The 288,358-nt window shown below is 46.4% G+C and overlaps 2 protein-coding genes across 2 annotated transcripts; both read right to left on the reverse strand.

Moving 5' to 3' along the window:
- Positions 1-61,576: 61,576 nt before the first annotated feature.
- SSTR3 (somatostatin receptor 3) lies at positions 61,577-99,537 on the reverse strand. The gene is made up of 2 exons (XM_073644388.1): positions 99,173-99,537; positions 61,577-64,093 (listed from the first exon to the last, which is right to left on the reverse strand). Exon 2 carries the CDS (start codon positions 63,575-63,577, stop codon positions 62,366-62,368), a length of 1,212 nt encoding a protein of 403 aa, XP_073500489.1. The 5' UTR covers positions 63,578-64,093; positions 99,173-99,537; the 3' UTR covers positions 61,577-62,365.
- A 585-nt stretch (positions 99,538-100,122) lies between these two features.
- Positions 100,123-221,726, reverse strand: RAC2 (Rac family small GTPase 2). The gene is made up of 7 exons (XM_073642732.1): positions 221,569-221,726; positions 172,001-172,072; positions 148,955-149,072; positions 148,330-148,392; positions 140,542-140,701; positions 127,082-127,214; positions 100,123-100,444 (listed from the first exon to the last, which is right to left on the reverse strand). The coding sequence occupies exons 1-6, from the start codon at positions 221,601-221,603 to the stop codon at positions 127,084-127,086; spliced, it is 579 nt and encodes a 192-aa protein (XP_073498833.1). The 5' UTR covers positions 221,604-221,726; the 3' UTR covers positions 100,123-100,444; positions 127,082-127,083.
- Positions 221,727-288,358: the final 66,632 nt, after the last annotated feature.

Here is a 288,358-nt window from a genome sequence, read left to right on the forward strand (position 1 = left end):
AAGCTGCGCACCCACCATCAGCCTCAGCGGACCCTGCTGCAGCGGCGGCCACAGTGACCGCATCACAACGGGTGGCGTAGTCGACACAAAAGAACTCTTAATAACATCTGTAGGACTGCCACATAACACTGAGTTTGACGCCCTGGGCACGGGCCGGGTCACAGCCGCTCGGAGACTACAACCCCCCATCTGATCCGGTGCCGGGTATTCCCCTCAAAAAGGAATATGTCCCAGGGGGCGCGTCAGAAACATACCTGTACATTCTGGGGCTTGCTCTCTCAGAAGTTCCTCAAGGGCTTGCAGGGCTTCACTCTCCAATGAACTACTAGGAAGTTGTCCTCCTGCCCCTCTATTGTGTATCTTCTTAAGGATAAGTTTCCTCACAAATAAAGACAAGTCCTTTATTGCTGGGAACAAATTAAAATTATTAGTTGGTGCAAATGTCAGGCCCATAGATAGCACCTCTTTCTGGGTATTAGTGAGTGTGTGTCTAGTTAAATTAATTACCTCCAATCCCACTTTATTCCGTATATAGGTGGGGGCATTTTACATTTTCGTGGAATTCTTATCTTTGTTAGGTCCCGTATTTCTATAGGTAGTCCATCTAGGTCTAACCGCTGAGGACTCCTCACTCGACGCATAGGAAGAAAAGGACGTCGTTCTGGCTCGTGAGTATGTCCTTGTGTGTGCTCGCCTTTGATTCCATTTATAGGTAATATTGGTTTGCTGGTCATTATAATCGTGTAGGAACTTCTGAGTTTTGCCCTTGCATATAGTTTTCTCCCATTTAGTAAATTCAGCATCTAATTCTAGGTTAAGGAACACCAGGCTATCAGGTGGTAAATCTTGTTTAAGTCCGTTCTGTATCTCGTTGATTTCAATGTCTAGGGTTCCAAGAGTTTAAGCATTTATTGCAATCAATAGTTCCATGAACCCCCTCGGAAGTCTATTGTGACTGCAGACTAGACTTTCATTACAAACTTGGACAACCTCTTTTATGCTCCCTACATAAATAAAAACATGGTACCTAGTGATGAGCAAATGCGCTCGCCACTGCTCGGTACTCGCCCGAGCATCACTGCGCTCGACGAACTCGGCGCTCGACGAGTATTTCCGGGTTGCTCGGGCAAGAACTCGGGTCTCCTCCCTGAATGTTTGGCGCTCTTTAGAGAGCCAATGAACATGCAGGGATTGCCTGCCACGCACTGTAATACTGTAGTCATGTTAGTTGTGGGCATTACAGTGATTGGCTGGCCGCACAGCATCATCGGGCGTATGCCATACTCGTCACAGTCTACCCCGGAATCCGGCAGAGTAGGGAGAGGTGCTGCTGAGCTATAGAGAGATTTGCTTGTTCATCATTAGTATAGGTATTCCACAACATATATCTATATCCATCTGAACCAACAGTACTTCTGAGGACTAATCCAGCTGCATATAATCAGTGCTAGGCAGGCAGGCAGTGTATGTGGTAGACAGCAGTCTATAATACAGCACAAGAGGGTCCATTGAACATCTAGTCTGCTGCTGTAATAATTACAGATATTTCTAGACAGCCCCAGATATCAGGGGCCAGGGCAAATTTTTTTTTAATCTTAATCCTGCTTATTTACTTTAAACGCAATCCAAAATACTCCAGTTTTCTGCTCACTGCAAAATAAAGCCAAATCTGTTCCATATTACAGCGATAAAAATTCATAAATTTAAACTGAAAGTGGAAAATATTGGCCTCCTTTTCCATTCTGTTGCAGTGTGTCGGTGAAGCTCTTCACACTAGGTCTCCGTGTAGAATAATATTAGTAAATTACAGGCCTACAATTTAAAGCCGTAGTTCTCTGTCAGATATATCACCGAAAAGACTTCTAAAATCATACATTTCTTCCATTTTCATTCAGTTGCAGTGTGTCGGTGCAGCTATTCACACTAGGTCTCTGTGTAGAATAATATTAGTAAATTACAGGCCTACAATTTAAAGCTGTGGTTCTCTGTCAGACATGTCAAAGAAAAGACTTCTAAAATCATACATTTCTTCCATTTTCATTCCGTTGCAGTGTGTCGGTGGAGCTATTCACACTAGGTCTCCGTGTAGAATAATATTAGTAAATTACAGGCCTGCTATTTAAAATCGTGGCTCTCTGTCAGACATATCACATATAACAGCTTTCCAAAATCAGCCATTTCTCGCGAACGTGGAAAATACTGTCCTTCATTTAAAATGGGCAAAGTGCGTGGCAAGGGACGGGGAAGTGGAAATGATGGTGCATGCAGAAGCCGAGGACGTGACCGTGGGCAAGGTGAAATTGTGCCACAACAAACACCCACATCTTGTCACTCGACCTTCCTGTCCCAATTACTAGGGGACCGCAGAGCACCACTATTGAGCACAGAGCAGTGTGAAAAGGTTATTGGTTGGATAGCAGATAATGCTTCCAGTCAGTCACTTGGCCACCACCACCTCCACCCTGTCTTCCACATCGTCAAGTCTCAATAGCCGTGAGTCTGAACCGCATATTCCTCACCCTGATCCTCCTTCCTCCCACCATGCCGAACGCCCGGATACAACTGATCCCTTGGACACTCAGAAGAGCAGCTCACTTTTCCATTTGTAGATTTGGGCCTCTCGCCTGGCCAGCCTCAAGCGAGTCAAGAGGAGAACGCATGTAGCGATGCCCAAATATGGAGCAGCCATGGTCACATGAAGGCGACGGTGGTAAAGTGCAATTACTGTCGCAAGAGGTGGATGATGATGATGAGACACAATTGCCAGAAAGTCAGGAGGAGGACCAGGGTGCGGAAGTGGAAGACGAGGTGGTGGATTATATAGTAACTGATCCAACCTGGCAGGGGGACACACAGAGCGAGGACAGCAGCACACAGGGGGAGGGAGGAGTAGCACCACAACAGGCAGGAAGAAGCAGTGTGGTAGCCGCTGACACGAAGCGGGAAAGCATTCCTTGTAACGCCAACACGACGGAAGTTGCCAGTACAACTGTTAGGTCTTCCCAAGTCTAGTTATTTTTTAAAGACTCTGCAGATAACCCCAAAAAGGCCATTTGCACCACCTGCCAGGCCAGCATCAGCAGGTGTAGCAAAACTACGAGCCTGACCCCCACCAGCATGATCAGGCACATGGCAGCAAAGCACCCGATTAAGTGGGCCGAACACAAGGGTGCAGCAACAGTGTCTGCGGGTGACACCACTGCTTCTGCCGCTGTTGTGCATGCACACCAATCCCTAGTCCATGGCACATGCCAAGATGCCTCCCGCCCTGCACACTCTCAAGTAGCAACATCAGCAAGCACATCCACGTCCTTGTCCCAGTGCAGCGTTCAGTTGTCCCTACCCCAGTCCTTGGAACGAAAGCGCAAATACGCAGCCAACACCCCACAGGCCACACTACTAAATTCACACATGTCGCAAATGCTTTCTCTCGAAATGTTGCCTTTTAGGCTCGTGGAGACGGAAGCTTTCCACAACCTTATGGAGGCTCCAATCCCTCAGTACTCGGTCCCCAGCTGACACAATTTCTCCCAGTGTGCCGTCCCTCATTACACGAGCACGTGTCCCACAATATTAGACGTGCCCTCAACAACGCAGTTACTGGGAAAGTCCACCTAACCACGGACACGTGGACAAGTGCTTGTGGGCAGGGATGGTTCATCTCGCTGATGACATACTGGGTTAACATACTGAAAGCCTGGACCCAGTCGGACCTGGAGACGGAACAAGTTCTCCTGACACCGAGGATTGCGGGCCCTGAGTCAATCAGGGTTGCCCCCACATTCTAAAGCTACTGCACCTCCTCCTCTTCAGCATCCATCTCCAAAATGACCAAATCAGTCGCAAGCTGGAAGCACTGCAGCACTGCCTCAGCCAAGCAGCAATAGGCTGTGCTGAAGCTAATATGCTTAGGTGACAAACCACATAACGCTGAAGAGTTGTGGACAGCTCTGAAAGAGCAGGCAGTTCTGTGGTTGACACCGCTGACCCTACAGCCAGGCATGATCGTGTGTGACAATGGCCAGAATCTGGTGGCGGCTCTGTGGCGAGGCAAGCTCACACATGCACCATTCCTGGCCCATGTGCTTAACCTCGTGGTTCAGCAGTTTCTCAAAACCTACGCGGATCTGCTGGATCTGCTTGTCAAAGTACGCTGCCTGTGTGCCCATTTTAGAAAGTCAGCTACAGCTTCCGCTGCCCTTTTGCAGCTTCCGCTCACCAACTGATCTGCGATGTTCCACGCGTTGGAACTTTACATTGCAGATGTTGGGAAGGATTTGTGAGCAGAAGACGGCAGTTGTTGGCTACTAGCATCAACAAGGCCGTCGGTATTCAGGTCAGACTCCACACATAAAACCTCAGGAGTGGACATTGATGTCAGACATCTGTACCATCCTCCAAAACTTTGAAGACTCCACCAAGATGGTGAGCGGCGATGATGCCATAATTAGTGTCTCCATCCCGCTTCTCTGTCTTCTGAAATGCTCTTGACGCACCCCCTGGGCCGTGTGTGTGTGGGAATACCCGAAACCGGATCTTTTGTGGATGCTGGGGGTCATAGTCTCCGTGGCGGCGATCCGGTCCGTGCCCAGGGCGGTCAAACCAAATGGCAGTCTATATGTTAAATGTCCGACTACGCCACCCGTGGAATGCAGTCAGAGTGAACCGCCGCTGCAGGGCAGACCGCTGAGGCTGGTGTTGTGGGTGCAGCTGAGGATAGTATAACTCCCTACGGGAGTAGTATAGCCTCAGGGCAGCAAGTGAGGATGTTGGAGGAGATGGCGCGCGGGAGCAGCAGAAACGACTCAGAGTCCGGTAATGCAGTCCAGGGTATTTACTCACAGTTCTTTATCCACGTTACTACAGCTGGTCATAACGTTCCACGTCGCACTGTGTTCACCAGGTGAGGGGCTCGGCCTACTCCCAGATAACTTTGGAGCGTTTCACAGGACCCCCTTTTGTGTGTCCTTTCTCTGGCCTGTCATACCCTGCCAGTGACTTCGCTTCTGTCCGGCTGCCTCGGGCCTTCTCTGGTAAACGTTGGTGCCATTTCCCTGACCCTATGTGGTGCCTTCCTAGCAGGTGTAGCAAGGGGCTGCGCCACATAAAATGTCACAGCCTCCGGTTTCTAGCTGAGGGTAGTTCCCCGCTTCCACTAGTTTCGGGGACCATTCTCCCCCTTTGGCCTGACCCCCCTATGCAGGTAGATTCGGGCGTGCGGTGGTGTCTCGCCGGTCCACACCCCTGGGGTCCCTTCGTTCCTGGAGCCTCCTCCACTCCTCTTTCTTCCTTCTCCTTCCTCCAGGCCCCGGCTCTTCTCCCCGGCCTGCCTGCGGAGCAGAGCTCGGCCTGAAACCTCTGCTCCTTGTCTCCTCCTCTGACTCCCACTCCGACTCACTCTCTTGACCTAAGATGGTGCCCACCTTTTATACCTCCTTCTAGTGCACCCAGGAACTGCCCTCTCGCTCCTATGCACTACAGGGTCCCCCCTTCCTCGGTGTTCCCTCCCCCCACTCCAGCCAGGGACAGGGACTGTCGTGCTCTACTTGGAGCATATCGGTCGCCCTGCCCCCCGGAAATGTGGTGTAATGCATGCAGGTGTCAGGGTCCTGATCCACACTCCATCCTTACCTGGAAGTGAGATATCGCACATCAGGTTGAGATGCAATACCTCTATAGCGGCCGAACCCTCGGGGCACTACATTCCCCCCTGGTAAATCACAGCACGTCCGCGGGCTGGAACAGAGCAAAAGACAATGCAAATTAGGACATGCAAAACATTTTTTTTTTTTTAACTGCCAACTGCACATCACTTCCCTTTATGAGAAACATTTTTCTCTTTTCACCAATATATAAAACATTCTTCTTAGTAGAAAACATATAAAACATCATCAGCAGCATATCAATGGTGAAGTCTCTTTTCAACAGGTCACATTTCTTTCTGCGACCAGGTGTCCATTCTTCTTAAGGTGCAAACTTGGCAAAACTTTTGAACATGAGGGACCCGTTCGCAAACCCTCAACGTAGGCCCTGGGCGTGGCTGCAGGGCATAGGTGATCTGGCCGTTGGACCACGTCTTCTGCCACGCCAAACGGGTTTTTGTTCTGAGGTCTGTTGTTGCAACATTTATAAAACCAATAGAGGGCACTTTAGGAAGTGCAACTATTTACATGGATTGGCTGCTCCCAGTCCTCAGCCGGATAGTTCACAGAGGGTTGGCTGCTCCCAGTCCTCAGCCCGATATTACTGACCCTTTTCCGGGTAACTTTAATTAAACAAATGAACTGACAACAATCCCGATCCGGGTGAACCTTTCATACTCCGCACACGGCATGACACAAAACTCTTCACCCTGGCGGGCAACTATTTACAGTTTAGGCTGTCACTCATTAGTAGCGATGTCCTCCTTGTAGACGCTCCTCCTCCTCACCGTACTCTTCAAGCCCGTCCGCGTCCTCTGGGTAGTAGGGTTCAGGGTAGTGTTCTTCCTCTACCCGCTGAACATTGAGGGCGTACCACCTTTGCAGGCCTCGATGTCGGGTGTAGGACACCAAGTCCCCCGGATACAGATCCCGTCCCCGGTGACCCTTGGGCAGGTGTCTCTCCACGTCCCTCCTATTGACAAAGTGGTCCGTGTCTGTGGTAGGGTCCCGGATGAACCCCCACCCCTTCTCTTGATGGAATTTTACCAAGGTCCCGGTAATTTTGGGACCGTGTGCAGCTTGGGGGTTTTTGCGGGTCCACATCTTCTCCTCCGCACTCCGGGCCTGCAGCTGCTCCCTCTTTTGGCGCCGCGCCCGCTCCTCCTTCTCTAGCTGCCTTATTTCCTGCTGGCAGAACTCCCTCTTGCGAGCTGCGGCGGCCTGTGTCTCCTGGGAAAACCCCATTAGGTCCTCCCCGGTCTGGTCCCACTCTATCTGGACTTCTTCCTCTGGGAGCTGGGGGATAGTGACGGGCTGAGGAGCGGGCAGGAGCGGAGCAAGCGGGACCTCAGCCCCTCCGGACAGGCCCCTCCGGAGACCAGGGTGAACCCATCCGCTTGGAAGGGGGACCGGCTCTCCATCGGGTCCGGCGAGCTGGCTGTATAGGTCGGTCCCTAGGGGTGGCAGTGTTGGGACCGGGGGCGCACACTGCTGGAAGGTGCCTGGGGAGATCAGGCCTTGCGACCAGGCCTGGAGCGGGCCGCTTCCGACCGCACCCGGGGTCAGGGGGCACGGCCTGGGGCCTGATCCGGTGGCTGTGCTCGCGGCTTGGGGCCCATGTGCCGGCGGCAGGAGCGGGGAAGGCGCAGCGACTCCTGGGACGTCTGGCTCTGCGACGGGGTCCAGAGGCAGGTCTGTAGCATCAGAGCTGGTGGCAGGGTTGTCCCCCTTACCTGCTTCCAGGGCTGTGCTGCTCTCGGCTTCTGGCCTCCGCTCCTCGTCCTCAGGGGCTGACTCGCTGGCTGGTGTTGGCGGCATCCCATGCTGCTGGGCCACGACCCGCCGGGCCATCTCCTCTCTCCATCCCGCTACAGCCTCCCGCTGCACCTGGACCATCCTCCGGTCCAGATCCTCCAGCGCAGTCCGAAGGAGCTCCGGGTCTTCTCCAGGGAGCTGAGCCATCAGCTCCTTGAGGCTGTATGGGGCCGCCATGGCCTGCAGCAGGCCACCCGTCAGGGTGCTAGAGTCGGTGCTGCTCGCCATCTCCGGGTGTGGTCTGCCGAGACTGATCCAAACCACACCCTGCCCCCCCGGTTTTCTTCTCCTTCCGCCCCTGTTGGGGGTGGTCCCGGGGCAACCTTCTGACAATCACTCTCAGGGGCAGCCCCCCAACGTTGATGGACATCTCTGCAGCAACACTCAAGGCTGTTGGGGGTGGGCTCCTTCTTTGGCGCCATTCTGGGACCTGACCCATGATGGGAGGTGGCTTCTTGTTGTCTTTTGGCACGCACATAATGGCGTCCGTTCTGCTGGGGCCGGCGCCACATTCAATACAATAATACAGTCCCTTTTCAGGCACGCAGTGCCCGGTGGTGGCGAGCACGAAATCCTGCCGACTACGCCAAAGTTGATGCACCCCCTGGGCCGTGTGTGTGTGGGAATACCCGAAACCGGATCTTTTGTGGATGCTGGGGGTCGTAGTCTCCGTGGCGGCGACCCGGTCTGTGCCCAGGGCGGTCAAACCAAATGGCAGTCTATATGTTGAATTTCCGACTACGCCACCCGTGGAATGCGGTCAGAGTGAACCGCCGCTGCAGGGCAGACCGCTGAGGCTGGTGTTGTGGGTGCAGCAGAGGATAGTATAAGTCCCCACGGGAGGAGTATAGCCTCAGGGCAGCAAGTGAGGATGTTGTGGGTGATGGCGCGCGGGAGCAGCAGAAATGACACAGAGTCCTGTAATGCAGTCCAGGGTATTTACTCGCAGTTCTTTATCCACGTTACTACAGCAGGTCATAACATCCCACGTCGCACTGTGTTCACCAGGTGAGGGGCTCGGCCTACTCCCAGATAACTTTGGAGCGTTTCACAGGACCCCCTTTTGTGTGTCCTTTCTCTGGCCTGTCATACCCCGCCAGTGACTTCACTTCTGTCCAGTTGCCTCGGGCCTTCTCTGGTAAACGTTGGTGCCGTTTCCCTGACCCTATGTGGTGCCTTCCTAGCGGGAGTAGCGAGGGGCTGCGCCACATAAAATGTCACAGCCTCTGGTTTCTAGCTGAGGGAAGTTCCCCACCTCCACTAGTTTCAGGGACCGGTCTCCCCCTTTGGCCTGACCCCCCTATGCAGGTAGATTCGGGCGTGCGGTGGCGACTCGCCGGTCCACACTCCTGGGGTCCCTTCGTTCCTGGAGCCTCCTCCGTTCCTTTTTCTTCCTTCTCTTTCCTCCAGGCCCCGGCTCTTCTCTCCGGCCTGCCTGAGGAGTAGAGCTCGGCCTGAGCCTCTGCTCCTTGTCTACTCCTTTGACTCCCACTCCGACTCACTCTCTTGACCTAAGATGGTGGCCACTTTTTATACCTTCTTCTAGTGCACCCAGGAACTGCCCTCTCCCTCCTATGCACTACAGGGTCCCCCCTTCCTCGGTGTTCCCTGTGGTGTAATGCATGCAGGTGTCAGGGTCCTGATCCACACTCCATCCTTACCTGGAAGTGAGATATCGCACATCTGGTTGAGATGCAATACCTCTGTAGCGGCCGAACCCTCGGGGCGCTACACTCTCTGCTCTCAATTAAAGAGGATGCATTGCAGGCGGAGCATGATGAGATGGAGCAAGAAACCATACAGGGTGATTACATACAGCCCAGTCTCATCTCACCCCAATGTGGATTGGGAGACAATGAGGAAGAGAAGGAGGAGGAGAAGGAAGAACAGGAGCTAGTTTCCGCTATAGAGGGTACTCCCTGCACAACTGTCATACCATCTGTTCAGCGTGGATGGCCTGAGGAGAGGGAGGAGGAGGAAGAGGAGGAGCATGAGGATTAGAGAATGGTTAGTCGTCCTCTTGGTGAGGTCATGGAAGTCTTGCCTCTTTGCAGCCTGGCCCACATGGCTGAGATTATGTTACACTGCCTTTCTCGTGACCCTTGCGTGTCCAAATTTTGGTTGACTGTCATTACTGGTTGGTGACGTTTCTAGACCCATGCTACAGGGAGTACTTTATGTCTCTTATTCCCTTGCAGGACAGGCCTAATAAAATGGTACAGTACGAGAAGGCCCTTGTTGTGGAATTATTTAAAAAATTCCCATCTGAAAACGCTGGTGGCAGAGATCACAGTTCGTTGGACAACCAAGTAGTACAGGCGAAAGAACCACAAATACAGTCCAGCAGAGGCAGGGGAACACTGTCAAAGTTCTGGGACAGTTTTCTCAGACCCTCCCATCGCACAGGCCCTGAGGCGGGGGGTACTCTCACAAGGAGTGCAAAGTTTTGGAATATGGTGAGGGTGTACCTTGCCGACCGTACCAACGTCATCCGTGATTACTCTGTGCCTTATTGGGTATCCAAGCTGGACACGTGGCATGAACTGGCCTGCCCTGCCACTAGCGTTTTGTCAGAGTGGGTTTTTAGTGCCGCCGGTGGAATTATAACCGATAGACGCATCCGCATGTCACCTGAAAATACTGACAGGCTGACTCTTATAAAAATGAACAAGGGCTGGATTGGACCAAACTTCTCAACACCACCGAACGATAGCAGCGTAACATAAACTAAAATACAGTGTCTTTTTTGGGGGAGGTCTAACGCTATTCCCATACACCTCTGTCTTCACACCCAGACATGGGTATACGCTTCCTGATTTTGGCTATTTGCTTTTGTCCTCCTCCTTCTCCGCATTCTCATCCCCCACCACCATATCACCACCATATGTACCATATCAACATATCTACGTCTCTTGCAAGGGGCATTGGAGTTTCTCCAAATTTTTAGCAGCCTTTGCTTCACTGCATAAGGAAGCAGTATGGTAAACCCACTTCATAATAATGGGAACATTGTTTTCAGGAGGCCCTCCGACCTCTACGTCTCTTGAAAGAGGCATTGGAGTTCCTCCAAATTTTTGGCAGCCGTTGCTTCACTGCATAGGCAAAGAGTATGGGAGACCCACTTCCTAATAATGGAAGCATTTTTTTCAGGAGGCCCTCCGACCTGTACGTCTCTTGCAAGGGGTATTGGAGTGCCTCCAAATTTTTGGCAATCTTTGCTTCACTGCATAGGCAAACAGTATGGGAGACCCGCTCCTTTCTAATGGGAATATATTGTTACTGAGGCCCACCTCTATGTGTCTTTAAATTGTTATTGGGGGTTTTTCCTAATTTTTGGCAGCCGTTGGACTCTCTTCATATGCTATAACTGTATAGCAGACCCGCTCCTTTCTAATGGAAACATGTTGTTACTGTGGCCCTGCTCTATGTGTCTTTAAATTATTAGTGGGGTTTTTCCTAAATGTTGGCAGCCGTTGGACTCACTTCATACCCTATAACTGTATAGCAGACATGCTACTTTCTAATGGAAACATGCAGTTACTGTGTCTCTGCTCTATGTGTCTTTAATTTGTTAGTGGGGTTTTTCCCAAATGTTGGCAGCCCTTGCAGTCACAGCATGGGCATTACCACTATAGGAGACCCGCTCCTTAATAATGGGAACATTTTTTTTACTGAGACCCTCCTCCAAGTCTCTTCAAAGGGGTATTGGGTTGCGTCCAAATTTTTGGCAGCCCTTACAGTCACTGCATACGCAATAACAGTATAGGAGACCCACTCATTAATAATGGGAACAACAAAGCCTAGTTGGCTGATGGCTCTCTAACAATAATGAGGGATGACTGCTGGCCCTTTAAAAATAGTAAGAGCCGCCTGATGACCCTATAAAAATAGGCTTTGTGACTTTCAGAGTCCCTCTATCATAAATGAAACAGGATGTGTCTGATGATGTGTCTCACACCACATGGCCAGGTAAGGTTGTAAAATGTTAAAATGACATTTCCCGGTGAATGCATTTGCTTTAAAAAATAGTGTAAAAAAAAAAAAAAAAAAAAACACAGTAGGATATTTGTTATTAGAAAAACCAGACTCGGCAATGTAACCTCAATGTAATCACACTGTTCAGCTCCTGCCCCTCCTCCTCCAGTTCGGCTGCTATCTCCAGTCACAAGCTGAAAGCACTGCAGCATTCTCTTGGCCAAGCAGCAACAGGCTGTGCTGAAGATAACATGCTTCTCTCACCGCTGAACATACAGCCAGGCATGGTCGTGTGTGACAATGGGCAGAACCTGGTGATGGAGAAATGACAGCAGGAGTATATACAGTTTCCCTCTATGCCAGTCCTTTCACCGAGCTAAAGAATACGGCTGTGGTGAAATACAACTCCCACTGAGAAGCAGTTTCAAACTGAAAAACATTGGGCCCACCAGAGCATTTGATTCTGAGGGCTCACCTTTCTCCCTCGCAGAAGAACCCCATAGCTTCTGCAACTCTCCTGATGTAGAAGCCAGGGCCCACCTGAGGATTCTCTGGTGGGACCTTCCAACCCTGCCGAGAAGCAGCCCTGGCTAAGAAAAGTGTGTGGGAAGGTTCCAAGACACTCAGCTGTTTTTAATGTGGATTGGACGTGCTTAATTGCATGTTATTTCAGAAACCGCATTGCAGATCAGGCCATTGCCAACTCTGTAGTCATAAAATTAAAGGCTCAAAGAAAGATGTTTGTGTGTCGAAGCACCACCGACAAATGCGAGCTGATGTTGGATGGGCAGCCATTGCTTATGCTCCAAGCTGCATTAGAGGGCATCCTGGGAGAAATGACAGCTGGAGTAGATATGGTTTCCCAAGTCCGTCCTTTCACTGAGCTAAAAAATATGGCTGTAGTGAAATACAACTCTCACAAAAAGCTGTGGACTGCCTCTGTACCGTATGGACACCCAGCCACTGCCATAAGGTTGTGGACAGTTTCCGCCTCCACGAGCCTAAAAGGCCACGTTTCAAGTGCAAGCAGCTGTTAAAAATTTGGCAGTATAGTATTGCAGCCTGTGGGTGGGTGGTTGGCTGCATACTTGCGCTTGCATTCCAATAAATGGGGTAGGGACAACTGAATGCTGCGCTGGGACAAGGATGTGGATGGTGATTGTTGCAAGTCTGCAATGACAGGTGAATGGTGGGAGGCATCTTTGCATGCGCCAAGGATCACTTTATGATGGGCACACTTTTAGGCAGTGACATGGGAGACAGAGATGCTTCCCAGGGGTCTTCCCCATGCTGTTCCCATGTCTTTTCAGAACTGTATGCATGTGTCTGGTGATATGTCACACACCACATGGCCAGATAAGATTATAAAATGTTAAAATTACATTTCCCAGTGCTCGCTCATTACTGTGATGTTCCAGTGGCTTTCTGGGCTAATGCGCTTATCTTGTAACCAGGAGGTCATGAGTTTGTATCCACATGCTATACTAGAGTATCTGAAGAAGAATAACCTCATGACCCAATATCAATATGGGTTTACGAGGGACCGTTCCTGTCAAACTAATCTGATCAGCTTTTATGAGGAGGCAAGTTCCGGACTGGATCTAGGAAATGCAGTGGATGTTGTGTATATGGACTTTTCAAAAGCTTTTGATACGGTTCCACACAAAAGATTGATACATAAAATGAGAACAATGGGGATAGGGGAAATACATTTATGTGGGTTAAGAACTGGCTCAGTGATAGGAAACAAAGGGTGGTTATTAATGGAACACACTCAGACTGGGTCTCAGTTAACAGTGGGGTACCACAGGGGTCAGTATTGGGCCCGCTTCTTTTTAACATATTTATTAATGACCTTGTAGGGGGCATACAGAGTAGTATTTCAATATTTACAGATGACACTAAACTCTGCAGGGTAATCAATACAGAGGATCACAATTTTATATTACAGGAGGATCTTTGTAAACTAGAAGCTTGGGCTGATAAATGGCAAATGAGCTTTAATGGGGATAAATGTAAGGTAATGCACTTGGGCAGAGGAAATAAAATGTATAATTATATGCTTAATTGTAAAATACTGGGCAAAACTGTAACTGAAAAAGACCTGGGTGTATTGGTGGACGACAAGCTCACGTTTGGTGGCCAGTGTGAGGCAGCTGCTGCAAAGGCAAAAAAAATAATGGGATGAATTAAAAGAGGCATAGATGCGCATGAGGAGAACATATTTTTAACTCTATACAAGTGACTAGTGCGACCACACTTAGAATACTGTGTACAGTTCTGGTCTCCAATGTATAAGAAAGACATAGCTGAACTAGAGAGGGTGCAGAGAAGAGCGACCAAGATTATTAGAGGACTGGGGGGTCTGCAATACCAAGAAAGGTTATTACACTTGGGGTTATTTACTGTGGAAAAACGAAGGCTTAGGGGTGATCTTATTACTATGTACAAGTATATGAGGGGACAGTGCAAAGACCTTTCAACTGATCTTTTTACTCTGAGGCATGAGACGGGGACAAGGGGGCATCTTCTACGTCTGGAGGAAAGAAGGTTTAATCATAATCACAGACGCAGATTCTTTACTGTAAGAGCAGTGAGACTATGGAGCTTTCTGCCGCATGATGTTGTAATGAGTGATTCTCTACTTAAATTTAAGAAGGGCATGGATGCCTTTCTTGAAAAGTATAATATTACAGGTTATATATACTAGATTCCTTGATAGGGCGTTGATCCAGGGAACTAGTCTGATTGTCGTATGGAGTCAGGAAGGAATTTTTTTCCCCAATGTGGAGCTTAGTGTTTGCCACATGTTTTTTTTTTGCCTTCCTCTGGATCAACATGTTAGGCTATGGGTTGAACTAGATGGACTTAGTCTTCCTTCAACCTTAAAAACGATGTTACTAATGGTAACCCTTGTAACGGGTCTGGGAGGCGGAACCTCTGAGCTACTATACAAGGGGGCGGTCCTTGTAAGGGAGCGGGTGGCGACCAGGGTAGACGGGCAGGCAGTCACAGCAGGTGACCGGGACAGTCTCTGAATGAACGGACAGGAGGTCACGGCAAGTGACCGGGGCAGTCTCTGGATGAACGGGCAGGAGGTCACGGCAAGTGACCGGGGCAGTCTCTGGATGAACGGGCAGGAGGTCACGGCAAGTGACCGGGGCAGTCTCTGGGTAAAGGATTGGTACGACCTGTGGCGGCTGATGATAGACGTGAGCTCCCAGGTGAGCAGGCGAGAGTCTCTGGATAAACGGGTGGTCACAGCATGTGACGGCGGAGCCTCCAGGAAGACCAACAGACAGGTAGCAGATGAGCGCTCCCAGGTGAGCGGGCAGGAGTCTCTGGACAGGCGGGTGGTCACAGCACGTGACGGCAGAGCCTCCAGGTAGGCTAGCAGACAGGCAGCAGATGAGCGCTCCCAGGTGAGCGGGCAAGCTGGTCCTTAGACAGACTGACAGGAGTTGGAAGGCAGACCGTCGGACCTCAGGCAAGCAGGCAGGTAGAAGATGTGCGCTCCCAGGTGAGCGGGCAAGCTGGTCCTTAGACAGACTGACAGGAGTTGGAGGGCAGACCGTCGGACCTCAGGCTAGCAGGCAGGTAGCAGGATATCAGGCAGGAATAAGACAGCAGACTGGCAGGAATCTGGCAGGTATCTGGCAGGTAACTGGCAACGGGACCTGAGGGCTGAAGCAGAGTAGTGAACAGTGCTACAACATTGCTCGGGCACCTCCATTTTGGAGGAGGTGCCTTTTATATGGGAGGTCCTCCGGCAATTGGCCGGGGACTCCTTAGGACGGCGCACGCGGTCCCTTTAAGAGCGGGGGAGCGCGCGCGCGCGCGCCCTAAGCACACTGCCGGGGAGGGAGCGCGTGCCGGAAGCAGCGGGGAGAGAAGCGCTGGAGGACGCCGCGCCAGGAGCGGGGAGGTGAGAGGGACGGCGTCTCTGCCTAGAACGGGGCAGAGACGCCGATGCTACAGTACCCCCCCCTTTAGGCCCCCTCTTTTTTTGGCCAGAAAGAAATTTCTCAAGGAGAAGCGGGGCGTTGATGTTCTCCCTGGGTTCCCAAGTTCTCTCCTCAGGACCAAACCCCTTCCAATCTACCAGAAAAAAGGTTTTTCCTCTTACCCTCTTGGAGGCCAGAATACTCTCTACCTCAAAGATGTCATCAGCGGAAACCGGAGCAGGAGGGGCACCTGGATTTTTGGAAAAAAAGTTAAAGACAACGGGTTTGAGGAGAGATACGTGGAAGGAGTTGGGGATCCGTAGGGTGGCCGGGAGTTTTAATTTGTAGGCCACAGGGTTAATTTGCCTGAGGACTTCGAAGGGACCGATGAATCGAGGGCCCAACTTGTAGGAGGGTACTTTGAGCCGCACATGTTTGGATGAGAGCCAAACCTTGTCTCCCGGACGGAATTGGGGCGGATCCAGACGTCTCTTATCAGCATATCTCTTCATCCGCTCAGAGGAGAGAAGAAGAGCGGACCTGGTGCTCTCCCAAATAGTAGAAAATTCGCTGACAAGAGACTCCGCAGCAGGGTTGTCCACAGAAACGGAGACAGGAAGTGGAATCCGGGGATGTTTGCCACCGACTATAAAGAACGGGGATTTGGAAGAGGATTCGCTCTCATGGTTGTTATAAGAGAACTCGGCCCATGGTAGGAGATCCACCCAGTCCGAGTGGTGAGCATCAACGAAGTGCCGGAGGTAGCTGGTCAAGATCTGATTGATCCGCTCCACTTGACCATTGGACTGAGGGTGGTAAGCGGAGGAGAAATCCAGAGTAATGTCCAGCAGCTTACATGTGGCTCTCCAGAAGCGTGAGGTGAACTGAACCCCACGATCCGACACGATGTGGAGGGGCAGACCATGGAGACGGAAGATGTGGCAGATAAAGTCTTTAGCCAGCTCGGGTGCAGACGGAAGACCAGGCAGGGGAATGAAGTGGGCCATCTTAGAAAAACGGTCAGCGACAACCCAAATGACAGTACAACCGGCAGAAACTGGAAGGTCGGTGATAAAGTCCATAGCGATGTGTTGCCAAGGAGCAGCAGGTACGGGAAGGGGCAGGAGATGGCCGGCAGGTAGATGTCGGGGAACTTTGTTACGGGCACAGGATGAACAGGCCGCGACGAAGTCTACCACGTCCTTACGCAGGGTAGGCCACCAGTAATGTCGGGTAATAAGTTGGAAGGTCTTCTTTTGGCCAGCATGGCCAGCTAGTTTAGAAGAATGTCCCCAGCGAAGAACCCTCTCCCGATCTGGCACAGCTACGAACGTCTTACCGGGTGGAAGACGAGTAAGATCCAAGGGGGCCACATTCATCACCTTGGAGGAGTCGATGATGTGCGTAGGTTCCTCCTCTTGATCGGAGGACAGGAAGGACCGGGACAAGGCATCAGCTTTGACGTTCTTGTCCGCCGGACGGAAATGAAGAATGAAGTCGAAGCGGGCAAAAAACAACGACCACCGGGCCTGGCGAGGATTGAGTCTCTGGGCATTTTGGAGATATGCCAGGTTTTTGTGATCCGTGTAGATAATTACCGGGTAGAGAGCCCCTTCAAGCAGATAGCGCCACTCCCCCAGTGCCAATTTGATGGCTAGCAATTCACGGTCTCCTATGGAGTAGTTGCGCTCCGACGAGGAGAAGATTTTGGAGAAGAAGCCGCACGTTACCATTCTCCCGGTAGAAGACTTCTGGGTGAGCACCGCTCCGGCTCCGGAGGAGGAGGCATCAACCTCCAGGTAGAATTGTTTATTACAGTCCGGACGGTGCAGGACAGGAGCAGAGGCGAAGGCTTTCTTTAGGGAAAGGAAGGCCTCCTCGGCTTCAGGCGACCATGTCCTGGGGTTAGCCCCCTTACGGGTAAGTGCAGATATGGGAGCAGTCCGAGATGAGAAGTGTGGGATGAAAAGACGATAGTAATTAGCGAAGCCCAGGAATCGCTGTATCGCCTTCAAACCTTCAGGACGAGGCCATTTTAGAACGGAAGAGAGCTTCTCGGGATCCATTTGCAGACCTGTTTGGGAGATGACATAGCCCAAGAACGGAAGGGAGGTCTGATCGAAGAGGCACTTCTCGTATTTGGCATAAAGGTGGTTCTGCCGAAGCCTAAGCAGGACCTGACGAACGTCCCTCCGGTGTGTGGGGAGATCCGGAGAGAAGACCAAGATATCGTCCAGGTATACCACTACGCAGGAGTACAGGAGGTCACGGAAGATGTCGTTGACTAGTTCCTGAAAGACCGCGGGAGCATTACAGAGACCGAAGGGCATCACAAGGTACTCGTAGTGACCGTCCCGGGTATTGAATGCCGTCTTCCACTCGTCTCCTTGATGGATACGGACCAGATTATACGCTCCCCGTAGATCCAGCTTGGAGAAGATCCTGGCGCCCTTGAGACGGTCAAACAATTCGGAGATGAGTGGCAGGGGATATTTGTTTTTTACCGTGATGAGATTGAGTCCTCTGTAGTCAATACAGGGACGTAGCGAGCCGTCTTTCTTTTTGACAAAGAAGAATCCGGCTCCAGCCGGGGAGGTAGATTTTCGGATAAATCCCCTAGCCAGATTCTCTTCAATGTACTCAGACATGGCCCGGGTCTCGGCTGCAGACAACGGGTAGATACGCCCACGGGGAGGAGTGGTGCCAGGTACCAGGTTGATCGGGCAATCGTATGGCCTATGGGGTGGCAACGTCTCAGCTTCCTTCTTACCGAGACGTCCGCATAGGGCCAGTAGGGAGCCGGGAGACCAGGTAAGTTAGCTGGAGTAGGCTGAGGGCGAAGTGGACGGACCGGGACCAGGCAGGTCCTATGGCAGTCAGGACCCCATCGGAGTACTTCACCGGACCGCCAGTTCAATACGGGTTCATGTGTCTGGAGCCATGGTAGACCTAGCAACAGGGAATGAGAAAGTCTGGACAGCACATGGAATGAGATCTCCTCAGAGTGCAGCATTCCCACCTGCAGGGTTATGGGTTCAGTGACGAGCAGGATGGTCTCCGAGAGAAGTCTTCCATCCACGGAGGCGACTGACAATGGTTCAGCCAGGGACTTGGTGGGAATATGGTATCTCTCTACCAGAGACTGGGAGATGAGGTTTCCAGCAGCTCCAGAATCCAGATGGGCGAGTTCAAAGAGACGGTTCTCTCCCCAAGCAATAGAGACCGGTAAGGTCAGAGACGGAGAGGGCTTACTTTTGTCTAGGATGACCTCTCCGAGTGGTCCTAGACACTGGCGTTTCCCGGCTTTTCCGGGCAGGAACGGATGAAGTGCTTCATACTGCCACAATAGAAACAGCTTCCCTCGGCTCGGCGAGATTCTTGGCGAGAACCGACCATCTTGGTCTGGTCGACCTGCATAGGTTCAGGAGAGTGTACCTGAGGAGAGACGGAGGGAGTGACGGGTTTCTGAAAAGTAGGAGCTAGACGTGGAAACCTCCTCTCACGGGTGACCTCTTTGGCACGCTCCTGGAACCGCAGGTCAATCCGTATGGCAAGAGTTATTAGGTCATCGAGAGTGGTAGGAATGTCCCGACCGGCAAGTTCATCTTTAATACGGGCGGACAGACCCTCCCAGAAGACGGATACCAGAGCGTCATTATCCCAGGCCAGCTCCGAGGCAAGGGTACGGAACCGTATGGCATATTGGCCCACGGTGAGACTTCCCTGACGGAGGCATAGCAGTGATGATGCGGATGAGGTCTTCCGTCCGGGTTCGTCGAAGACTTTCCGGAAAGCCGTGAGAAAGGCAGGCAAATCGGACACCAGGGGGTCTCCTCTCTCCCATAGAGGATTTAGCCAGGCCAGGGCCTCTCCGGTGAGATGGGACATAATGAAGGCAATTTTGGCCCGGTCGGAGTTAAACTGGTGAGACAGGAGTTCAAAGTGCAGGGTGCACTGATTTATGAAGCCCCGAGCCTGGGCGGAGTCGCCTCCGAAGCGAGGAGGTGCAGAAAGCCGGGGTCCGGGGTAGGATACCATGTTATTAGTGGGCAGTGGAGCTGCCGGATTGCGAGTCATGGCACTGGCGGTGGTTGCAGGCAGAGCAGTCAGAGTGTCCAGGCGAGAATTGACATTCCGCAGGTGACCCAGGATGGACTCCTGTTGGGACCTCTGATGGGACAGTTCATGACACAGGTCCGAGAGCGAGGGAGCTTGGGTGCCACCGGGTTCCATGGCCCGAGCAAACTGTAACGGGTCTGGGAGGCGGAACCTCTGAGCTACTATACAAGGGGGCGGTCCTTGTAAGGGAGCGGGTGGCGACCAGGGTAGACGGGCAGGCAGTCACAGCAGGTGACCGGGACAGTCTCTGAATGAACGGACAGGAGGTCACGGCAAGTGACCGGGGCAGTCTCTGGATGAACGGGCAGGAGGTCACGGCAAGTGACCGGGGCAGTCTCTGGATGAACGGGCAGGAGGTCACGGCAAGTGACCGGGGCAGTCTCTGGGTAAAGGATTGGTACGACCTGTGGCGGCTGATGATAGACGTGAGCTCCCAGGTGAGCAGGCGAGAGTCTCTGGATAAACGGGTGGTCACAGCATGTGACGGCGGAGCCTCCAGGAAGACCAACAGACAGGTAGCAGATGAGCGCTCCCAGGTGAGCGGGCAGGAGTCTCTGGACAGGCGGGTGGTCACAGCACGTGACGGCAGAGCCTCCAGGTAGGCTAGCAGACAGGCAGCAGATGAGCGCTCCCAGGTGAGCGGGCAAGCTGGTCCTTAGACAGACTGACAGGAGTTGGAAGGCAGACCGTCGGACCTCAAGCAAGCAGGCAGGTAGAAGATGTGCGCTCCCAGGTGAGCGGGCAAGCTGGTCCTTAGACAGACTGACAGGAGTTGGAGGGCAGACCGTCGGACCTCAGGCTAGCAGGCAGGTAGCAGGATATCAGGCAGGAATAAGACAGCAGACTGGCAGGAATCTGGCAGGTATCTGGCAGGTAACTGGCAACGGGACCTGAGGGCTGAAGCAGAGTAGTGAACAGTGCTACAACATTGCTCGGGCACCTCCATTTTGGAGGAGGTGCCTTTTATATGGGAGGTCCTCCGGCAATTGGCCGGGGACTCCTTAGGACGGCGCGCGCGGTCCCTTTAAGAGCGGGGGAGCGCGCGCGCGCCCTAAGCACACTGCCGGGGAAGGAGCGCGTGCCGGAAGCAGCGGGGAGAGAAGCGCTGGAGGACGCCGCGCCAGGAGCGGGGAGGTGAGAGGGACGGCGTCTCTGCCTAGAACGGGGCAGAGACGCCGATGCTACAACCCTTAACTTGTCAGACTGTGCAACACTTTATTAACATAGCCATGAATCACATAATCTAATAAGTTACGGATTGATACATGAATACAGGATCAGAACCAATAACAGCACAAGAATACATCACCAGAACACAAACAGTACAGAAACACAGCATCACATCACACATCAGTACAGAAATACATCGCCAAAACCACCAGCAGTACAGAAATACAGCAACAAAACAACCATATCTATATATATACTGTATATATTTTACCCATAAATAAATATTTTATGAAAAAAATATAAAGAAAAAAGTACACATATTTGGTATCTCCGCGTCTAGAATGACCTGACGCATAAAACTGTCCCACTAGTTATCCCCTTCAGTAAACAACATAAAAAAAACAAGTAAAAAAATGATGATTTATCATACCGCCGAACAAAAAGTGGAATAAAACGCGATCAAAAAGACAAATGTAAATAAAAATGGTACCGCTGAAAAAGTCATCTTGTCCCGCAAAATACAAGCTGCCATACAGCTCCATCAGTGGAAAAATAAAAAAGTTATAGCTCTCAGAATAAAGCGATGAAAAAATAATTATTTTTTTCTAAATATTTTTTATTGCATAAAAGCGCCAAAACATAAAAAAAGATATAAATGTGCAATCGTACTGATACGAAGAATAAAGCTGCCTTATCAATTTTTCACCAAGTGGAATGACATAAAAAAAATAAAAAAAAAACAATTCTTGAATTGCTGTTTTTTATTCATTCTGCCTTCCAAAAATTGGAATAGAAAGCAATCAAAAAATGTACTGTACCTAAAAATGGTACCAATAAAAATGTCAACTCGTCCCACAAAAAACAAGCCCACTAGTTTTTGCAAAAAAAGTCTTTTAGTGTGTCACAGCTGCCAAACATGAAAACCATCTATAAATCTGGTATCGCTGTGATCGCTCCGACCCGTTGAATAAAGTCGTCTAAGAAATGGCATAAAAAATAAATAAAACCAATTCTTCACCTGCTGTTGATTTTTTTTCGTTCTGCCTTACAAAGATCGCAATATGGCACATTTATCCTATGCTATGCGCTTAGCACTTACACCAAGGTTTCCTTGTAGCTCTCTGAAATACATGATTGAGACAGAACCCCCGGCTGAAAATTCCCTGTAATGAGCAAGATGTGGACACCATCTGGCCTATGATCCGACATGCATAAAAGCGCCATTGACCAGTTTTGTGCACCTCTAAGAAAAAAAAGGACACCGCTGAAAATATACCATACAGAGACCAGAATTTCTCTGCTGCCTCATCATAGTGAATGGATCTCTCAAGGGTTTCATCTGAATCACGTCACTCACTAAGTGCTCAGCATAAAGCACAGGATAAATGTGATCCAAAATGTTATGTAAAATGCTCCCAATAAAAGCTTCAACTCAATCCACAAAAAAAGTCCACACTCAGGTCCGCAATCTTTTATTAGAAATATAGGGGGCTTCCACGTTACTGGTAGCACAAAGGCTCTGGAAAATCAAAATGGCTCTTCACCCTTCAAAAGAAATTCAGCAAATTCTGCTCTCCCAAATCCAAATGCCCCCCTCCTTTCTGAGCCCCTGTGTGCCTAAAGCGTCCACATGTTTGGCATTTCTGTAGCAATGAGAGCCCGTTTAACTTACAGGTGTGTGTGTCTCCAGAAGCATGAGCTAGTCACTACAATGTACCGGTCACTACAAATTACTGGTTACTACAACATACTGGTCATTACAATGTACTGGTCACTACAATGGCAGTTTTCAATTTTCACTCAGCAACATCCACTGCTGCTTGTTTCTGGAAAACACCAATGGAGTCAAAATCATTACTACATCTGTAGATAGATTCCCAAAGGGGTATAATTTCCATAATGGGGTGATTTGAGTGAGGATTCTGCTCTTCTAGCACTTAAGGTCTCTGTATATGGAGGTCGCATAATATTCTAGGAAAAAGAGTGCTGCAAGAAGCAAATAGTGCTCCATCCCTCCCGAGTCTCGCCGTATGGCTAAGCAGTACTGTACAGCCACATATGGGTTATTGACACGTGCAGCAGATATTGTGGGACAAATTTTATTGCCATTTTTACTCATTTCCCAGTGTGAAAATGTAAAATCTGGGGCTAAAACAAAATTTTGGTGGTAAAACTTTAATTATAAAATTCGGTGACCCACCTGTGGTGTCAATATGATCACTGCATCCCTAGATGAAGTCATTGAGTGGTGATTTGTAAAATGGGGTCTCTTATGTGGGGTTCTGCTGTTCTGGCACCTCAGGAGCTCTGCCTATGTGACAAGGCACCATCAAGCCAGTCCAGCAAAATCTGAACTCCAATATGGCGCTTCTTCCCTTCTGAGCTTTGCACTGTGCCTTAAAAGTCGTTTTCAACCACATATGGGGTATTGGCGTATCAGGAGAAATTGCATGACAAATTCTGGGTCCAATTTCTCCTGCTATCCTTGTGAAAAGAAAAAAAATTGGGGCTAAAAAACATTTTTGTGGGAAAAATGTATTTTTTTCATTTTCACAGATCAACATTATAAAATTCTGTGAAGCACCTGTGGGTTCGAGGTGCTCACCACACATCTAGATAAATTTCTTGAGGGGTCTAGTTTCCAAAATGGGGTCACTTGTGGGGATTTTCCACTGTTTAGGCATATCAGGGGCTCTCCAAACATGACATGACACCCGCAGACCATTCCATCAAAGTCTGTTTTCCAAAACATCACTTTCTGAGCCCTGCTGTGCGCCCAAACAGTAGTTTTTGCCTACATATGGGGTATCTGTGTACTCAAGAGAAATTGCACAACACAGTTTGGGGTCCATTTTCTCCTGATACCCTTGTGAAAATAAAAAAAATTGGGGCTAAAAGAACATTTCCTGTGAAGCACACAAGTCTTGTTTCCAGAATTGTGTCACATGTGGGGGGTTTCCATTGTTTAGGCACATCAGGAGTTCTTTAAACGTGACATGGCATCCTCTAATTATTCCAACAAATTTTACATTCAAAAAGTCAAATGGTACTCCTTCTCTTCCGAGGCCTGACGTGTACACAAACAGTAGTTTTCCTTCATATATGGGGTATAGTTGTACTCAGGAGCAATTGCACAACAAATTGTATGGTGAAATTTCTTCTGTTACCCTTGTGAAATTGGAAAATTTGTGACTAAAAATATTTTTTGTGGGGAAAATAAACTTCTGTGAAGCACCTGGAGGTTCAAGGTGCTCACACCATCAGGAGAAACCACAACAAATTTTGGGGTCCATTTTCTCCTGCTATCCTTGTGAAAGTAAAATAAATTAGGTCTAAAGTAACATTTTTGTGAAAAAAAGTTAAATATTTTTTTCCTTCCACATTCCAGTAATTCCTGTGAAGCACTTGTAGGGTTAATAAACTTCTTGAATGTGGTTTTGAGCACCTTGATTTTATGTCATATGGGCCCTCAAAATCACTTCAAATGTAACGTGGTCCCTAAAAAAAATGGTTTTGTAAATTTTGCTGCGAAAATGAGAAATCGATGGTCAACTTTTAACCCTTATAACTTCCTAACAAAAAAAAATTATGTTTCAACAATTGTGCTGATGTTAAGAAGACATGTGGGAAATGCTATTTATTAACTATTTGTGTGACATAACTCTCTAATTTAAGGGCATGAAAATTAAAAGTTTGAAAATTGCAAAAATTTCCAAATTTTTTCACAAATAAATGCAAGTCATATTGAAGAAATTTTACCACTATCATGAAGTACAATATGTCACCAAAAAACAATCTCACAATCAGTGTGACCCATTGAAGCATTCCAGAGTTATTACCTCATAAAGTGACACTGATCAAAATTGTAAAATTTGGCCTGGTCATGAAGGTGAAAACAGGCTTGGGGGGTGAAGGGGTTAAACTGTTTACTGTATATTATGGGGTGCCAAACTGAATTTTTGCCCCCGGTGTAGTAAAACCTAGATTCATCCAATAATACATTCTCCATGACCTTATTTTTCCAGTTGTTAGTCTCAATAGATGAAATATTACAATTTGCGCCTTACCTTAGTAAAATGGATCATGAAAGCAAAAAAAAAATCTCCTAACACAAAAGACCGATGGACTAAATATTTCATAATTAGCTAATGAATAATGGACACATTTCCCATTTTCTTGTCACATTATGTTAAGACATCCCCGGCGCAGAGGATGGTATATACTTTCATACGCACATCAGGGATGACTGGTGTAAGGTCAGAGAATAGATGTATTTTATAATAATTGACAGAATCTGAGGATACCATTTATTCTGCAGAGCACAGCTGTCATCTCTTGTCAGGGACGCTATTTCACATGACCAGTACTGTATATGTCACAAATATGTCTGTTCTTAAATGTCACATTCTTGCTGCAGAGAATTTATGGTATATTTCTGTATAGTCTAATATAATATTTCTTTAAAAATATATATATCTCTAAGAACATTAAACATACTAATTACAATCGTAACAATAAGAAGGATTGTAAATTAATAGCATCCAGTGAAGTAATAGTGAATGATACCCATATAAAATGAAATACATGTTACCCACTATTTAGTCGTGCACCTTGGGGAAAGGGGCCATGGGTGCAAATTTTTGGAAAGGAAACAAAAATAAATCAGCAGTGGACATGTCTCAGACTTCTAGCTGGGGACAAATTGTTTCCAAGGCACCCTGATCAGCTACAACCACTACACTGTCCCTATCTTAAGTGTTCCCCACCATTCTGCCCCTTTCAATACTGAATCCCATCTTCATACTGTCCCTTCACACTGTATCTCCCTATACTGCCCAGTCTCTATAATGTGCAACCTCCTCATACTCTTCTACCTCTGCATACTGTCCTCTCCTTGCTGTACACTCACACTGTCACCCCACGTTGCCTCTCTTTACACTGTCTCCTCACACTATCCAGTTTCTATAATGTGCTCCCTTACCCTTCCCCTGTACTGTCCCCTCACATTTTTCCCCCTCATACTGTCCCCTCAATCTTTTCTCTACCTATATTGTCCCCTCATACTTTCTGCCTTACTGCCCCTCATACTCTCTTGTCATATTGTCCCACACGCTTCTCCCTTACTGTTCCCTTGCACTTATCCATCCACACAGCCCACTCACATTTTCTCCCTATACCGACCAAGACACTTCTCCCTAAACTGTCCCCTCACACTTTCTCACCCCATACTGTCTCCTCACGTTTCATCCATAATGTCTTTTTACACTCCCCCCAGATTGTCCCCTTACACTTTTCACCAATTTTATCCTTTAACACTTTTACCCCATATAATGTCCTCTCACACTTTTACCTCCCACACTGTCCCTTTACATTTTGACCCCCCCTACTGTCCCTTCACACTATTCTAATAAACCTCCCCTGTATCCTAAGCTCAATTGGAGCTCTTATCTTATCATTGTCTTATTGGTGGTGCAGAAGTGATTTAAGCAAGTGATCAGGTGATCTTATCATGCTTCTGAATGTTTACTTGACCCCAGAAATGCTGGTTGTCTGAGAAAAAAGTCGTGAGTACAATTGCATATAGCTGGCGTTTTACATGTTCTCTGTGCCTGCTATCAGTTTACCAACTGGCTTGGAGAATGTCTGAATCTCACTCCTGGGAGGAACAGCAAAATGCCAGCCCCTGGGAGACACCTTGGACCGCAGCATAAGGTATCCTGACCGCGCCCCCCTGCTGGCTGCGCACAGGGCAAACACTCAACCTGCCTCCCCCTAGTTTAGCACCTGCTTTAATAATAGTAAATTCTGATATGTTTGTAACGTAAATATGCAATAACAAGAAAAAAAAGACCAATCAGATCAGATCAGAATTAGACAATAAACCCAAATGTGTGTGAATGCAAGTAATTGTCTTTAAACATCAGCGTATCAAGGTTATTCACTGTGTAATGAAAGTTAATTGAATTTTATAAAATTATAACTTATTTTAGTATAGCAGAGGGGCTTTATTGAAAAAAAACAGTATATATTGCACTGGAGGCTGCAGTTGTGTGTGCGTTACTGTACATGTCCAGCCCATTGATATAAACTGTGTAAAACCTTATTTCTCCTGTTATTTTGTTATGCCACAAATTATAAGACAAACCTATAAATATCTTAGCACCTATAACAGAGATAGACAATGGTTTCTGTGTCTCCCTCAGGACTAATTATACTATAACAAAAAAAAATTGGAAAATAAAAAATATATACAAATTGAACTTATCTTTATTAATGAATAGTAAGAATAATAAAACTATTACATAAAATTGGGAGAATTACACAAAGGAAATCCTTAAAGGGTTACATAGGATAAATAATTAATGCACACAAGATTACAATGCAAATGACTCCTGACCACACATGTCATATATTATGTGCATATATCGGCACTTAAGTAAGTGAATGAAAATTAGTGGGATAAAACTTATAAATAAAAATAACCGGCCTAATGCTCCATTAGTTAAGTAGTAAGTAGTGTTGAGCCACCCCCGTAGTGTTCGGGTTCGGTTCGGTTCGTCGAACACCGGGATGTTCGAGGAACTGTTCGTCGAACTGTTCGTCGAACACCTTAGAACACCGTCGAACACCGTTAAAACCAATGGCAGGCAAACAAAAACACATAGAGACACATAGAAAACACCTGCAAAGGTGTTCAAAAGCTGACAAACTGCTCAGAAGACACTCTCTTTAAAAAAGCCGGCCGGCAAATTCAGCAGCGGCATACACCGGTACCCGACAATTTAGACAAGAAGGAATAGAGCATCACACATAGATTAGATAGATAGAAACATGTCAGTCACACATATAAGAAGCACAGTGACAGTGTTGGTTACTGCACTTGTCATTTAGTGTAAAGGATTTATTAAAAAAAATATTAGTGTTTTCATGCACCGTCTCTTTAAAAAAGCCGGCCGGCAATTCAGCATCTGTACCCGACAATTTAGAACAGAAAGAATAGAGCTTCACACATAGATTAGATAGATAGAAACATGTCAGTCACATATATAATAAGTACAGTGATAGTGTTGCTTACTGTACTTGTCATTTAGTGTAAAGGATTTATTTAAAAAAATAATAGTGTTTTCATGCACTGTCTCTTTAAAAAAGCCGGCCGGCAATTCAGCAGCGGTACCCGACAATTTAGAACAGAAAGATAGAGCATCACACATAGATTAGATAGATAGAAACATGTCAGTCACATATATATGAAGTACAGTGATAGTGTTGGTTACTGTACTTGTCATTTAGTATTAAAATAAAGGATTTATTATTAAAAAAATTGGCGTGGGGTTCCCCTTAATTTTAGGCTCTAGCGGAGGTTAAGCAGACAGCTGGGGCAGATGTTTGAAGCCTGGGAAGGGGGTAATATCCACGGAGCTTCCCAGGCTACCAATATCAGCCCCCAGCTGAATACATAGCCTTTACTAGCTATTAAAATGGGGGACCCCCCCAAAAAAATGACGTGGGGTCCCCCCTAATTTAATAGCTAGCAAAGGCTAGGCAGACAGCTGGGGGCTGATATTAATAGCCCAGGAAGGGAGCCATGAATATTGGCCCCTCCCAGGCTAGAAACACCAGCCGTCAGCCGCCCCAGAAATGGCGCATTCATAGGATGCGCCAATTCTGGCACTTAGCCTCGCTCTTCCACGCTGCCCTGGTGCGGTGGCAGGGGGTAATAGGGTTGGGGTTGATGTCAGCTTATAATGCCAGCTGACATCAAGCCCAGGTTAGTAATGGAGAGGCGTCTATGAGACACCCCCATTACTAACCCCATAGTCAAAGTTAAAAAAAACACAAACACCCAGAATAAAGTCCTTTAATTGAAATAAAGACACAATCCTTTATTGTTCTAAATTAAACCATACTTACCATCACGCCCATTCCAGCTGAAGCCAACGATCTCCTGCAATAAAAGAAAAATAATAAAGCAACCTCATCCTTACCTTTCCATGGTTCCCACGACAGCTTCAGCTCTGCTACATCGAGATGACAGGCTGGACCGCAGCAGAACGCTGCCATCCAGCCTGTCATCCCGCAGACACTGAGAAGCGCAGGCTTGCTTGCGCTGCTCAGCGTCTCTCTGTGACGACATCCAGATGAGCCGAGTTCATGTCCAATGAACTCGGCTCACCTCATGCACGTCACTGACAGCGTGGGAAAATTCTCACGCTGAAGCGCTGATTGCAGGAGAATTTTCCCACGCTGTCAGTGACGTGCAGGAGGTGAGCTGAGTTCATTGGACATGAGCTCACCTCATGCACATCACTGACAGCGTGGGAGTATTCTCCTGCACTCAGCACTTCAGCGTGAGAATTTTCCCACGCTGTCAGTGACGTGCATGAGGTGAGCCGAGTTCATTGGACATGACCTCGGCTCATCTGGATGCCGTCACAGCGAGACAGTGAGGAGCGCAAGCATGCCTGCGCTTCTCAATGTCTGCGGGATGACAGACTGGATCATGGATGGCAGCGTTCTGCTGCGGTCCAGCCAGTCATCTCGATGTAGCAGAGCTGAAGCTGTCGTGGGAACCATGGAAAGGTAAGGATGAGGTTGGTTTATTATTTTTCTTTTATTGCAGGAGATCGTTGGCTTCAGCTGGAATGGGTGTGATGGTAAGTATGGTTTAATTTAGAACAATAAAGAATTGTGTGTTTATTTCAATTAAAGGACTTTATTCTGGGTGTTGTGTTTTTTTTAAATACTTTACTAGAAATTCATGGCGGTCATGTCTAATACTGGCGTGACTCCATGAATTTTGGGCTTGGGGCCAGCTGATAATACCAAGCTGGCCCTAACCCCTTTATTACCCAGTGAGCCACCGCACCAGGGCCCTGGATGAGTTGGGTACAGCGCCAGAAGATGGCGCTTCTATGAACGCGCCATTTTCCGGGGTGGCTGCGGACTGCAATTTGTAGCGGGGGGGGGGGCCCAGAAAGCTTGGGCCTCCCTGCGCTGCAGATTCCAGCCCCCAGCTGCCTAGTTGTACCTGGCTGGACACAAAAATAGGGCGAAGCCCCACGTACTTTTTTTTTAATTATTTCATGAAATTCATGAAATAATTAAGAAAAAAAGGCCTTCCCTATATTGTTGTGTCCGGCAAGGTACAAATAGGCAGCTGGTGGTTGGGGGCAGCCCGTTCCTGCCTGCTGTACCTGGCTGGACACAAATATAGTGCGAAGCCCCACTTCAATTTTTTTAAATTATTTCAGGAAATTCATGAAATAATTTAAAAAAAATTGACGTGGGGCTTCGCACTATATTTGTGTCCAGCCAGGTACAGCAGGCAGGAACGGGCTGCCCCCAACCACCAGCTGCCTATTTGTACCTGGCCGGACACAACAATATAGGGAAGCCCTTTTTTTCTTAATTATTTCATGAAATAATTTAAAGAAAATTGACGTGGGGCTTCGCCCTGTTTTTGTGTCCAGCCAGGTACAACTAGGCAGCTGGGGGCTGGAATCCGCAGCGCAGGGAGGCCCAAGCTTTCTGGGCCACCCCCGCTGCAAATTGCAGTCCGCAGCCACCCCGGAAAATGGCGCGTTCATAGAAGCGCCATCTTCTGGCGCTGTACCCAACTCATCCAGGGCCCTGATGCGGTGGCTCACTGGGTAATAAAGGGGTTAGGGCCAGCTTGGCATTATCAGCTGGCCCTAAGCCCGAAATTCATGGGGTCACGCCAATATTAGACATGACCACCATGAATTTCTAGTAAAGTATTTAAAAAAAACACAACACCCAGAAAAAAGTCATTTAATTGAAATAAACACACAATTCTTTATTGTTCTAAATTAAACCATACTTACCATCACGCCCATTCCAGCTGAAGCCAACGATCTCTTGAAATAAAAGAAAAATAATAAAGCAACCTCATCCTTACCTTTCCATGGTTCCCAGGACAGCTTCAGCTCTGCTACATCGAGATGACAGGCTGGACCGCAGCAGAACGCTGCCATCCTGCCTGTCATCCCGCAGACACTGAGAAGCGCAGGCTTGCTTGCGCTCCACAGTGTCTCTCTGTGAGGGCATCCAGATGAGCCGAGTTAATGTCCAATGAACTCGGCTCACCTCATGCACGTCACTGACAGCGTGGGAAAATTCTCCTGCACTCAGCGCTTCAGCGTGGGAGAATTCTCACACTGAAGCCCTGAGTGCAGGAGAATTCTCCCACGCTGTCAGTGACGTGCAGGAGGTGAGCTGAGTTCATTGGACATGAGCTCACCTTATGCACGTCACTGACAGCGTGGGAAAATTCTCCTGCACTCAGCGCTTCAGCGGGAGAATTCTCACGCTGAAGCGCTGAGTGCAGGAGAATTCTCCCACGCTGTCAGTGACGTGCAGGAGGTGAGCTGAGTTCATTGGACATGAGCTCACCTTATGCACGTCACTGACAGCGTGGGAGAATTCTCCTGCACTCACCGCTTCAGCGTGAGAATTTTCCCACGCTGTCAGTGACGTGCATGAGGTGAGCCGAGTTCATTGGACATGAACTCGGCTCATCTGGATGTCGTCACAGAGAGACGCTGAGCAGCGCAAGTAAGCCTGCGCTTCTCAGTGTCTGCGGGATGAGAGGCTGGATGGCAGCGTTCTGCTGCGGTCCAGCCTGTCATCTCGATGTAGCAGAGCTGAAGCTGTCGTGGGAACCATGGAAAGGTAAGGATGAGGTTGCTTTATTATTTTTCTTTTATTGCAGGAGATCGTTGGCTTCAGCTGGAATGGGCGTGACGGTAAGTATGGTTTAATTTAGAACAATAAAGGATTGTGTCTTTATTTCAATTAAAGGACTTTATTCTGGGTGTTTGTGTTTTTTTTAACTTTGACTATGGGGTTAGTAATGGGGGTGTCTTATAGACGCCTCTCCATTACTAACCTGGGCTTGATGTCAGCTGGCATTATAAGCTGACATCAACCCCAACCCTATTACCCCCTGCCACCGCACCAGGGCAGCGTGGAAGAGCGAGGCTAAGTGCCAGAATTGGCGCATCCTATGAATGCGCCATTTCTGGGGCGGCTGACGGCTGGTGTTTCTAGCCTGGGAGGGGGCCAATATTCATGGCTCCCTTCCTGGGCTATTAATATCAGCCCCCAGCTGTCTGCCTAGCCTTTGCTAGCTATTAAATTAGGGGGGACCCCACGTCATTTTTTTTGGGGGGTCCCCCATTTTAATAGCTAGTAAAGGCTATGTATTCAGCTGGGGGCTAATATTAGTAGCCTGGGAAGCTCCGTGGGTATTACCCCCTTCCCAGGCTTCAAACATCTGCCCCAGCCGTCTGCTTAACCTCCGCTAGAGCCTAAAATTAAGGGGAACCCCACGCCAATTTTTTTAATAATAAATCCTTTATTTTAATACTAAATGACAAGTACAGTAACCAACACTATCACTGTACTTCATATATATGTGGCTGACATGTTTCTATCTATCTAATCTATGTGTGAAGCTCTATTCTGTCTGTTATAAATTGTCGGGTACAGATGCTGAATTGCCGGCCGGCTTTTTTAAAGAGACGGTGCATGAAAACACTATTATTTTTTTTGATAAATCCTTTACGCTAAATGACAAGTACAGTAAGCAGCACTTTCACTGTACTTCGTATATATGTGGCTGACATGTTTATATCTATCTAATCTATGTGTGAAGCTCTATTCTTTCGGTTCTAAATTGTCGGGTACAGGTGTATGCCGCTGCTGAATTGCCGGCTTTTCATGTTTCACTGTTGGCACTGTTCCCATCGATTTGGGCAATCACTGTAATGCCACAACCACCATGGCTGTGGCATTACAGTGAGTGGCAGACAATCCCTGAATGATTGGTGCTCTAAATAGCGCCAGACATGCAGGACACGCTTTTGGTGCACGAACAGTTATCGAACATAACCTCGAACAGCCGAATTTTTTGCAAATCGTTCGGGTTCGTCGAACAACTCGAACACCGCCCAAAACAGCTCGAATTTGAGATTGGCGAACAGTTCTAGTCGAACACCGCTCATCTCTAGTAGTAAGCCACTCTATAAGATACTAGAAAATCAATTAGCAATACAAAATAGTAGCCAGAATATCTTTGCAAATTCTGTGGTGGTGGTACACACTGATGTACGTTTCAACTCGCTTGATCACGGATGAATATGGATATACCCCAGTGATCAAGCGAGGCAAAACGTGCAACATGTTGAAGCCTGATTGTTTTGCTAGGATTACCCATATTATTTTCAGTGATAAGTGACTTATGTATACTGTTTAGAATCTAATAGAGAGGGCTTACTACTTACCTTGTAGAACATTAAGACAGTTATTTTTATTTGTGGTGTTTTACACCACCAATTTTCATAGTTACCTAACTTATTGCGGATGAATGCACATAATATATGACCTAGGTGGTCTGGCGTCATTTGCAAAGCAATTTAATCTTTTGTACATACATTATTTATCCTATGCAACCCTTTAGTGCTTTCGTTTGTGTAATTCTCCCAATTTTATGTGGTGTTTTATTACTATTAACCATTAATACAGATAAGATCAATTTGTATATACAGTTGAAACCAGAAGTTTACATACACTATATAAAAAGACACATATCTATGTTTTTCTCAATATCTATCATTAAATCAAAATTAACCTTTCCCGTTTTAGGTCAATTAGGATTATCATAATTTTTAATATTTGCCAAATGCCAGAATAATTAGAGAGAGAGAATGTTTTAAGGCATTTTTATTACTTACTGCAAAGTCAAAAGTTGACATACATTTCATTCCTATTTGGTACCATTGCCCTTAAAGTGAATGACTTGGGTCAAACGTTTGGAATATCCTTTCCCAAGCTTCTCACAATAGTTGGTCACAATTTGGGCCTATTCCTCCTGACAAAACTGGCGTAACTGATCCAGGTTTGTAGGTCACCTTGCTTGCTCCTGCCTTTTCAGCTTTGCCCATACATGTTCAGTAGGACTGAGATCAGGGTTTTGTGATGCCACTCCAAAACATTGACTTTGCTATCCTTAAGCCACTTTGTTACCATTTTGGCAGTATGCTTTGGGTCATTGTCCATTTGGAAGACCCATTTCTGCCCAAGCTTTAACTTCCTGGCTGATGTCTAGAGATGTTACTTCAGTATTGCCACATAACTTCTTTTCTCATGATGACATCTATTTTGTGAAGTGCACCAGTCACTCCTACAACAAAACAACCCCACAACATGATGCTGCCACCCCCGTGTTTCACAGTTGGGATGGTGTTTTTAGGCTTCCAAGCGTCTCCCTTTTTCCTCGAAACATAACGATGGTCAATACGCCCAAAAAAGTTCAATTTTAGTTGCATTAGACCACAGGACGTGTCTCCAAAAATTAAAGTCTCTGTTCCTGTGTGCATTTATTATTATTATTATTATTATTATTAATTATTATAGCGCCATTTATTCCATGGCGCTTTACATGTGAAAAAGGGGGTATAATACAAGAACAATTTCAATAATCTTGAACACAATGTGACAGCGACTGGTACAGGCGGAGCGAGGACCCTGCCCGCGAGGGCTCACAATCTACGAGGGATGGGTGAGGATACAGTAGGTGAGGGTAGAGCTGGTCGTGCAGCGGTATGGTGGAGCGGTGGTTACTGCAGGTTGTAGGCTTGTTGGAAGAGGTGGGTCTTCAGGTTCCTTTTGAAGGTTTCCACGGTAGGCGAGAGTCTGATACGTTGGGGTGGAGAGTTCCAGAGTAGGGCGGAAGCACGGGAGAAATCTTGTATACGGTTGTGGGAGGAGGAGATAAGAGGGGAGTAGAGCAGGAGATCTTGTGAGGATCGGAGGTTGCGTGCAGGTATGTAACGGGAGACTAGGTCGGAGATATATGGAGGAGACAGGTTGTGAATGGCTTTGTATGTCATGGTTAGGGTTTTGAACTGGAGTCTCTGAGCAATGGGGAGCCAGTGAAGAGATTGACAGAGAGGAGAGGCCGGGGAATAGCGGGGGGACAGGTTGATTAGTCGAGCAGCAGAGTTTATGATAGATTGGAGGGGTGCGAGAGTGTTAGAGGGGAGGCCACAGAGCAGGAGGTTGCAGTAGTCAAGGCGGGAGATGATGAGGGCGTGCACTAGTGTTTTTGCAGATTCATGGTTTAGGAATGTGTGGATCCGGGAGATATTTTTAAGTTGGAGTCGGCAGGAAGTGGAAAGGGCTTGGATATGTGGTTTGAAGGAGAGTTCCGAGTCCAGGGTTACCCCGAGGCAGCGAGCTTGAGGGACTGGGGAGAGTGGGCAGCCATTGACTATGATGCATTTGCAAACATTAATCTGGCTTTTTTATATTTCTTCTGGAGTAATGGCTTCTTCCTGGCAGAGTGGCCTTTCAGCCTATGTTGATACAGTACTCGTTTCACTGTGGATATTGACACAATATTACCGGTTTCCACCATCATCTTCACAAGGTCTTTTGCTTTTGTCATTGGGTTGATATGCACATGTCAGACCAAAGCACGTTCATCTCTGGGACACAGACTCCGTCTCCTTCCTGAGCGGCATGATGGCTGGACATTCCCATTTTGTTTGTACTTGCATATAATTGTTTGTACAGATGAATGAGGCACCTTCAGGAATCTTGAAATTGTACCCAAGGATGAGCCAGACTTGTGCAAGTCCACAATTCTCTTCCTGATATCTTGGCTGATTTCTTTAGACTTTCCCATGATGCTACACAAAGACGCAGTGTGTTTCAGGTGTGCCTTAAAATACATCCACAGGTGTGTCTCTAATTAACTCAGATGTTGCTAAAAAAGCTTTCAAACACATGACATCATCATATGGGCAGTTCAGAATTGTTTAAAGGCTTAGTAATCTTAGTGTATGTAAACTTTTGACTTTGCAGTAAGTAATAAAAATGCCTTAAAATCTTCTCTCTCTCTCTCATTATGATGCCATTTGGCAAATATTAAAAATTATGGTAATCCTAATTGACTTAACGTGAAAGGTTTATTCTGATTTCATATCAGATATTGAGAAAAACATGCATATGTGTCTTTTTATAGAGTGTATGTAAACTTTTGGTTTCAACTGTAGTTTTTTTGTCCAAATTATTTTTTCCTTATATAGTATAATACAGTTGGAATACTGGAGTTCAGATCATCTTATCATCAATGAAGACCTCTTCAAACAACCCCAATACAATTTATTGGAATGATGCTAAATCCCCAACTTGCTAGCAGGGTTGGTCCAGTACTTAAAATGTCCCTTCAAAATATTTATCTTTACACCCTAACCACTTTTGTAATTAGCTTTATTATAAAATATACTATACTTCTCCCTATCTAGCTAATCCCTAAATGTGTTTTTTAAGGCTGTGTGCCCATGATGCGTTTTTTAAGCGTTTCCGCAGCGGCAAAAACACTGCAGAAACGCTTAAAAAACGCATGGTAGAAGGTCTGCCATGTTCCCCAATGATAATCCGCATGCTGTGCACATGCTGCAAAAGTTTCCGCTGTGGATTATCATTGCGGAAAAAAACGCAGTACTACTAATTATTTTGCAGAAGTGCTGTGTTTTCGCCGCCATTGACTTGCATTGAAACGCATGGATTACGCATCACTGCATATGTAGATGCACATTCCACGCATTTCAATGTGCGGATGGTACCCAGGTCTAGAGGACATCAGACTTTCCTCCAGACCCGGGTACCAAAGAACCTGTGAAAAAAAGAATAAAATAAATGTTATATTTACCTTCTGATGGCCCCCGCTGCGCTCGTCCTCCCTTGCCGACAGATCGCGGTGGACTGAAGGACCTGCGCTGATGTCAGTGCAAGACTCCGGCGGCCATCAGAAGGTAAGTATAGGTTTAGTTTTTTATTTTTAACCATTCTTTACGGTCACACTATATAAATCCATGCCGTTTGCATTGATTTATATAGTGTGACCAAGTTGTCAAGCACTTTCCAAGTGATGCTAAAATCGCTTGGAAAGCGCTTGTCAACCCGCATGAGGAAATGCATGTGAAGAACGCTTCACATGCGCATGTCCCTGGCAGGAAAAACGCATGTAAAATCCGCATGCGTTTTTTTCTTAACTTCACTTGCTGTGATGTTTGGTTTGAGAGGAGTCTCAAACAGGACATCACAGGAGGCTCTAGTTGCACTCCCTGCAGAGTCTATCCCCCCTCCTGGAAAAGGATTTCATTTGGAGGGTGTGATGAATTCCGGACGGTGGGTGCAGCTCTCTGGCACCCCCTTACCTCTCAGGTGAGTCAAGGTACTGCACCTAGAGTAAGTGGTGCCAGGAAGCTGCTACCAGTGGGGGAAAACACGGTGGTGTGTTGTCCCTTACACGTCACCAATCCGTGACGCCACGATACAGGCACAACTCTCTGGCGCCCCCTTGCCTCTCTGGTCAGTCAAGGTACTGCACCTAGAGTGAGTGGTCGCCGGAGAGGCCGTCCTGTAGCCCTCTGGGTATTTGAGGCCCTCTGCAGTGAGGGCGGTATATATATTTCCCTGGCTGCGCCAGTAATATATATCCACACCTCCGACCATCACTGCCAGCCTTCCTCAAATCCCCTAGATGGTATGCTGCCACCAGTTCTCGTTTGATACAAGCCCAGTCCATTAATAGACTTGTATCGGGTCAGGAACCAACCCAGTAGCGTTTCAGCCAAGTATTTCCGGACCAATGGATTCGTATATGCAGAGTAAAGGATACAGCCCATGATTAATTTATGATTTAATCGATTATAAGAATACACTAGATTACAAGGCTATACAATTAACTATAAAACGGTATTTGGCCAGAAAAAGAGATATAACAATTAGACATACAAAACACAGGGATAACCATGATAAATCAGTTACCGTTCTTGTGGTGCAAGGGAGGATTTTGCTATCCCACAGGTCCAAGCTTAGTTGCAGTCGTCCAGGCCACAGTAGCACATGGCAAAGGTGCTCCTCCCACTCAGAGACCGGGACCCGACGACAGGAGGTGTTCACAGCATCTCCTGGGTCAAACTGAGGGGGTTTCTGGCTGTCGGCTATACTAAAGTCCTGTCACGCCCACTCTTGGTGATGTCAGTTTACTAAGACCCGCCCCCCCTACCAATGCTCATTTTAGCTTCATTATCGAAAAGTACCCATAACTTTCCCTGGGGTGATCTCATTGTATCACCAGAGGTCTCGTCGTGATCCTACTCTTCTGGGGAAGCCATTGACTCTAAACATGCCTCCCCTGGGACCTTGTATATGGTTCTTCTAAATATCCAGCTTTCCAGGCCACTCATGGATTTATAAGTCCCATGATTGTGTCCGCGGGCACCTTCCTCACATGATACATTTTATTTGGGTTCCCTAACTTGTATCGTGTGGTTATGAATGGATAGTATCTGCAGCTGTTGGTGGCCATTTTCCACAAGGAAAGCACATGGTTTCTTCAGACAATGGAAAGGTTTGCAGGCTTGCACAAATGGTTTGCTTTTGGTTTCCAGTGACATCAAGGTGTTAATTACCCCCTGGGGCCTAGCTGACTCTGTCCTGCTTTCACACAGAAAAACTGGCCCATCTATTTACCATATCAAAGATGTTTCTGGAGACTGATCTCCAGAGGTGGGGGCGAATTGCTGTGTTTACCAGGGGCTGCAGAAATGTGACATGGTAGAAGCTGTGTGAGGGATGTTTAGAAATGGCAATAGGGAATATCCTCAGGTATGAAGTATCATACCTAAGATGGCGGCTGACTTTCATGACAGAGGGCAACACCGCAGTTACTAACTACAGCTTCTTGCATTGTAATCCTTTGAAGATGTCCTGGGTCCATGGTGATAGAAGGCTGTGGGAGAGAGGCGAGTGGAGCGCCAGCACTCTTTTTCTATCTCCGCCATCACTGCATCTTACTGTGAAACATGTTGTCACTGGGTGGAGATGGAAGCAGTAAGTGACACCAGTGCTGCCCCACAGCTTCTATTACCACCCTCAAATGAATAGTCATCACTAGGCGGTGCTGGGGTCACTTACTGCTTCTATCACCACCACAGGATGATGATTCGTTTGTGGGTGGTGCTAGAAGCTGTGGGGCAGTGTTGATGTCACTTACTGCTTCTATCTCTGCCTCCTAACGACATCTTCTTTCCCAGTTAGAAGCAGCAACGGCTCAAACAGAAGCAGAGTGCCAGCCCTGCACTCTCCTCTCCTGCAGTGTCCATCACCCATCTTCAGAGGGTGGCGATGCAAGAAACTGTAGTAAGTAACTGCAGCTCTGCCCAATGATGATGTCCTGTTCCAGGAAGGGTGACGGACACTACGGACAGGGCTGCCACCAGGAATTTCAGGGCCCCATACTAACAAAATTTTCAGGCCACCTTGAGACTCTGCCCTGGCTCCATCCCAGCTCCGTCTCCATCCCAGATCTGCCTCCACCCCTTGAACCTTCCCACTGCCCACTCTTGTAAAAACTCCACTTTTGCACCACATTATCACCAATCACACATTAACATCGAACACCATATCACATACATAGCCAGTAAATTTTGTTTTGACCAAAAGATTTTTTAAGCTGCCACCAAGACAGGGTAGACTCTTCTGGCAGGGCCCAAGTCTGCTCTAGCCTATTAAACATTTCTTAAAATATCCAATGCTCTTTTTAGGTATATTTTAATTTATTTTTCTTTAAGGCAATGTATCACATACATTTTTAAAAAATAACCAATAATACCACATACAAGGGACAAATAACCTCACTCCATGAACAAACCACATATTACCATCACATATTGATGGAATAATACCACTTACAAGGAACAAATACCGCCACATCATGATCAGACCATTTATCACCACCACATAGTGACCGAAAAATACCACATACAAAGAACAAATACTGTCACACCATGACAAAAACATATATTACCACCACATAGTGATCGAATATTACCCCATACAAGGAACAAATACTGCCACACCATGACTAGACCACATATTTCCACCACATAGTGACCAAATAATACAATACAGATCTTTAATAAAAAAACACAATACTAATATTACCATAAGTGCCATTATACACAAGAACACTGTACATAGTAAACAGTGTATAGTGTAAGTGTACAGGTAATACAGTGATCACCAGTGACTTTACACAGAGGAGCTCTGTATATAATGTATAGTGTACAGGTAATACAGAGATCAATGATGACATTATACACAGGAGCTCTGTATATAGTGTATAGTGTACAGATAATACAATGATCACCAGTGACATTATACACAGGAGCTCTGCACATAGTACATAGTGTATAGTGACACTGTACAGATAACACACTGACTCACAGGTGACATCTCTAGTTGAAGTCCCTCATATTCACTTTTCTACTTCATCCAGCACAGGCCGCCATCACTTCTTCCAGCCAGGACTCGTTTCTACTTAAATAGCACACAGTTATCTAGAGCACCGCTTCGAGAGCACATTCCCCAACTTCTACACTAAGCATCTGAATAGAGACGTGCACCCACAATTAATATATAATTAGTTATTGTTAGTGATGAGTGATCACTAAAATGCTCGGGTGCTTGATGCTCAGGTCGAGCACATTAAAATACTTGGGTGCTTGACCCGAGCAACGAGACCAATGTAAGTCTATGGGAAACTCGAGCATTTTTCAGGCAGCTCCCCCGGCGGTCTGCAGAGGGCCTACAAATTGCCCAAGCAATGGGGAAGACCTCTGGAAGCATTTCTGACTCCCAGTTCACTGCTGTCAACAACGTTGTCAGAGGTATTGCACCACTTTTACAGACTCACAATAAAACATACAAAAACGAAACCAAAATGGATTTTCCTGGGAAATATGTTAAGGAACATCCTTTCCAGGGTAATGACTTATATATAAGGCAAAATAAATAACCAAATCCAAAAATACTCCTCCACACCTTGGGCTATGTTCACACGTAGCGTTTTTGATGCGTTTTTACACTTTTGCATTGCTTTCAACCAAGACAAATGCATTCGCTGAGAAATGTCATTTTAACATTTTACAATCTTATCTGGCCATGTGGTGTGTGATACATCATCAGACACATGCATACAGTGCTGAAAAGACATGGGAACAGCATGGGGAAGACCCCTGGAAGCATCTCTGACTCCCAGGTCACTGCCTAAAAGTGTGCCCATCATAAGTGATCCTTGGGGCATGTGAAGATGCCTCCCGCCATGCACCTATCATTGCAGACTTGCAACAATCACCGTCCACGTCCTTGTCCCAGTGCAGCGTTCAGTTGCCCCTACCCCATTCCTTGGAATGCAAGCGCAAGTATGCAGCCAGCCACCCACCCACAGGCTGCAGTACTATGCTGCCAAATTTTTGACAGCTGCTTGCACTTGAAACGTGGTCTTTTAGGCTCATGGAGGAGGAGGCTGGCCACAATTTTATGGCAGCGGCGACTGGGTATCCATACTCGGTCCCCATCCGCCACTATTTCTCCCGGTGTTCCACAAGCATGGGTCCCACAACATTACCTATGCCCTCCCTTGTGAACTTACTGGGAAGGACCGCCTAACCACAAACACGTGGTCAAGTGAATGTGGCCAGGGACGGTACAGAGCCAGTCTGCAGCTTTTTTGGCTGAGTTGTATTTTTGTATTTCACCACAGCCATATTCTTTAGGTTGGTAAAAGGACTTGGGAAACCATATCTACTCCAGCTGTCATTTCTCCCAGGAAGTCCTCTAAAGCTGCTTTCACTTGAAATGTTGCCTTTTTGGCTTGTGGAGGTGGAGGCTTTTCACAACCTCATGCCTCATGCCTCGTGTTCATACTCGGTCCCCAGCAGCCGCTATTTCTCCCGGTGTTCCACAAGCATGGGTCCCACAACATTACCTATGCCCTCCCACGTGAACTTACTGGGAAGGACTGCCTACCCACAAACACATGGTCAAGTGAATGTAGCCAGGGACAGTACGGAGCCAGTCCACAGCTTTTTTTGCTGAGTTGTATTTTTGTATTTCACCGCAGCCATATTCTTTAGCTTGGTAAAAGGACTTGGGAATCCATATCTACTCCAGTTGTCATTTCTCCCAGGAAGTCCTCTAAAGCTGCTTTCACTTGAAATGTGGCCTTTTAGGCTCTTGGAAGCGGACACTTTTCACAACCTTTTGCCGGCAGCGGCAGGGTGTCCATACTCGGTCCCCAGCCGCCACTATTTTTCCCAGTACCGTCTCGGCCTTCCACAAGCACAGGTCCCACAACATTACCCGTGCACTCCCAAGTGCACTTACTGGGATGGACCGCCTAACCACAAACACGTGGTCAAGTGAATGTGGCCAGGGACGGTACGGAGCCAGTCCACAGCTTTTTTTGCTGAGTTGTATTTTTGTATTTCACCACAGCCATATTCTTTAGCTTGGTAAAAGGACTTGGGAAACCATATCTACTCCAGCTGTCATTTCTCCCAGGAAGTCCTCTAAAGCTGCTTTCACTTGAAATGTGGCCTTTTAGACTCGTGGAAGCGGACACTTTTCACAACCTTATGCCGGCGGCGGCAGGGTGTCCATACTCGGTCCCCAGCCGCCACTATTTTTCCCAGTATCGTCTCCGCCTTCCACAAGCACGGGTCCCACAACATTACCCGTGCCCTCCCAGGTGCACTTACTGGGAAGGACCGCCTAACCACAAACACGTGGTCAAGTGAATATGGCCAGGGAGAGTACGGAGCCAGGCCACAGCTTTTTTTGCTGAGTTGTATTTCACCACAGCCATATTCTTTAGCTTGGTGAAAGGACTTGGGAAACCATATCTACTCCAGCTGTCATTTCTCCCAGGAAGTCCTCTAAAGCTGCTTTCACTTGAAATGTGACCTTTTAGGCTTGTGGAGGTGGAGACTTTTCACAACTTCATGCCTCATGCCTCGTGTTCATACTTGGTCCCCAGCAGCCACTATTTCTCCCGGTTTTGTCTCCGCCTTCTACAAGCGCGGGTCCCTGAACATTACTGCTGGTACTTTTCTGCGGGAATCTGCTTGCCTCCTACCAGCCTGGAATATTTCCAGTAAACTATGGTACGACGCCATGGTATTAGCACTGCCCCCAGTACCAGTAGCAAAGCCATCCCCAATTTCCTTCTCAGAAATTTTATTTGGTAGACTGAGAGGCTACCCAAATACATTAGTTTCTCACAAAGGAGCTGAAGATAGAGTGGCAGTAGGTGCAAGTTTCTCCAGCCTCTTAGATATCAGAGGGTGAATGGCAGCACATGGGATCAGTGGTTAGCACTGAAGCCTTGCAGCGCTGGGATCCTGGATTCAAATCTTAGCAAGGACAACATCTGCAAGGATTTTGTATGTTCTCTCCGTGTTTCGGTGGGTTTCCACCTCACTGAAAAAGCAGCCATAGAGTGTCCGGGAACCTTCCCACACACTATTCTTAGCCAGGACTGCTTCTCGGCAGGGTTGGATGGTACCACCAGAGAATCCTTTGGTGTGCCCTGGCTTCTATATCAAGAGAGCTCATGATAGCGCTAACTTTTCAGCTGCTATGGGGCTTTTGAGTTGGGGAGAAAGGTGAGCCCCCAGAATCAAATCCTCTGGTGGGCACAATGTTTTTCAATCTGAAATAGCTTCTCAGTGGGAGTTGTATTTCACCACAGCCATATTCTTTAGCTCGGTGAAAGGACTGGCATAGAGGGAAACCGTATCTACTCCGGCTGTCTTTTCTCTGTCACCAGGTTCCGCCAATTGTCACACACGACCATGCCTGGCTGTATGTCCAGCGGTGAGAGCCACATATCAGGCTGCTGTGTTACAGCATTCAACAACTCTGCAGTGCTGGGCGGTTTGTCATCTAAGCATTAAGCATGTTATCTTCAGCACAGCCTGTTGCCGTCTGCCGCTTGTGACTGATGTGGTCATTTCGGAGATGGAGGAGGAGGTGCAGGAGCTGAACAAGGTGGTTACATTGAGGTTACATTGGCGACTCTGTTTTTTATACTAAAGAAAAATCCTACTGTTTTTTTTACGTTATTTTTTAAGACAAATGCATTCACGGGGAAATGTCATTTTAATATTTTACAACCTTATCTGGCAATGTGGTGTGTGACACATCATCAGACACATCCTGCTTCATTTATGATGGAGGGACTCTAAAAGTCACAAAGCCTATTTTTATAGGGCCATCAGGCAGCCCTTACTATTCTGAAAAGGCCAGCAGTCGGTCCTCGCTATTGTTAGAGAGCTATCAGCCGGCTATGCCTTGTTGTTCCCATTATTAACAAGTGGGTCTCCTATACTATTATTGCGTATGCAGTGACTGCAAGGGCTTCCAAAAATTCAGACAGAACCCAATACCCGTTTGAAGAGACATAGAGGAGGGTCTCAGTAAAAACAATGTTCCCATTATAAAGGAGCAGGTCTCCTATAGTGGTAATTAGTGTTGAGCCACCCCTGTAGTGTTCAGGTTCGGTTCGGTTCGTCGAACACTGGGATGTTCGAGGAACTGTTCGTCGAACACCTTAGAACACCGTCGAACACCGTTAAAACCAATGGCAGGCAAACAAAAACACATAGAAACACATAGAAAACACCTTCAAAGGTGTCCAAAAGCTGACAAACTGCTCAGAAGACACTCTCTTTAAAAAAGCCGGCCGGCAATTCAGCAGCGGCATACACCGGTACCCGACAATTTAGACAAGAAGGAATAGAGCATCACACATAGATTAGATAGATAGAAACATGTCAGTCACATATATAAGAAGCACAGTGACAGTGTTGGTTACTGTACTTGTCATTTAGTGTTAAAGGATTTATTAAAAAAATATTAGTGTTTTCATGCACCGTCTCTTTAAAAAAGCCGGCCGGCAATTCAGCATCGATACCCGACAATTTATAACTGAAAGAATAGAGCATCACACATAGATTAGATAGATAGAAACATGTCAGTCACATTTATAAGAAGCACAGTGATAGTGTTGATTACTGTACTTGTCATTTAGTGTTAAAATAAAGGATTTATTAAAAAAAAAATTGGCGTGGGGTTCCCCGTAATTTTAGTCTCTAGCGGAGGTTAAGCAGACGGCTGGGGCAGATGTTTGAAGCCTGGGAAGGGGGTAATACCCACGGAGCTTCCCAGGCTACTAATATCAGCCCCCAGTTGAATACCTAGCCTTTACTAGCTATTAAAATGGGGGACCAGAAAAAAAAATGACGTGGGGTCCCCCCTATTTTAATAGCTAGCAAAGGCTAGGCAGACAGCTGGGGGCTGATATTAATAGCCCAGGAAGGGTGCCATAAATATTGGCCCCCTCCCAGGCTAGAAACACCAGCCGTCAGCCGCCCCAGAAATGGCGCATCCATAGGATGCGCCAATTCTGGCACTTAGCCTTGCTCTTCCCACTGCCCTGTAGCGGTGGCAGTGGGATAATAGGGTTGGGGTTGATGTCAGCTTATAATGCCAGCTGACATCAAGCCCAGGTTAGTAATGGAGAGGCGTCTATAAGACACCCCCATTACTAACCCCATAGTCAAAGTTACAAAAAAACACAAACACCCAGAATAAAGTCCTTTAATTGAAATAAAGACACAATTCTTTATTGTTCTAAATTAAACCATACTTGCCATCATGCCCATTCCAGCTGAAGCCAACGATCTCCTGCAATAAAAGTAAAATAATAAAGCAACATCATCCTTACCTTTCCATGGTTCCCACGACAGCTTCAGCTCTGCTACATTCACATGACAGGCTGGACCGCAGCAGAACGCTGCCATCCAGCTTGCCATGTGGCAGACACTTAGAAGCGCAGGCATGCTTGCGCTCCTCAGTGTCTGGCTGTGACGGCATCCAGATGAGCCGAGTTCATGTCCAATGAACTCAGCTCACCTCATGCACGCCACTGACAGCGTGGGAAAATTCTCAGCGCTCAGCGCTTCAGCAGAAGAATTCTCCCACTCTGGGATGGCATTGAGATGACAGGCTGGATCACAGCTGAGCGCTGCCATCCAGCTTGTCATCCTTCAGAGACACTGCAGAGTGCAAGCATGCCTGCGCTTCTCAGTGTCTGCCGCATGGCAAGCTGGATGGCAGCGTTCTGCTGCGGTCCAGCCTGTCATGTGAATGTAGCATAGCTAAAGCTGTCGTGGGAACCATGGAAAGGTAAGGATGATGTTGCTTTATTATTTTACTTTTATTGCAGGAGATCGTTGGCTTCAGCTGGAATGGGCTTGATGGTAAGTATGGTTTAATTTAGAACAATAAAGAACAGTGTCTTTATTTCAATTAAAGGACTTTATTCTGGGTGTTTGTGTTTTTTTGTAACTTTGACTATGGGGTTAGTAATGGGGGTGTCTTATAGACGCCTATCCATTACTAACCTGGGCTTGATGTCAGTTAGCATTATAAGCTGACATCAACCCCAACCCTATTACCCCACTGCCACCGCTACAGGGCAGTGGGAAGAGCGAGGCTAGGTGCCAGAATTGGTGCATCCTATGGATGCACCATTTCTGGGGCGGCTGGCGGCTTGTGTTTCTAGCCTGGGAGGGGGCCAATATTCATGGCACCCTTCCTGGGCTATTAATATCAGCCCCCAGCTGTCTGCCTAGCCTTTGCTAGCTATTAAAATAGGGGTGACCCCACGTCATTTTTTGGGGGGTCCCCCATTTTAATAGCTAGTAAAGACTAGGTATTCAGCTGGGGGCTGATATTAGTAGCCTGGGAAGCTCCGTGGGTATTACCCCCTTCCCAGGCTTCAAACATCTGCCCCAGCCATCTGCTTAACCTCCGCTAGAGACTAAAATTACGGGGAACCCCACGCCAATTTTTTTTTTAATAAATCCTTTATTTGAACACTAAATGACAAGTACAGTAATCAACACTGTCACTGTACTTCTTATATATGTGACTGACATGTTTCTATCTATCTAATCTATGTGTGATGCTCTATTCTTTCTGTTATAAATTATCGGGTACCGATGCTGAATTGCCGGCCGGCTTTTTTAAAGAGACGGTGCATGAAAACACTAATATTTTTTTTAATAAATCCTTTACACTAAATGACAAGTAAAGTAACCAACACTGTCACTGTACTTCTTATATATGTGACTGACATGTTTCTATCTATCTAATCTATGTGTGATACTCTATTCTTTCGGTTCTAAATTGTCGGGTACCGGTGTATGCCGCTGCTGAATTGCCGGCTGCTGAATTGCCGGCTTTTCATGTTTCACTGTGAGCACTGTTCCCATCGATTTGGGCAACCACTGTAATGCCACAACCACCATGGCTGTGGCATTACAGTGAGTGGCAGACAATCCCTGCTTGATTGGTCCTCTAAATAGCGCCAGACATGCAGGACACGCTTTTGGTGCACGAACAGTTATCAAACATAACCTCGAACAGCCGAATTTTTTGCGAATTGTTCGCGTTCATCGAACGACTCGAACAGCACCCAAAATAGCTCGAATTTGAGATTGGCGAACAGTTCTAGTCGAACACCGCTCATCTCTAGTGGTAATGCCCATACTGTGACTGCAAGGGCTGACAAAATTTGGTAAAAACCCCACTAAGAGTGTAAAGACACATAGGGAAGGGCCACAGTAACGAGTATGACATGTTCCCATTAGAAAGGAGAGGGTCTGCTATACAGTTATAGGGTATGCAGTGTGTCCAACGGCTGACCACATTTAGGAAAAGCCCCACTAACAATTTAAAGACACATAGAGCAGGGCCGCAGTAACGACAAATTCCCATTAGAAAGGAGAGGGTCTCCCATAGTGTTGGCCTATGCAGTGAATGCAAGGGCTGCCAAAAATTGGGAGGCACTCCAATGCCCCTTAGAAGAGACGTACAGGGCCTCATGAAAAAATGTTCCCATTATTAGGAAGTGGGTCACCCATACTGTTGGCCTTTGCAGTGAATTGCAAGGGCTGCCAAAAATTGGGAGGCACTCCAATGCCCCTTGGAAGAGACGTACAGGGCCTCATGAAAAAATTTTCCCATTATTAGGAAGTGGGTCTCCCATATTGTTGGCCTTTGCAGTGAATGCAAGGGCTGCCAAAAATTGGGAGGCACTCCAATGCCCCTTGGAAGAGACTTAGAGGGCCTCATAAAAAAATGTTCCCAATAGAAAGATGTGAGTCTTCTATACTTGTAATACCCATGCACTAAGTGTATGGGCTCACAAACATTTACCCCTGGGGGGTATATGACGCACCCAGGGGATGGGGACGACTCGGTACCCGGGCCTTTGCCTGGTTTGGGGATGTCGCGGTGGTCAGCTCCCGGGCCCATACCCTGGGGTCACTCTTGAAAAAGGGGATTGGAACTTGGATAGAAATAAATAAACAGTTTGTGACGCCACCTGTGGTACGTGGTAATGATTACCAGCGCTGCTTCAGACCTCCGGGGGTGTTGGGATGGCAGCTGAGGTGTTTCTGCTCCCCACAGGTGGAGCGGGCCCCCGGGGCAGGGTGGTGTGAAGGGATGCAGGAGAGAGAGGACCCAGCCGGGTCAGAGGAAGAACAGACACACACAACGGGGCTAGTTTCAGTACCTTTACTGCAGATGGTAGGCAGATATGGTCCGGGGTACTTGTAGGTGGTGTGCACTTCTGGACTTGCTCCCCAGTGAGCAGGTGTAAGGCCTCCTTTCTGTATCTTCCTGTCTCTCTCCCTGGAGCTTCTGACCTGCCTGGAACAGGGTCTAGCTTCCTTGATGTTTCTCTCATCCATATGCTTGGCGGCGAGAGCGTTCCCTTGGTTACCACTATCCCTGGACGCCAGGGCCTTCGTGGTACCTAGTCCTCTAAATGTGCGGTATTCACGGGTGGACCGAGGGATATGAAATCCTCCTTAGTATGCCGGATTCCCTACTGGGCATGGAGATTCCAATAGGCTCGGGCCCGGTGCCCGGCCTGCATCAGGGGACGAACTCTCTGTGGTTCCTCTGTCCCTCATGGCTCTTCACCTCTCCTTGTCTTCTGGCCCACTCTAGGCTCTCCACTGGCCAGACTAGCCCACTGCTTTCAGCCACACAGATTTCAGCTTGTCTAGTGCTGCAGCTTCGTGTCACACTCACTGCTTCCCACTGACTGACTTCCTGAACTCCACCCCCCAGTATATATATACCTGACAGGGCTCCATCTAGTGGACTTGGGTGGAGGTGTCTGCATGTATTGAGGCCACTGGGGAGAATCCGTCTGTGCAACACCCAGGAGTTCTGTGACAGCCTGCAGCCGCAGGGCGTCGCATATACATGAACATAAAGTATAAAAAAAAATTTTGACGGGCATCATAAACACACTTAAAAAAAATTATGTGGGTGTAGCATCACGGACCACAGTCACCCTGGTGATATGGTGGTGGAGGATGAGGATGAGGGAAAGGAGGAGGATAAGAGCAAATAGCCAAAATCAGGAAGCTTATACCCATGTGTGGGTGTGAAAAGGTGCATTGGAATACACCTCCCAAAAAAAGACACTGGATTTGAGTTTATATTACACTGCTATCATTCGGTGGTGTTGAGAAGTCTGGCCCAATCCAGCCCTTGTTCATTTTTATAAGAGTCAGCCTGTCAGCATTTTCAGTTGACAGGCGGATGTGCTTATCAGTTATAATTCCACCAGCGGCACTAAAAACCCGCTCTGATAAAATGGTAGCGGCAGGGCAGGCTAGAACCTCCAAGGCATAGAGAGCCAGTTCATTAAACGTGTCCAGCTTGGATACACAGTAATTATAAGGCACAGAGGAATCACGGAGGAAGTTGGTACGGTCGGAAAGGTACTCCCTCAGCATCTTTCCAAACTTTGCACTCCCTGCCTTTGCTGGATTGGAGTTGTGTGTCTCTCACCTGTAGTCCTTGGTTGTCCAATGAACTATGATCTCTGCCGCCAGCGTTTTCAGATGGGAATTTTTTTAATAGCTCCGCAACAAGGGCCTTCTGGTACTACCCCATTTTATAGACCTGTCTGCCTCAGGAATTAGAGATATAAAGTTCTCCATTTAGCATGGGTCTAGAAGTGTCACCAACCAGTAATTACTGTCACCCAAAATTTTGAGAACGCGAGGGTCATGGGAAAGGCAGCGTAACATAAACTCAGCCATGTGTGTCGACGTGTGAAAAGCCCTACCCTGGGAGATGGGGACTCGGAGCCGGGTCCTGTTGTTGTCGATGGGGGTGCAGCAGTGGCCCGGACCCGCTCTGTGCCCAGGGCCGTCGCACTTTAAAAAGGATGGTATGGGCTTATCCGGGTTGAGTGGCTGATTCCGACTACGCCACCTGTGGCAAATGGTGAAGGCCACCAGCGCTGCTGCAGTCCGCCGAGGCATGGTGTTATGGCAGCCGTCGTTGTTACTACTCCCCACAGGCGGAGCAGGGCCTCAGGGCAGAGAGACAGGATGGAGGGGGTAGTAATCTAAGGGGTCTGGTGCTGCATAGCGCGGTGTAGTGCAGAATAAAGAGTCCGGAGGCCATAGGGGTGAACTTCCAAGGCTTTACTCACGAAAGAGATGGCAGTAGGAAGGCGACTCCCTGCTCCTCGCGGAGTTCTGCGGTCATCAGAGATGAAGGGGTCCAACAACCTCCGAGTAAGTCCACTGTTAAATCAGGACCCTGCACCAGAGTATTCCTAGACAACTGACTGGGTACTTTCTTGTCTGAGTGTGTGTGGATAGGCCGGGTCTCCCTCTGAACTCCTCTCAGAAAAAGGGTACGGGTGGCAGCTCCGCTCCTTCCATTACTCGGTGGGATCCTCAGGGCCTACCGGGCTTTCCTGACCAGGACGTGGAGTAGCAGGGTTGGGTGTCGGGGGCCGGTACCCCTCTTGCAGCCGGAATCCCTCTGAATATATCAGCATAGCGAGGACAGGTGGCGTACACCGCTCCGTCTGCATCCTCCCTGGGATCCATTTGCTGTGGAGCTACACTCCTGAGCTCCGGGCCTTCTTGGTCATGGTCCTTGACCGGGCTGAGACATTCATTATCTGCAGCCTGCCCCTCGACCCAAGGCCAAGGTACGAGGGCTGTGTCTCCATCCGATGCAGGCCCACATAGGATCCGCTTACAGGGTAGGAGGTCACAGTAGAACAGTCAAAGAACCATCATGGAGCAGACTGAAGGACAGCCACACAGGCTGACTGACAGAAAGGACCATTAGGACAGAAAAGGACCATGAACCAAGATGGCTGTGTATTAAATATAAAATTTTTAAGTGTCACTAAAATGTGAGTCCTCCACCCTCACCCACTAAATGGTTCCCCTAGCTCTTGGTTCCTCAGTCTCCCGATAACCAGGAGGGCAGCACTTAGTGCATTCTAGCCCCCTCTGGTGGGAGAAGTGTGGTGTTGGATGTGAAAGAAGGGTCCTGACCATCGCACTGATCTTACCTCAGAGGAGGAACACTACACTCCATTAGAGAAGTGCAGCATCCCTGTGGCGGTCGAACTCTCAGGGGCACCCTACATGCGTGCCAGACTGCTAACAGGCAAGACTTCCGTGTCCTCACCAAGAGGACGAGTGACCATGCTCTCCACCTCCTCTTCTATGTCCTCAGGCCATCCACGCTGAACAGACGGTATGACAGTTGTGCAGGTAGGACCGGCTATAGCGCATGAAACTAGCTCCTGTTCTTCCTCCTCCTCTTCTTCATTGTCACCCAGTCCTCGTTGGGATGACATAAGCCTGTGCTGTGTGTAATCACCCTGTATGGTTCCTTGCTCCATCTCATCGTGCTCCGCCTGCAATGCATCCTCTTTGATTGTGAGCAGAGAGCATTTCAGAAGACAGAGAAGCAGGATGGTGACGCTAATTATGGCGTCATCGTCGCTCACCATCTTGGTGGAGTCCTCAAAGTTTTGGAGGATGGTACATATGTCTGACATCCATGTCAAATCCGGAGGTCATATGTGTGTAGTCTGAACTGAATATCGACGGCCTTGTTGATGCTGGTACTCAACAACTGCACTCTTCTGCTCTCAAATCCATCCCAACATCTGCAGTGTAGAGTTCCAACACGTGGGGTCATCACACACCAGTCTGTGAGCCAGAAGCTGCAAAAGCTGCTGAAGCACGGCAAGGGCGGCGGAAGCTGTAGCTGACTTTCTAAAATGGACACACAGGCGGCGTACTTTGAAAAACAGATCCGGCAGCTCTGGGTAGGATTTGAGAAATCGCTGAATCACGAGGTTAAGCACATGGGCCAGGCATGGTATGTGTGTGAGCTCGCCTCGCCTCAGAGCCGCCACCAGGTTCCAGCCATTGTCACACACGACCATGCCTGGCTGTAGGTTCACACAGATCTGCCTGCTCTTTCAGAGCTGTCCACAACTCTTCAGCATTGTCACCTAAGCATATTAGCTTCAACACAGCCTGTTGTCGCTTGGCCGAGGCAGTGCTGCAGCGCTTCCAGCTTGTGACTGATGTGGTCATTTCGGAGATGGAGGCTGAAGAGGAGGAGGAGGCTGAGGAGGATGAGGTGCAGGAGCGGTAGACTGTGGGAGCAACCCTGGTTGACCTAGGGTCTGCGATCCTTGGGGTCGGGAGGACGTGTTCCGTCCAAAGGTTCGATTGGGTCCCGGCTTCTACTATGTTAACCAAGTGTGCCATCAGCGAGATGTGCTGTCCCTGCCCACAAGCACTTGTCCACGTGTCCGTGGTTAGATGGACTTTCCCGGTAACTGCTTTGTTGAGGGGCGGCTAAGGTTTTGGGACACGTGCTTGTGTAATGCGAGGACGGCAGACACCGGGAGAAATAGTGGCGGCTGGGGACCGAGTACCGTAGAAGGGCCCCCGCCATCAGGTTGCGGAATGCTTCCGTCTTCACAAGCCTAAAAGGCAACATTTCGAGCGCAAGCAGTCGCGAAATGTGGGAATTTAGTAGTGTGGCCTGTGGGGCTTTGGCTGCGTATTTGCGCATGTATTCCAAGGACTGGGGTATGGACAACTGAACACTGCGCTGGGACAAGGACATGGACATGCTTTCTGTTGCTGCTACTTGAGAGTGTGCAATGACAGGTGCAGGGCAGGAGGCATCTTCGCATGCACCATGGACAGGTGATTGGCTTGCATGCACAACAGCGGAAGAAGCAGTGGTGCCACCCGCAGACACTGTTCCTGGACCCTGGGGTTCGGCCCACAAAGTCGTGTGCTTTGCTGCCATGTGCCTGATCATGCTGGTGGTGGTCAGGCTGGTCGTTTTGCCACCCCTGATGATGCTGCCCTGGCAGGTGGTGAAAATGGCCTTTTTGGGGTTATTGGTAGAGTCTTTAAAAAACAACCAGACTCGGGAAGACCTAACAGTTGTACTGGCAACTTCCTTCGTGTTGGTGTTACGGGGAACGGTTGCCTGCCTTCTTTCTTCGGCCACCACTCTGCTTTTTCCTGCCTGATGGGGTGCTCTGCCTCCCTCCGCCTGTGTGCTGCTGTCCTCGCTCTGCATGTCGTCCTGCCAGGTTGGGTCAGTTACTGTATCATCCACCACCTCATCTTCCTCTTCCGCACTCTGGTCCTCCTCCTGACTCTCTGGCAATTGTGTCTAATCATCGTCCACCTCTTGTGACACTTTCCCACTGTCCCCTTCGTGTGACCGTGGCTGCTTAAATATTTGGGCATCGCGATCTCTTCTTGACACTCTTCAAGTGGACCGGGCGTGAGGCCCGAATCTATAAATGGAAAAGTGAACAGCTCTTCAAAGTGTTCAAGTGTGGGATCAATTGTCTCTGGGCACTCGACATCATGGGAGGAAGGAGGTTCAGGGTGAGGAATATGCGGTCCAGAATCACAGCTACTGAGACTTGATTGTGTGGAAGACAAGGTGGTGGTGGTGGTGGTGGCTAAGTGACTGGAAGCATTATCTGCTATCCAACCAATATCTTTCCACACTGCTCTGTGTTCAATTGTGGTGTTCTGTGGTCCCCTATTAATTGAGACAGGAAGGTCGAGCGAGAAGATGTGGGTGTTTGTTGTGGCACAATTTCTGCTTGCCCACGGCCTCGGCCTCTGCATGCACCATCGCCATCACATCCAGTTCCCCGTCGCTTGCCACGTGCCTTACCTATTTTAAATGGAGGACAATATCTTCCACGCTCACTACAAATGACTGAATTTGGAGCGAATTTATATGTGATCCGTGTGACGGACAAACCAAAGTTTTAAATACCTGGCCTGTAGGTAACTATTTTGAACAGCAAACTGGTGTCAATTGCTTCACTGACACACTGAAACAAATGTTTAATGAAGGTCAGACATGGCAGTATTTTCTGAAAACGTATATGTGATCTGTGTGACGGACAAACCACAGTTCTTTATAACTGGCCTGTAGGTAACTATTTTGAACAGCAAACTGGTGTCAATTGCTTCACTGACACACTGAAACAAATTTTTAATGGAGGTCAGAAATGGCAGTATTTTCTGAAAACATATATGTGATCCGTGTGACAGAGAAAACACCGTTTTCAATACCTGGCCTGTAGGTAACTATTTTGAACAGCAAACTGGTATCAATTGCTTCACTGACACACTGAAATACGTTTTTAACGGATGCCAGAAATGGCAGTATTTTCAGCGCAATTATATGTGATCCGTGTGACTGAAAAAACAGTTTTAAATATCTGGCCTGTAGATAACTATTTTGAGCAGCAAACTGGTGTCATTTGCTTCACTGACACACTGAAACAAATTTTAAATGGAAGTCATAAATGGCAGTATTTTCTGAAAACGCATATGTGATCCGTGTGACAGAGAAAACACAGTTTTCAATACCTGCCATGAAGGTAACTATTTTCAACAGCAAACTGGTGTCAATTGCTTCACTGACACACTGAAACAAATTTTTAATGGAGGTCAGAAACGGCAGTATTTTCTGAAAACGTATATGTGATCCGTGTGAAGGACAAACCAAAGTTTTAAATACCTGGCCTGTAGGAAACTATTTTGTACAGCAAACTGGTGTCAATTGCTTCACTGACACACTGAAATTTTTTTAATGGAGGTCAGAAATGGCAGTATTTTCTGAAAACTTATATGTGATCCGTGTGACGGAGAAAACACAGTTTTAAATACATGCCCGTTAGGTAACTATTTTGAACAAACTGGTTTCAATTGCTTCACTGACACACTGAAACAAATTCTTAATGGAGGTCAGAAATGGTAGTATTTTCTGAAAACGTATATGTGATCTGTGTGTTGGAGAAACACAGTTTAAATACCTGTCCTGTATGTAACCATTTTGAACAGCAAACTGGTGTCAATTGCTTCACTGACACACTGAAGCAAATATTTAATGGAGGTCAGAAATGGCAGTATTTTCTGAAAACGTACATGAGATCCGTGTGACGGACAAACCACAGTTTAAATACCTGGCCTGTAAGTAACTATTTTGAACAGCAAACTGATGTAAATTGCTTCCCTGACACACTGAAACAAATTTTGAATGGACGTCAGAAATGGCAGTATTTTCTGAAAACGTATATGTGATCCGTGTGACGGACAACCACAGTTTTAAATAACTTGTCTGTAAGTAACTATTTTGAACAGCAAGCTGGTGTCAATTGCTTCACTGACACACTGAAACAAATTTTTAATGGAGGTCAGAAATGGCAGTATTTTCTGAAAACGTATATGTGATCTGTGTGACGGACAAACCAAAGTTTTAAATACCTTTTCCTGTAGGAAGCTGTTTTGTACAGCAAACTGGTGTCAATTGCTTCACTGACACACTGAAACAAATTTTAATGGGGGGCAGAAATGGCAGTATTTTCTGAAAACGTATATGTGATCCGTGTGACGGAGAAAACACAGTTTTGAGCACCTGGCCTGTAGGTAACTATTTTGAACAACAAACTGGTGGTAATTGCTTCACTGACACACTGAAACAAATTTTTAATGGAGGTCAGAAATGGCAGTATTTTCTGAAAACGTATATGAGATCCGTGTGACGGACAAACCACAGTTTTAAATACCTGGCCTGTAGGTAACTATTTTGAACAGCAAACTGGCGTCAATTGCTTCACTGACATACTGAAACAAATTTTTAATGGAGGTCAGAAATGGCAGTATTTTCTGAAAATGTATTCGTGATCCATGTGACAGAGAAAACATAGTTTTAAATATCTGGCCTGTAGGAAACTATTTTGAACAGCAAACTGGTGTCATTTTCTTTACTAACACACCGAAACAAATTTTAATGGAGGTCAGAAACGGCAGTATTTTTTGAAAACGTATATGTGATCTGTGTGACGGAGAAAACAGTTTTCAATACCTGCACTGAAGGTAACTTTTTTGAACAGCAAACTGGTGTCAATTGCTTCACTGACACACTGAAACAAATTTTTAATGGAGGTCAGAAATGGCAGTATTTTTTGAAAACGTACAGTACAGACCAAAGGTTTGGACACACCTTCTCATTTAAAGATTTTTCTGTATTTTCATGACTATGAAAATTGTACATTCACACTGAAGGCATCAAAACTATGAATTAACACATGTGGAATTATATACTTAACAAAAAAGTGTGAAACAACTGAAAATATGTCTTATATTCTAGGTTCTTCAAAGTAGCCACCTTTTGCTTTGATGACTGCTTTGCACACTCTTGGCATTCTCTTGATGAGCTTCAAGAGGTAGTCACCCGAAATGGTTTTCACTTCACAGGTGTGCCCTGTCAGGTTTAATAAGTGGGATTTCATGCTTTATAAATGGGGTTGGGACCATCAGTTGTGTTGTGCAGAAGTCAGGTGGATACACAGCTGATAGTCCTACTGAATAGACTGTTAGAATTCGTATTATGGCAAGAAAAAAGCAGCAAAGTAAAGAAAAACGAGTGGCCATCATTGCTTTAAGAAATTAAGGTCAGTCAGTGCGAAAAATTGGGAAAACTTTGAATGTGTCCCCAAGTGCAGTTGCAAAAACCATCAAGCGCTACAAAGAAACTTGCTCACATGAGGACAGCCCCAGGAAAGGAAGACCAAGAGTCACCTCTGCTTCTGAGGATAAGTTTATCCGAGTCATCAGCCTCAGAAATTGCAGGTTAACAGCAGCTCAGATTAGAGACCAGGTCAATGCCACACAGAGTTCTAGCAGCAGACACATCTCTACAACAACTGTTAAGAGGAGACTTTGTGCAGCAGGCCTTCATGGTAAAATAGCTGCTAGGAAACCACTGCTAAGGACAGGCAACAAGCAGAAGAGACTTGTTTGGGCTTAAGAACACAAGGAATGGACATTAGACCAGTGGAAATCTGTGCTTTGGTCTGATGAGTCCAAATTTGAGATCTTTGGTTCCAACCACTGTGTCTTTGTGCGATGCAGAAAAGGTGAACGGATGGACTCTACATGCCTGGTTCCCACCGTGAAGCATGGAGGAGGAGGTGTGATGGTGCGGGGGTGCTTTGTTGGTGACACTGTTGGGGATTTATTCAAAATTGAAGGCATACTAAACCAGCATGGCTACCACAGAATCTTGCAGCGTTATGCTATTGCATCCGGTTTGCGTTTAGTTGGACTATCATTTATTTTTCAACAGGACAATGACCTCAAACACACCTCCAGGCTGTGTAAGGGCTATTTGACCAAGAAGGAGAGTGATGGGGTGCTACGCCAGATGACCTGGCCTCCACAGTCACCAGACCTGAACCCAATTGAGATGGTTTGGGGTGAGCTGGACCGCAGAGTGAAGGCAAAAGGGCCAACAAGTGCTAAACATCTCTGGGAACGCCTTCAAGATTGTTGGAAGACCATTTCCGGTGACTACCTCTTGAAGCTCATCAAGAATGTGCAAAGCAGTCATCAAAGCAAAAGGTGGCTACTTTGAAGAACCTAGAATACAAGACATATTTTCAGTTGTTTCACACTTTTTTGTTAAGTATATAATTCCACATGTGTTAATTCATAGTTTTGATGCCTTCAGTGTGAATGTACAATTTTCATAGTCATGAAAATACAGAAAAATCTTTAAATGAGAAGGCGTGTCCAAACTTTTGGTCTGTACTGTATATGTGATCCGTGTTATGGACAAACCACAGTTTTAAATACCTGGCCTGTAAGTAACTTTTCCTGTAGGAAACTGTTTTATACAGCAAACTGGTGTCAATTGCTTCACTGAGACACTGAAACAAATTTTTAATGGAGGTCAGAAATGGCAGTATTTTCTGAAAACGTGTATGTGATCCGTGTGACAGAGAAAACACAGTTTAAATACCTGCATCATTTGCACTCCCACCCCCACTCCTTATTCATCATTTGCTCTCCCCACCCCCCACTCCACCATTTGCTCTCCTCACCCCCCACTCCCAATTTATCATTTCCTCTCCCCACACCCCATTCCCAATTTGTCATTTGCTCTTCCACCCTTCACTCTCAATTCATCATTTGCTCTACACACCCACAATTCATCATTTGTCCTCCCACCTCTCACTCCAAATTTGTCATTTTTTCTCCCCCACTCCAAATTCATCATTTGTTCTCCTCCCTCAATTCATCATTTGCTCTCCCCACCACCCACTACCAATTCACCATTTGCTGTCCCCCCCCACTCCAAATTCATAAATTGCTCTCCCACCTCCCACTCCCAATTCATCATTTGCTCTTCCTACCTCCCCAAGTCATCAATTGCTGTCCCCCAAGACCATTTAATTAATTATATTTTAAAAAAAGTTTTATATACTTACCTGTAGATGCACAATACTACATATAGGCATGTAAGTGACCATCAAGCTTGGATCAGTCCATGCATCATATAAACAGAGAAACTGACCAGAACATTCAAACAAGTGTGCACAAGTGCCAGCTCAGACAATAATTCTAAGAGAAAATATAGCTGCACTTTGAATGCTAAGAATAATACATTTAGAAAATTTGAACTGCATTATTTCCACAGAAAATAGGTAAATATTACATTATGTACATATGGAATATTGGAAAAAATGACCTACAGCATTGCTATAGAAAAATTACAGTAAAAAGAAAGTATTTAGCACATAAATTGGCCAATATAAGAGCCCAAGAGCCATCGTCAAGGCGTACCTCACTGTTGGGTCCACACATCATATTCCTATGGACATCTGAATGAGGCTTAACAGATTCTCCTCCTGTAGTTGTTAGTGAAGTCTTCCTGACAGATTGAAGACATCTCCTATCCACAAAATGACTACTGATGTAGGGGTGTGTGACCAGATCTGTTGACCAGCCACATTTAATTAAAAAGTAGCTTGCCCATGTGTGATGTCTTTCATTTGGAGAAGACTGATGGCCAAGACTGGTCACATTTTGCTTCATCATTTGTCATTTTGAGAACGGGAGAGCTGTTCAGTCTGTGAGGAAGACTGCAACAACAAGCAAGTTGCACTTTGCAAAAGAGGATAATCTATAATACTTACAGTACAGACCAAAAGTTTGGACACACCTTCTCATTTAAAGATTTTTCTGTATTTTCATGACTATGAAAATTGTACATTCACGCTGAATGCATCAAAACTATGAATTAACGCATGTGGAATTATATACTTAACAAAAAAGTGTGAAACAACAGAAAATATCTCTTATATTCTAGGTTCTTCAAAGTAGCCACCTTTTGCTTTGATGACTGCTTTGTACACTCTTGGCATTCTCTTGATGAGCTTCAAGAGGTAGTCACCGGAAATGGTCTTCCAACAATCTTGAAGGAGTTCCCAGAGATGCTTAGCACTTGTTGGCCCTTTTGCCTTCACTCTGCGGTCCATCTCACCCCAAACCATCTCGATTGGGCTCAGGTCTGGTGACTGTGGAGGCCAGGTCATCTGGCGTAGCACCCCATCACTCATCTCCTTGGTCAAATAGCCCTTACACAGCCTGGAGGTGTGTTTGGGGTCATTGTCCTGTTGAAAAATAAATGATGGTCCAACTAAACACAAACCGGATGGAATAACATGCTGCTGCAAGATACTGTGGTAGCCATGCTGGTTCAGTATGCCTTCAATTTTGAATAAATCCCCAACAGTGTCACCAGCAAAGCACCCCCACACCATCATACCTCCTCTTCCATGCTTCATGGTGGGAACAAGGCATGTAGAGTCCATCTGTTCACCTTTTCTGCGTCGCACAAAGACACAGTGGTTGGAACCAAAGATCTCAAATTTGGACTCATCAGACCAAAGCACAGATTTCCACTGGTCTAATGTCCATTCCTTGTGTTCTTTAGCCCAAACTTGTCTCTTCTGCTTGTTGCCTGTCCTTAGCAGTGGTTTCCTAGCAGCTATTTTACCATAAAGGCCTGCTGCACAATGTCTCCTCTTAACAGTTGTTGTAGAGATGTGTCTGCTGCTAGAACTCTGTGTGGCATTGACCTGGTCTCTAATCTGAGCTGCTGTTAACCTGCGATTTCTGAGGCTGGTGACTCGGATAAACTTATCCTCAGAAGCAGAGGTGACTCTTGGTCTTCCTTTCCTGGGGCGGTCCTCATGTGAGACAGTTTCTTTGTAGTGCTTGATGGTTTTTGCAACTGCACTTGGGGACACTTTCAAAGTTTTCCCAATTTTTCGGACTGACTGACCTTCATTTCTTAAAGTAATGATGGCCACTCGTTTTTCTTTACTTAGCTGCTTTTTTCTTGCCATAATACAAATTCTAACAGTCTATTCAGTAGGACTATCAGCTCTGCATCCACCAGACTTCTGCACAACACAACTGTTGGTCCCAACCCCATTTATAAGGCAAGAAATCCCACTTATTAAACCTGACAGGGCACACCTGTGAAGTGAAAACCATTTCCGGTGACTACCTCTTGAAGCTCATCAAGAGAATGCCAAGAGTGTAAAGCAGTCATCAAAGCAAAAGGTGGCTACTTTGAAGAACCTAGCATATAAGACATATTTTCAGTTGTTTCACACTTTTTTGTTAAGTATATAATTCCACATGCGTTAATTCATAGTTTTGATGCATTCAGCGTGAATGTACAATTTTCATAGTCATGAAAATACAGAAAAATCTTTCAATGAGAAGGTGTGTCCAAACTTTTGGTCTGTACTGTATATATTAGTAAGTGCCACAAAATCTTGTCCCCAACACACTTCTTAAAGAAAAATGGTTAACCTTTTTAAAAAAATATTCTTCACCTTCAATTTTCCAAAATGTGTTACATGCTCGTTTAGTTATTTTTTTTAAGAATTAAGCCATTGGTTTTACCCATTGAATTGCTTAGAATCTACTGTATAGAGCAGGGCCCCTGTGCAAGAACAACCCCTTAGCTGTCCAGTAATGCATCTGGAACAGAAGCTGTTTGCTGCTTTAGAGGTAGAAGAGTGTTCCCTTACATCTTGGGCCCCTGTGTGTCTGCGCAGGTTGCACCAATGATGTATCTGCCCTTGGTATAGTATTTTCTTCCTCTTTATGCTCTTCGAAATCCAATTCACAAACATTGCACTTCACCCTGATACAGAATGTCAAAGAAGATTCCACAAATTAAATTCCGCAACAAATTTTTTTCCTACTTTTTTCCCTTTACCCTTCATTTCTCCTTCGCTTCTATCCTTCACTTTGCTTATTTCAATATTTACGTAATCAATGTATCTATCTGCATTTAAAAAGATCTGTAGAAGCTGGAGTATTTATCAAACTTTCTTTAGCTATTTTTTTTATAAAATGTATTCTAATAATTAGTGAAATCTGATAAGAACACAATAAACTATTTGTCTGGGCCTTAAAAGTGATATTTACCTTTCCAGGCACAAGGAGAATACTGGCTGCTCAAGGCCAAAGGGAAATGTCACAGGTCCTTATATTGACAGATTACATTTTTGCACCACAGAAATTCTATCCTGTTTAGCTGCTAGTTCATAAATTCCAGCTACATGTTCAGCTACATGGTGAACAAAAATAGGAGCAGAATCTTTTTTTTTGATGAGAACAAAATAGTTATAGTTATCGATCTTTCCAACCCCTTGTCCATCAACGTGACAAAAATGCATTCGTGTAATAGCTGGACAAACTTTTTAATTAATTACAACTTTCTGTTTTTTTACAGTGGAACATTATAGCGGCAATCAGTGTGAAATTACAAGTGGAAAAAACACAGGATAAAAGAATATGAGGGGACAAAGTGTGAACGGAACTGGAGTTTTAAGCTTATAAACAAGCTTTTTGTCTGGCACCTTCCGTAGCATATATTATTATTTTTTTGCTCATTACCTTTATAAATGCCGCATGAAATACAGAAAAAAAGTCATACTTTGTCAAACATTGATCTAGGTTGTTATCCTGTCCAAGTATAAATGTTTGTTGTAGATAAGAATAATACAATAGTACAGCATTGTATGTGAAAGTTCTTTGGCTCTTTACAGCTCTGGCCTGCAGAGGTAACAATCTAAAGCTCTCTCGAAATTTTATTTGCCCTTCGAAATTTGAAAGCTTAATCTTCTCGTTTTGTAAGTTTCCCGATCTCCTTTCATCCATTCAGTTCAAATACTTGAATGTTCTGTCAAATGCTTAAGAATAAGATAAAAAGGGATTATATTTCAAGATAGTTTGCAAAACGCAGTCTGGAATTTAAAAATAAACTTTCGGGAAATTAATCCCAAATTGGATTTTCCAACTTTTACTGATACAATTACTGAGTTATTATAATTAGAAATGTTCGTTCTGAAGTTCTGCTTTCAAATTAACCTTTCCAAAAAGACAACGTCCCAAGTAGTTGGTGCATTAGGCCATGTCCTATTTGAGGGAGATAGAAACTGCATTTGAAAAAATAAATATTGGTTGACTTTCACAAATAACTAATGCCGAGCATGTTTTCTTTTTCAGATGCACCTAGTTCCTCCGGTAAAGCATTTTGTGAAGAAGGACCAACTTCTTGCTGAAGAGGTTCTTCAATTGCAGCTATCTTCCCATTTTCACCCATTCCAGACACTTTTGGACTTTTCCTTTCTTCCGAGATGCCACTAACTCTACTCAACTCCCCTTGTGCTGTGTTTACGCCTCCATTCAGAACTGCGTCTGCAACCCTCACGGAGGTCCTGCAGAGGATACGTCGCAATCCACGTTGGAATGGACGGGCAAGTAGGGCATAAATAATGGGATTCAGACAGCTGTTAGCATATGAAAGAGCTACGACAAAAGAGTAAAGTCCATACAGTCTCGGGCCTGCAGGCAGAGGCCAGAGGAGATTGATAATGTTTAAAGCATAAAATGGTAGCCAACATAGTATGAAGGCAGTAACCGTAAGGGCAACCATCTTGGTGACTTTACGTTCAGGTCCCTGTCGTCGTGCTGGAGCTACTCTAACTCGGTTGCCAGATGATCTTAGCTGGGCCACAATTAGTATGTGGCAGATACAAATAACAAGCAGTGGGCAGAAAAATCCAAGTGCAGCTGTGTATAAGATAAAACCAGTCCTCCACGCTTGTTGCGGCTCAGGCCAAGCAATATGACACATACCAGAATCCTTTGGAACTCCAGCAAAAAAAACTACTGGGAGAACAACCAGAAAGGAGAGAATCCATACTGTGACATTGATAAATTTTGCAACTTTGGGTCTTCTCCACCTTGCTGACTGTATAGGACGAACGACAGCTAGGTACCTGTCCATGCTCAGCACTGTTAAGCAGAAAATACTTGTAAACTGATTTACAGCATCCAGAGTCATTACTATCGTACAAACTGGCGAGCCAAAGGGCCAGTAAGACAGGGCACTTTGGGCAGCTAAAAAAGGTAGGCCCAACATAAAAAGATCATCAGCCAAGGCCAAATTTAAAATATATAGCGCTGTGACTGAGTTCTGTCCAGCAGGACTTCTCCATGCCAGGTATATCACCAAGGTGTTACCCCACAACCCTACTGCACATACAACTAAGTAGACTAATGGGATAAGTAACCCAGGAGCAGCCACATTTGGTGTGGAAGAGACATTGGCATAAAATGTTGTGTTAATGTCAACATAAGAACTTGGAAAGAAGCCTGTGGGAGAAGTTGGAGTCATCCTTGCAGGGAGATCAGAACATAGTTCTTTTAAATTATTCTCTTGACACCTTATGAGCACTTCAATATCTGTCCGAACTTCTGAGAAACATTTACATATACTGAGAGCAGCTGGCACTTCATATTTTGTGAGTAGGACAATTCTTGTTTTGAGTAAAATATGGTAAAATTAGAAAAAGCTTCTTTTTGGTGTCTTATTTATCTTCTTTATTTTCTTCTTTTTTATATAAAGAACTTTTTGTCTCTTTGGTTGGGATTCGATATTTTGTGTTTTTGTTTACCAGGTGTATACTGGATATTCAGCTTGCTTAGAGGCTTTTGGTGACATTTGATCACTTTATGGTTAGATTTTCAACAAATTTCTTAATAAAAAAAAATTGCGATAAGAGTTGTTTCCTATGTGAAGATCGTTACGTGTTGTATTTTGGTATCAATGGAATATTTTACTTCTTGCTGCTCAGGTTTCAATAGTTTTCTCTCTGCCAGGCCCAAAGTCTTTCATTGGAAAATCTAGGTTCTGACAAAGAAAATAAAATATTGAATTATTCATTATTCATTTTAAAAAATACTTCTCAAAATTTCAATTCCATATTAATAATTTATTACATGTGTGTTAAAATTAGTATACTAAAATAAAAAATCTTATAAGATATAGTTCCTCATTCCATAATGGTATTCACATTTTGACAAGCTCCAAGTGAATGTGAACCAAGATTATTTTTTGTGGTTTAATTAGCATATATTGTACAAGGAAAACTTGGAAGCCTTTCTTTAAAAATATAATATTACAAATTAGGGATACTAGATTCTTTTAACCCCTTCACGCTGCGGCCATTTTCCAATTTTGCGTTTTCATTTTTTGCTTCCCTTCTTCCCAGAGTCATAACTTTTTTATTTTTCCGTCAATATGGACGTGTAAGGGCTTGTTTTTTGAGGGACGAGTTGTACTTTTGAACAAAACCATTCATTTTACCATTCAATGTTCTGGAAAATGGGAAAAAAAATCCATGAAAGTTTTTTTGTTTTTTATTTGCCATGTTCACTAAATGCTAAAACTGACCTGACATTATGATTCTCCAGGTCATTACATGTTTGTACATACCAAACATGTATAGGTTTTTTTATTTAAGTGATGAAAAAAAATCCAAAGTTTGTACAAAAAAAAATGTCACCATTTTCCGAGACCCATAGTGTCTCCACTTTTAGGGATCTGGGTCCGGGTGAGGGCTTATTTTTAGAGCACTGAGTTGACGTTTTTATTGATCTTATTTTGGGGTAGATACAATGTTTTGATTGCCCGTTATTGCATTTTAATGCAATATTGCGGCAATGAAAAAAACGTAATTCTGAAGTTTTGACTTTTTTTTCTTGTTACTCTGTTTACCAATCGGATTAATTCTTTTTATATATTGATAGATCGGGTGTTTCTGAACTTTTATATTTTTTACATTTTTAAGTAGTTTTAAAAACATTTATTTTTTACTTTTTACTTGCTTCAATAGTCTCCATGGGAGCCTAGAAGCTGCGATCATCTGATCGCTTCTGTTACACATAGCAGGGCTCATCTGCTATGAATGCCGGCCACGGGGCGGCGTTCATAACAGTTCGGCAATGAAAACCCTGGGCCAACCCATCAGCGCCCCGCGATCATGTGACAAGGGCGCCGATGAGCGAAGCTAATGACATGCATCTGGTTTGCACGAGTTCAATGCCGGTGTTAGAGATTGACTGCGGTATTTAACTAGTTAACAGCCGTGGGTGGAATGCAATTCCACCTGCAGCTGTTAGGGGACCCATGAAAAGATGTGGGCTCAGCGCCAGAGCTCGCGTCAAAGGGGGAGACACGACATATAACTTACCAATATTTCATATGTCATGCAGGAGTTAATAGGACGTTGATCCAGGGAACAAGTCTGATGTAGAGTCGGGAAGGAATTTTTCACTTAATTTGGGCCAATTAGTATCTGCCTCATGCGGTTTTTCCTTCCTCTGGATTAACACATTATGACATAGGTTGAACTTGATGGAATTGTTTCTCCTTACAACTTTAAAACTATTAAACTATGAAATGTTTAACTGCTCAATACAGACTCATCAAGCCATGTGGACCCTATACATGTTTGCCTTCTTTTGTTGCATATGGCCACATAGAGATTCAAAATATAAACATTATTGCAGAATATGGAATTAAAAAGAGTTAATTTCACATACACGTCATTTAATAATTTTGTTGTTTGAGATACAGAAATATTTAGGTTGAAATATCTCATCTTTGCTTTTATAAGAAATATCTCAATACTACATCTTTTTGGACTTGTAGGACAATTCCACAACTAAAAATGTACCATTGAAATTGTTTTATAGCTTAGTCTCATAATTTTATGTTTGGGGAATTGGTGAAGGTTCTAGTCCATTGACACCCACTATTATAATTTTCTTTTTGTAGCATCTTCGATAGTAACAAAACGTAGAGTTCCTCTTTCAACTTACGCTGGTACAGATAATATCATACCTTAGTGACTCGCCCCCTGGGCCGTGGGGCACTCGGAACCGGGCAATAGGGAGACGATTGGGGTAGTAGTGGCGACCCGGTCCCGTGGCTCAGGGTGGTCAGACCAGTGGCAGTCTTTTAGATGTCTTAGATAATGTCCGACTACGCCACTCGTGGATTGCGGTTATTAGGAACCGCCGCTGCAGGGCAGACCGCTGGGGCCGATGATGTATGCAGCTGGGATGGTGTGACTCCCCACGGGAAGAGTGCGGCCCCAGGGCAGTGTAGTGGATGGTGGGAGTGATGGTGGTGAGAGTCCCAGTACTGGTAATGCCGGAGGAGCGAAAAAGCACACAGACAACGTACTGCAGTCCAGGGTCTTTACTCACGGTTAATATCCAAGTCACTTCTGCAGGGAATGACTGCCCGAGGTGTGCTGCGTCCACCAGGTGAGGGGCTCGGTCAACTCCCAGGCAGTTCAGGAGTATGGTTCAGGACTCCCTTTAATCCTTCCTCTGGCCTGCCTCACCAGTGACCCACTTTTGTCCAGCTACCGCGGACTTGTGCGGTTAAACGTGGGCCCCGTCCTCCGCTGTCCTATATGGTGCCTTCCTAGCAGGTTTGATGAGGTGTCGCACCGATAAATGGTCACGACGTCCGGTCTTTGGCTGAGGGTAGTTTCTCCTCCACCAACCTGGAATCCGGCACCCTTAATCTGCCTGACCCTGCACCCTGGATTCTCGTGGGTTCTTAGGGTCCCTTTCACCTTCTTGTTCCTGAGCCCTTCTGTTTCTCTGTCTCTTCTCCTTCTTTCCTGTTCCTTCTTCTCCTCCCCTCTCGTGGAGCTGGGCTGAGGTGACACCGCAGCTCCCCTTCACCTCCTCCTCGACCTCTCACTAGGCCCTCCTGGAGTAGAGCTCCTACAGAGCCTCTACTCCCTGTGTTCTCCTCTCTGGACAGGACTTCTCTCTGAGCTAAGATGGTGCCCACCTTTTATACCTCCCTGTAGCCATGAGCCCAGGTGACCAGCAACCAATGGGCTCCTACCTACGCTCAGGAACCAACCCCTATCTGCCCCTACAGCACTGGGTGTTCCACCCCCCTCCCCACTCCAGACAGGGACATAGTCGGTCATGCCTGCACTTCTGTCTAGTGGGAGCACCGTTGAGCTGTCCCTCAGAAATGGGGTGTGTGTGCTGTATGCAGCTAACTGAGCCCTGGTCCATACTCCATCCTTACCTGGGAGTGGAATACCACACCTCTGGCAGAGGTGCAATACCCCTGTAGCGGCCGAACCCTCGGGGCGCTACATTCCCCCCTGGTAAACCACAGCACGTCCTCGGGCTGGAAAAGAGCAAAAACAGATAATTACAGGACATGCAAACTTTTTCAATAACTTTTTACATTTAGAAGCAGACGACACAGATGAATTCCCTTTATGGGACACACTTTTCTTTCACTAGGCATTATAAAATATTTTCAATACTTCCAGAACTCTTTTGAATAAAACACCTTATAAAACTCTTGCATTATCACCTAGCAGCATATAAAACTTTCTTATGTCAAACATTTTTAAGTAAAGCACATTCTTAGATTCTTGGGTCATGGCCGCGGTGCAACTTGCGACCAGGTGTTCTTTCTTCTTAAGGGTGCAACAGTCCAGTAAACTTGTCTTGAGGTAGACTTTGCGGTTTTTATATAAAACCAGTAGGGGGCGCTTTAGGAAGCGCAACTATATACAAGGGATTGGCCGTTCCCAGTCCTCGGCCGGTTGAAAAAGGGGGAATGGCTGCTCACAGTCCTCAGCCTGTTAAAGGGAAGAGGGATGGCTGCTCTCAGTCCTCAGCCAGGTTACTTAGGGGATGGGGCAACAGTCAAACAGTCCTACATCAGTCCCAACGGGGACCACACTCAATTCGAAACAGTCCCAAACAGTTCCTTTGTACCCTGACGGGTAACTATTTACACTGGTATGCTACTGTTTACTGGTAGCGATACCCTCCAGCCGCTCCTTGCTCCTCATAATCTTCAGGCCCGTCCGGGCCCTCTTGGTACTCAGAGTCCGAGTAGTGCTGTTCCTCCTCCTCTACTACTCTGTGGACGTGGAGGGCGTACCATCCCTTCACGCCATGGTGCCGGGTATAAGACACCACATCCCCTGGAAACAGATCCCGCCCTCGATGACCTTCCGGCAGGTGGCTCTCCACATCCCTCCTCGTCACGAACACGTCGCTGATGGTCTCAGGGTCTCGGATGAAACCCCAGCCGTGCTCCATCTGGAACTTCACAACAGTCCCGGTGACTCAGGGACTGCGGGAAGTTCGGGGATCTCGCCGGGCCTTCATTTTCTGCTCCGCGCTCCGGACCTGCAGCTTCTCTTGTTTCACGCGCCGCTCTCGCTGCTCCCTCTCAAACATCTCCAGCTGTTGGCGGCAGACCTCCCGCCATTCGGCTGCGCCCGCCCGTGTTTCCTTTGTGAACCCCATTAGGTCCTCCCCAGTGGGGTCCCATTCAAACTGGGCATACTCCAACGGCAGCTGGGGGGTTTCCTGAGGCGCCGGAGCAGGTATGAGGGGCTCAGATGGTACTTCAACCTCCGCGGGCGGGCTCCTCCGAAAGCGGGGGTTGACATACTCGGGGGGCCAGATGAAAGGAAGCCCATCCAGACTGATATGTTGGGCGAAAAGATCTGCGCCCAGTGGTGGTACCGCAGAAGCAGGGGGCGCGAGCGGGTTGGCGGCGCCCGGGGGCACGTGGCCTTGCGACCAGGCCCGCGCTGGTGGTTTCCTAGTTGCTCCCATGGGTGGTACAGCGGGTGTAGGGGGTTCCGTCGGGGCAGCGGCGCCCGGGGGCGCTAGACCTTGCGGCCGGGCCTGCGATGGTGGTTTGCTGAGCACACCCCGGTCAGAGGGCACAGCGTGGGGCGGAGCTCACTGGCAGCGTCGACGGCCTGGGGGCCGGTTGATGGCGGTGGAGGCACGGTGTCGACGGCGGGTCCAGGTGCGTTGGGCTCCGCAACAGGGTGCAGGGGCAGGTCGGCGGCCCCAGGGTTCGGGGTAGGGGCGTCTCCGTTACCTGCCTCTGCTATCGCGGCCTCCTCTGCGGCGTCGTCTTCAGCCTCCGCTCTGTCTTCACTGCCCTCGGTGGCTGGTGTGCTGCTGGACGTCGACGGCGCCTCCTGCTGCAGGAACATAGCCCGCCGGGCCATTTCTTCTTTCCACCCGGCTATCACGTCCTGCTGCGCCCGGACCATCCTCCGGTCCAGCTCCTCCAGCGCCGCCCGCGCATACTCGGGGTCCTCCTTGGGGAGATGGGCTAGCAGCTCTGTAAAGCTGCATGGTGGTGTGGCTTGCAGCAGACCCCTTGCCAAAGTGCTGGAGCTGGTTACTTTCTCCATCTCCGGGTGCGGCCTGGCCAAACTGATCCAGACCACCCCCTGCCCCGCAGTTTTCTTCTCTTTCCGCCCCCATGGGGGGTGGTCCTGGGGCATTCTGCTGACAATCACTCTCAGGGGCAGACCCCCACGTTGACGGACATTTCTACAGCCGTGCTCATGGTTGTTGGGGGCGGGCTTCCTCTTTGGCGCCATTCTGGGACCCGGCCCACGATGGAAGGCGGCCTCCTGTGGTCTTTTGGCGCACACATTATGGCGCTCGTTCTTCTGGGGCGGGCGCCGTCTTTAGTATAATGAAACAGTCTCTTTTCAGGCGCGCAGTACCCGTTGTTAGCGGGCACGAAATCCTGCCGACTACGCCAAAGCTGACTCGACCCCTGGGCCGTGGGGCACTCGGAACCGGGCAATAGGGAGACGATGGGGGTAGTAGTGGCGACCCGGGCCCGTGGCTCAGGGTGGTCAGACCAGTGGCAGTCTTTTAGATGTCTTAGATAATGTCCGACTACGCCACCCATGGATTGCGGTTATTAGGAACCGCCGCTGCAGGGCAGACCGCTGGGGCCGATGATGTATGCAGCTGGGATGGTGTGACTCCCCACGGGAAGAGTGCGGCCCCAGGGCAGTGTAGTGGATGGTGGGAGTGATGGTGGTGAGAGTCCCAGTACCGGTAATGCCGGAGGAGCGAAAAAGCACACAGACAACGTACTGCAGTCCAGGGTCTTTACTCACGGTTAATATCCAAGTCACTTCTGCAGGGAATGACTGCCCGAGCCGTGCTGCGTCCACCAGGTGAGGGGCTCGGTCAACTCCCAGGCAGCTCAGGAGTATGGCTCAGGACCCCCTTTAATCCTTCCTCTGGCCTGCCTCACCAGTGACCCACTTTTGTCCAGCTACCGCGGACTTGTGCGGTTAAACGTGGGCCCCGTCCTCCGCTGTCCTATATGGTGCCTTCCTAGCAGGTTTGATGAGGTTTCGCACCGATAAATGGTCACGACGTCCGGTCTTTGACTGAGGGTAGTTTCTCCTCCACCAACCTGGGATCCGGCACCCTTAATCTGCCTGACCCTGCACCCTGGATTCTCGTGGGTTCTTAGGGTCCCTTCCACCTTTTTGTTCCTGAGCCCTTCTGTTTCTCTGTCTCTTCTCCTTCTTTCCTGTTCCTTCTTCTCCTCCCCTCTCGTGGAGCTGGGCTGAGGTGACACCGCAGCTCCCCTTCACCTCCTCCTCGACCTCTCACTAGGCCCTCCTGGAGTAGAGCTCCTACAGAGCCTCTACTCCCTGTCTTCTCCTCTCTGGACAGGACTTCTCTCTGAGCTAAGATGGTGCCCGCATTTTATACCTCCCTCTAGCCATGAGCCCGGGTGACCAGCAACCAATGGGCTCATACCTACGCTCAGGAACCAACCCCTATCTGCCCCTACAGCACTGGGTGTTCCACCCCTCTCCCCACTCCAGACAGGGACATAGTCGGTCCTGCCTGCACTTCAGTCTAGTGGGAGCACCGTTGTGCTGTCCCTCAGAAATGGGGTGTGTGTGCTGTATGCAGCTAACTGAGCCCTGGTCCATACTCCATCCTTACCTGGGAGTGGAATACCACACCTCTGGCAGAGGTGCAATACCCCTGTAGCGGCCGAACCCTCGGGGCGCTACATTAGCACTAACAGGGTCTGGGTCATGGCCATGTTTTTTTTCTACAGGGTTGGCCATTTATATGGATATACCTAAATTAAATCTGAATGGTTGGTGATATCAACTTCCTGTTTGTGGCACATTAGCATATGGGAGAGGGAAAACTTTTCCAGATGGGTGGTGACCATGGCGGCCATTTTTAAGTCGGCCATTTTGGATCCAACTTTATTTTTTTCAATGGGAAGAGGGTGTGCTTGGTTTTAACGTATCTTTATTCTTTCATGAGTTATTTACAAGTTTATGACCACTTGTAAAATGTGTTCAAAGTGCTACCCAATGTGTTGGATTGTCAATGCAACCCTCTTCTCCCACTCTTGACACACTGATAGCAACACCACAGAAGAAATGCTAGCATAGGCTTCCAGTATCCATTGATTCAGATGCTGCACATCTCATAACTTCACAGCATAGACAATTGCATTGACAATCCAACACAATGGGCAGCACTTTGAACACATTTTACAAGTGGTCATAAACTTGTAAAAAACCCATGAAAGAATAAAGTTACGTTAAAACCGAGCACACCATTGTTTTCTTTATGAAATTCTCAATAAGTTTGATGTGTCACATGACCCTCTTTCCATTGAAAAAAATAAAGTTGGATCCAAAGTAGCCGACTTCAAAGTGGCCGCCATGGTCACCACCCATCTGGAAAAGTTTTCCCCCTCCCATATGCTAATGTGCCACAAACAGGAAGTTGATATCACCAACCATTCCCATTTAATTTAGGAGTATACATATAAATGGACCACCCTGTATTTTAAGGCTATAGTGAATTCAATGCTTGGCATTAATTTTGGTCATGTTGCTTTTACATGTTGTATCTTACCAATCCTTACTTTTGTCAAAGTAAAATATATATTATAGAAAATCAATTAGTTTCTTTTAATAGATTACCTAATCAGTGTGAATTAATAAAGAGATGCCGGAAAAATCTATGTGTATGTATGTATGCAAATGTGTATATGCACATGGATTATGTTAATAGTTAACTCACCCTCCCATCGGAATTCCTAAGGCGTTACTCAGACCAAGAGATACATGGATATGTAGCACCCCGAGGGCTCGGCTGCTACAGGGGTATTGCACCTCAAACCAGAGGTGTGATATTCCACTCCCGGGTAAGGATGAATTGTTAACCAGGACTCGGTAGGCTGCATGCACCACACACACCCCATTTCCGAGGGACAGCTCAACGGTGTTCCCACTAGACAGAAGTGCAGGCACGACAGCATCTGTCCCTGGCTGGAGTGGGGAGGGGGAGGAAAACCCAGTGGTGTAGGAGCAGATAGGGGTGGGTCTCTGGGCAAAGGTAGGAGCCCATTGGTTGCTAGTCACCTGGGCTCACACATAGAGGGAGGTATATAAGGTGGGCACCATCTTAGAACAGTGTTCAGTCCAGGGAGTCTGTTCAGAGAGGAGTTCAGCCAGAGAGGGCTGACAGGGAGCTGTGGCTCAGTCTGGGCCCAGCTCCACGAGGCAGGCCTGGAGTGGAGGCCAGAAACAGCAGAGATAACAGGAACAGAAGAGAAAGGAAACAAGGAACAGCACATTAAGAGAGGCCCAGAGACACGAGAGAAGAAGGAACCCCATAGGCCCAGGAGATTGCGGGTGACGGGTTGGCAGAACAGGGTACCGGATCCCAAATTGGTGGAGGCGACTAATCCTCAGCCAAAGACTGGCGGTCGTGATTATATCTCGGTGCGACCCCTCACTACACCTACCAGGAAGGTACACCACATAGGGTCAGGGACGCAGAGATCAGTGTACCAAGAGAAGGCCCGAGGCAGCCGGACAAACGTAGAGTCACTGGTGGGGCACGGCCGGAGAAGGGAAGAGAAGGGAGCCCTGTGCCACCCTCTGGAATTGCCTGGGAGTTGGTCGAGCCCCTTGCCTGGTGGACGCAGCACGGCTGGGGCAGTCACCGCCGGTACCGAAGTGACTAGGACCAGTAAAGAACTGTGAGTAAAGCATTGGAAACTGCAACCACACGTCTCTGTGCTTCTTCGCCGCACCAGCACTACCAGTGCTGGGACGCTCGTGCAACATCACTCCCATCATCCACACTAACTGCCCTGAGGCTATACTTCTCCCATAGGGAGTTATCCCATTCTTAGCTGCACACATAACACCGGCCTCAGCGGTCTGCCTTGCAGCGGCGGCCCCCACTGACCGCAATCCACGGGTGGCGTAGTCGGACTATTATCTCACTAATAAGACTGCCACTGAATTGACCACCCTGGGCACGGACCGGGTCAGCGCCACGGAGACTACAACCCCCAGCGATCCGGCTCCGGGTAATCCCTGCACAACACAGGCCCAGGGGGCGCGTCATATACATGGATGAGAAAATTGCAGTATAACCCCATAACCCCTATATTACCCCATGTCTATGTAATAAAGTATGCCATTTTGGTGGTTAAGTCTCGGAGTGAAGTTTTTCAACCAGATTAGCAGATTTGGTTAATTAGCTTCTCTGCATGCACTCGTACATCTTTAATTTGGAGGAGAGCAGTTACCTAGTCTATCCTAAATTGGTGAAACCTCCACAAATGGTGCCGTGACTCGGATTGCACTTGAGGGGACTCTAAGTCTCGGGGTGCCCATCACCGGACCACCTACGGACGAGCCGGGACTGCTCAAAGCGAGAGCCTGATCAACTCTCATCACTGAATACGGTAAGTCTGCAGATTTAATGAATCTGTAGCGCTTACTCGTATTTTGAGCAGTCTCTGGTGAGTTTGTGGTGTCTAGATTCGCCCTTAGGGACAGCCCTGTGCGACTGGGCGGGTCCCCGCTGTGTGATTCCAAGAACTCTGGTGTGTACTTGCTCCTGGCTAACTGCTGCTCTGTGGTTTCTGAGATGTTCCGTCCCATTAGAACAATCTTTGTACGCAGGGGCGTACAAGTATACACTTGAGAATTTAGGAAAATGTCTTTGTTTATAACGCGGGCACGCGGGGAGTGACGTTGCTGCTGATAAGCTGTGTATTAAGACACCATTAGGAAGCGGGCACGCGGGGCCAACCAATCGTCTATTAAGACATGTATTAAGTCATGGGACACGTGGGGAGTGAAGTTACTGATAAGTCGTGTATTAAGACGTTATTAGGGCGCGGGGTTAACCAATCCTCTATTAAGAAGTGGGATACGCGGGGAGCCAACTGCATCATTAAGCCGCATATTAAGACGTCACTAGGACGCGGGTGCGCGGGGTGTTCAGTGCTTCATTAAGTCGTAAAACAATCAATTCAGTGCTTGGTAGGGAGTGTAGGGACTTGTTACAATTCTACTTGTGTATCTGCTGCCTGGTCTGATCATAAGTCTAAGTGGACGGAACACCTGGAGCCAAAATTATGGAAAAACTAAAGACATTGTTTGTGTCGCAGTGGTCGCTCGATCAGGAGCGACAGGACCCCATAGATATAGTTGCTAGAAGAGAAGGAAGGAAATATGTAGAGAAAACCAAAAAAGTAATGTCATTGTGTGGGTTGTACACGCGGGGTAGATTACAGTACAAGATGTTGAATGCAGCAATTTGTGAAAACAGGGGAAAACTGGAAGATAATGAGTTGTTGCAAAATGCATACATGTGGAAAAAGGTTGCGCTGAGTTTATTGAAAGAAGGGAAAAAGTATGTGCAGAAACTTAAATAGTTAACTAAAATATGCGAGCTACCAGATAAGGGCTGGTTACAGCCCCTAGAACGGCAACAAATTATTAAGAAGAAAAAGGGCAAGCTAGAAGATGAAGGATTGTTACAAACAGCTTTGGCTTGGTATAGAACAGCAGAGAATTTGTCAAAAGAAGGGTGGGTGAAGGAAGAAAATATAGACAATAAGGGAAAGACGCCATGTTATGTGTATTACAAACATACTGCTCTCCAGCCACCGCCTGATAATGGCGGATGGGGGGGGTGGACCTGTACAAATTGCAGTCAGCAGAATCCTGATAATAGACTTGCATGTGGAGCACCACGTCCCAGACCTCCCACTGTTCCTCCCCTCCCCACCATGCCTCCGCCACCCCCCTAAAATGGCGGCACAATGAATTGTTGGGTGTGTTCTAATTGTGGGCAGCAGAATCCATTGTCAGCAGATTATTGTGTTGCATGTCACGCGCCACGTCCTGGAGGCCTACCCCTCGCTACCCAAGCCACCCCTAGTGCCCCATCCTCATCCGTTATACCTATGTCCGCCCAAAGTTCCAACCCTTCCTGCAGCGGCCATGTTACTACACCCATTGCATCACCTCTGACCAGATGTCAGTGGGTGTGTTCCTTTCCAGTGGCACACACCCTTTCAGTATTGTGCTTCCTTCCGGTGATGGCCATCTTGGCGCACCCGGAATACAGGCCACAATACACACTGCACCCGGCACATCAACAGCAACATTTACTCCTATACCAGTGTGTCCGGTTGTCACTCTGGATGGTGCATACTATGTCCCAAAAGACTATGTCCCTCTCTATCCTCATTTGCCTAGTGCCGAAACTCTATTTAATAGTCCGGAGTTCTGGCAGGCCCTTAACCGAAGGAGAAATACTATTGAACCAGAGGAGCCACCACCATCAGCATCGACACCAATAAGTGATCCAGAAGGTAAACTGGCTCGTGTGACATTTCATACACCAATATCAGAATTCTCTCCAGATCGGGGGGATTCCCGTGCCACCCTTTCAGATGAAGAATACCCACAGGTGTGGAAACCATGGACAGAAAGAATGATTTGGAAGTCATCAACGGTACTAACAGCAGGTCTGGGGGATCTGATAACACAGCGGGTGGATGCTATAGTTAATGCAGCAAACCCTAGATTACAACATAGGGGAGGAGTGGCTAAGACTATTGTGCAAGCCGGAGGTAATGCTATTCAGGAAGACTGTAACAGCATTGTACATTCTTCAGGACCAGTCCAGGCAACAGACCTGGTAGCCACCAGACCAGGGAGATTATCATGCAGGCTTATCATTCATGCAGTAGGTCCAGTGTATGATGAAGATCATCATGATCAGTGTGTGACACAACTTAGAGCTACAATCAACAATATTCTGAACTATGCTGGAACAAGGAATTGCTCTTCCTGCTATAAGTTCAGGAATGTATGAATTTCCTATGCAATCCTGTGCCCAAGCAATAGTCCAAGCTATACAGGAGTACAGAGGACTAACTACCTTGGAGGAGATAAGACTAATCAGCAATGACTATCATAAATCTCAAATTCTCACCCAAACTGTGGAAAGTGCCACAGCTAGATCAGACTCACTCAGCCACCAGATGACCTCAGAAGATAACTCTAATGAACTATTTCCTGGACAAACAAGCCCACCTCCCATTGCTGTGTTTCCGGTATCTCCCTCATCATCTTCTCAGTCAGAATCTCCAGTGCCAGATTACCATAGTAGATATGTGGCATTCACACCTTCGCAAGATTATCCAGTGATTAGTCAACTACCTAACCCAGACAGACACCCTATGGCATTCTACAGAAGAATCAAACAAATTCAACAAACTTATTCAGCCACTTGGAAAGATCTTCATGAAATCACTAGCATTAAAGCGGGAGATGACTTTTGGCCAATAATTCAAGTAGCTCTGAATGACAGCCAAGTGACAAACAAGGAGACTTACCAATTAGGAGGAGCTTTTTGTCAACAACTTCAGCACTGGGCCAAGATGCTGCTCACAGACTCATCTACCAGTATATTGAACTGTACTCAAGAATCAGGGGAGAATGTTGAAAAATTTTACACCAGAATCTATACTCTATTCAAGGATCAAGGGTTCGATGAAGGTCAGAGGATCCAACAGAATCTGCTAGTCACTTCATTTGTTAGGGGACTCAGAGAGGAAATCTCAGCCAAGCTTAAAGACTCCAGGCCAGAATATGTGGACATGTCCTCGCAGAAGGTACTCCTTATTGCTAAAGCTATAGAGATACAATTGAATGCTGTACCAAGGCCTTCTCCAGAGCCTGCTCCAGCACATCCTCGAGAGATTTACCCTATGAATCGCTTATATTTGATGATTTCCTTTCATGTGTGGGAGTGGATGGAAAACCACACTCATCCCGACTAACATTTCCATTGCCTATTGGGAAAGAACAGAAGCTGCTGGCCAGATTACTCTTTTCAGACACCTGCCCGCTTAATTTGTTGGGAGCAGATCTACTCCAGAAGTTAAATGCTCAGTTATCATATGATGAGAATGGAATGCATCTAGATGTACTCCATTATCATTAGAGGAACAAACAAAGGTACATGCCCTCCCATTATGTATCATCCAATTTGCAACAACCGCCATAACACAGCATTATCTTGACTGCATACCACCTGAACTCTGGTCTCAAGGTCCTGATGATATAGGCCGGCTGCCTGTCCCGCCAGTCCAAGTTTTCCTGAAAGAAAGTGCACGGATTTCCAGACTCCCACAGTACCCACTGAAAGCAGCCCAAGAAGCGTCGTTAGATGCCCAGATCCAAGAATTACTCAAGAAAGGAGCATTAATTCCCTGTGTTTCTCCTGCTAATACTTCATTGTTTCCAGTGAAGAAAAAAACTGCAAGAGGAGAACCGGATAAATTTAGGATGGTGCAAGATCTGAGAGCTGTGAATGTAGTTACAATCCTGGAGACACTAGTGGTGCCAAATCCACATACATTACTCAATGAAATTCCCCCTGAGGCAACGCATTTCACAGTAATCGACTTGGCAAACGCCTTCTTCAGTGTGCCTCTGCATCCAGACTGTCAGTATCTTTTTGCTTTTACACACAGAGGAGTACAGTACACCTGGACCGTCATGCCTCAAGGAGCTCAGAACTCTCCTCATCACTTCACACTGGCCTTAACTACCTGTCTCCAACCCTGGAAGAGTGAGAACCCTGAAGTCACATTGATACAATATGTCGATGATCTACTCCTCTGTTGTCCCGATGACCAAACTTGCCACAGGTTCAGCTATTGTTTGCTCCGATTTATGGCCACCATCGGATGCAAAGTTACTCTGCGAAAGCTACAATGGTGTTGTACCAAAGTTGTGATTTTGGGTCATTGCATATCCCAATGTACCAAGCATCTCACTGAAGAGCGGAAAACTGCCATCGGTGACATCCCATACCCGAGAATTGTCAAACAACTCCAAGCTTTTCTGGGAATGGTCACATACTGCAGGCAGTGGATCCCTAACGCGTCAGCTCTCATGCAACCTCTATATGATCGGGTCCACTCTTCTGACCTTGACCTGCATATTGACCAAGAAGCTGAGGATGCAATGGACCAGTTGAAAGAACTCATCATTTCAGCCCCTGCACTGGGGATTCCCAACTATGAATTTCCATTCTTTCTATTTGTCTCTGAAGCATGTGGCCATGCCTCAGGAGTTCTGGCACAAAAACATGAAGGCCACAAGAGACCCATCGGATATTATTCCAGTAAATTGGATCCAGTAGCGCAAACATCTCCAACATGTCTCAAAGCAGCGCTGGCAGCTAAAAAACTCCTCCACAGAACAGCAGATGTTGTACTTGACCATCCTACAACTATACTGGCCCTTCATGATTTGAAAGCTATCCTTGCATAAACCCAGCACAACCATCTATCTATGCAACGTTGTGTCAGAATCCAATGTGAGCTCCTTTTACCAGAAAATATAGCTCTTCGGTGATGTACTGTCTTGAACCCCTCCACTCTACTTCCTCTGTCAAGGGGAGACTGCTCTGAAGACTTAGGGGGGTACACAGAAGACCTTGAATACCCTGATTCGAGTGACCATGATTGCTTTGAGGTCATGAAGGCAGAAACCTCTCACCTACCTACTGTCTCTGAACAGTCACTGCCTGAAGCGGATCTGATACTGTATACTGATTGGTCCAGATACGCAGCTGAATATGGAACTTACCTTACGGATATGCGGTGGTGTTCCCACCAACGGTTGTTTCTGCTGGACCACTGCCATCTTATATGTCAGCTCAAGAGGCCGAACTGTATGCTCTGACCGAAACCTGCAAGTGCGCAGAGAGTCGAGTGGCCAATATCTACAGTACAGACCAAAAGTTTGGACGCACCTTCTCATTTAAAGATTTTTCTGTATTTTCATCACTATGAAAATTGTACATTCACACTGAAGGCATCAAAACTATGAATTAACACATGTGGAATTATGTTCTTAACAAAAAAGTGTGAAACAACTGAAAATATGTCTTATATTCCAGGTTCTTCAAAGTAGCCACCTTTTGCTTTGATGACTGCTTCGCACACTCTTGGCATTCTCTTGATGAGCTTCAAGAGGTAGCCACCGGAAATGGTTTTCACTTCACAGGTGTGCCCTGTCAGGTTTAATAAGTGGGATTTCTTGCCTTATAAATGGGGTTGGGACCATCAGTTGTGTTGTGCAGAAGTCAGGTGGATACACAGCTGATAGTCCTACTGAATAGACTGTTAGAATTAGAGATGAGCGTTGTTCTATTCGAACTGTTCGCCAATCTCAAATTCGAGCTGTTTTGGGCGGTGTTCGAGCCGTTCGGCGAACACGAACAATTTGATAAAAATTCGGCTGTTCGAGGTTATGTTCGATAACTGTTCGTGCACCAAAATCATAACTGGATTTTTTCTCAGTAATGATGAAAATTAATGTTAATACGCAGTTTGAGTGTACAGCGGGGTGGGGGGAGGGGCAGGGGATGGATCTCTGCAGGAACAATGAAGATCTCCATTTTTTTTTCTCTTTCCCGCATTTGCAGTGGGGAGGTGCAATCTGTCAGCCTATCAGCAGCGCACACACGGAGCGAAGTGCTTTTTTTCACACAAGCAAGGGCATGTGTCATTGGCAGTGTATGTCACATGTCCTTGCCCTATAAGACCAAGCCATTTTCCCCGTCGCCACCATTTTCTCACTGCTGCAGCTGCGTGTAAGACGGCACCGCTGTTGCTGTGTGCGCTATACCTTGTTAATTTCAAGCCAATTTTCGCACAAATCTACAGATAGCTTGGGAGTAGGGAATAGTTGTGATTGCAGTCCTTTTAAGGACTAGGTTACAGCATTTCCTACGACTTTTATCAGGGAGGTCTGTGCTCTTAAATAGATAGGTTGTGGGAGTAAAGACTAATTGTAATTGGAGTCCTTTTCAGGACTAGGTTACATCAGTTCCTATCAGTTTTTGCCAGGCAGGTCTGTGCCAGTGCTGTGCAAGTTTTTTTCACAGCATTTGGCTGAATCTAGCAAAGCTAATCCTTTTTGGCCTATTGCAGAGTGTGTTAGTCAGTGGAGTAGCCTATCTGTGCTGCAAGATATACCACCTGTGTATAGAATACCAATTTTTTTACTGCACCTAGTGAAGTAAAATCTTTTGGGCATAGCATCATTCTATTAGTCCATCTATACTGACCTCCATCAGGTTGCAAATTAAAACTAATTTTTATCTGCATCTACAGTACCTCTGAAAAAATATTTGGGCTTCTAGCTGTGTGTGGGACTTGTTGTATTAGTCCATCTATACTGACCTCCATCAGGTTGCAAACTGAATATATTTTTTTCTGCATCTACCTCTGAAAAAATATTGGGCTTCTAGCTGTGTGTGGGTCTTCTTCTATTAATCCATCTATACTGACCTCCATCAGGTTGCAAACTGAATATAATTTTTTTCTGCATCTAGCTCTGAAAAAATATTTGGCCTTCTAGCAGTGTGTCGGGCTTTCTCTATTAGTCCATCTATACTGACCTCCATCAGGTTGCAAATTAAAAATAATTTGTATCTGCATCTACAGTACCTCTGAAAAAATATTTGGGCATCTAGCTGTGTGTGGGACTTGTTGTATTAGTCCATCTATACTGACCTCCATCAGGTTGCAAATTAAAAATAATTTTTATCTGCATCTACAGTACCTCTGAAAAAATATTTGGGCTTCTAGCTGTGTGTGGGACTTGTTGTATTAGTCCATCTATACTGACCTCCATCAGGTTGCGAACTGAATATATTTTTTTCTGCATCTACCTCTGAAAAAATATTGGGCTTCTAGCTGTGTGTGGGTCTTGTTCTATTAATCCATCTATACTGACCTCCATCAGGTTGCAAACTGAATATAATTTTTTTCTGCATCTAGCTCTGAAAAAATATTTGGCCTTCTAGCAGTGTGTCGGACTTTCTCTATTAGTCCATCTATACTGACCTCCATCAGGTTGCAAATTAAAAATAATTTTTATCTGCATCTACAGTACCTCTGAAAAAATATTTGGGCTTCTAGCTGTGTGTGGGACTTGTTGTATTAGTCCATCTATACTGACCTCCATCAGGTTGCAAATTAAAAATAATTTGTATCTGCATCTACAGTACCTCTGAAAAAATATTTGGGCTTCTAGCTGTGTGTGGGACTTGTTGTATTAGTCCATCTATACTGACCTCCATCAGGTTGCAAACTGAATATATTTTTTTCTGCATCTACCTCTGAAAAAATATTTGGGCTTCTAGCTGTGTGTGGGACTTGTTGTATTAGTCCATCTATACTGACCTCCATCAGGTTGCAAATTAAAAATAATTTGTATCTGCATCTACAGTACCTCTAAAAAAATATTTGGGCTTCTAACTGTGTGTGGGACTTGTTGTATTAGTCCATCTATACTGACCTCCATCAGGTTGCAAATTAAAAATAATTTTTATCTGCATCTACAGTACCTCTGAAAAAATATTTGGGCTTCTAGCTGTGTGTGGGACTTGTTGTATTAGTCCATCTATACTGACCTCCATCAGGTTGCAAACTGAATATATTTTTTTCTGCATCTACCTCTGAAAAAATATTGGGCTTCTAGCTGTGTGTGGGTCTTGTTCTATTAATCCATCTATACTGACCTCCATCAGGTTGCAAACTGAATATAATTTTTTTCTGCATCTAGCTCTGAAAAAATATTTGGCCTTCTAGCAGTGTGTCGGACTTTCTCTATTAGTCCATCTATACTGACCTCCATCAGGTTGCAAATTAAAAATAATTTTTATCTGCATCTACAGTACCTCTGAAAAAATATTTGGGCTTCTAGCTGTGTGTGGGACTTGTTGTATTAGTCCATCTATACTGACCTCCATCAGGTTGCAAATTAAAAATAATTTGTATCTGCATCTACAGTACCTCTGAAAAAATATTTGGGCTTCTAGCTGTGTGTGGGACTTGTTGTATTAGTCCATCTATACTGACCTCCATCAGGTTGCAAACTGAATATATTTTTTTCTTTATCTACCTCTGAAAAAATATTTGGGCTTCTAGCTGTGTGTGGGACTTGTTGTATTAGTCCATCTATACTGACCTCCATCAGGTTGCAAATTAAAAATAATTTGTATCTGCATCTACAGTACCTCTGAAAAAATATTTGGGCTTCTAGCTGTGTGTGGGACTTGTTGTATTAGTCCATCTATACTGACCTCCATCAGGTTGCAAACTGAATATATTTTTTTCTGCATCTACCTCTGAAAAAATATTTGGGCTTCTAGCTGTGTGTGGGACTTGTTGTATTAGTCCATCTATACTGACCTCCATCAGGTTGCAAATTAAAAATAATTTTTATCTGCATCTACAGTACCTCTGAAAAAATATTTGGGCTTCTAGCTGTGTGTGGGACTTGTTGTATTAGTCCATCTATACTGACCTCCATCAGGCTGCAAATTAAAAATAATTTGTATCTGCATCTACAGTACCTCTGAAAAAATATTTGGGCTTCTAGCTGTGTGTGGGACTTGTTGTATTAGTCCATCTATACTGACCTCCATCAGGTTGCAAACTGAATATAATTTTTTTCTGCATCTACCTCTGAAAAAATATTTGGCCTTGTAGCAGTGTGTCGGACTTTCTCTATTAGTCCATCTATACTGACCTCCATCAGGTTGCAAACTGAATATATTTTTTTCTGCATCTAACCCAGCCAATAGTTTTGGCCTAATACCACAGTTTGGCCACTCAGCTCTGCTCGGTTACCATCCATTGTTTTTTTGTGCAAACAACTCCAGAGTTGTGAATTAGTTAACCACCAAAATGAGTGGAAAAAGGCCTGCTGCTGGTGGAAAGGGGAATAGGCGTGTTGGGAAGGGGAAAAAAGGTTGTGTCCGTGGGGTAGGTGTTAAAGCAACAGTAACATCTGCAGAAGAAAGACCATCTTCCAGCCAAACTAAAATGTCTACTTCTTTTAGCGGACAATGTGATAAGATCCCTTTCTTACGGCCACGCCAATCGCTACAAATTCCAGATGAGGCACAAAAACAGCAGGTGCTTCAACGGATATCAAGTGCTCCTTTAAGTGGGCTCTCCTCCACATCAACTTCAACATCACAAATACTCCAGTCCTCAAAGGTGTCACCCAAATCGCACTTGCTTCCTCACAGCTCCCAAATCTCCAGCTGCCCGTCTGAGTATGAGGTAGAACAGATGGTTGAGTCTGCAGAGCTGTTTACTCATACTATAGCCTGGGAATCAGAGGTCGACTCCAGCGCTTCTGTGAATCCAGACGAGGAAATGATCTGCACTGATGCCCAGAATCTTTATGAGTCGGATCCAGGACCAGACGCAGAAGGTTCTGACCATAATGTAGACCCTCATTCCCAAACTGTAACTCCTGTTGGTGGAGACAATGAGGAAGATGATGATAAGACTCAAATACCTGATTGGAGCGACAACTTTAGTTTTTTGTCAGGGCAGGAACAGGTTGGCTCTGAGGACGACGGGTGTGATAACACACAGGGTGATGATGATGAGGTTGGAGATCCCACTTACTGTCAACCCACAGTCAGCCAAGAGATGAGGTCAGCAGAGGAGGTGGAGGAAGATGCTAGTGACGACGAGGTCAGGTTGCGCCTTCCTGGACAGAGACGTAGTACTGGAAGCACGTCAACAACTGCATCCTCAAACACAACTCTGCCTCTCACCACAAGTCGTGGTGGCTCTTCAGGTCGCATGGGTGCTAAGCCTTGCATAGCCTGGGCATTTTTTCAGATCGATAAAGATGACCCAACTCGTGTTATCTGTAACATTTGTCAGCAAAAGCTAAGTAGAGGCCAAAAAATACATAGTTTGAGTACTTCATGCATGAACCGGCACATGGACATGAAGCATAAGTTGCAGTGGGAAGCTCAGTGTGCTACAATGCGGCCTAGCCGGCCGGGCCAACCACCGTCTGCCATATCTTGTGCATCCGCGGCCTCTTCATCCTCTGTGACTGGGGGGACAGCAGTCACACCTGTTTTGGGGCGCAGACCTGCCACCTCTTTACCCGCAACAGCCAGCGTGATTGGCAGGTCATCATTTTCTTTGGAGGTGGTAACACCAGCTGGTGTTGAGCGCTGTCCGACATCGATAGCACCACCTTTGGATCAAGGCAACCTAACATGTCCGCCTGCATCTTCCTCACAGACCGGCAGTTTGCCGGGGACACCCTTATCAACCCCGTCTAAGCACAATAGCCAGCCCTCTGTCCCTCAGATGTGGACAAGTAAAAGACCATTTCCTCCTAGCCATGAGAAAGCTAAGAGGTTGAATTTCACCATCTGCAAGCTCTTGGCTACAGAAATGCTGCCTTTCCGCCTGGTGGACACAGAGGATTTTCGAGACCTTATGTCCGTCGCAGTGCCCCAGTACCAGATGCCCAGTCGGCACTACTTCTCAAAGAAAGGTGTGCCTGCGCTCCACCAGCATGTCGCACACAACATCACCGCTTCTTTGAGAAACTCTGTGTGTGACAAGGTGCATTTCACCACAGACACTTGGACGAGTAGGCATGGACAGGGGCGTTACATGTCGCTGACTGGGCACTGGGTAACTATGGTGACAGCAGGACAAGGGGCTGCTGTCCAAGTCTTGCCGTCCCCACGAGTTGTGCGTCAATCCTCTTTATGTCAAAGTTCCTCCACTGCTTCTGCCTCCTCAACCTCCTCTCGGTCTTCCACCTGCACCCAAAGCCTGTCTGGTCATGCCACAAGCTTTCTAACTGCGCAGAAGGGATCCTGCACACCTCCTTACTATGCTGGCAGTAGGGCTCAACGTCATCAGGCGGTTTTTACATTGAAATGTCTGGGAAATGTGAGTCACACAGCTGAGGAGTTGTGGTCAGCTCTGGAGAACCAATTTCATGAATGGTTGTCTCCACTGGACCTGAAACCAGGGAAGGCCGTGTGCGACAATGCTGCAAACCTGGGTGCGGCCCTTCGCCGGGGCAATGTCACACACGTGCCTTGTATGGCTCACGTGTTGAACCTGGTTGTCCAGCAATTTTTAGCCCACTATCCCAGACTAGATGGCCTTCTGCAGAGGGCACGGTCGCTGTGTGCTCACTTCCGCCGTTCGCATCCCGCAGCTCAGCGACTTACATCTCTACAGAAGTCGTTGGGCCTGCCACTTCACCGGCTAAAATGCGATGTGCCTACCCGGTGGAATTTAACTCTGCACATGTTGCAGCGACTGTGGCAGCACCGACAAGCCCTGGTGCAATACGTTCTGACGTATAGCCTGGGCCAACGAGATTCAGAGGTGGGGCAAATCACGCTGGAGGAGTGGTCTCAGATCAGGGACCTATGCACCCTTCTGCACAGTTTTGAAATGGCGACGAAGATGTTTAGTGCTGACGATGCCATTATCAGCATGACTATTCCGGTGATTTACATGCTGGAGCACATGTTAAACAGAATTCGGAGTCAGGTGGTGGCACAAGAGGAGGTGGAGGAAGTAGAGGAGGAGGAGTTGTATGCGGAAGGGCTAACATCTGCAAGGTCCAGACGGTCGGCAGCACCAAGGCGGCAGGCATGTGAGGGTGGGGGAGATGGTTTTACCAGGGCGCATGGTAGCAGCCAAACTAGTGAGGAAGGTGCAGGAGCCCAGGAAGAAGTGGAGGACGAACTGATGGAAGACTCATCAGATGAGGGAGACCTTGATCACATTTCTGTTGTGCGAGGTTGGGGGGAGAGGACAGAGGAAGGAAGCATGATTGTTACCTCGCCACCAACACAACAGGGACTTGGTGCTCCTGGATGCGCAACACACATGAGTGCCTTCTTGCTGCACTACCTGCAACATGACCCTCGAATTGTGAGAATTAGAAATAATCCTGACTACTGGGTTGCCACACTGTTAGATCCCCGGTACAAAAGTAAATTTGCAGAAATTATTCCTGCCATAGAAAGGGATGCACGCATGCAGGAGTATCAGCAGAGACTGTTGCAGAATCTTACATGTGCTTTTCCACAAAATACCAGTGGTGCACGTAGTGAATCTCACAGTTCCAACTTGCCAACCGTGGGACCGTCAAGTGTTCAGCACTCAAACCGTAACAGAACCACAGTATCTGGTGGTAACATCAATTTTGCGGAATCATTTCACTACTTTTTTAGCCCATCCTTTGCAAGGCCACAGGAGACAAGAAGTCTGACACATAGTCAACGCCTAGAGACGATGGTACAGGAGTATCTCCAAGTAAACATTGAAGCCACGACTGTGTCACTGGACCCTTGCTCTTTTTGGGCTTCCAATCTGGATAAATGGCCGGAGCTAGCCACTTACGCCTTGGAGATCTTGTCATGCCCCGCAGCCAGCGTTCTGTCTGAACGTGTGTTCAGCGCTGCTGGTGGTGTGCTGACAGATAAGCGCACGCGGCTCTCCACTGATAATGTAGACAGACTCACGTTCATAAAGATGAACAAATCATGGATCCGAAACGACTTTTCTACCCCTGTGTCATCCTGGGGAGAGTAAAAGCTTGATGATTGTTTAAAATCACCCTACCAACCGTTTTAAGCTTTCAAATTACTAATCATGTTTATCTGTATCTTGACTGGAAAATAATTTGGGCTTTGTAGCAGTGTGCAGCACTGATCCTATTAGGCCATCTATAATAAGCTCCACCAGATTTAAAATTAAAAATAATTTTTAGCTGCATCTAGCCCGGAAAATAATTTTGGGGCTCCGAGATGCGCAAGACACATAAGTGCCTTCTTGCTGCACTACCTGCAGCATGACCCTCATATTGTCAGAATTCGAAGTAATCATGACTACTGGGTTGCCACACTCTTAGATCCCCCAAACTTTTCGATCAACCTTTTCATTTTAATAAAGACCAAAAAATGGTCATTTTTGAAATTATAAGCATTAGCAGGTTGTTAGAAACTGAAATCAAACAGTTTTCAACTCAAAACTTTATTCTAGGTGATGTTACATTTTCACATAGGACCCCTTGTTCGAAAGGAGCTTCTGAACTCTCTCGTCCATTGAATTTGTCAGGTTTTGGATGGTTTCTGCTTCAATTGTTTTGCATGAGGACAGAATACCCTCCCAGAGCTGTTGCTTAGATGTGAACTGCCTCCCGCCATCATAGACACTCCTTTTAATGATGCTCCAAAGGTTCTGAATGGGGTAGAGGTCAGGGGAGCATGGGGGTCACACCATAAGTTTGTCCCCTTTTATGCCCATATCAGCCAGAGATGCAGATGTTTTATGTGCAGCATGAGATGGTGCATTATCATGCAGAAAAATGATCTTGCTGTGAAATACACGGTTCTTCTTCTTGAACCATGGCAGGAAGTGCTGTTTGAGAAAATCCACATACATTATGGAGTTCATCTTTAGCGCCTTCAGGGATCCTAAAGGGGCCGACAATCTCTCTCCCCATGATTCCAGCCCAAAACATTACTCCACCTCCTCCTTGTTGGCGCTGTAGCCGTGTTTGCGTGGGGTGTCCATCAACCAGCCATCCTCCACTCCATCCATCTGGACCATCGAGCGCTGCACGGCACTCATCCGTGAACAAAACAGTTTTGAAATCAGTCTTCATGTAATGTTTGGCCCACTGGAGCCGTTTCTGCTTGTGTGAAGTGGATAGAGGAGGTCGACAGGATGGCGTATGCACAGCTGCAAACCTCTGAAGGACCCTGCATCTTGTTGTTCGGGGGATGTTGGAGGCACAAGCAGCTTCAAAAATTTGTCTGCTGCTATGACAAGGCTTTTTTGCCGCTGCTCTTTCAACCTGACGTAATTGCCTGTAGGAAAGAGTCCTCAATTTGCCCTTATCAGCACGCACACGTGTGTACTGTGAATCAGCTACATACTTCTTGATTGCCAAGACACTTCATCCTGATCATCGCACAATGTTGATTGTAGTCATGCCTTGACCTAAACACTCCACAATTTGTTGCTTCTCAGCAGCCGACACATCCTTTTTCTTTCCCATTTTGGCAGAAAATGTAGGCTGCTGAATAATGTGAGAGAGCCTTCTTAAGTAGTCTTGCCTTTCATTGGACACACCTGACAAACTAATTAGCACTGGTGTCTGCAATTGCTTACAGTGATATAAAGAGCCCTGACACACATCACCATCAATGAGTTTAACTGACAAACAAACAAATTCTTCCCTTATTACTCCTAAACACTTTTTGCATAATAATTTGGAACACAGTGTACATGTGCTTTTCCACAAAACACCAGTGGTTCACGTAGTGAATCTTACAGTTCTAACTTGCCAACCGTGGTCTGTATGGAGTTGTTCAATAAAGGGCCCAAAATTAAGATAACATAGATGGGAGAGGTCTCTATGAATAGGAATTCCTAAGTATTTGATACCCTGTGAGGGCCAGGCAAAGGGAAAGTTGGACTGGATGGAATCCTATATGGATTTGGGGAGGGAGACATCGAGGGCCTCAGACTTCGCTGCATTGATTTTAAAATTTGACCATGTAACAAAGTGATCTATTTCAGCCATAACAGCATGGATGGATATATGTGATTGAGTGATATATACTAGGACATCATCAGCAAATAGAGAGCACTTGTACTCGGTGCCTCCCACCTCAATCCACCTAATATTGGGGTTATGGCGAATTGATGAGAGCAGGTGCTCCGTCACTAGGATGTATAAGAGAGGGGACAGAGAACATCCCTGCCTTGTCCCATTGGTGATTGTGAAAGGTGATGAAAATGTTCTGACGCGCCCCCTGGGCCTTGGGACACCTGGAGCCGGACCCTTTTTGGTGGATGCTGGTGGTTGTAGTCTCCGTGGCGGCAACCCGGTTCCGTGGCTCAGGGCGGTCAAACCAGTGGCGGAACTATTTATGTGGTTTTGATGTTTAAATGTCCGACTACGCCACCCGTGGATTGCGGTCAGAGTGAACCGCCGCTCCAGGGCAGACCGCTGAGGCTGGTGTTGTGGGTGCAGCAGAGCGTAGCATAACTCCCCACGGGAGGAGTATAGCCTCAGGGCAGTGTATGCGGAGGATGGGGGTGATGGTGCAGGGCAGCAGCAGTAATGACATGGAGTCAGTGATGCAGTCCAGGGCCTTTACTCACAGTTCTTATTATCCAGACCACGTCTGCAGGTAATGGCTGCCCACGTCGTACTGTGCTCACCAGGTGAGGGGCTCAGACAACTCCCAGATAACTTTGGAGCGCTTCACAGGACCCCCTTTGTGTGTCCTTTGTCTGGCCTTTCTTACCAACCCTTCTGTCCGGCTGCCTCGGGCCTCCTCTTGGTAAACTTGGCGCCAGTTTCCCTGACCCTATGTGGTGCCTTCCTAGCGGGTGTAGCGAGGTGCTGTGCCACATAAAATGTCACAGCCTCCTGTTTCTAGCTGAGGGTCGTTTCCTGCCTCCACTAGTTTCGGGGACCGGTCTCCCCCTTTGGCCTGACCCCTCCACGCAGGTGGATTCTGGCGTGCGGTGGCGACTCGCCCGTCCGCACCCCTGAGATCCCTTCGTTCCTCGTTCCTGGAGCCTTCTCCGCTCCTCTTCCTTCCTTCTCCCTCTTCCAGGCCTGGGCCTCTGTTACTAGGCCCGCCTCCGGAGCAGAGCTCATGCAGAGCCCCTGCTCCCTGCCACTTCTGCTCAGACTTCTCTGCACTGAACTAAGATGGTGCCCACCTTTTATACTCCCTTCTCAATGCACCCAGGAACTGCTTCCTCCCTGCTCCTGCACTACAGGGTTCCCCTTCCTCAGTGTTCCCTCCCCCCACTCCAGCCAGGGACAGGGACCGTCGTGCCCATCTCAGGGGCATATTGGTCGCCCTGCCCCACGGCAATGTGGTGTAATGCATGCAGGTGTCGGGTCCTGATCCACACTACATCCTTACCTGAGAGTGAGATATCACACCTCTGGGTGAGGTGCAATACCTCTGTAGCAACCGAGCCCTCAGGGTGCTACAGTTCCATTTATCTTCAGCCTAGGTGACGTATTGCGATACAGGGCCGTGATTTTGGCTATAAAAGGGTCCCCTAGACCCCTACCCCAAGCTTTTTAAGAGAATCATATATGGCGTGCCAGGAGACTCTATGGAATGCTTTCTCAGCATCCAACGAGAGTATCTAATTACAAATTTTTAACTGCATCTAGCCCAGGAAATACTTTGTGCCTAGTAGCAGGGTCTGCTAGTCAGCGGATTATCCCGGCTGTTAAGCAAGCTACACCACCTGTAGTTTGGACACTTCATTTTTTCAAAGGAAATGCTTCGGGACCACGGGATACTCAGTGAAGAGCATCAGGAGGCACCCCAAGGCATAGGGGCTGGGACTGGCAGTAGGATGCCTTGCGGTGGACAGCCGAGCTCGATCCTTATAAAAGCTTTTTAACTGCAGCAGCTTTAGTGGACGCTACTGGAGCTGGAATTACGCGGCTGCTGGCATGAGACTTGCCCTCCAATAGATCCTTGTAAATGGATTTAAAGTGTATTCATTCAAATTAGAGAGACAATTTAAATTAAAAAGCTTAGAGCTGCCTCCACCACAGGGGGGCTCGCTCGACCCACCAGCGGACAGGCACCAGTATTGGGAGAGGGGGGCTGGCCATCAGGGTTCACCGCGGCTCTGGCACAAACCCGGCGACACGGAGGTGGCACGGGCAGGAGCGGACTGGCCGTGTCGGCTTCTCACTTTTTGGATTTTAGAAGGGCATGACATGCCTATATCTGTGTCTCCCCCTCCTTTTACTCCTCCACCTCTTTTATTTTCGCATGACTATATGTACTTGTCACTTTTCCATGTGTTAGTTATGTCTTCTGAGCAGTTTGTCAGCTTTTGGACACCTTTGAAGGTGTTTTCTATGTGTTTCTATGTGTTTTTGTTTGCCTGCCATTGGTTTTAACGGTGTTCGAAGGTGTTCGACGAACAGTTCGACGAACAGTTCGGCGAACACACGGCTGTTCGACGAACCGAACCGAACTCGAACACTACGGGGGTGGCTCAACACTAGTTAGAATTTGTATTATGGCAAGAAAAAAGCAGCTAAGTAAAGAAAAACGAGTGGCCATCATTACTTTAAGAAATGAAGGTCAGTCAGTGCGAAAAATTGGGAAAACTTTGAAAGTGTCCCCAAGTGCAGTTGCAAAAACCATCAAGAGCACAAAGAAACTGGCTCACATGAGGAAAGCCAAAGGAAAGGAAGACCAAGAGTCACCTCTGCTTCTGAGGATAAGTGTATCCGAGTTACCAGCCTCAGAAATCGCAGGTTAACAGCAGCTCAGATTAGAGACCAGGTCAATGCCACACAGAGTTCTATCAGCAGACACTTCTCTTCAACAACTGTTAAGAGGAGACTTTGTGCAGCAGGCCTTCATGGTAAAATAGCTGCTAGGAAACCACTGCTAAGGACAGGCAACAAGCAGAAGAGACTTGTTTGGGCTAAAGAACACAAGGAATGGACATTAGACCAGTGGAAATCTGTGCTTTGGTCAGATGAGTCCAAATTTGAGATCTTTGGTTCCAACCACTGTGTCTTTGTGCGACGCAGAAAAGGTGAACGGATGGACCCTACATGCCAGGTTCCCACCGTGAAGCATGGAGGAGGAGGTGTGATAGTGTGGGGTGCTTTGCTGGTGACACTGTTGGGGATTTATTCAAAATTGAAGGCATACTGAACCAGCATGGCTACCACAGCATCTTGCAGCGGCATGCTATTCCATTCGGTTTGCGTTTAGTTGGACCATCATTTATTTTTCAACAGGACAATGACCCCAAACACACCTCCAGGCTGTGCAAGGGGTATTTGACCAAGAAGGAGAGTGATGGGGTGCTACGCCAGATGACCTGGCCTCCACAGTCTCCAGACCTCAACCCAATCGAGATGGTTTAGGGTGAGCTGGACCGCAGAGTGAAGGCAAAAGGGCCAACAAGTGCTAAGCATCTCTGGGAACTCCTCCAAGATTGTTGGAAGACCATTTCTGGTGACTACCTCTTGAAGCTCATCAAGAGAATGCTAAGAGTGTACAAAGCAGTCATCAAAGCAAAAGGTGGCTACTTTGAAGAACCTAGAATATAAGACATATTTTCAGTTGTTTCACACTTTTTTGTTAAGTATATAATTCCACTTGTGTTAATTCATAGTTTTGATGTCTTTAGTGTGAATGTACAATTTTCATAGTCATGAAAATACAGAAAAATCTTTAAATGAGAAGGTGTGTCCAAACTTTTGGTCTGTACTGTACGCGGACTTGAGGTACGGATTCGAGATTACCCACAACTTTTGCCTGATATGGGCCCTGAGGGGCTACAAGACAGCCAGTGGAGATCCAATCCAGAATGCAGCGGCAGTGAGAAGTTTGCTAGAAGGTCTGAAGTTACCTAGGCAAGAGGCTGTAATCAAAATTAAGGCTCATGGGAAACTGAATTCAGAGTAAGCCAAGGGGAATCATCTGGCTGACATTACAGCAAAAGCAGCAGCTATGGAACCAATATTTCCAGAGGAAGCAGAGGTGTCGGAGGGTACGGAGGTGTTTGTGCTCACCAGAAGTCAGAGACAACGAGGGGATGAGGAAGAAACGGGAATGAGAAATTTGGGGTTGGAAGAAGAAGAGGAGGAATATGAAGAGGAGCAAAGACTGGAGGAGAATCCGGCACACAGAACTTTAGTGGACCGACAGAATGCGGTAACGGAAGAAGAAAAACAAGGATGGATCGGACAGGGAGGAACGTTTTGTAATGACGGAATCTGGAGAGTGGGAAGAAGAATATGTCTGCCAAGAGCACTGTATCCTGCAGTGGTTCAGTGGGCTCATGGAAAGGTGCATAGAGGGAAGAATCAGATGATTTCAGCTATCAATAAACTCTATATTGCACTCGAGATCTCAGTTCTTGCTACAAACTATACTAGGAGAGTGAGATTTGTCGCACTTGTAATCCCGGAAGAACAGAACATGTGCCAAAGAAGAAACTGGCAAAATCACAGTATCCTTTCCAGAGAATCCAAATTGATCATATGCAATTACCCAAGAGTGGAAGATATGAATATGTTCTGGTGGTGGTGGATATGGTTTCCGGCTGGACAGAAGCATACCCAGTAGCCAACATGACCGCTAGAACTACAGTGAAAAGGCTTCTGGCAGAAGTTATCTGCAGATTCGGGATTCCAGAAGTGATTGAAAGTGATCAAGGACCCGCCTTCACTGCAGAAGTTACCAAATCAATCTGGGAGATGATTGGGGTGGATTTAGGCCTGCATACTCCTTATCATCCTCAAAGTAGTGGCAAAGTTGAAAGGATGAATGGCACTTTGAAAAACAAAATTCTTGAAGCCAGTAAGAATTGTCACTTCCATGGCCGGAGGTGTTGCCTTTTGCCCTATACTCAGTCCGAAATACCCCGAGACAACCCACAAGGCTCACACCATATGAGATCTTGTTTGGGGGGCCACCTAGAATGGGTCGATATTACCCACAACAGCTTAGTTCAGAGAATGATAAGCATGTGAATTTTGTTGTCGGACTTGCTAAAAAGTTAAAACTAACACATGCTACAGTGTACTCTTCTATTCCTGACTCAGATCTTGAACCAGGTACTCACAGCATCCAGCCTGGAGATTTTGTCTAGATAAAGAATCATGTGCGAGGCACACTGTATGCCAGATTTGAAGGGCCCTACCAAGTGTTGCTTACATCACCTAAGGCTGTGAAGGTCGAAGGCCGAACATCATGGGTCCACGCATCCCATTGCAAGAAGGCAGTCTCAGACCCACAACCCTGATGCTCCTCTTTCTGATGACGGGAGCTATGGGGGAAGCCTTTGTTATGGTAACACGTACATTCCAAGCAATTATTACTAAAGAGAATGATATTTCAGTTTTCTGGTACAACACTTCCTTGAATGTGGTGACTTTCCAATTTGATTACTGTGGGATAGTATCTTTTAGGGGGTATGAGAGATTGAGTAGTGACTGGTTAAGAGCTTTGTGGGTGGACGCTGACCAATATATCTGTGTCACTGACAATTACTGGGGACAAAAATGTGATTACTGGGGTGCTGTTGGGTGGAACACAGGTGACTACGACTGGGGAATGTGCCTTAACTAAAGCAATAATGTCTGTTTACCTTATATCTGAGTCCCAGGAATCCAAAGAGGAAATAAAGGCTGCGTTTGCAGGTACATACAGGGCCAAGAGAAAAGTTAACCCCAAAGGCAGTTTTGACCCACATATATATATTGATGTTCTCGGAGTGCCTAGGGGGGTGCCAGACGAATTCAAGGCCTGAGACCAAGTGAAGGCAGGATTTGAGGCCATAATACCCATAATAACCGTTAACAAGAACGTAGATTGGATAAATTACATACATATTATAACCAATAAAGATTTGTCAATTACACCAAAGATGCCTTACAAGGGATAGCTGACCAACTAGCACCCACATCTACCATGGCCTTCCAAAACAGAATAGCTCTGGATATGTTACTTGCAGAAAAAAGAGGGGTATGCAAAATGATAGGTGAGCATTGTTGTACTTACTGTATATCCCAGACAATACCGGCCCCACAGGGAAGTTACTAAGGCTCTCAAAAAATTGACAGATTTAAGTGAAGAACTGGAAAGGAATTCAGGTGTGACTGATCCCTGGGATAAATATTTTTCTTGGATGAGAGATTGGAAGAGTTGTTTAATCCAAGGGGGAATTATTTTACTAAATGTGATAATTCTAATTAATGTATTGCTTATCTGTGTGACTCCCTGTGTCAAGAGGTTAATTGCCAAAACAGTAGATGCAGCAGTACCTGTCAGCGTCTTGTCCAAAGAATCTAATGAAGAGGCCTATGAACAAACAGTTCCCCTTAGAACAAAGGTGTTGAACCAGAGAGATTACCGGAAGTAAATGAGTTTGTAAAGTTAATATCCATATTTCTGTGTTAGCGGTGGCCCTCGATTACCCAGTCCCTAGATCTTTTAGGGTCTCCATCCCTTTCCTGTAGGTCTTCGTTTGAGTTAGATTTAGGAACGTTGGTGGGTCCATCTAAAAGAGACGGGGTGCCCGTCACATCGTAGTGTTCCAGAATAGCCTTAACATAGGGTCAATTCCTTCTCCCCCTCTGCTTTTTAGCATATGGATATTAAAAGCAAATAATTGATTTTAGGGGGGGGTCTGTCAAGGTAAAATATATATATTATAGAAAATCAATTAGTTTCTTTTAATAGATTACCTAATCAGTGTGAATTAATAAAGAGATGATGGAATAATCTATGTGTATGTATGTATGCAAATGTGTATATGCACATGGATTATGTTAATAGTTAATGAATATATAACTAACAGCTTCTGTTCTTATTTGTAGACATGAACAACTAAATTATTTCCTGGGAATGACGTATGCATGTGCATGGCTGATAACAGAGAGATTCATGTCGAGTTGGCAAAGATGGCGCTGAGAGACGAACTCCCATCGGAATTCCTAAGGCGTTACTCAGACCAAGAGATACATGGATGAGCAAATTGCAGTGTGCCGAGTTATCAAAAAGAACAATGAATTTTACTAATCCCACCTAGAAGTAGAATACTATATAACCCCATGTCTACGTAATAAAGTATGCCATTTTGGTGGTTCAGTCTCTGGTGGTTTCAACCAGATTAGCAGATTCGGTTAATTAGCTTCTCTTCATGCACTCGGACATCTTTAATTTGGAGGAGAGCAGTTACCTAGTGTATCCTAAATTGGTGAAATCTCCACACTTTGAGTTTGGTTGGGTTGAGATGTAACTGCTAGATGTTAAGGATCCCTCTAGACCAGCTACTTTCACACTGATATGGCTAGTGTAATGTACCAACATCCCTGTTGTGAAAGTGGTCATTCAGATCAGATTAGCATCAGGTGAATAGTCTGGCTGACAATCTACTAACCTCCTATCCATATGACGAACCAACATGTGTATGGGGAGAGAAGAGTAAAACTTGCCATACACATTAGATGGCTGTTGGTAAAACGATGGTTCAGCCGGCAGCCACCTTGGCTGGCTCTCCCGTACACAAGAGCTCTTCCTTCCTGTGTTGGAGCTGCCCCCAGATATGTCTGACTTATCTTCAGGAGAACAAATGAACCGTCTGGCCAAATTTGGACATGCCGAATTCGTAGCTCTCCCGACAGTCATCTTTCTGTGGCCCCCATAAACATTAGACTGTTGGCCAAACCGATTGATATCGTCATGTTTGGCTGATGTTAATGCGTATGTATCTCATCTGTGGAGGTGGTTTATCTTTAGGGAGGACAAAAGAATCAGGCAATTAAACATGTCCAATGTTTAAACTTCTCTCCCATTATACCATCTATCGGGGGAAAGTTGGGAGTCCCAGTGCATATAGATATTTGGCCATTTTTGTTGAAAGCTGTGAGTTTGGACAATCTTAATCTAATGTGAATAGGGGTCTTAAATTACCCGTCTTGGGATCTCTGGTTCAGGTGTGTGGTTTACATTTCATATTAAACCCAAAACAAAAATTTTAATTGTGAGTCCAATTATGGACTTGAAGTCATCCATAACCAATATTAAGAGAGGGTAAAAGTTTTTATTCTAACACTGTAAGAAAGCATTAACACAAAATAAGCTGCCCTTTCACTAAATGCCATTTGTCAGCACAATGGGCCAAACAACCTCAAATATGGCTTTCCTCTTGGGTTATATTGGTTGCTATAGAGATGATGTTAGTAGTTGAATGAAGGCCTCATGAATTTCACTGGTAAATAATTAAAAAGAAAGAGTAATGTTCTAGAGAAAAGCTATTATGGAGGATAAGACTGCCAACAGTTCCCAAATCAATTTTGATGCCTGTGTTTTCAGCTGTAATGTTCACCATTAGGCCCCTGATATAGCACATATGGGAAATGTGCTAGTCCGTATATTTTTTAAGATCAAAGCTGGAATCAGATTAAGCCAAAACGAATAGGGAAATCATTCCCTAATATCTCCAAAGAAAATATTCCCTATTTTCCTTGATGTTTTAATTTGGTTTAATAAAAAAAATGAGTTTAAGGTAAGTTGTTTTTTTTTACTTTTATTATAATATGTCAAAGGTGGGTAGATATTCTCATAATACCATGTGAACTACTCAAACTCCAAGTCTAGGGGCACAGTCAGACGGCTGTATAAATCAGAGAAAGATCAGACCACAATACACGGACTGGTCGGCGGCTCTCCCAACCCGAGCGTGACAGCTTCATATATTTCTATGCAGCTATCATGCTCGGGTTGGAAGAGCTGTCGACCAGTCCCTGAACTGCGCTCCGATCCCGTTCCGGTTTATACGGCCGTTTGACTGAGCCCTAATACTACAGCTAAAACAATGGCATCTGATAGCATAACAAATCTGATAATCCAGCACTTGGTTCCAATATAATGTGGAATTTCTCATGACTACAAATTTCCTATTTTTTTCTTTGAGCATTCAATAATCCAGATAATTCAACCCAGGTCCCATTGGTGTTGAAATAAAGGACTTTTACTCTACATAAACTTTTCCTTTGCTAAAATCCCTCTTCTCTTAGAAAATGATAAATAGTTAGGTGCTTAATCGTGATGAGCGAGCATGCTCGTTAATCGAGATTTCCGAACATGCGCGGGTGTTTACGGAGTATCTTCAGCGTGCTCGTGTGTTATGTTTGAGTCATGCTGTGCGCATGATTTGCGACTGTTTGACAGCTTTAATACATGTGAGGAATGCCTGTTTCTTAGGCATTCCTCACATGTATTAAAGCTGTCAAACAGATTAAAATCATGAGCACGGACTGACTAAAACATAACAACCGAGCACGCTGAAGATACTCGGCGAGCACCCGAACATGCTCGCCGAAAGGGTTAACAGAGCATACTCGCTCATCACTAGTGCTTAAACTTTAAAAAAGTGAAGTCATAAAAATTTTTTATTTCCTGTGACTATTTCTAATTTGAGTTCATTATCATTATTACAGTTTTTGCTACAAAAATCTGTCTTCCAAAGCAGAGGTTTTAACTAATATAGATGCCTTGTAATGTTGTGAGGGTAAATATTATTCTTTTGTATTTCTTTTTATTCTTTATCAGTAAGTTCACATACATCACTAAGTCCTATGTTCTGTGCCACCGTGTGCCTGGACACTGATAATTAACTTCCTTACTTGTGTTAACTCTTGTAGACTTGCAAAACCTATTGTACGAGGCAGAGAATGAGGACGGCGTCATATAAAGTGACATAAGCAAAACAATAAAATGCACTGAAAAAGAAAATAATAAAGGCACAAAAAAAAGAAACAATCAAGGACAGTGACTAAGAGAATTACTTGATGACGCAGACACACTGAGCAATATATGCGAAGGAACAAAGTAACACATAATGATCCACCGAGATAGTAGTAATATAAAGAGATTCATGTACAACTTCATTATACAGAAATTAACCTATACAATGTTAGTATGGATTATGTACGACAAGGGGGTAAAGTCATTTCTGCACAATTGTGACATGAAGGGAGATGCAAATATTCTGCATTAATGACACGATCTGTTGTGGACAACAATGACACGCAGTTATACAAGTTGCGAAAGGGAAATAGAAATGGATAGAAATAGATGTCACGGCTAGCCCTTGACTTTTCAATGCAGATGCATGGTGGAAAAAATAGGAATGATATATATATCACTCACTGTGGAGGGATTGTCTGCAGATACAGAAAGAATAGAGTTCTTTCCATCATTATTTGGCATGAATAGTTACACCACTTGCAGGTGTTGTCTGGCAGACAGGTAAATCTCTTGCATTCTCCCAGTGCAGGTCAGTGTTAGCTCCATAGGTACCTACCTGCTCTAGCACTCTGGTCTTGGCAGCTGCGTGGCACCTACAGACAAGCAGCCAGCTGTGCGTCTCTACAGGTAGAGTAGGTCAAGGTGCTGCTCGCAGTCTCAGGGTGACTTGGACGGGTCGGTCTCACAGGTACAAGTGCGGATCTCAGGTTCTGCTGCCTCTTTTTTTTTCTTCGTTCCGAATTCTTATTCTTTTTTTTTTCCCTCCCTTATCTCCTCTCTTTTAACCTGTTCAGTTTCCCTATCCCTTCTGTCTTCTCTATCTCTCCCGTATCAAGAATTTGTCTGTCAGTGGCACACAGGTTGCAAACCAATCAGGGGCTGAGAAGGTGGAGAGGGGGGGAGTGAGTGGGAGTGAGGGAGAGAGAGAGCTATAAATACATAAGGGGAGAGAGAGGGATGGACAGAAAGAAAGAGTGAGAATTTTAAAAAGGAAATAAAGACATTGCACAGAAAGAACGAAGAAAAAAACAAACATTAAGCCCGTTCGTTTCTGGATGATGCCGAACATTGTAATTTTTCTTTTTGCAACATTTGCAAGCGTTCATCATACATGCAGCGAAAACAGACTATTTTCCCAAAGGGAATAGATCCCATGTCTGCCACCCTTTAAGCGCTAGAGATTTTCTAGACGTACAGTATTAAATTCCCTTTTTTGGAGTGTCTTATTACGTGGCAAGCAATGGGTTAATGAGAGTCGTACAGTGACCTCCCCCCCTTTACTGCGTCATTCCTCACACTCGTTCTCCCCTCTCTCTGCCTCATTCATTTTTCCGCATGCATCCGTCGTACCCCATTCATTCCCTTCTCCTCTGCTAACCCTCGCGCGCGGCACTCGCATGCCAAAGCACCCATGTTATACGCGGCCACAGCAGACGTCTCCGCGGATATATTATTTCCTACTCATCGCATGGTCCAGCAGACAACATAATAGGAACGGATCCAGAATTACGTAGGCAGACTTTATTACATGCAAAAGTCAAACAAAGTGTTTTATCAATTGCATCTCATTTACAGGTGTATATATATATATAGCAAAACCAATAAGATATGTTTATTTATAAGATGTATTCTTGACAAATCAGACAAGGATCAAAGGAAAACAGCAGTGGATGGGAGAGCAATTAATTGTATGGAACGATGTTTTGGACAGCAGCAAAAACTGCACCAGAGGGTCGTAGGCGATAGAAAGAAGGAGCAAAGACAAGTGTTTGGCGTAAGGGTTACGTCATTGTCTTCTCAGACAATCCGGGGAATCCTCTTCTGCATCCTGTGCAAGACAAAAGAAAAGACGATGAGAAACAGCGTGGCTGAAACAATACGAGCAGGAGACACCATGCCCTCTTCACCTTAAGTCAGATGAGAAATGACGCCGGTGACAGGCATTCATATTCATTAGCATTTTGATAGCATGTGCTCGCATATCTGAATAATAAGAAAAGCACACAGAGACATCTTGGAGTTTTCTTATACAGCAACTGCTGATAGATAGAGATCTGTCATTTGTCTGAATGGCACAGTATATTAGAAATGGTGAGGTCTCAGAATGGAGACTTCACTTTTAGACTTGATAGGTGCAATGCTATTCAGGGTCTGCAGACTATGACCGCATTAGTGACAGCCTTTTGTCAGCAGCACATTGATAGACACATTGACTTGGAGACGGTATCACATTGATGTCTGCAGGGCTGAGATCTGTACTGCAGGGAACGATTCTAATAAAAACATAATTAAAGTTTTGCAGTTCCTCCACGTTAATTACAATGAATACAGATGTTAGTGAAGGATCCAATTCCTTAGCAAATGCTGTAATATTTCATTCCTAATTAATACAAGTGAGGATCATAACTCACAGGCAGCATGGTCACTGCCGTTAGGTTATGTTCGATTCAGATCTGTCCTTTGCTTTTAATATTGAATCACTTTGAATGCACCTAGAAAACATCTAAAAAATCCACCTTTTTCCAAACTGTGTATATGAGGAAAACTAAAATTATTGCTTTGATTTCTAACCCCTTTGAATACCGTAAATTATTATTAGTCAGTCTTCCCCATGCCATGCGTTCTGTTTCTAATCTATCCTGAATACAGCATCCAAGCTCCTCTTTCTGTCCAGCATCTATACTGATGCCTCCACCCTGTGCCAGTCATTGCACTTGTTACCCATCCGCTTTAAAATACGTTATGAACATATCACTTTCACCCATAATGCTCTCCACAGTGCTGCACCACTTTTCACCTCTTCCTCCACTTTGTTTACCACCTTACCTTTGCTCTATATTCTGCTAATAATTCTAAGATCAACATCCTTTATAATTTAAACCTCCAAATCCTATCTACAAAACTTTGCTCGTGCTGCACCAGTTCTGTGAAATGTGCTATACAAGAAGTTAGACTAATTACAAACATCCATATTTTTACTTATGCTTTAAAACCACATCTAAGACCAACATCTTCTATAATTTGAACTTCCAAATCCTGTCTCCAAGACTTTGCTCGTGCTGCACCAGTTCTCTGAAATGTGCTACACAGGCTGTTAGACTAATTCCAAACATCCATAGTTTTAATCGTTCATTAACACCACATCTTTTAGGCAGTGATTTGACATTCCTAAATCTAATCCCTCTCCAACTTTAACACCCTTCATTTTGCATTATTCCACCAAACCGGATCCCTTCAATTCACAACCCAATACTTCATGAACTCATATGTACTTAATATCTGATCATACATCGGCTTTGGCTGGATGATTGATTTAGGTAGCTTTTTGTGTACCACCTTGCTGTTTAGAAATTGTTAATAGAAGACGGAAAGGAACAAAAACTTTCACCGCTTCTATCAGCTCTAGTTCCTCATAGATTGTAAGCTCTTGTGGACACTCCTGTCATTTTAAGTTTGTTAGTCTGTAATATCTGATTTTGTTTATACAGTATATGTTTTCTTTGATTGTAAAGAACTGAGTAGATTGGTGCCATATAAATAAAAAAAATTATTATCATGATCTAGTAGCCTGGATGTAGAGGTACTAACAGCAGCTCTTGCTCTGGGGCACCTGACACATCCATTCACAACACGTGTTTCTTATGTAATAGGCTGCCATGTATTTTCTCCTGCATGGGAGCTTAAAAAGAGACATAAATGGCTATGATGGCACTTAACACCGCCACGCTTACGGACAAGGTAAATTCCAAAATTATGACCATTGTCAGATCTGTCAAAACTATAATGTGATCTTTTTTCCAGCACATTATACAGAACTATTTTCATAGTCCTATACATAGTGATTGTCCATGGAAAATAACACCAGTTCTCATTAGATGGAGCACAATATATACTTTGTCTTGACATAACAAATCTCTTTGAAATGCACTGCATTTTAGGGGATAACGAAACATAACCGTTCTTCCATTTTTTTCACTTTCTTACTATAAATATTAAGAATAAGTCATTTTATATATAAGCTGGTGGAGCTGCCATTGTGTATGTTGTAAATGCCATAGCATAGATTCCTGAATATTGCTGGTTTTGATGGGATATGTAGGAAATCTCTGTGGGTTGTCAGCCCATCCTCAGAAATCTGAATTTGTACTTCTCCAATCAAACATAAGTGGCTGTATGGGTGTCTTGAATTCAGTCCGTCCATTCTCCATTGAAATAACACGTACAATTTTAGGCTGACTGTAGTTGGCCAATCAACTGAAGTCAAATTCTTAAAGTAATTGTCTGGTCCAAATCAATAAGTCTGCAGTCACTCTCTGTCACTGCAGACTTATGAATCCCCCCAGTGAATGCACTGTGAGCTGCGGGGATTCACTGGTTTCAGACCCGGGAACGGAGGGTATGTATCAGTTATACAGGCCCCTGACCAGTGGGAGTGGGTGGTCATGTCACCACAAGTATTCGATTTGCATGCTCTCGGTAATATTCCAACTAGACTATTTCCAACTAGTTGGAACCAACTAGTCGGCACGTGACCACATATATATGCAAGTCACATACTTGTGGTCACGCACCTACAGCTCCCAATGCCGGAGAATCCTTATGGCGTGCAGTATTCGCAATGTGAGGATTCACAATTCTGCTGTCACATAGAGTGGCTGCAGACTTGTAGCTTAAGACCGGTCAACCCCTTTAAGTGCTCTGAGTATGGAAGCCATACAATTCCTTAATAATATTGTTATTATAAGCACCAGTTGAGAATGCTACACCCATTTGATACAAAATCTGTAAAAAAAAAAAACCTTTGTACGTCTCTATATAGTTCTGGAAAGAAAAGATAGGTCCAGTAAGGCTCCATGCAGTTGAGTATTGCTCTATACAACTCGCAGGAGCTGTAATAAGGTTTTGTGTGTAAACCCTAAATTGTTTTGCTTCTCATTTCGCTGCTGTGTGAAATGAATAAAGTAAGACAAATATACAGAATGGAACATCCCCCAAATACTGGCCTATCCTCTATTGTGATCCCAACTAATGTCTTTATTCATCTAAACCTTTAGAAAAAAAAATCTGCGAAAGTCTGGCACTTGTCCTTGGGTTTCAGTAACATAGAAAACATGTACATCTTTTTATGCATGTTTGCACAGTAAATGCTAATATATGACAAGACCTTTAACTATAATACTTGCATCCCCAGTATACTGCAGTAATCCAACACTACTGCATCTCATTAGTGGTCTTTTCTAGGTCATCTCACTCGGATTAAAGCAGGTATACGCAAATATGAAGATTAATATACTGCGACTGTAATATTCTTTACAGTATACTTTACATTTAGAGGGGTAAATCCCACCAAGGACAACATCTGCAAGGAGTTTGTATGTTTTCCCCGTGTTTGTGAGGGTTTCCTCTGGGTTCTCCGGTTTCCTCCCACACTACAAAGACATACTGATAGGGAATCTAGATTGTGAGCCCCAATGGGGACTGTGCCAATAATGTCTGTGAAGCGCTGTGGAATTAATGGCGCTATATAAGTGAGTAACATAAATAAATAAATATAAAATTATCACTAGTAAGCTCAGACTGGCCCACAGCAGAGCAGGTCAATCCCCCAGTGGGCCCTTGAGCAGGCAAAGGCAACTTACCCCCCAATATGAGCTGTAGTTGGTCCAATACATTTGATTCACTAAGTACAGACATCTCATCATTCATTCAACAAACTAGTTTAATATTATATAAAGCATAAGTAAATTTGTGAATGAGGGTAATGTAAAATTTGCATGTGGCTGAACTGTGGGCCCCTAGAGTCAATGTTAATGCTTAGCCCTTGCTACCCTAGTCCAACATCATCATTAGGATAGGTGGAAATTTTCTGATTGGGTCCAATCAATAGTCTCAATGATTGCAGATGTATACATGACTGTTGGGGTAGATGTCACAGTTACTGAACAACACTAGGACTAGGCTCATCCCAACTTTGCTTATGGAATGAATGTCAATCTATGGAAGCAAATAAGTATACAATTAGAGATTAAGTAACAAACTCTCATAATAAAAATTGGCACCCCTATCTTATTCTATCTCATGTTACCCCAGCCAGTTTGAGAGGGATCAAAGAATTGGGCAAGTTGAAAGACAACTGAATGGTCAGCTGCCCCAGTACACATTAGATCAGTGCCTGATGGCACCAATATTGGTGTGCAGTGCCTATGAGATAAAACTTTGTCTTGGATTTCAGAGAATGTGAAAAGTGGTAGACATTGATAAATCATGACTGCAATCAAGCTTCATTATGTTCATTATATATGCATGGGAAATAAAACACCTTGGATGAATTTGGAGTGCTACAGAATTTTTTTCTTTCTTGTATAATCAAGTTCCCTCTTTTGTGGTCAGACTCCAAGTGAACATTAGATGAGCATGTGCACCACCGTCCCATTCAATGTCTACAGGGATGCCGGAAATAGACAAGTACAGTGCTCGACTTTCTTCATCAGTCGCACGGACAATGATTGGCAACATGGTCAACTGCTGCTCCATTCAGACAGAGCTCTTCAGCTCTCCATTCCATATATCCATAGGGGCCCCAAAGGTGGGAAACTCAGTGATCAGTAGGTACCAGTATCCTTTAAAGTAAAGAAAAAAAAGCTTCTATAATATCATTGAGTTGTCTTCTTCTGATATGACCTTTCCAAGATACATCCACCTATAAAAAGGCATTGTGCCAAACAAAAGTTCTGTCAGCTTCCCCAGGTGATACTACCCAACTATCCAATAGCATTGAAGGGTAGGGATGAGCGGACCCATGAAAGTTCTGGTTCATCGGGCTCGACTGAAGTTTAGTCCAAAGTTCTTTTCGGCTACCAGAACTGTACCCAAACTTGAAAATGAACCCAAACCCCATAGAAGTCAATGGTTACCTCTCTCTCTCCCCTCCCCGAACTCCCCAACTGTAAGATGTACTTCCAAGAGACGTCCATGTTCGGAATTCAGCACTGGACACTAGGTGTCCGGTATGAGCCCAAAACTTTACAGTTCAGGTTTGCTCATCTCTACTGAAGGGCAAAACTGAACATGTTGTGTTTGCTCTCTTTACTAACCTACCTGAACTTTTTATTTCTCTTTGTGGTACTCTCCTCCACTCCCGATATCCAACCATTTGCATTGTCATGTCACCTTCACCTCAAAAACATCTACAGGATTCCCTATTTCTCACCATGGAAACTATAAAAACTATCTTACTGTCACTCTGATTCACTCTCATCATGATTGCCCTGCAACTCAATATTATTCGGTCTTCCCCTCATTAAGCTCTCCCCGATGCCTCTACCCTTTGCACACTCATTGCACTAGCTCCCCATCTGCTACAGAATACTAAATTAATTTTCACTCTCACCCACAAAGGTCTGTCTACTACCCTACTCTTCAGTCTGCTAATAATCTAAGAATAACATCTTCCATAGTCCGAACTCCTGTCATCAAGACTTCTCTTGTGGTGCACAAGTTCACTGGAATGCACTATCTCAGGCAATCTGGTTAATTCCCAGTATCCACAGTTTTATGCAGATGTATCACCTCATCAACAGATCTCTCTTTCTACTCTCTTCCTCAGAATAGCTCCTAGGGCCTGATCCATTTTTGCATTTATGCATGTTTTTTGTTTTGTTTTTAATGTTTTTTGCCTATTTATCACTTGTGGCTAATTCTCGTTTCAATCTGAGCCTTTTTTAAAGTATTCATTATATGCATTCACTTGTTTTTTCTTCCATTCACTTTTGTAGCCGTAGTTTGGTGGTCCAGATGTTTTTGGCGACAATTGCGACTTTCAAAATAAATAAAATTTGGTGCTAATGTGTCTTAGTACTCCCTTGGAGTGATTTTATGTATGGCTGTTATTTTGGGGCATTTTTTTGCGCTATTTTGCGAAATGTGTGACTTTTTGGTTCTAAAAAGTTGCCAAAGATGGCAATGAATGCCACCAGATAAAAAAGAAAGGTGACTAATAAAAACTGACAAAAGATTAATTGGGTTCCTTAGTATTTCTACATGTAGAAATACTTTCTGGTAACCGTCAGCTTTAGAAGAACTTCTCTTTTCTCGTCTGAATTGTTGAATTATTTGTTTTTTTGTTTGTACATATATCCTCTGAAATGGCGCTGTATACAGAAAAATATCAATATTAGCTATGCAGCAATGCATCCCCCTTTGGAATTCTAGAAAAGCTTGTCACCCAGAAAGAGATACAACTAGGAAAATAATTCATTGATTTATTTTGTTTAATTGTTAAATGCAGCTAAAAATATTTCAGAAATTCAAAAGAATGAAGCAATCACACTCGAGCAGCGCGAGCGTCTCTGTCTCCTGTTGCTTGAGTCACTATTATTTTTCGCCAATAAACAGCAATAATCTGTGTACTACATAAGCTGCATACTGAGCCAGATATTTAAAGAAGTCGGCGATTCTGCATTTTATCCATAGCTGCTGCTTTAGGAGCAAAATTTGGGTCTCAAATTCATGCAGATACAAAGTAAAGTATATGCTATATATCTGGATGTTGCATACTATTTGTTGGGGCGACTTAGGCTATGTCCACATGCTGCTTCCTTTGCTGCTTTTTTTTTAATGCAAATGAAAAGCTTTACAGTAACAGCAAAAGCGATGAGATTTTAGAAATCTTATGCACACGCATGGCTTTTTTCTCCCCAATTGAATTTGAGAACGGCATCGTTTTTTTAAATCTGCAGCCTGTCAATTCTTTCCGCATTTTTGCAGCTTTTTTTCACCCACAGAAAGCAATGAAAAAGAGAAAAATGTTGCAAAAACACAGGTGTATTTTTTTGCTCTTTCGTGTTATTTTTTTCTTCTTTAACCAGTTTTCGATAAATATAATTAACTTTATTAAACATATATTGCAATCCGCACCCAAAGGACGCTGTCAAAAACGCCATGAAAATGCTGCAAAAAATCAATGAAAAACTGTCTTTTTTACTGCCAAGAGAGCAGTAGAAATAAAAAACACAGCAAATCCAGGGTGTGTAACCATAGACCTATACTTTATTCGCTTGGATATTCTATGCATTATATGAATATTTATTTATATGGCATGATCTAGTAGTGGTGACCTGATTGCAGGGCTTCTGCAGAACACAGCAGGGTAAAAAGTAAAAATATAAAACAGTATATAATAGCTATAACCTTAACTTTATAAATTATGTTTAATAAAAAAGGATTTGACCTCATTGACATTGATTGACAGTAAAGAAAAATATAGATATCACAGTTCTATATACGGCGGCACACATACTGTACGTACCTGACTACAAACAGAAACATACAACTGCACACACACAAACAACGATGAATACATATTCACACAACAGAACACACGGCATCATATATCAGCTTTAAATTAATCAGTAACCAGGTAACAGCCTCTCTCTGTTCAATGTCACACTCACCTTTAAATTGTCATTCTACCTGAATGCAAAAATCCTTTATAATGGCCTGCAGCCACAATGTTGCTCACACCTCAGGGTAACGTTTACCCTCCGTATCTGGATAGTTGCAAGAGGATATTCTAGTAGCCCTTGACAAAAAAAATTTGACCCAACAAAGTTCGCTAATAACTCCTCTTTATTAAAGGGAATCGGTCAGTAGGATGAACCCTCCTAAGCCATCTATACGGCCATGTAGGTCATAGGAAGCTGAATAAAATGATACCTTGATGTCTGCAATCTGATGTCTTATTCCAGAGAAGTGCATATTTTTCTTAATATGTAAATGAGCTTTTAAGATTTATGACATTGATCTCCCTGAGAATCTGCCTCCATAGCTTATTTTACATGTAAGGAGGCGTTATCACTGTGAGACATGTAAATCAAGAGAGCAGACTGTCAGTCATTACATGTCTCACACTGATAACGGTATCAATAAAATGTCAGCTCAAGGCGCAAAAAATAAGCCCTCACACAGCCCCTGATCGCAAAAAATGGAAACATTATGGGTCTTGGAAAATGATGACAAACGCAAAAACTTTTTTTCATACAAGTTTCGGAATTTTTTTTCACCACCTAAATAAAAACTAAACTATACGTGTTTGGCATCTGTGTGCTTGTACTTACCTGGGGAATCATATTACCAGGTCAGTTTTACTATATAGTGAATATAGTAAATAAAAACTCAAGCAACAATTGTGGAATTGCACTTGGTTTGCAATTTCACTTCACTTGGAATTTTTTCCCCATTTTTCAGTACACTATATGGTTAAAAACTCGTCACGCAAAAAACAAGCCCTCATACGGCTATATTGATGGAAATATAGACATGTTAAGGCTTTTTGAAAAAGGGAAGGAAAAAAACGAAAATGAAAAAATGGAAAATGGCCCAGGGGTGAAGGGGTTATAGAGGACAAGTTAAAGCATGATAAACTGGCCACATGATGGATTTCTGGTTGTAGAGCTGAGTAAAAATGTATTTTATATATTTGTTTTTTTATTTCTCATCTCCTTTGTGGAGATATTAGTTAGTAAAGTTTAGATTCTAATTTCCCCTTAAACAAAGGGGGAGTTAGCAGGGGTTCTTGTCTGGGGTTGGTTACTTTTTCCCCTGTATGATGGAAAAAAAACATACCCCCAGAGAAGCTCAGAACAAGTTTCCTCTGTGTGAGACATATTATGACACACAGCCCTGCTGTCCTCCGTGATATCTCCACCTACTGTGTAGAGTAGATCAGAGCTATGTGTCAGTACAAACACTTTCAGAGCACTGAGAACCACCTCCTATCTCTTCACATGAATTCAGCAGCTACACTTTTGATTAGCCGGGTTGACGCGATGTTATCATTGCGGTGTGATGCACATGTGACCTCGCACCAGGTCGACCAATCAAAAGGAGAGCTGCGGATGTAGTCAGGTAGGAGGTGGTTCTCAGGGCTCCTATTCAGTGGCCACAGATCTCCAACACGTTCGATGGACCGGGTCCTGCAAATCAGTTCTCAGTAACTCTGCTGACAATGGTTTCGGAATCTGATTGTGTCATTGTTTCTGTCTTGCTGGCTCTGAATTTGCATTCTGATACTTCTATTCACCAACTCGTTCCACCGGCCAGCAGCTACTCTGCGGATGCAAGCCAGAGACCTCTACAGCAAAGGTCAGGGAGCCCTTGGGATCTGCTAAATGGAGTGTCCTAGGCTGTCCGTAGTGACCCATTTATGATGTATAGATGGAGATTGGGCTTCTAAGAATAGTTTGTGGGCTCAATGAGGGCTAAAAGGTAACAGCTGCAACCCTAAAAACTAGATATTCGATATGAGATGCTGTCACTTCTATTCTCTTCATAACAAATGTCCGGGTCACAATTCTCTTTGACTCTTTGAAGCTTTGCATGTATAAGGGATCTGTATAATCTGTAGCGGGTCTGGGAGGCGGAACCTCTGAGCTACTATACAAGGGGGCGGTCCTTGTAAGGGAGCGGGTGGCGACCAGGCAGGCAGTCACAGCAGGTGACCGGGACAGTCTCTGGGTGAACGGGCAGATGGTCACGGCAAGTGACCGGGACAGTCTCTGGAAGAACGGGCAGGAGATCACGGCAAGTGACTGGGGCAGTCTCTGGGTGAACGGGCAGATGATCACGGCAAGTGACCGGGACAGTCTCTGGGTGAACGGGCAGATGGTCACGGCAAGTGACCGGGGCAGTCTCTGGGTAAAGGGTTGGTACGACCTGTGGCGGCTGATGGTAGACTTGAGCTCCCAGGTGAGCAGGCGAGAGTCTCTGGATAAACGGGTGGTCACAGCATGTGACGGCGGAGCCTCCAGGAAGACCAACAGACAGGCGGCAGATGAGCGCTCCCAGATGAGCGGGCGAGAGTCTCTGGATAAGCGGGTGGTCACAGCACGTGACGGCAGAGCCTCCAGGTAGGCTAACGGACAGGCAGCAGATGAGCGCTCCCAGGTGAGCGGACAGGAGTCACTGGACAGGCAGGTGGTCACAGCACGTGACGGCGGAGCCTCCAGGTAGGCTAGCAGGCAGGTAGCAGATGTGCGCTCCCAGGTGAGTGGGCAAGCTGGTCCATAGACAGACTGACAGGAGTTGGAAGGCTGACCGTCGGACCTCAGGCAAGCAGGCAGGTAGCTGAAGTGCGCTCCCAGGTGAGCGGGCAAGCAGGTCCTTAGACAGACTGACAGGAGTTGTAAGGCAGACCGTCGGACCTCAGGCTAGCAGGCAGGTAGCGGAATATCAGGCAGGAAAAGACAGCAGGCTGGCAGGAATCTGGCAGGTATCTGGCAGGTAACTGGCAACGGGACCTGAGGGCTGAAGCAGAGTAGTGAACAGTGCAACAACATTGCTCGGGCACCTCCATTTTGGAGGAGGTGCCTTATATATGGTGAAGTCCTCCGGCCATTGGCAGGGGACTCCTTAGGACGGCGCGCGCGGCCCCTTTAAGAGGGAGGGAGAGCGCGCGCGCGCGCCCTAAGCACAGTGGCCGGGAAGGAGCGCGCGCTGCCAGCAGAGCGGGAGGAGGACGCCGGGCACGGAGCAGGGAGGTGAGGGGAACAGCGTCCCTGCCTAGCAGAGGGCAGGGACGCCGGCGCTACAGTACCCCCCCCTTTAGGCCCCCCCTTTTTTAGGCCAGACAGAAATTTAGCTAGGATGAGAGGGGCATGGATGTTCTCCCGGGGCTCCCACGTTCTCTCCTCAGGACCAAACCCCTTCCAATCTACTAGAAAAAAGGTCTTTCCTCTTACCCTTTTGGTGGCAAGAATGTTCTCTACCTCAAACTCGTCCTCAGCAGAAACCGGAGCAGGAGGCGTACCTGTAGACTTGGAAAACGAGTTAAGTACCACAGGTTTGAGGAGAGATACATGGAAGGAGTTAGGGATCCGTAAATTGGCCGGGAGTTTCAATTTATAGGCCACCGGGCTGATCTGACTGATGACCTCCAGGGGACCGATGAACCGAGGCCCTAACTTGTAAGAAGGTATCTTGAGTCGGACATATTTAGATGAGAGCCAGACTTTATCTCCGGGACGAAATTGTGGAGGATCCAGGCGTTTTTTGTCAGCGTGTCTTTTCATCCGTTCGGACGACTGAAGGAGTGCGGATCGGGTACTCTCCCAAATGGAGGAAAATTTGCTAACGAGAAATTCCGCAGCCGGGTTGTCCACAGAGGTGGAGACAGGAAAAGGAATCCGAGGATGCTGAACGAAGACTACAAAAAACGGGGATTTGGAGGAGGATTCGCTCTCGTGATTATTATAAGAGAACTCGGCCCATGGTAGGAGATCCACCCAGTCAGAATGATGGGCATTAACGAAGTGTCGGAGGTAACTGGTCAGGTTCTGATTGATCCGCTCCACTTGACCATTGGACTGTGGGTGGTAAGCGGAAGAGAAGTCCAGGGTGACATCTAGCAGTTTACAAGTGGCTCTCCAGAAGCGTGAGGTGAACTGTACCCCACGATCCGACACGATGTGAAGGGGCAGGCCATGAAGACGAAAGATGTGATGAATAAAGTCTTTAGCTAGCTCGGGTGCAGACGGGAGGCCTGGCAGGGGAACGAAATGAGCCATCTTGGAGAAGCGGTCAGCGACCACCCAAATGACCGTACAACCGGCAGAGACTGGGAGGTCTGTTATAAAGTCCATTGCTATATGCTGCCAGGGGGCAGCAGGTACTGGGAGCGGAAGGAGGCGACCGGCTGGCAGATGTCTCGGAACCTTGTTGCGGGCGCAGGACACACAGGCAGAAACAAAGTCTATTACGTCCTTGTGCAGGGTAGGCCACCAGTAGTGCCGGGTAATAAGCTGGAGGGTCTTTTTCTGACCGGCATGGCCAGCTAGTTTAGACGAGTGACCCCAGTAAAGGATCTTCTCCCGATCAGGTACTGATACGAACGTCTTTCCGGGAGGGAGACGATTTAGACTCACGGGAGCCACCTGCATTACTCTGGCGGGATCGATGATGTGTTTCGGATCTTCCTCGAGATCAGACACCAGAAAGGATCGAGACAAGGCGTCCGCCTTGACGTTTTTGTCAGCCGGGCGAAAATGAAGAACAAAATCAAAGCGAGCAAAAAACAAGGACCACCGGGCTTGGCGCGGGTTAAGTCTCTGGGCATGCTGGAGGTAAGCCAAGTTCTTGTGGTCAGTGTAAATTATTACCGGGTGAAGAGCCCCCTCGAGCAGGTAACGCCACTCCTCCAATGCCAGTTTGATGGCCAATAACTCTCGGTCTCCTATGGAATAATTGCGTTCAGAGGAGGAGAAGAGTTTAGAGAAGAAGCCGCAAGTTACCATCCTCCCGGAAGATGATTTTTGAGTAAGTACCGCTCCGGCTCCAGAGGAGGAGGCGTCAACTTCCAGGAAGAACTGCTTGTTGCCGTCCGGGCGATGCAGCACCGGGGCGGAAGAGAAGGCCTGTTTTAAGGAAAGAAAGGCCTCCTCTGCTTCGGGCGCCCACTCTTTGGGATTAGTACCCTTACGGGTGAGCGCGGAAATTGGGGCAGTCCGGGAAGAGAAGTGTGGTATGAAGAGGCGGTAGTAGTTGGCGAAGCCCAGGAACCGCTGAATGGCCTTCAACCCCTCCGGTCGAGGCCATTTCTCAATGGCAGACAATTTCTCTGGATCCATTAGTAGGCCGGTCTGAGAAATAATGTAGCCCAAAAACGGAAGCGAGGTCTGCTCAAAGAGGCACTTCTCGTATTTAGCGAAGAGGTGATTCTGCCTGAGCCTGAGCAGGACCTGACGAACGTCCCTCCGGTGAGTCTGGAGATCCGGAGAGAAGACCAAGATGTCGTCCAGGTACACCACTACGCAGGAGTAGAGAAGGTCCCGGAAGATGTCATTGACCAACTCTTGAAAGACGGCAGGAGCGTTACAGAGACCAAAGGGCATTACCAGATATTCATAGTGGCCGTCCCGGGTGTTGAATGCCGTCTTCCATTCATCCCCCTGACGGATACGAACCAGGTTGTACGCCCCACGGAGGTCCAGTTTGGTGAAGATTCTAGCCCCTCTCAGACGATCAAATAACTCCGGAATGAGCGGAAGGGGGTACTTATTCTTCACCGTGATCTGGTTAAGACCTCTATAGTCTATACAGGGACGGAGAGAGCCGTCCTTCTTTTTTACGAAGAAGAAGCCTGCTCCCGCCGGGGAGGTAGATTTCCGGATGAATCCCCTGGCCAGATTCTCCTCAATATATTCGGACATCGACCGGGTCTCAGCAGCGGATAATGGATAAATACGCCCACGGGGAGGAGTAGTACCGGGTAACAAGTCGATAGGGCAGTCGTATGGTCTATGAGGGGGTAGTGTCTCTGCTTCCTTTTTATTAAAGACATCAGCATAAGACCAATAAGGAATCGGAAGTCCAGGTAGATTAGCTGGGGTAGGAGAAGGACGGACGGGATGGACGGGAACCAGACAGGTCTTATGGCAGTCCTGTCCCCAGCGAAGGACTTCTCCGGTCTGCCAGTCAAGCACGGGTGCATGTCTCTGGAGCCAAGGTAGACCTAGCAGGAGGGCGTGAGAGAGTCCAGGCAGAACATGAAAGGAGATACTCTCAGAATGCAGCATTCCCACCTGCAGAGTAATGGATTCGGTGATGAGTTGGATGGGGCGTGGTAAGAGACCCCCATCCACGGCAGCAACAGACAAGGGTACAGCCAGAGGTTTGGTGGGGATGCGGTATCTCTCTACCAGGGACTGTGAAATAAGATTCCCGGCTGCTCCAGAGTCCAGTTGGGCTAGTTCGAAATAACGGTTCTCTCCGCAGACGATTGAAACTGACAGCAGCAGAGATGGAGAGGATTTATTCTTGTCTAGGTCGACCTCTCTGAGCGAACCTAGACACAGGCGTTTCCCGACCTCTCTGGGCAGGCACGGATCCGGTGCTCCTTACTGCCACAGTAGAAGCAGCTCCCCTCGGCACGGCGTAAGTCCTGACGGGTTTTGACCATCTTGGTCTGGTCGACCTGCATAGGCTCAGGAGAGTGTACCTGGGGAGAGACGGAGGGAGTGACGGGTTTCTGAAAAGTAGGAGCTAGACGTGGAAACCTCCTCTCATGGGTGACCTCTTTGGCACGCTCCTAGAACCGTAGGTCAATCCGGGTGGCAAGAGTTATTAGGTCATCGAGAATGGTAGGAACGTCCCGACCGGCAAGTTCATCTTTAATACGGCCGGACAGACTCTCCCAGAAGACGGATACCAGAGCGTCGTTATCCCAGGCCAGCTCCGAGGCAAGGGTACGGAACCGTATGGCATATTGGCCCACGGTGAGACTTCCCTGACGGAGGCGTAGCAGAGATGATGCGGATGAGGTCTTCCGTCCGGGTTCGTCAAAGACTTTCCGGAAAGCCGTGAGGAAGGCAGGCAAGTTGGACACCAGGGGGTCTCCTCTCTCCCAAAGAGGATTTAGCCAGGCCAGGGCCTCCCCGGTGAGATGGGACATGATGAAGGCAATTTTGGCCCGGTCGGAGTTAAACTGGTGGGACAATAGTTCAAAGTGCAGGGTGCACTGATTAATGAAGCCCCGAGCCTGGGCGGAGTCGCCTCCGAAGCGAGGAGGTGCAGAAAGCCGGGGTCCGGGGTAGGATACCATGATATTGGTGGGCAGCGGAGCTGCCGGGTTGCGAGTCATGGCACTGGCGGTGGTTGCTGGTGGAGCAGTCAGAGTGTCCAAGCGAGAATTGACATTCCGCAGGTGACCCAGGATGGACTCCTGTTGGGACCTCTGACGGGACAGTTCATGACAGAGGTCCGAGAGCGAGGGAGCTTGGGTGCCACCGGGTTCCATGGCCCGAGCAAACTGTAACGGGTCTGGGAGGCGGAACCTCTGAGCTACTATACAAGGGGGCGGTCCTTGTAAGGGAGCGGGTGGCGACCAGGCAGGCAGTCACAGCAGGTGACCGGGACAGTCTCTGGGTGAACGGGCAGATGGTCACGGCAAGTGACCGGGACAGTCTCTGGAAGAACGGGCAGGAGATCACGGCAAGTGACTGGGGCAGTCTCTGGGTGAACGGGCAGATGATCACGGCAAGTGACCGGGACAGTCTCTGGGTGAACGGGCAGATGGTCACGGCAAGTGACCGGGGCAGTCTCTGGGTAAAGGGTTGGTACGACCTGTGGCGGCTGATGGTAGACTTGAGCTCCCAGGTGAGCAGGAGAGAGTCTCTGGATAAACGGGTGGTCACAGCATGTGACAACGGAGCCTCCAGGAAGACCAACAGACAGGCGGCAGATGAGCGCTCCCAGATGAGCGGGCGAGAGTCTCTGGATAAGCGGGTGGTCACAGCACGTGACGGCAGAGCCTCCAGGTAGGCTAACGGACAGGCAGCAGATGAGCGCTCCCAGGTGAGCGGACAGGAGTCACTGGACAGGCAGGTGGTCACAGCACGTGACGGCGGAGCCTCCAGGTAGGCTAGCAGGCAGGTAGCAGATGTGCGCTCCCAGGTGAGCGGGCAAGCTGGTCCATAGACAGACTGACAGGAGTTGGAAGGCAGACCGTCGGACCTCAGGCAAGCAGGCAGGTAGCTGAAGTGCGCTCCCAGGTGAGCGGGCAAGCAGGTCCTTAGACAGACTGACAGGAGTTGTAAGGCAGACCGTCGGACCTCAGGCTAGCAGGCAGGTAGCGGAATATCAGGCAGGAAAAGACAGCAGGCTGGCAGGAATCTGGCAGGTATCTGGCAGGTAACTGGCAACGGGACCTGAGGGCTGAAGCAGAGTAGTGAACAGTGCAACAACATTGCTCGGGCACCTCCATTTTGGAGGAGGTGCCTTATATATGGTGAAGTCCTCCGGCCATTGGCCGGGGACTCCTTAGGACGGCGCGCGCGGCCCCTTTAAGAGGGAGGGAGAGCGCGCGCCCTAAGCACAGTGGCCGGGAAGGAGCGCGCGCTGCCAGCAGAGCGGGAGGAGGACGCCGGGCACGGAGCAGGGAGGTGAGGGGAACAGCGTCCCTGCCTAGCAGAGGGCAGGGACGCCGGCGCTACATAATCAGTATTTCTGAAATATATTTTATTACCCAGATTACTGTCTATATGAGCTGGAACATTTGGAGCAATCAAAAGAACTGTTGTGGGAGATCATATTTGCAGTGGCTGCTCTCCCGGCACTGTGAACTGAATACAGACACCTGCTTCTGTCAATACTAAGAATAGATGGCATGCTGCGATGTTCTCTATTGATGAAATACAGATCAATGAATGTGAATGAATGAATTCATTTGATTTTCCTGAGTTCTCTTATTGCTCACTGCTGCAGCTTGTGATCGTAGCGCTTTTTTGTAACGTATAATAGGAAACTACTAAAAAGCAATTTCTAGAATACAAGTGACAGTTCTCGCTTGGTGAACTTTCTCTGTAACCTTAGTAAATAGATTAAAGGGAACCTGTCACCAGTGTTGTCCCAAATGAGATGAGGCCCACCTTTCAGCCCTGAGATACAGTATTCTAATATGCTGTATATATTCCCCCAATCCGGCCGGCAAGACAAGAGAAAGAGCTTTTATTATACTCATGTATGGGGAGGTCGGGTCCGAAGGGCATCTCTTGTCTTGGTCCAGCGCCTCCCTTTTTCTTGCAATGCCATCCTACTTCTTGCTTCGTGTCGATGACGCATCCTACGTCATCCACCCAGTGTGCCAAGTGCGCTTCTGCGCAGGCATACTTCTCAGCCCTGACCAGAGCATAGTAAAGTATTGCAGTGCGCCGGAGCCGGGGCTCTTTGACCTTTCCCAGCGCCTGCGCACTCTAGTACTTTGCTCTGCTGTAATCAGGGCAGAGAAGTACGCCTGCACAGGAGCACTGTGTGGATAACGTAGGACATGTCATCCACACGAAGCAAGAAGGAGGATGGCATCACAAAAAGAAGGGAGACACCGGACCAAGGCAGCAACTCCCATCCGACCCAACCGCCCCGTAGGTGAGCACTATAAAAGGTCTTTACCTTGTCTTGAAGGCCGGATTGGGGGCTTATATACAGCATATTAGAATACTGTACATCTGGCTGAAAGGTGGTGGTCTTATATCGCGTGGGACTAACCTGCAAAAACGACGAGAAAGATGAAAAAGAAGATGTTTCAAAAAGAACATCGCTGGCATTTTACTGATGCTTCTTCTGCTTCAAAAAGTATGCGGATGCTCCACCTCCTAAAAGATGCTGTTTGCATATACAGTAGCCTTAGGGTATATTCACAAAGAAACTTCTCACAGAAAAGTTGCAGCAAAATTGTTATGAAAATTGTGCAAACTGCAACAATATATATCGCAAAGGGTGAAATCAGGAGCATAAATTGCTGCGCTGTAGAATGAAATCTCATTCACAATCCTGCTACTATAATATGCAAATCCACAGAGGATAATCTGCTGTGCATTCACCCTCTGGTGGCATAAAGATTATAGAAGAAGAAGAATATAATTTTTTTTTATTTCTTAGTCAAATCCAAAGTGGGTTTTTTTTAATTAAGACATATGGGACTTCACAATTTTTTCAAAATTGAGTGACTATCACCTCATATTGTTGGTCTTTTATGGAGGACAAAGGTCTTTTATGTGTTTTTATTGGAGTGTATTCGTCCTAAAATCCTACTTAAAAACTGCTTCAAAAACTCTTGGAAAACTCTTCCTATTCATTTTCATTGGGAATCCACGTTGCTGTTTATATGAGAAGTTCTTTGAGTGTTTTTTTTTTTCCTGAACAACTTTTGAAAAACAATTTGGTGGAAAATGATTTGAAGTCTGGACCACCAGAAGCTTCAAACTGTGCTGGCCTTCGTTATAATATTATTATTACCTTGACATTTTTTCAATGGCGTTGTCCATTCAAGTAAGTTATGCCAAATTTAGACATCCGTGTAGCCTGTCCATGTATGGACAGGCTGCAGGTCTCCTGACCCCAACTGAACGGCCTCATAAGTATATATGAGTCTATCAAGTTTTGGCCAAGAGACGTGTACATTGTCCATACATCATGGTCCGTACTCTGAATTTGGTTTACCTTATATGACTGGAAAGCTCCATTGAAAAAATGTCAAGGTAATAATAATGTTACAGTGAAAGTTATGGTAGTTTGAACCTGAATTTTTTACAGAATCCACAAAATGTTTCCGATAGGGCCAGGCTAAGATTGGTGGAAACCCCAGGCATTATGTTTGGTGAGGACCACCTATCCTACATACAATATGTAACTTAACCATCTGAGCCCTTATAGCAGTTATGTTACGATCCTGGACTATAAGGAAGGAACAACATGGTATTAGAATTGCCATGTTGGATCATATGTAGATTTCTTAGGTGTTTTGGAGGGAAAGTCTCCAGCCAAAACAATATGTTTACTATTTGCTGAGGGGAAGATTTCTTTCAGGTCACTATGCGACCTATCATACTCATGTTGCTAGGGGCTTATAGTATCCATGTGACCCGCCCATTGTGTTTAGGAAGGTCCACTTTTGGGCTAAGGGCATGTTCTAATTGAAAACGTAACTTGTTTTTAGGTGTTAATCTTTACCTTGTCAATTGTTGCTTTTTTATCCACCCACAGTCTTTATGAAAATGAGGGGTAAATTACTGACACATTTGGGGGTGAACAAATAAAATGTAAAGCTCATGGATCCAATTCAACAAGACTGACTCACGCTGGTCTTGATGAGGGGGCAAGGTGAAGTGTGAGGTGCACACCTCTTAATGAATCAGGCAAAGCACAAAATGACATGTGCCTCCCTCCATGTGCACCTCACCACAAATCTTACTCCAGCCCCTGTGTAGCGAGAGCCATCTCTCACCATGAATTTGACGAGCGGTGGTCGCCATGCCCCGTATGTTTCACACACTTAGTCGGAGCTGGGCAAAAATGATGTGAAAATGACAAAAGTTCCAATTTTTTTTGTGAAAAAGTTTTGCAATTTTTCAAAGTTTCTTTAGAAAAAACTTTGATGAACTGGACTTTATGTATTGATGCATCGATTGACTTTTCAAAGAATTCTGGCGAAAAATCTTTGATGAATTCGGCTTGATCTAAGCCCAGCCTATCATTTTGAAAAGAAGCAATCAAATGATCACAAGTTCAAATTCCCTAGGGAGACTAAAATCAAAAGTAAAAAATATATAAAAAAAATATATATATATAAATTTGTATCACCCCCACCTTTCTCTCCTTAAAAATAAATAAATAAAAAATAAACATATATATGGTATTGCCACATTTGTAAAAGCCTGATCTATAAAACTATAAAATAAATGAACACGTACGGTAAATATCATAAAGAGAAAAAAACTGAAACCCCAGAACTGTGGTATTTTTTTGGTCACAGCACCTCCTGTAAAAAAAATGCAAGAAAACTAGATCAAAAGATAGTATGTGACCCAAAATAATGTCAATAAAAATGACTGCTTACCACTTAAATAAAAAAAAATAACTATATGAGTCGGATATTGCCATAATTACGTAATCGTATTGACCTGGAAAATGATGCTGCTGGGTTATTTTTACCGCACAATGAACACTGTAACCCTCTCATCCCACAGATACAAATGGTAGAATCCCTTTGCTTTCCGCAATTTTTATCACAAGTGGAATCTTTTTCCCTTTTCCAGTATGTTTGTATTGTATGGCAAAATAAATGATGTCTTTTAAAGCTATAACTCGGCACACAAAAAAACAAGACCTCATATGGCTATGTCGACAGAAAAAATAACACAGTTATGGCTCTTGGAAAAAGAAGAGGAAAAATACTAAAACGCAAAAATTAAAAAAAAATCCCCTGGTTATGAAAGGGTTAAAGGTTTAAATGAATTAATTTATTGATTGGGTTAAGGATAATACTTGACCCATTGTCTGGCTCTAATCCAACCTCAGTTTGACCAGTTTACAAGTTTGGCCACGGCCCCACTATTAGTATTCGGTCATTATTTTTTCTCAGGAGTGGGTGATAAATGCAGAATTGGTGACTTGTTTCTATTATACCTTTTCTCTGATTGTTCCTCACCTGTTTTGGTTCCCACTCCTGAGAAAAAATACTGACTGAATACTGACCAAATACTGATAGTGGGGATGTGGCCTTAATGAGAAAACTGCATGGAAACCCACTGGACAATTCCACACCAAGTTAAGCAGCTTTTAGTTTGGACTCTTTTTTCTCTTTTTTTCATACTTCCTTGCGTTCCATGGAAAAACTTCCCTTGCCCCCCTGCCGGTCTCTGTATTCTGGCCTTTAGCAATACAGCTGAAAAAAGTAATAAGACATCAGCAAAACAACTATCCACATTATTCCAGCAGAGAATAAAAAAAAAAAAAGCTTGATAACATTTTTGGGTTAAGCTGAGACATTGAGCTTTTGTATCCCCTGATTATGCTAACTTCTTGCTTTTTGATTGTTGTATTACAAGATGAACAGATCAATTTGAGGGATTTTTTCAATTACTTTTACTACCACCTCTGTTTTGTGACTTTTGTGCTGCTTCCAATTCTTTTGTAACTGCATTATGTAATATCAACACATGACGGCTGCAGCAATCTCATGTGACAACACGTTATTGATGAAGGCGAGGCTACAGAGACCATCAGTAGAACTGCAAATGGAGGATTATAATGTGTTATGTTTATTTTAAACCTATTTGGACTAAGTTTACCTAAAATAAAAATTGAGAATAAAATGGAAAATGAATTAAATCTTTTTTAAAAATTGAGATTGTATTGTTTGGCAAAATAGCCCCCAGACCTAATGGGAGTTATTATACATAGAAATGGTCAAAACATGTGAATCCCTACAACGTAAAATAATGGAAGCAACATATCTGGTGGAGATGCTGAGGTACCAGATATAAACTTTCTTTATAAATACTAGTCGTGGAAAATGTTAGACAGACAGAGAAATAGAGAAAGGACCTCACTCCAAGGTCGCCAGACTGGTGGAAGTCCTACATTATATGCCCTTTGTGCTCCCTTATAATTCAGTCCTGGGTGCAAGACTATTATGTCCCTCTTATACTGATTTATACAGGATGGCAACAACATAGTGAGGTCAAAAATGTTAGAAAGACAGAGAATTCGGTGAAGGACACAACCCAAGGTTTCCATGCTGGTGAAAGAGCTACAAAATGTGCCCCTTGTGCTCCCCTTATAATACTTTCTTTGGTGCAGGACTATAATGTCCCTCTTAAAATGATTTATACAGGATGACAACAGCATAGTGAGGGCAAAAATGTTAGAAAGACAAAGAATTAGGTGAAGGACCCAACCCATGGTTTCTGTTATGATCGGCTACAAGCACTAAGGAAAGACAGGAGATCTGTCCCTACAATAGAGCTAAGCTAGATCCCTACGATGTAACGGGGAACCTGATCCTGCGATCAGACCCGCTAAAGTCCTCAGCTAGTCTGAACGAAGACCTATAGATGTGAGGGAGGGATCCCTACAAGAACTAGGGACTGGGAGAAAGATGGACACCTCCTAGCAGAAATTGTAGCAGTAAAAAGACAAACAAACAACATAAAACATAGAGGTCAAAAGACATAGCTAAACTGACTGAGAAAGGTTACAAAGCACCTGGCTAGCTGAAGAGTAGAAATTACAATGAAGTCAAGCATGGCCAGAAGTGCAGAGCAGGATTAAATAGGCAAAAAAGGTCATGTGACCAGCAAAATAGAAAAAACCTAACAGGAGAGTTCTAACAGTACCCCCTCTTCTATGAGGATCCTCCGGATCCCCTAGGCCCAGGCTTATCAGGAAACCTCTTGTGAAACGCTCTGACAAGTCTGGAAGCAGAAACATCATCCGCCCTCACCCATGAGTTATCCTCGGGACCGAAACCCTTCCAAGCGACGAGATACTGCAAACTCCCCCTATACCGTCTAGAATTAAAGATGCGGGAAATTTCATATTCCCTGTCCTCCACCACCAGAGGAACAGTGGCAGTGGCGTCTCTATCTGATACATCAGCTTTTTTCAATAGAGAAACATGAAACACCGGATTAATCTTCCAGGAGGTAGGAACCTTCAACCTAACAGCAGATTGGTTAACTACCTGAAGCACCTTAAAGGGCCCTACAAACTTGGGACCCAATTTTTTAGAAGGAATCCTCAACCGCAGATTCTTAGAGGACAACCAAACCATGTCACCAACCGTAAACAAAACCTCTTGACGTTTCCCGTCAAAGTACCTCTTAGATTTTTTGTTAGCCTCCTGAAGATTACCCCGCACATCCGTCCAAACACTCTCCAAATCACCGGAAAAACTCTCCTCCTCAGGCACAGCCGATACCAATTTGGAGAATGACCCAAAAGACGGATGTCTCACAGAACAACAAAAAAAAGGCGAACACCCAGCAGAAGAGGATGTATGCTTGTTAAGAGCAAATTCAGCAAGCGGCAGAAACTCAGACCACCCCTCTTGATTGTCTGCCACAAAACAACGCAAGAACTGCTCAACATCCTGATTCTTTCTTTCTGTCTGGCCATTAGACTCAGGATGATAACCAGATGAAAACGACAAATGAACTCCCAACCTGTCACAAAAGGCACGCCAAAAAAGAGCCACGAACTGAGGTCCCCTATCAGAAACAATGTCAGTAGGAACACCATGGAGTCTGACAATTTCCTTGACAAAGGCCTTAGCGAGTTTCATAGCGCAGGGCAGTTTGATGAAGGGAACTAAGTGACACATCTTGCTAAAACGGTCCACGACCACCCAGATGACCGTGAAACCCTCAGAGGAGGGAAGGTCAGTAATAAAGTCCATAGCCAGATGTGTCCAAGGTGCACTAGGGACCTCCAGAGGGCAAAGCAGCCCCGCAGCAGGAGTATGAGAAGACTTAGATCTAGCACACACAGTACATTGACGCACCCACTTAATGACTTCTTTCTGCCATCCAGGCCACCAAAAACTGCGACCCACAAGTCTCTTGGTCTCAGAAATTCCTGGATGACCTGCCAACCGAGACTCATGACACTCAACAAACAAATCTCTCCTAAAGGTCCTAGGCACAAACAACCTCCCATGGGGAGTGTTAGATGGGGCATTCTCCTGTGCTTTAAGAATCCCATCTTCCAAAACGGAGTCCAATGCAGCAATCACAACACCTTCTTGTAAAATGCTCTCCTCCTCCTCAGCACCGACCATGGGAGAAAAGCTGCGAGACAAAGCATCAGCTTTAACATTCTTGGTACCCGGGATGTAAGTAACGGAAAAATTAAACAGCGAAAAAAAAAAGTGCCCACCTAGCCTGACGGGCATTCAAGCGCTTGGCAGCATCAAGATAGATCAGTGAAAACCTGAATGGGAAATTCAGCACCTTCCAAGAGATAACGCCAGTGTTCAAATGCGAGTTTAATAGCCAGCAATTCCCGATTACCAATATCGTAATTAAGTTCAGTCTCAGAAAATTTTTTTGAAAATAAGGCCCAGGGATGTACTCCATCCTTGTTTTCCTGAGACAACACCGCACCGACCCCCACAGAAGAAGCATCAACCTCAACCAAAAACGGCTTAGTCACATCAGGCTGCATAAGGATGGGGGCAGAGCTGAACCTCTCCTTTAGAAACACAAACGCTTCAATGGCCTCCGTAGTCCACTGAACCGTATTCGCACCTTTCCTGGTGAGATCGGTCAGTGGTTTAACAATAATAGAAAATTTTTTAATGAATTTTCTGTAATAATTGGCGAAACCCAAAAACCTCTGTATCGATTTCAAACCAATAGGCCTAGGCCATTCCTGCACAGCTTGAACTTTCACCGGGTCCATCTCAAAGCCCTCGCTGGAGATAATGTAGCCCAAAAAACTAATTCTCTGTACCGCGAACTCACATTTCTCTAGCTTAGCAAAAAGCGAATTCTCAATTAATAACTGTAATACCTCACGTACGCTCCGCCAATGAGACTCCAGATCAGGCGAATAAATCAAAATGTCATCCAAATACACAACCACATTTTTGCCGATCAAAGGTCTAAGGATGTCATTAATAAGATTCTGAAAAAATGCTGGTGCATTGGTAAGACCAAAAGGCATAACCAGATTCTCAAAATGACCCACAGGAGTGTTAAAAGCAGTCTTCCATTCATCACCCTCCTTCATAAGCAACAAATTGTATGCCCCCCGGAGATCAATTTTACAGAACCACTTGGCCCCCACTAACTGGTAAAACAAATCAGGAATCAATGGCAGTGGGTAGGGATTGCGTACAGTAATTTTATTAATCTCACGAAAGTCCAGACAAGGACGTAAACCGCCGTCCTTTTTTTTAGCAAAAAAAAATCCAACAGCCACAGGTGACTTAGAGGGTCTGATATGACCGGCGGCCAAGCTCATCTGTATGTATTCCTCCAAAGCCTTTCTCTCAGGAATAGTAAGATTAAATAAATGACTTTTAGGAAGAGTCGCTCCAGGGACAAATTCAATGGTACAATCATAGTCTCTATGGGGAGGCAAAATTTGCGACTCCTTCTCAGAAAAAACTTTCCAAAAATCCTGAATAGGTACAGGTAATTCCCCTTTATCCACAGCAGCAATGCGCCCGTTACAACACTTGTCATAACACTTAGGGCTCCAGGACTTAATTTCATTAGTAGACCAATCCAGTACAGGATTGTGCAATTTTAACCAGGGTAACCCCAAAACTACTGGAGAAGGCAAATTATTTAATACTACCAAATCCAAATTTTCTTGGTGAATACCATTAATAGTGAGGGGAAATTCATAAACTTTGTGAGTAACACATTTCAAGGGAGAGCCATCGACAGAAACCACGGCAATAGGGGATGACAAAGGTTTGGGTTTTAATTTAAGTTTTTCCAAGAATCCCCCATCAATCACATTCAGAGTAGAACCACAATCCACAAATACCCGAAATTCAATTAATTCTTCCTGAGCTGCAGTAGTAGCAGAAAGAAATACCCCCTTAGTGCTTAAACAGGCTATATGGGCATAACTGACCTTTTTTTTTTCTTTGTTCATACGAAGCACACAGTTCTTAATGAAATGGTCAGATTTTCCGCAATAAAAGCACAAACCTTCAGAAAACCTGCGGTCTTTTTCCTGAGAGCGGGGTGACATCGCCCCAATCTCCATTGGCTCTCCAATGTCAGTACAGACCCTCTCAAGACTAGAAGCTGACATGGCAAAGGATTTACTCTCATTAACCCTTGCACGCAGTCTCCTGTCCACCCGTATAGCTAATTGCATTGCCTCCTGTAAGTTTCCAGGTGTAGGATAAGCAATCAGCAGATCCTTAACCCTTTCACCTAGCCCAGCAAGAAATAAACTTTTCAGAGCTGAATCGTTCCACCCCACCTGAGCAGACCACCGACGGAAGTGAGTACAATAATTTTCCACATTACCTGATCCCTGCCTCAAAAGTCTCAGCTGATGAGACACAATCAGGATCATCATACAACAACCCCAAAGCAGAAAAAAAACTATCCACTGATCTAAAGCACGGATCACTAGGTTGGAGAGAAAAGACCCATCCCTGAGGTTCTTTGCGCAAAAGTGACATTATGAACCCTATGCGCTGTGATTCATCACCAGAGGATCTGGGTCTCAAACGAAAATACAATAAACAAGCATTTTTAAAGGAAAAAAAATCTTGTTGTTCACCAAAAAATAAATCAGGCAATCGTACCTTTGGCTCCACAAAATGCGCTCCAGAACAGCTACTCACGTAGGCGTTGAGCCAAATCCTGAACCGACACCATGATGGAAACTGGAGGTCTTTCCTTAGAGATATTTTTTGGCTGGACTTACTGTTATGATCGGCTACAAGCACTAAGGAAAGACAGGAGATCTGTCCCTACAATAGAGCTAAGCTAGATCCCTACGATGTAACGGGGAACCTGATCCTGCGATCAGACCCGCTAAAGTCCTCAGCTAGTCTGAACGAAGACCTATAGATGTGAGGGAGGGATCCCTACAAGAACTAGGGACTGGGAGAAAGATGGACACCTCCTAGCAGAAATTGTAGCAGTAAAAAGACAAACAAACAACATAGAACATAGAGGTCAAAAGACCTAGCTAAACTGACTGAGAAAGGTTACAAAGCACCTGGCTAGCTTAAGAGTAGAAATTACAATGAAGTCCAGCATGGCCAGAAGGGCGGAGCAGGATTAAATAGGCAAAAAAGGTCATGTGACCAGCAAAATAGAAAAAACCTAATAGGAGAGTTCTAACAGTTTCCAGGCTGGTGAAAGAGCTACAAAATGTGCCCCTTGTGCTCCCCTTATAATTATTTCTTGGGTGCAGGACTATTATGTCCCTGTTATACTGATTTACAGACGATGGCAACAGCATAGTGAGGACAACATTTTTAGATAGATGGAGAAATAGATGGAGGTCTACACCCCAAGGTCCCGAGGCTGGTGAAGTCCTACAACATATGTCACTGGTGCTCCCCTTATAATTCTGTCCTGGGTGCAGGGTAGGATGGCAACAACATAGTGAGGTCAAATCAATATAATAAATGACAGTCATAATTTTAGCTCACCTTTACAGCAAGATGCATCCGTGTTTCTTAGGCCGAGAGGGTGGAGGACATAACACTGCTCTAATGGCCTCATCAAACACTGTCTTGAGACCGCGCTGTGTAAGAGCTGAGCACTCTAGATATTTCACAGACTCTGTCGACACAAAGAAACAAAGCATTAGAAAAGGTGCAAAATGGAAAAAGAAAGCATTCAGATCATGAACGGAAAGCAGAGAGGCACAAAAAACAGATAAAGAAAAGAAAGCGATCCATGGACATTGTAGGTGAATACTGTACGTCAGCAGGATAGACAGCAGGCCGGCTATTATTTATTATGGAAGCAGCCTCCATAGTGTGTTTACATTCAGACCTTGTCTTTGCTCAACCAAAAACAAGATCATTATCCATTCTTTTCAACAGCATCATTAGTCTTCTCTTTCTGTTTCTCACAGCTTGCTTTCATAAATCCTTTCTTCATGCCGGCAATATCAAGAGGACATATAGGATTTATTTAACCCTGCTACAGATTAGATTCTTAGTCTATGACACATTTATTCCAAGAGGCAACACTGATTCATTTAAAGGGGTATATTACAGTTTGGCAAATAAAAGTTATTCATTATATATTAAAAAGTTATACAATTTTCTAATATACTTCTTATATCAAGACCTCATCTTGCATAGCCATTCAATATATACCTTAAACGGGGTAATCCAGGACTATTTTTTAACTATGTGCCTAAAAACTAACAGGCAGGTAGTTGCTAACTATCTGAATGTTGTGCCAGACACCAATCTCTGCTGGCACAGTTCGGTCAGACATCTCCTGCCAGTGATTCATTGGCTTCCGTTGATATCACGTAGACAGAGCAGCTCCTTTTCTTCCGCTCTGCTCTGTTGACGGGGCGTGGCTGCTGACATAATGCTGATTGACTGCCGGTTCAGTACTGCCTAACTGCAGGAAGCAGGCTGTCAATCAGCATGACATTGGCAGTCACACCCAATCAACCTAGCAGAGCGGAAGAGGAAGAGCTACTCTGTTGACTTTGTGCAGCTGAACTGCTGGCAGGAGCAGTCAGTGGCAGCTGTATGCCGGAGCTGGGTAGAACTGGCATGTAGTTAGCAACTACTGTACCTACCTGTTAGTTTTTAGCAACTTAGTAAAAAAAAGAGTCCTGGATAAACCCTTTAATTGTTTACTGCCAGCTGATACAAAGGTTTCCTAGTCATGTGATACACAAGTGCACAGCTCGTTAAATGACAGACGTCTGATAATTGAACTAAAGGCTTAGATCAAAGTCGGTTAAACTCGCTGATTTGGCATTATCGACCATCTGATGTGTATGGGGGCCTCCCAACTCTTCCCTAACAGATGATGTCGGGGGAGAGATGAATTAGGCTGTTAGAATTTCAACACTCAATTCATTCATTTGTTTGCCTCTCTTCCTGCTGAAAACTCATGAATGTTTTGGCCGAGCTGACTGTTCATGTGTATGGGGGGCTCGAGAGATAATATCAGGCCAACAAAAATTCAGCCAACAGATATCTCATGAGTATGACCAGCTGAAAAGGAATCTGTCACCAGGTTTTTGCCATTTAACATGAGAGCAGCATAATGTGGCGATAGAAACTCTGATTCCAAAGATGTGCCATTTACTGGGCTGCTTGCTGTAGTTTTGATAAAAATCACTGTTTTATCAGCAGGAGATTATAACTAGTGGACCTGGGATTTATCATCACCCAGTGATTTTTAGGCATTTACCAAGCTCCCATTCCAGGCAGGTGCGACCATGACCGGGCACTCCGGACGCCAGAGCCTATCTCTCCTGGATTTGCATTCTCAGATGCATGTTCAGCCCAAAAGTATTGCGACACAGAAACCCGCCTGTTTCATGCACCGCAATACACTCTGCTGACAAATCAGAGGTGACAGCTTGCCCGTCACGGGCAGCGCATATCAGTGACGTCATGCACTGCCCATGCTGGCACGCCAAAGTCAGCTGCCTGCTTCTGCGCTGGCTAGAGAGGAGGAGACCACATGTCGTGAGAGCGTGGAAAGGTAAGAATAATCATTTGTTTCTTTTTAAAATGTGCTGTAGAAGAATCAGGGACATTATTACTGAAAGGGCCCCAGGACGGGGAACTTATTCCCCTATTATTTGAAGGGGCCCAGGATGGGGGACATTATACTAGGAAGGGGTTTTGGATGGGAGACATTGTTATAGGATGGGGCCCAGGATGGAAGTGGGCATATTATAGGAAAGGGCCAAGAGGGGGACATTATTACTGGAAGGGACCAGTATCGGAACATTATTACTGGGAGGAGCCCAGGATAAGGGACATTCTACCAGGAAGGGGCCCAGGATAGGGGACATTGTAAAAGGATGGGGGGCATTATCACAGAAATGGGCCCAGGATGGGGGACATTAATTCAGGAAGGGGTCAGGAGGGTAACATTATTACTGGAAGAGGCCAGTATGGGGGACATTATTATAGGAAGGAGACAGGACATGGGACACTATTCCATGAGGGTAAATACACATGTTTTTATAAGCTCTAGAATGCTACAAGGGCCCAAACATCTGTCCAACATGCTGGTGGTGGCCCAGGTCCAAATTTTGCACCAGGGCCCATCGGATTCTAGTTACGCTGCTGATTCCAGCGATACTAGATGCTTCTAAATTCCATCCTATCCAACCTCCTGACTTTGATTAAGTTGTTCTTGGTAGTCTACAGCTAGATCCTTTGTTGTGTTGTAGATGATTTATGCAGCGTACTATATTAGGATTGATTTAACAACCAGCATATGCTCATGTGTGGCACAGCACCAGGGCTATTACATAATACCTCAAGATAACCCCCAAGTTGTAATTTCTTTCTCTGCTCCATTTCCCTCCAGTCTTATAGTATGTCATGGAAGTGATAAAATAGAGATTTAAACATTCAGCTGTTCATTTGCATCTCCCATGTGAGTTCTATGTATAATTAACAAGAGATGTCAAAACCGTGAAATTGGGAAAGGATAAGCAGATGTCTTAAGTCATACAAATCCATTATCCATTAATTATCATATATTCAGTCTATTAGGCAGAATGCCACTAGAACGCCAATTATAACCAATGTGTCTCAAAATTGGTTCACACGATGATTCAAATGCTTGGCATTTGAGTTCTTTAGAATAGGAACATTATTTTTAGATATTTATGGCTGATACATTATATATATATTTTAAAATTCAAGCAGATTAGGATTCAGAATTGTAAAGTTAACATTGGCTTCACAAACATTATCATGTAACATATTACATAATAGAATAAAAAAAATAAAATGGAGAGTGCTCAGTGGTTGCTAACAGGGTTAGGCGGATCGATACAAAGGTCAGGTCAATAGTCTCTGGCTACTGGATAGGAGCCTCCCGAATCTCTTACCTTCTCGGATCCGCTTATGATTAACTGGTCTGGTGCGACGTCATCTGGGAGTCCCGCTGCAGGGATTACTTTGCGCCAGTCCGGGCTAATCAAAAACCGTATTGGGTATCCCGGTAGGTAAGAGATTTGCGAACCTCCTGCCCAGCAGCCAAAGACTACTGACTTGGCCCATGGACCGGAGTGCCGCCATTAAATCCGCCCTTCTCTATTTGTTACCTCTTAATGGCTGGCTGAAAAGGTGATCACAGGCAGCAAGTTTTCGAGACTACTCAAAACTCTCCATCAGGCATAGTTTCACAGAAATCAAGAGACATTACATGTCAACCACTGAGGACTCTACTTGATAAGATAGTACAAAGATATTATTCATTTCTATGTAAAATAATTGATATAAAACTTTTACTGAACATTTTCAATTGATTTGTATTCATACTAACACAATGATACATTTTCTTTTCTACTGACATGCTTAGGGGGATTTGTACTACTTCTTTGCTAGTTAACGCTTGTATTTTTTATTATTTTTTTTTTTACATTAGGTCTCTTGCTTTTTTAATGCTTATAATTGCATATTACTTTGTGGTATTCTAGACTTTAAAAATACACTGCTCAAAAAAATAAAGGGAACACTTAACCACTTCGCGCCAGAGCCTGTTTTTGCCTTCGTGACCGGGCCAATTTTTTCAATTCTGACCACTGTCACTTTATGAGGTAATTACTCTGGAACGCTTCAACGGATCCCCCTGATTCTGAGATTGTTTTTTTGTGACATATTGTACTTCATGATAGTGGTAAAATTTCTTCGATATCACTTGCGTTTATTTGTGAAAAAATCGGAAATTTGGCGAAAATTTTGAAAATTTTGCAATTTTCAAACTTTGAATTTTCATGCCCTTTAATCAGAGAGATATGTCACACAAAATAGTTAATGAATAACATTTCCCACATGTCTACTTCACATCAGCACAATTTTGGAACCAAAATTTTTTTCTGTTAGGAAGCTATAAGGGTTAAAAGTTGACCAGCGATTTCTCATTTTTACAACAAAATTTACAAAAACATTTTTTTAGGGACCACATCTTATTTGAAGTGACTTTGAGGAGCCTTTATGACAGAAAATACCCAAAAGTGATACCATTCTAAAAACTGCACCCCTCAAGGTGCTCAAAACCACATTCAAGAAGTTTATTAACCCTTCAGGTGCTTCACAGGAATTTTTGGAATGTGGAAGAAAACAATGAACATTTAACTTTTTTTCACAAAACTGCTACTTTAGCCTCAAATTTTTAATTTTCACAAGGGCAGCCAGAAAAAATGGACCCCAAAATGTGTTGTGCAATTTCTCCTGAGCACGCTGATACCCCATATGTGGTGCAAAGCCACTGTTTGGGCGCACGGCATGGCTCGGAAGGTAAGGAGCGCCATTTGACTTTTGGAATGGAAATTTGACTGGAATCGATAGCGGACGCCATGTTGCATTTGGAGAGACCCTGAGGTGCCTAAACAGAGGAAACCCCCAACAAGTCACCCCATTTTGGAAACTAGACCCCTCAAGGAACTTATCTAGATGTGTGGTGAGCACCTTGAACCCCCAGGGGCTTCACACAATTTTATAATGTTGAAGGGTGAAAATAAAAAAACACATTTTTATCACAAAACTGCTACTTTAGCCTCAAATTTTTAATTTTCACAAGGGCAGCCAGAAAAAATGGACCCCAAAATGTGTTGTGCAATTTCTCCTGAGCACGCTGATACCCCATATGTGGTGCAAAGCCACTGTTTGGGCGCACGGCATGGCTCGGAAGGTAAGGAGCGCCATTTGACTTTTGGAATGGAAATTTGACTGGAATCGATAGCGGACGCCATGTTGCATTTGGAGAGCCCCTGAGGTGCCTAAACAGAGGAAACCCCCAACAAGTCACCCCATTTTGGAAACTAGACCCCTCAAGGAACTTATCTAGATGTGTGGTGAGCACCTTGAACCCCCAGGGGCTTCACACAATTTTATAATGTTGAAGGGTGAAAATAAAAAAACACATTTTTATCACAAAACTGCTACTTTAGCCTCAAATTTTTAATTTTCACAAGGGCAGCCAGAAAAAATGGACCCCAAAATGTGTTGTGCAATTTCTCCTGAGCACGCTGATACCCCATATGTGGTGCAAAGCCACTGTTTGGGCGCACGGCATGGCTCGGAAGGTAAGGAGCGCCATTTGACTTTTGGAATGGAAATTTGACTGGAATCGATAGCGGACGCCATGTTGCATTTGGAGAGCCCCTGAGGTGCCTAAACAGAGGAAACCCCCAACAAGTCACCCCATTTTGGAAACTAGACCCCTCAAGGAACTTATCTAGATGTGTGGTGAGCACCTTGAACCCCCAGGGGCTTCACACAATTTTATAATGTTGAAGGGTGAAAATAAAAAAACACATTTTTATCACAAAACTGCTACTTTAGCCTCAAATTTTTAATTTTCACAAGGGCAGCCAGAAAAAATGGACCCCAAAATGTGTTGTGCAATTTCTCCTGAGCACGCTGATACCCCATATGTGGTGCAAAGCCACTGTTTGGGCGCACGGCATGGCTCGGAAGGTAAGGAGCGCCATTTGACTTTTGGAATGGAAATTTGACTGGAATCGATAGCGGACGCCATGTTGCATTTGGAGAGCCTCTGAGGTGCCTAAACAGAGGAAACCCCCAACAAGTCACCCCATTTTGGAAACTAGACCCCTCAAGGAACTTATCTAGATGTGTGGTGAGCACCTTGAACCCCCAGGGGCTTCACACAATTTTATAATGTTGAAGGGTGAAAATAAAAAAACACATTTTTATCACAAAACTGCTACTTTAGCCTCAAATTTTTAATTTTCACAAGGGCAGCCAGAAAAAATGGACCCCAAAATGTGTTTTGCAATTTCTCCTGAGCACGCTGATACCCCATATGTGGTGCAAAGCCACTGTTTGGGCGCACGGCATGGCTCGGAAGGTAAGGAGCGCCATTTGACTTTTGGAATGGAAATTTGACTGGAATCGATAGCGGACGCCATGTTGCATTTGGAGAGCCCCTGAGGTGCCTAAACAGAGGAAACCCCCAACAAGTCACCCCATTTTGGAAACTAGACCCCTCAAGGAACTTATCTAGATGTGTGGTGAGCACCTTGAACCCCCAGGGGCTTCACACAATTTTATAATGTTGAAGGGTGAAAATAAAAAAACACATTTTTATCACAAAACTGCTACTTTAGCCTCAAATTTTTAATTTTCACAAGGGCAGCCAGAAAAAATGGACCCCAAAATGTGTTGTGCAATTTCTCCTGAGCACGCTGATACCCCATATGTGGTGCAAAGCCACTGTTTGGGCGCACGGCATGGCTCGGAAGGTAAGGAGCGCCATTTGACTTTTGGAATGGAAATTTGACTGGAATCGATAGCGGACGCCATGTTGCATTTGGAGAGCCCCTGAGGTGCCTAAACAGAGGAAACCCCCAACAAGTCACCCCATTTTGGAAACTAGACCCCTCAAGGAACTTATCTAGATGTGTGGTGAGCACCTTGAACCCCCAGGGGCTTCACACAATTTTATAATGTTGAAGGGTGAAAATAAAAAAACACATTTTTAACACAAAACTGCTACTTTAGCCTCAAATTTTTAATTTTCACAAGGGCAGCCAGAAAAAATGGACCCCAAAATGTGTTGTGCAATTTCTCCTGAGCACGCTGATACCCCATATGTGGTGCAAAGCCACTGTTTGGGCGCACGGCATGGCTCGGAAGGTAAGGAGCGCCATTTGACTTTTGGAATAGAAATTTGACTGGAATGGATAGCGGACGCCATGTTGCATTTGGAGAGCCCCTGAGGTGCCTAAACAGAGGAAACCCACAACAAGTGACCGAATTTTACAATCTACTCCTCTGTATAAATTAATCTAGTGGTGGGAAAATAAGTAGGTAAATGGTCACTAAACCCATAGATGAATTCCCACAGAGGTGTCATTTCCATAATGGGGTCACTTCAGGGGGGATTATGCTGTTCTGGCACTTTTCAGAGTACCAGAGCTAAAGAATCCCCCCTGAAGTGACCCCATTTTGGAAATGACACCCCTCTGGGAATTCATCTATGGGTTTAGTGACCATTTTAACTCGATGGATGATTTCCAGAAACAAGCACGCAATGGAAGGTTTAGATTCTGGAGAACCCCCCCTCGAAATTAAGTGAGCTCTACTCGAATATGTCATTCACTAAATGAACCAAATGTTTGAATGACAAATTGGGATACATTTTTACAGTTTAAAAACGTGGTTCTGTGTGGTAGATTTTAAAGCAGTCAGTGACGCATAAGGCTGGCAATGATGGGCATTGTGGGCAATAGTAGCGGGTATCACGCCTCATTCCTCTCTTAGTACATACACGACATCTTTTCTGGGGGTTCCTTCTTGTTTCCGTTGCTGGAATAAGTGCAATAAAATGTCGCTCAGTGAGTCTTTTCACATCCTCAGATTCTAATGGATGAGCGGGGCTAACACTTTGAAAGACAAGATTTTCAATGACCTTTTCTTGATAATCAAGAAAAGGATCTGAATTTCCTGCTTTTTTGTACAACACAAAAGAATTGTATGTGGCCACCTGAAACAAATAGATAACCAACTTTTTATACCAGGTATAGGACTTTCTTGATACCTGGTATGGCTGTAGAACCTGGTCTGCAAGGTCCACACCCCCCATGTGTTTGTTGTAGTCAATGACTGACACAGGTTTTTGCTTCGGAGTGGTGGATCCTAGTTCTACAGTGGCCCTTGTGGCATCTGTGTGGATCGAGCTGAGGACAAAAATATCCCTCTTATCCCTATATTTCAGGGCAAGCAGCTCTCCGTTGCGTACAGCCCCTGACTGCCCCTTTTGGAACTTTTGGTTGACCAATGGTTGTGGAAACCCCTGACGGTTTTTACGGATGGTCCCACAAGCCCCGATGTTGTGTTCAACCAGACTTTTAAATAGGGGTATGCTGGTGTAATAATTGTCCACATATAGATTGTAGCCTTTTTGAAAAAATGGATTTATCAGCTCCCAAACAATTTTTCCAGATGTCCCCAGATAAGTAGGGCATCCTGGTGGGTTTAGTTGGCTGTCTTTCCCCTCATATATGCGGAAAGCGGATGTGTATCCGGTTGAACTTTCGCACATTTTATAGATCTTTATTCCAAACCTTGCCCTTTTAGATGGGATAAATTGCTTGAGGTGCAGTCTTCCTTTGAATTTTACAAGGGACTCATCTATAGAAATATTTTGTGTTGGGGTGTAGAGGCTTAAGAATTTTTCTGACAAATTTTCAATGATGGGTCTAATTTTATATAACCTGTCATGTTCTGGGGCATTTCTGGGCAGGCATTGACTATTGTCGTTAAAATGCCAAAACCGCATGAGCATTTCATAACGGGTCCTTGGCAGAATGACTGAAAACATAGGGGTGGCTTGAACAGGGTGGTTGGACCAGTAGGATCGAATGCTCGGTTTTTTAACAAGCCCCATGGCAAATGTAAGTCCTAAAAATTTTTTTATTTCCGGGACATTAGTTGGTGTCCATAAATTTGCCCTAGCATAGTAAGATCGGGGATTCTGGCTTATGAATTGGGATGCATATAAATTTGTTTGCACGACAATATGCTCTAGCAAGCTGTCTGTAAAAAACAAATTAAAAAAATGAATTGGTCCAAAATCTTCCACCTCCACATTTATACCAGGAGTGGCGTTGAAATCAGGGCTGAATGGAGCAGCCGAATCCGAAGCCTCCCATCTGGGAAATGCTAGATCATGTGGCAAAGCCCCTTGTACACTGGCGTGCGCCAATTCACTAGTAGCAGGGACAGCGCTTGTACTGGGCAGTGTTCCCTGATTTGGAGACGTTTCTCCAGTAGCGCTATTTGCCCCTATTGTTGTACTGGTCCTTGGGCTTGAGGATGGACCAGAATCACTGCTCATTTCTGAGCTCTCAGTGTCGCCGCTACTAAAGCCCTCAAAATCCACATCGCCATCTGAGATTGCGCTGTCATCAGTGTCAGAACACAGCAGGGCATACACCTCCTCTGCGGTATAAGTCTGACGGGCCATTTTATTTTTAGATTTTTTGACTGGACTGAACGGACCGGACTGAACGGACGGGACTGATCTGACAGGACTGACTGACCTGACAGGACTGACTGATCTGACAGGACTGACTGACTGATCTGACAGGACTGACTGACTGACAGATCTGACAGGACTGACTGACTGACAGATCTGACAGGACTGACTGACTGGACTGATCTGACAGGACTGACTGACAGGACTGACTGACTGACAGATCTGACAGGACTGACTGACTGACAGATCTGACTGACTGACAGATCTGACAGGACTGACTGACTGACAGATCTGACAGGACTGACTGACTGACAGATCTGACAGGACTGACTGATCTGACAGGACTGACTGACTGATCTGACAGGACTGACTGACTGATAGATCTGACAGGACTGACTGACTGATCTGACAGGACTGACTGACTGATCTGACAGGACTGACTGATAGATCTGACAGGACTGACTGACTGATCTGACAGGGCTGACTGACTGATCTGACAGGACTGACTGATAGATCTGACAGGACTGACTGATAGATCTGACAGGACTGACTGACTGACAGATCTGACAGGACTGATCTGACAGGACTGACTGATCTGACAGACTCACTAACCCTAACTCTTACTTTCTTTTTTATTTTATTTTTTTTACTTTCACAGTGGCAAGGCTGACACAGCTCTTGTCACACTGTTTCTCCTCTGCTCTCTCACTGAGATCGGAGGAGAAACAGAGTATTTATCAGGCAGATCGCCCGGGAAAGTTTGTTGCTAAAACAAACTTCCCTGGTGATCTCTCTGATTGGCTGGTGTGACGCTGACATCATCGAGACCTGAGCCAATCAGGTCTCAATGATGTCAGAGGTCACAGCACCGGGATCCCCGCCGCTCCTGAGGTATGTGGGGGGTCCCGATCGCCGACCACCAGCTGTTGCTATCTTTTAAATGCCGCGATCGCTATGGATCGCGGCATCTAGAAGATAGGAACAGGTTAACATCATGGGGACCTGATCCATTCAGGTCCCCATGATGCCACATGTCAGAGCTATCGCTCTGAACCGGTACCGCAGCGCTAGCAGGACCCTGGGGGTCCTGAGTGCTGCGGGACCACCCACCGTTTTTAAACGTCGGCGCTGCACAGAGCCCGGGCAGCGCCGACGTTTATGTACAGTGGGCGGTCCTGAACCGGTTAAACAACAGAATATAACTCCAAGTAAGTCAAACTTCTGTGAAATCAAACTGTCCACTTAGGAAGCAACACTGATTGACAATCAATTTCACATGCTGCTGTGCAAATGGAATAGACAATAGATGGAAATTATTGGCAATTATCAAGACACCCTCAATAAAGGAGTGGTTCTGCAGGTGGGGGCCACAGACCACATCTCTGTACCTATGCTTTCTGGCTGATTTTTTGGTCACTTTTGAATGTTAGTTGTGCTGTCACACTTGTGGTAGCATGAGACGGACTCTACAACCCACAGAGGTTGCTCAGGTAGTGCAGCTCATCCAGCATGGCACATCAATGCGAGCTGTGGCAAGAAGGTTTGCTGTGTCTGTCAGCGTAGTGTCCAGAGGCTGGAGGCGCTACCAGGAGACAGGCCAGTACACCAGGAGACCTGGAGGGGGCTGTAGGAGGGCAACAACCCAGCAGCAGGACCGCTACCTCCGCCTTTGTGCAAGGAGGAACAGGAGGAGCACTGCCAGAGCCCTGCAAAATGACCTCCAGCAGGCCACAAATGTGCATGTGTCTGCACAAACGGTTAGAAACCGACTCCATGAGGGTGGTATGAGGGCCCGACATCCACAGATGGGGGTTGTGCTCACAGCCCAACACCGCGCAGGACGCTTGGCATTTGCCGCAGAACACCAGGATTGGCAAAGTCCCCACTGGCGCCCTGTGCTCTTCACAGATGAAAGCAGGTTCACACTGAGCACATGTGACAGACGTGACAGAGTCTGGAGATGCCGTGGAGAGCGATCTGCTGCCTGCAACATCCTTCAGCATGACCGGTTTGGCAGTGGGTCAGTAATGGTGTGGCATTTCTTTGGAGGGCCGCACAGCCCTCCATGTGCTCGCCAGAGGTAGCCTGACTGCCATTAGGTACCGAGGTGAGATCCTCAGACCCCTTGTGAAACCATATGCTGGTGCGATTGGCCCTGGGTTCCTCCTAATGCAGGACAATGCCAGACCTCATGTGGCTGGAGTGAGTCAGCAGTTCCTGCAAGATGAAGGCATTGAAGCTCTGGACTGGCTCGCCTGTTCCCCAGACCTGAATCTGATTGAGAACATCTGGCACATCATGTCTCGCTCCATCCACCAACATCACGTTGCACCACAGACTGTCCAGGAGTGCTCGAATGCTTTAGTCCAGGTCTAGGAGGAGATCCCACAGGAGACCATCCACAATCTCATCAGGAGCATGCCCAGGCATTGTAGGGAGGTCATACAGGCACGTGGAGGCCACACACAATACTGAGCCTCATTTTGACTTGTTTTAAGTACATTACATCAAAGTTGGATCAGTCTGTAGTGTGTTTTTCCACTTTGATTTTGGGGGTGACTCCAAACCCAGGCCTCCATTGGTCAATAAATTTGATTTCCATTGATGATTTTTGTGTGATTTTGTTGTCAGCACATTCAACTTTGTACAGAATAAAGTATTCAATGAGAATATTTCATTCTTTCTGATCTAGGATGTGTTATTTGAGTGTTCCCTTTATTTTTTTGAGCAGTGTATTACAATAACAATCCCTTTATAAATCAATGGTGAAAAAAATAGAGACGGTAGTGGATTGAAGTAGATCCTTATGTCATGGATCAATATGTTATATAATCAGACTGTTCTTTTGTTTACTTCAAGACAGGAATGAACATTTTACATTCCCTAAGGTTAGCATTTCAGTGTGTCTGTCTACCCATTTTCTAGTAAAATGCTCATTTGAAAAACATACTTTTATCCATATAATAAATCAGGACCCACTTCTTAAAAAAGCACTCCTCCCATCAAAGTTTTTATCCTCTTAATATATTGCAATCGTCATATTATACAGCACTCTCTACTTACAATTGCTCATTTTGCCCTTCTAACCAGTTAATGCTTCTCTTTTCCATTAGGTCTTTGACATCACGTGATTAAAAACTGACTAGTAGAATTTTTTGTAGAAACAGGAGGTCTATTTTCTCTGCAGGAGTCATAAGTCACTACAAAAGTTCCCTGATAGGGGGGAGGAGAGAGCAGCTGGGTCAGGAGTTTAAGTGGGAGATGATAAATGCAGGGACGAAATGCTTCCTATTTCTGCATAGAGCAGAGAAACGCGAAGAATTAACTGGGTAGAAAGGCAAAATGAGCAATTGTAAGTACACAGTGCTATATAATATAATGATTGAACTATATTAAGAGGATAAAAACTTTGATGGGAGGAGGAGAGCTTCAATAACTGAATTCAGGCTTTACATTTAGTCCCATTGCCACAGTTGTATAAAAGTAAGTCCCTTGCCTTGCCATCCGCCTTTACAAACATTTCTGAAAGAATGTCTCATTCTTAAGAGCTCATATTTTTGGTGATGTTGGGTTCCCTTTAAGTTTTCAGCATGGGCAGATTGTAAGCTTACTGTATATGGGCAGGTCTCCTACCAATTATATCTTTGTCTGTACTACACTGTCCTTTCTTATTTTATCAGTACTAATGAGCGTCAATCATCATAACTGTCTAAAAAAATAGCTCTCTTTGTTGATTTGCTCTGGTAACATAAAAGCTCTGCTGTGATTGGCTCATATGAGCAACAAAACCAGTTTTTCTTTGACACAGTTTTCAAGTATAATTGTGTTCCCTCCATGTTGTGCTATGTAGGTTGATAAATCAATATTATTAATAATAACCATGATTGCTAAAGACTGGACATTCCTTTAGTCCCCCATCGCATTAGAAACTTACCAATTTCCTTAGCTAGTGCCAAGCCCTGTGGGTAAGAAATTGGCGACAACTTCTTTTCTTTAAGCTTCTCAATAGTTTCTTTGTCATCACGAAGATCAAGCTTGGTCCCCACGAGGATTATTGGGGTGCTTGGGCAATGGTGCCTGACTTCTGGAAACCACTGAAAACAATAAAAAAAAGTCAAATTCTTCAAATTTTCTGCTTCCCAAAAAAATTAAATGGTTCATTAAAGTTTGTTTGCACGCTGGAATCCCTTGAAAAGGACCTTTCAGCAGTTTGAGAATGTTAAACTGACCACATCATTAAGTAGTGGTTGTAGGGTTTCATAAAATGTAACATTTATTTTTTTATTTCTCATGTCTGTTATGGAAACATTAGCTTGTAAAGTTTAGATTGTAATCTCTCCTTTGTCTCTGGGGCGGGTACTATTTTACCCTGTATGATATTGTCCAATCATAAACACGATGCATCATATAGGGCAAAAAAAAAGAACACGCCCACAGAAAAAAGTCACTCAGCTTTCTCTGTGTGCTATATGTAGTGACACACAGCTCTGCTCTTCCACTTATCTCAATGCCAGCATTTACCATGATTACAAGTAGGGGAGGGGAGTAGAGTAGAACTGTGTGTCATTACAAACATGTCTACATCTCTCATCTCATCACAGTGAAGTCAGCTCTGCCCCACTCCCTCTCAATCTGACTGCTGTGAAATGAGAACTGTTAGAGGTGTTTGTAATGACACACACATCTCTGCTTTCCTCCTCTTCCTCGCTTGTAGGTGCCTGCATTGAGATCAGAGAGGAGAGTAGGACTTTGGGTCATTACATGTCTTTCCATATCACACAGAGAAAGCTAGATCTGACATTTTCTGGGGGCATTTTCTTTTTTTTACGCTGATTGAAGCCTTTTGCTTATGATTGGACAACATAATACAGGGGAAAAAGAAACAGTCTTCAGAGAAAAATATCTGCAAATGCTCCCGTTGGTTGAATGGGAAATTATAACCTAAACTTTATGAGCTAATATTGAAAAAAGAAATGCAAAAAATAAAAAAATATGTTTTATTTGCAGCCATGGTTCTGTGATGTAGCCAGTTTAACATGCTAAAATTGATTAAAGGTCCTGTGGATTGGTGGAAATCCCGGTCCTGATACCCCCATCAATCAGTCAGAATAGTTTGAAGAAGCGGTTAGCTCCTCCTTGAATGCGCACATATCGGTGTAAGGGTTCAGTAGAAAGTCTATGGATCTGTATATCGCTCTGAGTGCTTTCTTATACTTTATATATATATACAAGCTCAATTCTTATATAGGAAACGCTTGACATATAGAAAATGTCGACAGTTCAGTTTTCATATGTTTGCTAGTTTATGAATTGCAAACTTTCTTCCAACTCAAACCCTTTATCTGACAAGTCACAAGAAGCAATTCTCTCGCCATCAAAATACTATGCTTGCTTAAAGGGAATCTGTCAGCAGGTTTTTGCTATGTAATTTGAAGACAAAAGGAGATAGAGGCTGAAAAACAGAATTCAGGGATGTGTCACTTATGAAAGTACATGCTGTTGTTTACTAACTGTGAAGGATTTATCGCTAAAAGATTATCATTGCCAGACTAGTCCGGCAATTAAGCAGCTCACTGTCTATGGACTTTGTACACAGAGAGCCTGATGTGGGCGGGGTTAGCTGTGGTGTGGGTGGGATTATCTTTCTCAGCTCTGCTTCAGTGTAAATCTAAAAGCTCTGATTGTGTCAGAACGGCTGCACCCAGTAATCTAAGAGATACCTTGCTGGATGCAGCTTCTTTTTGCTTACATCAGGCCACTTTCAAATGTGGCAGCAAAAACCTGCTGACAGATTCTCTTTAAGCATTTGACATCTAAGTGCATGTAGGTAAGTAGGTAAGAAAATGCTCAAAGGAAATATAAAAAATAATCAACATCCATTTAAGCCAGTATTCGTATTCCACTGTGTAGCTTCTATCAGCTTAATCAAAACATGGATTTTTATATTTCCTTGGAGCACTGACTGACCTACTATTTCTTATTTTTATGACGCTGCCATATGTTTCTTTGCTGGTCAAGTGGACATAGTGAACAACATTTCAAAGGCATCCACAAATTGTAAAAAGATGAATGGACTGATCTTAGTAGCATCAGCACCAAATAAAAAGAGCAAGGTCTTCCAGTCTGTTAGAAGTCACTTGTGGGTACACCCTAAACAAATGTCCATAATGCTACTACCTACATGTAGCTTTTCCTCTTATACAAATATTATAATAATTTAATACCAATCTGAGAAAATCATCAGTAACATTATAAAAAAGGCTAATGTGGCACCCCAGGTCTGGTCGCCACAGTGGCAGCAATGTCATGAGAAATCTGCCCTTTATAAACTGGATCTGGGGCGGGGTTAGAGAGACAAATTCCAGACAGGGTTCCAGTGAAGTTGCAGATAGGGACAGGCCTGCAGCAGGCTGAGGAGTCCCTGTAGGCAGAGGAGGAACACAAGGCCAGGAGGGGATCTAGCAGAGCTCGTCCTGGCTAGAGACTTACAAAGCCGGACACTGGAGTCCGAGGCTGTGAGGGTTATAAGCCCAGCAGCAGAAAACCACCACGCAGGGGACTTCAAGTCCTCTGGCCCAAGGAAGCCCGGAGGCTCAGCCACACGAGAGGGACCACTACTGCCCCGGAGAGGTGAGAAGTACGGAAGACCCGAGTCGCCAGTCATACGGGCGAGAACAACACGGTACACTCAGAGACGTGGGCTACCACCACACTACAGCGGGATAGCCAAGAAAGAGTGAAGTCAGCACGGTAGGCCTACAAACTCCCCCTGACCAGCGGGATTTCCCAGTTGCTCCAACAGACTGACCAGGCCTCCATTGTTAACCTGTATTCCCTTAATACCACCAACAGTAAAGAACCTGAATTGCATGACAGACTCCGTGTGGTTACTGCTGCTCCCGCGCACCATCACCACCAACATCCGTATTTACTGCCCTGAGGCTATACTCCTCCCATGGGGAGTTATACTACCCTCTGCCGCACCCACAACACCAGCCTCAGCGGTCTGCCCTGCAGCGGCGGTTCACTCTGACCGCAATCCACGGGTGGCGTAGTCGGATATTTAATCACAAAACCCTATAAGCAGACTGCCATTTGGTTTGGCCACCCTGAGCCACGGGACCGGGTCCCCACCACGCAAGGACTACAACCCCCAGCATCCACAAAAGGTCTGGTTCCGGGTATCCCCACACACACACAGCCCAGGGGGCACGTCACTATGCTGACACTTACTGTATTTACCCTATAGAATATAAGGACAATGACCAAAATATACATAATCTTATAATAGCGGTTGTATAGAAACACCCTAATAAAATTGTCAGCATTGAAAAATCTGGAAAAATTTTTATATGGGAGGAAACACTTGCATAGATTTAATTTTTTCATTGGTTTCAACATACAGTGTAGTTTTGCTGCTTCTAATAGGTGGCGCTATAGAGTTCAAGTCCTCTTTTTGTCTGAAGAGGCAATTTGCAACGTACAGTGTAAAATGCTGCTATTATAGAGGACAAATATTCACATCGGTGGTGTAAGGACAGAGGTTGATGTCAGATTTTCCACCTAATCATTTCAATATATGGGAAAAGTCATGTAATATTTTCTGGAATTTTTTTCCAAAGGCTTTAATAAATATATTTTCCATTCCTTGTCACGTACAGAAAGGTCAACGGAATGACTGATAAAAATAAATTTGCATTTGTAGTCCAACCATCATCGCCACACAGGGGTAACAAGGGGGAACCCATCAAATGGGACAACAATAAACAAAAAAAGAAGGAACAGAAAAGAAAGAACACACAAATACCATAAGAGGTGAAGTGATAGCTACCAGAAAAGGCAGTCAATGATGTATCTTCCACAACCTCAAGCCCCATATCAATGAGATCTCTATAAGGGGGTGGAAACCTATCTATCGGATAAATATGAATAAGCGCTAACAGAAGACTTCCTTCAGGGAATCCAGTAGAAAATATCATTATATAGTGTCTTTGATGTCACTGAAATGGCCAATAACTGAGCAACCAAGTCAAACTATTACAGGTCCGTAAAATAGTTCAAAGTGAAATTAAATTTATGAATCATTGGAGGCTTAGGCTGTCATGGATGAACCAGTGTTTGAGATTTTTTTTATGTAAAGTTAGGAGTAAATGAAAAATTATTACATGCATCCTGGAGGCTGGAGGCAATATCTCTTACTGAATTATTAAAAGCTGTAATTCTGGTATTCTTGAAAAGCTGATTACAATTTTAACAAATTCTATATCACTTGGCTCAAACAGGAGATGCATGTGACAACATGAAGAATTATATAATAACGAGGTGCAGACAGCTTCAGCCAACAATAATCTATCAGATTGATTATTCTATATTGCAATCAATAAAAAATAAAAATACAATCACGTCTTGTTGAGGTAAGATGCAGAATACGGCATGTTCAATGCATTTCAATTTCCCTGAGAATAAGGTCATAAAAAAGTCACAACTGGATGTAACAATAAAGGATTATTAGTTAATATACCTCCTCAAAAAAAGTCAATATCGTAATATTATATGTTTTACTGTATGTAGGATACTTTGAACAGGAAATGTTAATTTTATACAAGTGTCCTTTATATGATTTTTTATTTGTTTTTGTTGTTGTTTTATGTAATTGTAATGTTATAATATAACCATAAAATGAATTTTCACAGACTTGTTTTGTATGCCTCCCACAAAGCCGAAAGGTTATTTTAAAACGTTTGATCTTAGCGATGCTTTTGCGTTTCATTTTAAACCTTATGAGAATAAAAATGTTCCTTTTTTTGAAGAAAAGTGTCTATTATGCTTTTTTTGTATTAAAATACATACAGTGCTTAGCATAAATGAGTAGACCACCTTTTAAAAGTAAGATTTTAATCATTTTTCTAAAAGCATGGTGCCTACAGTGAAACATGGTGGTGGTGTAATGGGGCACATATTGTAATATCTATCTTTTTCCATTCTTCAAGAACGACCTCTTTTAGTGACTCGATGATGGATGGAGAGTGATGACAACTTGTCTCTTCAGAATTCCCCATAGATGTTCGATTTGGTTCAGACCAGGAGACACTTGGCCACTGAATCACTTTCTCCCTGTTTTTCTTCAGAAATGCAGCAGTGGCCTTTGTTGTGTTCTGGATCATTGTCATTTTGTAAAAGTGCACATTTACCAAGGGCACAGAGTGATGGTAGCAGCTTCTCTTTCAGTTTAGAGCAGTACATCTGTGAATTCATGATACCATCAATGAACTGTAGGTCTCGACACCAGCAGCACTCATGCAGCCCACATAAAGATATTGCCACCACCATGTTTCACTGTAGGAACCATGCATTTTTTTTAATTCATTTTTCTAAAAGCATGGTGCCTACAGTGAAACATGGTGGTGGCAGTGTCCTTATGTTGGGCTGCATAAGTGCTCCTGGTGTCGGAGAGCTACATTTCACTGATGATATCATGAATTCACAGATGTTCTGCTCTATATTGAAAGAGAAGATGTTACCATCACTCCATGCACTTGGTAGACGTATACTTTTACAACATGACAATGATCCTAAACACACATCTGTTGCATTTCTGAAGAAGAACAGGGTGAAAGTGATACAGCGGCCAAGTGTCTCCTGATCTGAACCCAATCGAACACCTATGGGGAATTCTGAAGAGACAAATTGTCATCATTCAGCATCCAGGTTATAAAAGAGGTCATTCTTGAAGAATGGAAATATATATAGATGTTGCAATATGTCTCCAACTTGTTCATCCCATGCCTAGGAAACGTGGTGCTGACCTTAAAAATCATGGAGGTCATACAAAGCTGTGGAGGTTTTTGATGTGGGGTGTATTCATTTTTGCATCATCTAATTTGAGTAAAACTGAAGATCTTGTAATGAAAGTTATATTATTAACCTTACTTTTATGTTATGAGTTAAAAAAATGCTCTATAAAACACAGTTGTGTCAAAATTTTCAAAGGTGATGTACTCATTTATGCAGAACATTATATATATAGATATTTATTTATATAGATATTCAGTATACAGTGCCTACAAGTAGTATTCAACCCCCTGCAGATTTAGCTGGTTGACACATGCGGAATTAACTTGGCATTGTGACATTTGTACTGTAGATCAGCCTGGAAGTGGGAAATGCACTGCAGCAAATTTTGTTTTTGCTTTTTTTTTGTTTTTTTTTTAAAAACGTTAAAAGTTAATTCAGAGTGTCATTTATTATTCAACCCCTCAAACCACAAGAATTCTGTTTGGTCCCCCTAAAGTATTAAGAAGTAGTTCAGGCACCAAGAATAATGAGCTTCACATGTGTGGATTAAAGATCTCTTTTGCCAGCCTTTTCTGACTATTTAAGACCCTCCCCAAACTTGTGAACAGCACTCAGACATGGTCAACATGGGAAAGACAAAGGAGCATTCCAAGGCCATCAGAGACAAGATCGTGGAGGGTCACAAGGCTGGCAAGGGGTACAAAACCCTTTCCAAGGAGTTGGGCCTACCTGTCTCCACTGTTGGGAGCATCATCCGTAAGTGGAAGGCTTATGGAACTACTGTTAGCCTTCCACGGCCTGGACAGCCTTTGAAAGTGTCCTCCCGTGCCGAGGCCAGGCTTGTCCGAAGAGTCAAGGCTAACCCAAGGACAACAAGGAAGGAGCTCTGGGAAGATCTCATGGCAGTGGGGACATTGGTTTCAGTCAATACCATAAGTAATGTACTCTACCGCAATGGTCTCCGTTCCAGATGAGCCCGTAAGGTACCTTTACTATCAAAGCGTCATGTCAAGGCTCGTCTACAGTTTGCTCATGATCACTTGGAGGACTCTGAGACAGACTGGTTCAAGGTTCTATGGTCTGATGAGACCAAGATCGAGATCTTTGGTGCCAACCACACACGTGACGTTTGGAGACTGGATGGCACTGCATACGACCCCAAGAATACCATCCCTACAGTCAAGCATGGTGGTGGCAGCATCATGCTGTGGGGCTGTTTCTCAGCCAAGGGGCCTGGCCATCTGGTCCGCATCCATGGGAAGATGGATAGCACGGCCTACCTGGAGATTTTGGCCAAGAACCTCCACTCCTCCATCAAGGATCTTAAGATGGGTCGTAATTTCATCTTCCAACAAGACAACGACCCAAAGCACACAGCCAAGAAAACCAAGGCCTGGTTCAAGAGGGAAAAAGTCAAGGTGTTGGAGTGGCCTAGTCAGTCTCCTGACCTTAACCCAATTGAAAACTTGTGGAAGGAGCTCAAGAATAAAGTCCACATGAGACACCCAAAGAACCTAGATAACTTGGAGAAGATCTGCATGGAGGAGTGGGCCAAGATAACTCCACAGACCTGTGCCGGCCTGATCAGGTCTTATAAAAGACGATTATTAGCTGTAATTGCAAACAAGGGTTATTCCACAAAATATTAAACATAGGGGTTGTATAATAATTGACCCACACTATTATGTTTAAAATTTAATAAAATTCAACTGAGCAACATAACTTTTTGGTTTGTAAGATTTATGCTTCTGTTCATAAAACCTACTCTCGTTTGCAGTTTGAAGGCTCTAACTTATTTGCATCTTATCAAACCAGCTAAATCTACAGGGGGTTGAATACTACTTGTAGGCACTGTATATATATATATCTATATGAGTATGTACATTTCTCAATAATTGCTAAAAATTAAAAGCATATCCGTTCTTACCTTTGCTCGCACATTTTCATAGGATGCTGGACTCACCAATGAAAAACAAATGAGGAAAACATCCTATAGAATAAAAAAATAAAGCACATGAACCACGATTTACTTTAATATGAGAATTGCTGTAGGATCTGAAATAGTGCAAAAAATTATAAACACCCAGGTTATCTCTTCAAAGGGTGGCTGACCTAACCTAATGTTACTGGGTCATAGACCCCCTTTAGGAAGACAAATGAGCTTTTAATAACATTGTGTTGACTTGACAATTCCTTCTTAAAAGGCTAAAATAGCTTCTTCTGCTGATATGCCATTTCCTAACAGCTCTATGGAGAGTTTTTCTTTAGGTAAAATCATGTTCTTCGAGAAGAATAATAGGCATCAATGTACCATTAATTATACATTTGAAAATGGAAAAAAAAAAAAACACATTAAAGTAGAATTTTTCGATATGGTTGAACAATATCGTTGGATAATGCAGTTGACTTTTAATAGTGGACCTACAAGAAATAAAATATAATAAAATGATTTGCTATTATTTGCTTTGGTTTGCGTAAAAAAAAATCTTTCTATAAATTTTTCTATTTAATGACTACAAAGTATATTTTATCACCTGTTAGGAAATACTTACCGTTTGGGGGTAAGAAAGTGGCCTCAGACGATCATAGTCTTCCTGTCCTGCTGTATCCCATAATCCCAGATTCACTGGCTTACTGTCCACCATGACATTAGCTGAATAGTTGTCAAACCTGTTAAAAATAGCAATAGTGAAAGTATTTTTTTCTTGATGATACTATTTTTTTACCATAAATCCATTCTTAATAACAACATCCTGAAATGTAACATTATTAGGATACTGTTAAAGTCTGAATTATGCACGTTTTCTGCAAAAAAACATGTAGACATTAACAAGAATTAGTAAAGCTGTATGACAGCTAGGCTTTTGGGCCGACTTTGGGCAGGCATCGGCTGCAAAGGCTTCTTCCATAGTTACATAGTTTGAATAAAGACCTCGGTCCATCAAGTTCAACCTTCCTCCCCCAATTGTACATTATGTCACTAATTTAACTGTAACCCACAATGTTTTGTGTATCGAGGAAATCGTCCAGCCCTTTTTTGAAAGCTGTTATAGTGTCGGCCATCACTACCTCTTGTGGAAGGGAATTCCACAGTTTGACTGCTCTGACTGTAAAGAACCCTTTCCTCTTTAGCTGCTGGAATCACCTGGTCCTTAGTATGGTCTTTGGAAGGAATAAGTAATGTGCTAGTCCTTTGTACTGATCACACATATATTTATACATGTAAATGAGATCACAGTCTGACTGCTCTAACTATAAAGAACCCTTTCCTGTTTAGGTGCCGGAATCGCCTTTCTTCCACCTGTAATTAGTGCCTCCTGGTCCTTAGTATGGTCTTTGGAAGAAATAAGTCATGTGCTAGTCCTTTGTGCTGACTCCACATATGTTTATACATGTAAATGAGATCCCCTCGGAGCCGCCTTTTTTTCTAAGCTAAATAAGCTCAACTTTTCCAACCTCTCATCATATGATAGGCCTTCCATCCCTTGTAATAATCTAGGTTGCTCCTTTGAACTGACTCTAACTTCTCAATATCCTTTTTAAAATGTGGAGCCCAAAACTGGATCCCATATTCCAGATGTGGCCTCACCAGTGATTTATAAAGGGGTAACAATACGTTGGGATCACAGGATTTCATCTCTCTTTTTATACATCCTAAAATCTTATTTGCTTTTGCGGCTGCTGCTTGACATTGAGTACTGCTGCTCAGCTTACTTGTAACCAAGTCTTTCTCCTGTTCTGTAGTCCCGAGTACACTTCCATTTAATGTATATGTAGCGATAGGATTACTCTGTCCTAGGTGCATTACTCTACATTTATCTACATTAAACCTCATCTACCAAGTGTTTGCCGATTCAGTCATCTTATCCCGATCGTACTGCAATATTGTATTCTTAATAGTGTATTGTACAACAGTTGTTAGCAGTGGTGTTACATGCACTGTGCCTTATGCACACAGTCTACCAATCCAAAAAACCTCCATGCTGTACAGTGCAGTAATATGGTGCCTATAGACTACTAGGGAGGGAGGTCTCCTGACATCTGTGTACCTGTGACCTGTGACTTCATACAGTTGTGGCACCCCAGGGGTCTGGTTTCCACAGTAACAGCAATGTTATGTCTGAGAGCAGGTGGGAGGTCTCTTGGTCAGGGATCCTATGCATGCCACACCTCCTGCCCAGTCCTGGGAGGGGAAGAACTTCCCCTATATAAACCTAGGGCTGAGGCAGGGTTAGTGAGTAGAGAAGAAGTAGAGACAGAGAAGAGAAGCAGCATAGGAAGAAACAACAGGAGCTCTGTGGGAGCAGTGCTACAAGGAGTCAGGGGCTGGCAGCTGCAGAGCTCGCCCTGACTGAGAAGCTATCACCGGACCCGGAGTCCGAGGCTGTGGGGACTAACTCCTATCCAGCAGCAGAAACCGACCGGCAGGGGATTTCAGGTCCTCTGGCCAAGAAACCCGAAGGCACGGTCACACGCGTGGGACCAGCACCGCCGTCGTGGAGCGGAAGCTACTAGAAGGCCCCGAGTCACCGGCCATACGGGTGAGCACCACACGGTACACTCAGGGACGTGGGCTACTTATACCCGCCTCTAGCAAGGTAGCCAGAAGAGTACAGTTAGCTGGGAAGGCCTACAACTCCGCCTGGCCAGGGGAGATCCCATCTGCTCAAGGACTGACCAGGCCCCAATCGCTAGCCAGTACTCCGGGAGGGTCTATCTTTGTCACCAGTAAAGACCCTGAACTACACCGTACCGTCTCCGAGTGGTTCCTGCTACCCCCATCATCCACGTCGGCTGCCCTGAGGCCATACCCCTCCCGTTGGGGGTGATACTATCACGCTGCACAATCCTACCACCGGCCTCAGCGGTCTGCCCTGCAGCGGCAGCTCCTTCGCTGCATTCAACGGGTGGCGTAGTCGTACAACATCTACTGCTAATACAGCGCCACTTAGTCTGACTCCCTGGGCACGGACCGGGTCACCGCCACGAGACTACAACCCTCAACAGATCCGGCTCCGGGTAAGCTCCCGCGTGCGCAACGCTGCGCGACACAGGCCCAGGGGTGCGTCAACTTTTGGCGTAGTCGGCAGGATCTCGTGCCCGCAACCACCGTGTACTGCGTGCCTGAAAAAGACTGTTCAAACTTACCTGTGGCGAAGATTCCCGCCATCCGGCGCCATCTTCCGCTTCCTTCCCGCCATCGGTGGAGTTTTCCCGCCATTCGGCGCCATCTTCGGCCTTCTTCCCGCCAGCCGTGGAGTTTTCCCGCCATTGGACGCCATCTTGAGGACGCCGCGCGGGAAGAAGAGGGGCGTGGACTCCGAAAGCGCGCGAGAACTGAAGCCCCGCCTCACGTCCGGACGTTGCGTAAGGTCCTGGAAGGAGCCCAGCAGACGCCGACGTCACAGGAGCGCGACGGAAGGTCCTCAACCCTGACGATCCACTGCGGAGCCGCGGCCTACGGAAGAGGATCATCGCAAGGTAGGCCACGGTCCACTAGGGGGGAGAAGGATGTCGGATACGGAGGAGAGCTTCACCGCTTCAACCCCCGCCAGCGCCACCGCTATTGCGGTTATGCCTTTCACCATGCCCTATATCCCGGGGGCAGCCTGGCTACCCCAGTACTCAGGGAAGTCACATACCCTGCATGACTTTAGAGAAAAGCTGGATAGCCTCTTCCAGGTGTATCCCCTCACAGAGGAGCAAAAAGTGAGCATCCTGGTGGCCCAATTAACCGGGGCAGCCCAAAGGGAGGTAAAGTCCTGGCCACCTGGAAGGAGGACTGTCGCAGAGATACTAACCCGGCTGAGGGACACCTTTGATACCCGCACCTCAGCCGAGATCAAGCTTAGATTCTACGGGTGCAAACAGCGGGCACATGAGAGTATAAGGGACTATGCCCTGAACCTACAAGAGGCCCTGAGAGCCATTAAGCAGACCGACCCTGACGGCGTGGGAGACGAGGACAGGCTGTTGACTGAACAATTTATAGAGGGTTTATATTGCAATGCCCACCGAACCCAGTTGCGGGCAATGGCCTTACAGGACCCTCATCTGGGATTTGCACAGTTCAAGGACAGAGCCATCCGGGTGCTCCGAGAACCAGCACCAGGTGGCGTTGTGACCCACAGACGCCCCACTACCACTTACCACCAGGAGGTGGCGCCCTTGTCGGCAGGGCCTGTGGGAGCTGATGCGCAGGCTTTGAACAATGACCCGGCTCCAGACCTGCACCATCAGGTCCAAGAGCTAGCTAAAAGCGTTGCTGCGCTAACCCGAACTGTGCAGTCTTTACAGGTTTCCACTCCAGGGAAGATCCAGCTGGCATCCGGACCGGAGGACATCCCGTGGCGTCGACCAAGGAGGACCCCACCGGCCAGAGGAAGACCCAGCGACCGATACAACGAGGACGGACAACCCATCTGCCGCCGCTGCAATCAACCCGGACATATGGCAAGGTACTGTCCTTTAAACTGGCACAACCTGGGGTAGAGGGCCAACCCCCAGGAAAAAGATCATCAGGCCCATCGAACTGGCGCGACAGATATGTGGGAGGACGTCCAGTCTTGCCTGTGGTACTGGATGGCATCCCTATGAGTGCCCTATTGGACACCGGGTCACAGGTCACCACTATCCCGTACGTGCTGTTCAAGCAGTACTGGAATGACTCGGATATCACCCGCTACCCTGACGACGACTTGAGTATCATCGCCAGCAATGGTCAGCCCGTGCCACAGATTGGATTTAAAGAGGTGACCATTAAAATCGGTAGAGTCGAACTGGCAGCACAGGGACTGATCATTGTAGACATTGATAAACACGAGAGTCACCCAAAGATAACTCTAGGAACTAATGTAATTGAAAATTGTCTTGCAGAGGTGATTTTCCTTTTACAACAGGTTGCCAAGAACGCCAGCTCCGGCCAGCAGCGAGTGCTCCAGAAAGAGATCCGGGCACTGATGCGACGGCAACAGATAGAACTCTCCGGTGGTGAGATTGGTAGCGTAAGAATGTGTGACCCTTTCCCTATTGCCATGCCCCCAAAAAGTGAAATGATGATTTGGTGCCGGGCAGCTATTGGTCTGAGAGGTAGAGATTACCAGGCAATGGTAGAACCAGTTTACTCAGACAGTAGGCCTACCATTTTGACAGCACGGGGGGTGGTCAATGTACGCCATGGGAGGGTGCCCGTTCGCATAATAAATATCGGGAAGAGGGAAGTGTACCTGCCCCGGTATGCCACGCTAGCCAAATTGTATACCATCAATCAAAATTCCATACAGTCCGTAGAACCCTTGCCTCCATCTTCCCCGGAGGAAGGTAACGGCTCTAAGGAAACAATGGAGGACTGGTGTCAGCAACTACATTTGGGTACTGACTCCACTCCCTCACACCAGAAACAGGGAGTCTATCGGGTGGTTCAAGAGTACGAGAGAGTGTTTAGTAAACACCCGTTAGACTTCGGGCGAGTCAAAGGGGTAGAACACCACATCCCCACGGGAGACCATCTTCCCATAAAAGAGAGGTATCGACCCGTACCCCCTGCACACTACCAACACGCCAAGGGGATGCTTAGGGACATGAAGGAGGCTGGGGTGATCAGGGATAGCTGTAGCCCCTGGGCAGCTCCACTAGTCTTAGTCAAAAAGAAAGACAACACCATGAGGATGTGTGTAGATTACCGGAAAATTAACCGTATCACACACAAGGATGCGTACCCCTTACCAAGGATAGAGGAGTCTTTGGCTGCTTTAAGATCTGCTAACTTCTTCTCTACCTTGGATCTCACTAGCGGGTACTGGCAGGTTCCTGTAGCAGAGGCGGACCGGGAGAAGACCGCATTCACCACCCCGATGGGACTTAGCGAGTTCACCTGCATGCCGTTCGGACTCTGCAACGCACCGGGAACCTTCCGACGATTAATGGAGTGCTGTCTGGGCCACAGAAACTTCGAGACGGTCCTGTTGTACCTGGACGATGTCATCGTATATTCCAAGACTTATGAGGACCACCTGAAACACCTGGCGGAAGTGTTCGAAGCTCTGGCAAGCTACGGCTTAAAGGTAAAACCCTCCAAGTGTCACCTCTTGAAACCAAAGGTGCAGTACCTGGGACACGTGGTGAGCGCTGACGGAGTGGCTCCCGACCCTGATAAGATCACCGCAATTAAGGAATGGCCAAGTCCCTCCAGTGTAAAGGAAGTGCGGCAGTTCCTCGGGTTGGTAGGCTATTACCGCAGATTCATCCCCGGTTTCACCAAAAAGGCAGCTCCTATGCAGGACCTCCTGATAGGCCAGTCCCGGAAGGCCAAGAACCAGAAGCCGCCCTTCAAATGGGAGAAGTTAGAAGAAGAGTCCTTCCGCCAGCTGAAGATGGCCCTCACGGGGGATGAAATCCTGGCGTACCCTGATTACAGCCAGCCCTTTATCCTCTACACCGACGCAAGTAACATCGGGCTAGGATCCGTGCTGTCCCAGATCCAGCAGGGGAAAGAACGAGTAATCGCTTACGCTAGCCGAAAACTGCGACCCACCGAAAGAAACCCTGAGAATTACAGCTCATTTAAGCTAGAGTTCCTGGCAGTGGTGTGGGCAGTCACCGAACGCTTTAAGCACTACCTCGCTTCTTCCCGGTTCACCGTGTACACGGATAACAACCTGTTGACACACCTGGACACGGCAAGACTCGGTGCCCTAGAGCAGAGATGGATGGCCCGTCTGTCCAACTACGAGTTCACAATCAAATACCGGGCAGGACGCTCCAATACCAACGCGGACGCCCTGTCCAGGATGCCAAACCTACCGGACGTAGGAGAAGATCCAGAGGGACTGGAAGAAGTCGAACTCCCCGCGTTCCACCGTCATGGGACTATCCAGTATTCCCATCGGAAAGGAGTAAGCAAGCCGCTACGTTTAACCCCTTGACTCACTACAACTGGGAGGAAACGCAAGACAGTGACCCTGCCGTCCGGCTGGTAAAGGAGATGCTGACTCGGCCAGAGGCTCACCTTGACCCAGACGCTCCGGAGGAAGCCAAGCAACTGTGGGCTGAGAAGAGTCGACTGTTCCTTTACAAGGGGAAGTTGTGCCGCAGAATGGTTAACTCCCGGACGCATGAACTAATCTGGCAAGTAGTGGGGCCACGGAGAGACGCAGCCATGGTGATGGAGGCATACCACGACGGGGCTGGACACTTCGGATGGAAGAAGCTGGAGTTCCTGCTGCGTGGGCGGTTCCACTGGGTAGGCATGAGGGGAACCATCGAGAGGTGGTGCAGAGACTGTGGCCCGTGCAACCTAAGAAGGAAGGACCGTGCCAGCCAGAAGACTCCCCTGCAGTCCATCGTCACCCGGCAGCCGTTGGAACTGGTAGCCTTGGATCATGTAAAACTGACCCCAAGCAGAAGTGGCTACGTCTACGCGTTAACCATTGTGGATCATTACTCCCGGTTCTTGGTTGTCGTCCCCGTTAAGGACTTAACGGCTCAAACAGCAGCTAGAGCCTTCCAGCAGCACTTCTGCCGTCCACACGGGTACCCGGACCAAGTGCTGACGGACCAGGGACCTGCCTTTGAAGCGGAGGTCTTCCAGGAATTCTGCAATCTGTATGGCTGCCAGAAGATAAGGACGACACCCTATCATCCGCAAACTAATGGACTTTGTGAGAAAATGAACCAGGTGGTAATGGATCTCCTGAAAACGTTGCCCCTGGAAGAACGCAGTCTGTGGCCTGAGAAGCTGCCCGATCTGGTGGACCTATACAACCACATCCCGGTAGGTTCCACCAACTGTACCCCGGCTTACCTAATGAGGGCGAGACCTGGTAAATTACCTGTTGACCTGGAAATGGGAGTCCTTACACCCGAGGACACTTCACCAGAAGCAGACTGGGACACAGAGAGGCAGCAGCAGTACCGGAAAGTACAGGAGAGCGTGGAGCGAAGTCTCTGTCAGGCTAGGGAAAGACAAGAGAAAACTTACAACCAGTATGCTCCCGCTGTTCCCCTGGTACCCGGAGAGCAGGTCTTGAAGAGGAAAAGACGGCTCCACAAGTTGGACGACCAGTGGGAGAAGGACCCGTACACCGTACTGCCCTCAAGCCACGAGAACCCGAAAGTCTGTACCATCAGTAAAGACGGAGGGGAGACCATAGCCATTGTATCCCGGGATCACCTGAAGAAGTGTCCTGAACAGCTACGGAACCCTGAAGAGGAACAAGAAGACCATCGACCCATAGAGGAAAGGGAAGATATGGTTAGTACTGTGCTCGGAGACTTCCCTCGGTCCTGGACTCAAGTCAATGGAGCAGTTGTGGTACCCGTCCTCACGTTCCTCCAACCAGCATCCCAAGTGCCTACGGAGCAACAGGTAGAGCTGGAAGAGCAGCCGGTCCAGGAGGCAGAAGACTCCACACAAGCAGAACAGGAGGATCAACCCTCTGCTTATAGTGAGCCTGCCGTACCCCTAGTGAGCCAAAGAGCCGGTAGACAGCTGCCCAGTTTACCCTTGACAACTCCTACACCCTGTAGTTCAGGGCTAGACAGTCAGCTCCGTAGGTCCACTAGGGCCACTAGAGGCCAGTTACCCGCACGTTGGAGGATTTGAAGTGTATAAATTGTTTTATTTGTGGTTACCTGTTTTTCTTGTTGCTTGTGTATAATTATGTGTTTCTAGTTATTTATAGGAGTCCTTGGTGGATTTACCGGGAATCCTTGTACATGGTTGGAGCGTAACCTAGGAATGGACTAAAGACTGTTAAGGACTCGGGGCAGGACAGACCCCTACCTGGTTACATCTCCCTGTTTTGGTGAAATGGACACCTTGTTTTTCTTCAAAACTGCACCCGGTTGCGGACACGCCGTAACCATCTTTATGTGTTTTTCTTATTGTATTATAATTGTTTATACCTTGTTATGTTTTTCTAAAAATATGTTTAGTCCCGGAGTACTAAATTTCACTAGGGGGGAATGTGGCACCCCAGGGGTCTGGTTTCCACAGTAACAACAATGTTATGTCTGAGAGCAGGTGGGAGGTCTCTTGGTCAGGGATCCTATGCATGCCACACCTCCTGCCCAGTCCTGGGAGGGGAAGAACTTCCCCTATATAAACCTAGAGCTGAGGCAGGGTTAGTGAGTAGAGAAGAAGTAGAGACAGAGAAGAGAAGCAGCATAGGAAGAAACAACAGGAGCTCTGTGGGAGCAGTGCTACAAGGAGTCAGGGGCTGGCAGCTGCAGAGCTCGCCCTGACTGAGAAGCTATCACCGGACCCGGAGTCCGAGGCTGTGGGGACTAACTCCTATCCAGCAGCAGAAACCGACCGGCAGGGGATTTCAGGTCCTCTGGCCAAGAAACCCGAAGGCACGGTCACACACGTGGGACCAGCACCGCCGTCGTGGAGCGGAAGCTACTAGAAGGCCCCGAGTCACCGGCCATACGGGTGAGCACCACACGGTACACTCAGGGACGTGGGCTACTTATACCCACCTCTAGCAAGGTAGCCAGAAGAGTACAGTTAGCTGGGAAGGCCTACAACTCCGCCTGGCCAGGGGAGATCCCATCTGCTCAAGGACTGACCAGGCCCCAATCGCTAGCCAGTACTCCGGGAGGGTCTATCTTTGTCACCAGTAAAGACCCTGAACTACACCGTACCGTCTCCGAGTGGTTCCTGCTACCCCCATCATCCACGTCGGCTGCCCTGAGGCCATACCCCTCCCGTTGGGGGTGATACTATCACGCTGCACAATCCTACCACCGGCCTCAGCGGTCTGCCCTGCAGCGGCAGCTCCTTCGCTGCATTCAACGGGTGGCGTAGTCGTACAACATCTACCGCTAATACAGCGCCACTTAGTCTGACTCCCTGGGCACGGACCGGGTCACCGCCACGAGACTACAACCCTCAACAGATCCGGCTCCGGGTAAGCTCCCGCGTGCGCAACGCTGCGCGACACAGGCCCAGGGGTGCGTCACAGTAACACAGGGTCACCATCAGCGCATCACTACCATTACTGGTGTATGGGGCTCGGTGAGCAGAAGCAAAGAGGGGGGGCCCAGACCTGGTGAGACATGCTGGCAGCAATAGTTAACAGCTGCCATCCAATCAGAGGCCGACAGCTTACATCTGCCTGCATGTCGCCGGCGTATGACATCACTGCAATGCGACGGGGTGTCTGCGCCGCATATCAAGAAGGAAGAGGACACACCTGGACAGCGGCCAGGTAAGAAGAAACTTTTTTTAAAAAAAATTGCTTGCACTGAAAAACCCGCAATATGGGGGTCAGAAATGAGACACATGGGGGCCAGAAATGAGACACATGGGGGCCAGGAATGAAACACGTGGGGGCCAGGAATGAAACACGTGGGGGCCAGGAATGACACACATGGGGGACAGGAATGAGACACGTGGGGGACAGGAATGAGACACATGGGGGCCAGGAATGAGTCATATGGGGGCCAAGAATGAGACACATGGGGACCAGGATGTGGGATCTTATTACCGGAAGGAGCCAGTATGTGGGACATTATTGCAGGAAGGGGCCAGGAAGTTGAACATTTTTACAGGAAGGGGCCAGGATGTGGGACATCATTACTGTAGGTGCTAACTAAGGGATATTATTACTGCTGTGATGTATTTTATTTTTGCGGATACTGTTTTCAATGGGGGGGGTTCCTGTTACTGTGCAGGGTGGCACTATGTAGCTTTTTTCTTCATCTGGCGTAGTGTAGAGGTTGGGAAAAAAAGTGGGAACTGTGTTCTAGATAACTGTGTTATTTTCTGCAGGCAAATATCAAAAGACTGACCATCACTGGATCTCCAGATATAACCAACAAATAAAGTAGAACTCTGTATAGCTATAGTATCAGATTTTCATCAGAGTTTGGTCAGAGTGTCAGTTTTTTACCATCAGAATTTCATGCGCTTTTCTTGTCTGCAAAAAAACCCCAAAAACTGATGGAAGCTTCGCAAACTTCTCCTATCATGCACGGATAAAAAAAAAATCAGACATGTTTCTTAGTTTTCGTGCAGAAATGGGAAAAGCCCCATAGACTATAATAGATATGAGTTCTATCTGTGAAAAACGTGACAAACTGGCGTCTGAATGAGCCCTTAGGGAAAAGAATCAGATATAAAGAAATACATTATAAGGCCATGAAAGCTGCTTATTTTTTACTGTGATTCTGCCAGTGAAACCCATATGAAAACTACATTTTTTTTACCTTTCTATCACCAAGGTGTAATTTTATTTTGTGTCAAGTATTGCTTTATCACACGGTAAAAATTACAGTCGAATATCACTGTAAATATATTTCTGCAGACAGAACGTTACTGAAAGATGTCAGAAAAGCCATTTTCTTCTGGCATTTACAGTCAGCTGCTGATTACAGCTTTTTGGCCCAGTGGATAATATACTCCTGCAAAATTCTACACTATGTTTTTCAGTATCTTACATTTACTCGCAGTGGAGGCTATAGATAAATGCTGAAAATACTGATAAGTGACACAAAACTGCACATAACATGTGACACGGGGAGATTTGTATTGTTTTTCCAGGTTGCTGCCAAAATATATAAGGTCCATTAATCAGTATCACAGCCATCTCCGCCTTGTATCGGGAAGATATAACTTTGGAAGTGCATTGAGCTGTAGGGTGCATTGCTGCAAAAGGGAAAAAAAAGGAAAAAAAAAACTCTTTAAATCTTCTTCCTTAGTGACGCGCCCCCAGGGTTGTGGGGTACTCAGCAGCCAGGCCTCTGGTTTCCGGGGGATATCACGGTGGCTGGCCCGGTCCGTGACCCAGGGCGGTCAGTGAAATGGGGAAACTTCTATTATTTGGGGTTTTTGGAATTATTCGTGACACCACCTGTGGTGTCTGGTGAGGCTCACCAGTGCTGCAACAGTCCTCTGAGGCAGATGTTAGGGCAGCTTGTGATGGGACGGCTCCCCACAGGTGGAGCGGGCCTCAGGGCAGCGTGGGGGATGTACTGGATAGCGGTGCAGGGGAGAGACGGCAGGTCGGTCCCGGAGGAAGGATGGACACTCACACAGAGGTAAGCTTCAGTACCTTTACTGGTGATGCTGCAGGCACGGTCCAGGGTACTCCAGGTGAAGTGCGCACTTCTGGACTCTCCCCAGTGAGCGGGTATAGGGCCTCCTGATCTGTTGCTTTACTGTCTAGGCTTCTGGCCTGCCTGGAGCTGGGCCTGGCTTGCTTACTGCTTCCTTCTTGTACCTGCTGACCTGGCGGTAGGGTTTTCTCCTGGTTCCCACTATTCCTGGTCGCTGGAGCCTTAGTGGTACCTAACCCTGTTGCCGTGGTCAGCAGTTGGTTAACCTGGGACTTGTAGTTCTCCAGGGATTCAGGTTGTTCCTACTGGTCATAAAGATCCCTGTAGGCGCGGACCCGGTGTCCGGTATATGGTTCGGGGTGAGCCTGTTATGCTCCTCTGCCCCCTATGCGTTTCTCTTTCTTCTCCTCAGTCTGCAGACTCTCTCATGCAGACTCCCTGAGCAGACTCTCTGAGTTCTGTCCCTGTCTGTGCCTGACAGGAACTCTCACTTGCCTTCTAGCCCGCTCTAGGCTCTCACTGGCCAGACTCGCCCGCAGCTTGGGCCTAGCCTGGCCTTCAGCCACACAGACTTCAGCTTGTCTGGGGCTGCAGCATGTTGTCACACTGTCTGCTTACCATTGACTGACTTCCTGAACTCCACCCCCCCCAGTATTTATATACCTGACAGGGCTCCATCTAGTAGACTTGGGTGGAGGTGTCTGTATGTATTGAGGCCACTCGAGAGAATTCCATCCATGCACCCCTCTGGGATGTGTGGCACCAGTGCGCATCAGGGCGCCACATTAGCGAATGTGAATGGAGTGTAAGTGCAAGCGAAAGTAAGTGTGTGACTTGTTTTTCAGTGACTTTGGATTCAGGGAGTTTGGAAGGGAGGAATTTGGACTGAATTGCTGTCTGTAATTTATTAATTCTTTACATTTATTTTTACTTAATATTCTGTCTAGTGCAATCCCAATTAGGAAATGAGCTCCATTATTGACAATGCTATCCAGTGTACATCTTGCCACATGTATGGATTCCTTGAACTGCCGGTCGGGGTTGCTTACTGCTGCGTGAGATGTGTGCACGTTGTGCGTTAGGAAGCCCAGGTACTGGATCTAAATGAGCAGCTGGCAACACTGAGATCCATTGACAATATGGAAAGGAGTCTGCTTCTCTGAGCAGCTGCTCACCGGGGTAGATGTGGGGGAGGGTGGTAGTAGGGAGCTGCAGGACAGTGAGGCTGCTAGTTGGGTGATAGTTAGAAGGGGGGGGGTAGAGGGAAGAGTGCCAGGGAGACTAGTCCTGATCTGGCACACCCCAATAAGTTTGCAAAGTTGGCAGATGAGGTGGGTGATGGTACAGGGGTAGCACTGCTGCAGCAAGGCATGTCCCCTGAAAGCCGGAGGAGTGTCAGCTCCAGTAAGGAGGGAAATAGGAGAGCAGGGCAGGCCAGGCAGGTGCTGGTAGTGGGGGACTCAATTATTAGGGGAACAGATAGGGCAATCTGTCACAAAGACAGGGATCGTCGAACAGTGTGCTGCCTACCTGGCGCTCGAGTCCGGCACATCGCTGATCGGGTTGACAGATTACTGGGAGGGGCTGGTGAAGAACCAGCAGTCATGGTGCACATTGGCACAAATGACAAAGTTAGAGGTAGGTGGAAGGTCCTTAAAGATGATTTCAGGGAATTAGGCTGCAAACTGAAAGCAAGGACCTCCAAGGTGGTATTCTCTGAAATACTACCGGTACCACGTGCCACGCCAGAGAGGCAACGGGAGATTAGGGAGATAAATAAGTGGCTCAAGAACTGGTGTAGGAAGGAGGGATTTGAGTTCCTAGAGAAGTGGGCCGACTTCTCAGTTGGCTACAGACTCTATGCTAGGGACCGGCTGCACCTCAATGGGGAGGGTGCAGCTGTGCTGGGGGAGAAAATGGCTAGAAGGTTGGAGGAGTGTTTAAACTAGTGATTGGGGGGGAGGGTATTCATTTTATAGGGGGGGAAGATAGTGCAGATAGTGACCTGGGCACAAATAAAGAAATTGGGGTGGGGTTAGAACAGTCAATAAAGTAAGAAGGAATAAAGGTACAGAGAGAAACATAAAATGCATGTACACTAATGCCAGAAGCCTCACCAACAAAATGGAGGAATTAGAATTAATTTTGTTGGAAAATAATTATGACATGGTAGGGATATCTGAGACGTGGCTGGATGAGAGCCATGACTGGGCAGTTAATTTACAGGGCTATAGTCTGTTCAGAAATGACCGTACAAACAAGCTGGGGGGGGGGTGTTTATATGTAAAATCATCCTCAAAACCCATCTTGCGGGAAGATATATGTGAATCTAATGAAAATGTAGAGTCCCTGTAGGTGGAGATATGGGGAGGGGGAAAAAATAATAAATTACTGATAGGGGTTTGTTATAAGTCTCCAAAAATAATGGAAACAGCGGAGAATGTCCTCGTAAAGCAAATAGATGAAGCAGCGACTCAAGGAGAAGTCATTATTATGGGGGACTTCAACTACCCTGAAATACATTGGGGGACAGAAACCTGTAGTTCAAGCAAAGGTAATAGGTTTTTGACAATTATGAGAGACAATTACCTTTCACAACTGGTTCAGGACCCAACAAGAAGAGGGCACTGCTAGACCTAATATTAACCAATAGGCCAGACCGCATATCAAATATACGAGTTTGGGGTCACTTGGGTAATAGTGATCTCAAAATAATACATTTTCAAGGAAATAAAATGTATAATTATATGCTTAATTGTAAAACACTGGGCTAAACTGTAACTGAAAAAGACCTGGGTGTATTGGTGGACGACAAGCTCACGTTTAGTGGCCAGTGTCAGGCAGCTGCTGCAAAGGCAAATAAAATAATGGGATGCATTAAAAGAGGCATAGATGCTCATGAGGAGAACATAATTTTACCTCTATACAAGTCATTAGTGCGACCACACTTAGAATACTGTGTACAGTTCTGGTCTCCGGTGTATAAGAAAGACATAGCTGAACTAGAGAGGGTGCAGAGAAGAGCGACCAAAGTTATTAGAGGACTGGGGGGGGCAGCAATACCAAGACAGGTTATTACACTTAGGGTTATTTACTGTGGAAAAAAGAAGGTTTATGACTCGCCCCCAGGGGCCGGTGGCAGATCAATGGGGTTATCACGGTGGCTGGCCCAGGGCGGTCAGTGCACAAAAGGGGATACTGATTATTAGCTAATGTTCAAAGAGTTCGTGACGCCACCTGTGGTGTCTGGTGAGGATCACCAGCGCTGCAACAGTCCTCTGAGGCAGATGTCAGGGCAGCTAAACATGGTACGGCTCCCCAAAGGCGGAGCGGGCCTCAGAGCAGTGTAAGAATAGATGGAAGGTTGTAGTGCGGTGAGGATTAATGGCGCCGGTGAAGAAACAGACAGAGGCTGTTCGATGCAGTCGTCCAAGGTTTTACTTACAGTTCTTAGGCAATTCACAAGTGCACTTTACAGGTGAAGGCCTCCCTCGTCACGCTGAGTTCACCGGGCAGGGGTTCAGTCCTTCTTTAAGCAGCTTAGGAATGCCTGGCAGAACCCCACTTTCTCGTGTTCCTACTTTGACCGTCTTCACACTTGGTCCTTCTCACCGCCGCCCTACGCTGCCCACTCTCAATCTCGCTCGGGTATGCTGAAGTCCTTCCTGTACGTCAGATCAGGGACCAACCTGACCCCCTGGGGATTAGAATGAAGCAACCGATCCCTCCTGACACCTGGCAGGAGCGGGGCATACGGGTGCCGTCCTGCACGCGCCGTATCCCCTGGGATCCTCTTGTAGAACGGAGCCTACTCCCTGCTCCCCTCCGGGGCCTCTATCCTGGGCCCTAACTTGCGGAGCAGAGCTCCCAAAGAGCCTCTGCTCCCTGACTGCTCTCTAACCACTAGTCTCTCTGTTCTAAAATGGCTTCCCTTTATATCTACTGTATAAGTGCTTCCTGTATCTGCTTCCTCCACCCACACCCACTATTGGTTCCCCCTACCTTTGGGTTCCCCCCTACTCCAGCCTGGGCCAGGGCTCAGCAGAAAGCTACATTGCATCTTGCCCCTCCTGCTGGCCTGGAGCAGTGTGATGTTGGATGCAGGTGTTTTAGGGTTCCGTGCAGCACTCCCTCCTTACCTGAGTGAAGGGAGGCACCACACCTCTGAGTTAGGTGCAGTACCTCTGTGGCGACTGTACCCTCAGGGGCGCCACACTTAGGGGTGATCTTATTACTATGTACAAGTATAGAGGGGACAGTACAAAGATCTGTCTACTGATCTTTTTACTCTGAGGCCAGAGACGGGGACAAGGAGGCATCTTCTACGTCTGGAGGAAAGAAGGTTTAATCATAATCACAGACGGGGATTCTTTACTGTAAGAGCAGTGAGACTATGGAACTCTCTGCCGGATGATGTTGTAATGACTGATTCACTATTAAAATTTAAGACGGGCATGGATGCCTTTCTTGAAAAGTATAATATTACAGGTTATATATACTAGATTCCTTGATAGGACGTTGATCCAGGGAACTAGTCTGATTGTGGTATGGAGTCGGGAAGGAATTTTTTTCCCCAATGTGGAGCTTGATGTTTGCCACATGTTTTTTTTTGCCTTCCTCTGGATCAACATGTTAGGCTATGGGTTGAACTAGATGGACTTAGTCTTCCTTCAACCTTAAAAACTATGTTACCATGTTACTATGTAGTGGCATACCGTATATTCCCGGCACTTGGAATAAGACAAGTATTCCCCCCCGCTTACCTTATAGACCCTTCTAGTGTTGAGTATTAAACCAGTTAAATGAAGAGATAAGCAGATCCTTGGACGTTTGAGTTCTGAATGGTACCCGACCCAAACTTTATTCAATAGTTTGGTTTGGGTGCCAAAAAACAACTTGAACCAGAACCCCAACCCCATGGAAAACAATGGGGAGCCAAACTTTTGAGCCAAACTATTCTCTCTCTCTATGCAACAGATTTCCCCTGGAACTCCAAACATTGCTACAGACTCCTCGGAGAAGTCCGTGTTTGGCATTTAGCACCAGACACTAATTGTCTGGTACGAACTTTTAAGTTTGGGTTCATTCATATCTAGTTATCCTCTAAGCCCATATATTGTATTTTGATGCAATAGTTTACCTTTTGACTTTCTAGTCTTTTTCTGCCTTTTGCTGAAATTCAGTATGAAACTCTAAAAAATGAAAGTTATACATCGGTAGGATATATTTTTGTACTTTCATTTTAGCTACAATTTATGTAACTATTTTCTAACCCTAACCCTAGTCCTAGCCCTTAAACTAGCTCTAGTTAAAGTTAGAAAAAGTATGAAAAAAAATTAGAAAATACCATAACTGAGGCAGTGTTGTACAGTATCTGGTGTACTAGGTGACCTAAAAGCTCCTCTGCCATTATGAACTAAGGAAGTTAGGACCCTTTTATATATTTTTCCAAGAAGTTTTGCGCCTCTTCTTAATGCTAAGCTGCCATGATGAACCCTGGAGTGTGTATAGGAAGGGACTTTCACCAGCTCCATTACCGCAGATCATACAGTGGGTACGGAACGTATTCAGACCCCTTTAAATTTTTCACTCTTTGTTTCATTGCAGTCGTTTGGTAAATTCTAAAAAGTTCATTTTTTTTCTCATTAAAGTACACTCTGCACCCCATCTTGACTGAAAAAAAAACAGAAATGTAGAAATTTTTGCAAATTTATTAAAAAAGAAAAACTGAAATATCACATAGTCATAAGTATTCAGAACCTTTGCCCAGTATTGAGTAGAAGCACCCTTTTGAGCTAGTACAGCCATGAATCTTCTAGGGAATGATGCAACAAGTTTTTCACACTTGGATTTGGGGATCCTCTGCCATTCTTCCTTGCAGATCCTCTCCAGTTCCATCAGGTTGGATGGTGAACGTTGGTGGACAGCCATTTTCAGGTCTCTCCAGAGATGCTCAATTGGGTTTAGGTCAGGGCTTTAGCTGGGCCAGTCAAGAATGGTCACAGAGTTGTTCTGAAGCCACTCCTTTTTTATTTTAGCTGTGTGCTTAGGGTCATTGTCTTTTTGGAAGGTGAACCTTCGGCCAAGTCTAAGGTCCAGAGCACTCTGGAAGAGGTTTTAATCCAGGATATCTCTGTACTTGGCCGCATTCATGTTTCCTTCAATTGCAACCAGTCATCCTATCCCTGCAGCTGAAAAACACCCCCATAGCATGATGATGTCACCACCATGTTTCACTGTTGGGATTGTATTGGGCAGGTGATGAGCAGTGCCTGGTTTTCTCCACACAAACCGCTTAGAATTATGACCAAAAAGTTCTATCTTCGTCTCATCAGACCAGAGAATCTTATTTCTCATAGTCTGGGAGTCTATCATGTGTTTTTGAGCAAACTCAATGCGGGCTTTCATATGTTTTGCACTGGGAAGAGGCTTCCATCGGGCCACTCTGCCATAAAGGCCCGACTTATGGAGGTGTTACATGCACGCCGCTAGGTTCAGATAGGGCGAGACGGGTTTCATAAATTCGTTGGAATCATGGGGGAACCGTTACTCAGGGCGACCATAGGCTGCAGCTTCTCTCAGGAACACGATAGATTCAGTTGCTGACCAGACACATCTGACAAGATTCTTTTTCAACCGTTTAATAGTGGAATTTAATCTGAAGCACAGCCAGTGCAATTCAGGGATATTACAGCAACAATCTTCATTACAGTACAGTCTCATAAAGCAGGTGTCACACCAGGTGTGTGTGAAACACAGAGGGGAAAGGGAAAGGAAGCCCAAACACTAGGGAAAGGGGGAAGAGGTGACCTCCTAATCTGGACTAGCGCCACCCTGTCTCCCCTAACGTCCCTATACAGCCTCTGCAGCTGTCGCCGATCACGTGCCTCGCCCTACTATCCCTGGCGTAAGGCTAAAGCTGGGCGTGGAAGGAGATGAGCACTAGTCAACCTCCACTAGCACTCTAAACACAAAAGGGGAAGACAACACAGGGAAATAATAACTTAGCTTTAGAAGAACTCCAAAAGGGCACATGGCCTCAAGACTCCAAAGAGTATGTGATGCTGCTTCAGCCAAGTTCCAAGAAGGAATGAATATAACCGGCGACGCCCACCTAGACACACCAGGTATATATACACCCAGACTAAAGGGAGGTAGTTGCTGGGTCCTAAACACAGACTCCTATCTAGACAGCTGTCTGCATTGCCAAACGTGGAGATCTCCTGCATACCACTGCAGGGCGACTGTCTGTCACCTCTTACACACTCGTGACTACAGGCACAGGAACATCAGTCTCTTCAGTAGCATAATTCAGCACAGATTAGATCTCTTGGCAGCACACTTCTATGCATAAACAGCAGGTTTTTACTTCACAAGGACTCACTAGTACTCAGCATTCCTTACCCTGCAAAGAGATGGAGGGGGGGAGAGGGTTTGATGATCTCTGTGATACAATTCATTACAGTCCTTATTTTCCTGCCCAATGATAGACTTCCTGAACTAACAGTGCAGGGTATCTGACCTGTGTTGAGCTTCACCCTGGACTTGAATCCTGTTCTCTTTCCTTCACTTCTGTGAGATACAGATCACACACCACTTCTCCCTTTGGCTGCAGCCAGTATAGTAAACAAGTTCCCCACAATCCCCCTGGGGCTCTGCTAACCACTCCCTGCCTCTAGTGACTATGTTATCTCTTATAGTTCCTGGATGCTTTTGAAGCAACAGCACTACTTCTGCATGTCACACTCTTCCCTTCTTTTTGAATGTCGTCCTCGACATTCATCTTAATTGGTCAATCTGACCAATTCTGAGAGAGTGGTAAAAGTTGAATAACTTTATATACAAATTGGCATTGTCAAAATGGCATAACATTTACAAACATCAATAACAACCTATTCTTACGACCTTTTGCTTGTAGAACTCCTGTAAGAAATGTACAATTAAAATAATCAGCATCTCTTCAGCTGGAGCTTTTCATACGTCTCCAACCAGCTCTCTCTCTCTCACTAGGCCACAACAAATCTTTCCACCAGGTAGCATTGTCCATACTGTCTCTCGCTTTTATGGTAGTTTCCACTGTCAACGGACACCACAATGGTGTGTCTTCCTCTTGATAAGCTTGTACTGCTTGGGTAGTGCTCTCCATTGCTTCCAGACTGACATCCTCCGAGCATTCTTGCATGAACTCCTCAGGCTCTAGTGGCATTCTCAACAATCCTTCAGCATCTGTATTGCATTTTCCTGGCCTGCACTTGATGCTGAAATTGAAGTCAGCTTGTTCGTGACCCATCTCTGACCCGTTGCATTCAGTTTGGCTGTAGTGAGGACATAGGCCAAAGGGTTGTTGTCAGTGTATACCTCAAACTCTTTGCTGTAGTATAGATAATCTCTAAATCATTCACAGATAGCCTATTTCAACGCCAGGAACTCCAATTTTCCGGAATGTAGATGATAATTCTTCTCAGTGTCTTTCAACGTTCTAGAACCGTAACCGATGACTCTCAATTTTCCATCTTGATGCTGAGAACATGAGAAGCGTCACAATGAAGAACAAACGGTAAGTTGAAATCAGGATATCCCAAGATGGGTGGTTTTACCAGTTAATCTACTAGTTCTTCCAATAACTCCTGGTGGTCTGCTGTCTAGAGAATGGGCTGTTGGGACGAAACTGCGTTGTTTATCTTAAGTCCGGTCCTACCCACATTGTTCTTTTTCTCCGTGGGTGTTGTTGACTCTGTCGTGCCCCCCAAGAGGAGGTATAGTGAGGCGGCAATCCTGGAGAAGTTCCAAACGTAAGTACGATAGTAGGAGAGGAATCCTAATATCAGCCTCGACTCCCCGACAGTAGAGGGCCGCTTGTCTTTTAAGGCCAGTACCAGAGTGATTTCTGCTGGGTCCATGGTATATCCTTCTCCGGACACAATTTTCCCCAGAAATCGGACTTGCCTTTTGAACAGTTCACACTTCTTTGGGGTCAACTTAACTCCATGTTGTTGATACCGCTATAATACGGTCCTCACGTGTTCAACATGTTCCCGGAAGGTTTTGCTGTATACCACATTGTCATCCAAGTACGGCTGACAGATATCGTCCCTCAATCCTTCTAAACATGTCTCCATGCTCCTCTGGAATTCTGCTGGAGCTGAACTCAGCCCAAACGGTATGCGGATCCACTCATATAATCCTCACGGTGTGATGAATGCTGTCAAAGGTCTACTGGACTCTTCAACAAATCCTTGATGGTATGCTTTACCTTGATTAAGGACCGAGAACCAGGTACTTCCTGATAGGCTATCCAGCATACCTTAAATCTTTGGTATCGGGTGCCGATCAGGTACTGACTTTCAGTTTAGTTCCTAGTAATCACAGCTGAGTCTCAACAAACCGTCCTTCTTCCTAACACAAACAATAGGAGAGGAATAAGACATCTTCGACTTTTGGACCCAACCTCTGTTGATTAGGTCTTGTAAATACTCTTTCACTTTACGGTGTAATGGTTTTGGCACAGACATGTAACTTCTGGTTACTGGGGTCGTGTCTTTCAAATTGATTTTAAACTGCAACGACGGGATACAGCCTATATCAGAGTCATCTTTGGAGAATGTATGACACTCTTCTCTCAGCATCTGTTTTGCTATCGCTCTATCTTCAGCACACAAGTGTTCCAGGGGTACTGGGGGATCCCAGGACCCCAAGGTGAGTCATACAATTTCCTCCCCTGGGCAACTCCTGTTCCTTGGTGGGGAGACTGAATTCACGGTAGACCCCTGGGCAGGTCTCACACTGGATATACAGTTTTATCGGTTTCGATGTGACCGAACACAGTTTTTGGATCCAGTCTAATTTCGTGTTTTGTAGTATTCATCACAGGTACTGCTACTCACGCAAACCCACCAGTAGGAATAGTAAGCACAGTCTCACCTTGAACTAGGCCTTCCGGAAGTTCTGAGGAGTCTTTTGGCACGAACAGTCTTTTCTGGACTATTCTTCCTGGTTCTTCCTGGACTCCACACATTACCCCCCACCATTTGGTTTGCAGGGATGATGGTTGGGCACCAGCCTACCTTGATTTCTTTTAGGTCCCTTGTACTCTGTGCTTTCTTTACTCTATGAATCACATTTTTCACCACTGCGTTGGGTATGGCAAGCGATGTGGCAGTTGCATCCACCACCAGCGTCCCTGACTTGTGTTTCGTGATGACCTCACTGATTACATTATAACCCAGGATAGGATCTTCTGCCACATTCTGATCACTGGTCACGAGAAAAGGTACCAAAAGCTCAATGGCGTTGCTGCTCTTCATGGCCCTCAGTTGGAAAGTCACTTCCACCCAGCCTATGAAAGGGATTTCGGTCTGGTTGACGGCTTTGCAGTGGAGTTCCACTGGTCTTAAGAGTTATTTTAGCGACCAAAGGTATGTGGCAGGTAGCGCCTTCTTCATTCTTCATTTAAAGGCTCGCTTGGGCTCCTGTGTCCCACAGTGCTTTTTCCAGGAGTCCATCTAGCTGGCACTGTATAAAGCAGCTTTCACCAATTAGGCTGATGAGGCTATCTTTACTGACCGAGGAATCCTCCTCCCAGGAGTACATCATTTCACCTCCGCACTGGGCATTAAGTAACTGATGCCCCTGTCTCTCTTGCTGCTGTTGTAGACGGGAACACACTTGGGGGTAGTACTGACGCAGCCGTTTTACCTCATGCGCCGTTCTGGAGTTTGGTGAGATTTGGATTTGCTTCTAGGGCCTCCTCCGTGTCGCGGTTACCAGTCGACCCGAACTGGCAACCTCCTGTGTGGGTCTGGCCAAGGTTACAAAATTCTTTTGTAACCTTGGCCAGATCTATGCCTTGCCACAATTCTGTCTCTGAGCTCCTTGGGCAGTTCCTTTGAGCTCATGATTCTCATTTGGTCTGACATGCACTGTGAGCTGTGAGGTCTTATATAGACAGGTGTGTGTCTTTCCAAATCAAATCCTATCAGTTTAATTAAACACAGCTGGACTCCAATGAAAGAGTAGAACGATCTGAGCAAAGGGTCTGAATACTTATGATCATGTGATATTTCAGTTTTTCCTTTTCAATAAATTTGCAAAAAAATCTACATTTCTGGTTTATTCAGTCAAGATGGGGTGCAGAGTGTACTTTAATGAGAAAAAAATGAACTTTTTAGAATTTACCAAATGGCTGCAATGAAACAAAGAGTGAAAAATTTAAAGGGGTCTGAATACTTTCCGTACCCAGTGTAGATGTTGTGTCTCTTATGTGAATGGACAGCATACTCATCAACGTAGAAACAATGGAAAACTAAAAGGAAGGAGTCAATAAAATATACAAAAATACGGGTCTGTGGGGAACATGTACGGGTAGATTTACAAGTTCAATTAGGCATTAAATTTCATTATGCATTTCTATGGGGTTTTTTTCCCCGAACAAAAAAAAGTTTTTTTGTAACGATTCAATGAGAAAGCGTTTACTCATCATTTCTGTACGCTTTTTGAGGATCCTTTAATTGAACTGGTGAGCAGAAGACTGTACTTACACAGTGGGGATATATTCTCCAGGGAAGGCATTAGTTGTGTAACTGATGAGCAGACAAGTTTTTCCCACCGCTCTGTAACAGAAAAAACAAAAGCAATAAGTGACTTCTTTACTGTAAGTAGGAACATATGTATCTGTTTATTTCAAAATCACAAATGTTGGTTCCGGCAGAGGTTGCTCCGGTGGTCTGTACAGGCTCTGGAAGCAATGCACCATCTGGATGTCACAAGACTACTTAAGCCTATGATTGGCTGCAGTGGTCAGCTAACTAGAACAGTGTGACATTGATTGTTTCTCTGATGGCACATACTCCTGATTACCTGACCGCTGCAGCCGATCACAGGTTCAGTTGTTCTATTACATCGGAACAGCACAGTCATGACTTCCTTCACATCTTTAAGATGCAATTTTTTTCTAATACCCGTCAAACCCTTTAATGCATAGGGTCCCAACAAGTAGCTGGGCTAGGGCAGTGAAGAGGTTATTGTTAATATATCTGTGTTCTGTGGTGGTGAAGGAATTAATATGGTGATCTAGGACAGTAAAGGGGTTAAGATCAGGATCCCTGGTGGTTTTGAGCAGTGAGGGAATCAATGTCAGAGTCACTGGTGGACTTGGACAGAGATATGTTAATGTCAGGATCTCTTGTGTTTTAGGGCAGTGACTGAATTGGTATCAAAATTCCTGGTGGTCTAGGGCAGAAAAAGAGTTAATGTCATGAGCTTTGGAGGTCTAAGACCATAAATAGGTTCAAGTCCAGATCCATGGTAGCCTAGGGTAATGAATAGGTTAATTTTAGAATCCTTTGTGATCTAGAGCACTGAAAGGGATTCATGTCAGCATCAGTGATAGCCTAGGATAGTAGAGGAGTTCAAGGCAGGGTCCCTGGTGGTCTTGAGACTGGCCATATACATTATATGTCTGTTGGCCAAACAATGTTTCGGTCAATCGATCTTCTCAGCCGACTCCCATACACATGACTGCTCACTAGGCTGAGCGCTCCTGTGTTTTCTGTAAGAAAGCCGCCGACTGACATGTTGGCCGGTGGCTTATCTCAGGGAGAACAATATGATTGGCAGTCTGAAATCGGACATTCGCAATTGACATCATACACATGAGACCGTCCGCCAAACCTGTCGATATGTTCAGCCGACATTAGTCTAATGTGTATGGGGGACTTAAAGGCAATGAAGGTGTTAATCTCAGAATCTTTGTTTGGCTATGGCAGTAAAGGGATTATTGTGGGCATCACTGACATTGTCAAGTAATTAATAGCCAACTGAGCTGCCATGCATCTTAAGGGTATGTGCACACGTTAAGTACCATATTTTTCGGACCATAAGACACATCCCAGGTTTAGACAGCAAAAAATAGGAAAAACATTTTTCCTTTTAATTAAAACTTCCCTGGTGGTGTAAAGTGGAGGGATCATTATCACTAATTTTAATGTACTAGGGTAGAATAGGGAGTTAATAAATCTATTTTTAGCGTCTCTCTGCAGTTTAATACACACAACACAGCTCTGCTACATGCCCATATAGACCTACACAGCTTTGCTACATGCCCATATAGACCTACACAGCTTTGCTACATGCCCATATAGACCTACACAGCTCTTCTACATGCCCACATAGACCTACACAGCTCTGCTACATGCCCATATAGACCTACACAGCTCTGCTACATGCCCATATAGACCTACACAGCTCTGCTACATGTCCATATAGACCTACACAGCTCTGCTACATGCCCATATAGACCTACACAGCTCTGCTACATGCCCATATAGACCTACACAGCTCTGCTACATGCCCATATAGACCTACACAGCTCTGCTACATGCCCATATAGACCTACACAGCTCTGCTACATGCCCATATAGACCTACACAGCTCTGCTACATGCCCATATAGACCTACACAGCTCTTCTACATGCCCATATAGACCTACACAGCTCTGCTACATGCCCATATAGACCTACACAGCTCTGCTACATGCCCATATAGACCTACACAGCTCTGCTACATGCCCATATAGACCTACACAGCTCTGCTACATGCCCATATAGACCTACACAGCTCTGCTACATGCCCATATAGACCTACACAGCTCTGCTACATGCCCATATAGACCTACACAGCTCTGCTACATGCCCATATAGACCTACACAGCTCTGCTACATGCCCATATAGACCTACACAGCTCTGCTACATGCCCATATAGACCTACACAGCTCTGCTACATGCCCATATAGACCTACACAGCTCTGCTACATGCCTATATAGACCTACACATCTCTGCTACATGCCCATATAGACCTACACAGCTCTGCTACATGCCCATATAGACCTACACAGCTCTGCTACATGCCCATATAGACCTACACAGCTTTGCTACATGCCCATATAGACCTACACAGCTCTGCTACATGCCCATATAGACCTACACAGCTCTGCTACATGCCTATATAGACCTACACAGCTCTGCTACATGCCCATATAGACCTACACAGCTCTGCTACATACCCATATAGACCTACACAGCTCTGCTACATGCCCATATAGACCTACACAGCTCTGCTACATGCCCATATAGACCTACACAGCTCTGCTACATGCCCATATAGACCTACACATCTCTGCTACATGCCCATATAGACCTACACATCTCTGCTACATGCCCATATAGACCTACACAGCTCTGCTACATGCCCATATAGACCTACACAGCTCTGCTACATGCCCATATAGACCTACACATCTCTGCTACATGCCCATATAGACCTACACAGCTCTGCTACATGCCCATATAGACCTACACATCTCTGCTACATGCCCATATAGACCTACACAGCTCTGCTACATGCCCATATAGACCTACACAGCTCTGCTACATGCCCATATAGACCTACACAGCTCTGCTACATGCCCATATAGACCTACACAGCTCTGCTACATGCCCATATAGACCTACACAGCTCTGCTACATGCCCATATAGACCTACACAGCTCTGCTACATGCCCATATAGACCTACACAGCTCTGCTACATGCCCATATAGACATACACAGCTCTGCTACATGCCCATATAGACCTACACAGCTCTGCTACATGCCCATATAGACCTACACAGCTCTGCTACATGCCCATATAGACCTACACAGCTCTGCTACATGCCCATATAGACCTACACAGCTCTGCTACATGCCCATATAGACCTACACAGCTCTTCTACATGCCCATATAGACCTACACAGCTCTGCTACATGCCCATATAGACCTACACAGCTCTGCTACATGCCCATATAGACCTACACAGCTCTGCTACATGCCCATATAGACCTACACAGCTCTGCTACATGCCCATATAGACCTACACAGCTCTGCTACATGCCCATATAGACCTACACAGCTCTGCTACATGCCCATATAGACCTACACAGCTCTGCTACATGCCCATATAGACCTACACAGCTCTGCTACATGCCCATATAGACCTACACAGCTCTGCTACATGCCCATATAGACCTACACAGCTCTGCTACATGCCCATATAGACCTACACAGCTCTGCTACATGCCTATATAGACCTACACATCTCTGCTACATGCCCATATAGACCTACACAGCTCTGCTACATGCCCATATAGACCTACACAGCTCTGCTACATGCCCATATAGACCTACACAGCTTTGCTACATGCCCATATAGACCTACACAGCTCTGCTACATGCCCATATAGACCTACACAGCTCTGCTACATGCCTATATAGACCTACACAGCTCTGCTACATGCCCATATAGACCTACACAGCTCTGCTACATACCCATATAGACCTACACAGCTCTGCTACATGCCCATATAGACCTACACAGCTCTGCTACATGCCCATATAGACCTACACAGCTCTGCTACATGCCCATATAGACCTACACATCTCTGCTACATGCCCATATAGACCTACACATCTCTGCTACATGCCCATATAGACCTACACAGCTCTGCTACATGCCCATATAGACCTACACAGCTCTGCTACATGCCCATATAGACCTACACATCTCTGCTACATGCCCATATAGACCTACACAGCTCTGCTACATGCCTATATAGACCTACACATCTCTGCTACATGCCCATATAGACCTACACAGCTCTGCTACATGCCCATATAGACCTACACAGCTCTGCTACATGCCCATATAGACCTACACAGCTCTGCTACATGCCCATATAGACCTACACAGCTCTGCTACATGCCCATATAGACCTACACAGCTCTGCTACATGCCCATATAGACCTACACAGCTCTGCTACATGCCCATATAGACCTACACAGCTCTGCTACATGCCCATATAGACATACACAGCTCTGCTACATGCCCATATAGACCTACACAGCTCTGCTACATGCCCATATAGACCTACACAGCTCTGCTACATGCCCATATAGACCTACACAGCTCTGCTACATGCCCATATAGACCTACACAGCTCTGCTACATGCCCATATAGACCTACACAGCTCTGCTACATGCCCATATAGACCTACACAGCTCTGCTACATGCCCATATAGACCTACACATCTTTGCTACATGCCCATATAGACCTACACATCTCTGCTACATGCCCATATAGACCTACACAGCTCTGCTACATGCCCATATAGACCTACACAGCTCTGCTACATGCCCATATAGACCTACACATCTCTGCTACATGCCCATATAGACCTACACAGCTCTGCTACATGCCCATATAGACCTACACAGCTCTGCTACATGCCCATATAGACCTACACAGCTCTGCTACATGCCCATATAGACCTACACATCTCTGCTACATGCCCATATAGACCTACACAGCTCTGCTACATGCACATAATGACACACAAACAACACTCACTCACACACTGTGATCGGGCAGGATGCTGTGTCAGCGTTCTCCTCCATAACAGTAAGCTGCCTTCGGACTATAAGACACACACACTTTGTAACAAGAGTTGTTCTTGTTAAAAAATGCGTCTTATAGTCTGAAAAATACAGTATTTGGTGCAGACATTTCTGCACCATTTCTGCATCTCTTGACAGGAAAAAAACAGTGGCAAAAACTAAATTTTTTTCCTGCATTTTTTACTTGCATTTTTGGTGCAGATTTTTCCCCACTCAGTAGTATGGGTGAAATCTGCAGCAAAAACGCTGAAAGAATTGACATGATGCTGATTTAAATCTGCACCAAATCTGCAAATCACAAATAAGCAATGTGTGCATGAGACTTCAGGATTCTTATTCACTTTGCTGGCATCAGGAAACCCTCCAGATTTTGTGACAAATCTGCACTAAAAAAACGCAGCAAAAACACAATGTGTGCACACAACCTTGAGGGGTTGTCCGGCTTTGGAGCTCAAGTCTGCAGTCACTCTGTGATTGCAGACTTATCAATCCCCATATCACACAGTGAGGATTCTCCGGTGTCGGTGCCAGGAGTGTATGGTCATGTGACCGCAGGTATATTATGGGTGTCAGGTCCAAGTATTCCTACATGAACAGTTTCCTGGAAAGTGGATTGGTTGTGGTGAGCCAGTTGAATGGCCACCAAGGTCTCCCGATCTGACCCCCTTAGACTTTTATCTTTGGCGTCTTCTGAAGGCAATTGTCTATGCTGTGAAGATACGAGATGTGCAGCATCTGAAACAACGGATACTGGAAGCCTGTGCTAGCATTTCTTCTGCGGTGTTGCTATCAGTATGTCAAGAGTGGGAGAAGAGGGTTGCATTGACAATCCAACACAATGGGCAGCACTTTGAACACATTTTATAAGTGGTCATAAACTTGTAAAAAACTCATGAAAGAATAAAGTTACGTTAAAACCAAGCACACCATTGTTTTTCTTATGAAATTCTCAATAAGTTTGATGTGTCACATAACCCTCTTTCCATTGAAAAAAATAAAGTTGCATCCAAAATGGCCAACTTCAAAATGGCCGCCATGGTCACCACCCATCTGGAAAAGTTTTCCCTCTCCCATATACTAATGTGCCACAAACAGGAAGTTGATATCACCAACCATTCCCATTTTATTTAGGTGTATCCATATAAATGGCCCACCATGTAGTTTAAGTTGACTGTCATTTTGTGAGAACAGGTATATGGAATCTGTACTGAATATACAGATACAATGTGGGAGCAAGGAATAATTTACAGGATAAGGCACCATATCTGGCATTCAGGATTTTGGAAAAGCCATTTGACAGAGGATAACTCTGGATGTATAGTAAATGGTTCTAATATATTCGGCATTTTGCATCATTCACTCTTACTAAAGAGAAGAAAAATGACCGTTGTCATGTGAGTGTCAGGAAAAAGCAAAATTAATCAAGATCAGATCAGGAAATGTATAAGATAAGAAAAATGTTTATCTTAACTGCTAGGAGCATTAAAAAATCAGTTGGTAAGGGCCCATATAGAATGGCCAATCGCCGGTAAATAACCACTACATACGAGCCGATTGGTGGTGGTATAGCGGCCTGTTTAGAGAAGCTGATAGCACTTTTACAGTACGTGCACAGAACGATTGTTAATAAGATCTTTCTGTACGTACAGTATATCATGCTATTGGCATCACGTCTCCTGTTTACACAGGACATTGTGCTGCCAAGAACAAATCATCTCACCTGACGAATGAGCGTTTTTCCGACCTGTTTAGAAAATCCGATAATCGTGAAACATTTGTTCCTAGGAACGTTCCTGATTATCGGCCTGTCTAGATGAGCCCTAAGGCAGGACAATCACATTATACTTAGCTGCAATCCAACTGCTAAATATCTCACATAGTACCGTAGATAAAAGACAGACACATGTCCATCAGATTCAGCCGAGGGATGGGAAAGGATATAGAGAATGGGGTTTATGTATATCCATAATGCCTGAACCAATCTGCTCTAAAAATGCACATTTTTCACTTCTTATCCTGAGGGTCAATTGAACAGATCAACGTTTAGAATGAGAATTTTATATATTTACATAAATATACATGTATATATATATATTTTTTCATCTAAAAAGCATTTTGGTCTGTTTTAAACCATGGACGATTCCCGCTGTGACCGGCTCCTAAGGTCGGTTGTTCCACAGATTAATAGTTTCATAGTAAAAGAAGTATTGTCTAGAGCAGGGGTCTCAAACACGTGGCCCGCGGGCTGCATGCGGCCCCTCCGGCGGCTTCATGCGGCCCGCAGGCACATAGACCCCATAACGATCGCGGCTCTCTCCAGCAGCCGCCGCCATCAGTGCCGTAGTGCAGTGTATTGCTGCGCAGAGACCGGCTCTCTGCTCTGCCAGCAGCTGACCTCTGCGTCCCAGCGCAGCAGCGTATGACGTCACTGCCATGCGCACATGTCAGCTGCTGGCCTCTGATAGGCCGGAGGCTGACACTGGTATTGCTGTGCAGAGACCCGGTCTCTGCGCGGCAATACTCTGCATTACAGCGCTGATGTCCGCGGCTGCTGAGAGAGCCGCAATCGTTACGGGGTCTGTGCCTGCGGGCCATAGGTGCAGAAAGGACGCCGAGGGAACGGAGGACAGGTGAGAATAATCTTTTTCTTTTTTTCTGTCATGTCTATGTGAAATACCTGGGGAGGGAACCTGTGCACAGTATATGGGGGGGAGGGAACCTGTGCAGAGTATATAGGGGGGGGAGGGAACCTGTGCAGAGTATATGGGGGGGAGGGAACCTGTGCACAGTATATGGGGGAGGGAGGGAACCTGTGCACAGTATATGGGGGGGGAGGGAACCTGTGCACAGTATATGGGGGGAGGAGGGAACCTGTGCACAGTATATGGGGGGGGGAGGGAACCTGTGCAGAGTATATGGGGGGGGGGAGGGAACCTGTGCAGAGTATATGGGGGGGGGGGAACCTGTGCACAGTATATGGGGGAGGGAGGGAACCTGTGCACAGTATATGGGGGGGGGAGGGAACCTGTGCACAGTATATGGGGGGGGGACCTGTGCACAGTATATGGGGGGGAGGGAACCTGTGCAGAGTATATAGGGGGGGGAGGGAACCTGTGCAGAGTTTATGGGGGGGAGGGAACCTGTGCACAGTATATGGGGGAGGGAGGGAACCTGTGCACAGTATATGGGGGGGGAAGGGAACCTGTGCACAGTATATGGGGGGAGGAGGGAACCTGTGCACAGTATATGGGGGGGGGAGGGAACCTGTGCAGAGTATATGGGGGGGGGGAGGGAACCTGTGCAGAGTATATGGGGGGGGGAGGGAACCTGTGCAGAGTATATGGGGGGGGAGGGAACCTGTGCACAGTATATGGGGGAGGGAGGGAACCTGTGCACAGTATATGGGGGGGGAGGGAACCTGTGCACAGTATATGGGGGGGGGGACCTGTGCACAGTATATGGGGGGGTGACCTGTGCACAGTATATGGGGGGGTGACCTGTGCGCAGTATATGGGGGGGTGACCTGTGCGCAGTATATGGGGGGGTGACCTGTGCGCAGTATATGGGGGGGTGACCTGTGCGCAGTATGGGGGGGGGAGTGGACCTGGATGGGGACCTGGATAGGGGACGTGTCTGCAATATGGCGACCTGGATGGAGGACGTGTCTGCAATTTGGGGACCTGGATGGGGGACGTGTCTGCAATATGGGGACCTGGATGGGGGATGTGTCTGCAATATGGGGACCTGGATGGGGGACGTGTCTGCAATATGGGGACCTGGATGGGGGCATGTCTGCAATATGGGGACCTGTTCAAAAGGTGTATAGAAAAAAAAATGGTATCCCTAAAAATGTCACTTTGTCCTGCAAATAATGCGGCCCCCCCAAATTAAATGTTTTTCCGTGTGCGGCCCATATACCCAGCTGAGTTTGAGACCTCTGGTCTAGAGGTTGAACCTTCCAGGCAGAGGTAGTGTCCTCTTGTCCATTGAGGGTGTTTTCCATTAAACAGCTTTTCACCGTATTTTTAGTATGGGCCATTTATATACTTGTACAAGTTAAAGCCTCCTCATGCCTCTCCTTAGACATCCCTCTCAAGACTAAATTATCTTTCCTCATAACTAAAATCCTCGATGCCCCTTATCAGTTTTGAGTTATCCTTTCTGTTATCCTTTTTGTGAACTGGAACACAGAACTGAACTGCATATTCCAGATAAGCTGGCATTAACACTTTGTAAAGTGGCAGTATTAAGTCCCTGTCCCACAAGTTTATGCCTCTTTTAATACATAACACTCTCCTGCTGGCCTTAGCAAGTGATGGTTGACACTGCATGCTGTTATTTAGTTTTTGAACTGTTAATACACCCAGATCCTTCTACGCTGTCTTGAAAAAGTATTCATACCCCGTGAACTTTTCCACATTTTTTCACATTACACCCACAAACTTAAATGGGATCATCAAAACAGGAAGGGCACAGAATGGGGGACATTATACCAGGAAGGTGGGCATTATACTAAGAAGAAAGCTAGGACAGGGGGCATTAAAACAGGAAGGGGCACAGTAAGGGGGACATTATACTAGAAAGGGTCCCAGTATGAAGAACATTATTACAGGATGAGGGCTAAGATGGGAGACATTATTACAGAAAGAAGCAAGGACGGGGGATTTTATTGCAGAAAGAAGCAAGGACAGGGGACATTATTACAGTAAGGGGCCCAAGACTGGGGACATTATGTCAGGAAATGGCCCATGATGGGGGCAATATACCAGGAAGGGGAATATTATACCAGGAAGAGGCCCATAACAGTGGACATCATAACAGGAAGGGGCAGAAGATTGGGGACATTAAACTAAAAAGGGGCCCAGAGTGAGGGATATTATTACAAGATGGGGGCCAAAATGGGGAACATTATTACAGAAAGAGGCTAGGACAGGGAACATTATTACAGAAGGGGTGCAAGACAGGGAATATTATTACAGAAAGGGGCAAGGATGGAGGACATTATTACAGAAAAGGGGCCAAGGATGAGAGACATTATTACAGGAAGAGGCTAGGGTAGAGGATATTATTACAGGAAGGTATCAGGATGAAGACATCAGTATATGGGGGGGCGAACACGTATGTCTTCATAGGATCTGGCCTACAAAGGCCCATACATCTAACCAACATAGAAGTGGGGGCCTAGGTCCAAATTTTGCACCGGGGCCCATCCGATTGTAGTGTCGCCACTGCCCCTGACCCACCCACCATTTTTTTGGACAAGGTTTTTATAACTGCACCCATTTTGACCCAGGGCGGTTTCAAATTTGCCAGATTTGGGACAGTTGGCCAGAACAGACATAGTACATAACTTACCTTTATGGACTTTGTGTGCTGCCATATAATGCCCATGTACATGACTATAATGCTGGAAGTAATAATAGTAGGTGTACAGCCACATTATTTCAATATTTTATTACTGCAACATGAACAACCAACCGATGGAAATCAATTGTATTCAGAAAGTCTTATTCAGGGACTCGCAAAATATGTGATGTTAATCCTCTACACCAATGGGCTTAAAGGAAACTATCCCTCAGATTCCTGCTGCCTGAACCAATGGCATAAAGAATCAATGTCTAGCGTTGTGATTACAGCCAGGTATACTTTGCAAAGCCGGCCGGAAGTCATGTGTCTTGGATGACTAGTCTGATACCATCTCCAGAGGCTTCTTACCGCCTCACTCCAGTTGACTGACAGACTTCCCCCATTGTTTATATGCATGAATCTAATGGCAGGTTTCCTTTAAAGAAGTTGCATCCTAATCATTCTTCATGCAACTTTTGTTCCATTGAGCTTTCTGCTTTCAAGGTGGTAGTGCGCTCCTGAAGACTGACATTTGGGACCAACAGCATGGCTGCACCACTGGCCCAAACTGTGCATTTTCTGATACTGCAAGCAGAGGCAGGTTTGCTTCTGTAGCATCGGAGGAGTTCAGGGTCACTGACACTAGCCAGACCCAGAGATCCGGCTACCTATATAGGAGCGCTTATCAACTCTAATCCAACCGGCAGGGGATTCCATGTCCTCTGGCCAGAGAAGCCCGGAGGCACGGTCACAAGCAAGGGACCAGCACCGCCATCGTGAAGCGGAGGCTAACAGAAGGCCCCAAGTCGCCGGAAGTATGGGTGAGCACCACACGGTATACTCAGGGACGTGGGCTACTTCTACCCGCACACAGCAAGGTAGCCAGGAAAGAGTACAGATAGATGGGGAGGCCTACAACTCCACCTGGCCAGGGGAGATCCTGCTAGCTCTCAGACTGACCAGGCCTCTACTGCTAGCCAGTACTCCCGGGAGGGTCTGCTTTATAACATCAGTAAAGACCCTGAACTGCACTGCACGGACTCTGAGTTATTCCTGCTGCGCTCGTGCACCATCACTCCCATCGTCCACACTAACTGCCCTGAGGCTATACTCCTCCTGTGGGGAGTCATCCCGTTCTTAGCTGCACACACAACACCGGCCTCAGCGGTCTGCCTTGCAGCGGCAGTCCCCACTGACCGCAATCCACGGGTGGCGTAGTCGGACTATTATCTCACTAATAAGACTGCCACTGAATTGACCACCCTGGGCACGGACCGGGTCGGCGTCATGGAGACTACAACCCCCAGCGATCCGGCTCCAGGTATTCCCTGCACAACACAGGCCCAGGGGGCGCGTCAACTTTGGCGTAGTCGGCAGGATTCAAACCAACCCGCCCCAACGGGTATTGCGTGCCTGAAATAAAAAAGGACTTTTGCACTTACCTGAGAGAAGTTTCCCGCCGTCCGGAGTCGTTTCCCGCCATCGGACGCCATCTTGGGTCATTTCCCGCCATCTTCTGCCATCTTCCCGCCATCCGCAGCCGCTTCCCGCCATCGGACGTCATCTTCGGAACGCCGCGCGGGAAGAAGAGGGGCATGGACGCCAAAAGCGCGCGAGATCCGAAGCTCCGCCCCACGCGCTGACGCTGCGCAAGGTCCTGGAAGGGAGAGGGAGCGACGCTGACGTCACAGGAGCGCGACGCAAGGTCCTCAACCCCGACGATCGACTGCGGAGCCGCTGCCTACGGAAGAAGCGCATCGCAAGGTAGGCCACGGTCCACTAGGGGGGAAGGAGGATGTCGGATACCGAGGGGAGCTCCACCGCCACACTGGCCGCCAGCGCAACCGCTGCTGCGGTCATGCCATTCACCATGCCCTATATCCCGGGGGCAACCTGGCTACCCCAGTACTCAGGGGAGTCACATACCCTAAGTGACTTTAGGGAAAGACTGGATAGCCTCTTCCAGGTATACCCCCTCACGGAAGAGCAAAAAGTGAGCATCCTGGTGGCCCAGTTAATCGGGGCAGCCCAAAGGGAGGTAAAGTCCTGGCCACCTAGGAAGAAGAGGACTGTCAGAGAAATACTAGCCCGGCTGAAAGACACATTTGATACCCGAACCTCAGCCAAAATAAAGCTCAGATTTTACGGGTGCAAACAGCACATGAAAGTATAAGAGACTATGCTCTAAACCTACAAGAGGCCCTGACAGCCATTAAGCAGGCAGACCCTGACAGCGTGGGGAATGAAGACAAGCTGTTGACCGAACAATTTATTGAGGGTCTACTGTGCAATGCCCACCGAACCCAGTTGCGGGCAATGGCCTTACAGGACCCTGACCTGGACTTTGCACAGTTCAAGGACAGAGCCATCCGGGTTCTCAGAGAACCGGCACCAGGTGGCGCTGTGACCCACAGGCGCCCTGCTATCACTTATCACCAGGACGCGGCGCCCTTGTCTGCAGGGCCTGTGGGAGCTGATGCGCAGGCTTTGAACAATAACCCGGCTACAGACCTGCACCATCAGGTCCAAGAGCTCACTAAGAGCGTCGCCGCGCTAACCAGAACTGTGCAGTCTTTACAGGTCTCTTCTCCAGAAAAGATCCAGCTGGCATCCGGACCGGAGGACGTCCCGTGGCGCCGACTGAGGAGGACCCCACCGGCCAGAGGAAGACCCAGCGACCGATACAACGAGGACGGACGACCACAACCTGGGGTAGAGGGCAAACCCCCAGGCATAAGATCATCAGACCCATCGAACTGGCGTGATAAATACGTAGGGGGACGTCCGGTCTTGCCTGTGGTACTGGATGGCATTCCTATGAGTGCCCTACTAGACACTGGGTCACAGGTGACTACCATCCCGTACGTGCTCTTCAAGCGGTACTGGAATGACTCGGACATAACCCGCTACCCAGATGACGACCTGAGCATTATCGCCAGCAATGGTCAGCCCGTGCCACAGATAGGATTTAAAGTGGTGACCATCAAGGTCGGTAAGGTTGAACTGCCAGCACAAGGACTGATCATTGTGGACATTGACCGTCGCGAGAGTCACCCAAAAATAACCCTAGGTACTAACGTAATCGAAAACTGTCTTGCAGAGGTGATTCTTATTTTGCAACAGGTTGCCAAGAACGCCAGTTCCAGCCAGCAGCGTGTCCTCCAAAAAGAGATCCGGGCACTGATGAAACGGCAATTGGTGGAACTATCTAGTGGTGAGATTAGTAGCGTGAGAATGTGTGACCCGTTCCCTATTGCCATGCCCCCAAAAAGTGAGATGATGATTTGGTGCCGGGCAGCTATTGGTCTAAGAGGTAGAGACTACCAAGCAATGGTAGAACCCGTCTACTCAGACAGTAGGCCCACCATTTTGACAGCACGGGGGGTGGTCGCTGTACGCCATGGGAGGGTGCCCGTCCGCATCATAAATATCGGGGAGAGAGAAGTATACCTGCCCCGGTATGCCACGCTAGCCAAATTGTTCACCATCAACCAGAACTCTGTACAGGCCATGGAACCCTTGCCTCCATCTCAACCAGAGGAAGGTAACGGCTCTAAGAAACCAATGGAGGACTGGTGTCAGCAACTGCATTTGGGTACTGACTCCACTCCCTCACACCAAAAACAGGGAGTCTATCGGGTGGTTCAAGAGTACGAGAGATTGTTTAGTAAACACCTGCTGGACTTCGGGCAAGTAAAGGGGGTAGAACATCACATCCCCACGGGAGACTATCTTCCCATAAAGGAGAGATACCGACCCGTACCCCCTGCACACTATCAACACGCCAAGGGGATGCTAAAAGACATGAAGGAGGCTGGGGTAATTAGGGACAGCTGTAGCCCCTGGGCAGCTCCACTAGTCCTAGTGAAAAAGAAAGACAACACCATGAGAATGTGTGTAGACTACAGGAAGGTCAACCGTATCACACACAAAGATGCGTACCCGTTACCAAGGATAGAAGAGTCCTTAGCTGCATTAAAATCTGCTAACTTCTTCTCTACTTTGGATCTCACTAGCGGGTACTGGCAGGTTCCTGTAGCAGAGGCGGACCGGGAGAAGACCGCATTCACAACCCCGATGGGACTCAGCGAATTTAACTGTATGCCGTTCGGGCTCTGCAACGCACCAGGAACCTTCCAACGGTTGATGGAATGCTGTCTGGGACACCGGAACTTCGAGACGGTGCTATTATACCTGGACGATGTCATCGTCTATTCCAAGACCCATGAGGACCATCTGGAATACCTGGCAGAAGTGTTTGAAGCCCTGGCAAACTATGGCCTAAAGGTAAAACCCTCAAAGTGTCATCTACTGAAGCCAAAGGTACAGTACCTGTGACACGTGGTGAGTGCTGACGGAGTAGCCCCCGACCCTGACAAGATCACCGTGATTAAGGACTGGCCAAGACCATCCAGCATAAAGGAAGTGCGGCAGTTCCTCGGGTTGGTAGGCTACTACCGAAGATTCATTCCCGGTTTTACCAAGAAGGCAGCTCCTATGCAGGACCTCCTGATAGGCCAGTCCAGGAAGGCCAAAAACCAGAAGCCACCCTTCAGATGGGAAAAGCTGGAAAAGGAGTCATTCCGCCAGCTGAAGATGGCCCTCACGGGGGATGAAATCCTGGCATACCCTGATTGCAGCCAGCCCCTTATCCTCCACACGGACGCAAGCAACATCGGGCTAGGAGCCGTACTGTCCCAGATCCAGCAGGGGAGAGAACGGGTAATTGCTTACGCCAGCCGAAAACTGCAACCCACGGAAAGAAACCCTGAGAATTACAGCTCGTTCAAGCTAGAGTTCCTGGCAGTGGTGTGGGCGGTAACCGAACATTTTAAGCATTACCGTGCCTCTTCCAGGTTCACCGTGTACACGGACAACAACCCGTTGACACACCTGGACACTGCAAGACTGGGTGCCCTGGAGCAGAGATGGATGGCCCGCCTGTCCAATTATGAGTTCACGATGAAATACCGGGCAGGACGCTCCAATACCAACCCGGACGCCCTGTCCAGGATGCCAAACCTACCGGACGGAGGGGAAGATCCAGAAGAACTGGAAGAGGTCGAACTCCCTGCGTTCCCCCATCATGGGATTACCCAGTATTCCCACCGTGTGAGGGGCCAGCGATCCGCTACGTTCAACCCCTTACCCCACTACAACTGGGCGGAGACACAAGACAGTGACCCCGCAGTCTGTCTGGTGAAGGAGATGCTGACCCAGGCTGATGACCGCCTGGACCCAGACGCTCCGGAAGAGACCAAGCAACTGTGGATGGAAAAAAGCAGACTGTTTCTCTACAAGGAGAAGTTGTGCTGCAGAATGGTCAATTCCCGGACACATGAACTGATCTGGCAAGTTGTGGTACCGAGACGGGACGCAGCTATGGTGCTGGAGGCCTACCACAATGGGGCAGGGCACTTCGGATGGAAGAAGCTGGAGTTCCTGCTGCGTGAACGGTTCTACTGGATAGGCATGAGAGGAGCCATTGAGAGATGGTGTAGAGACTGTGGCCCGTGCAATCTAAGAAGGAGGGACCGTGCCAGCCAGAGGACTCCCCTGCAGCCCATCCTCACCAGGCAGCCGCTGGAACTGGTCGCTCTGGACCATGTTAAACTGGCTCCAAGCAGAAGCGGGTATGTCTACGCCCTAACCATCGTGGATCACTACTCCCAGTTCCTGGTGGTGGTCCCTGTCAAAGACTTGACGGCTCAGACAGCAGCCAGAGCCTTCCAGCTGCACTTCTGCCGCCCACACGGGTACCCGGACCAAGTGCTGCCGTACCAAGGACCAGCCTTCGAAGCGGAGGTCTTCCAGGAGTTCTGCAACCTGTATGGCTGCAAGAAGATAAGAACAACGCCCTATCACCCCCAAACCAATGGTCTCTGCGAGAAGATGAACCAGGTGGTGATAGATCTGTTAAAAACATTGCCCCTGGAAGAACGCAGCCTGTGGCCTGAGAAACTGCCTGATCTGGTGGACCTGTATAACCACATCCCGGTAGGTTCCACCAACTGTACCCCGGCTTACCTAATGCGAGCAAGACCTGATAAGCTGCCTGTTGACCTGGATATGGGAGTCCTGACACCCGAGGACACCTCGCCAGAGGCAGACTGGGATACAGAACGGCAGCAGCAGTACAGGAAAGTACAGGAGAGCGTCGAGCGAAGTCTCTGTCAATCAAGAGAAAGGCAGGAGAGGACTTATAACCAACATGCTCCCGCTGTTCCCCTGGTACCTGGAGAGCAGGTCTTGAAAAGAAAATGGCGGCTTCATAAGTTGGACGACCAGTGGGAAAAGGACCCGTACACCGTACTGCCCTCAAGCCACAATAATCCAAAGGTGTACGTCATCAGCAAGGATGGAGGAGAGACCACAGCCACTGTCTCCAGAGACCACATGAAAAAGTGCCCCGAGAAGTTGCAAAGCACGGATGAAGATCAGGAAAACCCTCAACCCGTAGAGGAAAAGGAGGAAATGATCAGCACCGTACTCGGAGACTTTCTCTGGTCCTGGACACAAGTAAACAACGCTATCGTGGTGCCCGTCCTCACCTTTCTCCAGCCAGCCCCTCAAGTGCCTACAGAAGACCAGGTAGAGCTGGAAGAGCAGCCGGCCCAGGAGGCAGAAGAGTCCACACCAGCAGCGCAGGAGGATCAACCCTCTGCTAATAGTGAGCCTGCCGTGCCCCTAGTGAGCCAAAGAGTACGCAGACAGCTGCCCAGCTTACCCATAACACCTCCTACACCCTGTAGTGCAGGACCAGTTAGTGAGCTCCGTAGGTCCACTAGAGTCACTAGAGGTCAGATGCCCGCTCGCTGGAGAATATAAAGTAATGCACTGTAAATTTACCTGTTTCTTGAAAATGTTTACGGTTTTTGTTGTTGCCTGTTATTAATTATGTTTCTCAGTTACCCTGCAGATTTCTATGGACTAACAGGTTATGGACGCTGGATAACCGGAACAATTTTGTAGATAGTTGCACATTGTGCCTCTTGCGAAGATGGCCGCAGAAGAGAAAACCTGTCTGGCGTGGCCTCCTTGCGACCCAAAGTAGCTAGCTTCAGCCTTGCAGCCACGCCCAAGGCCATAGCAATGGGTTTTCTTTGGACAGGTCCCCTACCTCTTCTCAAAAACTTCACCTTGGGTGATATGGACACCCGGTTACGGAAACGCCGTGACCACAAAATGTACTTTTTCATGTTGTCTTGTTATTGTTATACCCTGCATTTATGTTTCTTTAAAAATATGTTTAGTCCCGGAGTACTAAATTTTACTGGGGGGGAATGTGGCACCCCAGGGGTCTGGTTACCACAGTAATAGAAATATTACGTCTGAGAGCAAGTGGGAGGTTTCTCTGGTCAGGAGCCCTAAGCATGCAACACCGCCCGCCCAGACCTGGGAGGAGAGGAATCTGCCCTTATAAACTGGGTCTGGGGCGGGATTAGGTCAGTCAGAGCCTGGAGACAGTTCCAGACACAGGGAAAGGGTCAGCAAGGAGCTCTGTAGGAGCAGGAGCGAGTGCCAGGGGCTGGAAGCTAGATAGCTTGCCCTGGCTGAAGACATTAAGGCCCGGACACCGAGTCCGAGGCTGTGGGGACATCCAGGTCCAGCAGCAGAATCCAACCGGCAGGGGATTCCATGTCCTCTGGCCAAAGAAGCCCGGAGGCACGGTCACAAGCAAGGGACCAGCACCGCCATCGTGAAGCGGAGGCTAACAGAAGGCCCCAAGTCGCCGGCCGTATGGGTGAGCACCACACGGTATACTCAGGGACGTGGGCTACTTCTACCCGCACACAGCAAGGTAGCCAGGAAAGAGTACAGATAGACGGGGAGGCCTACAACTCCACCTGGCCAGGGGAGATCCTGCTAGCTCTCAGACTGACCAGGCCTCTACTGCTAGCCAGTACTCCCGGGAGGGTCTGCTTTATAACATCAGTAAAGACCCTGAACTGCACTGCATGGACTCTGAGTTATTCCTGCTGCGCTCGTGCACCATCACTCCCATCATCCACACTAACTGCCCTGAGGCTATACTCCTCCTGTGGGGAGTCATCCCGTTCTTAGCTGCACACACAACACCGGCCTCAGCGGTCTGCCTAGCAGCGGCGGTCCCCACTGACCGCAATCCACGGGTGGCGTAGTCGGACTATTATCTCACTAATAAGACTGCCACTGAATTGACCACCCTGGGCACGGACCGGGTCGGCGCCACGGAGACTACAACCCCCAGCGATCCGGCTCCGGGTATTCCCTGCACAACACAGGCCCAGGGGGCGCGTCACAGCCACCGCTGATAGACTACAGAAGTGGTCGTTAACCTAGGCAATGAGCAATAAATGATAACATAAAAAATCCCTCCTTTCTTGAGAATAAATAGGATTTTTAATAACAAATAAATTACAAAGTTGCTTCTTTTATCAAGCACTTTGCAATTTTACCTATTTATGATATTGAGAAAAGCCCTTTAAGGTTTTTATGTATCTTATTTTACAGTTTAATCTGATGGCATTAAAGGGAATCTGTGAGCAGGTTTTAGCTATATTTAATCTGAGAGCAGCATCATGTAGGGACTGAAGGCCTGATTCTAGGAATTTGTCACTTATTAATCCACATTCACACGTCCGGTATTTGATCAGTATTTTACATCAGTATTTGTAAGCTAAAATCACAGAAAAAGTATAATAGAAACCGTCACCGCTTCTGTATTTATCACCTACTCCGGGTTTTGGCTTACTGACCAAATACTCATCATGTGAACGTGGCCTTAGGCTGTGTGTTATAGTTTCAATACAACCAGTGTTTTATCAGAAGGAGATTATCATTAGAGGACTAGGTGCTGAGTGCCTGGCAGTCCAGCTAATCTATGTAACCCCACCCACACCACTGATTGGCAGCTTTATGCATAGTGTACACAGGAAGCTGCCAATCAGGGGCGTGGGTGGGGTTATACAGAGCTCAGCATTCTGAGCACTGCTATATACACAGCAGGGATTATTATCGAGACTACACCAAGTACCCCAGTAAGTGACACATCACCGGAATCACGGTCTCTGCCCCTACATCATGCAACTCTGAGATTCCATAGCTAAAACCTACTGACAGATTCCCTTTAAAATCTTTATCCTTCATTGCTGCAGTCAGACATCTTACAATTTAGGTGATGGGGGTGTGCGGCTTCCAATGTTTCTATTCTGAGAAGTATTTGTCAGACTTGCACATTTTAGTAATGTTGCAGCTCCTTGTCAGAGAATGTCTTCTGCACATGCATTCTGTATAAGGTGCTTGCATATTAATACCACCATATTGTGGCTATACATAGTGTTCCTTTGAATCTGTTGGTTTATGAAAGCTTTTATGTATATAAATAAAATGAGATACAGTATGTAGATATAGAGGGTTGCTTATGCAGCATAAGGACTTTGCCTTCAGACATAGGCAGCGTATAGCATCCAAATAAGAAACATAAGCTTCTACTGCCCCCTTCTGTTTGGTTATATATATATTTATTTCTGCAGGTAGCGGCAGCTGTAAATGAATCCTTACCTCATTAGCAATAGTGATAGTTTGGCAGTTTTACACGGTTTTACAATTGCATTTGTGGGAAAGACTGAGGCAGGATAAATAAGGCATTGTGAATGATAGTTTGCATAATGCGGCTGGTAGATCAGGAGCAATGACAAATCCTGATAGTCTAATGCTTTCCCTGGCTGTACAAGGGATGCTGTGTACCATTCTGCACAGCTATAAATCAAATCAGAAGATCTGGATATGAAAAAAAAATGCATATCTAAAAAGAATGCCTCATTGGCCTCACATATCTTAGTACAGAAAGTGTATGGCAGTAATCAGTTCAACTATTGCTCTATGGTGGTTCAGCAGTTTGTCCCTTATATCATTTCCAGATTGTAATGCAGATCAGTTTCCATGTTCTGGTGAGTCTCTGCTGGACTTGTGTTGCAGCAAACAATCTGAACAGGCAGTGTTCACACTGAAGTTTTTGAAGCAGAAAGTGGCCATGTGCACACAGAGTCTTTTTGCAGAGTTTTTGGAGCAGAAGCTAAGCGGAAACTGCAAGTTTTTTTAGGAGATTTGGTGGAGGACTTGGCTTTGTACCGCTCAGTTTCTGCTCCAAAAAAACCTAATACTCCTCAAAAAAGGCTATGTGCACATGGAGCCTTTTTGTTTAGTTTTTTTTTTAGCGGAAACTAATTGGAATCTCCAAGTTTTTGAGGAGTTTGGAGTTTTGGATTATTGAGGAGGATATGGAGAGTCTTTTGGAATCTGCACAGAAACTGAGAAGAAACTCTCAAAATCCTCATCAAAAATTTGGTATTTCTGCTCAGTTTTGGCTCCAAAAACTTAGCAAAAGACTACATATACATATAGCCAGTTTCCACACCAAAAGTTCCTCTAAAAAACTCTGTGTTCATATAGCCTTAGGGTATGTGCACATGGCATCTGTTTCATGGAACATGCCTCCCAGAATCCCCTGAAAAAGGGTTGTAAATGCAGCCCATAAAATGAACATAATGCACAGCAATGTCAAATCATTATTGCTGTGCACATGTTTATGTTCAGTATTAGGTCACTTCTAGCCAGCATCTAAATGACCTGCAAAGCCCTGAACCTCGCTGGGTTTAGTTGGTTACTACCGACAATTTATTAAGGACATCAGTCCTGTATGCTACGCTACATAGATTGGCTCCTGGGGCAACGAGAAGAAAGTGATTGTGTGGGGAGAAAAAGAGGATTGAGCTTTCCAGAAATTGAAGAGGCTGTTGAGCTGTGCTCCTATCCTGGTGTATGTTTATTTCTCTAAGCCATTTTCAGTATATACAAATGGCAGCCTAAAGAGACTGAGTGTCATACTGATCTAATGTCAAGATAGTCAAGAGCGAGTGATTGTCTATGACAATCGAACACTGTGGGATTAAGAAAAGAATCCTGCCAGTTATAGCTCCTTCAAAATTTAGATAATGGCAGTAGCGTGGGCAGTCAACGAGAAATTCCGACCTCTTTATGGGGGCAGAATTCACTTTGTTGACTGACTACAAGCCTCTAGTGGACTTGAAAACTGCCAATCTAGGAGGCCTGAAACAGCCTTGGATGGCCCAACTAAGAAAATTTCACTACAAGATGTTGTACTGTCCAGACTGTAGCAACAGAACCGCCAAAGTCCTATCTCTACACCCTGTTGAGCTTGCCAAATGCCTACCAGATGAAGAACTAGAAGAGACTGAAGCTTCTAATTTCATGCTGTTAAAAATGGAAACGATCCTATCATGACTTTGGGACCACACCTATTACACAAGAAGAGTCAGTAAGTGACTCAGGGGTCAGGTTTACTGCTGAGTAATGGAGCCGCAAACCGAGTTATAATGATCAAGTAAAGCAAATGAGAAGATGGATACTAAGTAGTACCGACAGACCTCGGTTTAGAAAAACATTCTACAACAGAAACATTGACTCTGCAAGAAAGAGTGCTGTATAATAAAGTGCAACTACTGATTGAACTACGGTTCACCTGGAAGATAATATTCCCTAAGAGCGATGTTAGAAAAGTAGATAGATGAGTGCACAGAAAGAAGGGATATTTCGGTCCAGGAAAGATATTTGCATGGTTAGACAGGCTTTAATATCTTCCTATATTATTGGATATGGCCATGGAAGTCTGCCAAAGTTTTTGAAGCTGCAACCTGTCGAAAGCTCGAGAGCAACAGTTTTCAACTGGGACGGTGCAGACTACTTCCCCACTGCAGTTGGTATCAATGGACTATCTGACAGCCGAAGAGTCCTTACAATGCCTCAAATACCTGCTGACCATTGTGGACCACTTCCACTTCACCCAGTTTGCTGCTGTAGCAATTCCCATAAGAGATCAAACAGCAGAATGTGTCACACAGGGCTTATTAAATAGCTTCATCATTCCTTATGGCTGCCCTACTCAATTACTCTGGGATCAAGGGGGTACCACGTGGTCCAAGTGTTTGAACCATTGGAAAGAAGAGATGAGGTTATTGTACCACTAGTGGAAGGGAAGACCACCCATTCAAGGACAGAAAGAGAAGACTTCTGTCAGCTACGACACTCACAACGTTTCAACTTAAATTCAAATTTAACTACAGGCTTGATGATTATATAGTCAACACTCTGGTAGCAAGGACAGCATACAAAAAATGGGTTGGAAGAAGGTGGAACATTTGGCAAGAGTGCTGTAACATCTAGATTTTGCAAGATGAGAGTGTCTTTGAGATCAAATTGCAGCATGCACTCCTCTATCGGTGCAAAAAAAGGGTCCCATTGGATCATATGTATAGCATTTGATTTTTACATTATATTGTCATTGTTAACCTAGGAAACTGTATTTGACTATGTAAATTTTAAAATCTGGATGTATTAATAAGGATGTCACAAGGATGTAACTCGGATGGCACACAGGTGTAAAATATGGACACATGGATTGAGTACTGTAATGCAGCGGCTTGCAGCATTACTGTAATGGTCCAGGGTGTGTTCTGGCTGACCATGTACCTCTCCCTCAGGTGACTGATCACATGACTGTGACATCATTACAGGTCCTGTGTGCACTGAAGGATATATAAATCCTGGTGCTTTTGAAACAGGGTGTGAAAGGCATGAGGCTTGTTCCCAGTGTGTGGGACACCGTGAGAGTGTGAAGCCTGGTGAAGCCTGAAAGGCAGAGGCTGGATCCCTGTGTGTGGGGGATGCCAGTAGCCTTGGATGGCAAGAGTCCTGAAAGGCAGAGGCTGGATCCTTGTGTGTAAGAGATGCCAGTACCCTTGGAGGGCAAGAGGCTTGGAAGACAAGAGTCCTGAAAGGCCGAGGCTGGATCCCTGTGTGTGTAAGAGATGCCAGTAGCCTTGGAAGGTACAAGGGCTGGAGACCCCCCATCTGGGAAGAAGTAAAGCCACAGCTGTGGCAGAACAAATCTGATGGAAACCGCTAGACCCGGCAAAAGGTAAAAGCAATGCGTTATGTGGACATTGATATAGTTACTTTGCTGAAGGCTGTAACTGGAGCCAAGTGGGCCTGTCTGCCACTTGAAAGGCTCTTGGATGTTATGTGTGTAAACATGCCGGTGAGCCACTGAGATGGACTGTGTGATAAGCAGTTATGAAGTGTAATAAACTGCTGGATTTCACGTTACTGGAAAACGTTGCATGTATGTTTTAATTGACCCGGTGAAGCGAGTGTCCCCCAGCGTGATGACTAGCGCTGCCTTACAGTACGGATGAAATGCGGATGAGAATCGTCTGAATTTCTGGGTGTAAATTGGTTGATTTTTCATGTGCTCATCTGACCTCTTTCTTAGGTTAAGTTCTCACAATGAGTTTTTTTACTCTGCATATTTTCACCATGTAAAAAATGCAACATCTCACAGATCCAGCTAAGTAGATGGGAGTTATAGAAATCTCTTGCCCACTGAGCTTCTTTTTTTTTTACACTGCATAAACTGACCCGTAGAGCATTTTTTAAATCAGCAACATGTTAATTTTTCTTGCCAGTATGCTGAGTTTTATGTGTGGATTTTCCCATAGAATGTGTTTTTAGTGCATGTCTGCTATGGAAACACACTAGAAATACATGTAATTCGCACATGACTGTATCCATAAAGCTTTGTCAAAGCCAAATACTAGGAAACATCAAAAAGAAAGCAGCTTATATAAAACATGAAATACCATAATGAGAGAAAACCGGTAAAGTCAAAAATACCTTAAAATGCATTAGGTAGGTATACTATTTGAGACATTGTACAGAGGTACATTACAGTCCCATAGATTCTTAAAGAGGATCTTTCACCAAATATTCAATGTTGAACAGGACACAAGGTGGCTGCAGGGAGGAATAAAAAGTCTATTTTCTTTTTTTTAGTTTTGCCTCTTCATTGTGGAGGTATTATAAATGAAGGTATTTGGCACCTAATGAGTCACCTTTTGTTAAGTCCAAGTGGGTGCTATTAGATTAGTTTTCACTGGGGTTATGTATTTTTTCTCCCTTTACGGGTTGTCCATTCATAAGCAGGCTGCAGCACAGCACAAAAAAAAGTCCCCACATTAGCTTAGGTTTCTCAGTGTGTGAGATGCAATGATACAGCTCTGGTCTCTTGGTCTAACCTCCTGCATAATTAGAAAGTGCAAGTGCACAGATCACTCACATCTTCAGTTAAAGGGTTGTCTACTAGGACAACCCCTTCTCCATCTGAGTGTTTTCCCCCCCGTCAAAATAAAAACACTTATACTAACCTCCCATGCCGGCACCTTTCCAGTGGTGTCGGTACTCGCTCTCCCTGGGCTCACGTGAAGTGCTTACATCACGTGAGCCCTTTGCCCAATCAGTGCCGTCTTCTCTCTCCCCCGCTTTGAGACAATTAAGCAATCAACAGGAAATGAGCGGTAGCTGCAGTTCTGACTTCCTGGTAATTACTCAACCGTTAAGTTTAACAGGAAGTCAGCTGCAGTTATCATTTCCTGTCAATTGCTTAATCGTCTAAAGGTGGGAAGAGAGAAACCAGAGCTTATTGAGCACAGCGCTCACATGGCGTAAATACCTCACGTGAGCCTTGAATGAACGAGTGCCAACATCTCAGGAGCTACACGGGAGGTGAGTATAAGTGGTTTTATTTTGATGGTGAAAAACACTCAGATTAAGAAGGTGTTGTCCTAGTAGTGGACAGCTCCTTTAAGGTCGACGTGAGGGAGAGGCAGCTCTGCAGAGTTTAGCTGTGTCACAATACAAACCGTTCTATCTGCTTTCTTCCTCTCATAGCACTGTCAACTCTGCTGTACTGTCCCTCCCCTAGCACTGATCGTCTGGAGATGATCCACACTTATGCCTGTTGTTGTAAGGACAACTTGTAATCGTATCGCAGTGAGAGAAAAACAAGCTACTCCCATGTGAGACGTAATAACACTCGGCTCTGCTCTCATTGCGGAGGGATTACAAGATGTTGTAAGCACAATAGACATAACCGTTTTTCATCTTTGGACCGTGGCAGTCAGAGGGAGGGAGTGTGGGAGAGGGGCAGTACAGTAGAACAGCAGAACTCATAGTTCTACGAAAGGAGAAGAGCTGATAGAAGGGTTTGTAATGTGACACAGCTAAATTCAGCTGCACTTTCAAATCATGCAGGAGGTTAGTCCAGGAGATCTGGTTATATTATTACATCTCACACACTAACAAACCTAATCTATTGTGGAATGTTTTATTTTTCTGCAGTTTTCCTGCCTGCTTATGAGAAGTACACTCCCCAAGTTTAAAATATCTAATAACATCCGCTTGGACTTAACAAAAGTTAATTCACTTAGTCTCAAATATTTTAATTGCTAATATCTCTGCAACAGAGAGGCGAAATAAAAAGAAAAATAGCTTCTTCTGCTCTGCAGCCACTATTACATCACGCGTCCAGTTCAATGTGAAAAATTTGAAAAAAAGTCCTTTTTAAATTATTTGAAGCCTTAATGGTCCTTGAATTACATATTCTTCTCTGTCCAACAAACCATAGATGCTACACCTAAAATTATCTGCTTTCTCCTGCCAAACAGAAAGAAATTACTGGCTACGAGGACTGTGTGGCGTGTTTTCATTTTATTTTGAATGTCCTGTACCAGTCATTTTGTTTTCTGTATATAATATGCATAAAGAGGGAAACGTGATAGGTGCCCTTTAAATTTTTATCTGATCTGTTTCATTTGTTCTGTTTCCTAAAATAAATGAACTATATGTATTGGTCACTTATTTTCATGTCCTAATCCAAGGGTGATAAAAGCTCTATATATAGAGTAATGGACGATTTAATGCAGATTTATTCGCCAACTGTTGCATTCATTTGCTATGTGTTTTCCTTTCCCAATTACTTCTATTCAGATGTATAAAGAACATCCTCCACAGACAATCTGTTAGAACATACTTTACTTTTACATTAAGAATCTATATTTGGAAGCATCAGGTTGATTAGTTGCCAAATTATGCCCACCTAGACACAACACAGTGTGGTAAAATGGCATAAGTGTCAAAACTAACGCAAACACTATTCATATGCAATAGATTAATCCACCTACCTGCGAGTGATTAGCATTAGAATAAAGAAGCTATTGCACTATTTAGATTTCACTCTTGTCGGGGAGCCGAGGTGCATGAAATCTGCGTGATTAGCAAGGAATTCAAGACGCAGCAGGCTTATTGACCAGATTAGCGTTACATGTCTTACAAATTTGCTCGTTTCTACTTAAAAGGGGTTTTCCATCTTTATGTAAATAAAACGTAATCACTGTATAATGAAACAGATAAAACTTGCTAATATGCCGTCTTCTATTTCTTCATGCTTTTCAAAATCTTTGCCTTCAGTGAATGAAATACACTTGTCTACACCCAGAGGTGGTAAATTCACACAGAACTGATGATTTATTTAATATTTTACTCACTTATATAGCGCCATTAATTCCATAGCGCTTTACACACATTATTGGCACTGTCCCCATTGGGGCTCACAATCTACATTCCCTATCAGTATGTCTGTGGAGTGTAGGAGGAAACTGGAGAACCCGGAGAAAACCCACACAAATACAGGGAGAACATACAAACTCCTTGCAGATGTTGTCCTTGGTGGGATTTGAACCCTGGACCCCAGAGCTGCAAAGCTACACTGCTAACCACTGAGCCACCATGCTGCCCTCTCTCAGATGACTAATGGAAACATTTTAAAGGGAACCTATAAAGTTCTTTGATTGCCCTAATTACTACTTTAGCGATGTGGGTGCAGATTTCTTTAATTTGAAGAATCATTTTATAATTCTGCAGAGTCGCAATTACTAATGCGCCATGACTATCCAGCAAGGAGTCTCTTCTAGAGGTGAGCAAACCCCTAACTGTAAAGTTCGGGGTTCATACCAGACACTAGGGGATGAACTTCGAACAAGAACTTCTTCTGGAAACCCATTTCACAATTCGGGTGTCCAGGGAGGAGTGAGAGATTTTTCAGCTCCAAAGTTTGGGTCACTATTGATTTCTATGGGACTCAGGTTCCGGTTTGGGAACAGTTCTGGTACCTGAACCGAACTTTGAACTAAAGTTCGGGTGAACCCGACATTCCATGGTCTGCTCATCCCTAGTGGCTTCCCCTAGTCTTGTTCTGCCTAGGATTTTCAAATCAAGTCTCCCTGGGTGACAGCCTTCATGAAGTTGCTACCATAGTGAGCAGTGCATGCAGGCTGTCAATCAAACCCCAGGAGCAGGGTTGCCAACCATACAGAAATTTCTGGACAGTCTGTAAAAATAGGGCTCTGCCAGTAAAAAAAAATTGAGGTGCCCTTGATTTTTTGGAGACTAAAGAAACTTACATAGATTTTTTTTTTACTATAATTATCATCATTTTACAGTTGACTCATCCCTGAGTATTGAGCAGTGCCGAGCACGCTCGCCCGTCACCACTGTAGTCATGAGTCGCTTATAATCATAGTGATTTATTATGGTTTTCCACTGTGTTCGTTAAAACTATTGTCTGTCTGTGATTTTTTGATAAGGTGCCCGGAAAAAATAAAAAGTCAAATTGACAACCTTTTTTGATTGGGGTGTGATTATAAGGTTCGAAGCAGGTCTAGTCGGGGAGAAGAGAAACCCAGCTGGACTAGTCCTGCTACCACTAGCATATGCATCGCTGCAAAATAAAAGGTGACTTTTAAAAAAAAATCCATGATCAGATTAAAGGGAACATGTCGGGCGCTTCATGCTGCACAAATTTCGGACAGAATGACTGGCTGCACAATTGCAGTCATATATTTTTTTTTCCGATACATTCCGGTGTTTCAGAAAAAATATAGTTAGTAGGACCATAGCCAGAGACGATGCTAGTCCAGTGCCGCCTCCTCGGCTGACTCTTCCCAGCGCCCGTACAGGTGATTGATACATCTCTCCCTTAGTGAGAGATCTGTATATCACCTGTAGCAGTACTGGAAAAAGTCAGCCAGGGCCAGCGCCAGAATATTCTTGTCACTGGCTATGGTCCCAGGCTGGATCTTCTGTTTTCTCTGAAACAAGTTTTTCAAAGAAAATTATACTTGGCTGCAAATGTGTAGTCGGGCTCTGATTCATCCTGCTTAAGATTTGGGCAGCATGAATCAGGTGACAGGTTCCATTTAAAGTGTCTACCGTGTCTGAGTCTCCAGCCTCCTCCCTCCTCTTACTATCCCATCATATCACCATAAAATCTTATAGGCACCAACAGCCATCTTCTATCTCCGTAATATGAAAATCTGTCTTTACTGAAGACAGGTTTGACCCTTGAATTGGGAATGAAAGATCAGTCCGGGAGGAGAAAGAAGCAGATTTCACTGATAAAAATTTATTACAAAGTTGCTTATTTTCATGTATGTTATTGATTTATGAAATAAACATTAAAACAACGGTTACTCTTTAAAGAAATCTGCACCTATCCTGCTGTAGTGGTGATTGGGGACAGTCAGGGGAACAAGCAGGTTCTCTTTAATTAATTCTGAACAAACCTCCAGTCTAATACATTTTACCATAATGATTCGTTGTGTCAGACCCTCATGTGTTACCAGGACTGGGTCTGTAGCAATTTGGATCCACAACAAGCAGAGATATTAAAAATGGCAGGAAATGAAAGCACAAAAAGGACAATAGTCCAACGTATCAAATCTGACTTAATGTCACAAAAAAATTATTTTGACAAGATCAGTAGATCACTAGTGACTACTTTTCTCAACCATTTTCTTTCTTAGGTTTTGTTGTTTTTTTTTCTGGGAAAGCTGGGTAACATTACAATTTTCAGAGAACAGTCATCCAGCTTTACCACAGACAGATATTTCTCAAGAAATAGATTAAACTAAAAGTGAACAACTTGAAGGACAACAAAGACAGATTGATCAGCGTAATGATTGTCCAGAGGTGAGGAGTGCCAGTATCTATTGCAGAGCAGGCTATTCCAGACACAGGGCCTGGCTATGCTCATAAAACGGGCAGGTCAGCTGCAGTAGGATCTATCTTCCCTTCCTCAGGCTTGTAGCTCACAGTGTTTAGGCTGCACCAGTTCACACCTTCCCACGATATGGCATTCAATTGCAGTTGCCTGCTATATGATCATGTACAGTCTAAGGCATATGTAGCACTCTGAGGATTCGGCTGCTACAGGGGTATTGCACCTCAACCCAGAGGTGTGATATTCCACTCCCGGGCAAGGATGGAGTGTGGACCTGGGCTCGGTAGGCTGCATGCACTACACACATCCCATTTCCGAGGAACAGACCAACGGTACTCCCACTTAGAAATGTGCAGGTACGACCGAGTCTGTTCCTGGCTGGAGTGGGAGGGGGGTGGTACATCCCAAGTAGTGTAGGGGCAGATAGGGGGAGCAGCCTGGGTAAAGATAGGAGCTCATTGGGTGCTGGTCACCTGAGCTCACACATAGAGGGAGTATATAAGGTGGGCACCATCAAAGATCAGGGTCAGTCTGTCAGAGTAAGAAGCAGAGGTCCAGATGAGCCTGCAGAGAGAGAGTGGAGCAGAGAAGGAAAGACCCAGAGGGGACAAAGAGAGGACTCTGAGAACCCAAATTCAATCCCCGGGTGAAGAGTCGGCAATAGGGTACCGGATCCCAAACTGGTGGGGGCAAAAGCACACCCTAGCCAGAGACCGGAGGCCGTGGGCAGCGTCCGCCACGGCCACCCACCACATCCACCCCGAAGGCAAACCACGTGGAGGGTCAGGGAACCCAAGGCCAAGGGTCTCCCAACAGAAGGCCCGAGGGAGCTGGACCTAGGTGGATCACCAGTGGGGACGGCCAGAGGAAAGGACAGAAGGAGAGCTCAGGGTCACGCTCCGGACTTGTTTGGGGGTTTGCTGAATCCAGGACCTGGTGGACGCAGCACGGCTCGGGTGGTCACTTGAAGCTGGAGTGACCGGAACATCAGCAGTGAGTAAATACCCTAAACTGCACAACCCGACTCTGTCTTCACTTAACATTTATGCTGCACCACCACAACCCCCATCCTCTGCACCTGACCCCCTGAGGCCATACCCCACCCGCTGGGGGTTATACTACCAAAAGCTGCACCAACACCATCAGCCTCAGCGGACCCTGCTGCAGCGGCGGCCATAGTGACCGCAATACAACGGGTGGCGTAGTCGACATTAAGAACTTTATAACATCTGTAGGACTGCCACATACTCTGAGCTTGACACCCTGGGCACGGACCGGGTCACAGCCACTCGGAAGACTACAACTCCCATCTGATCCGGCTCCGGGTATTCCCCTAAAGAATATGGCCCAGGGGGCGCGTCACATACATGTCAAACTCTGGTCCGTGGGCCAAAACTGGCCCTCAGGGTGTTTTTATTTGGCCCGCGACACCAGAACCGCCACCCCTATGTGGGGCCATTATTCTGTATGGAGGGCTATGTGGGGCCATTATACTGTATGGAGGACTATGTAAGGCCATTATTCTGTATGGAGGACTATGTGGGACCATTATTCTATATGGAGGACTATGTGGGACCATTATTCTGTATGGAGGGCTAAGTGGGGCCATTATACTGTATGGAGGACTATGTGAGGCCATTATTCTGTATGGAGGACTATGTGGGACCATTATTCTGTATGGAGGGCTATGTGGTGCCCATTATTCTGTATGGAGGGCTAAGTGGGGCCATTATACTGTATGGAGGACTATGTGGTGCCCATTATTCTGTATGGAGGGCTATGTGGGGCCATTATACTGTATGGAGGACTATGTGAGGCCATTATTCTGTATGGAGGACTATGTGGGACCATTATTCTATATGGAGGACTATGTGGGACCATTATTCTGTATGGAGGGCTAAGTGGGGCCATTATACTGTATGGAGGACTATGTGGTGCCCATTATTCTGTATGGAGGGCTATGTGGGGCCATTATACTGTATGGAGGACTATGTGAGGCCATTATTCTGTATGGAGGACTATGTGGGACCATTATTCTATATGGAGGACTATGTGGGACCATTATTCTGTATGGAGGGCTAAGTGGGGCCATTATACTGTATGGAGGACTATGTGGGGCCATTATTCTGTATGGAGGACTATGTGGGACCATTATTCTATATGGAGGACTATGTGGGACCATTATTCTGTATGGAGGGCTAAGTGGGGCCATTATACTGTATGGAGGACTATGTGGGGCCATTATTCTGTATGGAGGACTATGTGGGGCCATTATTCTGTATGGGGGACTATGTGGGGCCATTATTCTGTATGGAAGACTATATGGGGCCATTATTCTGTATATAGGACTATGTGGGGCCCATTATTCTGTATGGAGGACTATGTGTGGCCATTATTCTGTATGGCGGACTATGTGGGGCCATTATTCTGTATGTAGGACTATGTGTGGCCATTATTCTGTATAGAGGACTATATGGGGCCATTATTCTGTATGGAGGATTATGTGGGGCCCATTATACTGTATGGCGGACTATGTGGGGCCATTATTCTGTATGGCGGACTATGTGGGGCCATTATTCTGTATGGAGGACTATGTGGGGCCATTATTCTGTATGGAGGATTATGTGGGGCCCATTATACTGTATGGAGGACTATGTGGGGCCATTATTCTGTATGGAGGACTATGTGGGGCCCATTATTCAGTATGGCGGACTATGTGGGGCCATTATTCTGTATGGCGGACTATGTAGGGCCATTATTCTGTATGGAGGACTATGTGGGGCCATTATTCTGTATGGAAGACTATGTAGGGCCATTATTCTGTATGGAGGACTATGTGGTGCCCATAATGCTGTATGGAGGACTATATGGAGCCCATTATACTGTATGGAGGAGTATGTGGGGCCCATTATACTGTATGGAGGGCTATGTGGGGGCCCATCATATTGTATGGAGGACTATGTGGGACCATTATTCTGTATGGAGGGCTATGTGAGGGCCCATAATACTGTATGGAGGACTATGCGGGGCTCATTATACTGTATGGAGGACTATGTGGGGCCCGTTATTCTGTATGGAGGACTATGTGGGGTCCATTATTCTGTATGAGGGACTATGTGAGGCCCATTATACTGTATATAGGACTATGTGGGGCCATTATTCTGTATGGAGGACCATGTGGGTCTCATTATTCTGTATGGAGGACTATGTGGGGGCCCATTATACTGTATGGAGGACTATGCGGGGCTTATTATACTGTATGTAGGACTATGTCGGGCCCATTATTCTATATGGAGGACTATGTGGCACCCATTATACTGTATGGAGAACTATGTGGGGCCATTATTCTGTATGGAGGACTATGTGGGGCCCATTATACTGCATGGAGGACTATGTGGGGCCATTATTCTGTATGGAGGACTATGTGGGACCATTATTCTATATGGAGGACTATGTGGGACCATTATTCTGTATGGAGGGCTAAGTGGGGCCATTATACTGTATGGAGGACTATGTGGGGCCATTATTCTGTATGGAGGACTATGTGGGGCCATTATTCTGTATGGGGGACTATGTGGGGCCATTATTCTGTATGGAAGACTATATGGGGCCATTATTCTGTATATAGGACTATGTGGGGCCCATTATTCTGTATGGAGGACTATGTGTGGCCATTATTCTGTATGGCGGACTATGTGGGGCCATTATTCTGTATGTAGGACTATGTGTGGCCATTATTCTGTATAGAGGACTATATGGGGCCATTATTCTGTATGGAGGATTATGTGGGGCCCATTATACTGTATGGCGGACTATGTGGGGCCATTATTCTGTATGGCGGACTATGTGGGGCCATTATTCTGTATGGAGGACTATGTGGGGCCATTATTCTGTATGGAGGATTATGTGGGGCCCATTATACTGTATGGAGGACTATGTGGGGCCATTATTCTGTATGGAGGACTATGTGGGGCCCATTATTCAGTATGGCGGACTATGTGGGGCCATTATTCTGTATGGCGGACTATGTAGGGCCATTATTCTGTATGGAGGACTATGTGGGGCCATTATTCTGTATGGAAGACTATGTAGGGCCATTATTCTGTATGGAGGACTATGTGGTGCCCATAATGCTGTATGGAGGACTATATGGAGCCCATTATACTGTATGGAGGAGTATGTGGGGCCCATTATACTGTATGGAGGGCTATGTGGGGGCCCATCATATTGTATGGAGGACTATGTGGGACCATTATTCTGTATGGAGGGCTATGTGAGGGCCCATAATACTGTATGGAGGACTATGCGGGGCTCATTATACTGTATGGAGGACTATGTGGGGCCCGTTATTCTGTATGGAGGACTATGTGGGGTCCATTATTCTGTATGAGGGACTATGTGAGGCCCATTATACTGTATATAGGACTATGTGGGGCCATTATTCTGTATGGAGGACCATGTGGGTCTCATTATTTTGTATGGAGGACTATGTGGGGGCCCATTATACTGTATGGAGGACTATGCGGGGCTTATTATACTGTATGTAGGACTATGTCGGGCCCATTATTCTATATGGAGGACTATGTGGCACCCATTATACTGTATGGAGAACTATGTGGGGCCATTATTCTGTATGGAGGACTATGTGGGGCCCATTATACTGCATGGAGGACTATGTGGGGCCATTATTCTGTATGGAGGACTATGTGCGGCCATTATACTGTATAGAGGGCTATGTGGGGCCCATTATACTGTATGGAGGACTATATGGGGCCATTATTCTGTATGGAAGGCTATGTGGGGCCCATTATACTGTATGGAGGACTATGTGGTGCCATAATACTTTATGGAGGACTATGTGGGGCCATTATTCTGTATGGAGGACTATGTGGGGCCCATTGTTCTGTATGGAGGACCATGGGGGGCCCATTATACTGTATGGAGGACTTTGTGGGGCCCGTTATACTGTATGGAGGACTATATAGGGCCCATTATTCTGTACGGAGGACCATATGGGTCCCATTATTCTGTATGGGGGACTGTGTGAGGCCCATTATACTGTAAGGAGGACTATGTGGGGCCATTATTCTGTATGGAGGACTATGTGGGGTCCATTATTCTGTATGGAGGACTATGTGAGGCCCATTATACTGTATATAGGACTATGTGGGGCCATTATTCTGTATGGAGGACCATGTGGGTCTCATTATTCTGTATGGAGGACTGTGTGGGGCCCATTATTCTGTATGGAGGACTATGTGAGGCCCATAATACTGTATATAGGACTATGTGGGGCCATTATACTGTATGAAGGACTATGTGAGGCTCATTATTCTGTATGGAGGACTGTGTGGGGCACATTATACTATATACTGGTTGGCCCTCGACTTTGTCCAAGTTTTTTATGATTGAATCTGTGTGTTTGAGTTTGACATCCCTGGTCTAAGGGGTTAAGTGTTTGTGATCTGAGTCAATTCAGACCCCGGCTGTATATTACATCTAACCACTGCTGCATGCACGTACTCCACTTATAAATTAGCGTCAGGTTACAGCTATAAGCTAACTCATATCGCAGCCATTCAACCCTTTAAATGCAACCGGTAATAGTGTTTCTACCTTCTAAATTGTTTACTAAGGGAGTGGACTCCCTGTGTTAGCCATTCCGCACCCCACAATGTATGCCATGTTCAGAGCTGAAGGAGTTTAATAAAGGCCTTCAGGCCTGAAAGCATATTGGACCCTTATAGGCTTCCGGTCAGTACAAAATTATGTTCATACCATGTTCATGTGAACAAATTTAGAGCCAAATGTAACCACTACACCACATTTACCCAACGGATGCAATAGGTGTACCATCATGATGTGTATCAACACAGATGACTATGCTTTTCCATACAGTGGGCGGTCTACTGCACAGGATACTTTTTTATCTGTGTTGTAGCCAATGGCTGACATATTCTACTCTATGGAAAAAAGGAGCATTGCAGCAGGTACGTGTTCACACTATTAGAAGTTTGACAGCCTTTTTTCTGACCATGTGTCCCTCCCATTCAGTCACAGGTGGTTTTAACTAGCTCTACCAGCCCATACATTGTAGGTTAAAAGCCCAAGCAGAGACATATTGTCCATACAGGCTTACAGCCCAAGAGTGGCATATCCAGTGGTAGCATAGCGTAGTTTCCCATCATACGAAGGTGACCTTGTCGTGGTTGATGGGCACACATAAATTGGCCAAATTATGCGCAAAAAACCTTCATTTTTCAAAGTGACATTAGTCCAGATACAATATGTCTTATATTTTCATGTATGGAGTGCCGAAGTTCTTTTTGCAATTGATATACTACTCTATGGCTAGACAGTATGGCAGCATATGTTAGAGGTCAATGTCAGGGAACATTCCCAACATATACTTCCAACATAACACCAAACATACTGTGAATATGGGCGTAATCAGCGGAATAAGTACAATAGGTGCAGGATCGCACCTGGGCCCTGGAGGTTAAGGGGCCCAAAAAGTCCCTTTGGCCTATATGAAAAGACCAATACTAATAAAAATTTGCAATAATTGGGTGCCCCGTTGGAGCTTTTATATTGGGGCCCATGAGCTATAAGTTACACCACTGGGTGTAATAATGGCGAATGGCCTAGGGAGGAAAGGCGACCACTGATGCAGGGGGGACAGGGGAGAAAAATAATTTGGTTTATTTTTAAATGTATTGGAGAAGAGCACCTGGACAGGGGACATTATTAAAGAATGGGGCCAGGAAGAAGGAAATTATTAAAGAAAGGGGCCAAGATGGGGACATTATTACAGCATGGGGGATATTATTGCAGGATGGGGGACATTATTAAAGAAAGTAACCAGGAATGGGGCTAATTATTACAGTATGGATGATATTATAACAGGACGCAGAACACTGCGTCTAATACTGGATGGGGGCCAGGATCAGAGACATTATGACAGGATGGAGGACATCATTACAGGATGGAAGACATTATTATAGCATGGGGGCTACTATGAGGGACAATATTACAAGATGGTGGAAATTATTACAGAGTAAGTGATATAATTACTGTATGGGGGCCAGAATGAGGAACATACATTATTAATTTATGTGAGCAAGTGGGAACAAAATTATTGTAGGAGGCCAATTGGAAAACATTATTACAGTATGGGGCCAATTTGGGGACAATATTACTATATAGGGGCCAGAATAGGGGACAATATTACTCCACAATCGAGGACATTAATAATATTACCCATTTTGGCACATACATTATAAAAATATGGAGCCACAATTTAGGACGTTCCAACTGTATTGAGGCATAAATTGTGGACGCTATTACTGTAAGGGGCAAAAATTGTGTATCTTACTACTGTATTGTTGCCACTTTCGAGGGGATATTACTACTGAATGGGGACACAGAGAGGAATTTTATTATTGCACGGAGGCCACAAAAGGGAACATATGCATTAATACTGTATGGGGACCATAGAGTGGGTCACTTCTACTGTGAGAGGGTCAAAAAGGGAAACATCACTACTGAAATATATTTTATATTACTTCTGTAATATATTTAATTTTTGGGAACACTGTTACTATAGAGGGCATTAAATGGGGGCAATGATTCTGTGCAGAGCACCATGGAGGTATTATTGCATTTTTCTTCTTCATTTGATGCAGTGTAGAAGTGAGGGACAGTGTGGAGGGTGCTGTAGAAGTGATCCGTCATAGATACAGTATATGTGCGTTTCCGCAGAGATGAGTCCTGGCTGGAAGAAGTCATAGCTGTCTGTGCTGGATGAAGTTGAAAAGCAAAAATGAATGACTTAATTTGGATGCGTTATTGGTGAGCCACTGGATTTACCTGTACTGTATATACTATATATACAGTACTATATACAGAGCACCAGTGTATAATGTCATTGGTGGTAACATTAGTGTTAGTACTGTGGTTTTTGTTAAGGATTAGTTTGACGTTACAATTCGGTTACTATGTGGTGGTAATATGTAGTCCGGTCATGATGTGACGGTATTTATCCCTTGTATATGATATTGGTATATTGGTCTTGGTATAGAGAATTTTGTTCAGTAACAGGTTGTTGGTTATATTCAGACACTATATGGTGATACTATATGGTCAATGTGTAGAGGTATTATTATTAGTAGTAGTATTGCGGACTTGTTCAGTGACCTCATGGTGATATTTGTTATTAGGTAGCAGTATGGCTGCTATTTAGAAGTATTACTTAGAAAATGATCAGGAGGCCAGCTTTCTGGAAGTATAGCTGCAAAGGGGTAATCTCTATGGATTGAATACATTGGATATATTCTTAGAGAGTTATGGAAAGCTATGGATGTATCCTGTCTATAGGGCATACACATTACATACTGTAAATCGGTCAAACCTACTGATTTCTGTGAGATTGGCCAACCATCTAATTTACCTGGGTCCTACTGACTGTGCCCCGACAGATGTCAAGGGCCATAAAGTTTGGGAGGTTGGATTTGAATCGGTTAATCTTTTTATTTAGCGGGGAGATAAGCCACTACCAGATGATTCTCATAGGAAACAAGGGAACATTCGGCAGATGACTATTTAATGTTTTGCTAGTTTCCATACCAATATAACATGAACAAAAAATCCCCTAAACTCAACTAATGGGTATAAAGAAGAGCTCTCAGATATTTAATTATTATTTCGAAAATTTAAATGCATATTAGTAATGGCGAGCCCTACCTATGCTCTAGTACTATACCTATGAATGTCACCAGGTGAAAGTCTCATTAACCTGTCAAATAAATGACAAAAAAGACTCTTTTCTTGTCATACATTGACCCATTGAATCATGTAGATTTGTATAGCTCTTTCTTATTCAAAAGTATTCTTCTGACGTAAGTAACCGATATAAATGGGTTGAGAGAGGCCAGCGTGTTTCACTTTGTGTATGTTGCCTTGGTCATGATCTGACTCTGACATGTGGTTTGTAATGTTTGGTTTTTATAAAATGTGTAAAAATGACAAGTACAAGGTACAAATCTTAGCTTATCTGTAGATACACAATCTTCTCTTACCACAATTTAATATATATTGCTAGTTAGTAAAAGATCTGTACTCTGGTATGATTCAAGCATAAGCTGTAGAGCAGGTCTTACCTGTTGTATCCTTCACTCCTGTATAATAAAAATTCTGTCCATCAAGCACTTCTCAAGTATACAAAGCGTATAGATTGCATACATATACTAGCAAAGCCACAACTGTCAGGTATTGTTCTTAGGATCTTTTTACAATGCAAAGATTCCTGTAAGTCTCAAAAGTTTAAATATTATTGAAAGTGACCCATCTGGATATGCATTTAGCATATAAAGTAGAAATATTTTTTAAAAATGTATTTTTTAAAGCAGGGGGCAGGGCCGGCGTCAGCACCCGGCACACCCGGGCAAATGCCGGGGCCCTGAGCAGGCAGAGGGGCCCACTGGCGGTCGCGCACCCCGCTGGGCTATGGGCGGAGGAGAGCGGTGTCAGCGCCCGCCCTTCTCCGCCGCTTGCTCAGGGCCCCGGCAGCTGGATACTTACCTCTCCCCGTGCCTCCGCAGATCCGCTGTCTTCCTGCTCTGCGCTCCCTGTGACGTCTCAGGTCAGAGGGCGCGGTGACGTCTTTACACCGCGCCCTCCCCTGAGCCGTCACAGGGAGCGCTGAGCGGGAAGACGCCGACAACGCTGGAGTTCGGACCCGAGCAGCGGGCAGCAGGCAGCAGGTGAGGAGAAGGGAGGTGAGTATTTGATTTTTTTTTTTTAATGTATGGAGGCATGGGGCAGTATAAAGAGAAGGGGGGGGGGCATCCTGCATGGGGCATTATAAAGAGAGGGGGGGACATCCTGCATGGGGCATTATAAAGAGAGGGGGGGACATCCTGCATGGGGTATTATAAAGAGGGGGGGGCATCCTGCATGGGGCATTATAAAGAGAGGGGGGGACATCCTGCATGGGGCATTATAAAGAGAGGGGGGACATCCTGCATGGGGCATTATAAAGAGAGGGGGGGACATCCTGCATGGGGCATTATAAAGAGAGGGGGGGACATCCTGCATGGGGCATTATAAAGAGAGGAGGAGGGCGTCCTGCATGGGGCATTATAAAGAGGGGGGGTGACATCCTGCATGGGGCATTATAAAGAGAGGGGGGGACATCCTGCATGGGGCATTATAAAGAGAGGGGGGGACATCCTGCATGGGGCATTATAAAGAGAGGGGGGGACATCCTGCATGGGGCATTATAAAGAGAGGGGGGGCATCCTGCATGGGGCATTATAAAGAGGGGGGGGGTGACATCCTGCATGGGGCATTATAAGGTGGGGAACAGCCTGCATGGGGCATTATAAGGGGGGGGCAGCCTGTATGGGGCATTATGTGGGGGGTAACAGCCTGCATGGAGCATTAAAAGGGGTGGGGCCTGTATGGGGCATTATGTGGGGGGTAACAGCCTGCATGGAGCATTATAAGGGGGGGACAGCCTGTATGGGGCATTATGTGGGGGGTAACAGCCTGCATGCAGCATTATATGGGGGCCAGTATCCTGTATGGAGCGTTATAAGGGAACCGGTATCCTGTATGGAGCGTTATAAGGGGACCGGTATCCTGTATGGAGCGTTATATGGGGACCAGTATCCTGTATGGAGTTTTATAAGGGGACTAGTATCCTGTATGGAGCGTTATATGGGGACCAGTATTCTGTATGGAGCCTTATATGGGGGCCAGTATTCCGCATGGAGCCTTATATGGGGGTCAGTATTCCGTATGGGGCCTTATATGGGGGCCAGTATTCCTTATGGGGCCTTATATGGGGGCCAGTATTCCGTATGGGGCCTTATATGGGGGCCAGTATTCCGTATGAAGCGTTATATGGGGGTCAGTATTCCGTATAGAGCCTTATATGGGGGCCAGTATTCTGTGTGGAGCGATTCACCGGTTTCTGAGCTATTGTGGAATTTACAATAGATATCACTCATGTAATGTAAGAAGTGAAATCTTTGCATTGTACTATATATATATATATATATATATATAATATATTTCTCCGCCGTATCTCTGCATCATGAATCGTGGTATGTGTTAAAGGGGCCCACTGAGACTCTTTCGCCCGGGGCCCAGAAAAACCTGGAGCCGGCCCTGGCAGGGGGCAACCCAAAATATAACCTCATCAGTAATATACGTTCCATAATTTTGTTTTGTCGAGGAGAACAGATTTCAGGAAAGAATTGTAACTTTTATTACCAGCTGTAGTAGTAGCTTTAGAATGTGATAGCGTAGGGCTATGAGCTAACTATGTCACTGCAATCTCATTAATAAAGGACAAGGGGAAGAAAAGAGCAAAAATTAGCAAAGCCCAATCTGGTGGCGGGATTTTCTTCTCTCCCCATCGAACATACAGAAACTCTCAGCAGAGCTGAGCATTCATTTGCATGGGGGAGACCAAAAAGATAGTTATCAGCCAAATGAACATTCAGCTGACATCAAAGTGGCGGCACGCTCTGATCATTGAGCAAGTGTTGCGTTTGTGTGGACGACTGTGTTCCACGTAGCTTCCTTAGGCAGGTTTAATGAAAGTAGGCAGGCTAGTGGAAATAGGCAGGTAGCTTCGTCTAGCAGTCTGGCTCTGCCAAAGGGGTCGTCTAACACCCCGAGCAGCCTGCAGACATCCTATCCACGGCTATCGCCTGTCTGCCACGTGGAGTAGTACCCTTCAGTCCGGTAGCACGCCGGCTGGAGGCACGTGTACCCGTCGGCGTAGTCACACACGCATCCTAGCACCGCCAGTGTTGTCCCTGTGCAGTAACAGGACTACAGATAGTTTTTCACCGTCTATCTCTCGTGCTGCTAAAGGAGATAGTGCAAATTGCTATACCCGTTCCAGTGTGCAGAAGCACGGAAGGGTTTATCATTTAAGTTGAGTGCTTTCCTTTTCACCCGGAAAGTATTCGGCTGTAGTCCACCAGGCTGCATCGCGGACCCCGGGGTCGGTTGCGTTCCATTATAATAAAGTTGTCTGCAACCGCCCTCCTAACAGTATCAGAGCGCCAGGGTCTTGCCAAACATGGCCGACAACCAGCAACTGCAGCTTTACATACAGCAACTGGAGACCGGACTTAGGTCTCTGGAACAAGCTCCGGACGCTGATATCACTGCAGTAGCTACCCAGGCGGCTTCGCTAGCAGCCAATCTGGTTAACTCGGCTGCAATAAATGCTGCAACAGCTGTAAGTGCCCCATTACCCCGTTTTGCTCTCCCGGAAAAATTTTCTGGAGACAGTAAATCCTGCAGGGGTTTTATTAATTTATGCTCCATTCAGTTGGAGATGATGGAGGCACGGTTCCCCTCCGAAAGAGCCAAAGTGGGGTATGTCATCTCATTACTCTCCCACAGGGCTCTGGAGTGGGCTACTCCTCTATGGGAGCGGAATGATCCGGTTGTAGCAAATGCGGGTCTTTTCCTTAAGCCCCTAAAAAGTGTATTCCTAGGTACTCAGGTCACGCATGATACGGCTCTTAAGCTTCTTGCGTTGATCCAGGGTTCGGCCACCGCCAGCCACTATGCCATCCAGTTTAGAACCCTAGCGGTTGAACTGGATAGGTCTGAGCGGTCGCTTATCCCGGTGTTCTGGAAGGGTCTGGCTGGGCATATTAAAAATGCTCTATCTACCAGAGAGATTCCAACCTCCTTGGAGGAGTTAATCTCCCTTGCTAACTGAATTGATTTGCGTCATGCAGAACACAAATTAGAACTGGAGGTTCCCAGACCCCAGTGTCGGTTGGCACTGTCCTTCTCTAGACCCGTTTCCAAACCCGCGACTCCTGACCCGGAGCCTGAGGCTATGGACATATCCCGGCCGACTCTAGTCCCTCTCATTCCCGACCTGCACATCTCTTGGAGTACCCAATTAATAAGGGTTCCAAGCAGTCGGGAAAACGAGTAGGTCTTACCACCTTTGGAGGAGGTGTGTTAGATTCGGGGGCTTCTTCCTCCAGATTATTGTATGAGGTGACATTATCCTTTGGTACATCTGCAGTTACTGCCAAGGCGTGGGTGGACTCTGGTGCTGATGGCAATTTTTTGTCATCTACGTTTGCCCAGAGGCACGCCATCCCTATGGAGTTACTTCCAAGACCCATGCACATTAGAGTAATCAATGGTTCACTCCTGGACACGCAAATCACCCACCAATCGATTCCTCTCGCCATGTCATTTCCTCAGGGCCACCGGGAGGTCATCTCCTTTCTTATTATTCCCGGTGGATTAGATGAGGTGTTATTGGGTCTCCCCTGGTTACGTTGTCATACTCCACACATTGACTGGAATACGGGGAGAATTTCTTCCTGGAGAGAGAATTGTGTGTCTCAGTGTATGGTTACTGTCACCCGGAGGGTAGTTTCTGATCCCTCTACCGTCGTGGCTTCCGGTACAGATTCTTTGTCTGTCCCCAAGACACGGGTCTTGTCAGACTATGTCAAAAAGAACTCTCAGGTAGAGAGGGTAGCTCCAGTGTCCTCTAACCAGGTTCCGTCGGGGAGGACGTTTGTTTCCCCTAATTTACAAAATGAGGTGCTCTCCTGGGCTCATGCCCCTAAGATCGGAGCCCACCTTGGGGTCAAACGTACCACAAAGTCCCTTCAACGGTCCTATTGGTGGCCCCGGTGGTGCCAGGACGTTAAGGAGTATGTTCTTGCGTGTGCCTTCTGTGCGAGAGATAAATCTTTCCGTCAAAGTCCGGCTGGCTTTGTCCACCCGTTACCCGTGGCGGACTCCACAGACAGAGAGTCGGCTGACACTCTTCGTCGTCTTGCTCCCGTATTCTACCCGGGCGACAGAGTGTGGCTCTTGGCCCGCAGTACTAGATTATGCGGGAGATCTGCTAAGTTTTCTCCTCGCTTTATTGGTCCATTCAAAATTTTGGGCCAGGTAAACCCTGTAATGTACCCGTTAGTTACCACGACACCTGGGGAGTCACGACACTTTCCCTGTGTCGCTCCTTAGACCCGTTCACCTGTCAAAACTCGCTGAACCCCAACCTGCTACTGACACCAGGGGTGATAATCTCGAGCTGCAGGCTATTATGGAGTCTAAAATGGTTCATGGGAAAGAAAGGGTAACCTGTACACCGGAGGGGTCACGGATCTGAGGATCTTCTCTGTGAACCAGTGGACCACATTCATGCCCCCCTGCTCATGGAGGAAAATGAGCATCAAGTGGAGGGGGATGTTAGAAGGGGGGATAATGTTAGGCGTCGGTCTGTTGCTGCATTTGAAATGGGTGCAGAACCTTCTGTGTTCTCCCATTTTGGTCCAGCTGGGGCTGATGCTGCTCAGCATCATCATCAGCCCCAATGCCTAGCTGGTCCACGAGATGTACAGATTGTCTCCCGGGTATTTGTGCCTAGCAATGTTAAGCATAGGTTGCGGAGGGAGACAGGGCTTTTGGAGTCTAAGTCCAGGATTCGCCGCACTGAGCATGCCCGTGACCTGGCGGATCGTGATTGGTGGTTTGGCACCCACCTGACCCGGTGGCCTGGCACCGCCTGATTGGTCCACGGGTGGCGTCACCAATGGCGCGTCGGTGGGCAGGGCTTAGTCTTTAAAAGGCCCGCCCACAAACATGGCGGCGCGCTCTGATCATTGAGCAAGTGTTGCGTTTGTGTGGACGACTGTGTTCCACGTAGCTTCCTTAGGCTGGTTTAGTGAAAGTAAGCAGGCTAGTAGAAATAGGCAGGTAGCTTCGTCTAGCAGTCTGGCTCTGCCAAAGGGGTCGTCTAACACCCTGAGCAGCCTGCAGACGTCCTATCCATGGCTATCGCCTGTCTGCCACGTGGAGTAGTACCCTTCAGTCCGGTAGCACGCCGGCTGGAGGCACGTGTACCCGTCGGCGTAGTCACACACGCATCCTAGCACCGCCATGCGGTAACAGGACTACAGATAGTTTTTCACCGCCTATCTCTCGTGCTGCTAACGGAGATAGTGCGAATTGCTATACCCGTTCCAGTGTGCAGAAACACTGAAGGGTTTATCATTTAAGTTGGTTGCTTTCCTTTTCACCCGGAAAGTGTTCGGCAGCAGTGCACCTTGGCGGCATCGCGGACCCCGGGGTTGGTTGCGTTCCATTATAATAAAGTTGTCTGCAACCGCCCTCCTAACAAGTGGTATGGGCACCTTAAAGGGAAGCTATCTATAGAAAATGACATATTGTTTAAATACATTTTTGTTATGTGTATTTAAAAAAAAATTGGCTACATTTTTTTTTTAATATCGCTATAAAAAAAATATAGTAATCTTACAATTTCCACGCTAGCCACTGGGGCTTTTTTAGACTGAACTTTCAAAAACAGTTTTCAGAAGGCTCATTATCATCAGAGGCAGGATTACAATGACAGGTAACACTTATGTACACAGCTGATAACACAGGATCCACCAATCACAATAGGCGATGTCACAGCTGACCCTGCTCCTTCTCCCTTCACAATGACCTCTGCACAGCTCCTTAGACACTTCAATATAAAAGATAAGATCAGGGTCCGACTATTGTTTCTATGTACATATGTTGTTTCTTGAAACAAAAGAAAAAATGAGTCTAAAAAATAGTGGCAAGTCTGACAATTGCAAAATTTTTATTTTTTTATTTTTAATACAGATTGTGATATATTAACAAAAACATTGTCAGAAATAAAAATATATATATTTAACCATCTTGATTTAACCAATAGGTAATTTTCTGATGATAGCTTACCTTTAAGCCAATATAGGAAAAGGATTATTTCAGCATGTCTACAAAGGACTTGTGAAAATTCACCAAACAAATGGTCAATATTGTCAGGAGCACAACCATTGCATTTAGCTATGCTGCTTAGCGCCACCATGACCCCCATCACATTCTCATACGCATTAAATTTCTATTCATCTTCCATCATCTGTGCTATTAATTGTGCTGAAGAAACTTCTACTTAGTTGGTAGGCCCCCATAACCCCTACTATTTCTGCTACTTTGCTAGTAAGGATCATGAGTCTAGAAAGTTTGCTGTTATTTATGGTCAATGTTCTGACGTATTAATGTCAACCTGTTGGACACCTAAAGACATAGCTGTCAGAGATAAAAGGTGAAACAAAAAGAGAAGTCTCTTTTGAAAGATCAACAGTAAAACAGGAACTACTCAGGAAAAAAAGATATTGTAGGTGGTAAAAGATCCCAGGAGCTAAGTATACCACTTGTGGCCGCTTTCCTAAGTGAGCCCCTTGGATTTTTGAGGGTTTCATGAGCAGGACCTGTATTGACCAGTTGGGACAACCTCTTTTGATACTGGTTTAGATTCTCATTCCTGAAGGACCTGAATAAGCTGATACATGGGCAAGAACATTTCAGATAAAATGGAATGTTGGTAAGGGTATTTGATCGAAGCCCCATCAGGTTATTAGTGTATGAATATCAAATGAAATAAAACAATAAGTAACTGAACAAGACAATATCTTGGGAATTCTGGTTACAAGTAAGCTAAGCTAAGCAGCAGTACTCAATGTCAGGCAGCAGCTGCAAAAGCAAATACAAATTATAAGTTAGCGATAAAGAAAATAAGAACAAAAACTGTCCACAGGCCACCTGGTGACAGGCCCTCTTTAATGGAAGGTCTCTTACATTGAGGCTAGAAATTTGGACTTGTTCAGTTTCTTAAAAGAAGCCAGAAGTGATCTCAGTTATGACATGTGTGGTCATTACAAATAAATTGGCACATGACTTATTTTTCTAACGAACTTTACAAGGATCCAAAGGCATGTATGATGTATTATTGATTCAGAGAGGTTGCACTCAATGGATCTGTCTGTTTCCAATATACGGTATTTAAATATTTTTTGCTGGGTTTTATGTTGTTTACATTTTATACAATGAGTATGCTCATAAGTTTCTTGCTTGCTTATGCTATTTTAGATGTAACTAATGTATCGGTATTGGAATGTCATGTCACGCCTCCCACCATGTGTAAGCTAAAACAGATATATTTCCTAAGCTTTTGTAACTGCTGACAGATTCACCTACGTGTGTAACAAAATTGTAAAAAATGAGATATAGATCTAAAATGAAGTAGCTCCAAGCTACACACATATTATATTTACAGCCTCCACTTATGAAGCCCAGATTATGTCACTTAATATAAAGCACATATCTTGTATCCTGTACATTGATTTTTTTTGCCATGAAATAAAAATATATATATATGACCACTTTATAATGTGCATCCATATGTCAAATAAAACTTCACTGTTGACAATAATTGTCACAAAAAAAATGCACGCAAGCACCACTTCCTCTCCCGGCCCGGGTGTGGTGGTTTGGTAGCATTCGCTTTTTTTTTCAGCAATCTGCCTTGCCTCGCTACTGGGTCATAATAAGTAATATGCCAATCAAAGGTAATGTCACTGACCTTCTAAATGATGATGATGAGGATGATTGGCACCATGATTCCAAAATGAGAAGTGCTGTTAGGTGACCTCTATTGCTGATGATTTTAAAGTGCTCATTTTATTAGTTAATTGCTCCTCTATCAAATAATACATTTCTGCAGCAACCGCTTGTAGTTCAGATCTCGCTTCTGTGTCAGTCAACTAAGAATTGCCATATCTCATATTTTCATCTCCATTTCTCCCCCTCTTCCTCTCTCTTTCTCTCTCTCCCTCTCAAGCCCCCTCTTTATTTCTCTCCCTCGCTCAATCTCATCTCTCTCTTCAATCTCATTTTCTCTCTCTTTCTCTCTCTTTCACACTCTCTCCCTGTCTCTTTCTCTCCCTGTCTTTTTGTCCCCTTCTTGCTCTCTCTTACTCTTACTGCCACTTTCTCTCTCCCTCTATCTATCCCCCCTCTCACTCATCCATTCTCTCTCTCTCCCCTCTCACTTTCTTTCTTATTCTCAGTCTCTCCATCTCTTTCGCTCTTACTCTCTCCCTTCTTCCATCTCTCTCTCCCTCTTATGTTCTCTCCCTCTTAAGTTTTTTTCTTCTCACTCTCTTCCTCTCTTCCCCCCTCTCACTCATCCATTCTCTCTCTCCCCTCTCACTTTCTCTCGTATTCTCAGTCTCTCCATCTCTCTCATTCTTACTCTCTCCTTCTATCCCTTCTTCCATCTCTCTCCCTCTTACTCTCTCACTCTCTTTCCTTCCCTTCTTCCATCTTTCTCTCCCTCTTATGTTCTCTCCCTCTCACATTTTCTTCTTCTCACTCTCTTCCTCTCTTTCCCTCCCTCTCATGTTCTCTTCCTTGCCCTCTCTTTACCTCTCCTTTTCTCTATCATTCCCTCACCCTCTGTACCTTTTTCTCCTATCTGACTGTCTTTCTCTCCTTATTTCTCTCTCCTTCTCTCTCTCTTCCTCACCCTATCTATTTCCTCCTCTCTCTTCCTCACCCCCATCTCTCTCCTTCTCTCTCCCTTTCTCTTTATCTCCCTTATGTCCCTCACTGTTTCTCTATTTTGACACCATTAAAGTTCTTTGTGTTCACCAGGGTTCACCAGAATCTGAATATAAATACATTCAGCATTACAAACTGAAGCCTTGATGCTAGTGTGAACATAATGGGTCAAAGTTACTAAAACTAAATAATTTTTAGACAGTGTAAAGCTTAGCCTACACAGTCTGAAAATTAGCCACGTTTTTCATAGTGGCTCATGCTGGATGATAAATTTAGCACATTTTTAGGCACTTTTGTTTATGCCATTTAAAAATATTATAATAATTATACTTGACTTACTTTGAGACAAATTTCTAAGAGAACATATTGGCCTCATTCTTGTACACAGTATTGCATCTGAAGCCTTGCCCCCTTTTGTACAAAACCATATAGTTTCTCTGCTAAGCCATATCCTCTTGCCCAAAGAAGCATAAAAAGTGTTAAAAAATGCATAATATATTTTATGCAAGCCATGCATGATTTAGCTTTATAAATCTTTACTTATGTCGGCAGTTAAAGGGGTTAGTCTAAAAATAATAAATGGTCTAAAAATAATAAATCTCTACTTACCTATCTATCCCCTGCCACACCTCCGCCAGCCTCTGAGCTTCCTCTTGTGACTTTTGTAATCAAGCATTGGTGACTGCAATGACCAGCAGTCACATATCCGGACGGCCAGCTTAAAATGTTTAGAGCCAGTCTCATAAGAACATGTGGCCCCTGCAGACAATCATTGATTGCAGAGGTCACTCAGTGATCACTTCTACCTCAGAGATTGAAAGAGATTGGTTGATACAATCATGTGTCTGTCACCACTGGAAGATGAAGGTTGGAATTTGGCAGGGGACTTGGACAAAGCTACAGATGGGTGGGTGGTGGGAAATAGGTAGGTGAGTATACATTTTTTTATGTTTGCATCATGTTGAGACTTTTTTTAGAAAGAAAAATGAACTGAGCAACCCCTTTAAGTAAACTAAATTGTGTAAGTGCATACTATGAGAAAGGAAACCATCCAGTAACTGAAGTACAAACAACAGGTTGCTGTAATTGTAAACCACAAGCAAGAAAATGGGGATTTTTTCTAGGTTGTTATCTAAGCTGTAGGTATAAATGGCATGCAGGTTGCCAAATCACATTGGCAGTAAATGAAACAATGGCCTCCAGCCCAGTATTTAATAACTAGGTGATCAATGTATGTCTGTAATTCTAAATGTCGTCATTATTGTGAGTGCAGCGTGAATTAGAAAAGATTTGTTTGGAAACAGGTCGAGGCAAATGATGACATTGGGAGAATATGTGCAGAATGTGATTCCAGGATGTGCACCACCTCCACCCTTAGGTCACATTCACACTGAAGGCCAGATCTGTCTTCTTATTTGTAATTATTCACCAAACCTGGAACATCCTTCGTTGTTAACAAAATCCAGGAATGACCCTAATAAAGGAGGAGAGTTCCAATTCTCTATAATAAGTTCTCGTCATCCAGTTGATATTTACAGTAGCCTGCAATCTACGAATAGGGCAAGTAGTATAGGCTACTCTACTATAGACACTCCAATCTATTAATGAATTGATCTTTTACGTAACTAATATTTTTGATTAAAAAAAAACTAAATCAGAGGGACTGCTCATATACAACAAATATCAGAGTATTCTTATAAAAGAGCAGACGTACATGAAAGTCACTGCATAAACCACATATACAGGAAGTAGGCAGCATAGCATAAGGGCTAATTCTACAAATTCAAGTTTACATGAAGTGCTCAGTTTTTTATTATATGCCTTCCACAACTTATATCCCAATAGAGATACAATGAATATTTTTGTACTTACCCATCTCCCACCACGACGCACTTTATGGCCTGCATGGCTGGCTAGAGACGTGATCTTGTGTTCTGTGCACTTGTCACTGAACAAAAAAAAGGAACTTACAAGATAGAGAGAGGAGGAGGAGGATGTCTACAGAGAACCGACCACAAATGCTCAATGCTGTAAAACAGGAAAAGATATTTCCCCAACTATACAGGAACTAAAAAATGTCACCCTTTACTGACAAATAACTGTCATGTCAACTTCACTCTACTCCTGTCAGGTTAAATAAGCAGCGTCCAAAAATGTTTTCAACAAACAAAGTCCAGTTTCTATTGTCCCTTTCTATCTATTGTCCAGGTTAATGAGGGTATAATTCGGGAGATCTGTAAGGGGGCGGATGTATTCGAATTTACATGAAAAATTAGCATAACATTTTGCAGAAATCATACTTCATTTTATGATGCCACTGATGGCCGAAGAAATGCCAATGCGACATGTGCATCTTATTTCTGCAGGCTTTTTACTAAAGGGGTTGTCTACTACTCAGACAATCTCTTCTCAGTCTCTATGGAATCACCATACCGCCTGTGTTGGGACTTGCTCTCCTGGGGATCGCATAACATTTTTATGTCACATGATCCTTGGGGTCAGTCAGCGCTGACTTCACACTCCCGTCTTCAGGAAAATCGCATACATCTGTAATAGAAGGAGAAAAGTCTTTCAGAGAATCAATGAGAGATGCATTTAATAAGGAGAAAGAGCGCCATCTCGTGAGCATTTCAAGTTTGCACACTGGACCTGGTCAGGTGACCTCCAGCAGAGGATTTCAAAATTTAACGGTCGAGCGCGCAGTGCCTGAGGTGATTTCGGCTCCAGACACAGAGAGAGACGTGACTCAGGCCGGACGTGGTGAAGGAACAAGCGAGAGAGACCGGGGTGAGAGACCCGTAAGGCAAGACGCCCCCTCACCTCTCCCGCACGGTACCGGGAACAATTGGGTTTAGGGTATCAGGTTGGGAGGGGGACGGGTGAGGTGGAACAAGCCAAACGGGATCTAATTGACTTTGTCAGAAAAAGACTTAAAGGCCTAGCGGGAATAACCAGAGACCCCCGCTAGGGCCATTTACAGAAACAATGGACTTCAGTGATCAATCCCATATTTGGGCTAGATACAGTATTTTAGAGAAGGATTTTATTGCTATTGTTATTGCTATTGTGATGTATTGTGTGTTATTGCTATTGTTATTGCTATTGTGATATTGTTCTCATTACTAACCCCTGTTGCAATCCCTGCCAGCTTGTTTAATATATATGACGCGCCCCCTGGGCCTGTGCTGCTGCTGCTGCTGTGCAGGGGGAATACCCGGAGCCGGATCGCTGGGGGTTGTAGTTCTCCGTGGCGGTGACCCGGTCCGTGCCCAGGGTGGTCAAACCAGTGGCAGTCTATTTGTATTGTAATAAGTGTCCGACTACGCCACCCGTGGATTGCGGTCAGTGGGGACCGCCGCTGCGCTGCAGACCGCTGAGGCTGGTGTTGGTTGCGCAGCTGAGTATGGGATAACTCCCCACGGGAGGAGTATTGCCTCAGGGCAGCTAATGTGGATGATGGTGGTAGTGATGGTGTGAGTGTCCCAGTACTGATGGTGCTGGTGCGGCGATGAAACACAGAGACTTGTAATTGCAGTTTCCAAAGCTTTACTCACGGTTGTTATTCAGGTCAATGCTGCAGGCGATGACTGCCCAAGCCGTGCTGCGTCCACCAGGTGAGGGACTCGGTCAACTCCCAGGCAATTCCAGAGCGTGGTTCAGAGCTCCCCTCTCTTCCTTTCTACTGGCCGTCCCCACCAGTGACCCACCTTTGTCCAGCTTCCTCGGGCCTTCTGTTGGCGAAACCTCTCCCGGTTTCCCTGACCCTATGCGGTATGCCTTTCTGGTGGATGTAGTGAGGGGTCGCACCAAGATGTGGTCACAACCTCCGGTTTTGGCTGAGGATTAGTCGCCTCCACCAATTTGGGTTCCGGTACCCTATTCTGCCAACCCTTCACCCAGTATCTCCTCTGGGCATATGGGGTTCCTTCTGCCTTCGTGTCTCTGGGCCTTTCTCTATGTTCCTTGCTTCCTTTCTCCTCTGTTCCAGTTCCTTTCTTACTTTCCTTTCTGTTCCTTCTTCTCTCTCTCTCTCTCTGGCTCCAGCCTCCTGACAAGGCCGGCCTGCAGAGCAGAGCCCATGCAGGGGCTCTGCTTCCTGTCTTCTCCTCAGACTGTCTCCACTGAACTGAACACTGATCTAAGATGGTGCCCACCTTTTATACCTCCTTCTAACACCCGAGCCCAGGTGACTAGCAACCAATGGGCTCCTACCTATGCCCAGAGACCCACCCCTATCTGCTCCTCCACCACTGGGTGTACTTTCCCCTCCCCCACTCCAGCCAGGGACAGATGCTGTCGTGCCTGCACTTCTGTCTAGTGGGAGCACCGTTGAGCTGTCCCTCGGAAATGGGGTGTGTGTGGTGCATGCAGCCTACCGAGTCCTGGTCCACACTCCATCCTTACCCGGGAGTGGAATATCACACCTCTGGTTTGAGGTGCAATACCCCTGTAGCAGCCGAGCCCTCGGGGTGCTACATATATACATATATAAATTGTTATTTATAGCTATTTGACTGCCCTCATTTTGTGACTCTGCGCGTTGCATTCTGACACCTGCATTACATTTGGCGTAGTCGGCAGGATGCAACAATCAGAAGCAGAGATGGGGGATCAGTCTGTAACCCGGTCTGTCAGTGGACATATATCCTTGGAGGCTATGCTCAGTCACCTTCCCAAATTTACAGGGGATGGTACGTCACTGTGGGACTGGGTAGAGAGATTGAAAAGTATGCTACGCATGTGACTCGCCCCCAGGGGTCGGTGGCAGATCACTGGGGTTATCACGATGGCTGGCCCAGGGCTGTCAGTGCACAAAAGGGGATGCCGACTATTAGCTAATGTTCAAAGAGTTCGTGACACCACCTGTGGTGTCTGGTGAGGATCACCAGCGCTGCAACAGTCCTCTGAGGCAGATGTCAGGGCAGCTAAAGATGGTACGGCTCCCCACAGGTGGAGCGGGCCTCAGGGCAGTGTAAAAATAGATGAAAGGTGCGCTGTAGGCGTTGTAGTGCGGGGGAGGAAGAATGGCGCCGCAGGAGTAACGGACAGAGACAGGGACTCTGCTTCGTTACATTTACTGGTACAGCTGTTAAGTACGGTCCAGGGTACCCCAGGTGAAGGGCGCACTTTTGGACTTCTCCCCAGGGAGCGGGTATAAGGCTTCCTGATCCGTGTCTGTCTCTGTGTAAGCTCCTGGCCAGCCTGGAACTGAGCCTAGATTATGTGTCCTGCTTTTACTTCACCTGTTGCTCTGAAGTAGGATCTCTGGTTGGTAACCAGTTTCCTTGGACGTCGGGGCCTTTGTGGTTCCTAATCCTGTGTGTGTCTAGCTTCAGGTTTGCCAGGGACTTGTAGTCCTCCTGGGACTCCAGTTGTTCCTACTGGGTATAATGAGTCCCTGTAGGCGCGGACCCGGTGTCCGGTAAATATAACGGGGTGAGCTTCCTATGCTCCTCTGCCCCCTTGGTACCACTCTCCTTTTCACCTCACCGTCGACCACACTCAGGGCCCTCACTAGGCTTCAGGGCTGCGGGAGGCCTAGCTTGCCTCACACAGCAGCCTGCGTGCTGCTCTCTCTCTTCAGAGCGCACTGCACTGAAACTAATCTAATCACTAGACTGAGACTGAACTGCCTGGCTCCAACTTCCCTTTACATATCCCTAACGGGCTCCCTCTGCTGGTCTGAGGTGGAAGGTGGAGGTGTGTCAATGTAGTGAGGGCCTCTTGTGGAGAAATCCATCCATGCACCCTTCTGTGTTCTGTGGCACCAATGCGCAGCAGGGGCGCCACATTCCCCCCCGAGTAAAGCTCAGTACTCCTGGACTGAAGCATTTTGTAAAACAAAGGTTACAACAATAATAATAACAATTACAATAATAACAACAACAATAAGGTTACAGCAAGTCCCGTAACCTGGTGTCCTTTTCACCGAAAGTAGCTAAGTAGCATGAGGGACCCGTTCGAAAACCCTCAAGGTAGGCCCCTTGCCGTAGCTGCAGGGCATAAGTGATCCAGGTGATGGACCACGTCTTCGGCCACACCAAACAGGTTTTTGTTCAGTGGTCATTTACAAGGCACTCCAGGGAGTGCAACTATTTACAGGACAGTTTTTGGGCTGCTCACAGTCCTCAGCCTACAAGTCTTTATATATATACCATTACACGTAACTAAATGCAAAGCTAAGTGTCTATGTCACATAAATTGTCCATTAGCAAGGCAAAACACATCAATAATTAAATACATGAAAATCACACAAGAATAACACCCCAGGGGCAACTATTTATACTATAGGTATTTCCACTTATTCACTGAACCAGACAGGGGCCTGGCCTTTGGTGCTATGTGTTGATCTGCATAGTACGGAAGTGTGGATGGTATCTGTGTCTGCACCGTCTGCTACTCTGTCAGTTCTACGTGTGGGTAGATTGTAAAACTGCCTTAACCTCTCCATGGGACTGGCAAGTGTACCATTGGCTGGGCCTTCTTGCTCTGCTCCAGCCGGGGATCCTTCTTCCGGGGATTCTTCTTGAGCAGGCTCTTCTGGGGCACTTACAGGTTCTACTTGCTGTGGAGGGTCTTCTTGCTGTTGGTAGAAGGGGATCACAGGTATTATCACTGCTCCATCCAATTGAGGCCAATCTGCCGGGAAATCTCCTAATTCAGTGTGGAGTACTTCTTCTTTAGGCCCCTCCGGTACGGTGAGAGGCACTTCTTCCTGGGGCTTCAAAAGACCTGGACACAACTTCAGGTTGTCTCTTGATACCGTCGCAGTTGTTCTTCCTCCGTCTCTACTAATTAGGCAGGTCTTCCTATTATGGAATCTGGAGTTCTACACAGTGTAAGGTTCTCTTTCCCACTGGTCGTCAAGTTTATGGCTTCTCCTTTTTCTTTTTAGCACAACTTCTCCAGGTGAAAAGGGTTCTGCTGGTGCACTCTTGTTGTAATGTGCTTCTGACGCGCCCCCTGGGCCTGTGCTGCTGCTGCTGTGCAGGGGGAATACCCGGAGCCGGATCGCTGGGGGTTGTAGTTCTCCGTGGCGGTGACCCGGTCCATGCACAGGGTGGTCAAACCAGTGGAAGTCTAAATGTTGTAATAAGTGTCCGACTACGCCACCCGTGGATTGCGGTCAGTGGGGACCGCCGCTGCGCTGCCGACCGCTGAGGCTGATGTTGGTTGCGCAGCCGAGTATGGGATAACTCCCCACGGGAGGAGTATTGCCTCAGGGCAGCTAATGTGAGAGATGATGGGAGTGATGGTGTGAGCGTCCCAGTACTAATGGTGCTGGTGCGGCAAGGAATCACAGAGACGTGTGGTGCAGTTCAGGGTCTTTACTGATGGTACAAGGCAGACCCTCCCGGGAGTACTGGCTAGTATAAGGGGCCTGGTCAGTCTGCGAGCAAGCAGGAGTTCCCCTGGCCAGGTGGAGTTGTAGGCCTCCCCGTTTATCTGCACTCTTCCTGGCTACCTTGCTGTCAGTGGTTACAAGTAGCCCACGTCCCTGAGTATACCGTGTGGTGCTCACCCGTATGGCTGGTGACTTGGGGCCTTCTGTTAGCCTCCGCTCCTGGATGGCGGCGCTGGTCCCTTCTTTGTGACTGAGCCTCCGGGCTTCTATGGCCAGAGGACCTGGAATCCCCTGCCGGCTGGTTTCTGCTGCTGGGTTTATATCAGTCCACACAGCCTCGGACTCCTGTGTCCGGTTTTAGTGTCTTCGTCCAGGGCGAGCTCTGCTCAGCTCCAGCCCCTGGACTTCAGCTACTGCTCCTCCAGAGCTCCTGATCTCACTTTCCCTCTCCAGACTCTGACTCTGTCTGCAGCTTCACTCACTAATCCCGCCCCAGACCCAGTTTATAAGGGCAGATTCCTCCCCTCCCAGGTCTGGGTGGGCCGTGTTGCATGTTTAGGGATCCTGACCAGAGAAACCTCCCACTTGCTCTCAGACATAATATCTCTATTGCTGTGGCAACCAGACCCCTGGGGTGTCACATTCCCCCCTAGTAAATTTTAGTACTCCGGGACTAAACACATTTTTAAAGAAACATAAATACAAGGTATAACAATAAGAAGACATCATATTTACAAGAAGCTTTAGTCTGTAGAGGTCACGGCGTTTCCGTGACCGGGTGTCCATATCACCCAAGGTGAAGTTTATGAAACAAAGGGGGTGTTCATGTCACCCAAAAAGGCGAAGTCTTGGCACAGAATAGGGGACCTGTCCAAAGCAAACCCCTTGCGTTGTCCTTGGGCGTGGCTGCAAGGGTAGAGCTAGTTACTTTGGGCCGCAAGTAGGCCACGCCAGACAGGTTTTCTCTTCTGCGACCGTCTTCGCAAGAGGCACCAAGGTGCAACTATCTACAAGCATTGTTCCGGTTATCCAGTGTCCATAACCTGTTAGTCCAAAGAAATCTGCAGGGTAACTGAGAAACATAATTAGTAACAGGCAACACACATAAACCATAAACAGTTAACAGATAAATTCACAGTGCATTAGTATAGATTTTCCAGCAAGCGGGCATCTGACCTCTAGTGACTCTAGTGGACCTACGGAGCTCACTAACTGGTTCTGCACTACAGGGTGTAGGAGGTGTTATGGGCAAGCTGGGCAGCTGTCTGCGCACTCTTTGGCTCACTAGGGGCACGGCAGGCTCACTAATAGCAGAGGATTGATCCTCCTGTACTGCTGGTGTGGACTCTTCTGCCTCTTGGGCCGGCTGCTCTTCCAGCTCTACCGGTTCCTCTGTAGGCACTTGCGGGGCTGGCTGGAGAAAGGTGAGGACGGGTACCACGACAGCCCCGTTTACTTGTGTCCAAGACCGGGGGAAGTCTCCGAGTACGGTACTGATCATTTCTTCCCTTTCCTCTGCGGGTTGAGGTTTTTCTTGATCTTCTTCAGGGCTTTGCAGCTGCTCGGGACACTTCTTCAGGTGGTCTCTGGAGACAATGGCTGTGGTTTCTCCTCCATCCTTACTGATTACGCAGATTTTTGGGTTCTCATGGCTTGATGGCAGTACGGTGTACGGGTCCTTCTCCCACTGGTCGTCCAACTTGTGGAGCCGCCTCTTCCTCTTCAAGACCTGCTCTCCAGGTACCAGGGGAACAGCGGGAGCATACTGGTTATAAGCCTTCTCTTGCCTTTCTCTAGCTTGAGACAGACTTCGCTCGACGCTCTCCTGTACTTTCCGATACTGCTGCTGCCGTTCTGTACCCCAGTCTGCCTCTGGCGAGGTGTCCTCAGGCATCAGGACTCCCATATCCAGGTCGATAGGCAGCTTACCAGGTCTTGCTCTCATTAGGTAAGCCGGGGTACAGTTGGTGGAACCTACAGGGATGTGGTTATACAGGTCCACCAGATCGGGCAGTTTCTCAGGCCACAGACTGCGTTCTTCCAGGGGCAATGTTTTTAGCAGATCTATCACCACCTGGTTCATCTTCTCGCAGAGTCCATTGGTTTGAGGGTGATAGGGCGTTGTTCTTATCTTCTTGCAGCCATACAGGTTGCAGAACTCCTGGAAGACCTCCGCTTCGAAGGCTGGTCCTTGGTCTGTCAACACTTGGTCCGGGTACCTGTGTGGACGGCAGAAGTGCTGCTGGAAGGCTCTAGCTGCTGTTTGAGCCGTTAAGTCCTTGACCGGGACCACCACCAGGAACCGGGAGTAATGATCTATGATTGTGAGGGCGTAGACATACCCAGATCTGCTTGGAGCCAGTTTCACATGGTCCAGGGCTACCAGTTCCAGTGGCTGTCTGGTGATGATGGGCTGCAGGGGAGTCTTCTGGCTGGCACGGTCTTTTCTTCTCAGGTGGCACGGGCCACAGTCTCTGCACCACCTCTCGATGGCTCCTCTCATGCCTACCCAGTAGAACCGTTCACGCAACAAGAACTCCAGCTTCTTCCATCCGAAGTGTCCTGCTCCGTTGTGGTATGCCTCCAGAACCATAGCCGCGTCTCGTCTTGGGACCACTACCTGCCAGGTCAACTCATGTGTTCGAGAGTTAACCATTCTCCGGCACAGCTTCCCCCTGAAGAGGAACAGCTTACTTTTCTCCTTCCACAGTTGCTTGGTCTCCTCCGGAGCGTCTGGGTCAAGACTGGCATCGGCCTGGGTCAGCATTTCCTTCACCAAACGGACTGCGGGATCACTGTCTTGCGTCTCCGCCCAGTTGTAGTGGGGTAAGGGATTGAACGTCACGGAGCGCCTGTCCTTCACACGGTGGGAATACAGGGTAATCCCATGACGGTGGAACGCAGGGAGCTCAACTTCTTCCAGATCTTCTGGATCTTCCCCTACGTCCGGTAAGTTCGGCATTCTAGACAGGGCATCCGCGTTGGCATTTGAGCGTCCTGCCCGGTATTTGATGGCGAATTCAAAATTGGACAGGCGGGCCATCCATCTCTGTTCCAGGGCACCGAGCCTTGCAGTGTCCAGGTGTGTCAATGGGTTGTTATCCGTGTACACGGTGAATTTGGAGGAGGCAAGGTAATGCTTGAAACGTTCGGTCACTGCCCACACTACTGCCAGGAACTCCAGCTTGAATGAGCTATAATTCTCAGGGTTCCTCTCCGTGGGCCGTAGCTTTCGGCTGGCGTAAGCGATTACCCGTTCTTTCCCTTGCTGGATCTGGGACAGTACGGCTCCTAGCCCGATGTTGTTTGCATCCGTGTGGAGGATAAAGGGCTGGCTGTAGTCTGGATATGCCAGGATTTCATCCCCCGTGAGGGCCATCTTCAGCTGGCAAAAGGACTCCTCTTCCAGCTTTTCCCACCTGAAGGGCGGCTTCTGGTTTTTGGCTTTCCGAGATTGACCTATCAGGAGGTCCTGCATAGGGGCTGCCATTTTGGTGAAACCGGGAATGAATCTTCGGTAGTAGCCTACCAACCCGAGGAACTGCCGCACTTCCTTTATGCTGGAGGGTCTTGGCCAGTCCTTAATTACGGTGATCTTATCAGGGTCGGGAGCCACTCCATCAGCACTCACCACGTGTCCCAGGTACTGCACCTTTGGTTTCAGGAGGTGACACTTGTAGGGTTTCACCTTTAGGCCGTAGTTTGCCAGAGCTTCAAACACTTCTGCCAGGTGTTTCAGGTGGTCCTCGTAGGTCTTGGAATAGACGATGACATCGTCCAGTTATAACAGGACCATCTCGAAGTTCCGGTGTCCCAGACAGCATTCCATCAACCGTTGGAAGGTTCCTGGTGCGTTGCAGAGCCCGAACGGCATGCAGTTAAATTCACTGAGACCCATTGGGGTGGTGAATGCGGTCTTCTCCCGGTCCGCCTCTGCTACAGGAACCTGCCAGTACCCGCTAGTGAGATCCAAAGTAGAGAAGAAGTTAGCAGATTTTAATGCAGCTAAGGACTCTTCTATCCTTGGTAACGGGTACGCATCTTTGTGTGTGATACAGTTGACCTTCCTGTAGTCTACACACATTCTCATAGTGTTGTCTTTCTTTTTCACTAAGACTAGTGGAGCTGCCCAGGGGCTACAGCTGTCCCTGATTACCCCAGCCTCCTTCATGTCTCTAAGCATCCCCTTGGCGTGTTGATAGTGTGCAGGGGGTACGGGTCGGTATCTCTCCTTTATGGGAGGATGGTCTCCCGTGGGGATGTGGTGTTCTAACCCCTTTACTCGCCCGAAGTCTAGCGGGTGTTTACTAAACACTCTCTCGTACTCTCGAACCACCCGATAGACTCCCTGTTTCTGGTGTGAGGGAGTAGAGTCAGTACCCAAATGCAGTTGCTGACACCAGTCCTCCATTGGTTTCTTAGAGCCGTTACCTTCCTCTGGTTGAGATGGAGGCAAGGGTTCCACGGCCTGTACCGAGCTCTGGTTGATGGTGAACAATTTGGCTAGCGTGGCATACCGGGGCAGGTGTACTTCTCTCTCCCCGATATTTATGATGCGAACGGGCACCCTCCCATGGCGTACATCGACCACCCCCCGTGCTGTCAAAATGGTGGGCCTACTGTCTGAGTAGACGGGTTCTACCATTGCTTGGTAGTCTCTACCTCTTAGACCAATAGCTGCCCGGCACCAAATCATCATCTCACTTTTTGGGGGCATGGCAATAGGGAACGGGTCACACATTCTCACGCTACCTATCTCACCACCAGATAGTTCCACCTGTTGCCGCTTCATCAGTGCCCGGATCTCTTTTTGGAGCACACGCTGCTGGCCGGAACTGGAGTTCTTGGCAACCTGCTGTAAAATGAGAATCACCTCTGCAAGACAATTTTCAATCACATTAGTTCCCAAGGTTATTCTAGGGTGACTCTCATGACGGTCTATGTCCACTATTATCAGTCCTTGTGCCGCCAGTTCGACTTTACCGATCTTAATGGTCACCTCTTTGAATCCCACCTGCGGCACGGGCTGACCATTGCTGGCGATGATACTCAGGTCGTCATCTGGGTAGCGGGTTATGTCCGAGTCATTCCAGTATTGCTTGAAGAGCACGTACGGGATGGTGGTGACCTGTGACCCGGTGTCTAGTAGGGCACTCATAGGAATGCCATCCAGTACCACAGGCAAGATTGGATGTCCCCCTACGTATTTATCACGCCAGTTTGATGGGCCTGATGGTCTTATGCCTGGGGGTTGGCCCTCTACCCCAGGTTGTGCCCGTTTAAATGACAGTACCTTGCTACATGTCCAGGTTGATTGCAGCGGCGGCAGATGGGTCGTCCGTCTTCGTTGTATCTGTCGCTGGGTCTTCCTCTGGCCGGTGGGGTCCTCCTCAGTCGGCGCCACGGGACGTCCTCCGGTCCGGATGCCAGCTGGATCTTTCCTGGAGAAGAGACCTGTAAAGACTGCACAGTTCTGGTTAGTGCGGCAACGCTCTTAGTCAGCTCTTGGACCTGATGGTGCAGGTCTGTAGCCGGGTCACTGTTTAAAGCCTGCGCATCAGCTCCCACAGGCCCTGCAGACAAGGGCGCCGTCTCCTGGTGGTAAGTGATAGCAGGGCGCCTGTGGGTCACAGCGCCACCTGGTGCCGGTTCTCGGAGCACCCGGATGGCTCTGTCCTTGAACTGTGCAAAGTCCAGGTCAGGGTCCTGTAAGGCCATTGCCCGCAACTGGGTTCGGTGGGCATTGCACAGTAGACCCTCAATAAATTGTTCAGTCAACAGCTTATCTTCATTTCCCACGCTGTCAGGGTCTGCCTGCTTAATGGCTCTCAGTGCCTCTTGTAGGTTTAAAGCATAGTCTCTTATACTCTCATGTGCCCGTTGTTTGCACCCATAAAATCTTAGTTTTATTTCGGCTGAGGTGCGGGTGTCAAATGTGTCTTTCAGCCGGGTTAGTATGTCTCTGACAGTCCTCTTCTTCCCAGGTGGCCAGGACTTTACCTCCCTTTGGGCTGCCCCGATTAATTGGGCCACCAGGATGCTCACTTTTTGCTCTTCTGTGAGGGGGTACACCTGGAAGAGGCTATCCAGTCTTTCTCTAAAGTCATTTAGAGTATGTGACTCCCCTGAGTACTGGGGTAGCCAGGCTGCCCCCGGGATATAGGGCATGGTGAATGGCATGACTGTTGCAGCGGTTGCGCTGGCGGTGGCTGTGGCAGTGGAGCTCCCCTTGGTGTCCGGCATCCTCCTCCCCCCTAGTGGACCGTGGCCTACCTTGCGATGCTCTTCTTCCGTAGGCCGCGGCTCCGCAGTCGATCGTCGGGGTTGAGGACCTGGCATCGCGCTCCGATGACATCAGTGTCGCTCTTCCTCCCTTCCAGGACCTTGCGCAGCGTCACTGTGTGGGGCGGAGCGTGGGGCGGAGCTTCGGATCTCGCGTGCTTTCGGCGTCCACGCCTCTCTTCTTCCTGCTCGGCGTCCCGAAGATGGCGTCCGATGGCGGGAAGCAGCTGCGGATGGCGGGAAGAAGGCAGAAGACGGCGGGAAACAGTCCAAGATGGCGTCTGATGGCGGGAATCGGCTCCGGACGGCGGGAAACGACTCCGGACGGCGGGAAACTTCACCACAGGTAAGTTCAAAAGTCTTTTTCAGGCACGCAGTACCCGGTGGTTGCGGGCACGAAATCCTGCCGACTACGCCAAAGTTGACGCGTCCCCTGGGCCTGTGCTGCTGCTGCTGTGCAGGGGGAATACCTGGAGCCGGATCGCTGGGGGTTGTAGTTCTCCGTGGCGGTGACCCGGTCCGTGCCCAGGGTGGTCAAACCAGTGGCAGTCTAAATGTTGTAATAAGTGTCCGACTACGCCACCCGTGGATTGCGGTCAGTGGGGACCGCCGCTGCGCTGCTGACCGCAGAGGCTGATGTTGGTTGCGCAGCCGAGTATGGGATAACTCCCCACGGGAGGAGTATTGCCTCAGGGCAGCTAATGTGAGAGATGATGGGAGTGATGGTGTGAGCGTCCCAGTACTAATGGTGCTGGTGCGGCAAGGAATCACAGAGACGTGTGGTGCAGTTCAGGGTCTTTACTGATGGTACACGGCAGATCCTCCCGGAAGTACTGGCTAGTATAAGGGGCCTGGTCAGTCTGCGAGCAAGCAGGAGTTCCCCTGGCCAGGTGGCGTTGTAGGCCTCCCCGTTTATCTGCACTCTTCCTGGCTACCTTGCTGTCAGCGGTTACAAGTAGCCCACGTCCCTGAGTATACCGTGTGGTGCTCACCCGTATGGCTGGTGACTTGGGGCCTTCTGTTAGCCTCCGCTCCTGGATGGCGGCGCTGGTCCCTTCTTTGTGACTGAGCCTCCGGGCTTCTATGGCCAGAGGACCTGGAATCCCCTGCCGGCTGGTTTCTGCTGCTGGGTTTATATCAGTCCCCACAGCCTCGGACTCCTGTGTCCGGTTTTAGTGTCTTCGTCCAGGGCGAGCTCTGCTCAGCTCCAGCCCCTGGACTTCAGCTACTGCTCCTCCAGAGCTCCTGATCTCACTTTCCCTCTCCAGACTCTGACTCTGTCTGCAGCTTCACTCACTAATCCCGCCCCAGACCCAGTTTATAAGGGCAGATTCCTCCCCTCCCAGGTCTAGGTGAGCCGTGTTGCATGTTTAGGGATCCTGACCAGAGAAACCTCCCACTTGCTCTCAGACATAATATCTCTATTACTGTGGCAACCAGACCCCTGGGGTGTCACACTTCCTGCTTGTCTCTTACCCTATTCATACTGTCTTCGACACAGGTCTGTACTCTCCTGTACTGCTCCTGTCGATTCATGTCCCAGTCCTCGGTGGACATATCTGCTTCGGGTTCTACTACACCAAGCTCCAGGTCCATGGGCAACTTTCCGGGTCTTGCTCGCATGAGATAGGCTGGAGTACAATTGGTAGAACTCACAGGTATGTGGTTGTACAAATATACCAGGTCAGGTAGCTAGTCGGGCCACCGGTTTCTTTCTTCTAGCGGTAAGGTCTTCAAAAGGTCGATGACGATGTTATTCATCTTTTCACATAACCCATTGGTTTGGGGGTGGTACGGTGTAGTCTGGATCTTCTCACACCCGTACAGATGGCAGAACTCCTTGAACAATTCGGCCTCGAAGGCAGTGCCTTGATCTGTCAGCACCTGCTCCGGGTATCCATGGGGTCTGCAGAAGTACGCCTGAAACGTCTTCGCCGCAGTTTCTGCCGTCAGATCCTTGACGGGGGCGACCACCAGGAACCGGGAGTAGTGATCCACCATGGTCAGGGCATAGGAATATCCTGACCTGATGGGTGACAGCTTGACATGATCCAGGGCCACAATCTCCAAGGGTCGAGTTGTCTTGATGGGTTGCAGGGGTGCCTTCTGGCTGCTGTAGTCTTTCTTCTGAGGCTACAGGGTCCACAATCCCGGCACCATCTCTCTATGGAACGGCGCATTCCAACCCAATAAAACCGACCTTTCAGCAGGGTTTCTAGCTTCTTCCAGCCAAAGTGCCCCGCTTGATCGTGGTAGGCCTCCAACACCATCTGGATGTCCGTGGTAGGCACTACGATCTGCCATACCATCTCATGGGTCCTCGGGTTGACGTTCCTTCGGCGCAGCTTCTCTCTATAGATAAAAAGCCGGCTTCTCTCATTCCACAGTTGCTTGGCTTGTGGAGACGCGTCCTTCTCCAGGGAGGAACCTTCCTGGGTTATCAGTTCTTTGATACGGCTGACAACCGGGTCGCTGTCCTGGGTCTCCTTCCAGCTGTGGTGAGGCAAAGGGTTTAACGTCTTACCGCGATGCCTCCTGGAGGCTCGTTGCTCGTGGACCATTCCATTACGGTGGAAGGCAGGTAGCTCAATCTCCTCCAGGTCCTCCACTTCTTCTTCAGTGTCCGACAGGTGAGGCATCCTGGACAGGGCATCGGCATTGGCATTCTTGAGGCCTGCCCGGTACTTAATGGTGAACTGGTAGTTTGACAGCCGAGCCATCCATCGTTGCTCCATGGCTCCTAACTTGGCTGTTTCCAGATGAGTCAAGGGGTTATTATCAGTGTAGGCAGTGAACTTACTGGAGGCTAGGTAGTGCTTGAACCGCTCGGTGATGGCCCAGACCAGGGCCAGGAACTCCAACTTGAAGTTGCTATAGTTCTCTGGGTTCCTCTCGGTCGGGCGGAGCTTCCTGCTTGCATAGGCGATCACCTTCTCTCGGCCATTCTGCTTCTGACTTAACACAGCTCCTAATCCCTCGTTGCTGGCATCAGTGTACAGCAGTAACGGTTGGCTGTAGTCAGGGTATGCTAAGATCTCTTCGCCGGTGAGGATCTCCTTCATCACCTCAAAGGATTCAGCTTGCTCCTTACCCCACTGGAATGGGGGGTTTCTGCCTCTCCCGGACTGTCCTACCAGGAGATCTTGCAAAGGCGCCGCTTTTTTGGTATAGTCCTTCACAAACCTCCGGTAATACCCGACTAGTCCCAGGAACTAACGTACCTCCTTGAGGCTCTTCGGCTCCGGCCATTTCTGGATGGCAGTGACCTTCTCTGGGTCCGGTGCTACTCCTTCTGGACTGACGATGTGCCCCAGGTACTGTACCTTTCGCTTGAGCAGGTGGCACTTGGAGGGCTTCAGCTTCATCCCATACCGGGACAGCGACTCAAATACCTCTGCAAGGTGCTTCAAATGATCCTCGTACATTTTGGAGTACACTATCACGTCATCCAGGTATAGCAGTACAGTCTCGAAGTTGCGGTGTCCCAGGCAGCACTCCATCAATCTCGGGAACGTTCCGGGGGCATTTCACAGTCCGAACGTCATACTGTTGAACTCGCAGAGTCCCATCGGGGTAGTAAAGGCCGTCTTCTCCCGATCCTCCTCAGCAACAGCTACTTGCCAGTACCCACTAGTGAGGTCAAGGGTGGAGAAGTAATTTGCAGACTTTAATGCAGCCAGGGATTCCTCTATACGGGGCAAAGGGTATGCATCTTTGTGTGTTATGCGATTTACCTGTCTGTAATCTACACACATTCTCATGCTTCCGTCCTTTTTCCTGACTAGGACCAGGGGAGCTGCCCAGGGACTACAGCTATCCCTTACTACCCCTGCCTTCTTCATGTCGTGCAACATCTCCTTCGCCTTCTGGTAGTGTGCTGGTGGTATAGGCCTTTGATGGGTGGATGGTCACCTGTGGGTATATGGTGTTGTACCCCTTTAATCCTCCCAAAGTCAAGTGGGTGTTTACTGAATACCTGCTCGTATTCCTGAACCACCCGGTGTACACCCTGTTTCTGATGGGCGGGAGTGGTGTCTGTCCCAACATGGAGCTGTTGACACCAATCCTCCACCTGGGTTCCCGGGTCATTATCCTCCACTTCGTCTGGTGAGGTTAAGGACTCCACCGTGTGTATGGAGTTGTTATCTACTGTGTACAGTTTGGCAACAGTGGCGTAGCGTGGTAATCTAATCTCGTCCTCCCCATAGTTTAGGAGGCGTACGGGCACCCTCCCATTGCGTACATCCACTACCCCTCTGGCAGTCAAGAGTGTAGGTCTATGCTCTGAGCTAAGGGGCTCTACTACCGCCTGGTAGCTCCGTCCTTTGAGACCTATTGCTGCTCTACACCAAATCAGCATCTCACTCATCGGGGGGATCACAATTGGTATCGGGTCTGTCACCCGTACATTACCAATTTCACCACCTGATAGCTTTACCTGTTGCTGGTACATAAGGGCTCGGATCTCTTTCTGGAGCACCCTCCTCTGCCCTGATCTGGCGGTATCAGCCATCTGTTGGAGCAAGAACAACACTTCTCCCAAACAGTTACTAACAATATTTGTGCCAAGTACCATATACAAGTCTGTATCATCAGGATTAGTCTCTACTACAATTAGTCCCTGGTCCTTCAGTTCCACTCTTCCCACCTTTACTGCCACATCCTTAACCCCGACTAGGTTAAGGGGGAGGCCATTAGAGGCATACACAGAAAGGTTTGGAGCTGGCGGGCGAAGTTCGTCTAGGGGCCAGAACCTTTTATAGAGGACATCAGGCATGATGGTTACCTGAGATCCTGTGTCCAGCAGGGCAGGTATCGCGATGCCGTCCAGCACAATGGACAGGAAAGGTCTTCCTCCCACGAACCAGCGGTACCAGTTTGATGGGCCTGGTTGGTCTACTCCTGGGTGTCGGCCCTCGGCCCCAGGGTTTCCTTGTTTAAAGGGCAGGTCCGCGTGGTGTGGCCTGCTTTCTGGCAACGGCAGCAGATGAATTCTCCTGGAGGGTGACATTGGTCGTTGGTCCTCCCACGGGGTGGCGTTGTCCTCCTCCGGGGCGGCGTTGTCCTCCTTCGGGGTGGCGTTGTCCTCCTTCTTCTTCTCATCCAGGGGACATCCTCAGGGCTATTGGCTAGCAGGATCCTTCCTTCCGGCTCAGGCTCCGTCCGTAGCTGCAGGGTGCTCATGACAGTGGCCAGGGTTTTACTTAACTGGCGCACTTCAGAGCGTAAGCTGACAAGCTCGCTAGGGGGCACTGTTTGCATCCTTCTTTCAGCTGTCAATGGAGGAGCAGTGGGTGCTGCGGGCACTGGGGTGGCCCCACCCTGGTAACGCTGGATAGCAGTGTCTGTGGTTTCCAGGGGTTGCAGGCCCTTTATAGCCATGTCCTTAAGGGTGTCAAAGGTAGCATCTGGATGGTCTAAGGCCCACCACCGTACAGTTCTGCTCTCTTCCTGGGACTTCAACCCTCAGATGAATTGTTCCGTCAGCATTTTATATTCTTCATGGATGCTGGCTGGACTAACCTGTTTCAGGGCCCGCAGGGCCTCCTGTAAGTGCCAGGCATAGTCCCGGATACTGTCCTCGGGTTTCTGGACACACTGGTAGAACCTCATCCGGAGATCTGTCTCAGTGCGGTTTTCAAACGTTGTTTGCAATCTTTTAAAGATGATGGACACTGATTCTTGGTCTGCGGCCTGCCAGGTTTCAACTTCTCGCTCAGCGGCACCAGTCAATTGTCCTAACACTACAGCGGCTCTCTGTTTGCCAGTCATAGAGTACATGTCCAGTATGCCGCATATTTTCCTCTTGAATCCGGACAGTGTGTCCGGTTTGCCATTTTACTGGGGGAACCACTTCGCTCCAGGGATATACGGCAGAGCCATAGGTATTAACGGGGTTACGACTCCTGCTGGTGGAGCACCGGCCTGTGCAGCACCGGGCGCAGCTTGGCCATCTAGAGCAGTAACCGGTGCTAAGGCGGCTTGCTGGTCGTTGGCCATGGTTGCGCCCCCCTAGTGAACCGGAGCCTACCTTCTTTACTTTTCTTTAAGGTAGGCCGCAGCTCCGCGGGCGATGGTCTTCTTTCAGGACCTTGCGTCGCTCGCGTCTGACGTCAGAGCGTCCTCTGGTTCCTTCCAGGACCTGACGCTGCCTGATACGACGTCAGGGGCAGGGCGTGTCCTAGGCTTCGCGCTCTTCCAGCGGTTACGCCCCTCTTCTTCCCGCACGGCAACAGGGAAAAATGGCGGATATGGTGGGAAAACTTCAGGAATGGCGGGAAAACTTCACCACAGTAAGGGTTACAGTTTCTTTAAGGCGCACAGTACCCGGTGGCAAAGGGCACGGAATCCTGTTTGTGATGTCAGTTGGATGACTCGCCCCCAGGGGCTGGTGGCAGATCACTGGGGTTATCACGGTGGCTGGCCCAGGACGGTCAGTGCACAAAAGGAGATGCCGACTATTAGCTAATGTTCAAAGAGTTTGTGACGCCACCTGTGGTGTCTGGTGAGGATCACCAGCGCTGCAACAGTCCTCTGAGGCAGATGTCAGGGCAGGTAAAGATGGTACGGCTGCCCATAGGCGGAGCGGGCCTCAGGGCAGTGTAAAAATAGATGAAACGTGCGCTGGGCATTGTAGTGCGGGGGAGGAAGAATGGCGCCGCAGGAGTAACGGACAGAGACAGGGACTTTGCTTCGTTACCTTTACTGGTACAGCTGTTAAGTACGGTCCAGGGTACCCCAGGTGAAGGGCGCACTTTTGGACTTCTCCCCAGGGAGCGGATATAAGGCCTCCTGATCCGTGTCTGTCTCTGTGTATGCTCCTGGCCAGCCTGGAACTGAGCCTAGATTCTGTGTCCTGCTTTTACTTCACCTGTTGCTCTGAAGTTGGACCTCTGGTTGGTAACCAGTTTCCCTGGACGTCGGGGCCTTTGTGGTTCCTAATCCTGTGTGTGTCTAGCTTCAGGTTTGCCAGGGACTTGTAGTCCTCCTGGTATTCCGATTGTTCCTACTGGGTATAATGAGTCCCTGTAGGCGCGGACCCGGTGTCCGGTAAATATAACGGGGTGAGCTTCCTATGCTCCTCTGCCCCCTTGGTTCCACTCTCCTTTTCTCCTCACCGTCGACCACACTCAGGGCCCTCACTAGGCTTCAGGGCTGCGGGAGGCCTAGCTTGCCTCACACAGCAGCCTGCGTGCTGCTCTCTCTCTTCAGAGCACACTGCACTGAAACTAATCTAATCACTAGACTGAGACTGAACTGCCTGGCTCCACCTTACCTTTATATATCCCTAACGGGCTCCCTTTGCTGGTCTGAGGTGGAAGGTGGAGGTGTGTGAATGTAGTGAGGGCCTCTTGTGGAGAAATCCATCCATGCACCCTTCTGGGTTCTGTGGCACCAATGCGCAGCAGGGGTGCCACACATGTATCCCCTGAATCTCCTAGCCCAGGCTGAGTTGGCCCTTTTAACCCTTGATGGGGAAGCCCGACAGACTGTAATGTACCCCCCACCCGGGGACCGTGACACTGTAGACAAAGTGATCAAAATTCTGGAAGACATGCACGGTGATAGTACGGATCTGGGGCATTTACGGTTGCGGTTATTTCAGAGAGTTCAAAAGGAAAATGAGACTATTAATCAATATATTAATGCACTGCAGGAAGTGACAGCCCATATCATTAAGAAGGCTCGAGATGGGAATCGAGGACTGGGATCATTAGATGAAATATTGCGTGACCAACTGATTGCTGGCTTAAAAGACCCCTCCCTGAGACAGATCTTAAAGGAGAGGTTATGCCTGAGGCCCGGCCTAGGTTTCTTAAAGATTGGGGCTGAAGCTAGAGTCTTGGAGCAAGAATTTCCTGTTCTCAAGGCCAAATTCAGAAGTCATGAGGCAATAACCCCTCGTTCAACCAATTCTCAGCACACTGCTTTCAGTCAGTTGCCCGATTGGGCACAAGAGATACGTCAAGAGATTTGAGACCTTTGAAATGAACTGAGCACTACTAGAGAGACCCCTGCAGCCCCCTTGTTAATGGACCGCTCTGCCTCACGTGGAAGGAGACAAGAGCGAGGAAGACGTTCCTATCAGGTTCCAACGAGTCATGCACTCAGTCCACCGGTAGAGCGAGGACAGGAGTGTTGGACCTGTGGCGGTAGAGGTCATATCTCCAGAGACTGTTCGAAAAAAGAAAAGAGGAGACGAGGGCAGCCATTAAACTAAGACGCCCCATGGTCGTGGAGCATACCGTGGGGTTTCATACTTCAGGGCGTGTAAGGAGAACCTCTGAAGACATTGCCTCCGAGAGGCCTATTATTTGGGTTGAATTCAATGGACAGTGGATTCGTTGTTTAATGGACACTGGGTCTCAGGTGACCACTATGCCTGAAGCGTATTTTCAAAATCATTTTCTAGAGGTTGCTCGTTCCTGGAAGGAACCTACCGTCAAATTGGTAGTGGCTAACCAATTACCTATCCCGGTGGCAGGGGTAGTATGGATGTCGGTCCGGGCATGTGGAAAGAACCTCGGCTGAAAGGGGATAATACTGACTACAGGATCTGGAGGTGACGGGCCCATTGTAACCCTGGGCATGAATGTGCTTAAGGAGGTCGGACAGTTCTTGGCAGAAGATTCTGACAGAAATAATTGGACCTGCACCACTCATGACCCAGCCAGCAAGAGGGTCTTTTGCTCATACGAGTCAGTCAAATTGCCTGTTGCTTCTCAGTATCTTGGTAGAGTGTCTATGCCGTCTAAAGCTACAGTGACATTGCCAGTAGGACAGACTGTGCTCACTCTGCCGGTACTGGCACATGTATCATTAGAGGGTATGGACATCCAGACAGAACCAAGAGAAAGGGAAGAAGTGCCTGCTGGACTTCTGGTTGCTCGCACACGTCTACCGTGCGTCAGGGTCGAGTACCCGTACACTGTATTAACCTAAGTGGCACAAGCCTACAGTTGTTGCCCCGCCAAGACATAGCGCGGGTTTGCATAATGCTAGAGGACCTAACCAGAGCAGATGCTATAGAGTTGGAGCCCATGGACCCTAGAGGTGTCCCTTCACAGGCAAGAAGTCAAAAGGGAACCTTTGGCTGGGCGTCGCCTCTTAGAGCAAATGGAAGCTAATCTCACTGAGTTCTCGGGTGGACAAGTTAAGCAGATCGAGCAACTTTTACAGCGTTACCGGGGGTGTTTGCACAACATGAAGATGATTTAGGGTACGCTCGAGATATTCATCACAAAATACCCACAGGAAATACAGCTCCCATTCGGGAAAAGTATCGGCAGATCCCACCTCAAATGTACCAGGAGGTGAAAGAACTCTTAGCCCATCTGTTGCGGAATGGTGTAATTCGCGAAAGTCAGAGTCCTTGGGCAGCTCCTGTTGTGCTAGTTCGAAAAAAAGATGGTACTCTGAGATTTTGCGTACATTATCGGAAATTGAATGCATGTACTGTGCGAGACTCTTACCAATTACCCCGAAAAGAAGAATCTCTATCCGCATTAGGAAGTGCTAAATTCTTCTCTTCTCTTGACATGGCCAGTGGCTATTGGCAGATCCCAATAGCTGAGAAAGATCGTCCGAAAACTGCCTTTGTTCTTCCTATGGGTTTGTTTGAGGTTAACCGGATGCCGTTCGGGCTGACAAATGCACCAGGAACATTCCAAAGATTGATGGAGAGATGCTTGGGGACCTCAACTTCGAAGCTACTTTAATTTATCCGGATGATATAATTATTTATTCAGCCACGTTTGAAGATCATCTCCGCCGACTGGAACAAGTGCTAGAACGACTTCAGAAGCATGGATTGAAAATCATGCCTCGTAAGTGTCATCTCTTCAAACGAGAAACTGAATATTTGGGGCACACTGTGTCCAGTGCGGGAGTGTATCCCACTGCTGAGGAAGTAGCTGCATGCAGAAGTGGCCGACACCAGTCAACTTAAGGGAGTTGAGAGCATTTCTAGGACTTTCTGGATATTACCGCAGTTTCATAAAAGACTTCGCTAAGATTGCGGTCCCGATCAATGAATTACTGAGGGGAACGGCTGGAGGAGCAAAGCGGCAACCTGTTCAGTGGGGACCACGACAAGAAGAGGCGTTTCGAGCATTGAAAATGGCGCTAATGAACGCCCAATACTGGCTTATGCTGATTTCTCACAGCCTTTTGCATTGTACACTGATGGAAGTCTACATGGACTGGGAGCAGTGTTGGCTCAAGTGCAAGAAGGAAAAGACTGGGTGATTGCGAATGCCAGTCGGTCACTTAAGGACACTGAGAAGAATCCAGATAACTACAGTTCATTCAAACTGGTGCTCCTGGCACTGGTATGGGCTATGACTGAGAAATTTGCAGAGTACTTGTCAGGTTCAGAAGTACAAGTGCGGACGGACAATAATCCTTTGGCTCATTTGGAGAACGCAAAGTTGGGGGCACTGGAACAACGGTGGGTTGCAAGGATGTCTAAATATCAGTACAAAATCTCTTATCGGTCTAAGGCCCTAAACACTCATGCAGATGCTCTGTCCCAGGTCACTCAGATGGGGCCGAAGAGAGATATAGATGAAGAGCTGGAAGGTGACGAGACTCCGGATTTTCATCAATTCGCTGCAGTTTTAATCGATGCTCAGAACTCCAAAGAAAAGGCAAGTCCCACTCAAATCCTGGGTCGCTCAAGAGACGAAGTGGATACAGTTGCAACACTTCGACCCAGAGTTGGCAAAGCTTAGGGAATGTGTCGCTCTAGGTCAGAGACCCGACCAGGAGGCTAGAGCTGCTTCACTCCCAACTACGTTACAAATTTTAGGTCAGTGGGAAAGACTCTTCTTGAAGGATGGCTTGCTATGCCGGAAAATCCAGCTACCTCGAGAGTTTGACGTGACCTGGCAGGTATTAGTCCCAGGATCACTAGTAACACAATTAGCCCAGGAGGCTCATGGAAGAGGTGCCCATTTCGGCGTGGAGAAGACCTTCCGGTGGTTACAACGACTGGCATATTGGCCCCAACTGTGGCAAGAAATCAAAGAAGTTTGCCGAAAGTGTCAGCTTTGTGAGTTGAGCAAGCCTCCTGAATAAAGAACTCCCATTCAGACCATCCGAACTTCTGCACCATTAGAGGTTCTAATGATCGATTATCTGATGATCGGAGCTTCATACAAAGGCTACGGGCATTGTTTGGTAATGACTAGTGATGAGCGAGCACTAAAATGCTTGGGTACTCGTTGATCGGGTCGAGCAAATTGGAATCCTCGGGTGCTCGACCCGAGCAAAGAGCCCAATGTAAGTCTATGGGGAACTCGAGCATTTTTCCGGCAGCTCCCCCCGGCGGTCTGCAGCGGGCCTAAAAATTGCTCAAATCGATGGGAACAGTGCTCAAACGACATGGGAACAGCATGGGGAAGACCTCTGGAAGCATCTCTGACTCCCAGATTACTGCTGTCAGCAACGTGGTCAGAGTATTACACCACTTTTACGGACTCACAATAAAACATACAAAAACGAAACCAAAATGGATTTTCCTGGGAAATATGTTAAGGAACATCCTTTCCAGGGTAATGACTTGTATATAAGGCAAATTAAATAACCAAAAACAAAAATACTCCTACACAACTTGGGCGATGTTCACACGTAGCGTTTTTGATGCGTTTTTGCACTTTTGAATTGCTTTCAACCAAGACAAATGCATTCACCAGGAAATGTAATTTTAACATTTTACAACCTTATCTGGCCATGTGGTGTGTGACACATCATCAGACACATGCATACAGTGCTGAAAAGACATGGGAACAGTATGGGGAAGACCTCTGGAAGCATCTCTGACTCCCAGGTCACTGCCTAAAAGTGTGCCCATCATAAGTGATCCTTGGCGCATGCGAAGATGCCTCCCGCCATGCACCTGTCGTTGCAGACTTGCAACAATCACCGTCCACGTCCTTGTCCCACTGCAGCATTAAGTTGTCCCTACCCCATTCCTTGGAATGCAAGCGCAAGTATGCAGGCAGCCACCTACCGACCCACAGGCTGCAATACTATACTGCCAAATTTTTGACAGCTGCTTGCACTTGAAATGTGGCCTTTTAGGCTTGTGGAGGCAGAAGCTTTTCATAACCTAATGCCGGCGACGGCCGGGTGTCCATACTCGGTCCCCAGCCGCCACTATATTTCCCGGTATCGCCTCCGCCTTCCACAAGCACGGATCCAACAACATTACCCGTGCCCTCCCCAGTGCACTTACTGGGAAGGACCGCCTAACCACAAACACGTGGACAGGTGAATGTGGCCAGGGACGGTACGGAGCCAGTCCACAACTTTTTTTGCTAAGAGTTGTATTTAGCTCGGTGAAAGTACTGGCATAGAGGGAAACCGTATGTACCCTGCGTGGCATTTCTCCCAGGAAGTCCTGTAATTGAGCTTGTTGCAGAAGCAATGGCAGCTTGTCTAACATCAACTCACACTTGTCAGTGGTGCTTTCACACACACACACACACACACACATCTTTCTTTGCACATTTAATTTCTTGAATACAGAGTTGGACAATGGCCTGATCTGTAATGCGTTTTGAGAAATAACATGCATAAGCAAGGCTGATCCACATTAAAAAAAGCAGCGACAGAGTGTCCGGGAACCTTCCCCCACACTTTTCTTAGCCAGGGCTGCTTTCCGGCAGGGTTGGACGAGCTCACCAGAGACCTGGAGACTCCTCCGGTGGGCCCTGGCTTCTCCTTCAGGAGAGTTCATAGTGCCGAGATTAGGCCATGATGATGATAGAGGCCACCATCTGCTTAGTTTTCTGTTACTTGGAATGCAAGTGCAAGTATGCAGCCAGCCACACACCCACCCACCCACAGGCCGCAACACTAAACTGCCAGATTTCTGGGCAGCTCTTTGCACTTGAAATATGGCCTTTTAAGCTCGTGGAGGTGGAAGCTTTTCACAACCTCATGCCGGCGGTGGCCGGGTGTCCATACTCGGTCCCCAGCCGCCACTATATTTCCCGGTATTGCCTCCGCCTTCCACAAGCACGGGTCCCACAACATTACCCGTGCCCTCCCCAGTGCACTTACTGGGAAGGACCACCTAACCACAAACACGTGGACAGGTGAATGTGGCCAGGGACGGCATGGAGCCAGTCCTCAACTTTTTTGGCTGAGAGTTGTATTTAGCTCGGTGAAAGGACTGGCATAGAGGGAAACCGTATGTACCCTGCGTGTCATTTCTCCCAGGAAGTTCTCTAAAGCTGCTTGCACTTGAAATGTGGCCTGAACATTACTGCTGGTACTTTTCTGTGGGAATTTGCTTGCCTCCTACCAGCCAGGAATATTTCCAGCAAACTATGGTACGACGCCATGGTATTAGCACTGCCCCCAGTACCAGTAGCGAAGCCATCCCCAATTTTCTTCTCAGGAATTTTATTTGGTAGACTGAGTGGCTGCCCAAATACATGTTCTCACAAAGGAGCTGAAGATAGAGTGGCAGTAGGTGCAAGTTTCTCCAGCCTGTTAGATATTAGAGGGTGAACGGCAGCACATTGGATCAGTGGTTAGCACTGAAGCCTTGCAGCGCTGGGATCCTGGGTTCAAATCCCAGCAAGGACAACATCTGCAAGGACTTTGTATGTTCTCCCCGTGTTTGTGTGTGTTTCCTCCTCAGTAAAAAAAGCAGCCATAGAGTGTCCAGGAACCTTCCCACACACTTTTCTTAGCAAGGACTGCTTCTCAGCAGAGTTGGATGGTCGCACCAGAGAATCCTCTGGTGTGCCGTGGCTTCTACCTCAGGAGAGTTCATGATAGCGCTAACTTTGCAGCTGCTATTGGGCTCTTGAGTGGATGAGAAAGGTTAGCCCTCAGAATCAAATCCTCTGGTGGGCACAATGTTTTTCAGTCTGAAACAGCTTCTCAGTGGGAGTTGTATTTCACCACAGCCATATTCTTTAGCTCGGTGATAGGGCTGGTATAGAGGGAAACCGTATCTACCCCGGCTGTCATTTCTCCGTCACCAGGTTCCGCCCATTGTCACACACGACCATGCCTGGCTGTATGTTCAGCCACAGATCAGGCTGCTATGTTGCAGCTTTCAACAACTCTGCAGCGCTTGGTGGTTTGTCAACTAAGCATTAAGCATGTTATCTTCAGCACAGCCTGTTGCCGCTTGGCCAAGGTAGTGCTGCAGTGCTGTCAGCTTGTGAGTGATGTGATCATTTCGGAGATGGAGGAGGAGGTGCATGAGCTGAACAAAGTGATTACATTGAGGTTAAATTGGTGACGCTGTTTTTTATACTAAAGAAAGATCCTATTGTTTTGGGGTTTTTTACGTTATTTTTTAAGACAAATGCATTCACCGGGAAATGTCATTTTAATATTTTACAACCTTATCTGGCAATGTGGTGTGCGACACATCATCAGACACATCCTTTTTTATTCATGATGGAGGGACTCTGAAAGTCATAAAGCCTATTTTTACAGGGACATCAGACGACCCTTACTATTCTTAAGAGGCCAGCAGTCGGCCGTAGCAATTGTTAGAGAGCCATCAGCTGGCTATACTTTGTTGTTCTCATTATTAACAAGTGGGTCTCCTATACTGTTATTGCGTATTCAGTGACTGCAAGGGCTGCCAAAAATTTGGACGCAACCCAATACCCCTTTGAAGAGACATAGAGGAGGGTCTCAGTAAAAAAAATGTTCCCATTATAAAGGAGCGGGTCTCCTATAGTGGTAATGCCCATGCTGTGACTGCAAGGGCTGCCAAAATTTGGCAAAAACCCCTCTAAGAATTTAAAGACACATAGAGCAGGGCCACAGTAACAAGGTACAACATGTTCCCATTAGAAAGGAGAGGGTCTGCTATACAGTTATAGGGTATGCAGTGAGTCCAACGGCTGACCAATTTTAGGAAAAACCCTATGAAGAATTTAAAGAAACACAGAGCAGGGCCACAGTAGCAAGGTACGACATGTTCCCATTAGAAAGGAGAGGGTCTGCTATACAGTTATAGGGTATGCAGTGAGTCCAACGGCTGACCAATTTTAGGAAAAACCCCACGAAGAATTTAAAGACACACGGAGAAGGGCCACAGTAACAAGTACGACATGTTCCCATTAGAAAGGAGAGGGTCTGCTATACAGTTATAGAGTATGCAGTGAGTCCAACGGCTGACCAATTTTAGGAAAAACCCTACTAAGAATTTAAAGACACACAGAGCAGGGCCACAGTAACGACAAATTCCCATTAGAAAGGAGAGAGCCTCCCATAGTGTTGGCCTATGCAGTGAATGCAAGGGCTGCCAAAAATTTGGAGGCACTTCAATGCCCCTTGGAAGAGACATGGAGGAGGGCCTCATAAAAAAATGTTCCCATTAGAAAGGAGCGGGCCTCCTATACTTGTAATGCCCATGCACTAAGAGTATGGGCTGACAAACATTTCCCCTGGGGGGTATACATGAACATACTGTATAAAACATTTTTTTCACGGGCATCATAAACACCCTTTAAAAAAATTATGTGGGTGTTCCATCATGGACCACGGTCACCCTGGTGATATGGTGGTGGAGGATGAGGAGAAGAAGGAGGACAAGAGCAAATAGACAAAATCAGGAAGCGTATACCCATGTGTGGGTGTGAAAAGGTGCATGGGAATACACCTCTCAAGAAAAGACACTGGATTTGAGTTTATGTTACGCTGCTATCATTCGGTGGTGATGAGAAGTCTGGCCCAATCCAGCCCTTGTTCATTTTTATAAGTCAGCCTGTCAGCATTTTCAGCTGACAGGCGGATGCGCTTATTAGTTATAATTCCAGCAGCAGCACTAAAAACCCGCTCTGATAAAACGCTGGCGGCAGGGCAGGCCAGAACCCCGCGCCTCAGGGCCTGTCCGATGGGAGGGTCTGAGAAAACTCTCCCAGAACTTTGACAGTGTTCCCCTGCCTCTGCTGGATTGAAGTTGTGTCTCTCTCGCCTGTACTCCTTGGTTGTCCAATGAAGTGTGCCCTCTGCCGCCAGCGTTTTCAGATGGGAATTTTTTTAATAGTTCCGCAACAAGGGCCTTTTGCTGCTGCCCCATTTTTGTACACCTGTCCGCCTCAGGAATAAGAGATATAAATTTCTCCTTGTAGCGTGGGTCTAGAAGTGTCACCAACCAGTAATGACTGTCACCCAAAATTTTGAGAACGCGAGGGTCATGGGAAAGGCAGCGTAACATAAATCCAGCCATGTGTGCCAGACTACTAACAGGCAAGGCTTCCGTGTCCTCACCAAGAGGATGACTGACCATGCTCTCCTCCTTCTCTCTGTCCTCTGGCCATTCACGCTAAACAGACGGTATGACAGCTGTGCAGGTAGTACCATCTATAGTTCATGAAACTACCTCCTGTCCTTTCTCCTCCTCCTCCTCCTCCTCATTGTCACCCAATCCATGTTGGGATGAGATGAGGCTTGGCTGTGTGTAATCACCCTGTATGGTTCCTTGCTCCATCTCATCGTGCTCCGCCTGCAATGCAGTGACACTAATTATGGCATCATCGCCGCTCACCATCTTGGTGGAGTCCTCAATGTTTTGGAGGATGGTACATATGTCTGACATCCATGTCCACTCCTGAGGTCTTATGTGTGGAGTCTGAACTGAATACCGACAGCCTTGTTGATGCTGGTACTCAACAACTGCCCTCTTCTGCTCACAAATCCTTCCCAACATTTGCAGTGTAGAGTTCCAATGCGTGGGGACATCACCCACCAGTCTGTGAGCCGGAAGCTGCAAACGCTGCTGAAAGACTGCAAGGGCAGCAGAAGCTGTAGCTGACTTTCTAAAATGGGCACACAGGCGGCGTACTTTAACAAGCAGATCCAGCAGCTCCGGGTAGGATTTGAGAAACCGCTGAACCACGAGGTTAAGCACATGGGCCAGGCATGGTACGTGTGTGAGCTCGCCTCGCCTCAGAGCTGCCACCAGGTTCCGGCCATTGTCACACACGACCATGCCTGGCTGTAGGTTCAGCGGTGTGAGCCACAGATCTGCCTGCTCTTTCAGAGCTGTCCACAACTCTTCAGCATTGTGCGTTTTTTCAGCTAAGCATATTAGCTTCAGCACAGCCTGTTGCCGCTTGGCCGAGGCAGTGCTGCAGTGTTTCCAGCTTGTGACTGATGTGGTCATTTCGGAGATGGAGGCTGAAGAGGAGGAGGAAGCTGAGGAGGATGAGGTGCAGGAGCTGTAGACTGTGGAGGCAACCCTGATTGACCTAGGGCCCGCAATACTGGGCGTCGGGAGGACGTGTTCCGTCCTAAGGTACGACTGGGTCCCGGCTTCCACTATGTTAACCCAGTGTGCCATCAGCGAGATGTACCGTCTCTGCCCACAAGCACTTGTCCACGTGTCTGTGGTTAGGTGGACTTTACCGCTAATTGTGTTGTTGAGAGCACAGCTAATGTTTTGGGACACGTGCTTGTGTAATGCGGTGTCGGCACACCGGGAGAAATAGTGGCGGCTGGGGACCGAGTGACTGGAAGCATTATACGCTATCCAACCAACAACCTTTTGATACTGCTCTGGGTTCAATAGTGGTGTGCTGTGGTCCCCTAAAAATTGGGACAGGAAGGTCAGGCAAGAAGATGTGGGTGTTTATTGTGGCACAATTTCGACTTGCCCACGGCCTTGTCCTCGGCCTCTGCATGCACCATTACCATCACGTCCAGTTCCCCGTCCCTTGCCACGTGCCTTGCCCATTTTAAATGGAGGACAGAATCTTCCACGCTCACTACAAATGACTGAGTTTGGAGCGAACTTATATGTGATCCGTGTGACGGAGAAAACACAGTTTTAAATACCTAGCCTGTAGGTAAGTAGTTTGAACAGCAAACTGGGGTGAATTGCTTCAATGACACATTAAAGGAAATTTTTAATGGAGGCCAGAAATGGCAGTATTTTCTGACAATGTATATGTGATCCGTTAGACGGAGAAAACATAGTTTTAAATAGCTGGATTTCTAGTGCTGTAATAGGGAAAGGACCTGGCTGTATTCTGCAGTGCCAACAAGCAAATGTCGCAGAAAAAATGGTGATCTCTGGATTGCTTTTTAAGCAAATAATGAGGATTAAGATCCAAAGCAAAGTATTTCTGGCCCCTGAGACCTGGGCCTTTGTATAGAAATATCTAACAGCAGCAGAAGGCAGAATTGGAATGGAGCCTCTTGTGCTATATGCACTGCAGCTTGCTACTGTATATGCACTGCCTGCCTATACACCCTGCCTGCCTGATATCTCTGCAGATAGATTAGTCCTCAGAAGGACTGTTTGTTAAGATGGATATGTGTAATGTACGTTTTTACTCCCTACACTACCTAATACACAAGCAAATCTGTCCCTGATGCAGCAGCACCTCTCCCAAAAAAAGCAAATGGCGCAGAAAAACGGTGTTCTTTGAATTGCTTTTTAAGCAAATAATGAAGATTAAGATCCAAAGAAAAGAAAAGTATTCCTGGCCCCTGAGACCTGGGCCTTTGTATAGAAATATCTAACAGCAGCAGAAGGCAGAATTGGAATGGAGCATCTTGTGCTATATGCACTGCAGTCTGCTATATACACCGCCTGCCTATACACCTTGCCTGCCTGATATCTCTGCAGATGGATTAGTCCTCAGAAGGACTGTTTGTTAAGATGGATATGTGTAATGTACGGGTTTTTCTCCCTACGCTACCTAATACACGATCAAATCTCTCCCTGACAAAGCAGCAGCTCTCCCTACACTGTTTGATCCGGAGTGACTGTGACGAGCGTGGCGGCGCCATGTCTGATATAGACCTGATGATGCTGTGCGGCTAGCCAATCACTGTAATTCCCACAATCAACATAGCTACGGCATTACAGTGCATGGCAGGCAATCCCTGCATGTTCATTGGCTCTCTAAAGAGCGCCAAACATGCAGGGAGGGGACCCGAGCAGTAGCAAGCATGCTCGCTCATCACTAGTAATGACCGATCACTTCACCAAGTTTGCAGTGGTGACACCTACTCTGGATCAGATGGCAGAAACCGGAGCCAAGGCCATTTGTCAAGATTTCATTCGGATCTATGTGTGTCTGAAGCGGATACATTCTGACCAAGGGGCCAGCTTCCAAGGGCGAGTCATGGATGAGTTATATCATCAACAGATCTCGAACAAGACCCTATCACCCCCAGGGAAATGGGGAATGTGAGCACTTCAACCGAACCTTGTTGCAGATGTTACGGACGTTGGAAGAGGACAAGAATATGAAATGGCCCGAGTTTGTGTCCGAGTTGGTGTGGGTGTTTAATAATCGCATTCATGCGACTACTGGTTACACTCCCTATATGCTGTTGTTTGGAAGGAATGGACGAGACATTACTGAGCTGGAGCTAGACTCAGAAGATCCCGGTCCGTACAACAGTCCGAGTACCAGGATTCGAGAACACAGATGGCGGCTTCATACAGTGAGAAACCTGGTTGTGCAGAAATTTCAGGAAGCAGAGCATGCAGAGTGGCCCCTGATTTCAGTGAGCCCACTCTGATCAGGAGATCGTGTGTTGGTAAGGGCCAAACCGGTTGGGAGTAAGGTAGACCATCATTGGGAGGTGGTACCATATCGAGTGGTGAAGCAGATCCATCCAAAGAATTCAGTCTACGAGGTTAGGCCTGACGGGGGAGATGCCACGACATTGAGGGTGTTGCACCGTAATATGCTACGACCCTGTTCATCCGAAGCAGAGGACTATAACAGAATTGAGCCTGCAGAAAAACTAACTGAAGCGCCACACGGTGACTCTGAAAGACGAAGAAGGATGGGCTACAATGCAATTGAGCCCTTCAGTCCCGAGTGAGATACAAAATGCATCAAGAGGCGATTTACAATCTTCACTTCTTGATTTATCAGATACCCCGGAATCACCTTCGCGGGAGGAACCCCGCAGAACCGAACAGGCTAATGCCGGGATCCCTCCTAACCGATATGCTCAAGAGGAGTTTATCTGGTCTCAGATTCAACAGAAAACAGAAGAGTGTGCTCAACTCTTGTCTGAACTTACGCTGGCTCGAAGGAGGCATTGATCTCGCAAAGAATCCACTCGCCCGGGGACTGACGATTAAAAAGGAGGGAGGAATGTAATAGAAGGAGAAAAGTCTTTCAGAGAATCAATGTGAGATATATGTAATAAGGAAAAAGAGCGCCATCTGGTGAGCATTTCAAGTTTGCACACTGGACCCGGTCAGGTGACCTCCAGCAGAGGATTTCAAAATTTAACGGTCGAGCGCGCAGTGCCTGAGGTGATTTCGGTGCCAGACACAGAGAGAGATGTGATGCAGGCTGGACACGCTGAAGGAACAAGCGAGAGAGACCGGGGTAAGAGACCAGTAAGGCAAGACGGGTGGCTGCCGGCGAACGAGTGCGGGATTCAGCGCAGCGGTCCCTCGGGTGTCACGGTTGCGGAAGAGGACCAGGACTTGGATAAGCTATTAAGGAAATGTACAAGACCCTCCTACCCACGACGTGGTAAACCGCCCTGATTGACAGGACAAAGAGAGGATAGAAACGAGACGTGCCAGAGAGATCACGTCAGCAGAAGCCGACGAGTGTCATCACTGAACAGGGCTGTCACTTCAACCGCTCTCTCACGGTACCGTGAACAATCGGGTTTAGGGTATCAAGTTGGGAGGGGGACTGGTGAGGTGGAACAAGCCAAACGGGATCTAATTGACTTTGTCAGAAAAAGACTTAAAGGCCTAGCGGGAATAGCCGGAGACCCCCGCTAGGGCCATTTGCAGAACCGATGGACTTCAGTGAGTAATCCCATATTTGGGCTAGAAATAGTATTTTAGAGAAGGATTTTATTGCTATTGTTATTGCTATTGTGATGTATTGTGTGTTATTGCTATTGTTATTGCTATTGTGATATTGTTCTCATTACTAACCCCTGTTGCAATCCCTGTCAGCTTGTTTAACCCCTTTACGACATAGGGCGTATTAGTACGTATCTGTGCCCTGGGACTTATGGACCAGATACGTATTTATACGCCCTGGCGATTTCGCCCGCACACAGGCTGTGCGGGCGCGATCGCCGCCGGGTGTCAGCTGATTGTCACAGCTGACACCCGGTGCTATGTGCAGGAAGTGGTCCCGCACCGCTCCCGGCACATTAACACCCACAATGCTGCAATCGAAGTCGATCGCAGCATTGCGGTGGCTAAGGGGAGGTGATCGGATTACTCACCTCCTCTTCCGGCCTCCAGCGCTGTCTGCTGTGGCTTCCAGGATGTTGCCATGACGACCCGATGTCGTCATGACGACATCCGGGTCACCAGACAGCAGGAAGATTTTTTGGACATGAGCAGTGCATCTCCAAACTATCTTCTCCCTGTCCAGCGCTGACAGCCTGCATGGCACAGGGATGGTGCTCCATTACTGTGCCATGCAGGCGATCAGAGAAAAAAAAGTGAAAGTCCCATAGTGGGACAAAGTACAAAAGTAAAAAAACTGTCATAAAGTGAAAAAAAAAATTTAAAAAAATTGTAAAAATATTGAAAAAAAAAATAATCCACCAAAAATAAAATATAATGTACCCATCAATAAATATTATTATAAAAAAAAACAAAAAAACAATAAAAGTACACATATTTGGTATCGCCGCGTCCGGAATGACCTGACCTATAAAACTGTCCCACTAGTTAACCCCTTCAGTGAACACGGTAAAAAAAAAAACGAAGCAAAAAACAATGCTTTATCACCGTACTGCCAAACAAAAAATGGAATAACACGCGATCAAAAAGACGAATATAAATAAAAATGGTACCGCTGAAAACGTCATCTCGTCCCGCAAAAAACAAGCCACCATACAGCTCCATCAGCCGAAAAATAAAAAAGTTATAGCTCTCAGAATAAAGTGATGCTAAAAAATATTTTTTTCTATAAAATTGCTTTTATTATGTAAAAGTGCAAAACATAAAAAAACTATATAAATGTGGTACCGCTGTAAACGTACTGACCCGAAGAATAAAGCTGCCTTATTAATTTTACCACACGTGGAACAGAATAAAAAAAACAAAAAAAACAATTCCTGAATTGTTGGCTTTTGTTTATTCTGCCTCCCAAAAATCGGAATAGAAAGCGATCAAAAAATGTCACGTGCCTGAAAATGGCACCAATAACAACGTCAACTCATCCCGCAAAAAACAAGCCATCACATGACTCTGTCTGCCAAAATCTGGAAAAATTATAGCTCTCAAAATATGGCGATGCAAAAACTAGATTTTACAAAAAATGCATCTTTTAGTGTGTGACAGCTGTCAATCATAAAAACCCGATATGATTCTGGTATCGCTGCAGTCGCACCGACCCAAAGAATAAGGTCATCTAATCACTTATACCGCATGAGGAACGGCGTAAAAAATAAACTCTCGGGTTAGGTTTGTGCTAGGGTTAGGGTTGGGCTAGAGTTAGGGCTGGGTTTGGGGTTAGGGTTGTGATGGGGTTGGGATTTTTTTCAAAAGTAAGAGAAAAAGATGATGATATGGCGACTAGTGTTGAGCGCAAGTGCTCGCTACTTGAGTTTGCATTGGGTGCTCTGGTTCGCATTGAGTATCGTGGGTATTTGAGTGACATGCTCGAGTCTCCACCCCATATGCTTTGCGGGCAAGAAAACTTTGCGGGGATTGCCTGCCATGCACGAGCGATCCCCGCATGTTTTTATTTGGGTGTCTAATAACCGTGAAACATGCGAGGCAGGGACTCGAGCATGTCACTCGAGCACACGCAGTACATGGTGCACACCTGAGTACCCGATGCAAACTCAAGTAGCGAGCACTTGCGCTCAAGACTAATGACAACTTATTCAATATGATGACCTAATGTTATCAAATTCTGTGTCGTACCTCTGGGTTCAAAATGTTCTCTATACCCCTTAATAAAATCCTTGAGGGGTATAGTTTCCAAAATGGGGTCACTTGTGGGGGAGCTCCACTGTTTAGGCACATCAGGGGCTCTCCAAACGCGACATGGTGTCCGCTAACAAATTGAATGGAAAATCGGCTCAAATTGTTAGCGGACGCCATGTTGCGTTTGGAGAGCCCCTGTGTGCCTAAACAATGGAGCTCCCCCACAAGTGACCCCATTTTAGAAACTAGATCACCCAAGGCACCTATCTAGATGCATAGTGAGCACTTGGAACCCCCAGGTGCTTCACAAATTGATTCGTAAAAATGGAAAAGTGTTTTTTTTTCCACTTTTTCATTTTATGAATCAATTTGTGAAGCACCTGGGGGTTCCACATGCTCACTATGCATCTAGATAGGTGCCTTGGGTGGTCTAGTTTCCAAAATGGGGTCAATTGTGGGGGAGTTCCAATGTTTAGGCACACAGGAGCTCTCCAAACACAACATGGTGTCCGCTAACAAATTGGAACCATGTCGTGTTTGGAGAGCCCCTGTGTGCCTAAACATTGGAGCTCCCCCACAAGTGACCCCATTTTGGAAACTAGACCCCCCAGGGCACCTATCTAGATGCATAGTGAGCACTTGGAACCCCCAGGTGCTTCACAAATTAATCCGTAAAAATAGAAAAGTGTTTTTTTTCCACTTTTTCATTTTTACGAATAAATTTGTGATGCACCTGGGGGTTCCAAGTGCTCACTATGCATCTAGATAGGTGCCTTGGGGGGTCTAGTTTCCAAAATGTGGTCACTTGTGGGGGAGCTCCAATGTTTAGGCACACAGGGGCTCTCCAAACGCAACATGGTGTCCGCTAACAAATTGAATGGAAAATTGGCTCAAATTGTTAGCGGACACCATGTTGCGTTTGGAGAGCCCCTGTGTGCCTAAACATTGGAGCTCCCCCACAAGTGACCCCATTTTGGAAACTAGACCCCCCAAGACACCTATCTAGATGCATAATAAGCACTTGGAACCCCCAGGTGCTTCACAAATTGATTCGTAAAAATGAAAAAGTGGAAAAAAAAACACTTTTTCATTTTTACGAATCAATTTGTGAAGCACCTGGGGGTTCTAAGTGCTCACTATGCATCTAGATAGGTGCCTTGGGGGGTCTAGTTTCCAAAATGGGGTCACTTATGGGGGAGCTCCAATGTTTAGGCACACAGTGGCTCTCCAAACGCAACATGGTGTCCGCTAACAATTTAAGCCGATTTTCCATTCAATTTGTTAGCGGACACCATGTTACGTTTGGAGAGCCCCTGTGTGCCTAAACATTGGAGCTCCCCCACAAGTGACCCCATTTTGGAAACTAGACCCCCCAAGGCACCTATCTAGATGCATAGTGAGCACCTGGAACCCCCAGGTGCTTCACAAATTGATTTGAAAAAGTGGAAAAAAAATACTTTTTAATTTTTAAGAATCAATTTGTGAAGCACCTAGGGGTTCCAAGTGCTCACTATGCATCTAGATAGGTGCATTGGGGGGTCTAGTTTCCAAAATGGGGTCACTTGTGGGTGGTTTCCACTGTTTAGGCACACAAGGGCTCTCCAAACGCAACATGGCGTCCGCTAATTATTCAAGCAAATTTTACAATCAAAAAGTCAAATGGCGCTCCTTCCCTTCCGAGCCCTGCCGTGCGGCCAAACAGTGGTTTTTCCCCACACATGGGGTATATGCGTGTCCAGGGCAAATTGCACAACAAATTTTGGGGTCCATTTTTTCTTGTTACCCCTGTGAAAATAAAAAAAATTGGGTCTAAAGTAACATTTTTGTGAAAAAAGTTAAATGTTCATTTTTTTCTTCCACATTCCAAAAATTCCTGTGAAGCACCTGAAGGGTTAATAAAGTTCTTGAATGTGGTTTTGAGCACCTTGAGGGGTGCAGTTTTTAGAATGGTGTCACTTTTGGGTATTTTCTGTCATAAAGACCTCTCAAAGTGACTTCAAATGTGATGTGGTCACTACAAAAATGGTTTTGTAAATTTTGTTGGAAAAATGAGAAATCGCTGGTCAAATTTTAACCCTTATAGCTCTCTAACAAAAAAAAATTTTGGTTCCAAAATTGTGCTGATGTAAAGTACACATGTGGGAAATGTTATTTATTAAGTATTTTGTGTGACATATCTCTCTGATTTAGGGGCATAATAATTCAAATTTTGAAAATTGCTAAATTTTCTAAATTTTCGCCAAATTTCCATTTTTTTCACAAATAAACGCAAGTGATATCGAAGAAATTTTACCACAATCATGAAGTACAATATGTCACGAAAAAACAGTCTCAGAATCAGGGGAATCCGTTGAAGCGTTCCAGAGTAATTACTTCATAAACTGACAGTGGTCAGAATTGTAAAAATTGGCCTGGTCATTAACGTGCAAACCACCCTGGGGGGTAAAGGGGTTAAATATATAAATTGTTATTTATAGCTATTTGACTGCCCTCATTTTGTGACTCTGCGCGTTGCATTCTGACACCTGCATTACACATCTAGAACAGCACCAGCACCAGAGGTGAGTATAGGAGTTACAAGGGGGAAACATAGCGATTGAGAAGAGGTTGTCCGAGTAGTGGACAATCCCTTTCAGACCAGTCTTAATAAATATGCTTTTTATATTATACATTGATATATCAGTAACAAAGGCATTGTTTTATCACATATATTTAGGGCATATCCACAGAATAAGTAAAAGACGCATGTTCCACCTCTGGAACCTGTACCTATCTCCAAAGTTGCTATCTCACGTGGTTCCCGGCAGTAAGGGGTAAGGCATCTACAGATCTCTACATTCAATTCTATAAGAGTTCTAATAAGAGCAAACAATTACACTATGGCTTCCCTTCTGGAGATAGGTGCGGGTCACAGAGTTAGGACCCTCAACTATTAGACATTTAAGACACAGAATTTCCCAGCAATCAGCTATAATTAAAGTGGTTGTCCACTACTAGGACAAACCCTTCTCAATATGAATATTTGGCCCCGATAAAGTAAAAACTTTTATAGTCACCGCCTATGCCAGCACCGTTCCAGCGGTGTCGACACTGGCTCTCCCGGGGCTTGCATGAGGTTGTTATGTCATGTGAGCCCTGCGCCCAATCAGCGCTGTCGTCACTGTCCCGGTCTTCAGACGTATACGTAATCAAGAGGAAGTGATGTAGCAACCTCACGTGATCCCCGGGAACGCGAGTGCCGACACCGCCAGAATAGCACCGGCATGGGAGGTGAGTAAAAGCTTTTTCATTTTAATGGGGCCAAACATGGGGAATGAGAAGGAGTTGTCCTAGTAGTAGACAACTCCTTTAACCAGAGAGCCAACAAGGGCTTAATTCTCCTGCTGTGCCACCACAGGGGAAATGCCACGCCTAGGTGAACATATTTCTGGGTAATGATTCAATGTGAAGGTCTGTGCACATGACATCTTTTTTGGCTTCTCTTCTGTGATTTTTTGCGATGGCTTTTTTTTTACTTCTATGCAGGAAGCAGCTTGATGAAAGTCGCTTTTTTTTCTTTATAAATGTGATGCGGTAAAAAGAAGTTTAAAAGATGGAACCTATGAATAGCGAGTCTTTCTGCAGTACATATATTCGTTCTTTTTAACATTTATTTAGCTATTTTTCAGGCGGTTTACTGATCAGACCCGAAAAAAACATCATGAGCACATAACCTTCCATGTAATTTACTAATTCAAATCCCTGCTTGTTCTGGAAGTCCAGTGGGAGATCCTTCTTATTGACTGACAGCTAGCTCTGTATGTACAAATATGTGGATCTCATAAAGAGTAGGTTGTGAGTCATAAAAGAGGTTGACCGACCTTAGACTACAAGTCTGCAGTCATTCTCTGTGCACTATGAGGATTCTTATGTTCAAGGAGTGGGTGATCATGTGACCACAAGTATGTGATTTTCTTACTCCCGGCCACATTCCGACTAGTCTTGTTCGGACTCACTCAATAAACTTACATTGAATGAGGCCATGCATGTCAAGTCGGAACATGACTGCATGTGTGCAAATCACATATTTGCAATCACACACCCGCTGCTCCGGGTGCAGGCACCAGAGAATCCTGACAGTGTGCAGTGTGCACAACGTGAGGATTCACAAGTCTGCAGTCATATAGAGTGACTGCAGACTTGTAGCCTAAGGCTGGACAACCTCTTTAATCAAGGTCACTAACTGGATCCACTGCAATGTGATTAGTTTTGGGCAGCACTGCTATAATTAAAGGGGCACTTCTGTAACTGAAGGTGGAACTAAAGTTCAATGTTTTAGAAATAGTGGAAACTTTCTGTCAGGTTTGTAAAGCTATTCCTGAGGGGAAGTATTCCTGTACTGTTCATTTTATTAAGGGGAACCTGCAAGTGTTCTAGCTAGGTTATAGAAACAGTTGTAAGTTTTTTTCCTTTCTTTTGTAAACAAATGAATTCTAAGAGTTGTTCTCTACTGAAAACCACAGTTGCCCTACATGGGATGCATGGGGTGTGACCTAGCTTTTTGTGCTTATAGCTTATTAATATACAAATTTAATATAATACTGAATAGACCATTTTACAACATTTTTGCTATGCATTATATTCTTGGCCAAACATTTCCTGTGGAGTATTTAATTATTTGCAAAACTGTTTTTATTTGAAAGACCATTCTCAGAAAAATCTTTCGGTCCCTTTTCTGATGTCACTACAAAAATATGGCAGGTTAAATGTCTAACAGCCAATAAAGACTAAAATGTATGTGTTTGTATCTGAAGGCTCATTCAGACATTCGATCTTTGCGTATGAGTGCTATCTGTGATTTGTACAGATAGCACTCATACCTGTGATAGTCTGTGGAGCCACTGACATGTACTTGTAAGGTCAGAACAAAATTGGCAATGCAAGTCAATGGGTCCATAAACAACCGGACTGCATTTGGATGACATCTGACTGTGGTCCGATTTTCTTGGTCTATCAGAATGGAGAAGCTGGAGAAAGATTTTTTTTTTTACATTTCTCCACATACGAGAAAATCTGATGACACTCGGACCACACTGATCAAACTCTCTTCAAAGTGTGACCAGAAAAAAATTGTCTTTTTTTCCCAAACATGGAAAAATCGAACGTCTGATTGAGCCCTAACACATAAAGCACATTATGGAAACAATTGCATATCTTCCATTTCTTGACTCCACTCCTGAAAAAAAACGAGTAAAAAGTTTTTGAGAGATAGGTCTTGAACCTGTGAGTGACTGTCACTTGCTGATGTGAGTTTCTTTCAAAGATGCTTGTATCTACACCACAGCTGCCTACCTGCAGATCATAAATCCTGGAAAGTTGGAGAACAGAGTCTCCCCAAATCATACAGAGTGCGGCTTAATAGCGAGATATCTCATAATACCGTTATGTTTGCCTTGGAGTGGGGAGCCACCAACACTGATGAAAATTACCCTGACTAACCAGAACTCAAGTCTACACATCACGCATCACTAATGTTAGTGTCTAGAGATGATCAAATTGATCCACCGAGAGTCGACTTCAAGACGAATGTCTTGAAATTCACAAGTCCCCATGAATATGAAAGTTTGCAACTCGATTCACACAGAATCTCAAAATTTGAAGAAAAAAGTTACAGATACCATTTCACACATAGCTGATGAACCACAGAGCGAATGACATTAGACAGGGCCATGCCGGCTTCCTCATAGTACCTTGCAGCTATCACATGACATGGTCTAGCACAGCCAATCAAAAAGGACTATCACAGCCTGTATAAAAGATGAGGGCCAGATAAGCAGCACCACTTTATGCTTCTATATCATAGGGATAGAGGTCAGGGCACAAGTCATTCCACCTACTGATCAAAAAAGGCCAAAATTGGATTGTGTTGTACTTTTGCACTAATGTTGAAGCACATTCAAAGTGTGAGTGGTAGTCTCAGTCTACAAATAATAATTCAAAGATTTATGTGAGATACGGAGGTGATGTAGCTGCATAGTCAGTGCGTCTTGGAATTGATCTGTGAGATACTGCTGTAACACCATAGCACCTGCATAACACCATTTTAATTTTTAAACTTCCCACACTGCAGTTGTAAACGAGGAGGGCAGTTAAATACCATGTGTCGGAATTTAGATAGTAAAGAAGAATCCTGAAACCTAGACTTGTGTGTCATAGATAGGGTAGCCATATTTTTTTAGTACAAATCACAAATCTCCAGAATAAAGAAATTTAAAATTTAGTGTCTACCTTACATAATGTGCATGTTGTTAAAAAATTATCATTTGTTTTTGTGCACACTTCTTTTTTGATAATAGTGTTTACATTTTTTTTTTATAAAAATAGAAATTGGAAAACACACAATTTACTTTTTGCTTACATGTTTAACTATTCCAATTTGGCAACTGTACACCCTACAACTATATTGTGGGCTGTTGCTGGATTTCGAGGCTGTGTTCCTACTTCTTGGCTTCTGCTTTTCCGTGTTCCATTTTGGACAGGGAAAATTAACTTGCTTTAACCAAACATTTGAATAGATATACAGTAATTAAAGTAAATTGAGACATTTAACAGTGCAGGTCTGTTTTGACACATCTGTTTAAATTGTGAAACTGGAAACACATACATGATCCACCAATATTACTGACAGGCTGGTGCTGTTGTTGCATTAGCCTTTTTTGACCATCAAGTAATCCTTGCTTTGGATTTTTGGTTGATTCCATTATTTTCAAGGGATGGTTAGGTGTGGCTGATAACAAATTTTGGTAAAGGACTTAAATGTCCAAGATGCACGTTAAACCAAAACGTGGCACTGGCAACAGACTTGGTATGATGAGAGAAAATATAGCCATATCACCACAAAATATATGGAACCCCTAGCAGCAGTGTAGCGCCCCGAGGGTTCGGCCGCTACAGGGGTATTGCACCTCAACCAGAGGTGTGATATTCCACTCCCAGGTAAGGATGGAGTATGGACCAGGGCTCAGTTAGCTGCATACACCACATACACCCCATTTCCGGGGGACAGCTCGACGGTGCTCCCATTTATATATACAGTACAGACCAAAAGTTTGGACACACCTTCTCATTTAAAGATTTTTCTGTATTTTCGTGACTTTGAAAATTGTACATTCACACTGAAGGCATCAAAACTATGAATTAACACATGTGGAATTATATACTTAACAAAAAAGTGTGAAACAACTGAAAATATGTCTTATATTCTTGGTTCTTCAAAGTAGCCACCTTTTGCTTTGATGACTGCTTTGCACACTCTTGGCATTCTCTTGATGAGCTTCAAGGGGTAGTCACCGGAAATGGTTTTCACTTCACAGGTGTGCCCTGTCAGGTTTAATAAGTGGGATTTCTTGCCTTATAAATGAGGTTGGGACCATCAGTTGTGTTGTGGAAAGTCAGGTGGATACACAGCTGATAGTCCTACTGAATAGACTGTTAGAATTTGTATTATGGCAAGAAAAAAGCAGCTAAGTAAAGAAAAACGAGTGGCCATCATTACTTTAAGAAATGAAGGTCAGTCAGTCCAAAAAGTTGGGAAAACTTTGAAAGTGTCCCCAAGTGCAGTTGCAAAAACCATCAAGTGCTACAAAGAAACTGGCTAACATGAGGACCGCCCCAGGAAAGGAAGACCAAGAGTCACCTCTGCTTCTGAGGATAAGTTTTTCCGAGTCACCAGCCTCAGAAATCGCAGGTTAACAGCAGCTCAGATTAGAGACCAGGTCAATGCCACACAGAGTTCTAGCAGCAGACACATCTCTACAACAACTGTTAAGAGGAGACTTTGTGCAGCAGGCCTTCATGGTAAAATAGCTGCTAGGAAACCACTGCTAAGGACAGGCAACAAGCAGAAGAGACTTGTTTGGGCTAAAGAACACAAGGAATGGACATTAGACCAGTGGAAATCTGTGCTTTGGTCTGATGAGTCCAAATTTGAGATCTTTGGTTCCAACCACCGTGTCTTTGTGCGACGCAGAAAAGGTGAACGGATGGACTCTACATGCCTGGTTCCCACCGTGAAGCATGGAGGAGGAGGTGTGATCGTGTGGGGGTGCTTTGCTGGTGACACTGTTGGGGATTTATTCAAAATTGAAGGCATATTGAACCAGCATGGCTACCACAGCATCTTGCAGCGGCATGCTATTCCATCCGGTTTGCGTTTATTTGGACCATCATTTATTTTTCAACCGGACAATGACCCCAAACACACCTCCAGGCTGTGTAAGGGCTATTTAACCAAGAGGGAGAGTGATGGGGTGCTACGCCAGATGACCTTGCCTCCACAGTCACCAGACCTGAACCCAATCGAGATGGTTTGGGGTGAGCTGGACCGCAGAGTGAAGGCAAAAGGGCCAACAAGTGCTAAGCATCTCTGGGAACTCCTTCGAGATTGTTGGAATACCATTTCCAGTGACTACCACATGAAGCTCATCAAGAGAATGGCAAGAGTGTGCAAAGCAGTCGTCAAAGCAAAAGGTGGCTACTTTGAAGAACCTAGAATATAAGACATATTTTCAGTTGTTTCACACTTTTTTGTTAAGTATATAATTCCACATGTGTTAATTCATAGTTTTGATGCCTTCAGTGTGAATGTACAATTTTCATAGTCATGAAAATACAGAAAAATCTTTAAATGAGAAGGTGTGTCCAAACTTTTCGTCTGTACTGTATATGTAGGCACAACTGACTATGTCCCTGGCTGGAGTGGGGAGGAGGGAGGAAAACCCAGTGGTGTAGGAGCAGATAGGGGTTGGGTTCTGAGCATAGGTAGGAGCTCATTGGGTGCTGGTCACCTGAGCTCACACACAGAGGAGGAGGTATAAAAAGTGGGCACCATCTTAGTTCAGTGGTCCGTACAGTGGAGAGGTGACAGGGAGCAGAGGCTCTGTTGGAGCTCTGCTCAGAAGGTAGACCTAGAGAAGAGGCCAGGGCCAGAGTGGAGGAGAGGAGAAGGAACAGGAAAGAAGGAGAAGAGACCGAGAAGCAGAAGGCTCAGAAACAAGAAGGCAGAAGGGACCCTAAGAGCCCATGAGATATCGGGTGAAGGGTCAGGCAGAAGAAAGGTACCGGATCCCAAGTTGGTGGAGGTAAATTATCCCTCAGCCAAAGACCGGAGGTCGTGATCATCTATTTGTGCGACCCCCCGCCAAACCTGCTAGGAAGGCACCATATAGGATAGCGGGAAACGGGGCCCACGTTTGCCCGCATAGATCCGCGGCAGCTGGACAGAAGTTTGGTCACTGGTGAGGCACGAGCCAGAGAAAGGACAGAAGGGAGTCCTGAGCCATACTCCTGAATTGCCTGAGGGTTGACCGAGCCCCTCACCTGGTGGACGCAGCACGGCTTGGGCAGTCATTACCGGCGGAAGTGACTTGGATATCAACTGTGAGTAAAAGACCCTGGACTGCAACACGTTGTCTCTGTGTTTCTTACCGCGCCAGCACTAACGGTACTGGGATGCCCTGCACCACAACCCCCACCATCTACGCTCACTGCCCTGAGGCTACACTCCTCCCGTAGGGAGTTATACTATTCCCTGCTGCACCCACAACACCAGCCTCAGCGGTCTGCTCTGCAGCGGCGGTTCACTCTGACCGCAATCCACGGGTGGCGTAGTCGGACATTGCAAACCATACGAATAGACTGCCACAGCACTTGGTCTGACCACCCTGAGCCACGGGATCGGGTTGCCACTACTTCTCCCCATCCGCATCCAGAGGCCCGGCCCTGAGTATCCCACGGCCCAGTGGGCGAGTCAGCAGCACCCACAGCAAATCTGACAGCAACATCAGTAGTAGTACAAAATACAGGTTACAATTGTGCTACATTGCCTCAGGAAAGCACATTAGTGGGGAGGAAGTGGAGGGTGTAATGGAATATACAGTATGTCATATCATTCATCTGAGTTACACATGATGATGTAGCCTCTGACAGCAACACCATCAACTTGAGTCATTGCTATGCGGTGTCCACCTTCTTTGCCACCATAACACGTAATGTTGTACAGAGGGAATATCCATTCACCTGTTTCTGTTCTGCCCCTTAGTCCAATAACCCACAGCACACCATGGGATAAGGAAGATACTGCACCAGAACATTTTTTTCCTGTTGATTTTCTGGAAAATATAAACATTCAGCCATTGTTCTCGCAAGATGTGGGACCAAAGGAGATGGCTGGCTCAATTCTAATGCCATACTGGGTTGCTTACATTGACAGTCATGGTTGTAGGAGCACTGGCAGTCATAGTAGCCATCTGTGCCCTAGCAAATCTTGCTGTGGGAATCAAGCACGGGGAAGAGGGGACAAGAAGCTCAGGTTATTTCCCACAGAGAGGCAAGCTTCAACTGAATCTGAGATAATGATGATGATTCTGTTGTGACCTGGAAGCTACACAGGGGTCTTGAGGAGGTGATATCATCAGAAAAACAGGGTGTTAGCCTCAGCGATGCACAGCACAGGCAACCTGAGGCTAAATGATCCTCTGGGGCAAATTTGCTCATTTTGCTGTTAGCTCTGGAGCAGGTGATGCCAGAAATGCTGTTGGTGGAGGAAGTTGAACAGTGCCTGAAACATCTGATGGTGGTGGTGGCGAGTGGTACATGCGAACGAGCATGTGTGTGGAAATTTTTTGCATGTTGTCGCCAGATGATCCTTTGGCAGTCTGCAAACTCTGAAAGAGATAAATAAGTCATGGATGTCCTAGATCACATAGACTCTAAAATACTGCTCTCCATCAGCACATGAAGCAACATCACCTGCTTAATTTGGAAAAGCAATATGGCCAGCAAGCAGAGGAATCCTTAAGTTGTTCCTCTCCACCTTTTCGTCACTCTTGTCTTTCTGTCACCCAGGTCACAATGTGGCGCCCCTGAGGGTTCGGTCGCCACAAGGGGGGATACTGCAGCCTGTCAGCAGGTGTAGTGTCTCCTCACCCAGGTAAGGAAGGTGTACTAATCAGGACCCTGAATCTACATTCAACACTACACACTCCTGACCTATGGGAGGCAAGTATGCACCATAGTCCTGCCTCAGCAGGATCACAAGTGGGGGAACCAAAAGTTAGGGGAACCATGTAGTGGGTGGAGGGTGTAGAACACACTTTTAGTTTGCACACATAATTTCATACTTAATACTCAGTCATCTTGGGCTGAAGGTCCTTGGATTGTGAACTTCAACACTGAACGTGGATCCTGTGTGGACCTGCAGTGGATGGGGATACGGCCCTCGTGCCCTGGCCTTGGGGCGAGGGGCAGGTTGGAGTTAACCTATGTCTCCACCTGGTCAGGGACCATCACCAAAAAGGCCCGGAGTTCAGGAGTAGAGCTCCATGAGCAAAAGGATCCCAGGGAGCACGTACGGAGCGGCGTACGCCACCTGTGCTCTCCATTCGGGCCTGCCAGAGGGACTCCTGCTGCAAGAGGGGTACCGGCCCCCGACATCTGACTTTGCCACTTCACGTTTCTGTCAGAGAAGCCCGGTAGGCTACAGTGGATCCCGTCGGGTGACAGGCGGAACGGAATTGCCGCCTTACCCTATATCTGTGCCTAGTCCAGAGGGAGACCCAGCCTTTGCACGCACACGGACAGGAGAGGTTCAAAGGGGGACAGTTAGGAACACTCTGAGGGTCCTGATCCAGGCACCTGAAGCACCTGGGTGCGCTGAGCCCTCATCCCTGGTGGCCGCAGTGATCCGTGAGGAGCAGGGATAAGCCTTGCAGCTGAGCTAAAACAACTGTGAGTAAAAACCCTGGAAGACTATCCCTATGGCCTCCGGACTCGTTATTCCCACACTGCACTACACAGCACCTGAGTGACCCAGGACTACTCTCCCCATCCTCCTGTCCCATCTGCCCTGAGGCCCAGCTCCGCCTGTGGGGAGTTATACCATCGCAAGCTGCCACAACACCCGGCCTCAGAGGACTGCTAGCAGCGCTGGTGGCTCATCACCAGACACCGCAGGTGGCGTAGTCGTTAAAACCACTCAAGCCTGAATGCCCTAACATCATTTTTAATGTGACGGCCCTGGGCACGGGCCGGGTCCGGTCCACGGCTGCATCCCCACTAACATCTGACCCGGTTCCGAGTACCCCCCACCATCTTTTCCCAGGGCCGGGCTGCAAGCGTCACATCACTGGTGTAGTCGGCAGGATCTCGTGCCCGCAGCAACGGAGAAGATTGCCCATTGCTATCGGGTACTGCGCGCCTTTTTCCACAGACTGTCGTTTTTCACTTAAAATGGCGCCCGCCCAAAAAGAACGGACGCCATAATGTGCAGAATGGACAGCGTCTCAGCACCTCCCATCGTGGGCCTGGCTCCCCAATGGCGCCAAAAGTGCGGACCGCCCCTTCCATTAGAGACTGTCCGCGGGGTAGTGTCCATCACCTCGGAGGGGACGTCCGAGGGAGTGCCAGTCGGCCTGCAGCCCAGGAGCCACCCCAAAAAGAGGTGGAGACGAAGAAGTGCAGCAATTGTTGTGCGAGTTCCAGCATCGTCACCACGAGTAGCGACGATGGATGCTAACGGAGACGGAGCCAGACCCCCTCCCTACATGGGAGCCCCTGCGGTCCCTAGCTATGGACCGGGTAACCTGGCCAGGAAGCAAATGGATGTGGCTATGCGGAAGCGAGAGGAGCGGTGGCGAAACAGTTAGGCCTTGACCCAGGAGGCGGCTGCCCCAGAAGGAGAGTCCCTGGATGGCGCCTGCGGCCTAGCATCGGGTGAGTTGGAAATCCTTACCCCGGCTGCGGAACAGGCTGAGCCCCTCCTGGACCTGTGGTCCGAGTGCCAGTTCCCAGGTGCGGTATCCTGGGAGGAAGCCTTCTCCGCGGAGCTCCAACCCGCCGCCATGACCGGAGACCTCCGTGGTCTCTCACCTCCCGGACTGGAGGAACCTGGTTCTGTATGGGGGTCCACGGGCCCCAACCCGGACTGGTCCGCATACTCGGGCCTGCTGCAGCAACCTCTAACGTCGCTTCCGGCCCCCTCCGTTACCTGCCCGGCGGCAGAAGAGTGGGCCTGGGAAAACCAGGGGGGCGAGCTAATGGGCTTCCCCAGGGAGACTCGAGTGGAAGCTCGGAAGAGGAGCGAGTATTGCTCCCAGCAGATCCAGCAGCTGAGTCGGGAGCGGCAGGAACGGGAGCTTCGCTGCGAGCAGCTTCAAGTGCGGGCCAAAGCTGCCAAATCCCGGGCCCGCCAGAAGGAGGCGTCCAACCCAAGCCCCCGTGAAGAAGGGCAGGTGGTCCGCTTCCACCGTGAGGCAGGATGGGGCTTCATAAGGAGTCCCGGGCTGGAGCGGGACGTCTTCTTTAACCGGCGTGACGTCGAGCCCCAGCTCAAGAAGGGACACCCTGGCCGGACCCTCACCCCGGGTGATATGGTGACTTTCACCCGCCACCATGGAGAGCGAGGCTGGTACGCCCTGGATATCCGTAAAGTGTCCAGGAGCGAGGCCCCTGCGCGCTCCGCTGCAGAGGACCGGCTAGCCTCTGTCGGGAGCAATGAGCCCTTCCCTCGGCGGGAACCCATGGACTGAGCAGCCCCCGGCTGCTGTTGCAGTTTAAAAGTTTAATTGTTTGTGTTTTATATGCTTTTTCCCCATTTCTAGAGACTTTGGTCCCTGCGGACTATGGCAGGCGGCAGACTTTCTTTGTAAAAAGTTATGCATCTATTTAGGTGCTTCCTATTGGTTTTATGCAAAACCGTGCCTTATTTTCTACCTCAGAGCTCAGAAGCAAAACCTGTCTGGAGTGGCACGTTTGGAGGTTCATGACCGGATCTTCATGCCCTGCAGCCACCCCAGGGCCCACGTGAGGGTTTAGGACAGGTCCCTCTTGCTACTGAACTGCCTCTTGCTACCTCATTTTAAACAAGTCTGCTGCCATAGTCAAAAGTCTCTTGCTCTAATTTATGCTTTTATACTTTTATACTTTTGTACTTTTGCACTTTTATATTTATGCAATGTTTAAGAAAAGTACCTCCCATAAAGGGAAGATAGTTTTGGTTGTTATAAAAATGTCTTTACCAGGCTTTACTCTCTTTGCAGCCCGCGGACGTGCTGTGTTTTACCAGGGGGGAATGTGGCGCCCCTGAGGGTTCGGTTGCCACAAGGGGGGATACTGCAGCCTGTCAGCAGGTGTAGTGTCTCCTCACCCAGGTAAGGAAGGTGTACTAATCAGGACCCTGAATCTACATTCAACACTACACACTCCTGACCTATGGGAGGCAAGTATGCACCATAGTGCTTCCTCAGCAGGATCACGAGTGGGGGAACCAAAAGTTAGGGGAACCATGTAGTGGGTGGAGGGTGTAGAACACACTTTTAGTTTGCACACATAATTTCATACTTAATACTCAGCCATCTTGGGCTGAAGGTCCTTGGATTGTGAACTTCAACACTGAACGTGGATCCTGTGTGGACCTGCAGTGGATGGGGACACGGCCCTCGTGCCCTGGCCTTGGGGCGAGGGGCAGGTTGGAGTTAACCTATGTCTCCACCTGGTCAGGGACCATCACCAAAAAGGCCCAGAGTTCAGGAGTAGAGCTCCATAGCAAAAGGATCCCAGACGGAGCGGCGTACGCCACCTGTGCTCTCCATTCTGGCCCTGCCAGAGGGACTCCTGCTGCAAGAGGGGTATCGGCCCCCGACATCTGACTTTGCCACTTCACGTCTCTGTCAGAGAAGCCCGGTAGGCTACAGTGGATCCCGTCGGGTGACAGGCGGAACGGAATTGCCGCCTTACCCTATATCTGTGCATAGTCCAGAGGGAGACCCAGCCTTTGGACGCACACGGACAGGAGAGGTTCAAAGGGGGACAGTTAGGAACACTCTGAGGGTCCTGATCCAGGCACCTGAAGCACCTGGGTGCGCTGAGCCCTCATCCCTGGTGGCCGCAGTGATCCGTGAGGAGCAGGGATAAGCCTTGCGGCTGAGCTAAAACAACTGTGAGTAAAAACCCTGGAAGACTATCCCTATGGCCTCCGGACTCTTTATTCCCACACTGCACTACACAGCACCTGAGTGACCCAGGACTACTCTCCCCATCCTCCTGTCCCATCTGCCCTGAGGCCCAGCTCCGCCTGTGGGGAGTTATACCATCGCAAGCTGCCACAACACCCGGCCTCAGAGGACTGCTAGCAGCGCTGGTGGCTCATCACCAGACACCGCAGGCGGCGTAGTCGTTAAAACCACTCAAGCCTGAATGCCCTAACATCATTTTTAATGTGACGGCCCTGGGCACGGGCCGGGTCCGGTCCACGGCTGCATCCCCACTAACATCTGACCCGATTTCGAGTACCCCCCACCATCTTTTCCCAGGGCAGGGCTGCGAGCGTCACAACAACCTAATGTTTTGTCTGGTTGGTGTCATCACCATCATTATTGTTATCCACCATTACTACTTGTCGTGCTTTAAGTACACCTCCTCCTTCTCTGTCACACCAGGAAAATAACCATTCCTGATTGTCTGTCGAGAAAACAAGAGTACACTCCCAATCATCCATTTGTTTGCCAACTAAACTCTCACCTGGTCCAATTGCGGGGGGTGCAGTCGCTGATGAACTAATTTGTGGAGTTGGCTACGTTTTGAGATATTATGGTGTGCTCTTATCCTCACAGGAAGATATCCAGCCACCATTAGTTTTCGCAGAAAGGGGTGTACGCTCTTTGCCTTCACGTGCAAAAGAATGTGGGCCGTTTTCTTGACTTGTACTTTGAACTACAAAACGCACTACACCATAGACACATTGAGCAGCAACTATGGGTAGGTCCAATATATGAATTCCATTGCCTCTGTGACTGGGAGTTATGTTTGTTTCAACCGCCAGGGGGCAGTTATATGTATCCACCTACAGTTCCTCAGATTCTACTCAACAGATATGACCCCTTTCCCAACAGCCATAAAGTACAGTATTGATTCCACATACTGACCTCACTTATTTAACTAATGCAAGGTAAAATGATGGCAAGTAATTTTTCAGCTTCAAAATTTTGGGTACAAAAGTCATACAGTGGATAAGTTGCTGCTCTGCATTAAATGGCAACTCTCACGCTGACTCTCTCTGTGAACTGCAGCTGAGAACTGTCATGAATGACAATGCCCTGAATATTCTGACTGACTTTTGGTCAGACAAAAAAACTCACACTCCTTGCATGGCCAACATTTTGAATATTAATAGTACAAGATTTCTTTCAGAAATATACCAGCTTGAGGAGAGTAGTGGCTATGTCCATGAAAGTGTCAGCTCAGTAGGAAACCTTTTATTTGTTAAAATGAATCATGTATGGACCAGCTCTGACTTTTATTCACCTACAGCTGATGCCAATGATTAAATCAGCCATTCCATATGCCTGCCCGACTGTCCATTGTCTGTCTTCTACACCGTTCTGCTACCGTCAATGCCGATGGACCATACTCAGCCAAGCATCTACTCCCAGTCCATCACAGATTAAAAACAAAATGAGCAACTACATTGAAGTAAGTAAATAAATAGTAGTAGTACATTTAGACAACATAGGGAACCTAGTTGACACTATTTTAATGAAAAGAACATAAAAGCCATCCCACTGTGACAAAGTGTACCCAATCAGGATGGACCCTAACTCTTGCAGTTCACCTCCCTAATTGTCAGCAGACCTTAAAATAGAAGGGGCAAAGTAGGACCCGGATATGTCTGTTTTGCACCGGCCTATGGAAAGCTATAAAGAAAATATGCACAGCCCAAAAAGGGGGAGCACTTATTTATTGCAGGGTATTTGCTCATTTTGTCAAAGGGATATATTTTTTTTCACTACTAGTTGAAAAGCTACTATTCTTCTTCACTTTGAAAAGTGCAGAGCACACCTGTTTTTGCTGCATAAATAGAGAGAGAATTTTTGAATGCCTTGTAAGAATACTTTTATTTCTTCATTTAGCAAATAAAAAAGCTATTGAAATTCCACAAACAGGGATCATTTTTGCACCATCCTGTGTGAAACAGCCATTCATACTTCTTCCATTTGCACCTCCTGTAAACACGAGCAAAACATGCATCTGCCTCCAAAAAAAGATAATTTTTGGACCGTTTCTACAACTTAAGAAGCCTAACAATTCTGATACTGCTATGTGTTGTTAAATAGCCTGTTATTTATATTATCAGTTACCATCAGGTTTCACATAGCCAGATAGGTTGATTTCACTTGGATCTTAATAAGGATGAGTTTGCATTAAAGATCTCAAAAGGGGTCAAAGAGAGTCCTAGGAGAACTTTGAATGTTATACACCTATTTTCAGGGCAATTCGAGGCTTTGCCTAATTGAGATTTGGAGCAAATGTATTCACTGCAAATTGAATTTTATGGAAAAATTTGGCAAAGCCGAAGAATTTAAATATCAAAATGGTTCAATCATCTCTATTAGTGTCAGCGCAGAAACACTATTTAGCTATACAAAATAGTACAATGGTGTCTAGGTTAATCTCATTGATGTCATATTTCCAGGCATAAGGTCTCTTGCAACAGTACTTTACAAACAGCAGCACTGATCACAGCTTCCTACAGTAAAACCCACACAGATTATAGCAGTCAATACAACTTTCTATGGAGTGGACAATTTAAGATCACTGCACTGAAACATTTCATTTTCGAGCAGAGATAGCTTTTACGATTACTTTCACCAAAAATATTGTGTATTCTCGTCGTACCACATAAACAAGCTTTTTAATGAACACATATTAAACAAGAATACCAGTGGAGTGAGAAGCCCACTGGGAATGTCAGTTGAAGGTCATTACGCAACTGGAGCTTGCAAAGAATCCACTGGAATTAGAAATAACCTTTTGCTGACATGACCTCAATATATTGAACACTCATTGCACTGTATGATCAACATAATATAACCTGATTAAAAAAATCTATGCCTCCAAATTACAAGTCTCTTTTTGCAAGAGCAAAATCTAGGAAATAAAGGATGTGTACTGTGGCCTCTGTCTATTTTAATTGATTTTTTTACAGGAAAGACTGTATATGGTTTCCATTGACAGATCAATGTTGCACAAAACCTCCTAACATCTTACATGATGGATTACATGTAGTTGGCTTTAGCCCTATTTACTATGCTAATATTAATCTATGTAAACATTGTGCTCCTATTGTGAAAAAGTATTGGCACCCCTGCAATTCTGTCAGATAATGCTCAGTTTCTTCCTGAAAATGATTGCAATCACAAATTCTTTGGTATTATTCTCTTCATTTAATTTGCTTGCAAGGAAAAAACACAAAAGAGAATGAAGCAAAAATCAAATCATTAATCATTTCACACAAAACTCCAAAAATGGGCCAGACAAAAGTATTGGCACCCTCAGCCTAATACTTGGTTGCACAACCTTTAGCCAAAATAACTGCGAACAACCGCTTCCGGTAACCATCAATGGGTTTCTTACAATGCTCTGCTGGAATTGTAGACCATTCTTCTTTGGCAAACTGCTCCAGGTCCCTGATATTTGAAGGGTGCCTTCTCCAAACTACCATTTTGAGATCTCTCCACAGGTGTTCTATGGGATTCAGGTCTGGACTCATTGCTGGCCGCCTTAGAAGTCTCCAGTGCTTTCTCTCAAACCATTTTATAGTGCTTTTGGAAGTGTGTTTTGGGTCATTGTCCTGCTGGAAGACCCATGACCTCTGAGGGAGACCCAGCTTTCTCACACTGGGCCCTACATTATGCTGCAAAATTTGTTGGTAGTCTTCAGACTTCATAATGCCATGCACACGGTCAAGCAGTCCAGTGCCAGAGGCAGCAAAGCAACCCCAAAACATCAGGGAACCTCCGCCATGTTTGACTGTAGGGACCGTGTTCTTTTGTTTGAATGCCTCTTTTTTTTTCCTGTACACTCTATGTTGATGCTTTTTCCCAAAAAGCTCTACTTTTGTCTCATCTGACCAGAGAACATTCTTCCAAAATGTTTTAGGCTTTCTCAGGTAAGTTTTGGCAAACCCCAGCCTGGCTTTTTTATGTCTCGGGGTAAGAAGTGGGGTCTTCCTGGGTATCCTACCATACAGTCCCTTTTCATTTAGACGTCGACGGATAGTACGGGTTGACACTGTTGTACCCCCGGACTGCAGGGCAGCTTGAACTTGTTTGGATGTTAGTCAAGGTTCTTTATCCACCATCCGAACAATCTTGCGTTGAAATCTCTCGTCAATTTTTCTTTTCCGTCCACATCTAGGGAGGTTAGCCACAGTGCCATGGGCTTTAAACTTCTTGATGACACTGCGCACGGAAGACACAGGAACATTCAGGTCTTTGGAGATGGACTTGTAGCCTTGAGATTGCTCATGCTTCCTCACAATTTGGTTTCTCAAGTCCTCAGACAGTTCTTTGGTCCTCTTTCTTTTCTCCATGCTCAATGTGGTACACACAAGGACACAGGACAGAGGTTGAGTCAACTTTAATCCATGTTAACCGGCTGCAAGTGTGATTTAGTTATTGTCAACACCTGTTAGGTGCCACAGGTAAGTTACAGGTGCTGTTAATTACACGAATTAGAGAAGCATCACATGATTTTTCAAAGGGTGCCAATACTTTTGTCCACCCCTTTTTAGGTTTGGTGTGGAATTATATCCAATTTGGCTTTAGGACAATTCTTTTTGTGTTTTTTTCATTGAAGACAAATTAAATGAAGAGAATAATACCAAAGAATTTGTGATTGCAATCATTTTCAGGAAGAAACTGAGTATTATCTGACAGAATTGCAGGGGTGCCAATACTTTTCGCCAGCACTGTAGATGTTTAAGGTGTGTACTATATAGTGTTTACAACTTGATGGCTGCTGTTCTATCAGTATTAGGAAATTGCGATTAAAGGGAATTTGTCTGCAGAATTTTGCTAATAGTGTAGAGCGGGAGTGTTTCACATGCTGGGCGCCAGATCCTTCAGTGACACTAAGGATCCCCATACACATTAGACTGAAGTTGGCCGAACTTACAAATATAGGCAGGATTGGTCGACAATCTATTGTGTATGGAAGTCTCCTGACTGTCTCTGACAGATGATGCTGAGAGAAAAAAGTACCCAGCCTATTAAATTTCAGTGATTGTACTTTTTTGTCATCTCTGGAAATATGCGGCTGGTAGTGACTCACTAATAGGGAACACCAGAGCACTTGGGCCAATTGAGTGCTCTTGTGTATGGGGGACCATGTACAGTGCTGCTCACCATTATTGGTACCACTTCATTTTTTTCATAGACTGTACAAGAGCTTTAGAAATAAATGGAAATGTACCTAAGTTATATCCTCAGGATTTTTTCATTAGTGGTCCAAAGTAATACAACAATGAAACATTGTTTTTCCACTTCCATCTTGCAATTTCAAAGAAAAAACAGAATAAACAGCATGTGCAGCAATAAAGACACCCCTAATTAATACTTGGTTGCACACTCTTTGGCATTGCTGACAACCTCCAAACGTTTCTTATAGCCATCTATAAGGTTCTTGTACTTCTCAGATGGAATTTTCTCCCACTCTTCCTTTGCAGTTTGTTCAAGCTCTTAAATGTTTGCGGAGTTCTTTTTCCGAATGGCAGATTTCAGCTCACCCCAAAGATTTTCAATGGGATTGAGGTCAGGACTCATTGCTGGCCATGTTAAAACAGTCCATTTTTTCCTTTTCAACCATTCCTGTATACTTTTGGATGTGTGCTTTGGGTTATTGTCTTGCTGGAGGACCCATGATATTTGACTAAAACCAAGTTTTCTTACACTGGGTAGGACATTTCGCTCTAAAATCTCTTGATAATTCTCTGATTTCATGATTCCTGTGATACATTCAAGGCCTCCAGTGCCAGACACAGAAAAGCAACCCCACAGCATTATGGATCCTCCACCATGCCTAACTGTTGGTAAGATGTTATTTCCATTATAAGCTTCATTGCGCCATCTGTAAACAAGTTTGCATTGCCAAAAAGCTCTATTTTTGTTTCATCTGTCCACAGAACATTTTCCCAGAAGGATTGTGGTTTGTCAAGGTAGTCTTTGGCAAAGAACAGTCTTTTCTTCAACAATCGTTTCTTCTTTGGCCTTAACCCATAAATCTCTGCTTGGTTTAGTGTGTGGTATATGGTACTTGTTGAAACTATGACCCCATACTGTTCCAGGTTGGCTTTCAGGTCTTTGGATGTTTGACGTGGTGCTTTTTCCACCATTCACACCAACATTCAAAGACTTCTCTTGTCAATTTTCCTCTTTCCCCCACATCCAGAGAGGCTCTTGACAGTTCCTTACTTGGTAAACTTCTTAATAACATTGCGCACTGTTGAAACTGGGATACCAAGGTCTTTGGATATGGCCTTATATCTTTTGGAAGTCTTGTGTTTGCTAATAATAGCAGTTCTGATGTCCTCAGGCAACTCCTTTGTCTTCACAATTGTGACAAAGGGACAGGGCCTACCATGTAGCTTGTTAAAACACTGAAGTCATCATTTATTGGCTAATTCATGTCACATAGGCACCGACAATTAATCACAGGTTAATCTCTTTTTTGATTTACCACAGGTGAGTTAAAATGTGTTTCCATACTAAATTAATGTAACGGGTGCCAATACCAGTGACACAGCAAGCTTTAAGTTTTTCTATTTTTCCCTCCCATTGTTTTTTATTATTGTTTATCATTTGCTCTTTTGTATTTAACACGAGTTCTCTATACAAAAAAACTGTTTAACTTGATTCATTTCTTTCAGTAGATATTCCACGTTAAATACTTAAGCTTCATGGGTGCCAATAATGATGAGTAGGACTGTAGATACAGTGGTGTGAAAAAGTGTTTGACCCCTTCCTGATTTTTTATTCTTTTTCATGTTTTCCACACTTAAATGTTTCAGATCACAAAACAAATTTAAATATTAGACAACGATAACACAAGTAAACACATAATGCATGTTTTAAATGAAGGTCTTTATTATTACGAAAAAAAGAAATCCAAACCTACAGAACCTTGTGTGAAAAAGTGATTGCCCCCCCCACACCCATAAAACATAAATTAACTGTGGTTTATCACATCTTTGAGAAGCTGAGTTCAATTTCCCTAACCACATACAGGCCGGATTACTGCCACACCAGTTCTCAATCAAAAAATCACTTAAATAGGTCTTGCCTAACAAAGTGAAGTAGACCAAAATATCTTCAAGAGCTAGACATCATGCTGTGATCCAAAGAAATTCAGGAACAAATGAGAAACAAAGTAATTGAGATCTATCAATCTGGAAAAGGTTATAAAGTCATTTCTAAAGCTTTGGGACTCCAGCGAACCACAGTGAGAGCCATTATCCACAAATTGTGAAAACATGGAAGACTAGTGAACCTTCCCAGGAGTGGCCGGCTGACCGCAGTTACCCCAAGGGAACAGTTACGATTCATCCAAGAGGTCACAAAAGACCACCACAACAACATCCAAACAACTGCACGCCTCAATTGCCTCAGTTAAGGTCAGTGTTCATGACACTACCATAAGAAAGTGACTTGGTAAAAATGGCATTCATGGCAGAGTTCCAAGACAAAAACCACTGCTGAGCAAAAAGAACTTAAAGGCTTATCTCAGTATAGCCAGAAAACACCTTGATGATTACCAAGACTTTTGGGAGAATACTCTGTGGACTGACGAGACAAAAGTTGAACTTTTTGGAAGGTGTATGTCCCATTAAATCTGGTGTAGAAGTAACACAGCTTTTCAGAAAAGGCACATCATACCAACAGTAAAATATGGTGGTGGTAGTGTGATGGTCTGGGGCTTTTTTGCTGTTTCAGGACCTGGAAGACTTGTTGTGGTAAATGGAACCATGAATTTTGCTGTCTACCAAAAAATCCTGAAGGAGAATGTCCGGCCATCTGTTCGTGACCTCAAGCTGAAGCGCACTTGGGTTATGCAGCAGGACAATGATCCAAAACACACCAGCAAGTCTTTTTATGCCTTTTCTCCTTATTTGATGCATTTTTGGTACAGATTTGATGCAGCATTTTTAATGCTTATCGTTAGAAGAAAGAACTGCTTTGATTCTGCACTTAAAAATGTAACCGCTCTTTTTTTATACTTGTTTTATGTAGGTTCCACATAGAATCCTATAGAGAAAAAATGCATCAAAGCCGCAACAGATGCACAGAGGGTGGAGTTTTCATGAAATCACATCCACTTTACTTGGAAATTTATGCTGTGTTCACATGTAGCGTGAATGCTGTATTGTTTCTGCTGTTCTTTTTGTACAGAAATTCTGCAGTGTTTAACTGTCCAAGTGAAATGGTTGTGATTTCTTGAAAACTCTGCCCCCTGTGGTCTAAAGATGTTGCTGAACTGTGCAAATTGGTGCTTTTTTTCTCTAGAGGTTTCTATGTGGAGCCTAAAAAACACATGTAAAAACTGCAGTTACTTTGTTGAAGCACAAAATCAAGCTTTTACTTACTATAAAAAACACATAAAAACGCGGCTTCACATCTGCAACAAAAATGCATCAAATAAGGGGAAGACGCATAAAACAATGCGATAATCAGAGAATATTGTAATTGTGTAGTTTCATACGGACATCTGCAGAAAATCAAAAACACAGTATTTATGTAACATGTGAACATGGCCTTACAGCCAAAAAATGCAAGATCTCATATAGCGAAGTTACATAAAGATGAGAAAGTTCTGGCTGCTACGACTGTGAATGAGGGAACAAAAAATAAATCCATAGTTAACAACTGGAGATGAACATGATGCACAAATCAAGTCGCGCCAGCCCGGGCTAACCAAAAGCCGCAATGGGGATACTGGAAAGGTGAGCGATTCTCAGGCCTCCTCTCCAGCCACCAGGTAGCACTGACCTGGACGCTGGAGAGGAGTCCGCTGAATCGATCCGCTCATCTCTAGTCCTAATGTAGTAGTGGATAACGAATGAGTTACCCTCTGGCACCGAAAAGAGGTTAAAACCATGTTCTCAAACGTTAGATCTCTCTGGGCTGTACTTTGGTCCAGTTAAGGGGTTAGCTGTGACAGCCCGAATAGTAGAGGGAGGGGTAACCCAGTATTAATGTTGAGTACAGGAAGTGAATTGTTCAGTAATGTGTAGTACCTCAGAGAACTGACAGGCTCTATTTGTATGTATACCCACTCCCAGCGCCTACACTGGAGAAGTCCTCACAGCGCGCACTGTGTGTGCTGAGAGGATTTACAAGTCTGCAGTCTCATAGAGCGATTACAGACATGAGCCTCAAGCCTGGACAACCCCTTTAACAATTACTAACAAAATATTCATATAGCACATAGTATGTAATCAGGTTAGGAGCAAAACGAAAGTAACAAGTTCACTAGTGTTGAGCGCGCACTAAAATGCTCGGGTGCTCGAAGCTCGGGCCGAGCTCACCGTGATACTTGGGTGCTCGACCCGAGCAACGAGCCCAATGTTAGTCTATGGGAGACCCGAGCATTTTTGCGGCGGCACCCCCAGCAGTCTTTTAAAAGCCTAACAAGTCCCCAAAAAGATAGTGACAGTGCTCAAATGACATGGGGACAGCATGCGGATCGCCCCAGGAAGCATTTCTGACCCCCAGGTCACGTGGTCAGAGGAATTAAGAAACTTTTAAGGGCTCACAATAAAGCATTCAAAAACGAAAGTGAAACTGCTTTCCTGTGAAATATGTTAAGGAAGTTCCTTTCCAGGGTAAAGACTTGTGTATAAGGTAAAATAAATAACCCCCCCAAAAAATACTCCTCCACACCTTGGGCTATGTTCACAAGTAGCATTTGTTATGCGTTTTTTCACTTTTGTATTGCTTTCAACCGTGACAAATGCATTCACCGGGAAATGTCATTTTAACATTTTACAACCTTATCTGGCCATGTGCTGTGTGACACATGCATACAGTGCTGAAAAGACATGGGAACAGCATGGGGAAGACCCCTGGAAGCATCTCTGACACCCAGGTCACTGCCTAAAAGTGTGCCCATCAGAAGTGATCCTTGCCGCATCAGAAGATGCAGACTTGCAACTATCCCCGTGCAAGTCCTTGTCCCAGGGCAGTGTTCAATTGTACCTCCCCCATTCCTTCCAATGCAAGTGCAAATATGCATCCAACCACCCACCCACCCGCCCACAGGCTGCAATACTATACTGCTACCTTGCACTTGAAATGGGGCCTTTTAGTTTGGAGGAGGCCGAAGCTGGCCACTACCTCATGGCTGCGTCGGCGTCGAGGTCTCCATACTCAGTCCCCAGCCGCAACTATTTGTCCCGGGAACTTTCCCCACACTTTTCTTAGCCTGGCATGCTTTAGGGCAGCATTGGATGAGCCCACCAGACAGCCAGAGACTTCTCCGGTGGGCCCTGGCTTCTCCATCAGAGGAGTTGAGAGTGCCAAGGTGAGGAGCATGAAGATGATGATAGAAGTTAGCATCTGCTTTGCTTTCTTGGAATGCAAGCGTAAGTGTGCAGCCTGCCACCCACCCACCCCCAGGCTGCAATGCCATACTGCTAGCTTGCACTTGAAATGGGGCCTTTTAGTATGGAGGAGGTCGAAGCTGGCCACTACCTCATGGCTGCTTCGGCAGCGAGGTATCCATACTCAGTCCCCAGCCGCCCGGCGGCCGGGTGTCCACGCTCGATCCCCAGCCGCCAGGGGGTGGCCGGGTGTCCACACACAGTCCCCAGCTGCCTGGGGGCGGCCGGGTGTCCATAAACGGTCCCCAGCCGTCCCTATTTCTCCTGTCACCTTCCCACACACTTTTCTTAGCCTGGCCTGCTTTAGGGCAGCATTGGACGAGCCCACCAGAGAACCAGACTCCTCCGGTGGGCCCTGGCTTCTCCATCAGGGGAGTTGAGAGTGCCAAGGTGAGGAGCATGATGATGATGATAGAAGTTAGCATCTGCTTTGTTTTCTTTTAATGCAAGTGTAAGTGTGCAGCCTGTCACCCACCCACCCCCAGGCTGCAATGCCATACTGCTAGCTTGCACTTGAAATGGGGCCTTTTAGTTTGGAGGAGGTCGAAGCTGGCCACTACCTCATGGCTGCTTCGGCAGCGAGGTATGCATACTCAGTCCCCAGCTGCCCAGCAGCCGGGTGTCCACACTCGGTCCCCAGCCGCCAGGGGGCAGCCGGGTGTCCATACTCGGTCCCCAGCGGCCGGGTGTCCACACACGGTCCCCAGCCGCCTGGGAGCGGCCGGGTGTCCATAAACGGTCCCCAGCCGCCCCTATTTCTCCTGTTACCTTCCCACACACTTTTCTTAGCCCGGCCTGCTTTAGGGCAGCATTGGACGAGCCCACCAGAGAACCAGACTCCTCCGGTGGGCCCTGGCTTCTCCATCAGGGGAGTTGAGAGTGTCAAGGTGAGGAGCATGATGATGATGATAGAAGTTAGCATCTGCTTTGTTTTCTTGGAATGCAAGCGCATGTATGTAGTAGCGGCTATGTCTGAGGTGGCCAGCGTTTTGGCGCATATCCTATCTCCTCCGAGGTTTGCTGGATGTTTTCCTGCTACTATCCCAGTTCTATGACTCCCGTTAAAACAAAGCTTCAGGTGATAAATGATGGATGAGTTGGTAGCAAAGGAGAAAGAGCAGGAGGAACAGGGACCATTCACGTCAATATCAGGCCAGTCAATCACATATGTCTTGTAGGATATGTTTCTGTAACAAAAGGAGCGGTTTGGCTACACAGTTATAGGGCAATCAGTGAGTGCAATGCCTAAAAAAAATTCGAGGCACTCAAATGCCCCTTGGAAGTGACATGGAGGTCAGAGGGCCTTAACTAAACCGTTTTTTCCATTTATAGCAACTGGGTCTCCTGTACACTGTTGGCCTAAGCAGTGAATGGAAGGCTTTCCAAAAATTATGAGGAACTGCAATGCCCCTTGAAAAAGACGTGGATTACAGCGTACTAAAAACCTTCTACCCATTATTGGGGAGTGGGTCTCCCTTAGTTTTCGCCTTTGCATTGAAAAGCAAAAGCTGACTAAAATTAGGAGGAAATGCAATGCCCGTTGGAAGAGTCATGGAGGTTAGAGGTAATTAAAAACAACATTTCAATGCCCCTTGGAAGAGCTGTGGAGTTTAGAGTGGTTTAAGAAGACGCTTTTAATGCCCCTTTGAAGAGACGTGGAGGTCACAGTAGCTTAACAAGACGGTTTTAATGTCCCTTGGAAAAGTGGTGGATGTCGCAGTAGCTTAACAAGACGGTTTTAATGCCCCTTGGAAAAGTGGTTGAGGTCGCAGTAGCTTAATAAGATGGTTTTAATGCCCCTTGGAAAAGTAGTGGAGGTTGCAGTAGCTTAAAAAGACGGTTTTAATGCCCCTTGGAAAAGTGGTGGAGGTCGCAGTAGCTTAACAAGACGGTTTTAATGCCCCTTGGAAAAGTGGTGGAGGTAACAGTAGCTTAACAAGACGGTTTTAATGCCCCTCACAAGAGACGTGGAGGTCACAGTAGCTTAACAAGACAGTTTTAATGTCCCTCACAAGAGACGTGTAGATCACAGTAGCTTAACAAGACAGTTTTAATGTTCCTCGGAAGAGACGTGGAGGTCACAGTAGCTTAACAAGACGGTTTTAATGCCCCTCGGAAGAGACGTGGAGGTCACAGTAGCTTAACAAGATGGTTTTAATGCCCCTTGGAAAAGTGGTGGAGGTCACAGTAGCTTAACAAGACGGTTTTAATGCCCCTCAGAAGAGACGTGTAGGTCACAGTAGCTTAACAAGACGGTTTTAATGCCCCTCGAAAGAGACGTGGAGGTCCCAGTAGCTTAACAAGACGGTTTTAATGCCCCTTACAAGAGCCATACAGTACAGCATCTTAAAAACATTATTCCCATTATTGGGTAGAGGGTCTCTCATAGTGTTTGCTTATGCCTTCCAAGCAAAAGCTGCCAAAAATAAGGACGGAGGAACTTGCAATGCCCCTTACAAGAGCCATGCAACACAGCATAATACAAACATTATTCCCATTATTGGGGAGTGGGTCTCCCATAGTCTTTGCTTAAGCCTTCAAAGCAAAAGCTGCCAAAAATTAGGAGGAAATGCAATGCCCTTTCGAAGAGTCGTGGAGGTTAGAGTTAATTAAAAACAACATTTCAATGCCCCTTGGAAGAGCTGTGGAGTTCAGAGTGGTTCAACAAGACGGTTTTAATGCCCCTCGGAAGAGATGTGGAGGTCCCAGTAGCTTAACAAGACGGTTTTAATGCCCCTTGGAAAAGTGGTGGAGGTCGCAGTAGCTTAACAAGACGGTTTTAATGCCCCTTGGAAAAGTGGTGAAGGTCACAGTAGCTTAACAAGACACACACTTTTCTTAGCCTGGCCTGCTTTAGGGCAGCATTGGACGAGCCCACCAGAGAACCAGACTCCTCCGGTGGGCCCTGGCTTCTCCATCAGGGGAGTTGAGATTGTCAAGGTGAGGAGCATGATGATGATGATAGAAGTTAGCATCTGCTTTGTTTTCTTGGAATGCAAGCGCATGTATGTAGTAGCGGCTATGTCTGAGGTGGTCAGCGTTTTGGCGCATATCCTACCTCCTCCGAGGTTTGCTGGATGTTTTCCTGCTACTATCCCAGTTCTATGACTCCCGTTAAAACAAAGCTTCAGGTGATAAATGATGGATGAGTTGGTGGCAAAGGAGAAAGAGCAGGAGGAACAGGGACCATTCACGTCAATATCAGGCCAGTCAATCACATATGTCTTGTAGGATATGTTTCTGTAACAAAAGGAGCGGTTTGGCTACACAGTTATAGGGCATACAGTGAGTGCAATGCCTACCAAAAGTTTCGAGGCACTCAAATGCCCCTTGGAAGTGACATGGAGGTCAGAGGGCCTTAACTAAACCGTTTTTTCCATTTATAGCAACTGGGTCTCCTGTACACTGTTGGCCTAAGCAGTGAATGGAAGGCTTTCCAAAAATTATGAGGAACTGCAATGCCCCTTGAAAAAGACGTGGATTACAGCGTACTAAAAACCTTCTACCCATTATTGGGGAGTTGGTCTCCCTTAGTTTTCGCCTTTGCATTGAAAAGCAAAAGCTGACTAAAATTAGGAGGAAATGCAATGCCCGTTGGAAGAGTCATGGAGGTTAGAGGTAATTAAAAACAACATTTCAATGCCCCTTGGAAGAGCTGTGGAGTTCAGAGTGGTTTAAGAAGACGCTTTTAATGCCCCTTTGAAGAGACGTGGAGGTCACAGTAGCTTAACAAGACGGTTTTAATGCCCCTTGGAAAAGTGGTTGAGGTCGCAGTAGCTTAATAAGACGGTTTTAATGCCCCTTGGAAAAGTGGTCGAGGTCGCAGTAGCTTAAAAAGACGGTTTTAATGCCCCTTGGAAAAGTGGTAGAGGTCGCAGTAGCTTAACAAGACGGTTTTAATGCCCCTTGGAAAAGTGGTGGAGGTCACAGTAGCTTAACAAGACAGTTTTAATGTTCCTCGGAAGAGACGTGGAGGTCACAGTAGCTTAACAAGACGGTTTTAATGCCCCTCGGAAGAGACGTGGAGGTCACAGTAGCTTAGCAAGACGGTTCTAATGCCCCTTGGAAAAGTGGTGGAGGTCACAGTAGCTTAACAAGACGGTTTTAATGCCCCTCAGAAGAGACGTGTAGGTCACAGTAGCTTAACAAGACGGTTTTAATGCCACTCGAAAGAGACGTGGAGTTCCTAGTAGCTTAACAAGACGGTTTTAATGCCCCTTACAAGGGCCATACAGTACAGCATCTTAAAAACATTATTCCCATTATTGGGTAGAGGGTCTCATAGTGTTTGCTTATGCCTTCCAAGCAAAAGCTGCCAAAAATAAGGACGGAGGAACTTGCAATGCCCCTTACAAGAGCCATGCAACACAGCATATTACAAACATTATTCCCATTATTGGGGAGTGGGTCTCCCATAGTCTTTGCTTAAGCCTTCCAAGCAAAAGCTGCCAAAAATTAGGAGGAAATGCAATGCCCTTTCGAAGAGTCGTGGAGGTTAGAGTTAATTAAAAACAACATTTCAATGCCCCTTGGAAGAGCTGTGGAGTTCAGAGTGGTTCAATAAGACGGTTTTAATGCCCCTCGGAAGAGATGTGGAGGTCCCAGTAGCTTAACAAGACGGTTTTAATGCCCCTTGGAAAAGTGGTGGAGGTCGCAGTAGCTTATCAAGACGGTTTTAATGCCCCTTGCAAAAGTGGTGAAGGTCACAATAGCTTAACAAGACGGTTTTAATGCCCCTCGGAAGAGAAGTGGAGGTCTCAGTAGCTTAACAAGACGATTTGAATGCCCCTCGGAAAAGTGGTGGAGGTCGCAGTAGCTTAACAAGACGGTTTTAATGCCCCTTGGAAAAGTGGTGAAGGTCACAGTAGCTTAACAAGACACACACTTTTCTTAGCCTGGCCTGCTTTAGGGCAGCATTGGACGAGTCCACCAGAGAACCAGACTCCTCCGGTGGGCCCTGGCTTCTCCATCAGGGGAGTTGAGATTGTCAAGGTGAGGAGCATGATGATGATGATAGAAGTTAGCATCTGCTTTGTTTTCTTGGAATGCAAGCGCATGTATGTAGTAGCGGCTATGTCTGAGGTGGTCAGCGTTTTGGCGCATATCCTACCTCCTCCGAGGTTTGCTGGATGTTTTCCTGCTACTATCCCAGTTCTATGACTCCCGTTAAAACAAAGCTTCAGGTGATAAATGATGGATGAGTTGGTGGCAAAGGAGAAAGAGCAGGAGGAACAGGGACCATTCACATCAATATCAGGCCAGTCAATCACATATGTCTTGTAGGATATGTTTCTGTAACAAAAGGAGCGGTTTGGCTACACAGTTATAGGGCATACAGTGAGTGCAATGCCTACCAAAAGTTTCGAGGCACTCAAATGCCCCTTGGAAGTGACATGGAGGTCAGAGGGCCTTAATTAAACCGTTTTTTCCATTTATAGCAACTGGGTCTCCTGTACACTGTTGGCCTAAGCAGTGAATGGAAGGCTTTCCAAAAATTATGAGGAACTGCAATGCCCCTTGAAAAAGATGTGGATTACAGCGTACTAAAAACCTTCTACCCATTATTGGGGAGTTGGTCTCCCTTAGTTTTCACCTTTGCATTGAAAAGCAAAAGCTGACTAAAATTAGGAGGAAATGCAATGCCCGTTGGAAGAGTCATGGAGGTTAGAGGTAATTAAAAACAACATTTCAATGCCCCTTGGAAGAGCTGTGGAGTTCAGAGTGGTTTAAGAAGACGCTTTTAATGCCCCTTTGAAGAGACGTGGAGGTCACAGTAGCTTAACAAGACGGTTTTAATGCCCCTTGGAAAAGTGGTTGAGGTCGCAGTAGCTTAATAAGACGGTTTTAATGCCCCTTGGAAAAGTGGTCGAGGTCGCAGTAGCTTAAAAAGACAGTTTTAATGCCCCTTGGAAAAGTGGTGGAGGTCGCAGTAGCTTAACAAGACGCTTTTAATGCCCCTTGGAAAAGTGGTGGAGGTCACAGTAGCTTAACAAGACAGTTTTATTGTTCCTCGGAAGAGACGTGGAGGTCACAGTAGCTTAACAAGACGGTTTTAATGCCCCTCGGAAGAGACGTGGAAGTCACAGTAGCTTAGCAAGACGGTTCTAATGCCCCTTGGAAAAGTGGTGGAGGTCACAGTAGCTTAACAAGACGGTTTTAATGCCCCTCAGAAGAGAAGTGTAGGTCACAGTAGCTTAACAAGACGGTTTTAATGCCACTTGAAAGAGACGTGGAGTTCCTAGTAGCTTAACAAGACGGTTTTAATGCCCCTTACAAGAGCCATACAGTACAGCATCTTAAAAACATTATTCCCATTATTGGGTAGAGGGTCTCTCATAGTGTTTGCTTATGCCTTCCAAGCAAAAGCTGCCAAAAATAAGGACGGAGGAACTTGCAATGCCCCTTACAAGAGCCATGCAACACAGCATATTACAAACATTATTCCCATTATTGGGGAGTGGGTCTCCCATAGTCTTTGCTTAAGCCTTCCAAGCAAAAGCTGCCAAAAATTAGGAGGAAATGCAATGCCCTTTCGAAGAGTCGTGGAGGTTAGAGTTAATTAAAAACAACATTTCAATGCCCCTTGGAAGAGCTGTGGAGTTCAGAGTGGTTCAATAAGACGGTTTTAATGCCCCTCGGAAGAGATGTGGAGGTCCCAGTAGCTTAACAAGACGGTTTTAATGCCCCTTGG

This window comes from Phyllobates terribilis, unplaced genomic scaffold (genome assembly GCF_046119375.1).
Source record: "Phyllobates terribilis strain yellow unplaced genomic scaffold, ASM4611937v1 Scaffold_8__6_contigs__length_399053987, whole genome shotgun sequence".
Taxonomy (NCBI): domain Eukaryota; kingdom Metazoa; phylum Chordata; class Amphibia; order Anura; family Dendrobatidae; genus Phyllobates; species Phyllobates terribilis.

What these genes read in the sequence shown, in the direction of transcription:
- SSTR3 (XM_073644388.1), bottom strand. Translation starts at nt 63,577, where the DNA reads ATGACTCCAACTTCTCCCACAGGCTTCTTTCCAAGTTCTTATGTTGAC.
- RAC2 (XM_073642732.1), bottom strand. Translation starts at nt 221,603, where the DNA reads ATGCAGGCCATAAAGTGCGTCGTGGTGGGAGATGG. An exon ending in TGCGTCGTGGTGGGAGATGG is followed by an intron (nt 172,073 to 221,568) that starts GTAAGTACAAAA and finishes TTTCTGTTACAG; the next exon opens with AGCGGTGGGAAAAACTTGTC. An exon ending in GGAGAATATATCCCCACTGT is followed by an intron (nt 149,073 to 172,000) that starts GTAAGTACAGTC and finishes TATTTTTAACAG; the next exon opens with GTTTGACAACTATTCAGCTA.